Raw genomic sequence first — 249,932 nt, 5'->3', positions numbered from 1 at the left:
TGCATCACACTGACCCCATCCTTTCATGTCCTGCTGTGCATCACACTGACTCCATCCTTTCAGGTTCAACAGACAATCATTCTTTCAGGTCATTGGAACACCACGCTGCTGTGTTATTTCTGATCTGCTTTAGCACTGAGCTGTTTTCCATTCATGTCCTCGTCAACCCCCTCCTGCTTAGCTATGCATGCGTGGGATACTGCCTTGTTACCCTATGTGCTAATTTTGCTTGGCCCACTACCAAGCTCCCTGCACATTCTGCTTTACCTGGTGGTACATCAGTATTGCGTATTCCTTGCTGAGATTCCTCTCTGCTCTGTCCACATCCTGCAATTGGTTCACCCGACACCATCCACTTGTGCATCATGGTGCCATGTTCCTTCCAGGCCTGCTTAAATATCTTGCTGCATTCATCATTTCAGGCCTGCCTGAGCATCATCTGTCATCATTGTGCCAGATCTGCTTAACACCACGTTGCAGTGTTTCTATCATGTCTGTCCTCTTCAACTCCATGCTGTCATCACTCTTTCAGGTCCCCTTGACACCCAAAATTATTTTTAAATTGTGTATTTAAAACCTTCCTGTTTTTCCAGGTTGCCAGTGCTTTCCTTAACCACATGCTGTCTAGAATGAGTAAAACCGCCATATCCTTTTAGGTTCAGATCCTTTATGTTCCCCTGGTATTCAAAGCTGAGGAGTATCCATAGCAACCTAGTGACACCTTGTCCAGGTATTTTTCAATAACGTCTGGCACCTGGAGATGAAAGCAGCACTGGGACTTAAATGCCCCTCTCATCCCATTTTTATATCTGCCAACAGGTTAGAACCATAGAATATTACAGTACAGGAAACAGGCCATTTGGCTCTTCTCATCTGTGCTGAACTATTTTTCTGCCTAGTCCTACTGACCTGCACTCGTTCTGTTACCCTCCAGATGCCTCTCATCCACGTAACAGTCCAAATTTTTATTAAATGTCTAAATTGAGCCCACATTCACCACTTCAGCTAGAAGCTCGTTCCATACTCTCTGTGTGAGGATGTTACCCCTCATGTTCTCCCTAAACTTTTCCCCTTTCACCCTAAACCCATGTTCTCTGGTTTGTATCTCACTGACCCTCAGTGGAAAAAGCCCACCTACATTTACTCTGTCTATCTCCCTCATAATTTTAAATACCTCTATCAAATCTCCCCTCATTCTTCTATGCTCCAGGGAATAAAGTCCTAACCTGTTTAAACTTTCCCTGCAACTCTGTTCCTCAAGTCCCAGCAACCTCCCAGCAAATCTTTCCTGTACTCTTGCAATCTTATTTATATCCTTCCTCTAATTAGGTGGACAAAACTGCATACAATATTCCAAATTTGGCCTCACCAATGTCTTATACAACTGGGTAGCATGGTTAAAGCAATGCCGTTTCAGTGCTAGCAATTGGAACCGGGGTTTGAATCCTCGCTGTTTGTAAGGAGTATATACATTCTGTGTGCGTTTTCCTGGGGAGCTCTGATTTCCTCCCACAATTTGAAATGTACTGGGCAATTGTAGGTCAATTGGGCAGTATGGACTCACGGGCACAAAAGGCCTGTTACCATGCTGTATGTCTAAATTTAAATTTAAAATTTACCATAAAATCCTAACACCAATACTCAGTACTTTGATTTACAGTCAACATGCTAAAAACGCTCTTTATGACCCTATCTACCTGTGTACTTTTGGGGAATTATGTATCTATATTCCCAAATCCCTCTGTTCTATTACACTCCTCAATGCCCTATTATTTACTGTGTATGTCCTACCTTGGTTTTTCCTTCCAAAATGTAACACCTCACACTTGTCTGCATTAAAATTCATCTGCTAATTTGCAGCCCATTTTTCCAGCTGGTCCAGATAACGCTTCAAGCTTTGAGAGCCTTCCTCATTGCCACCAATGCCTCCAATTTTTGTGTCATCTGCAAACTTGTTGATCCAATTGACCACATTATCATCCAGATCATTGATGTAGATGACAAACAGCAATGGTCCCAGCACAGACCCCTGAGACTCACCAAGAGTTACAAACCTCCAGTCAGAGAGGCCTCCATTACTACTCTCTGGCTTAGCCCAAAAAGCCAATGTCAAATCCACTTGAGGTCTCACCACGAATATCAAGTGACTTGAACCTTCCTGACTAACCTTCCTAAGTGAGATCTTGTCAAAGGCCTTACTAATGCTCATGCAGACAACATCCATATTCTTTCCTTCAACTTTCTTGATAGCATTCTTGAAAAACTCTATATAAGATTTGTTAACCCTACCATACACAAACCCATGATGACGATTCCTAATCAGTCCCTGACTATCCAAATACTTGTATATCTGATTTCTTAGAATATCATACAAAAACTTACCTTCTACTGATGTCTTGCTGGACTACTTTGAGATTTCAGATTTATTGTCAGAGTACATACATGACATCCCATACAACCCTGAGATTCCTTTTTCCTGCGTGCGTGGAAGAATTACCACTAGTTGGTAGTGCAAAAAATAAACTGTACACAGCATAAAACATGTAAACAAATAAAAGAACTGTAAATGTAAACAAACTGAATGTGCAATACAGAGAGAACAAAAAAATGCACTGGTAAGAATCCTTAAATAAGTCCCTGATTGAGTTTGTTGTTGAGGAGTCTGATGGTGGAGGGGGTAACAGCTATTCCTCAACCTGGTGGTCTGAGTCTTGTGGCACTTATATCTCTTTCCTGATGGCACCAGTGAGAACAGAGCATGTCCTAGGTGGTGTGGGCTTTGATGATTGCTGTTGATCTCCGATGGCAGCATTCCCATTTTTGCTGCCTTTAAAGGAAAATGGGACAATGTGAGCAATCCTTTATCTCCTTACTTAAGGACATTTAAACATTTCTGTCATGGCCCTGCAACTTCTGCAGGAGCCTCCCTCAAGATCCGAGAGAATACCTTGGCAGGACTTGGGGATTTATCCACCTTTACTTGCTTCAAGACAGCAAGTACCTCCTCCTCTTTAATCAGAATAGTTTTCATGGCCTCTGTTTGTTTTCCTTGAAAATCAAGGTTCCCTCTGCCTGATAAGTTTACCTTTAATCCTGACAGGAAAATACAAACATTGTACTCTCAAAATTTCACCTTTGAAGGTCTTCCATTTCCCTCACACATCCTTGCCTAAAAACTACTTCTCCAATTCCTCACATTCAAGATACTTTCACATTACTCAAAATTGGACTTTCTCAAATTTAGAGACTCAACCCAAGGACCAGACCTATCTCTATCCATTATTAACATGAAACTAATGGCAGTATGATCACTGGACCCAATATGTTCCTCTACACATATTTCTCTCACCTGTCCTGTATCGTTCCCTAATGCAGGTGCTCATCCCTCTATCTGTAATTTTTTTTTAAAACCTCCAAAAACTAAACATTTTTATCATGGATGTTATGTACTCACTGAACATGACCTGATGCGACCCACACTCAACTAGCACTTGAAAATCCCATGACAGTCTGCGTCATTAATTAGGGGAATACGATGGAATGCTTACTTTATAAGTGCCACCAGCACCTCCGATTTTCCATATAAAAATGCTCAATTCACCATAAACGGCGGGCGTCACCGATGTCAGACCCTCCTGCTGCTCACGGACTTTGAAGACTGTGAAAATGTCGAAAAGAGCTGTAGTGTCCCCTAAAGGTAACAGTGAGAAGCTTTTACTGCTTTAATATTTGAAGTTTGAAGTTTTACTGTAAGTTTTACTTAAAAGCTTACTTTGAGCAAGTTATGTTTGAAGTTTTAATGTTTGTTTTACTTAAAAATAAAAGGTATGCTAGTTATTTTATGGTCTTTCTTTATCTCACCCCCGCTCCCAAACATCCAATGCCACCATAACCCCCTTCTATGGCCATCACAACCCCCGCCATCCAGTGCCATCGCAACCCACCCCATGTCCAGTGCCATTGCAACCCCACCACCCCCCCATCCAGCACCATGTGTCTTTGTTTTACACAAATCTGTACTGCCACCATTTTAATTCCATAATCTACACTGGTCCCAAGGATTTCCGATAAAAGAATAGCACCTGTAGTAGATCCAGTATTGCACTCTCTCCAGTTGGTGCCTCTATATATTGATTTAGAAAACTTTCCTGAACGCATTTGACAAACTCCAAGCCATCCAGGCCTTTTACAGTTTGGGAATCCCAGTCAATATGTGGAAAGTTAAAATCCCCTACTATCACAACGTTATGTTTCCTGTAACTGCTATCTCTACAGATATGCTCCTCTAATTCTCGTTGACTATTGGGTGGTCTAATTATACAACCCCATGAGTGTGGTCATACCTTTCCCATTCCTCCATTCCATCCATATAGCCTCAGTAGATGAGTCCTCTAGTCTGTCTTCCTGAGGACAACTGTGATATTTTCCTTGATGAGCAATGTCACTCCTCCCCCTTTCATCTCCCGCAACTTGCCCCCCCCCCCTTCCTTTTTATCCCCTGTTCCATCAGAAGCCCAGAACATTGAGCTGCCAGTCCTGCCCCTCCTGGAACCAAGTTTCACAATTAGCCACAGTCATAATTCCACATGCCAAACCACGGTCTAAGCTCGTCTCCCTTTCCTACGATACTCCTTGCATTGAAATGATGCACCTGAAAACGTTTCTACCACGTTCCACCCATTGATTTCTAATGGTACATGCAATTTTAACATTATCTTTTCCCTCCTCCACACCCCAATCTGCTCTGGCACTCTGGTTCCTATCCTCTGAAAATCTAATTTAAATCCACCAGAATAACACTAACAAACCTTCTTGAAAGGATATTAGACCTGTCAGAATGGGTCCCACTCTCCCTGGAAGAGAGCCCAATGATCCAGAAACTTGAAGCCCTCCCTCCTGCTCTATATCTTTAGCCATGTGTAAAGCTGCATTATTCTATTTCTAGCTCGTGGCATGGGTAGCAATCCTGAGCCCTGGAGGCCCCATCCTTCAATTTTGCGCCTAACTTCCTGAACTCTCTTTGCAGGACCTCATCACCCTTTCTATTCCCTACATTGACAACCATATATGGCTGCTCACCCTCCCTCCTGAGAATGCTGTTAACTTGATCTGAGATATCTCGGAACCTGGCACCAGGGAGGAAACATACCATCCAGATATCTTGATTCCTTCCTTAGAACCTCTTAACAGAGGAATCACCTATCGCTACAGCTCGCATCTTCTCCTCCCTTCCCTTCTGAGCCACCAGACCAGTCTCTGTGTCAGACACCTCATTGCCATTGGCTTGTCCCAGGTAGGTTCACCACACACCTCAACAGTATACATAACAGTATACATGTTTTTGAGGGGATTGGCCGCAGGAGCACCCTGCACTGCCTGCCTGTTCCATTTTCCTTTCCTGACTGTCACCTCACTACCTTCCTCCTGCCTCTTAGGTGTGATTGCATCCCTCAAACTCCTGTCTATCATCCCTGCAGCCTCCCGAATGATCTAGTGTTCATCGAACTCCAGCTCCAATTCTCTAACATGCTTTGTAACGAGCTGCAGTTGGTTTCACTTCTCACTGGTCGACATTCACCACTCCTACACTGGTCCATTCATGCACTGGCCGCTCTGCTTAAGATTCCCTCCTTTTTATTTGATGCTCTACCACAGACTCCAACCAATCTTACCAAAATTCTCGCCCCGCTTCTATTTAAACTCACCTGAAGCAAAGCAGAGCTCCCAACACCTTGTGGTCACCGAGATTCTCGCTCCGCTTCTATTTTGAACCCATCTGAAACTCACTTGGTTGTGCCTGTTTGCAGTTCTAGTGCTCTGCCTCACCCCTCACCTGGGAGGTGGTTGGGCCTGCAGTAAAAGTATATCTGTCTTTTCTTTCCATTGGAATTGGCAGTTCATTAGATATGTTAAACCAACTAATCTCAATGTGGGAACTAAGACCACCCCCCCCCCCCCACCCATCCTGGGGATAGCAGTACCTTTAAGTAAAAGTTTCCTTTTCACCTCATGCGACATAAATATTTGTTATGTTTGTTATATAGTACCGAAGAAACCAAAACTTGATGGTTTCACAGGAAAGGGGGCCCTTAAACTTTGAGCAGTCTTTGCAGGTGGAGGACACAGCCGAGAAAAGGTCGAGAATGAATGTGTTAGACAAATTAATCAGTCTTTATTTTTTAAATTTAGACATACAGCACAATAACAGGCCATTTCGGGCCTTGAGTCTGTGCTGTAAAATTTACATCCCATTAACCTACACCCCAGTACGATTTTAAATAGTGGGATGAAACCAGAGCGCCCAGAGAAAACCCATGCAGACACGGGGAGAATGTACAAACTCCTTACAGATAGTATGGGATTCAAACCTTGGTCTGGTCCTGATCGCCGGCGCTGTAATGGCATTGAGCTAACCACTACGCCAACCATCTTTTAACAATAGATTAGAATCCCAAAGATTTTTTTTTACAAAGTTCAAGCAAACACAGACAATGTTTTACATGTTTACAGATAATATAGTAGCATGCTGCCATAATACAGTTTTTTTTTGTAATTGGAACAACTCCTTTTATTATAAGCTCCTCATTGCCATGTTCTCTTGGATACTATGTGAAAGGGATTGACAATGGGGAAATCACATGACAGAAAAATATTATCCCACTGGTCTTTTGCCCAAGGCTTACCTCTTCCTGAGAAAATCTTCAGTACCTACTCCTGGACCTTTGAGTGTGCTGGTCTGTAATATAATACATTTCTGGTTATCCGAAAAGCTTGGGCGTTTTTCAGGTAACTGGATTTTTTTGGATACCGTATAATGGCTTTGAGCAGCCCAGTAGCATCAGCAGAATTACTTGTATCAGCGTTTAAACAACAACAAGAAACAACAGAAGGCTTTTCAAGCATTAAATAATGTTTAATTTTTACCTAAAACAATACATGAGAGCGCTGTTAGATTCAAAATGGTGCTAACAGCATGTCTGAGCCCCACATGAGCACTTTGGGTGAAAATTATTTTCAACTTGTGACATCATGTCGCCGCTGATTAAAAAGTTTGGATAATTGAACTTTTCGGTTAACTGAATTTTGGATAACCGGAAATATACTGTACTCTTTTTGTGGATATTTCCTTCTGATGGGAGACCAACAGGTTAAGATGGGCTCCTCCAGTAAAAATTTCAGTCCCAGGGAAAATGCCCTTTTGAGTACACTAATTTTTAATGATTGAACATGATCCAGCACAGAGAGCAACACATCTCTCTACATACCTTTTTCAGAAAGGGGCAAGGAATGGATGATGGCCTCATCCTTACCATGAGGAACTTCCCCTTGTCTATCACCCCACCAGCCTCTGCATCTAACATTACCCTCTGCAATTTCCACTGCTTACAACGTGATCCCACCACTAGAAATGTCTTCTGATCTCCTACCCTCTCTGCTTTCTGTGGGGGCTATTCCCTCTGGGACTTCCTCATCTACATACCTTCCCACCAATCACCTCCTTGATACTTATCCCTGTGACAGCAAGGAGTCTTGCATTTGAGTTCACACTCCTCCCTCACCATCATTCGAAGCCCCATCAGTCCTTCCAAGTAAAGCAACTCTTCACTTGTGAATCTACAGGGGTCATCTACTGACTCCAGAGCTCCCATGGTAGCCTCCTCTGCATCGGAGTGACTGGACGCAGACTGGGAGATTTTTTTTTTGTTAAGCATCTTTGCTCGCTCCACTGCAATAGTTGGGACCTCCCATGGCCAACCATTTGAATTCCACACTCCACTCCCATGCCAACATATCTATCATGCACTGCCAAACTGAGGCAATGGGCAAAATAGAGGAACAATACCCGATATTCCATCATGGCATTCTCCATGCAGACGGCATGAAAATCGACTTCTCTATTTTCTGTTAAGCCGCTTTCTCAAGTCTCTCTCTTTCCCTATTCCTCTAGCTCTCCACCCTCTTCCCTTCCCTCTCCATTCAGAGAGCTACCCCTCCCCATCACCTCACCTTTTGTATCTTCTACCCTCCCTATATCCACCTATAACCTTTTCCCTGTTAGCTTATGCTCCTCTCCCAGCCCCTTTCTCCCTCCTTTCCTCTCCCACCACCACCACCATCTTTTTATTCAATGCCTACCTTATGTTTGCTCATGATGAAGGGCACAGGCCCAAAATGTTGGTTACACTTTACTTCCTAATGATGCTGTACAAACTGCGTTTCTCCAGCAGTTTTTGGGTATTGCAGTACAATCAGTACAATGCTTACCAGGGTCTGAGAAAGTTGGAGGGAGCATGCATGGAGAGTCTTTCTCAATAGCCTGGTGTCAGATGGATAGTTCACAAAATTGAATGTTTTGTCAAAACTATCTACTTCACAAATGAGTTCACACTTTCCTCTCCATTTAGAAATCGAAGTGGATTCTAGACTGACTAAACTTTTAATTTATTTCCAGGAATTAATTCCCATAGAAAATATCCTAGAAACATTTGAATGTCGCAGACATTACTGTTTGCAAAGAACAATATCAATTTTTAATCTCTGACCATTCAGGCTATATCCTCCTGAACATTATGTACGAAGGAGATTTTGTAGGTGTGGCATTTCAGTTCTTCTGAGTGCAGGGATAGTAGGAGTTGAAGTAAGAAAGGGCCACCCTATTCATGGAACAAAAGGGATTCAGCAGCAAGGCGCAGGTAAGGGCAGGTTTAGGATATCATACTTTCTTTGTCCCTCTCGTCATAAAGAGTGGGAACGGGAGCCAAGGGAGGGGAACGCTCCTCTTGCAGAATGTGGATCGGCAAAGAAGCCAGATGTATCCCTGATGACTTCATTTGCGAGAAGTGCATCCAGCTGCAGCTCTTGATAAGTTGTTAAAGAAATGGAGATGGATTTGGATGAACTCCAGATCATTCGGGAGGCAGAGGGGATGATAGACAGGAACATTATCATTGCTTCCTAAGCAAGAAGAAGGTAGATGACTGACAGTCAGGAAAGGGAAAGGGAACAGGCAGGTAGTGCAGGGCACTCCTGTGGCCATTCCCCTCAATGACAAGTACAGGTTGTACCTCTCTTATCTGGTGCTCTGTGGTCTGGCAACTCCCATGGACTGGCATGTTTGAATCTGCTGTCATTTGTACAAACTCCTTATAGTGTCTATAATAAGAATGTTTGAACTATGAAGCTGTCAAAAAACCCCAAATTTCAAACCCCGGCCTCGATCGCTGATGTTGTAAAGGCGTTGTGCTAACCGCTACGCTAACTGTGCCACCCCACCGTACTATTACCTCTTTTAATCTTTGTTCTACCTTTGATATGTTTACATAGGGGTTTCTCTTAGGGGTCAATTTCTGTTTTCTGGCATTTTCTGTGGTCTGGCATATTGTTGGTTTGGTGGGGGGAATCTACCAGGGACCAGTCATGGTGATCAGACCTCTGGCATGGAGTCTAGACATGTGGTCAAGAAGGGAAGGGAGGTGAAGAGGTGAAATGTGTTAGGGGATTCCATAGGTAGGAGGACAGATAAGAGGTTCTGTGGAAGAGATCGAGTATCCCAGATGGTATGTTGCCTTCCTCATGCCAAGGTCTGAGATATTTCAGATTGATTTCATGGCATCGACAGGGGGGAGGATGAGCAGTCAGATGTCATGGTCTATATAGGGACTAATGACATGGGTAGGAAGGGTGAGGAGGTCCTGTAAGGAAAGTTCAGGAAGTTAGGCACTAGGTTGAAGGACACGACCAGGGTTGTGATCTCAGGATTGCTACCCGTGCCACATGCTAGTGAGGTTAGAAACAGGAGGGTAATGCAGCTTAACACATGATTAAAGATATGGTGCAGGAGGGAGTGTTTCAGGAAGTGGGACCCAGAGTGGCAGAGCAGATAGAGAAGTGAAGGAGGGAAAAGATGATGTGAAAATTGTATGCAAATTGTAAGAAGTTAATGGGTTATACGTGGTGGATATGTTCTCAGGCATATCTATTTCGATGCAAGTAGTATTGTAGGAAAGGCAGACGAGCTTAGAACATGGATTGGCACATGGAATTATGACATATTGGCTACTTATGTCACTTGGCTGCAGGAGGGGCAGGGCTGCCAGCTCAATGTTCTGGGCTTCCATTGCTTTAGATGCAATAGAATGGGGGGGGGGGTGGGGAATGAAAGGGGGAGGAGTGCCCTTACTCAGGAGGGAAAATATCACAGCTTTACTTAGACAGGAAAGAACAGAGGTTATTTTGGAGAAGTATGACCACACTTATCGGTTGTATTATAGACCACCCAATAGTCAAAGAGAATTGGGTTTAATTTTCCACATATTGACTGGGACTCCCACACTGCAAAAGGCTGGATGGCTTGGAGGTTGCCAAATATGTACAGGAAAGTTTTCTAAATCAATATACTAAGGTACCAACTAGAGAGAGAGTGCAATACTGGATCTCCTATTAGGGAATAGGACAGGACAGGTGACATAAGTATGTGTAGGGGGACATTTTGGGTCCAGTAGTCATAATGCCATTAGTTCCAAGTTAATTATGGAGAAGGTCAGTCTAGTTCTCGGGTTAAGATTCTAAATTGGAGAAAGGCCAATTTTGAGAAACTGAGAAAAGATCTAGAATGCGTAGATTGGGATGTTGTTTTTGGGCAAGGATGTACAAAGAAAGTGGAGGAACTTCAAAGGTGAAATTATGAGAGTAGAATTTGTATGTTCCTGTCAGAATTAAAGGCAAGATTAGTAGGTATTGGGAATCTTGGGTATCAGGGGATATTGGAGATCTGATTCAGAAGAAGAGAGTGATGTATAACAGGTATGGGAAACATGGACCTAATGAGGTACTTGAGGAGTATTAAAAAAATGCAAGAAAACCTCAAGAAAGAAATCAGGAAGGCTAAAAGAAGACACAAAGTTGCTTTGGCAGACAAGTTGCAGGAAAATCCTAAGGGTTTTGACAGCTACATTAAGTGCAAAAGGATAGTAAGGGACAAAATTATATGGAGCCAAAAGAGATGGGGGAGATCATAAACTTTTGTTTATCGGTTTTCACTCAGGAAACAGACACGGAGTCATGGGAAGCAAGGGAAACAAGCAGTGAGGTCATGGAACCTATACAGATTAAAGAGGAGGAGGTGCTTGCAGTCTCAAAGCTAATAAGGGTGGATAAATCCCCAGGGTTTGACAAGATATTCCCTTGGATCTTGAGGGAGGCTTGTGTAGAAAATGCAGCGGCTCTGGCAGAAATATTTAAAATGTCCTTAGCCACGTGGTGCGGTGCCAGAGGTTTGAATAGTAGCTCACATTGTTCCGTTGTTTATAAAGAAGCACAAAGACAGTTTCTTCCCCGCTGCCATGAGATTCTTGAATAATCAATGATCCAAAGACACTGCCTTACTTTTTGTGCATTATTGTTTTTTCATAATGTTGTAAAATGGTTATAATAAGAATGTTTGAACTACGACGCTGCCAAAAAACACCAAATTTCATGACTTGTTCATAACAATAAATTCTGATTCTGATTCTGAAAAGTAACCCTGGAAATTAGAGGATGGTGTTCCTGGCATCAGTGGTAGGTAAAATAGGTAAAAAGAGATTGGATTGACAATTATTTGGATAGCCAGGGACTGATCAGGGATTGTCAACATGGCTTTGTGCATTGTAGGTTGTGTTTAACCAAACTTATAGAGTTTTTCGAGGAGGTTATCAGGAAAGTTGATGATGAAAAGAGTGTGGATGTTGTCTACATGGACTTTTCTTTGACAAGGTCCCACATGGGAGTTAGTTAGGAAGGTTCAGATGCTAGGTATTCATGTGAATTAGTAAACTATATTCAATAATGGCTGAACTCAAGAGCCTGAGTGTAGTGGTGGATGATTGCTTTTCAGACTGGAAGCCTGTGACTAGTGGTGTGCCTCAGGGATCAGCGGTGGAGCCTTTGTAGTTTGTCATCTATATCAATGATATGGATGATAATGTGGTCAATTGGATCAGCAAGTTTGCAGATGACACTAAGAATGGAAGTGTTGTGGACAGCGAAGCAGATATTCAAAGTTTGCAGAGGGATCTGGCCCAGTTGTTAAAATGGGCTGAAAAATTGGCAGATGGAATTTAATGCAGACAAATGTGAGGTGTTGCATTTTGGAAGGACAAAGCAAGAAAGGACAGAAATGGTGAATGAGAGGGCACTGAGGAATGAAGTAGAACAGAGGAATCTTGGAATATAGATACATAATTCCCTGAAAGTGGGATCACAGGTGGATAGGGTTATAAAGAGAGCTTTTGGCACATTGGCCTTCATAAATTAAAGTATAGGAGTTAGGATGTTATGTTAAAGTTGTATGTTATTAATGAGGCCAAATTTGGAGTATTGTGTACAGTTTTGGTCACCGAACTACAGGAAAGATATCAATAAGATAGAAAGAGTGCAGAGAAGATTTACTGGGATGTTGCCTAGACTTCAGGAACTGAGTTACAGTGAAAGGTTAAACAGGTTAGGACTTTATTCCCTAGAATGTAGAAGAATAAGGGGAGATTTAGAACCACAGGACACTGCAGCACAGAGAAACAAGCCATTTGGCCCCTCTAGTCTGTGCTGACCATCATTCTGCTAGTCCCACTGACCTGCTCCCATTCCATAACCCTCCAGACATCTCTCATCCATGTATCTATCCTATTTATTCTTAAAACACAAGATCGAGCCCGCTTTCACCTGATCAGATGGCAGCTCATTCCACACTCCCACCACACTCTCAGTGAAGAATTTCTCCTAATGTTCCCCTTTACCTTTTCCCTTTCAGCTTAAAACTATGACCTCCTGTATTTATCTTCCCCAATCTAAGTGGAAAAAGCCTACTCGCATCCACTCTGTCGGGTTTATTTTTGGAGCCTTTTTTAACAGCGGGACAACATGAGCTATTCTCCAATCCTCTGGCACCTCACCCGTGGCTAAGGGTATTTTGAATATATCTGCTAGGGCCCCTGCAATTGTACACTAGTCTCCCTCAAGGTCTGAAGGGCTATCACATTAATATTATTTATTCATCCTAACTGGAACATGCAAACTCTGCACTCTCAAGATTTTGCCTTCAAAGGCAATCCACTTATTTAACACACCCTTTCCAGAAAACAACATATCCCAATCCACTCTTCCTAGATTTTGTCTCATTTCCATAAAAATTGCCCTCCCATTAGAACATGAGGACCAGATATCCTTTTCCATAATTAACTTGAAACTAATGACATTATGGTTACTCGACCCAAAATGCTCACCCATGCATACATCTGTCACCTGACCTGTCTTGTTGCCAATAGGAGATTAAGTACTGCATCCTCTCTCATTGGTACCTCTATATATTGATTTAGAAAACTTTCCTGAGCACATTTGACAAACTCCAAGGCATCCAGCCCTTTTACAGAATGGGAGTTCCAGTCAATATTTGGGAAGATAAAATGTCCTACTTACAAAATGTTCTGCTTCTTACATCAGTCTGCTATCTCTCTATAGATTTGCTCCTCCAATTCTCTAATACAAATCTACCAGTGTGGTCACACCTTTCTGTTCCTCAACTCCACCCATATGGCCTCTGTAGACAAATCCTCCTTGCTGTCCTGAAAAATGAGGGGAGATTTTATAGAGGTATTTAAAGTTATGAGGGGCATAAATAGAGTAAATGCTTTTTCCACTAAGGGTAGGTGAGATACAAACCAGAGGACTCAGTTTAAGAGTGAAAAGGGGAACGTGAAGGGGAACTTCACACTGAGAGTGGTTGGAGTGTGGAACAAGCTTCCAGCTGAGATAGTGAATGCTGATTTAATTTTAACATTTAAGAAGAATTTGGACAGGTATATGGATGGAAGAGGTATGGACGGCTATGGACTGGGTGCAGGTCAGTGAGACTACGTAAAAAAAAATGGTTCGGCACAGACTAGATGGACTGAAGGGGCCTGTTTCTGAGCTGTAATGTTCTGTGGTTGTATCGTTCTAAATGAATTAATTAATGTATGCCTCTCTAAATGATAAGTCCCATTCCTCAAAGATTTTGAAACAATTTCCCAACTTCAATTGCCAGCTTCAGTAATCTGTAGTTAATTTTTCCTTTCCTCCTGTTTGAAACAACGTTACTACATCAGTAATGCATGAACCCCAGAAATTTTTTTAAATTGATTCCCCTGAAGTCAACTACTGCGTCCACTTCCAATGGAGGATGATTTGAGCAAGTTGCTTATGTAAATTAGCCCCTGAATGCTGTCCAAAGACCTACCACAAACCAGCTACAAAATTTACAGCCCTTTCCTGATGCTGGCAGACATTGCCGAGAGCACACCTTCACCGAATTAATCTGTTTTTTGTTAGTTTCTTCTAGTTTAATATTAGACAGAGGTGCAGCAAAGAAGAGGTATAAGGACTGCCTAAAGAAATCTCTTGGTGCCTGCCACATTGACCACCGCCAGGGCGGTGATATCGCCTCCAACCGTGCATCTTGCCGCCTCACAGATCGGCGTGCAGCAACCTCCTTTGAAGAAGATCGCAGAGCCCACCTCACTGACAAAAGACAAAGGAGGAAAAACCCAACACCCAACCCCAACCAACCAATTTTCCCTTGCAACCGCTGCAACCGTGTCTGTCTGTCCCGCATCGGACTTGTCAGCCACAAACGAGCCTGCAGCTGACGTGGACATTACCCTTCCATAAATCTTCGTCCGCGAAGCCAAGGCAAAGAGAGAATATTACTACAGCCCACAGCAATAACATGCATTTTCTTAGCCTTACGTTCCTTCTCATTCTGCTGCTATCTCCTGTTGCCTGGTAATGTCACACCTCAATTTATTTTATATGCCTCAGAAATGTGGATGGCACTACAAGGTCACAATTCTTGTTCATTGCTAATCACTCCACGTATTACTTGAATTTGTAAAGCACCTTTCACAGCTGTCTCTGTGCAAGTGCTTGACAGCCAACAAAGTAATTTCAAATCAAGTCACCTTTATTTATCGTTCATACCACTCCCGCACGGTAAAGACGAGATAGCCTTTCTCCAGAACCACAGAGCAGATTTACATAAATATAAGTTAGAATGGAAGTTAAACACATTGAAAAATTGAGATGTATACAGTAAAATCAGGGCACACTATCCACAAATGTTATGGAATTCAGGATCCTGATGGCTTGGGAGAAAAAAAAACAGTTGCCCAATCTGGACAGAACAACCTCCTGCCAGAGGGCCGAAAGGGGGCATGATTACGTGAGGGATGTGTGGAGTCCTTCACAATGTTTATTGCCTTTCACCTGCATTGAGTGCTGTAGACGTCATTCATGGGAGGAAGAGACCCCCCCAATGATATTTTCCGCTGACTTCATTCTCCTCAGCAGGGTCTTGTGGTCTGAGGTGGTGCAGCTTCCAAACCAGGTGGTGGTGCAGTTGCACAGGATGCTCCTGCATCACAAGAAGTGTGCAGCCATTCCTCAATTTACAAAAAAAAAGACACATTCCTGGAAAACATATTGTGTAACTTGAAAAGGCAGGGTGAACTGTATTATGAATCTTTCAGAAAACATTTTTCTATGTATGGAGAGTATCATGGCATCTGTCATAGTGAAAAAATAGATTCCTAAATCAAAGACAGGAACCAAAAACTGATGCAAATGGTGCAACAGAAAAAAAATGTAAATAAAGCATTGCTAAACTAAAGAATTCCTGTTGATATGACTGTAATGCAGGAAATTCAACAACTTTTTTTTACCTGCAGCAACCTCTCACAAGCCACAATGTAATCATGGCCCGATAATATTTGAGTGAAACAAGAAAATCTGCAGATGCTGGGGTCGTGCATAATGCCCAGAAGTGCTGGAGTATTCATAGAAAGTAAAAGGGAACCGGTGTTTAGGGTCTGAATTCTTTGTCAAATATTTTTTTAAAATCAAATTAGTGCCTATGGCATTTTATACGTATCCAAGAAGTCAAGTCATTCCCCAGAAGGGGAACGGTCTGCAGGACACCACAGAGGGACTGGTCATTGTCAGAGTGGACTGAGTCAGAGAAGTAAGACCTTGGCTCAGCAGATTTTGGCGAGAACAGGTAAAAGGCGAGGGACAGTAGAAGTTGAAATAGGAAAGGGACACACTATTCAAGGAACAAAAAGGATTCAGCAGGTAAGCACAGGTAAGGGCAAGTTTTAGATATATATTTTGTTACTCTGGTCATAAACAGTGGAATGGCAACCAAGGCAGGGGAATGCTCCTCTTTCGGAGTGTGGGTCATCAGGGATGCCAGCAGTATCCCTGACAACTTCAATTGGGAGAAGTGGATCCAACTCCAGCTCCTGACAAGCCGAGTTAATGAATTGGAGCTGGAGTTGGATGAACTCCAGATCATTCAGGAGTTAGAGGGGGTGAAAGACAGGAGTTACAGGGACACTATTACACCTAGGAGGCAGGCGGAGGGTAGATGGGTGACAGTCAGAAGAGGGAAAGGGTACAGGCAAGCAGTGCAGGGCTCCCCTGTGGCCATTTCCCCTCAATAAAATGTATACCATTTTGAATACTGTAGGGCGGGGCAACCTACCAGGCACAGCGATCAGGCCTCTGGCCTGGAGTCTGGTCCTATGGCTAAGAAGAGAAGGGATGAGAAGAGGTGAGCTGTAGTGATATTTAGGGGGGCAGATGAAAGATTCTGTGGAAGAGATTGAGTATCCTGGTTGGTATGCTACCTTTCTGGTGCCAGGGTCCAAGATATCTCAGATCAAGCCATTCTCAGGAGCGAGGGAGGGGAACCAGATGTCTTGGTCCATATAGAATCCAATGATGTGGGTGGGAGAGGTGAAGAGGTCCTGCAAGGAGAGTTCAGTTGGGCACTAGGTTGAAGGACAGCACCTCTATGGTTGTGGTCTCAGGATTTCTACCCATGTCACATGCTAGTGAGGTTAGAAATAGGAGGATAATGCAGCTTAACATGTAGTTAAAGACATGGAGCAGGAGGGAGGGCTTCAGGTTTCTGGATCATTGAGCTCTCTTCCAGGGAAGGTGGGATCTATTCTGATGGGACAGTTTGTACCCGAACTGGAGGAGGACTAATATCTTAATGGGAAGATTTGCTTGTACTGGTGGGTTTAAGCTAGATTTTCAGGAAGAAGAGAACCAGAGTGGCAGAGCAGATGGAGGAGAGAAGGAGGGAAAAGATGATATGAAAATTGCTTGCACCGTTAGAAGTCAACAGGTTGTATGTGGCGTAAATTTTCTAAAGTGCATCCATTTCAATGAAAGGAGTGTTGTAGGAAAGGCAGACAAGCTTAGAGTGTGGATTGGCACATGGAATTATGACATTTTGACCATTAGGGAAACCTGGTTGCAGGAGGGGCAGGGCTGGCAGCTCAATTTTCCCAGTTTCAATTTCTTTAGGCGCAAGAGAACGGGGTGTGGGTGGGGGTGAATGAAAGAGGGAGGAGGTAGTCAAATGTGTTCAGGAAAGTTTTCTAAATCAATACATAGAGGTAACAACTAGACAGAGTGCAATACTGGATCTCCTTTAGGGAATGAGACAGGGCAAGTGACAGAAGAATGTGTGGGGACACATTTGGGTCCAGTGATCATAATGCCATTAATTTCAAGTTAATTATGGAGAAGGATCAGTCTAGATCTTGGGTTGAGATTCTAAATTGGAGAAAGGCCAATTTTGAGGAACTGAGAAAGGATCTAGAATGCTTAGATTGTGATAAGTAGTTTTTGGGCAAAGATGTGCAAGGGAAGTGAAGGACTTTCAAAGGTGAAATCATGAAAGTAGAGTTTGTATGTTCCTGTCAAGATTAAAAGCAAGGTTAGCAGGCATCAGGAACCTTGGTTTTTGAGGGATGTTGGGGATCTCGTTCAGAAGATGAGAGAGGTGGATAGCAGGTATGGGCATCATGGAGCAACATGGAGTTGTATGAAAAATGCAAAAAAACCTCAAGAAAAAAATCAGCAATGCCAAAAAAAAGACATGAGGTTGCTTTAGAAGATAATGCTAAGGAAAATCCTACGGGTTTCTACAGGTATATTAAGAACAAAAGGATAGTAAGGGACAAAAATTGGTCCCCTTGAAAATCAGAGTGGTTGGCTTTGCATGGAGCCAAAAGAGATGGGAAGATCTTAAATGGTTTTCTTTCATCAATATTCATTCAGGAAACAGAACTAGAAACTGATTAGGGATAGTGAACATGGCTCTGTGCATAGTAGGTCATGTTTATCCAAACTTCAGAGTGTTTTGAGGAGGTTACCAGGAAATTTGACAAAGGAAAGGCTGTCTACATGGACTTTAGTAAGGCATTTGACAAGGTCCCACATGGGAGGTTAGTCAGGAAGGTTCAGACGCTAGATATTCATAGTGAAGTAGTGAACTGGATTCAGCAATGGCTGGATGGGATGTGCCAGGGAGTAGTGGTGTGTGATTACTTCTTAGACTGGAGACCTGTGACTAGTGGTGTGCCTCAGAGATCAGAGCTGGGACCATTGTTGTTTGTCATCTATATCAATGATCTGGATGGTAATGTGGTAAATTGGATCAGCAGGTTTGCAGCTGACTCTAAGTTTGGAGGTGTTGTGGACAGCGAAGGTTTTCAAAGTTTGCAGAGCTGAAAAAATGGGCTGAAAAATTAGATGAATTTAATGTGAACAAGTGTGAGGTGTTACACCCAAGAAAGGATATGAATGGTAGGGCACTGAGGAGTGATGTAGAACAGAGGGACCTGAGAATACAGATACATAATTCCCTGAAAGTGGTATCACAGGTGGATAGGGTTGTAAAGAGAGCTTTTGACATATTGGCTTTCATAAATCAAAGAAATGAGTACAGGTGTTGGGATGTTATGGTAAAATTGTATAAGACATTGGTGAGGCCAAATTTGGAAAATAGTCTGCAATTTTGATCACCTAACCACAGGAAAGATATCAATAAGATAGAAAGTGTGCAAAGATGGTTTATTAGGATCTTGTCTGGACTTCAGGAACTGAGTTACAGGGAAAGGTTAAACAGGTTTGGACTTTATTTCCTGTAGTGTAGAAGAATGAGGGGAGATTTGATAGAGGCATTTAAAATTACAAGGTATATAGACAGAGTAAATATAGATAGGCTTTTTTTCCACTGATCCTGTGAGATACAAGCCAGAGGACATGGGTTAAGGGTGAAAAGGGAAAAGTTTAGGGGAAACATGAGGGGGATCTTCTTCCGACAGAGAGTGGTGGGAGTGTGGAATGAGCTGCCAGCTGAGGAGGTGAATGTGGGTTTAATTTGAACATTTAAGAAGAATTTGTACATGGATGGGAGAGGTATGGAGGGCTATGGACTGGGTGCAGGTCAGTGGGACCAGGCAAAATTCTATGCTGTAGTTTTCTATGGTTCTATGGCTTTGGCCAAGAACTGGAAAGAACTTCATTCTTTTGGCTTGCCCGAATGCTTTGCCCTTTGAATAAAATATTTCCCTTTGCTTGAAACTTTCTCTTAGTTTACTCAACAGAATTGCTAACTGGTTGACCTAACCCTAATCCTAACCCAACCTGAACTGGAACCCCGCACCCAAGCATACCCCTTAAAACCTCACAATAGATCCTGACCTGAATAGGCAGAGAGGAAAACTCACTCCAGGACCATACGAAAGAGCATAATAAGTACCAAAGGAGGAGAAGGAACAAGGCATCGATCCCACCAGGAGCTAGAAATGGACCCAATGTAATGAAATGAAAGCATGGCCAACCACAAGTGGTAGTTTATAGTGTCACAGAACCTCCGAAAGTGGAGACCAGTGAACACAAGAGGGATTATTATTCTGCTGCCTGCATATTGTCAACCTAACCTTAACCACCAACACCCTATTTTAAAAAAATAAATTTAGACATACAGCATGGTAACAGGCCCATGAACTCATGCTGCTCAAATATTCCAATTAACCTACAACTTTTGTATGTTTTGAAGAATGGGAGGAAACCAGAGCACCCAGAGGAAATCCACGTAGACACAGGGAGAACATACAAACTCCTTATAGACATCATTAGATTTGAACCCAAGTCACTGATACACTAAAAGCATTGGCCTAACTATTACACTAACTGGGCCTCCCAAAGGTTGATATACAGGTAGTCTCCGACTTACAACCGTAAAGGGGACCCTGAAGGATTGGTTGTAACTCAGGTTTGGTTGTAAGTTGGGGAACGGGGACCTCGGGCTGCCGGCAGGGAATGGGGACCTTGGGCTGCTGACAGGGAGTAGGGAATGGAAACCTCAGGCTGCCATGGGGAATGGGACCTCAGGCTGCTGTGGGGAATGGGGAGCGGGGACTTGGGGCCGCCGCTAGGTGCTGGGACCACTGTATACTGAACTTTTAAGACAAAATATGAACTTGTACAGAAGTTTTAATAAAGATTCGTTTTAATTTAGTTGCATGTGCAGGTGCACATAACTCACATAGGTCAAAAGTCGAGGACTACCTGGATCAGCTTTCAAGATGTTAATGTCCTGAGAGCTACTGGGGGGAAGAGATTGTAAAATAAATGGCAGATTTTATTCCTTCAGCAGTATTTCCACATTGTTTGGGACAATGACTTGTAATTCATTGGATTATCATTTGTCTGAAATAAATGGAATTCAATTGTTAGCAGGCTGACATATTCTAGATCTATGCCCTTGGATACCGTAGTTGTCAATATTCTGGCTATTTTCAACCCTTTGACACTTACAAGCATGTAAATCATTTGGATGTCCTAAAGTTACATTCATCATACTACTGACACCTTTCATGAAATAACACCAGTCTTGGTTGTTGCTCTGTTAGGTACATTGCTTGTTTCAAATTATAAAATGGTTTGGTCTGAATTTATTCTAATAGACAGGCTGTTCATCTTCTGTACTGAAGTGGCTATGTCCTTGGTTAATAAAAACAAGACTTAATCAAGAGTTTGAGCATCAAACCATGTTTGTATCTTTTCTTCAAGCCCAGTCAACCTTTTCCCTAGATTTCTGCAATTCATGGTTTAAAATTTTGTTTCTCATTGATACCTTGAATCTAGTTAAATCCTTGGATTTGTTTTCGCCTACAACCAGCAAGATGTCATTTACTTTCGGCCACAAGAGAGCAGCATCGAGTGACTCTAAACAACAAAAGTGAAAGGAAACATTTATTGGACAGAGATCTAAAATGGCTTGCAATCTATTGAACAATCACTTCCATTTACATTATATATTATTGCCCTTTCCCAATCTTCAGCTTGATTTTTAATTTCCTTTTCTTCAAAACCAAAATTTGTCTTTATGTATTAATATCTCTTATCACTTTACCATTGATGAGGATCTTCTTACTATAGCCCCTATTTTAATGCAAGATTTGTTGTTACTCATTTGGGTGTGGCGAGAACCCATATATTTGGAACATTTGTTTGGGCTTGAAATTTGTGGACTGAAATACCTTCTAAACAAAATAGGCCAGCTACTTGAGCGGCCTTGGGCTCGTGGGCTGAAAGGGAGTGTGCTGTGCTGATTGTCTAAAATTTAAATTATACTTGAAAAGGAGAACGACAAAGAGCAAGAGCAGTGGGGTGGAACACATTAGGCAGCTTCTTCAAAGAGCTGGCACAGGCTCAATGAAATGAATGGTGCTCTCTGTCCTGTATGATCTCATGATGAAATGCCAATAAGCAGATAAGCTACACCATTAAGCCTGGTTGCTCTTGGCCATCTGTGTGTTAGCCAGGATATTTGCTCTTCTTTGAATTACTGGTTTGTGACACTTAATATGCATCCAAGGGGGCAAGTTATTCCGCGCACCCAGGCTTTTGAGCCTTTTGTATCTCTGGACAGAGTTAATTCAGAATGTTTGACTCCTGTTGGATCATTTCGTACAAAAGCAGCAAATGTATGCACTATAAATTTTACTCATTTTTAACTTGCCAGTGTAACTAGGGTCTCCCATCACAATCTCCTTATGTCCTCAGTCAAACTCTACCTTTTGTTCAGCTGTTTCGGTCTCTTCCTTTCCTTGATATGATATGAAATGGTTGGAGTCTGTTCATTCAGGCAGCTCCCTGCAATCCAATGAAGAAGCAAGGCAACTTACATATCTGTATTATAACAGACAAGAATAAGCAAGTTTTTTTTTAAATTTTTTATTTTTCACACCATAAATCACATTAGCCATGGTATACACTTTTTCTTTTTCACACATATACAGTGACTTTTTCTCCCCCCCCCTCCCTCCTCCCAAGCCACCCCCCCCTCTCATCCATTTTAGGTATACAATCTAGGTTGCATTAAACCAGTCAGACAATGTTGTCATTCAACAAAAATACACCAGAAATTCTACTGAGTCCATTCTTTTCTTTTCTTCTCCTTCCATCAACTTAGGTAATGTTTGTTCCCGGTAGGTTTTCGCTATTGTATTTAATGTAAGGCTCCCATACTTGTTCGAATATTTCAATATTATTTCTTAAACTATATGTTATTTTTTCTAATGGAATACATTTATTCATTTCTATATACCATTGTTGTATTTTCAAATTATCTTCCAATTTCCAGGTTGACACAATACATTTTTTTGCTGACGTGATGGGTTCCATGGTTGGGGACACATGACTATTGTTGCACTTTGAGCTGTTCAACACCTTCTCTTTGTAGATTCTGTTGAGGATTATCCATAGTCTTCAAAGGAGTTTGAAACCAGGTACACTTACTATGGATTTTCCTTGCAATGAATGAATTCCACACATTATTCCATTTGGATAGGTGGTTTGGGCCCATGATCTGGATCCCAGAATGACATTCATGGTTTTAGTCACCCTTGTGTTGGCTTTGTGAATGGGGAAATTATGTTTCTCATTACTTTTTCCCTTTAATGCAGGATGCTGACACCACAGAGAACTAATTAAAAACCTCATGGGGCATCCCTGTGTCTGTCGGTTCACTGACAACACTTTCCTGTGAATAATAACAAGACTCCCATTATGGAAAACAAAGATGTTACTATGTTTTAATCTTTAACGGTAACAATGGCCAATGCTTGTGGATTCCAAATGTAAATCCAATGCTATTTCTGCCACTCTGGCTGAGATCAGCAAACACAAGGCCATTTTATAAATCAAAAAATCTGAACTTAATGGTGGAGATTCTCCTCCCTCACATCAGAAAACTTACCTTCATAAATGGTCCGTGAGTGGCTGAAAGACGACGACACCAATCCCTCTCCAAGGTATTGCTAGAGGTGGACCTGTGCGCTCCACCTCACTGCATAAAGGTACATCCGCTGCAAGCAGCTGACTAGGGGTGGGCTGATGATGTCACGATGACCCATCTCACTCCTCTCTCTCCTACTCATTCACCCCTCTCCCTCTATGACTCTCCTCCCCCCTCAGGGCATGGGCGGCCAACAGGGGCCGTCAGGCCAGAAGGCGGCCAAGTCGGAGGAGCTGTCAGGAGGCTGCCGGGGAGGGCTGTGACAGCCCTGCCGACCACACAGCAATGGCCGACTTCCCTACCCATAATCCCCCACACAGCTGGAACCGTTCTAGGAAATGCAGAGCGGTTCCAGCTATGTGGAGAATTGGGGTAAGGAAGACAACCATTGTTCTGCCGTGCATTTATGATGGGCAGTGCCACAGCAACAGTTGCCATGTCTACAGCGGCTCCAGATGACACACGGAGGTGCCACTCTGCAAGAAAGCCCTAAACGGCTGCTTCATAAACAGATACGTTTAAAATTTTTATCCATGTTTGAAGCCGTCCTTGAAGTGCAGGCCTGGCATAAAAACACCCACAGTTAAGGCCAGCTCAAGGCTGGAATTTTCTTTATCATTTTGATCAAAAGACACGATTGCCTATTGTATTATATGGAATTCTGACTATATCCTGCTGATGTTGATTTCATTATAGCAAGCTAGATACATGCAGTGTCCTTTGACATAGTCAAGTCATTTTCCTTCAGAAAAAATTATTTTATGAAAAAAACAAACAAACTTTCTATTGTAGCAAGGTGCTACTGCAGAGTGAGAGAAGAAAGGCCCACACACACAAGTGTGTGAAGTCAAGACTGATTTATTGATCTCCCCAGCCCTGCTTTTATAGATCCAGCTTCCCTCCACTGATTTTCCCATCGCTGAGGGTGGATGCAGGTCTCTGGGGAGCTTTGATTGGCTGTAGTTCCCAACATGTAGGCCCCTGGACAGTGAAGGCCATTAATGTGTGAAGGCTTTCCTCGCTCACTGCATTAGTCCACTATTTTTTAGTGTCGCTTGCTTGCCAGGTAGCTGGCCTCTACACGAGCCCCACCCCCCAGAACCGGTGATGCAGATGCTGATGTCTTCGGTCGTGGTCCACCTTTGCTTGGGCAGCCTGCCCCTGTGACGTGGTGGTTATGTGTTGGCCAGTTGGTTTGCATCCAGGTGTGCTGGTTTGAGGCAGTCAACAGTGAATGTCTCTTCCTTCCCGCCTATGTCCAGCACACATGTTGACCCATTGTGCCTGATCACCTTGTACGGTCCTTCATATGGTCTTTGTAACGGTGTTGGGTGTGCTCCCCTGCGGAAAAAGCCGTACTTGCAGGTCCTCAAATCCTTGGGGATGAAAGTTTTTGTTTGTCCATGCTGTGGGGGTGGCACTGGGGCCAGGGTACTCGGTCTTTCCCTAAACTTCTCCAAGGTTGCTGTGGCTGGTTTGTCTGGGTCTTTGAGCACTAATTCCCCAGCAATGAACAAAAATGCACCATACCCTAGCTCCACTGCTGAGGTGTTTAGGTCTTCTTTGGAGGTTGTATGGATCCCCAGCAGGACCCATGGAAGCTCAGACTTGTTGGGTTCCTTGAGCCGAGCCATCAGTGCCATTTTTAGGTGTCTGTGGAACCGCTCCACCAGGCCGTTTGCCTGGTGGTGGTATGTTACAGTATGGTGGAGCTGTGTCCCCAGTAGGTTTGCCAGCGCTGTCCACTGGGTTGAGGTGAACTGTGAGCCTCTGTCCGAAGTCATGAGTTCTGGGACTCTGAACCTTGCCACTCAAGTGTTTAATCAGGGCTCTGGCACAGGCCTCTGTCATTGACTCTGTCAGTGGGACTGCTTCCGGCCATCTTGTGAGGCAATCGACCATTATCAGTAGGTATCATGCCCCCCTGGTCACTGACAGTGGTCACGCAATGTCTATGTGTATGTGGCTAAACCTTCTTCATGCCAGCTCGAACTACTGTGGTGGGGGGTTGCCCTGTTGTGCTGTTGGACTTCTGATGTCTGGCAGGGTCTGCAGGTTCTGGTTCACTGGCTGATCTGCTTCCGGATGGAGGCTGTGCCACATGAACCTGTTGGCTACCATGCAAGCGGTTGTCCTGATGGCTGGGTGAGCCAAGTTGTGTTCAGAATCAAAGACGTCTCCTCAAGGCCGCAGGTAATATGGGGGAGGGTGGCTGGTGGATTCATTGCAGACGAGCAGTGTGTTACCTGGACCTACCGGGATGTCTTCTAGATGGAGTCCCAACACCGCAATCCTGAATGCTGATATCTTTGGGTCTCCCTGCTGTGTTTCTGCCAGGGCCGTATAATCTATCCCTGGGACAGGATCTGTATGCTTTGCACTGTTGGCCATGATAAAGCATTGGCCACCACGTTCGTTTTCCTGTCTATATGCTCGATGTCGGTGGTGAATTCTGATGCGTGTTTCAACTTGTATTCATATGTGTGAGTTCTTAAGACAACACATGGATGAAGGAAAAGGTTCTTTACTTTAAAGTTGATATGAACAGCACCATGAGGCAGGCCATGAGGCTGCAAGTCTCCATTACAGATCCAGCATACTGTGTGTCTCCTGCTCTGTGTCAACCCCTGGTGGCAGCCAAGTATAATCAAACAGTAAGGTATTGCTAGTTGCCTTGCAACCATGATCATTACAACACCTATGACAGGAGCCTCTGCTGCCGAGTCGACCACGGGTCCGACACTTTATTAAATACAAAACTCAATGGTTTAGGATTGGTAAAGACTTTGAACTGTATTCCTTCAAGAAAGTAGTGAAAGTGTCGGACCACGAGTTACAAATCCAAGAGCTCTTGGTAAAAGGCACTGTATTTCAGCTCAGGTGGATGAAGGTTCCTGATGAAGAAAGCCAAAGGTCACCATTGTCCCTTGATCAATTGCTCTAGCACTCCTCCAACCACCATGCTAGTTGAGTCCACTGTGAAGGCTGACGGAACATCTGTCATGGGGTGAACCAGCAATGTGGCATTGGCCTGTACCTTCTTCACCTTCTGAAGGCCACCGATGATTCCTTGTCCCAGATGATTTCGTTCTTCTTCCCTGCCATTAATGTCAACAGGGGTGCATGATGCGGGCCGCTGGTGGTATGGAACGGTAGTGGAAGTTGATCATTCTGGCGAATTGTTGTAGGCCTTTCACCGTGTGAGGTTTGATGAAGTGCCTGACAGCTTCTACCTTCTCAGGCCGCAGTGTTGCTCCATGCCTGTTAATCCTGTGGCTCAGGAAGTCGATGGTTTCAAGCCCAAACTGGCATTTGGCCAGATTGATTGTTAGGCCAAAGTCACTCAGGGGGGTGCATAACTGTCGCAGATGGGGACCTTGTGGTTGCGGCTGGCAACTAGGATGTTGTTCAGGTAGATAATTTGAACTTGAGATCCCATTGCACTGCATCTATCAGCCTCTGGAACATCTGGGCTGCATTTTTGAGTCCAAAAGGCATCCTCAGGAACTTGAACAGGCCAAACGGGGTGATGAGGGATGTTGTCTGGTTGGACCGGGATCTGGTGTTGGCCCCGGACGAGGTCGCTTTGGAGAATATAAGAGCCCCCTGTGATTTGCTGTGACATCCTGTATGTGCGGAACGGGATATCTGTCTGATGTGGTGGCCTCGTTCAGGTGACAGTAGTCTCTGCATGGCCTCCACCCTCCAACCCAAGGGCTGTCGGAGCATCACACAATCCCCATCTACTCCTTCTTTTTGAACTCTTCCTTCGTGAGGTTGTTTTTCTGGAGGGAGGCGGCGTGTCCTGGTGTGAATCGAAGGCCCCTCTGCGAGAATGCGGTGCCTTACCTGTGCTTGGGCTTGGCTCAGTTGAGGTGAACTATGCCACCAGTGTGGAGGGAAATTCTGCTAAGATATGGATGAACTCATTGCCTGAGAGGGTGATTGAGTCAAGGTGGGGGGTTGGTAGCTTGGCCTCGCCCAGGGAAAAGGTTTGGAATGTCTTGGCTTGTACCAACCATCACCCTTTCAGGTCTACCAGTAGGCAGTGCGCCCAGAGAAAGTCTGCGCCCAGGAGAGGATGTGCCACCGCCGCCAGCGTGAAGGTCGATGTGAAGTGGCTGTCACTGAAACGGAGCAGGACGGTGCTGCTGTTTACTGCCCTCAGGGCCAGGTCCGGTTTCCCGTTCTAGGTGTCATACACTAACCTCCGCACCAGGAAATGCCGACCTGAGAGTATGTCCCAGACGTATAAGAGACTATCTCGCTGGCTAGCTGTCATGGCCATCAGTGATGGCTGGCAATGGTGTTTCCCTAAAATGCGCACGGTGAGGGGGGGGAATCGGCAGGCCTCTGTACCTCATCACTGCTGGTGGAAATAGTATTGTGCCTCAGGAGAGACAACTTGCCTTTTCAGCATCGGATCCAGCCTTGTTGGTCTCCGCGTATGGGGCCTAGCAACTTGCTCTACCAATGTGCCATTGACCCACTTTTCTCTCCAGAGCATGTCCACCAGGGCTGCGAATTTTCGAGGGGGTCGCTGAAGACCTCATTGGCCAGCAGCAGTCCGATGTCCTCAGGCAGTTGCTCCAGAAAAATCTGCTCAAAGAATAGGTAAGGCGTGTGCCCCTTGGCCAAAGCCAGCATATCACTCATGAGGACAGATGGGGCCCTGTCCCCCAGACCATCCATGTGCAGCAACGGGCAGCGTGCATGCGCCTTGAGAGCCCAAAAGAGTGGGTTAATAGCTCTTTTAGGGCCTCATATTTGCCCTGTTCTGGACGCTGCTGAAGGAAATCAACAACCCTTGCTGCAGTGTCCAGGGCTAGCAAGCTCACCACGTAGTAGTACTTTGTGGGATCAGTGGAGATCTGCTGCAGTTGAAATTAAGATTTTGCCTGTTTGAACCACACCAGTGGCTGCGATGTCCAAAAAGTTGGCAGCTTTAGCAAAATTATGTGGAGCGTAGATGGGTCAGTCATCTTCGGGTCCAAATTCCGTTTGGACACCAATGCAGCGAGGTGCTACTGCAGAGCGAGAGAAGAACGACACCCACACAAGTGTAAGTGAAGTCAAGACAAGACTGATTTATTGATCTCCCCAGCCCTGCTTTTATAGACCCAGCTTCCTGCCACTGGTATTCCCGCCACTGCGCGTGGATGTGACATCACTGGCAAGCTGGCTTTGGATTGGCTGTGGTTCCTGCTGTGCAGGCTCCTGGCCAGTGAAAGCCTTTAGTGTACGCAGGCTTTCCGCGCTCACCGTGTCAGTCCACCAATTTTAAGTGCCTGTTCGCTTGCCAGGTAGCGAACTGCTACATTATGTAGAGAATCATAAACACTGGCCAGGATTTATGGTCTATGGTGTGTAAGAGACATGATTTGTCACTATTTTATCACTATCTTTTTTAAAACATTTATCTATCCACCCACCTACCTACCTATCTATCATTTTATTTGATTATTTGTTTATTTATTTGTTTTTATTTTATTATTTTCTATTAGCAAAGTGCTTGAAAAGCTGACACTATGTAAGCATATTTACTTTGGCTTGGCTTCGCGGACGAAGATTTATGGAGGGGGTAAAAAGTCCACGTCAGCTGCAGGCTCGTTTGTGGCTGACCAGTCCGATGTGGGACAGGCAGACACGATTGCAGCGGTTGCAAGGGAAAATTGGTTGGTTGGGGTTGGGTGTTGGGTTTTTCCTCCTTTGCCTTTTGTCAGTGAGGTGGGCTCTGCGGTCTTCTTCAAAGGAGGCTGCTGCCCGCCAAACTGTGAGGCGCCAAGATGCACGGTTTGAGGCGTTATCAGCCCACTGGCGGTGGTCAATGTGGCAGGCACCAAGAGATTTCTTTAGGCAGTCCTTGTACCTTTTCTTTGGTGCACCTCTGTCACGGTGGCCAGTGGAGAGCTCGCCATATAATACGATCTTGGGAAGGCGATGGTCCTCCATTCTGGAGACGTGACCCATCCAGCGCAGCTGGATCTTCAGCAGCGTGGACTCGATGCTGTCGACCTCTGCCATCTCGAGTACCTCGACGTTAGGGGTGTGAGCGCTCCAATGGATGTTGAGGATGGAGCGGAGACAACGCTGGTGGAAGCGTTCTAGGAGCCGTAGGTGGTGCCGGTAGAGGACCCATGATTCGGAGCCGAACAGGAGTGTGGGTATGACAACGGCTCTGTATACGCTTATCTTTGTGAGGTTTTTCAGTTGGTTGTTTTTCCAGACTCTTTTGTGTAGTCTTCCAAAGGCGCTATTTGCCTTGGCGAGTCTGTTGTCTATCTCATTGTCGATCCTTGCATCTGATGAAATGGTGCAGCCGAGATAGGTAAACTGGTTGACCGTTTTGAGTTTTGTGTGCCCGATGGAGATGTGGGGGGGCTGGTAGTCATGGTGGGGAGCTGGCTGATGGAGGACCTCAGTTTTCTTCAGGCTGACTTCCAGGCCAAACATTTTGGCAGTTTCCGCAAAGCAGGACGTCAAGCGCTGAAGAGCTGGCTCTGAATGGGCAACTAAAGCGGCATCATCTGCAAAGAGTAGTTCACGGACAAGTTTCTCTTGTGTCTTGGTGTGAGCTTGCAGGCGCCTCAGATTGAAGAGACTGCCATCCGTGCGGTACCGGATGTAAACAGCGTCTTCATTGTTGGGGTCTTTCATGGCTTGGTTCAGCATCATGCTGAAGAAGATTGAAAAGAGGGTTGGTGCGAGAACACAGCCTTGCTTCACGCCATTGTTAATGGAGAAGGGTTCAGAGAGCTCATCGCTGTATCTGACCCGACCTTGTTGGTTTTCGTGCAGTTGGATAATCATGTTGAGGAACTTTGGGGGACATCCGATGCGCTCTAGTATTTGCCAAAGCCCTTTCCTGCTCACGGTGTCGAAGGCTTTGGTGAGGTCAACAAAGGTGATGTAGAGTCCTTTGTTTTGTTCTCTGCACTTTTCTTGGAGCTGTCTGAGGGCAAAGACCATGTCAGTGGTTCCTCTGTTTGCGCGAAAGCCGCACTGTGATTCTGGGAGAATATTCTCGGCGACACTAGGTATTATTCTAATTATTCTAATGCTGAAAGAAACACAGCAGGACAAACCTATGATTTGGTTTCTCAAGGGAGAAAAAAATAATAACCAATAGAGGGCCCTCTAGCACCATAAACTTGCAATTATTTAATTTTTAAATTAAAAAAAATTTAGCCATACAGCACGATAATAGGCCATTTCAGCCCACGAGCCCCTGCTGCACAATTTACATCCAATTAACTTACACCCCCGGTACATTTTGAACAGAGGGAGGGAACCAGAGCCCCCCCCTGGGGGAAACCCACGTAGAAACAGGGAGAACAAATAAATTCCTTACAGACAACGTGGGATTTGAACCCTGGTCCCGATCACTGGCGCTGTAAAGGTGTTGCGCTAACTGCTACTCCGTGATCTCTTCTGTTTTCTTAGAGGACAGAGTAGATTGGACAAGATAATCAAATGTTTGGCCGAAATGGCCGATTATTTATTATTGGCAGACATGTTTCACGAGAGAATCTTGGATGCATTCCATAAAAAAAGCACGGCACCAAAGTTCATGCAGCCACAGTGACTAACAACAACCTCACACTCAATGTCACCAAAACCAAGGAGCTGATTGTTGATTTCAGGAAGGGAGAGCCAGAGGTGTATGATCCAGTGATCATTGCTGGGATCAGAGGTTGAGAGAGTGAGCAAATAGAAAGTTCTTGGGAGTCACTATCTTTGAGGATCTTTGCTGGAGCCAACACATTGACGCCATTTTGAAGAAAGCACATCAGCACCTTGTGGTGAATGTCTGCCGAGCTGCCAGTCTCCCCTCTGGCGAGTCTTGCTGTACTAACATTGGCTGTGCATTATCTCTACTGTTAAGGACACTCCCCTTGGGTATAACTGTATATGCACCTATTGTCTTTCATTATTTGTACCATGAGTTTCTGCGAATAAAACTCATGATTATTGTTTGACCGCATCGTCTTTGACTACTTCATCAACTGGCACTTCATACCTCTACTTCCACAGGGGTTTGAGGAAGTTTGGTATGACATTTGGAAACCTTGGCAAATTTCTACAGATGTATGGTGGAAAGTGTGCCGACCGGCTGCATCACAATCTGGTATGAGGACACCAATACCTCTTTGTGCAAAGCCTTGCAAAAGATCATGGATATAGCCCAGGACAACACAGGCAATACCCTGCCCACCATCGGGAATATCTACAGGCAATACTGCCATCAGAAATCAACAACAATCATCAAGGATCCACACCATCCAGGACACGCTCTGTTCTCGCTGCTACCATCAAGAAAGATGTATGCACCACCAGGTTCAGGAACAGTTGCTACTCCTCTACCATCAGGCTCCTCAACAACAAACTCAACCAGGGACTCATTGAAGGAGTTTGTTTTTTTTCCACTCTGTATTGCACGGTCAGTTTGTTTACATTTCTTTACTTGTTTAGATGTTTTTGTCGTGCACAGTTTTTTTTTTGCACTACCAGTAAGTGGTAATTCAGCCTCACCTGCAGGAAAAAAGAATCCCAGGGTTGTATGTGATATCATAAATAAATCTGACAATAAATCTGAAATCTGATATGGTTGACCACCAAGCAAATTATTCAGTTCAGGGACAACTGGGAATAGGGAACAAATATTGCCTTTTACAGTGAAGTCCACGAATCAAGAAAAAAAATCTAAGTGTGTTCTCCTCAGGTGATGGATAAGAAAGGCTGCAATATGATTGTGGAAGCAAAGATGAACATTATAGTGCGATCAATGACCACTTGCAGACACGAAAGAAGTAGTCAAAGGCTTTATTAATCAAGAAACCCAGACATGCCTCTACATGCTGCTGGCTCACGTCCAAGGCAGGTATGAGGGAGGAGATTAGGGCTCTCGGCCTTTATTAGGGGATCTTATGGGGAGGGGCTATAGGAATAGAAGATGGGCCAACCAAGTGAGGACATGCCCGCAGTACCATGTTCCACCACAAACATGTGAAGAGATCAACTGTCAGTCAAAGAAATAGCACTTTGTCTTGTTCCTAAATTTACATTGTAGTTGCATGTCAAAAAGACCCACACCAGCCATTTTGCACATAGATTGATGGCATAAAGGCTGCTTGGCAATTATCCTACTTCTTGTTTAATCTGTTAATGCAGAGCTTCTGAAAGTATATGTGCATGTCATGTCCATCAGATACTGTTCAATGTCCTATCTGATGGTCAAGATAAGAGAACATAGCATGGAATGAATTATTTTTTGTTAGGACGCCATCCCACTTCAAGGTAAAAATACAACCAACAGGGATAATGTTCTAAGTGTGCTTTAGAAAATAGGAAGATGACCAAAAGATGAAATCTGAAGCATTGTCAAAATCGCTGAAATCGTGCTCACATTTTTTATTACAATGGTCTTAATTTAATCAAAGGAAATTACAACAAAGCAAATTTGAAAGTCACCCCAAGTGGGGAAAAGGGGTGACTGGTCCCCACATCCCTACAGTGTTTGCTGCCTTATGAAAACTTCATTGATATTGACAGAATCTCCAGTCCACATGGGCATGAAAACAGATTCTGTCAAATTTGTTATTTCCAAAAGAAGTTGACCAAAGTACAATTACTTTGGAGGATAAATATATATTTTAATGGAGAGGGGGGGGGGGGGGTCAATAACTTTGTGCCACTGTGACTTGATGTCACACAGGTTTTGATTTGTCAAAAATCACTGATTTGTAGCTGGAATTATATTAATTTTGGGTATTAACGTTTTTAGTCGAAGGCTTGCCCATAGCTATCCTTTGTAAGGAGTTTAAGGAGATTCACTATGTCACAAAGACTTTCAGAAACGTCAACAGGTGTACTCTGGAGAGCATTCTGGCTGGTTGCATCCCTGCCTGGTATGGAGGTGCCAACTCTCAGGACAAGAATAAACTCCAGAGCGTTGTTAATTTGGCCTGCGACATCACGGGCACCAGACTTCACTCCATTGAGAACATCTACAAGAGGTGGTGTCTTAAGAAAGCAGCCTCTAACTTCAAGGACCCCCACAACCCACTCTTCACTCTGCTACCATGGGGCGGTGGGGGGGAGGCACAGGAGCCTGCAGTCAACCACAAGGTACAAGGTCAGCTTTTCCCCCTCTTCCTTCGGATTCCTGAATGAACAACGCCCTGTAGATTCTAACTTACTCGATGCTGGAGAAGCTCAGCAGGTCAAACAGTGTACATAACCAACCTTTCGGGCTTGAGCCCTTCATCAAAGTATGATAAAATTTTGTGCTTTTAATACAACTAGCGAGTCTGCAGAATGTTGTGTTTTATTACACTGCCTTTGTCTTTTGCTTGCACAATTTTTAATTATTTGGTGAGGTGGTTTACATCAATGTTCGCACTGTGATGTTGCCACAAAACAACGAAGTTCTGGACCTGTTCACGCCAATAAATTCGGATTCAGATTCAGCATTGCTGATGTGGAAGTCGGGGGCGGGGGCTCATGGTGAAAAATCCACTTTTCCTCTCCTGAACCCGCCTGCAGGAAAGGAAAGTTCATTTTCTTCCACTGCATTCGCAGACGGATGTTTGCTTCGAGACATTCCATCACCAACACTGATCCAGGCAGAGGCGCGCCCCATATGCAAATCGAATTTCTTTTCACCCTTCAGCCAATTACATGGGAGGGATGAAGACGCGACCAATGAAAGTTGCGCCAGATGTTTCAAACCACGCCCGGGGATTGGTATTCCGCCTCTGTGACGTCATGCCGGCGAGACCAGGCGTATATAAATGCCGGAGGGATTCCCCGGCCACGTGTCTAGCCGGATCGTACAGGGTATCTTGGTGCTGTGTCAGAGAGACAGTTCAGGGATGAGTTCGGAAGCGCAGAAAGCTTCGGATGGAGGCTGTTTGCGGTCTAAAACTACGCGGGAGAAGCCGGATTTGTGTCGAATGGTCACGGCCCCAAAAACCGGCAAATGTTATTGCCGAGGGAGGCTGCTGGGCAAGGTACCGAGTAATAAATAGCGCTTGAAGGAAGCACTGGGGTACTCTTTCTTCTAATTGCCCAATCCAGCTCGGGGGTTGAAATGTTAAAAGGTTCCATTCAGGCAGGTCTTGTCTGAGCCGTGGGTGAAATGGGGACTGCTGAGAAAAGGTTGAGGGTTTGTTTAACCTGGTAAAGAATTAATGATACCATTTGTAAGGGAAATTAGGGCTAATTAAATTCAAGGGAACGGCTCAAGGCTCTGTAACTTTATCTTTGCGACATAAAGTTCGACACTGTTCAACCTGCTGAGTGTCTCCAATATTTTTTTAAAGTCGATGTTGCATTTTGTTAGTGTGGACACTTGCATCGTGCGATTGAATGGGTTATTCCTAACTTGTTAACTCGAGTCAGGCTATTGTGTAATTGCCGACGGTATTGCACGGACCTCATTAATGATGTGGCTGCATATGGAATTTGTGTAACCGGCATTTGATGAGTTAATACTTAATTCGTCCGGCCCCCGTTTCAATTGCCATCTTGGAGCGTGTCCTTGTCCATCGTGGATAAGCGAGGGGTAGTTGAGAGGGGAGAGGGCGAGGTGGACCAGGAACACTCTCTCCCACGAGAGGTTCTCTCACGTTGGGGACGAATGAAGACGTTTGGAAAGCTGTGGCAGGGCGACCTGCTCAATCTCGCCGTTGAAGGAAGGGGGGGGGGGGGTCCTCTCTGACCGGATAAATGCCGCTGGCTGATTTCACTGGGTGAGTGACCTTGGCGGAGACTTGGCTTTGGCTCCAAGAATCTTTTTCAGAATGTGGGCCATCCACATATCGGGCGCATTTTTGCTTTCGATGGGCAAGAAAGAGGGGCTGGCAGCAGCAAAGCGGCGCTGCCACGTGTGCCGAATCTGAACCCTGCCGGTGGCGGGGGAATGGAAGCCTCCAGCGTTGCAAAGGGCATCGAATCGCTTCAACACGCGCCCAGTCGAGTGGGGCTGACTTCAAACACTCCTTCATTTAACGAACGCCTTGTATTCAAGAGCCTATCCTTTATAACTGATTTCTAAAACTCCCTTTGAGCGGTTGCACATCTGGACGTTTCTGCCTTTTGAATGTCGGTGTTGCTTCAAGAACGCCTACTTGTCTTGGACACGAGAGTGTTTCTAATTTGAAATGCGGGGACAGAGTATCAAATTTGATCGCGACCTTGCGTTGCATTAAATGGAAATTGCTATATTAAGCATGTCTCAAAATATCTGGACGTTTATTTCCGAGGCGACCTGCCTGAACGCGGTCGCCGGGCCCGGAACAAATCAAAGCACTGAATGCAGCTCAAGGTCCGGGGAGAAGCGGAGAGCCGGTATTTCGAGTGGGACCTTCTCTCAGCGGATTGGACTTTACACTGGGCAGATTAGCGGTTTTGCGTTTGATTAGCATTTTAAATTGGATCTATTTCCCCGACATACTGGATGGCATCGTTGGCTCGATCCGTGTAGGTCCCCCTTTCCACGTGTGACAGGTGAACAGAGTGGATGCCACCCGACGAGACGGGGATCACCCTATGGCCAACCATTCCAATTCTGCGCTCCACTCCCGTGTCTGACCATGGCCTCGTGGTCTATCACTCCAAGACCACCACTAGTAAATTGGAGAAACGACCCTTGATTTGTCACCTGGGTACTCTCCAACCGGATGGCATGAACTCTGACTTCTCAGGTTTCATGCAACCGACTCTGTTCTCCTTCCCCTTTATCATCTTTCCTCTCTCCACCCCTTCCCTCTCTATTCACAGAGCTATCCCGCTTTGCTTGTGTGCCCGCCCTTTATCCACCTGTAACTTCCCTCCTGCTTTTGGGACTGTGCGCCTGCCCCTCGCCCCCTATCATTTTGTACAGCCACCTCCTTACATTTTTCCATACCTTGAAGGGCTCGAGCCTGAAACGTGGGTTATCTTTGCTCTCCAGTATTGGAGAACAAGTGGACAACATTATTCAATTTCATACAATGTTATTCTACTGCACTTCTATTAGACCATTTAGTTAAGCAGAGAGAAAAAGCAAATTAAAAACTGAAAATTTTAAAATACTCAGGTTTGACTGTATTTATGAGAAGGGTGTCAATATTTCAGCTTCCACCATAGTCTCTACAGACCCTGTGTTTTACTGCTTGTACTGAAGGAAGGTGCAGCAAGTGCAAGCAGATAGCGACCAAATAAAATGGCTTTAATGGAGCACTTGGTCTCTGCTTTGAGTGCTATTAAATACCTAGGGGTTGTTGTTGAACCTGCTTGACTCAAAAGTTTAATTTTATTTCTGGCACCTGGTGCTTCCACAGAGCTCCATATTTTCTTGCTAAAACAAATTTTTTTTTAAATTTCCACCAGGCAGTTTTCTTGCCCCTTTGAAGCATATGAATGATTCCTGTATCATGTTCTATAAACTAGCTTTTCAATATTACTCTTTCAGAATCTAAAGCAAACAATGTCTTTTTAAAGCATTGTTCCTTTCTCTTGAAAACATTTTTTAAACTCAAATAAAACAAAATGCTGACATGCTCAGCTTGTTAGGGTAGAAAATCCCATTTTCTAATTGGGTTAACATTTCAGGTTAAAAACTATTCATTAGGTCTTTAACCTGAAATATTGCAGTCAAACCTGAGTATTTTAAAATTTTCAGTTTTTAATTTGCTTTTTCTCTCTGCTTAACTAAATGGTCTCATAGAAGTGCAGTAGAATAACATTGTATGAAATTGAATAGATGTTGTCCACTTGAGACCAATTTAAAGTGCAATTATAATGGCAGTTCAATATCTGCAAATCTTTTTTGACCTATTTTGAGGTGGAGAACGTGTAGAAAAAGCAGTTCTGAATGCTGATATTTTGTATTGTTTTCTTTAGGGTGGGTTTGCAAGATGCTATGAAATGACTGACCTATCCAGTAACAAAATATATGCAGTTAAAGTTATTCCACATTCCAGAGTATCAAAGCCTCACCAAAAAGACAAGGTAAGAACTACATTTAGTCATCACTTGATTATTAATCCTGTTCCATTTTAATGCAATCTGCTATTCTGATATTTAAAAAAAATTTTTAAATGGCTATAGAAATTCTGGTCAATGAGGATTCCTGGCAGGACAGGCAATAATTGCTCGACAATACCAAGATGGTCATCTTGTTGGGCTAACCATTTGTCACACCATTGCATGCATTTCCAGCCATCTGTTTCTTGAAGTTTTAATTCTCAAACTACCTTATTAGTAATGTCAGTATCTGATTTGTGGATTGTGAGGAAGTGTTGGGGAGGGTGGTACAAATATATAAATCTAAATTTGTATATGGACATCTGGCTTTGCCTTGGTTTATTGGTGCCTTTATATTGCAGATTGAAAAGGAAATTGAACTCCACAAATCCCTGGCAAATAAATATATAGTGAAATTCTACCATAGTTTTGAAGATGATGAAAATATTTATATCTTTCTAGAACACTGTAGTCGTAAGGTGAGTGGAATTTTAAGTCTAATGTTAAATCAAAGCTGGCAAATGGTTGTTAACAGTATTGAACTTGGGAGAGTGTAACCTGAACTTAATTGCCTGAATCACTTGTTTGAACCCCAACCTAATGTTATAAATCTTGTTAGTTTGAAAATATGAAGTTCCTGTAACTTAACAATTATCGCTTAACCTGAATTTCTTTTCAGTCATTAGCGCACATATTGAAGGCAAGAGAAACTTTAACTGAGCCAGAAGTCCGGTATTACCTCAGACAGATTATATTGGGCCTCAGGTACCTTCATGTTCGGGATATTCTCCATAGAGACCTCAAGCTAGGTTTGTATAATCATTGTCACTTCAATGTTTGGTGACTTAAATGAACTTGTGTAATTAATAGTAGCCTTCATCATCAATCATACTATTGAGTATTGAAGTTGGGATGTTATGGTGAAGTTGTACAAGACATTGGTGAGGTCAAATTTGGTCACACAACTATAGGAAAGATTGAGAGTGCAGAGAAGATTTACTAGGATGTTGCCCAGATTTCAAGAAATGAGCTACAGGGAAAAGTTAAACAGGTTAGAGCTTTATTCTCTACAGCATAGAAGGAGGGGAGATTTAATGGAGGTATTTAAAAATTGAGGGGTATAGACAGTAAATGCAGGTAGGCTTTTTCCTCTGAGGGTAAGTGAGATATAAACCAGAGGACATGAATCAAAGGTGAAAGGGGAAAACTTTAGGGGAACTTCATACAGTAGTGGGAGAGTGGAATGAGCAACAGCCTGAAGTGGTGAATGTGGGCTCAATTTGAACACTTGGGAATTTGGATAGGTGCATGGATGGAGGGGTTTGTAGGTCAGTGGGACTATGCAGAAAAGTAGTTTGGTGCAAGACTTTTTTTTTTAAAAAAAAAAAGGCTGAAGTGCCTGTTTCCGTGCTGGAAACTGTGATCTTATGATGCAAGTTCTTGGGTCTGCTGTTGCCTGGTTTGATCTTGTGCCAGATTTTTAAAAATTGCACTGTCTTGCCAATGTTCTTCTCAAACCAATAAATCTGATTTCAGTGAGTCCTAGGAGTGTTCATTTGTGTACATTGGAGAAAGGGCATGATTAGTACTTCATTTCTCCCTTTGCATCCTGTCTAAGTGCAGTGGCTTATATCTGACTAATGGTCATCTGGGTGATGTGAAGCAATTGGTGTGACTAAATCTATATGGAATTGATTCTACTCTGAATCATTAGGGAGGAGTGTTGAAAGTCTCTAGAAGACAGGGGGTTGACTTCAATCTTGCTCAAGTTAGAGTAAAGAACTGTACAGAACAAGTCCTTTATCCCCCAATTTTGTGCTGAGCCATATAAACCTACTCTATGATCAATCTAACCCTTCCTTCCCTCAGTGTTCATAAACTATTTTTCTTGCATCCATGTGCCTAAGACTTTTAAATGTCCCTATTGTATCAGGCTTTCTCTATCCCTGTCCATGCATTCCAGGTATGCACCACTCTATTTTAAAAAAAAAACCACTACCTCTGACATCTCCCCCAAACTTTCCTCCACTCACCTTAAACAAAAGTCCTCTGGAAGTGACCATGGGAGGGGGAAAATGATGGCTGTCTACTCTATTTATGCCTCTTGTAATCTATTACGTTGTCTCTCAGCTCTGCTCCAAAAACAAAAGGCTGAGTTTATTTAACCTTTCCTTGAGACATGTTCTCTAATTCATGCCACATCCTAGTAAATCTCAGCAACCTTTTGAAAGCTTCCTTCTGATCGTGACCAAAACTGGGCATAATACTTTAAGTGTGGACTAACCAGAGTATTTGTTGCAATATTTTGCAGCTCTTGAATGCAATCCCTTGACTAATGAAGGCTAGTGCTTTGTGTTTTCTTAACTATCCTATCAACTTGTGATCTGTTCTTCCACACAGCTATGAATTCTGCCAATAACCTTGTACTTCATAATCTACCAAAGTGCATCACTTTACACTCTTGGATTGAACTGGATTTGCCACTTCTCAGTCCAGATGCATCCTGCCTTTGTCCTGCTATGGACTGCAACTACCTTCCCATGGTATTCACATCTCCCACCTTCATGTCATCTGAACATGACCACCCCTCCATTCATCTAAGTTGATGTAACTTGTGGCTGTCATGGTCTAAATTAAAGGGCAAGTTAAAAATGCTAGCTCTATTGGCTGAAATATTTTCTCTGGCTAGGGCTGACATTGCTTCTACTGATTGAAGTGGCTGAGCCTAATGTAGGAATTTCAGATTATGCTTGGGTAGTTGGTATATTCAAGAGGTGCTACACTTGTAGCCAATGAAGGGACTTGGTTCTTGATGTCCTTATGAATACTCTGAGCAGTCATGGGCCAGAGATTCCTACTCTGTAAATCTTAAGAGATGATGGAGGCCAGAAATTGAAAATGTCTTCGTTGATAGGTTGGAATAATGTCAAGTCCAAGATGAGACTAGAGGCTTGCAAAAGTCGAATTCTGCTGTAAGGGCAATGGGACCTCCTCACATTAATTTCAGATTATTTGAACCATTAATCTGCAAGGGTGCAGAGTTGGGAAGTGGGAGTAGTCTGAATAGTTTTATAAACTCAATTATTTATATCAACAGCATTATTCTCAAATGGACGCCCTTGTGTTTTGTGCAAAGATCTTGTGATTTGTTTTCAAGGGAAGTGTACAACATTTTTGAAATGAAACCTTGGGGCTAATGATGGCAATATTTGTTCTTCATAGGTAATTTCTTTGTTAATGACAATATGGAAGTGAAAGTTGGTGACTTTGGCCTGGCAACTAAGCTGCTGCCTGTTGATGAAAGGAAGAGGTGTGTACTTTACTTTGTGTGCATGTTGTGAGCTTGAGATGATGGGAAGCACCAGAACAAAGCAAACTAAAGAATGCTTGCATTTCTGTGGTATATTTCACAATTGGTCTCAACAACTATTGGTTTATCTTTTTTGAATAGTTTTGTGTAAGGAATTGATTTGAATCTGTTATTGATTCTTGTAAAGATTTTGGGTGGGTAAAGGGAAACCAGCAGGGTTAGAAAATTATTTTCCCCAATGCAAAGGTTGCATTGAATTCTATAGTATATAGAACATTACAGCACAGTATAGGCTCTTGATGTTGTGGCAAGCTTCCATATCCATCCTATAATGTGACCAGAAGTGAACACCATACTCTTAAGTGTGGTCTCACCAAATATTTGTAGAGTTGCGATATGACCTTTTGACTCCTGAACTCAATCCCCTGACTAATGAAACCCAGCATTGCATAGACCATAACTCTCCTATCAACCTGTGTGGGAACCTTGAGAGATGTATGGATTTGATCCCCAAGGTTCCTCTGTTCTTCCACACTCTTCAGAATCCTGCCATTAACCCTGTACTTAGCCTTTGGGTTTGACCTTCCAAAATGCCTCATTTAACACTTTTCCATTGAATAGAGCATTGATTGTAAATTGGCCATTTTCACATCTTGAATTAGAGTTTTCTTTTTGGCACTTGAGACATCTGACTTTTTAAATTAATAGTTACTACTTTGATTGTATTGGAAGGCCCTGCTGCTAATTTTAACCCTTTTTTTAAAAATTGTTTTAGGACAATATGTGGTACTCCAAACTACTTGGCACCAGAGGTACTGAACAAGCAAGGTCATGGTCCTGAGGCTGACATCTGGTCCTTGGGCTGTGTAATGTAAGTTCTCATGCAGACATCAAACTCACTGATGGGGGAAAAAAATAACAAACCTCTGCAAAGCTGCCTGTTCTTAAAAGATTTTGCAGAATTGGCAGGTTTATTTGCATCAACACTCAAACCACCACTTCCTTTTCATTAGTTGTTGTTGCTTGTGAAGTTCAATTAAAATCCTTGCTGGCTGGTTACAAATATACCTGACTGAAGTCGTGCTATCTGAATTTGGATAAAGATTGTTGTAGTTTGTACAATGGGTTCTATTTAAGGAACTCTTGTTTTATCCTTTGCCAGTTCCTTCCCAAAGGGAAATAAGTTTGAAAACCAGCCAAATCTGTTCATGCTTTAGATCCACTGTATACCTCGGAAGCCTGAAAGTTGAACACTGTTCTATTCTCCTCATCTTCACCTCTTCAGGATCAGTGTATAAGGAAATCCTTTGATCTGAATGACATTTCAGTCATAAAGCTAAGAATTATTCATTTGAAAGAACAACCTTTGGGGTTGTTCATGCAATGATACAACCTGATACAGCTTTTCTATAAAAGATTTCATTTTGATCAGCTTTAAGCTATCCTTCATATAAACCAGAAATAGGAGCTGCTGTAGCACAGCAGCTGTAAAATTCAAATATTCTCTTCACAATGCTGAATGGATTGCAGTTTGGTTTTGTTTAAATTATAAGCATGTGATTCTTTCTGAATATTTTTATTTTCAATATTAAACTTTTTCTCACACAAACAACAAACATAAACAAAACAGTCCCTCTCTCCATCCTTCCATACATAAAGATTTTGCAGAGTAGTTAGAGAAACTTTTTGTGTATATATAATTACTTTTGTACCTTGTTCTTTTATTACTGTAGCTGGCTCCTATGTAGTCCAGGTATGGCTGCCAGACCTTTACAAAAGTGGCAATATTGTAACTTTTTTCCCCATATGTAGCTGTTCATTTCTGCAATCTATTGTGCTATGAGTAGAGGGGAGTTGGACTTTCAAGTGATCGAAATATATATTTCTTTTTGCTACAGCTGATGTGCTAATTTTTTAAAATGAGATTTGGTCAATTTGTCGCTTATTTCCACGAAATTACCTAATAGATATAGGTCTGGTTTGCCTGTTATCCTGAAGCATGTGATTTTTTTGATACTTTGTATTCACATTATTCATAAATCCTGTAATTCATAAATGTTGATTTTGAAGTATGATGCTTTAATTTCTTGAACTTGAACAAAGCCACTTGTGTAACAAAATGTACTGCACTGCATGAAAGGGCACAAGTGTTGAAATGTTTTGTAGTTCAAGGAGATTACCAAGGATTTATGTCTTTGTCTTTAGGTACACAATGTTATTTGGCCGGCCACCATTTGAGACATCTGACCTCAAAGACACTTACAGATGTATTCGAGCAGCTGAGTATACTATGCCCTTGTCCTTCTCAGTTGCTGCAAAGGATCTTATCGGTAGCATCCTGAAGAAGCATCCAGAACAACGACCTACGTTGGATGCAATTTTGAATCATGACTTTTTTGCAAAGGTAAGAACACTTCAAAAATAACACATGCTTTGGGCTGGAAGTGAAAGGTTTGAATGATCGTGTCTGTCTTGATGTTCACAGTATAAATAGTTCAAATATTAAATTCTAAACCTTGTGCAATCCTTTTGAAAAGAGTCAACAGAATATTTTGAATAACCTTTAATGGTAGGTAGCTAGGCAGTAGCCAACCCATGGCCTTGGTTATCTAATGAAGGAGAAGCACCAGTGGAGTTGTCCCACAAGTCATGCAAATGCTTTTGAAAGAGGAAGAAAATTAGAGTGCAGCTGATGTTTGATTTTTAATTTTAAAATACTGATGAAAATGTCCATTCATTTGTCATTCATATTTTGGTCAAAAAGGAAATGAGTATAGATGTTTTAAATTTTCAGACCAGCAGTGATAGTTTTATTTTGACAGTAATGTGTTTGTTTGAGTGACGAATGTCTATAATTTATTTCTGTTCAGGGTTTTACACCTCATGTGCTTCACCCAAGCTGTTGCACCACAGTACCTGAGCTAAGTGGCCCTGCACCTGCAAAAAACCTCTTCCAAAAGTTTACAGAGGCCATCTTCAGGAAAAAGAAAGTAATGGGTTAGTGTTGCATCTTAACTTCTCATGTTGAAGTAAAATTCGAACAGATGTCTGAAAGTTTGATTTCAGTCTTTTGACTTTGAAGCTTTCATATTTTGAAAAACAAAGGTATTCATTTGATCCTGCTTTTTGTTTGCATGAAAACCATTTGATCACAATAATCCCCTTCATCTTTTTGGGTCAAGAGGCTCTTTCTCTCTAAAATGCCAGAGCTAGTCTTCATATCTGGGGCTGAGATGAGGTGATCTGTATGTAGAGGAGTTCCTACTTCAGAGGACTATAGATGCTCAACTTGATGGATTTGAAGATGAGATAAATAAAAGTTTGAATATCAAGGGAATTGGGAAATTGATCTCAAAAGCTTTGCCATCAGGAATCTGATTTATTGTCATGAACACGCTGTGAAATTTATTGTTTTGCAGCAGTAGTATGGAACAGAACAAAGTGCAAATTTCTAAAAATAACAGTTCTGTAAACAAGATTTAAAATAACTAATGCAAAAAGGTGAAGTGTCCATAGGCTCACTGTCCATTTAAAAAATAACCATATAACCACTTACAGCACAGAACAGGCCAGTTCGGCCCTACTAGTCCATGCCGTAGCAAATCCCCACCCTCCTAGTCCCACTGACCAGCACCTGGTCCATACCCCTCTAGTCCCCTCCTATCCATGTAACGATCCATGTAACATCCCCACCACCCTCTGTGTAAAGAAATTTCCCCTCATGTTCCCCTTATAATTTTCCCCCTTCAATCTTAAACCATGTCCTCTAGTTTGAATCTCCCCCTTTCTTAATTGAAAAAGCCTATCCACATTTACTCTGTCTGTCCCTTTTAAAATCTTAAACACCTCTATCAAGTCCCCTCTCAATCTTCTACGCTCCAGAGAAAAAAGCCCCAGTCTGCACAACCTTTCCCTGTAACTCAGACCCTGAAATCCTGTCAACATTTTCGTGAATCTTCTCTGCACTCTCTATTTTGTTTATATCTTTCCTATAATTTGGTGACCAAAACTGTACACAGTACTCCAAATTTGGCCTCAGTACTGGTGGCAGTGCAAAGAGGCCATAGTTTGGGTGGTGAGGGTCCTTGATATTAGCTGCTTTTTATGTTTTTTAAGGCACCACCTCTTAGATGTCATTAATGGAGTGAAGACAAATGCCCATTATAGAGTTGGACAAGTTTGCAACCCTCTACCCTGTTCCTGTACACTGGCACCTCCATACAATATGCACAGTCTGTTAGGTAGAAATAAATAGTTTTTAAATCTTCAGTTATCTTTGGCACAAATTTAAATGGTATTCCCAGTTCTGGAAGTATAATTCCAAAAAAGCAGTCACTGGTAAGGTTGCAAACTGATGTTCAGTATAGCTGAGTCTTAAACATCTATCAATACCTCTCCAACATAGGCATGACCAAAACATACGAGTTAGAGAAGCCACTCTCACAAATGGGTAAAATAGTCTTTACTCTGTAAAGTTTGATTATAAACAGGTGCATGTTTATTGGGAATAATTTGATTCTTGTAAAGATTCAATTTGTATCCAGAGAAGCTACCAAATTGGGAAGGCAAAGACAACATTGGAGGAGTAGATTTCTTAGGATCTGAAATACCTGTATATGCTAAAAGATTATCTGCATATAAAGAGATTTGTGTATTTCATCTCTATTAATTTCCTGAATGTCACTGGAATTCTTGAATGGTATTGCTAGGGGATCTGACATGAAATTAAATAAAGGGCTAAGAGGACAACCATGTCTAGCTCCTCAAAATAACCTAAAAAGTGAAGATTTTTGATTATTTGTAATTACAGCAGCTGCTGGATCTTGATAAATTAATCCACAGGATAAAACCAGAGCTGAAATGAAATCTTCAGTTATTTCCATTCCACATTGTCTGCATCTAATAACCCTACACATTCTGGAGTTTTAAGCGACGGGGAATAAATTCTGTTCATTAATCTATGGATATTCGAGTGAACATCCTGTTTGGGAATAACTTTTACAAGTTTTTCACTGATGCATTTAAATAAATGTGACCTTCATCCTTGGCCACTAAGATCCCTTATCAGATGTGATGTGTTGCTTATAAATTTGTGCACCAGCAAGTTTTTTCATCGAGAAAATCTAAAAATAACTGGACCTCTTCCTCCCAAAAGCGAAGTAGAAATCTTTGAGGTAAATCATCTTGTGACTGATCTCTTTCAGTCTCAATTTTTAATTGGCTGCTATAGCATATCTTTCCATTTGTTTATTTCTTTATTACAGGTACTAAAGCAATCTGTATGGAGAAAGATGAGATCTCTAAACTTGCTGCAGATCTTGTGAAGACTTCTATCCATAGACAAACAAGCTATAAGACTGAAAATGCAACTCAGGTAGCCATGATGATGCAATTGGGAATTATTTCTTTCTAGTCTTGCAAAAAAAATTTTCTCCCTTTCTATCTTGTCACAGATGCTTGTTTGCTTTGCCTACCCACTTTCTGCAAGTTACTTGTTTCTATTTGAAAGGTAATTGACCTGAAACATCAACTTTTTCTCCACAGATGCTGCCTGATTTTCTATTGTCACTAATTCAGATTTTTTGTGCCCTGAATAAATGTCACAGCCCTAAAGGGATGGAAATTGTCTAATTTGCTCTCCTCCCTCAAGCAGATTTATCAGTCTGTGCGATTTGTCATCGTTTGCTTGGGCTACTTCAGCCAGTCTCCATAATTTATAATGACTGCTAAACAAAATTGATTGCAACTAAGTTGCTTCCCTCTTCCTCAATTTAGAGGTGTCTTTTGCTTCAATGCTGCTCAGGTGTCGATTTCCCCTACTGCTGATTCTTTGTGTGGCAGCAAAAAATGGGGATCTTAAAAACCATAGAACATGAACAGAAAACAGGCCCTTTGGCCCTTCTAGTCATTCAACACTCCCACAACTCTGTAGTTCACCCTAAGTTTTCACCCATAATTATCTGACTTGTATCTCGCCTACCCTCAATAGAAAATGCCTTTACTCTATTTGTACCTCTCAATTTTTTTCAACCTCTCAAACCTCCCCTCATCTATGCAACCATGAATAAAGTCCTAACCTGTTTATCCTTTCCCTGTAACTTAGTTCCTGAAGTCTGGGCAACATCCTAGTAAATCTTCTCTGCACTCTTTCAATCTTATTGATTAGATTTCCTGCAGTTAGCTGACCAAAACTGTACACAATGCTCCAAATTTGGCCTCCACAATGTCTTGTACAACTTCACCATAACATTCCAACTCCTATACTCAATACTTTGATTTATGAAGGCCAAAAGCTCTCTTTATTATAGCATCTACCTATGCCACTTTCAGGGAATTGTATCTATTCCCAGATCCCTCTGTTCTCCCATACTCCTCAATGCTCACTTTCTCATGGCTCAGCAAATGGCAGATGCTGCTACCAGTGTTCATTTGTCAGAAGGTTACCAAACATTTTCATTCAAAATCCCGAAACAAATGAACAAGAACGCGCATTTAGCATCTTTTCCATCTTCAAATTGAAAGTGGTGTAAGGTTGCTGCAATTAAAGTGGACCTCAAGTACCCACACCATTACAAGTATTGAAGTGTTACAAAGACCGAAGATCAAAGTGGGCTTCTGTAAAGGTGATGCTGTGAATATTTCTAATCTTTCTAATTGTTTTGTTGAAGTCGGAATGGGTTGTGAAAAATTTGACTTCCTGCAATTTGAAGGAAACCTTGGTTCAAACTGCCTGTCTTCCTGTTTGTGCACTTGACCTATTTTAAATTTGCTCATCACCGCATTGCAAACAATTTCTGCTTTGAGGAACTGTTTAATCAGTCAAGGAAAACTAGATTTTGGGAGAATTTCTGTGCCTGTTGGTTTTCAGACTTGCATTCTGTCCAACTGGCACCTAAGCACAGGAATTGAGCGGCATGACCCAAGAGCTCATTTTTTTTATAATGCTTTTCCTTTTGTACACTAATTTTTGACCATCTGTTCCTTTTAGTCGACACTTCCTTCTGGCCAAATAGAAAACTCTTTACCCAAGGAAAAGATGGAGATGAAATCAAAAGTATCTGTCAACAAGTCACATAAAGAATCTGCTGCCAATTGTGAATGTGAGTTGCATAATTAAGTATCATGAAAAATAGTGTGGTTGGGTCAAATAACTGCTATATTAGAAGTGGAAGTAGGTGCAGTCCATTTCAGCTGTTTGCCTTCTGCATGACTCAAAGATCATGGATAATCTTTTTCTTGTACTAACACATTCCTTGATGCCCTTAACTTCCAAACTTCATTCTCCTTTGAGTTACTCCAGCTTTCTGGGATCAGGGTAACTTTTGACTTGGTCTTTAATACCTGATGCTTTTGGTGACTATAACCCCTTACTTTTAGATTCCTTGGTTTGGAAGCATCATCCCTTGTATTAACAATGTCAAGCCCCATGTTTTAATGTGATACCCTTTCTCATATCAGCCTTAATATGTTCAATGGAGCAATTTCTACATCCCTGCCCACTTGTTCTTCATTGAACAAAAAAGATCTAAATTCTTGTGGACCTTTGTGTTCCTACCATGTATATCCTTTATTGGGTAGAGGCCAGACCAGAATCATGGACATTTAATTAATCTTGAACGAAGGTTCTTGATGCATTTTTAGTTAACTTTCATCTTAAGATTGAAATCTTGTAAATGTAACAAGTTTGTGGATGTAGCGATTGAGGAAGGAGAGATGGTGATGAAAAGTACAAAATGCTTGCATGGGCTATCTGAAATGCCAGCACATCTAAGGAGGGAATTTGGTACTAGTCCAATGTCAGGCCTTGCAAATGTCGTTGCAGACTTGAATTCAGCATACCAAGTCTTGTGGTCTGGTAGCTTTGCTCCACCTAAAGTTAACAAATATCAGGCTTGACTCTCAGTATGGAAAAAAGTGTACACTGGTACTATTTGTCAATCCTTGGATTTTCAGTTTCCCATGAGTTCACAAATGTGCTGTAATCATCCTTGAAAGTACACTGCTGTTTCTCAGTTAATTGGAACTAGATTTGATTGTACTAAAATTGCTTGAAATAGCCTCATCTTGTGACTCACTCTGTCCACAAACAATTTTTCTCAAGTTGTTGTTGCCAATATTTGCCCTTGGTGTTTTTTTTTAAAAAAAGCTTGCCTTTGAATCTCAATCAGTATCTGCTTTTTTTCACCTTTTTTAAACATCCCCAAGAATTTCATCATTTTACCATCCACAGTTGGACCTTTGGCTGCCACCTCCCTAATGATCCCCTCAACTGCTCCCTCTCCATGTCGTGTCATTCAATTACACTTAAAGGAACCTGATACTTGCAAAAATAGTAAAAATTATTCATTTAGAAACAGGGGTGGGCAAACTTTTAAAAAATGACATTCCACTTTAAGTATTCCCTATGCCATAAGTACTCTGTAATTTAAAAAGGATTGCTTAAGTTGGTATGTGAGTGGGAAGGTTGAGAACCACTGGTCTGGACCCAATTGTTAAGGAAATATTTTTTTTGAGGAAAAATTGCCATTGGCCCATTTTCTTTGGAGCTATGAAAAGGAGCACATAAACAGGTCAGTTAAGTGGTTTTCAAAGCCTTTTCCACTCACATACCACCTTAAGCAATCCCTTACTAGTCAGAGCATAGGGAGTAGTTGAGGTGGAATGTGTGCTTTATAAAGAGGTTGCCTGCCCCTGACCTAGAATGTAAAGTTGTCAGATTGTTGCCAAATGTGCTGTGATATCAGCATTGATGTGATTTGTTTACAGCTGCTGAAGAGGGGCCCATGGCTCAGCAAATGGCAGATGCTGCTACCAGTGTTCTCAAAAGTTGTCTTTCGGCTATGCCTTCAGGTAGGTTTCTTTATTTGGATTTTGATAAAATGAAGGTGTGCTCGAATTCCAAATTATTCTTGAACTGCGTGAATTTACTTTGCTCGTTTTGTAGAAAAACCAAAACCAATGCTTATGAAGAATTGTATTGTGTGCAATCCTGGAAACTCTCATGACAGGAAGTAAGGGTTTGGAATGGGTAAAGGAGATGTGCAGTGCAATTTTTCTGAGATGGTTGGATCAGGCTGCCGGTGGTTGTTTTAATTTAATTGTCAATGCCACATTGTGCATTGAAGGGCCTGTACTGGTTCAAATGCTGGAGAACTGGTTTGATCTTATTCCTTCAATATTTTTTGGTTTTATCAAATGTTCCATATGTACATAACAATAAAATAAAGTATTAACAAATCTCATAAGCAATACAAATAGTTCTAAAACCTCTTACATTAAAGATGAAAAGAAAAATACTAATAATATCTAATTCAATCCCCTCACTTCAGAGGCTATTGACTAACAGTCCACTACTAATTATAAAAAGTAGACATCGAGTTCAAAAACTAGTTAATCTTACAAATTTTGAAACTAATAAAGGGAAGAAATAAAGATTCATTTAAGTAGTGGAACATCCAATTTTTTTTTCCCCAAAGTCAGACGTGCCACCACATCAGACAACCATTGAGTGGGAGGGACATAATCTTTCCATCTCATTAATATGGCCATTCTAGCATTAAAGGGAGGTGAGGACAACTACATGGGATTGTGAAGCATTCAGAATTGAACAACATGGCCCATTTATTCCAAAGAGCAATAAAAGGATTTGGAGTCAAACTAATAAGAACTAAAGATGAGGTACGAAATACACCTTCCCAAAAATTGGAAAGAGGAGGAGATAACCAGAACATGTGATACAGTGTACCTTCAGTTATATATTTAGAAGGGAGATTAGAATGGAATTTAACTAATTGGTCTTTGGAATAGTGGGCCTGGTGTACTACCTTAAATTGTATTAGTGTCTAGCACAGAGGATGAATGCACTGGTTTCAGAATGGAATTCCATGTAACTTCAGAAAATGGCTGTTGAAAATCTTGTTCCCATAGTTTTTTTAAATTCTGTCCAGGGAACTATCCCTAGAATTTAAAAGTAATTCATAATTAGGTTGAAGATTATAAATCACCCCTTTCATGTTGGGTTCTAAGTCTCTGAAGAGCTTCAAAATGAAATAATTTAAAAAGCCTCTAACTTGTAAATAGCAAAAAAAAATTTCTATGTACTTTAAATTTGATGGATAATTGTTAAAAAGACCACAAGATTTTGGTCAGTAAAAATATCTTTAACATTGGATACCCAAATGTAACCAATGATGGCCATCTTGAATTGAAGGTTTTTAAAAAGGAATTTCTTAATTACTTTTTTGGCATCCAAATTAATTGATAACTAACTGATAGACGTGCACTTGATTTTTACATTTGAGAAATGCAGCTAGTTCAAATATTTGACTGATAAAGATTGGAAGCTGATTTATCAATCTTTTCTAAAGTAAAAGTTTGATAATTCTCCTCATACCTTGAGGAACGAACATTATTTCAGGATATTTTGCCCTGAGACTAGTCTCTAACATTTGATTCATATAATTTAGATTTGTTTGTTATCATCTGTACTGAGTTGAAGGGAAAAACTTAGTTTTGTGGTCTAGTGGCCTGATGCCCTCGAGATGAGGGTACAAAAATGGAAGTAATCTAAATCAATCTGGGTGTTTCCCTGTTTGAGGCTGTATCAGTCTTGTTGATGCACCCAAGCCCCCATGTGTTCATGGCAAGTGCTGCCAGTAAGTTGAAGCTGAAAATATCATGAAGGTAAAGCCTTTGTTGCATCTGAAGTGATGAGTAAATAGTTTTGCTTTTTTTTAAACAGCCAGAAAAAACCCTATCGGACAAGGCCTTCATAGGTCTAAACCTTTTTTGTGGGTTACCAAATGGGTTGACTATTCCAACAAATATGGCTTTGGCTATCAGTTGTCCAATCGCAGCATTGGTGTCCTGTTCAACGATGGAACCCATATGAGCCTCTCTACTGACAGAAGGTTAGTCTTCATTTTAAAAGTGAGAATCTTCAAAATAGAATATTAAAAACTAGGTTCATTCTGCCTGAGTTTTATACTGCCTTTGAATAACTACACTGATTCTCCAACTTGTTTCCAACCTGTTTTCTCTTGCATGCCTTCAACTTATTTCCTCTGCCACCCTCCTAAAGTAAGGGTAGTGTACCATTCCCAGTCTAATGAAGTACAGTAAAACTCAATCTGGTATTGTTTACTCTCAAATCCTGATGGTCCAACATCGGTTTATTGTTTAGTCTTGTGTGAGCTGTAGATCAAAATGAACTCTACATCCAGCATCGGGATCTGGTTTGTGGCTGGATCCAAAGTTGATGTCTGGAATACCAGGTGTCACTTATGCAGCCAGGTTTGTGGCTGGAGTACAAGTAGAATTCCAGTGAATTAAAGAGAATAGAAAATGTACTCTGCGACATGCTGAAGTGACAAATGTTTGTGTTAACAGGAATCATTCAGTAGTTTGGGATAATGGGGCCAACACAGCAATGTTTGATGGATACTAGATTCAGTTTAGGTGTCTTTATGCCCTGGTTTCTTTCCATATCTCTTTAGGGAGAACTTAGGTTAGGATCAGAGGTTCTAACTTACCACAGAGGAGATAAAAGATGCCAATTTTGAACTTTTAACATGTACTTTTGCTCTTGTTCCATATAAATAATGGCATGGTAGGCATTGCTAATGGTATGAGAATCCCACAGAACTCCCAATTGATGCCTTGTTGAAGGGCTCAAATCCAAAATGTTGGTTATGTATCTATCTTCTACATAAACTACATTGTTTGACATGCTGAATTTCTCCAGCTTTATTTTTGGTTAAATAATGGCATGTTCACCAGACTGAATTTCAATTCTTTCCACAGGAATGTATATTATTACCTCAATAACAACCAACACTTTTCCTTCTCTGCATCTGCAATCCCAGAGCAGCTGATCAAACAGATGACAATTGTTGGGTATTTTGCCAACTACATGGAGGAAAACCTAATGGATGTAAGTGACTTGTTCACATGCAGGCTTTCAGAATTGGTACTACTGTCTGAGTGAATTTAAATTTTTGGTCCATGCACACAAGTATTTAATATATCTGGCATTAAGGCACTTGTTTGTCACTGAACTTGTGTAGCTTTTGGATTAACAATATACTTGAAACAAATAACTTGATTAGAATTTTGAAAAATCTGTCTTTTCAGGGAGGTGACTTGCCAAGGACATTTCTTGAAAATTGTCAAGATCCAACTTTGTTCCTGTTGCAGTGGGTTAAAACTGATCATTCGTTATTGATGCTGTTCAACAATGGCACTTTGCAGGTAAATCTGCTCCACATTTAAATGTAGTTAATCCAGTTTATTTTTTTTTGCACAATGCCATTATTTTTCTTGACTTCTGGTCCTGCACATGGTTCTACTCTAGCATTTTCATACTAGTGGTAGACCATTTAGTGGGCAAGAAGACTTGTTGGGCTCTTTCAGTTCTGGTTGCTATAAATGTCTTTTGTAATTCATAACTAAAATTCTTCTGGCATTAGAAGCTCAAGCAAATCAGATTTGTGCTGAATTCCTACAAACACAAGGTCATCAGATAACTAAATCTTGCACAAAAACATGAGAATCTTGTGTTATGTTTGCAATCACTCGTGATTTTAAAGGTACTAAACCTCCTTTCCTTTCTCAGGTTAACTTTTATCAGGATCACACAAAACTCATTCTGTGCAAAGCTGATTATTCTTACTTGCTTACGTACATCAACAAGGAACGTGTTGCCTGCACATACAAACTGAGCACCATAATGGAACTGGGCTGTTCACAAGACCTTCACCATCGTCTTGCATACACTTTGAAAATGCTGCAGCAACAAAAGACTGCTCAAATGTGAAATGAAACCTTCAGGAGAGGGCTGTATACAGTATTTTGAAGCTTCTATGGAGTTTTATTTAAACCAGGTGCAAAGTACTGAGCTATTTGAGCATCAGTATCAAACTGGCCAGTGTCTGGCTAAAATTGCTGCTGTTTTGGGTGGTTGGGAAAATTGGGGATAGAACCTAAAATTTAGCTCTTGGTAGTTTTTTTTTAAAAAAAATAGCATATTCAAAATGGACGTGAAAGCAAATGAGTTATCAAATGTGTTTGTTGCTCCACTCCTTTAGTTTTTTGAAGGTTTTGGGGGAATAAAATAGTTGATAGCAATGAGGATGACTTGTTACTATCTTTAGTTTGAACATTTGAAGATGTTAGTTCTAATAACTAAAGGTACAGTAGAGACCAATTTGACATGTCATAAAACAGACATCTAGAATTCTGGGGGTGGGCTCAGGAGACTACACTTGCTGAAAGTGAAGCAAAACAATCTGCTGGGGGATTTAAGTGGGAGAAAATTAGTCAATTTGTTGGGCCAAAACCTTTAAGAATTGGGGCTGAGGAGTGAGATTTTTGGGCTATGAACTCGGCTAAGATTTTTAGCATTTGAGTTGGTTGAGTGAATCTACATGTTCAAATTGTTACTACATCCTCTTGAGAATGACTGATTGTCCAATGTGATGTGTCTGGTCTTGCCAAATTGGCTTGAAGTCTGAAAGTCTTTGTGAACTGATACAAGACTTTTCTCAGTGGTAGGTAAGTGATTAACAAACTTTTAAGTTTGCATATCTCCAAACAAGAACCTGGGCAAATTCACTGATATTTCATTTTGGCTTGCTCCAAATTAAGTCTGACTTGTCACAATTGCAGTTATCTATATTTGTGGTGATCAGAGGTGGGATATTTTCCACTGTTCACTATTGATTGGGGGAGGGAGAACTTCCAACCATGATCCTTGCCTTTTCATGGAAGCATTTGGGGAACAAGCCAAAGGTTCGGTTAGAGAGAAAAAATTTATTCGCTTGATAATTAAGTGAGGACAGCCTTGGTTCAGAATTTGTGCTAATCACAATCTACAAGTTTATTTGCGGACTATTTAGTTGCCCTGAATACTTGTGCAACGTTTAGTACTGGACTTTAATTCTCTTGGCCTAACTTTTGAGGATTGGCAACAGATGTTTGGGAGAAATAAAACTGCATTCTAATGTGCTGTTTTGATCTACAGAATGATTTTGCTCTTCCAAAATGGAATGGCAAACTTTCTCTAAATTGGCATACGGTCAGGTCTGAAACTTGAGTATCAAAGAAAACTATTTATTTTGTATTGAATTGTTTTGGGTAGGGAAATGTTGATGAGAAAATGAAGACAATTTCACAACTGAAGTTGGTCCAAAATTGGGATTCCTATTTATCTGCACCTTGGGTGTGATGGCTCAAGATTCTTTAGTATTTAATAAATTTGGGTTTTATTTATGTTCATGCAAGTTTTCAGTGAGCCTAATTTATTTTTGTATTTATTATTTATTTCATTGCAATTTTTAAGCTTAACAAAATGCAAATGAAATTCTGTGAAAGGGACTGTACATTTTTAAAAATCAAAATAAAGCTTCATTTAAATCACAAGCATCTTCAGATTCCAATTTATTGTCAGAGAACATACAACCCTGAGATTCCCTTTCCTGCAGGAGAGGCAGAATTGCCACCTTTTGGAACTGCAAAAAAAACTGACTAAATGTACACATGTAAACAAAGAAATGTAAAGAAGCTGTGCAATAGAGAAAAAAAAATGAATGAAAAATTTGAGTCCTTGTATGAGTCCCTGATTGAATTTGTTGGAGGCTGATGGTGGAGGGATAGCAGTGGTTCCTGAACAAGTCTTTGGGCACTGACACCTCATTCCTGATGATAGCAATCAGAAATGTAGCATTTCACCTGTGATGTCCACTACCTTTGACAGGACTTTTCACTCCCCATAAACAAATCATGGTGCATCTGGTTAGTGCACTTTCCACCACACACATGTAGACATTTCCCAAGGTTTCAAAATGTCATGCCAGGCCTTCACAAACAGTAGAGGTGCTGTTGTGCTTCCTTCATGTCATTTATGTATTGGGTCCAGGAAAGATCCTCTAAGATGGTGACTCCCAAGAACTTAGCTCACCCTCTCCACCTCTGGTTTCCCCAATCTGCTTGATATTGGGTGAGGAGATGTGAGGGCAGTGCTTGAAGGTGGATTTTTATAATAAATTGCATAGCGGTAAAATGAGCAAGACTTTTTGTTCTGATACATTCTCCAGCCGTGACATCCTGCGCTGGGGGGGGGGGGGGCACAGTGGGGAGGGGAGGCTGTCAGGTGCTCACCCCCTAGAATTGAACCTGAATCACTGGAGTGATGAGACAGCAATTTTGAGCTGTGCCACTTTGCTGCTCATTCAATTTGGCATGGATATTATGTTCCAACTCTGTAATATTATCAGAAATCTTGTTTAATGATTATTTGGAAAGCAATTTTTCATAATACCCTTGGTCATTATGGTAATGCATATTTAAGTTACTTTTAGGCACCTGACACTTTAGTTTCTCATTCAGGATTTACTATATTTAAAAATGTATCCACACTCGTAGTTTGATCTGACTAATAACTTGTATGCTTTGTTAAATGCCCTAATTACACAGGAGAACATTATTTGTATATGAAAAGCTGTTCTTCATGTCATTTTGTAGTGTAAGTGAGCCATGTTGAGTTGTCCCTCATTCAGACTTTCAGACTGTTATGAATCTTGTAGTGCCTCACTCATAAACACATCAAATGCAGAGAGTGAATACCAAATTTTTAAAAAAAACTTCAATCTTGCACTGAATACAATGTAGACAACACAAATGATGGGAGGGTGGGGGAAAGGATGCTCCTATTTTGTGCTAATGTATCATCAGTTTGGGCACTGCTGACTTGGGGGGGAAAAAAGTCTCGTGAATTTTATTGTAAGCATCTGGTGATGAGATCCGTTCAGAAATGTGTAATTTGTGCATGAATGCAATCTAGAAAGTTGCCAACCACTTATTGAAATTTTGATAGAGGCCCAATATATATTTTTGCTTCCACAGAAGTTACCCAAGCTGCTGAGTTCAGTATTATACTTTTGCTTGCATTCTTATCATTTTTGCCTTCCATTGCTATAATTTTTAATTACAATGTTCCTCTATCACTTGTTAATTTTAAGATGTCCTTCAGTGTGCATTCTGCCAATTTGGCAAGATCCCATAAAGTGAAAGAGTAGGCAAGAATAAAATTGCCTCACCTGTTCCTGTTTTCCTGTCATAATTTTTTTTTGCTTTCTGGCCAATTAGTGAAGATGTTACTGGGCTTGCTAGTTATCTAACACCCAACCAGAAAGTGGGGCTAATCCGTTGAAGATCAATTGACTTGTCGGTCAATTCTTGCAATTTTGGCATGTGCTCATGGAGGCTGGGAATTTGATATTCCAACCTCTAACCAGATCTTTCTAAACAGATGGTTTTAGCCTTGTAAGCTAAAATGGTACATTTCATTTACCAACAAAAGATGACTGAGAAAGTGAGGTCATCATTCTACAATCTTTGTTTCAAAATTCAGCTGAATTCAGAAATGTACAATAATCTAAACACAAAGAAATCTTTAATAAAACAGCAGTAAAACATGGCACTTGTAGGTATTGTTGTACACCAGAGTCATGCTATCCCTTCATTAATAAAGTTTCACTGACGTACTGGAAGTTTATACAAGTAAAATGTAGGTATAGTTGAGAATGTCCAAAGTAGAACATCTGTCTTCAAGGCTACTTATTTGATTGGACTGCATGAAGTTGCACTCAAGTCAGATACTGTTCTTGTAAATTCTCTTTAGCACGTTTGTTTTGAGCTTAAAAAAATATTGGTGACAACAGTCTACTGATTCTTATCAATCAAGTCCTATTTCTTGCCATCTTCATTCAGGAAACCTTACCAGCTTTTGGCATTGTGCCAAATTGAATATTACTTTTTAAAGCAAACATCCATGTATCAGTGTGGCCCATTTTCTTCACTGGAAGTCATCTTTAAACCTTTCATGACTGATGTAACTTTTAAAGAATGGTATAGATTAGGCATTAAATGTTTTAGATTTATTTGTTAAGGGGAGTCTTGCTTTTTGAACAACTTTTAAGTTAAATATAGATTACTAAATACTTAATCTACATACATACATTTCCTAAAGGGGCTGATATGAATGCAATTGTAATTTTGAATTTACATTTTTATAACTGTTCAATATCTAACATTGATCTTGGGAATAAGAGAGGCTCCCTCAGATAAAATTAAAGCCTGGGAACAGGACCTACAGCTTTTAATTTCTGAAGTAACAAGCAATGTAATTTTCAAATTGGTAATACCTCATTATGTGCTCGCCACTTCCTACTACAAATTAAAGTAGTCCATAGAGCTCACATGACCAAAGTCAAAATATCTCATTTTTATGCAGATTTATCTTTGTTGTATAAATGCAACAATGGAGAAGCTTCATTATTCATGTTTTGGACATCTCAGAATCTAGAGAAATGCTGGAATGAGGTATTTCAAACTTTCTAAACTTTTTAACATTTTTTAAAACCTGGTATTGTTGGAATGAATGGCATCTGATTTGCATGTATTGATTTTATTTCTTGTGTGGCCAGTGTTGCTCAGATGGAGGAACATTGCTCCACATCCTCTTGATCAATGACTGTCGTCATGTTTAAATTTAGAGAAGAATAAAATTTTCAAACACTGGGGACACTTCTAGAATTACTTTCATAATCTGTTTTGATATGAAGGTAGAAGTGTTGACTAATGTAAATTTTTTTACTCTAAGAATTGTCTTTTTTTGCCAAACAGGGTTTTTGGCGGTGGGTTTGGATCTTTTTTATAACAAAATATTAATACAATGGTAATTTGTTTGAGAATGTGGGGTACCTTGAATGAAATGAGGTGATTTACGTGTAATATGTTTTTGATTTTAACATGTATCCTTGTATTCTGTATTTTCAAAGTGGAATTTTGATGTTAATAAAAATATTGAAAAAGAAATCAGTGACTTTGGGACCCGGAGAGAAAAATAGAGGGATAGCTTTTATTCCTCAAGTTTATCCTGACATTAAAAGGGATGGTGAGTGATCTCTGATCAAAGCCTTAATGTCTTTAAAAACAAAACAAAATTGTCACTGTACCAGATTTAAAGTTTAGTGAAGAGTTTCAAATTTAATCTACTCTGAAGTGTTTTTCCACTTCACCTCTGATAGCCCAGCACTTTTTTTAAATATTCCTTAGCACTAGACTTCAAACTACCAGAAATAGTTTTTTGTCAATATCCCTATTACTTCCTCTTAAACATTCAGAAGCTTAAATAAAATCTCCCACAACTTTAAATTCAAGCAACGACAAACTAGTTGTGTTCTTTGCTCTTAATTTCACTCAGCTTTGTTTCTTCTTTGGCTTGGCTTCGCGGACGAAGATTTATGGAGGGGGTAAAAAGTCCACGTCAGCTGCAGGCTCGTTTGTGGCTGACCAGTCCGATGCGGGACAGGCAGACACGATTGCAGCGGTTGCAAGGGAAAATTGGTTGGTTGGGGTTGGGTGTTGGGTTTTTCCTCCTTTGCCTTTTGTCAGTGAGGTGGGCTCTGCGGTCTTCTTCAAAGGAGGCTGCTGCCCGCCAAACTGTGAGGCGCCAAGATGCACGGTTTGAGGCGTTATCAGCCCACTGGCGGTGGTCAATGTGGCAGGCACCAAGAGATTTCTTTAGGCAGTCCTTGTACCTTTTCTTTGGTGCACCTCTGTCACGGTGGCCAGTGGAGAGCTCGCCATATAATACGATCTTGGGAAGGCGATGGTCCTCCATTCTGGAGACGTGACCCATCCAGCGCAGCTGAATCTTCAGCAGCGTGGACTCGATGCTGTCGACCTCTGCCATCTCGAGTACCTCGACGTTAGGGGTGTGAGCGCTCCAATGGATGTTGAGGATGGAGCGGAGACAACGCTGGTGGAAGCGTTCTAGGAGCCGTAGGTGGTGCCGGTAGAGGACCCATGATTCGGAGCCGAACAGGAGTGTGGGTATGACAACGGCTCTGTATACGCTTATCTTTGTGAGGTTTTTCAGTTGGTTGTTTTTCCAGACTCTTGTGTAGTCTTCCAAAGGCGCTATTTGCCTTGGCGAGTCTGTTGTCTATCTCATTGTCGATCCTTGCATCTGATGAAATGGTGCAGCCGAGATAGGTAAACTGGTTGACCGTTTTGAGTTTTGTGTGCCCGATGGAGATGTGGGGGGGCTGGTAGTCATGGTGGGGAGCTGGCTGATGGAGGACCTCAGTTTTCTTCAGGCTGACTTCCAGGCCAAACATTTTGGCAGTTTCCGCAAAGCAGGACGTCAAGCGCTGAAGAGCTGGCTCTGAATGGGCAACTAAAGCGGCATCATCTGCAAAGAGTAGTTCACGGACAAGTTTCTCTTGTGTCTTGGTGTGAGCTTGCAGGCGCCTCAGATTGAAGAGACTGCCATCCGTGCGGTACCGGATGTAAACAGCGTCTTCATTGTTGGGGTCTTTCATGGCTTGGTTCAGCATCATGCTGAAGAAGATTGAAAAGAGGGTTGGTGCGAGAACACAGCCTTGCTTCACGCCATTGTTAATGGAGAAGGGTTCAGAGAGCCCTTTGTTTAACATTCTGATAAACCTACATGTATATTTAGCTGGGTCTTTATGGACTAAATACTTGCAGTAATATTCCCTTCAGGAATTTTGCTTATTGACAAAGATTGAAATGCAGCTGCACAAGTAAAGCACCTGTGATCTAACAGTACATGGTGAAACTCTGAACAAAATGACATTTTTGGAGCAGCTTGCAATACAAGCAGCTTGTGTTGGAGAAGAGTATAACAGGACTGGAAAATTGTTTCCATTATTTCAAACTTGATAGATGTCAAGGAATAATCCATTGCAGGAAATTAGAAAATGGAGAAAGTTACATGGAACAGTACAGGCCCCTCATCGCTCGATGTGGCGAGCCATATATTCCATTTTTAAAAAAAGTACTAATCCCGCTCTACCCTGTAACTCTATTTTTCTTCCATTTCTGCATCTCCTAAATGCACCTAATATTTTAGCCTCCAACACCATCCTTAGCAAGGAATTCCAGGCACCCACAACTCAATTTTTTTTAACCCCATACTCAGCCTTCTGGTTTGTCCTTTCAAAATGCATCACCTCACATTTTAAATCCATATGCCATTTTTTCAACCAAATCTGCATCCTGTCCATATTCTTTTATAAGCTATGACAACCTTCAGCTCCATCCACAACTGCAAACTTACTGACTTATCCTTCTGCCTCTTAATCCAGGTCATTTACAAAAATCACAAAGAGCAATGGTCCCAGAACAGATCCTTGCAGAACTCCACTTGTCACTGACCTCCAGACACAATATTTTCCTTCTACTGCTAGTCTCTGCTTTCTACAGGTAGAACAATTATTTTATCCACGCAAAGGTTCCATGGATCCTGTGCCTCATGACTTTCTGAACAAGTCTCTCATGGGGACCTTGTCATAGCCATACAGACTACATCTATAGCCCTGCCCTCTTCAATTTCTTTGTTACCTCTTTAAAAAAAAACTCAATTAGGCTCGTGAGGGTTGACCTTCAATTCACAAAGCTATACTGACTATCCTCGAGTAGACTTCTTCAAGTGCTCAAAGATCCTATAGTTAAAGAATCCTCACCAGTAATTTGCACACCACAGATGCAAGACTCATCAATCTATAATTCCCAGGATTCTCCCTATTACTTTTTAAGCAATGGGACTACATTTGCAATTTTCCAATTCTCCAGCACCTCCCCTGTGGGGTAAGAGGCCATTGGCCCAGCTATCTCTTCCTTCACTTCCCACAGCAACCATGGGTATATCACATCCGGCCCTGGGGGCTTATCAATCTTAATCCTTTTAAGAAGATCCAACATTTCCTCTTCCTTAATCTCAACAATATCTAGGACATAAGCCTGTTCTATTGTTTCCCTGATCAAGGCCTTTTCTCTTGTGAATACTGAAGCAAAGTATTAATTTAAAACCTTCCCAACCTCTGCCACCTCCAGGCACGTTGGCTCCTTTAGTTCCCCACCTTTGTTCTCGTCATCCTTCTGTTCTTCACATAATCCTACATGCCAAGGCCTTCTCATGGTACCTTTGAGCTCTCCTAAGTCCTTTCTGAAGATCCTTCCTGGCTACCATATACTTCTCATGAGCCCTTCCTGCTTCCTGTATCTAATATCCTTCTTCGTCTTCACTAGTTGCCTCACCTGTTTTGTCAACCATGCTTCCCTTTTCAAACCATCTTTTCCCTGTCCCAGTAACTTCTTCCACGTTAATCCTGTACTTTCACCTTTGAACATCTGTTTCCAATTTGCTCTTGCTAGTTCCCGCCTCATCCCATTAGTAAATAGCCCTTCCCCAATTAAATACTTTCCAATTTTGTCTGCTTTTATCCTTAAACATAGCTATGCTAAAACTCAAGGAGTTGTGGTCATTCTCACCAAAATGCTTCCCCATAGAGAGGTCCACCACTTGACCAGGTTCATTATCCAGAATTGGATCCAATATGGACTCTTCTCTCTTCAGCTGGTCCACATACTGTCAGGAATCCTTCTTCAACACAGCTGATTAATTCAATCCCATCTATCTTTCTTGCAGTTGGGAAGTGCCAGTAAATATTAGGGAAGTTGAGAACACTCATAATTACCACCCTGCATTTCCTGCACCATTCCAAAATCTGCTTGCTTGTCTGATCCTTGGTGTCCCAGGCCTCCTACTAAAGTGATTTCTCCCTTCCTATTTCTGACTTCCATCTATCTGAGTAGACTCCCTCAGCAGCATCCTCCCTTTCTATAACCATGATAATTACTGGTCATGGATATGTGGGGTGCTAATCCCCCACCCCACCATCATTCTCATACCTTCCATCCTATTCCTTTTAAAACACTAAAACCCTGATACCAACATCAGTCAATTCTTCCTTTCCTTCAGCCAAGCCTCTGTAATTGCCACATCGTAGTTCCATGTATATAGAACATGAAAGCACAGAAACAGCCCCCTTTGGGCCTTCTAGTCTGTGCCAAACCATTTTTTTTGTCTAGTTCCACTGACTTGTACCCATTCCATAGCCCTCCATACCTCTCTCCCATTCATGTACCTGTCCAAACTTTTCTTAAATGTTAAAATTGAGGACACATTCACCACCTCAGCTGGCAGTTCATTCCACACCCACCACTCTCTGTGAGAAGTTCCCCTCATGTTCCCCCTAAACGTTTCCTCTTTTACTCTTAACCCATGTCCTTTGGTTTGTATCTCACCTACCCTCAGTGGAAAAAGCCTATCTACATTTATTCTGTCTATCCCCTCATAACTTTAAATACCTCTATCAAATCTCCCCTCATTTTTCTAAGCTCCAGGGAATAAAGTCCTAACTTGTTTAACCCTTCCTTGTAACTCAGTTCCTAAAGCCTGGGAAACATCCTAGTAAATCTCTGCACTATCTTATTGATATGTTTCCTGCACACAATACTCCTAATTTGGCCTCACCAATGTCTTCTACGTCATTATTATAACATCCCAACTCCTATACTCCATACTTTGATTTATGAAGACCTATATGCCAAAAGTTCTCTTTAAAAACCCTTCCCAACTGTAATTCCACTTTCAGTGAATTATGTATCTGTATTCCCAGATCCCACTGTTCTACCGGACTCCTCATTGTCCTCCCATTTACCACATATGTCCTTTCTTGGTTTGTCCTTCCAAAATCCAATATCTCAAACTTGTCTGCATTAAATGCCATCTGCCATTTTTCATCCCATTTTTCGAGTTGGTCCAGATTCCTCTGTAAGCTTTGAAAACCTTCTTCACTGACCACAACACCTCCAATATTAGTGTAAACTGGAAACTTGCTGATGCAATTTACCACATTGTCATCCAAATCATTGATATAGATGACAAACAATAATGGTCCCAGCATTGATCTTGGAGGTACACCACTAGTCACAGGCCTCCAATTTGAGAAGCATTCAGCTTCCACAACACTCTGGGCTTTTCCATCAGCCATTGTCAAATCCTGTTCACTACTTCACCAAGAATACCTAACATCAGAACCTTCCTGACTAACCTCCCATGTTGGACCTTGTCAAAGGATTACTAAAGTCCATGTGGATAATATCCACAGCCTTTCCTTTGTCATCTTTCTTATAAGATTGGTTAAACACAACCTACCATGCACAATGCCATGTTGACTATCCTTAATCAGTCCATAGCTATCAAAATAATTATATATTTGATCTTTCAGAACATCTTTCCAATAATTTACCTGTTACTGATGTCAGGCTCACCCGCTTATAATTTCCAGGGTTATCTTCGGAGCCTTTTGTAAACAACGGAACAACGTGAGCTACCCACCAATCCTCTGGCACCGCACCCATGGCTAAGGACATATTAAATATTTCTGCCAGAGCTACTGCATTTTCTACACTAGCCTCCCTCAAGGTCCAAGGAAATATCTTGTCAGGCCCTGGGGATTTATCTACCCTTATTTGCTTTAAGACAGTAAGCACCTCCTCCTCTTTAATCTGTATAGATTCCATGACATCACTGCTCATTTTCCTTACTTCCCACAATTCTGTGCACTTTTCCTGAGTGCATGCTGATGAAAATAAAACATTTTAAGATCTCCACCAGCTCTTTTGGCTCCATACAAACCCAACCAGACTGATCTTCAAGGAGACCAATTTTCCTTTTGCTCTTAATATACCTGTAGAAACACTTAGGATTTTTCTTCCAAAGCAATCTTTTGTCTTCTCTTAGCCTTGCTAATTTCTTTCTTGAGGTTTTTCTTGCATTTTATATACTCCTCAAGTACTTCACTTGCTCCACGTTGTCTATAACTGCTATATGCCTCTCTTTTCTTCTGAACCAGATGTGATATCCCTCAAAAACTAAGGTTCCCTATGCCTGCTAACTTTGTCTTTACTCCTGATAGGAACATTCAAACTCTGTACTCCCAAAATTAAACTTCTGAAGGTCCACCACTGAAAACAAATGATCTCAATCGAAGCAATCTAGATCCTTTCTCATTTCCTCAAAAATTGGCCTTTTATCAATTTAGAATCTCAACCCAAGGCCCAGGCATATCCTTCTCCATAATTAACTTGAAACTAATGGCATTATGATCATTTGTCCCAAAATGTTCCCCTACACATACTTATGTCACCGATGCTGTCTCATTCCCTAAAAAAAAATCCAGTATTGCACTCTCTCTAGTTGTTATCTCTATATATTGATTTAGAAAACTTTCCTGAACTCATTTGCAAACTTTAAGCCATCCAGCCCTTTTACAATATGGGAGTCCCAGTCACTATCTCCTGCTATCATAACCTTTGGTTCCTGCAGTTGTCTGCCATCTCTAGATTTGCTCCTCCAATTCTCATTGATTTCTGGGCAGTCTATAATACAACCCTATGAGTGTGGTCATACCTTTCCTGTTCCTCAGCTCCACCCATATAGCCAGAGTAGACAAACCTTCTGGTCTGTCCTGCCTGAGCACAGCTGTGATATTTTCCCTGACTGCCAATGCCACTCCTCCTCCTTTCATCCCCCCCCCCACCCCCATTCTATCACATCTAAAGCAACGGAAGCTCGGAATGTTGAGCTACCAGTCCTGCCCCTCCTGCAGTCAAGTTTCACTAATGGCCACAATGTCATTTATGTTTCGTCCCCTGCATGTCCTTCCTCACATTCTCAGAACATATTCTGGTTCCAATCCCTCTCCCCCTCCCCACCCCCCCCCCCAACAAGGTAGTTTAAGCCTTCCCCAACTGCTCTAGCAAACGTGCCTGCCAGGATATTGGTCCAGTTCCAGGTCAGGTGCAGCCTATCATTTTTGTACGTCATCCCTTCCCTAGAAGTGATCCACAAATAATCCACAAATCTGAACCCATGACACCTGCTCCAACTCTTCAGCCATGCATTCATATGCCACAACCTCTGATTTCTTCCCTCTCTGGAGCAGGGCACAGACAGCAATCCCAAGATTACAACCCTTGAGATCTTGCTTCTTAACTTCTTTTCTAACTCGCTATATTCTTTCTTCATGGCCTCATTACTACATCTATCTATGTCATTGGTCTCCACATGGACAACAACATCTGGCTGCTTCCCCTTCCCCTCCAGAATGCAGTGAACTTGATCAGAGACATACATACAGACAAACAGCATGGTAACAGGCCATTTCAGCCCATGAGTCCATGCCGCTCAATTTACACCCAATTAACCTTCAACCCATGGTAAGTTTTGAATGGTGAGAAGAAACTGGAGCCCCTGGAGAAAACCCATCAGACACGGGGAGAATGTACAAACTCCTTACAGATAGCATGGGATTTGAACCCCGATCCCGATTGCTGTAAAAGCATTTTGCTAACCTCTATGCTAACTGTGCCTCCCTAGATGTCCCTGACCCTGGCACCTGGGAGGCAACATACCATCCGGGAGCCTCAATCTCATTCACAGAACCTCCTATCTGTTTGCCTAACCAACAAGTCCCCAGTCACTATAGCTCTCCTCTTTTCCCCCTTCCCTTTTCAGCCAAGGGGCCAGCTCTGTGCCAGAAATGTGACCAATACAACTTGTCCCTGATTAATTGTCCCCCTAACAGTATCCAAAAGAGTATACTTATTGTTGGGGGGAATGGACATAGGTGCTCTGCACTGTCTGCCTATTTGCCTTCCTTCTCCCAGCTACCTGCCTCCTGACTTTTGGGGGTGATTATCTCCCTGAAGCTCCTGTCTCTCTCTGCCTCCTGAATGATCTGGTGTTCATCCAGCTCTGGCTCCAAAACTTGGTCTTTCAGGAGCTGCAGCTGGATGTACCTCTTTCAGGTATAGTCATCAGGGACAATTGTGCTATCCCAGAATTCCTACATGCTACCTTTGAAGCATTCCACTGCCTTAGCTGCTGTCTCCATTAACAATTCCTTGTTTAAATACAAAGGTCTTACCTACCCCTACCTTACTAGAAACAAGCTCATCCTTTATCTCTGCTTATCAAAGCCGTGTGAGCCAAAGCCTCAAAGTCCCACTCCTACCCTGAGCCCCTTACACACTGACCAATCTGCTTGAGCTTCCTCCCTATTGTTTGTTATTGTTCCTTATCTGTAATACTCATTGTTCATTTAAACCCTTAAATTGCCCTTTGCTCAATTTTTAAATACACTCATTAAAGCTGATTCCCGACACAACAAGTCTCCTGAGTCCCTTGCTCTTCCTCTTCCAGTGATGGCCCCGAAATTACAATGGGCCGAGACCTTGGGCCAGTGTCTACTTTTCAGAGATTGATTATTGTATCTTGGTTATAAATGTCAAAGATTACTTGTTGTCTCCTTTGAATTCATTTGCATAAGAACACAAGACTTAGGAGCAGAAATAGATGATTCAGCCCATGGAGTCTCCCCCGTCATTCAACCGTGAGCTGAACCCCACAGCCTTACCTTCTCCCCATAACCTTTGATGCCCTAATACACCCAATGACCTGGCCTCAAAAACTCCCTGTAGCAATAAATTCCACAGATTTAGCACCTTCTTGCTGAAGAAATTGCTATGCATTTGTTCTCAGTGGACGCTCTTTAATCCTCAATTTGTTATGACCAACTTCAACTGCATTCATTTTAAATGAGAATATGCAAATTAACTTGTTGAATTGTGCACAAATACATATTCACTCAGTTAGTCATCCCTCTTGACAAATATGCATTATTTTCTATCCAACGCAACATTTGGCATTTTTATTCAGTGTTTTCTTATTACACTGGACAATGAAGATTTTGCTTCCTGAACACTCTTTTTAGACATACAGCACAGTAATAGGCTCTTTTGCCCACAAGCCCATGCCGCCTAATTATATCCAATTGACCTACAACTCCCGGTACGTTTAAAATAGTGGGAGGAAACCAGAGCCCCTGGGAAAATCCACACGGTCATGGGGAGAACATATCAACTCCTTTCAGTCAGTGCAGGATTTGAACCACAGTCCCAATTGCTGGAGCTGTAACAGCGCTGTACTAACCACGTATTCAATGGATTTTGGGCTACTGATCACAAAAATCACCTTAAAATTTTCCTATCGTACCTTTTTTTATAGATACAGCCTAGTTTTGTGATTTTTCTATCATATTTTCAACAATGCTTCAATCATACGAATCCATGAAATGCAACATGTCATTGAAAATTCATTTTCTGTATTTGCACTTGGGCTTCTCCGCAGCTGATCTTGGAGCAGTCAGTGTTGAACCTAGTGAAAGGTTTCACTAGGACATTGCAACCATGGTAAAGCAGTATCAGGGCAAATAGAATTCATCAATATAGTCTTACTATTATTGGACACCGACACGAGAGGCATCAGATGCTGAGTACAAGTGAAAATCAGCAGGAAAACATTTTTAGGTCAGTTGAACTAACACAGTGTGTCAGCATCATTATGCAATTAAAATGCTAAATTCAATAAAAGTTAATTTAATGTTTCTCCAACTTCCTTTGCGCTACAGCAAATCTGAAATTATCTTTGTGTTCAGCTTGAAGTTGTCTTATCATCCTCCATTTTTTTTCAGGAAGTAAATATTTTGAAAAAAAAAATTGTCCAGTGTTGTCATTCTTGGAGGTCAATCAAAATATGTAGCATAATTTTTCGTTTAAATTTTCCACATTTTCTTCCTCAAGGCAAGTGTGAGTCATGGGTGAATTCTAATCATGTCTAATATATCGATCGTAAGCCCTAGTTATGCTTCCTGCATAATGAATCAACTGTCATAAGCCAATATTATAGTTCATCTATTGAAATAATTGCAATATATTACATTAAAAATTAAATATAGTCTGATTTTCAGCTTTGAATTTCATGTGGGGCTTGAGTCAGCTATGTAAATCACCAGCTAAATAACTTTTGAACACAATGGTAGGCTCAGCAAAGTTGGCTATTCAAAATATAACCCATAAACAGTTGCCACAGCAAAAAGTGAAGAGTTTTTGTAAGTGGCTGTGGCATAATTGTCAGTTGATGTATCCCATAGACAACGGCTGACAATTTGCATTCCCTGATCATTGAGTTGGCCCAAAACTACATTGCATACCAGCTTGTATCTAGGAGTATTGATATCCTTCACCTTCGACCTGATGTGATCTGTCAAACTCTCTACTAATTGTGTAGATGTTACAGGATTGTATTTGTGGTCAGCTAGGTAGCTTGGAAGAGTGGCCTCCAAGACCTTTTTGACCTTGTTGGCATCAAACTTGCAACCTTCATCTGGCTGAGCTTTGTAAGTGTTTTCACACCTTACTTCTTTGATAGGTTGGTACAGAGGCAATCCAGAGAAACTGATCTGACCAGAGGTCATCCAGCTCATGGAATGCCTTCTGCCCATCATCACAGAAACTTTGCGGGAAAATGGCACATTCATGTGGTTTATCATGGAACTCTTTCGTGATAGGGCAAGTGGCTTTCCATCCATGTTCTTCAAATACTGATGATGCTTACTTTCGTGAATATCCATCGACTGGGAATTTCTGCGGTTGGAAATGGAGCTCGCATGAGGGTGCTGTCCCAAACCATCTCCAGTCAGAGCTTGACTGAGTTGAGCTAAGGTCTCTTGGGATAAAGTCATCTGGCTGGTTGCCATGGTGAACTGTATATTGTTCTGTTGAAAAGATTAAAAACATAAATCACTTATTTATTTAAATGGGTTTAGGCATGTTCTACTTACTATGCAAGTTGATTACTTTTTAATATGCAAAGATAAGCGTATACAGAGCCGTTGTCATACCCACACTCCTGTTCGGCTCCGAATCATGGGTCCTCTACCGGCATCACCTACGGCTCCTAGAACGCTTCCACCAGCGTTGTCTCCGCTCCATCCTCAACATCCATTGGAGCGCTTTCATCCCTAACATCGAAGTACTCGAGATGGCAGAGGTCGACAGCATCGAGTCCACGCTGCTGAAGATCCAGCTGCGCTGGATGGGTCACGTCTTCAGAATGGAGGACCATCGCCTTCCCAAGATCGTGTTATATGGCGAGCTCTCCACTGGCCACCGTGACAGAGGTGCACCAAAGAAAAGGTACAAGGACTGCCTAAAGAAATCTCTTGGTGCCTGCCACATTGACCACCGCCAGTGGGCTGATATCGCCTCAAACCGTGCATCTTGGCGCCTCACAGTTTGGCGGGCAGCAACCTCCTTTGAAGAAGACCGCAGAGCCCACCTCACTGACAAAAGGCAAAGGAGGAAAAAACCCAACACCCAACCCCAACCAACCAATTTTCCCCTGCAGCCGCTGCAACCGTGTCTGCCTGTCCCGCATCGGACTTGTCAGCCATAAACGAGCCTGCAGCTGACGTGGACTTTTTACCCCCTCCATAAATCTTCGTCCGCGAAGCCAAGCCAAAGAAAAGAAAGAATATGCATCACTGATACAATTTGGAATTTTAACATTTAAACTTTTAGTGTCATTTGGGAGTGGTCATTCGGATATCAACATAGTTTGACAGGATTCCATATCTTTGGTGACTAAAAGATTTTAGGCATATGTTGCTTCATTGATTATTATATTGTTTCGGGCATAACAAAAAAGTATGATTGGTCAATAATCCATGCATCACCCTTGGATTTGGAAAGCAGAATGCAAGGTTGATCATCTGAAATATTTTGCCAACAAATTGTGTGTAAAAAAATAATTGTGAAGATTTCTTCTTGCGATTTCCAGTTATCTTTGGCAAAAATCAAATCTTGTATCCTTTATTTGAAAGGAATGTACTTGTAAATCTCTGCCAGCTGCATTCTTGAGTCATCCATGAATTTGTGTAATGGTGGTGCAGAGTAAATCACTCTCTGATTGTCATTTGTTTCCCAACTTCATTCTTCTCTTCCTTGTGGTGCACTGGGTGAGTTCAGGTCTGAGCTGAAAGCCGCATACTTACATTTTTCTTCTTAATTGCTTCACAATTTTAAGCATTGGCTCTAACTTTCAATAGATTCACCTGTTTAGAAGTCAGAATACATGAAGCTTCTTCTCCTTTCACTTCAAGGACATCAAAGCAGCAATGTGAAACATCCAGGTATCTAGTGGTGATGAATTTTCAAGTGGAGATCAATCATTCAAATGCATTGCCTGCTGTGGTATGTAAACTAGACAGGCGACAGATTGGATGAGCTAATTTGATTCAGACCATATAATGACATTCTGTGCTCCCGATCTGGGTTAGAAGAATTGTGGGTGATGAAAGTTCAATTGCAGGAAAAGGGATGTATAGTTGGTGGAGAGGCAGTTAATCAGTCAGGGTTCTTGTTTCTGACAATTGTCATGCAACAAGCTATCAAGATACAGAACAAAGAGCAAGGACAGGATTGAGTTTAGGACCATGATTGTCATAAGACAAAAAGTTAAACTTGCTACTTGGGTACCGAAGGAGAAATAGCAGCGAGGACAAGGCACATATTCTTTAGATTGAGTCATTGCACATTCATAATTTGGAGAGATGCATACATCTTAAATTCAATGGGAATAGTTAAAGGGCTAGGTGAATTATATATGGGTCGTTCGTAAGTCTTAGTGATAATTGGAAACTTCCAGCTTGCTATTTTTTACATTTGACATAAAACCAAATACTTTGCAGCCTCAGAATTTGCTCTCCGTTTGTGAACTACTGACATGTTGAACCTGAGTCGATAAGTACCCTCACTCCTCAATCTTTAACATCTTTAAACCTATTTGCTACTCACAGAAATTTTAAGTTTGTATATAGCCAAATTCTGAAGCTCTTTATCTTCCAGAGATGATCACAGACAATATTTACTAGCTTTACAAACTTGGATCACAGACCACAACACTAATTACAGCTGTAAAATTCTAACTTTTAATTCCCATTTATTTTTTTAATTGTTCAATAACTGATTTACATTGCAAGTTCCTGTACTAATTGCCCTGACATATGCATTTCAGTATTGAGGGAAATACAGTCTGTAGGTTTACATTTTGTCAGAAGTGGGAACTTCCAGGATTTTTTGGCATAAAAGTGTGTGTGTGTGTGTGTGATTGTAATAGGGATGAAGTTCAAGACTACTCTCTCCCTATCTAATGTAATCAGTTGATCGCTCTCTTCAAGTTGGCACAGGGATAGGCAGATGGGATTCTATCGCTGATAGTTAATATGTGAATGGCCAGGAAAAAGCTATTTGTTATTGCAGAGAGAGATTGCAAGGTATGCTGGAGACAATTTAGTTATCCATTGCTTCTGAAGACCACCAGTTTTCGTGATGTTGATTGAAGAATGAGTTTTGGCAAGCCCCTTAATTTCCTGTTCTTTGTCAAAACAACACCATGGAATCATTTATAACCATATAACCATATAACCGTTTACAGCACGGAAACAGTAAACATTCAAGTGGGTACTTTGTGTGCACTTAATATTATCATTGTGGTCAACCATTTGAGGGACAAACAGCTTGATTTTCATTTCCAAGATCAAGCTGTTTCCATTAGAGCAGCAGGCCTGCAACATCAGCTTTAACTTCAATGGGCAACCTTTTACTTGGTTTGCTTCTTCAATGATGTATAACTAATTTCCAAACCAGAAGTAAAATCAGAGAAAAATGTCACAGAATGTTGCATTGCAAACATTTTCAATAACTTTTCATTCTGTTCTCAGTAAATAGAATGAACACTATAGCAAAGACAGGATTACAATCAAAATTATCCCAAAACTTTTTCAAACCTCATATTTGAACAAGATAAAGTTTCCCTTCACTGCAAAAAACATGAATGAACTCTGTATCCTTGGTCAGCATTGAATTCTGGTGTCCCAGGATATTGATCTGCATTCAGCAAAGTTCAGAACTGGATGGTCTTGAGATTATTCATTCCCTCTGCACCTTCCATACCAGGTTAAATTAATAATCATTTCCAAGGCTATCAAAATACTGTAGTTCTTAGAGGAAGTTGACATGTTTGAATTGGTAAAGAAAATAGCAATGTTTCAATTTGTCTATAGATTCAGCAATATAGTACACTAAACAGAACTGAAATGAAGATACAGTGACAACATTGCTCCTGCCCTGGCCTACTATTACAATTTGGTTGAGTCCACCTTCAAATTTATGATTGACCTTCTGTTGATCTCATTGCAAATCCTGACTCTAGAGATCTGGAATGTTGTGAAATTATATGGGGTGACATGGTTTGTACAACGCTGTTACAGCGTCAGGGACAGGAGTTCGAATCTGGCCCTCTCTCGGTAAGGAGTTTGTACGTTTCTCCCCTGTCTGCATGGATTCCTCCAGATGCTCCAGTTTCCTCCCACTGTTCAAAAACATACCGGGAGTGTAGGTCATTTGGATGTAATTGGGTGTCATGGGCTCGTGGCCGAAAGGGCCTATCACCGTGCTGTATATTTAATTTTTTTTAATTTTTAAACATTAAAAAAAGTGGGTCATATGAAGAATAAAATGATCTTGGCTGATAGTCCAAACATGCATCTTATACTCTTCATGAATTACTTCTTCCTAAGGAGGAATGCATGACACTGCCCTGAGATACAGAAATCCAACCAGTTTCACTCCCAGTATTTTCCTCACAGCACAACATATATTTTCTCTTCATTTATCAATATAACTTTCGAAAGTCATAATTGAGTTTATTTCTACCATCCTTACAACCACCTGATTCCAGAACCAACGACTCACTATGCCAAGAAAATGTTTCTGTTCAAATGCCCCTGTTTACCAACCCATCTACCACTGGAAGCGGTTTCTATTCTATCTATTCTATCAAAGTCCTTCATAATTTGGAACATATTTTTTTTTAAAATCACTTCTTAGCTTCCTCTGTTCCAAAGAAAACAGTTTCATCTTTTCCATATAACTAGTCCATCATCCCCACCATTATATTGGTAAATAGCTTCTGCACCCTCAAGGCCTGATAGCCTTCCTAAATTGTGCTATACAGAATGGAACAAAGCCAATGAATTGGAAAAAGTTTGCATAATTTTCTTACTTTTGTAATTTAATCCTTTATTTATAAAGCAATAGACCTAATACCCATTTTGGTAATCACTCCTTGCTTTGCTACCTTGAAATATTTGCATATAAATGCTTGCCAGTATCTTTGTTGCTGCAATTGCTTTAAAGTAGCACTTTTGGTATGAGTGAGATCCAGATACCTGATGTAGGATCATGGATAAAAGAGGAGGGATAGATGTGAAAGTGCAGCCTTGCCTGGCTAAGTGAAATGTCAGGGATGTTAGCCTCAAAAGATAAGCTCTGATTGGAAGCCATGAGCAGGTGAAGAGAAAGAAGGGAGAGTGGTTATTTAGAGAGTCAGTGGAGCTGCACTTCATTGCACACTCACCTCAGAATTCAGCTGTCCCAAGGTTTAATCACAACATTGACTGAAACCTTTCATTTCTGTCCTCATTGCAAAATGTGCAAACATGACAGCAAATTTGGACACAAGATGATGCTCAAAAAATATACTTTTACTGAAGGAATGACAGTGGGACATGAATTTTGTCTTCTTTAAGAATTGTCATGCATTACATGGCATGCAGTATAGCCGAATGCCTGATAATAAAAGAAATCATTATTTTTCCCCTCTGCTGAGGCATTAACTATGTGCTCAAGTGCCAAACAGAAATCTAAATCTTGGTATTTTATTCCTCCCACAACATAGATTTACTTCTTTTCCAGTTTACGGACCTGATCTAAGCTGGTGTCATTAAAATACAAGTGTAAAATCTGTAGCAAAATATCCATTCTCATCCCATTCACTAGCAGGTCAACTCAGGTTTTGAAACTGCCACTTGCTGAATTATGAAGAGTAATGCAGATCATTGTGTACCTCCTTATTACATTAGAAGCTCAATATGCAGTAATAGTCATAGCCAAGAGTGAATATCTACAGAACATCTGAGTATGTCATTGTTTTATGGCAGTTTTTATGACAAAACTAAACGCTAAAACTCCATTACAATAATCCCACCAAAGTACTCCATCTTTCTTCATTCCCCTCCACCCCACCCCAAATAATACCTTTTTAACAAATGTTTGAGCTCAGATGCCCATCACTTCATCCTTCCTTCACCAGGAGTAGCTGGTAATAAATGATATCCAACAGAACAATATCCAGGTTGGTATAAGCACTAAAATTATTTTGAAAAACAAAATGACCAACAAAAAGAATCTTACCCCACGGAGAAAATTTAAGCAACAGATCTCGAGTAATTTGCTGCAATCCAAGTTAAAACACAATTAAGTTTCCTTTAAAACTGTTGTCACTGATATGACCAAACTGGAGGCAGTGCAGGCGTCTAAGTTTTACACTTCCATGGGGATGTTATCAGGACTCCTAAAGCCTCCCGGGTTGACTGAAAAGTGTAAACAAAAACCTTAATCATTCTCCAAGTGCCTTCACCACCTGATAAACGATTGACCATTGATGCAAGGCTTATTGCACTACTACATCACATGAAGACAAACAGTCATGAATTATTGGTGGTGTACATGTCTGGGCAACTCGCCATCTGCACGGGTCTCCAAGGTGACACCTTCAACTCCATGGCAATACTCCTGAACAATATTTACTTCTGTCAAAGTCTGAGTCCGATTGAATATAAATTTCATGTCAATGTGTCTGACATGTTTGACTTCTTGTGCCTTCCAAACTACCATCTGTTAGTCCTTGGCAGTTTTAGGGAGGTCTGAAATCATTCAGCTAAGGGATATATTGTGTTCCCACAAGTATTTGCTCAGGTATTTTCAGTCACACTACTGGCAAATTCTGCAGCATTGCCTGATATCATCACTTCAACTGTATCACCTCCCATTCAAGAGAACTTTTTCCAGGTCATCATTAATAATACCACTTTAAAAGCTTTGAGAAATTTAAAATGTAATTTATTTTGCCACTGCCTTATGGGTTCACTCAGATCCAGAACATTCCTCCAATAACTGTAAATATATAAACAGTACAAGCTAAGTGACCATTTTCCTGATTACAAGGTGTTGGCAGGGTATCAACTTATAACAGCACCTTGTCTTTACATGCTAGAACTCCTGCTTAATTATTAGTCCAACTATCTTTTTTAGCCATATGCTATTATGTACTCCCTCTCCACGGGAAACTAACCAGCCATGCTAATTACATGCAAGTCATTAATATACAGTAGATAATAAACAAAGATTCAAGATTTAATTGATTATTATAATAATAAAACTGTGCCATATTACATGAAATTTCTTTTTGCCTGATGCAAGGTAGGCAGATTCGTCTCCTGCAGGAATTGCCTAAGCATCTCTTTCAGTCAGACATACAGTCAGACTTACAGTCCGAGAGAGAAAAGCAAAATAGTGTCCCCCCTAGTGTCCGTAGATTCACCTCCAGCTCTTCCGCAGACCCCGCACCCATACAGAGTCTGGTCCAAACCATTGGTGACCTGAGGTCCAGATCAGAATCTCCGACATGGTCAGGAACCCTTCAGTGCCCTCGGCACCTCCTTGCATCCTGGTTCTGATACCTGGCACCCCTTCAGCCAATTCGAGCTAGTCTCCAGCAGTCTGCAGCCTGGCGCAAGTCTCCCGACAGCAGTCTGCAGCAGCCTACAGCTTCCACGGGTTCCTCACTGAGTCACCAGTAGCTCGCCACTGGTTCCTCAGTCACAGAGTCCCCTCACTGGTCCATCGCCTTGGTCACTACCTCGCAGGTCATTTCCTCCGCTTCTCCTTCTCAGATAGGGGGTGATCTTCCTGTCCTATAGTGTCCTGATTCAGTCCCCCGCTTCCCTGGAGTCTGCAGCCCCTCATGGCTGCTGCCAGTCATAGACGCTGCTATCTTGGGATCAGACCCGCGGTCGCAGGATTTCAAATAAAACCATAATTGGCTCCCTCAACGGGCTGTTCAAAGACCATGCTGAGCCGATGGCATTTGACTTGGCGGCTAGACCCCGTGGGAGTGCTGCATTTCTGCTCCCTATTGGAGCACACCGGCGCTGGTGCTACAACATTGCCACCACGTTCTCTTGACTTCCAGACTATCAGGGAACAAAGGGCGGCCCGGTTAGTGTAGCGGTTAGTGCAACGCCTTTACAGTGCCAGCCATCGGGACTGGACCTGGGTTTGAATCCTGCACTGCCTCTAAGGAACTTGCAAGTTCTCTCCATGTCTGCGTGGGTTTTCCCTGGGGGTTCCGGTTTCCTCCCACCCTTAAAAATGTATTGGGGGTGTACGTTAATGGGGTGTAAATTGGGCGGCAGAGACTTGTAGGACCGAATTGGCCTGTTACAGTGCTGTGTGTCTAAAAAAACTGATCCTTGTGCCGCATTACTAGTACAGGCCTCCAATCTGAATAATAATAATGCCACACTCTGACTCCCACTATCAAGCTAATTCTGTATCCAATTGGTTAGATCATCCTGGATCCCATGAAATCTGACTTTGGGTCCATAACCTCCAGGACGATATCAAACCTTGATTATATGACTATTGTTGTTTTGTCATTTAATGTGATCTTGCACCCATAAAACATTTTTCATTTTGTTTGTTCCTCCCTTGAGTCCGTCCCCTGCATCTTAAGACTTGCCTCATCTTCAGTTCTCCCAAAAAGTTATCCACAGAAGATACCTGACTAACTGAACCTTTGCTGAATGTTATGTTTTATTTCAGATTTATAGCATGCACATTATCCTGGTTTCATAGGAGTGTTTATATCTCAGAAATTGATCATTGGTGTTGGCCTTGGTTGACTGGAATCATCCAACAATTACGGGCATCCGGGAGTCCAGATACAGCTGAGTGTAGTTCCTTGAAAAATTGTCCTGCATTTGTACCATAGCATTTCGATGAAGAGAGATACTAATTTGGGTCGAATATTTTAATTACACGATTCACTGTGGCACTAGATATTAAGTGTTTGTTAGCAGGCATCTGAAGCATAGTTAATTTTAATGGACCTCGGTGGGTGACACAATTTCCAGTTGATTGCATACATTTATCATTAGTCAGAAAATTATAATTTAGCAAAGATCTTTAAATCCATTTCTCCCCTCATCAGGAACAATTTCCCTGATATTACACAGTCATCAAAAGAAAATTGATAATGTAAGTTGAAGATCTAATTTACTTAGATAATCACTGCTAAATTACAATATTTGCTGTGTTAACTCATGCCAATCCCACTGAGAACATATAGATGGAGATTAAACTCCATGCTATTTAAAAGACAAGATTTTTGAGAATTCATTGAGCGACAAATTAAAATGTACTTTGAAATAAATACGGAATCAGTGAAAGATAAGTTTATACTATGGGATGCAATGAAAGCGTTCATCAGAGGGCAGATAATAAGTTATGTAACTAAGATGAAGAAGGACTACAACCGGGAAATAGAACAGTTGAAAAGGGAAATAGCAAGTACAGAAAAAGAATTAGCAATAAAGGAAGATACAACAAAAAGAAGAGAATTGGCGGACAAAAAAAATAAAATATGAAACACTACAAACATACAAGGTGGAGAAGAACATAATGAAGACAAATCAGAAGTATTATGAGCTAGGAGAAAAAATGCACAAAATACTAGGTTGGCAGCTCAAGACAGAACAAACTAAAAGAACGGTATAGGCATCAAGGAAAAAGGACTAACAAATGACATATAACCCAACGGAGATCAACAAAAACTTCAGGGAATTCTACGAGCAACTATATTGAACTGAGAACAAAGGGAAAGAAGACAAAATAGATGAATTTCTAGCTAAAATTGCAAGCAGAGGAGCAAAATAAATTAATAAAACCATTTGAAATAGAGGAAATACAAGATATATTAAAAAAACTACCAAACAATAAAATGCCGGGAGAGGATGGACTCCCAATAGAATTCTATAAAACATTTAAAGACTTATTAATTTCTCCTCTCCTGGAAGTAATGAACCAGATTGAAGAAACACAAAACATGCCAGATTCATGCAAAACAGCAATAATTACAGTAATACTAAAGCAAGGGAAAGATCCACTCGCACCAGCGTCATATAGACCAATATCTCTACTTAACACAGATTATAAGATAATAGCTAAACTATTAGCAAACAGATTGGCCGACTGTGTACCAAAAATAGTAAAACTAGATCAAACGGGATTTATTAAGAAAAGACAAACAACGGACAATATCTGTAAGTTCATTAACTTAATCCATGCAGTACAAGGAAACAAGACGCCAACAGTGGCGGTTGCTTTAGACACAGAGAAAGTCTTTGACAGAGGAGAATGGAATTATTTATTCAAAGTACGACAGAGGTTCAACCAACCAGAGAAATATATTAATTGGATTAAAGCATTATATAAGGGACCATTGGCGAAGGTGACAGTAAATAGATATATATCAAACCAATTTAAATTAAGCAGATCAACTAGGCAGGGATGTCCACTATCTCCTTCACTGTTTGCGTTAGCTATAGAACCACTGGCAGAACTGATAAGAACAGAAAATAAAATAAGAGGGATAAAAATAAAAGAGAAGGAATATAAAATCAGTCTATTTGCAAATGATGTCATAGTATACTTAACAGAACCAGAAATATCAATAAAAGAATTACATAAGAAATTGAAGGAATATGGAGAAGTATCAGGGTACAAGATCAATGCAAATAAAAGTGAAGTAATGCCAATGAATAATGTGGATTACACAAAGTTTAAGAAAGAATCACCATTTAGATGGCAATCACAAGCATTTCGATACCTAGGTATACAACTAGATAATAATCTAGGCCATCTATACAAACTAAATTATCAGCCATTAATGAAGAAATTATAAGATGACTTAGAGCATTGGAAAGACTTACCACTAACACTGATAGGAAGGGTAAGCTGTATTAAAATGAATATCTTCCCAAGGATACAATACCCATTTTCAGTCATTACCAATTCACCTAACAGAGAGAAATTCTTCAAGGAGCTAAAGAAAATAATAAGGAAATTCTTATGGAAAGGAGGGAAACCGAGGATAGCGCTAGATAAATTAACAGAATGGTACAAACAAGGGGGCTTACAGCTACCAAACTTTAAGAATTATTATAGAGCAGCACAATTAAGATACCTATCAGATTTTTATCAAACAAGGGAAAAACCAGATTGGACCAGATTAGAACTAGATAAAATAGGGGAGAAGGTACCTGAACATATACTATATAAGTGGGATGAAAAGCTGGTGCAACATAGGAATTCACCAGTACTCCACCATCTGCTCAACATTTGGAAGAAGATTCACATAGAAAGGAATAAAACAAATTACCAACTACCAAAATTAATATTGATGCAAAATGAACTAATCCCTTTCACAATAGATAACCTTTCCTTTAAAGAATGGGAGAGAAAAGGAATCAAAAGAATAAAAAATTTTTTTTTGGGAAATAAATTATTATCTTTTGAACAAATGAAGGACAAATATGGTATAACTCACAGTACAATGTTTGCATACCACTAACTGAAAACCTACTTGAAGGACAAATTGGGAAGCAATCTGAGGTTACCAGAAGGAAGAAATTTTGAATATGTGATTACAGACACAATGATAATTAAAAGATTTATAACAAACATGTACATCAAACTGCAAGAAAAGGACAATGAGTACACAAGCTGTAAACCTAAACAAAAATGGGAACAAGATCTAAACATAAAGATAAAGAATGAAACATGGGAAAGGCTATGCTCCGGAACTATGAGAAATACAATAAACACGAGGTTACGCATGATACAATATAATTGGTTACATAGGCTATACATCACACCCCAAAAGTTAAATAAATGGGACCCAACAGTATCAGACAGATGTTTTTGCTGTAAGAAGGAAACAGGAACAACAGTACATGCAATTTGGGCATGTGAGAAAGTGGAAAAATTTTGGGAAGATCTAAACCAGGTATTAAATAAAATCACAAAAAGCAACAAACCAAAAAATCCAGAGATCTTTCTTCTAAGTGATATAAGAAGTAAAGAACTTGGACTCGATTTGGATGGAGCACAAAAAAGATTTATTATGATCGCCTTAGCTGTAGCAAAAAAATGTGTTATGTCAACCTGGAAATTAGAAGATAGCCTGAGAATCCAGGAATGGTACATAGAAATGAATAAATGCATTCCATTGGAAAAAATAACATATAATTTAAGAAATAACATCACGGTATTCGAACAAATTTGGGAACCGTACATGGAACACAATAGAGAAGTCCTACCGCGGACCTCCACCGGCTAAAATGACAGAAGGAGAAGAAGACGAAATGAACTGACTCAGTATGTAAAAGGAGAAGACACAAATTTCTTGTTTATTTTCATTGTGTGATGACATTGTTTAATGGGTTTAATGTATCATATATGTTGAACGTTGAGTGGGTGGGGAGGGAAGAAAATCACAGTCAATATTCAAGAGGGAAATGTTTATGTGTATCTTGGTCAATATGGTTCATAGTGTGAAAAATAAAAAATAAAAAAAAACATGGAAGCTCGAGGACAGATCCTCGGAGACGTCAACACCCAGGAATGGAAGTTCGTGACTCTCCACTACTGAGCCCTCGATGAGGACTGTGTCATGATCCCCCGACTTCCTCCTGAAGTCCACAATCATTTACTGACATCGAATGCAAGGCTGCCGCCATTACACCATTCGACGAACTGATCGATCTCCCTCCGGCACACTCCCTCGTGGCCGTTTGTGATTCTGCCGACAACCGCGGTGGCCTCGGCAAACTGGTCAAAGCATCCGTCCCACGCAGCGACGTCTTTCCAAGTGAATTAATTCCGTCTTTCCACTGTCGGTCTATCTCCCCCCCCCCCCCACCCCACCCCAATAAGACTTGGCCACGAAGGGAGAACCCATCCATGCAGTCCCTGAATATTGCACGTTGTAAGTAACCTGTCAGTGGTCTTCCTAAAAGTGTCGTCGAAGGAAGGTCGCCTTCTTTAGTCAGAAATAATAAGCATTTATACAGGGGAAGGGGTTAAGCATCTCCTCCAGAGACTTGGGTGCACGGTGGAGCAGCATTCTCCCACTGCTCCAATTTCAAATGCAAATTCTGCACGTAATAGGAAAGTTTGAGCTGTGGTAAAAGTTGGCTCTCTTTAGTTTCCTCCCAACTTTTTTCTGCCTCACCTCCGTTTTCCCGCCCCCGGCGACATGTCGGGCCCGCCGCAGCCCGCTTGCCTGTGGGGAAACCTCACCTCTTTCGCTGCCGACATGAGGAAAATGATCAACGAGCGCGAGTTCAGGTGAGAGCCAGCGCGCGGCGGGGGCCGGGGGGGGGGGGGGGGCAGGAAAGCTCGGGGACTGGAGGAGGCCGCGCGCTGACTGCTCTTCCCGCCCTCCCTCGCCTGCAAAGGGCCGCGGGGATTCCTGCGCTGCTGCCGCAATGAAATGGGCGACGGTGTTAATGCAAGGAACGAGCAATTCGACGTTTGGAACAATCAAGGGGCAGCGAAGTGCAGCAAAGGAGATGCAGGGAGAGGCCACTTCCTTCCCCTGGAGTTCGTTCAAGGCGCCATGTGTGGCCCGGGGCCTTTCCCAGCAGCTCGCCTCACGCCACCGGGCTTCCTTGCAAATGCATGCACGCACACGATGAGGCCCAGAACTACAGACTAGCAACAAAAAAAAAACATGAAAGGAGAATCGCTTAAATGAGGTAAGAAGCCTGCCCACTCGCACTTGAGCCGCACCTCAATGACGTCAAAGACCTTGATTTTTGCAGCCTTGGGGCTGCATTCATGAAGTTCTGCTTTTTACACCCCCCCCCCCCTCTCAGATGATCCTTAACCATGGTGAAGTACTTTTCAACTATCAGTCTGAGGGATCAATAGGCTTTAATATACAGAAGAACCTTGCTGGCCCAGATCCAGGAAAGGGGGGGTGGGTTGGGATGGTCTTCATGCAGGGAAAAGGGAATGTATTATGGCCCGTGAGCCCATGCCGCCCCAATTGCGATAACTCTGGTACCTTTCGAGCATCCCGGAGGACACTCGCGCAAACCCGGGAGAGCGTGCAAACTTCTTGCAGACGGCGCTGGATTCGAACCCGGTCACCGGCGCCGCGACAGTGTTGCCCTGTCCACTCTGCTCACCGTGCCGCCCCGTTCGCGGTGGTGCCTGGCAGGGTGGGCCAGAGGACCTTAGGGCTGGATTATGACGGCAGAATATTTACTGTGAGGGAGAAAAGAGTCGAGCGCTTGTTTTTTGTGTCTGATGTCAAACACATGGACGATCCACGACATAACACCTGAAAGAACAGGCATGGTCTGTAGAGTCATGCAGCCTCGAAATAGGATCATCAGCCTCCTATATCCTTGCCGGCCATCAACTCCCTCTCTCATGCCATATCCCAGAACTCAGCCCATAGCCTTTTGCTCATTGCAAGCCCTCATGTAGATAATTAAATGTCATGCACTTGCTCTACCATCCCCAATGCATTGCAGGTTTCATCCACCCTCAGGGCAATTTTTTTTTGCTAAGTCGGTTGTGCCCTTTAGCAAATGTCTATGCCTTTTTCTGTAGACACCTCTGCTAAAGGGAATATTTACTTATTATCTAACCTAAACATATACATCATAATTTTGTTTCCTAAATAAGCCTCAACCACAAAGCTTCTCCATTTAAAAGAAAATAAATGTTCCTCTGCACTCCCTTTTTCTCTATACTTCTTCTGTTTCTGGTATTCATTTTGTACGATTTGTCCTTACTAGTTTCGTGAAAATGCATCACTTTATATTTTTCAGGATTTCATTCCATCTTTCCATTTTGCCAATTGAGTAACCAAGGACAATCCTCCTATCAACAAGACCACCAATCTGCATATGATTGTGGCCTCACTAATCATTTTTCATATCTCATGAATGTTAATGCAAATATGTAGTGATCCATGTGGTATGTCACTGGTCACAGGCTTTCAATCACAAAATAACTTTCAACCATTGCATGAAGTCAATTTCAGATCCAATCTGCCAAGTTACCTCTTCAAGTGCAAATTAACGTTGTTCTCAATATTTTTCAATAGCTTCCCCAGCATTGGCAGAACCCTAGCCTATAAATTACCTCTGGTTTACGTCTGCTGACCAATTTGAACAAATGCACTGCATTTGTTGTTCTCTGGTATCTGCCAACTCATCTCTGGCTGGAGAAGATTTGAACATTCATGTCAGGGTTCCAGCCATCTCTTTCCTCTTACCGCCATCTGGGATTCACCTTATCAGGCTATGGGTACATAGCCAACTTTAAGCCTGTCAAGAGATCAAATACCTCCTTATTTTTGCTGATAATTTTCTCCAGAATTCCATCTTCCTCCTCTGTGAATTCTTCATTATTCCACTTCTATGTTGACTACAGATGAAAAGTATCTATTTAAACCTCACCCACATCTTTCAGGTCGAGACACTGATTGATACTTTGGTCCATAATAGTCCCCATCCTTTCCCTGATTCTTTTGCTCTTAATTAAATGCTTTGGACTGTGTTTAACATAAGGCATGGTAGCATCTCCAAGGGTGCAATGTTCGCCCACTGAAATATCAGCCAGAGATGTTATTGAAGTACCCTGGTATAATGCTGCTGCCATCATGAAAGAGGTATATGTGCCACAAGTCTCGTACCACCAGATTCAGAAACAGGTGCTACCCCTCCACCATCAGACTCCTCGACAACAAACTCAATCAGGGACTCATTTAAGGACTTCATTGATTTTTAAAAAAAATTCTCTTTGTATTGCACAGTCAGTTTGTTTACATTTATTATCTGTTTATAGTTCTTTATTTGTTTACATGTATATGCTATGTACAGTTTCTTTTTGCACTACCAATAAGTGGTAATTCTGCCTCGCCCACAGAAAAAGAATCTCAGGGTTGTATGTAATGTTATGTAGATACCCTGACAATAAGTCTGAAATCTAATTAGGAATGCTTTTCACCATTGCAAAATATTCTGCCAATTATATAATTGCATAATTTGCTGATTAGTGACTTCAGTTTTGTTTTAAAACTACCAAAGGAAGTTCTAATGGCATATTTGAACAAAATATGTTCCTGGCCCAACAATTTATACGTTCCAGTGCTCTTAATATAGCTGTTAAGTCTCTATTGCTGATAGAAAATGGTGCCACACTGAAAAATTAATGACCAACACAGAATTTTCAGATATTAACAAGATTATTTGGAAGTAAAGCACAATGAATATTATAATACTGTATGCTGCAGGAGAGTGACAATTTATGGATTTACATTATATATAATGGGAAACATGTGACGGCTTGTTGTTGTTCCAGAAATCTCTCCTGACCGGAGAGATTGATGTCATGTTTGTGGGACCCTACCCATGGAAGAATTTGTATTTATAAGGCACCTTTTGAAGCCACAGACTGAAAGAACTGTAGTACCAGTCCTTTGTAAGGAGAAGCAGTCATTACTTGTAACTAAGCTGCTGTATTTTTTCTGTGACAAATCCACAGAGCGGAGATTGACAACTCGCTGCAGGGTGCGATGGAAGTGTTAACACTGCGTATTTCTCACACAACTAGGGAATGTGAACTATAATGTAACCTCATAGATCTTGCAGTTTTATTTCTAAGCTTTCCTGTTTAAATATTATAATTGAATCATCTGGCTAGAAGGGAGAAATTCACTGAAAAATTATATGCTGCTCTTTCCAGGCTTATTATTTGTTTTAGTGTATTACAGTCTAAAAATAGTCCAGAAGTAAATAGCATTGGAATATTTGGCAAGCATTAAACAAGAAGGGAAATTAAATTTCCACCGGGTACATTTGTGAAATAGTTTCCAATCAAAAGGACTTTTATGTTCTGTCAATGAACCATGGGTATATTTTATAAAAAGAGCTGGATTAATCTGTGGTTATGACGAAGATGAAGGATGGAGAGGGTGTTATGATCAGATACTTTGAATGTGCTGGCAGTCGTCTGGGATAACCATCTGTGCAAATTTAGCAAGTCAGGATTGAATAATATGGCACCCTTGACTTTCAAGTCAATTGCCTGCTGTGTTAGAGGGGATTTGCTTTCATCACCTGTGATTATTATCTGACAACATTAAATTGAATAAATGATTGAGTGTCCTTCACAGTTAAAACAGCACATTTCTGTCAGAAGGGAAAATTTCTGGATAAAGGTTACTCATTTGGGAGGAATCAAGAAAATCTGCCGATGCTGGTGCCTTGTGCAGTATAGAAAAGTGCTGGAGAAATGCAGACCATGCAGGCATCTGTAGGAAATAAAAGGTTGACATTTTGGACGAGCCCTTCTTCAGCAGTGAGATATTCTGCTTCTAATGGCTCCCGGTTGTCAACTGCATATTATTTCTCATTACATTTCCAGTGATGTTGCCAATCAATCAATGTGATGAAGTCATCATCAACTTCTATTTCAGGAAGTTCTGGGCACGCTTTCCAGTCAGGAGAAAAAAAATGATATGATGGACATGGGTCGGCCTGAGGGGAATTGCAAGAATAGAGTGGAGTCCAATTGGTGAGGGGACATGTGACGAAAGTTTGAAAACTAGGAAAAGAGGCAAGTTACAGGAAGGTGCAGATCATTTAACATAACATAACATAACATAACAATTACAGCACGGAAACAGGCCATTAGGCCCTTCTAGTCCGCACCGAACCAAACACCCCTTTCTAGTCCCACCTCCCTGCACAATGCCCATAACCCTCCATCTTCTTCTCATCCATAGACCTGTCCAACCTTTTCTTAAATAATACAATTGAACCGCCGCCACTATTTCTCCCGGAAGCTCATTCCACACGGCTACCACTCTCTGAGTAAAGAAGTTCCCCCTCATGTTACCTCTAAACCTCTGCCCCTTAATTCTTAACTCATGTCCTCTTGTTTTAATCTTTCCTCCTCTTAACGGAAATAGTCCATCCACATCCACTCTGTCTATCCCTTTCATAATCTTAAATACTTCTATCAAATCCCCTCTCAACCTTCTACGCTCCAAAGAATAAAGACCTAATCTGTCCAATCTCTCCCTATACTCTAGATGCTTAAACCCAGGTAACATTCTGGTAAACCTTCTCTGCACTCTCTCCACTCTGTTTATATCCTTCGTATAATTAGGTGACCAGAACTGCACACAGAACTCCAAATTAGGCCGCACCAACGTCTTATACAATCTCAACATCACCTCCCAACTCCTATATTCCATGCAATGATTGATAAAGGCCAGCATACTAAAAGCCTTCTTCACCACCCTATTCACGTGAGTTTCTACCTTCAGGGAACGATGTACCGTTACTCCTAAATCTTTCTGCTCTTCTGTATTCCTCAATGCTCTCCCATTTACCACGTATGTCCTATTTTGATTCTTCTTACCAAAATGAAGCACCTCACACTTATCAGCATTAAATTCCATCTGCCATTTTTCAGCCCACTTTTCTAAGCAGCCCAAATCCCTCTGCAATCCTTGAAAACCTTCTTCTTTATCCACTATTCCACCTATCTTAGTATCGTCTGCATATTTACTAATCCAATTCACCACCCCATCATCTAGATCATTAATGTATATAACGAACAACAATGGGCCCAAGACAGATCCTTGAGGCACACCACTGGTCACCGGCCTCCAACCTGACAGACAATTATCCACTACCACTCTCTGGCCTCTCCCTTTCAGCCAATGTTCAATCCATTTGACTATCTCAAAATTGATACCTAAAGACTGCACCTTCCTAACTAACCTTTCATGTGGTACCTTATCGAAGGCCTTACTGAAGTCCATATAGACAACATCCACTGCGCTACCCTCATCCACATTCCTAGTCACCTCTTCAAAAAATTCAATCAGATTGGTCAAACATGACCTTCCTCCCACAAATCCATGTTGAGTGCTCCTGATCAGACCCTGTCTATCCAGATGTTTATAAGTACTATCTCTAAGAATTTTCTCCATTAATTTACCTACCACAGACGTCAAACTTACAGGCCAATAGTTGCCAGGCTTCCTCCTTGAACCCTTTTTAAATAAGGGAACCACATGCGCAATGCGCCAATCCTCCGGCACTATCCCCATTTGGGAAGCAGAACTGTTGCAGTTGTATTAGTGGATGTTTTTTAAGACTGCACCATCCAAAATTGCTTCAGAATTCTATTAGCTTCCCGACTTCACATCTCAATTTACAATAACCACATTTACTCCTGTCCTCATCATGCGTAAGGTCCCTTGCAACATTTATACTCTTCATTCCTAATCGAATGGCAGCTGATTTGTTGTTGGGAGCGTCATCTGTCTGGTATAAATTTAATTTTCCTTTGAATGACCTCCATTTGATATGATCAAACTTGCAAATTTTTAGAGGAATCTTCCCAAGTTGAAATCACAATACTGTGGCTTATGTTGAAAGGTTGTGTGGACAAGATTCAACACATTTTGATCTTTCTGTACTTGATTATGGTGCCATGTAGTATGACATAAATGATTCAAAATGTGACCCCACCCCCCACCCAGCTCATATTTTGAGTGAGTGATTTTATTTGGTTCAGTATTACCCCTTAATTTATTTTTATGCAATACGTTCCTGAAGCAGCTGTGAATCTTGAAAGCTGTGAATATAATTTATTCCCCACCTTAAATGAAATGCCTGCAGTGGTTCAAGAACATGGCTCATTGCCATTAGGCATGGGTAATAAAAGCTTCTACCAATAATGCCCAGATCCCGAAACAAGAATAAAAATAAAGTTGTGGGATTCACTGACAACAACAATAAGTTTAAGTGAAAAGTAAAAACATTATGCTGTAGAAACTTAGCAGGTCAAACAGCATACTTTATATAGCAAAGGTAAAGATACATGACCAAAGTTTCGGACTTGAGATATGAGCAAAATGTAGGCAGGTGCCTGAATAAAATGGTGGGGGAAGGGGCAGGGGCAAGCCCACAGGCAGGAGGTAACAGGTAGATAGGGGAGGGAGGGCACAGGAGAAAATAGGAGGAGGGGCTATAGAATGGAGAGGGAAGGCAGTGGAGAGCTGGAGGAAAGGAGTCAGAGGGATAGGGAGGAGAGGGAGAACAGGGAGTGGTCAACCAGAAACCAATGTTAATGCCATCTGGTTGAAGATGCATTAGGTGTTACTCCTCCAGTCTACGCGTGGCCTTGGTTTGGCAGTGCATGAAGCCATGGACAGACATGTTGGCGCAGGATTGGGGTGCAGAGTTAAACTGGTTGGCCACCCCAAGACCCCCTGCCATTGACGTGGACAGAGCAGAGGTTCTCAGCGAAGCGATCTCCCAGTCTGGGTCCAGACTTTTCAATTATAGAGAAGGCTGCAACGGGAGCATGGAATGCAGTCATTGGCTCCCGCAGATTTACAAGTAAAGTGTTGCTTCACTTAGAAGGACTGTTTGCAGCCCCAAATGGTGGTGAAGGAGGAGGTTCAGGTGCATGTCATAGGGGAAGGTACCGATGGGGCTATTAGTGGGAAGAGATGAGTAGACAAGGGAGTCATGGAGGGAACGTTCCCCATGGAAAGCGGAGAGAGGAAGATGTATATGGTGGTGGGATCTTGTAGATGATGGAAATTACAGGGAATAATATGTTGGATGCAGAGTCTGATGGGATGGTTGGTCAGGACAAGGGGATTCCTTTTGTATCTAGGGGCAGAGGGGGCCAGGGCAGATGTGCAGGAAATAGAAGAGTTGATGGTAGTAGAAAGGAAGACATGTCTTTTTTGAAGAAGAATGATCTGGAATGGAAGAGCTCAACTTTGGATCAGATGTAACAGAAATGAAAGAATTGAGAGAATTCCTTACAGGGGACTGGATGAGGAGAATTGTCATCAAAATTATTGTGGGAGGTGGTATATTTGTAGAAAATATCTAGAAAGTTTGTCTCCCAAGATGGAAACAGAGAGATCAAGAAAGAGGGGAGGGTTGCCAGAGATAAACCAAATGAATTTGAGGTTGGGGTGAAAGTCTGCAAAGTGAATAAAGTTGAGAAGCTCATCATGGGTGCATGAGTGGAGGAAGAGTTGAGGAGCCTTGCTTGTGTAGGCTTGCAGCATGGATTGCTCCATGAAGCCAACAGTGGTTAGATATCCCAAGGTACCTTGCAACAACAGCATTGACAGCAAATGACCCTGCTCAGAAAAAAAAGTGGCATGAGCAGAGGTAACCAATAGCTGGTTGAAGATTTATATTTGCCGTTTGCAGCAATGTTTCAAAAGAAAATGTTTTTTTTTAGTTCATTCTCCATCGTTAAGATTCCTGCCAATTAGCAGGGCAGTAGAATGTATGGAAATATTGTTGGCGCCTGGGATGCAATTGTGAAATGGGAAGTTTGAGCACTGAGGTTGGGAGCTTCATGGGATTAGCTGTCCAGGAAAAAGGGAGATTGGCAGCATAAAATGCTCGACCTTTAAAGACATATTTTTGGGACCATCGCCCAGAATGATGCTAAGATTAACTTTTTAACTTGGTGTCTTGCAATTAGAGGGAGAAACAATTTGCTCCCGATATTTACTTAGCAACCTCTGCTGTTAGTACTTGCAACTATGTGCATGCGGTTTGGATTGGGTTTGCTTGTAATACCTCCCACATTCATTGTGTGGGTGGACTCAAGTATGAAGAATGAATTCCTCAACAACACATGCTCACTGATAACTGCAGAGCGAACAGCCAACCTAACGGGGAGGGTTCATGAGAAAGAAATTGTTGTTATTCCCACACAGTAATCTTATTCCTTGTTGCATGTAAAAAGCATAGTTATTCTCTGCTAAATTTCTTCCATAAAGTATAGCACCACAAAGTACATTGATGTAGTATGAACCAGAGAGTGACAATTGTGGTGTTATATTTTAATAGGAGGAATTTTATATTCTTCAGTATTCATTATTTTGTCCTTTTAATATCTGAGGTATTTACATTGTGGGAATTCTGGCCTCCAAAATTTAATTGTTGCATTATTAGCATCCATGCTTTCCTCTACTCACACTCTGGTACTGGACCTCTTTCTCTAAACCTCTTCATTTTTATTTTTTCCTCTAGGATGTTCCTCGCCCTAATTTTTCTTGTTTGACTTGCTGCCAAACTCTCTTCCTGAACAATGCTGAATTGTTTTGGTTCAGGAGGATGCTACCAGAAATGAACGTAACATCAGAATAGGAGCAGGAGCAGGCCATTTGGCCCATTGAGCCTGCTCTGCCATTTTATTAATCATGGCTGCTCTGATAATAGGCTCATCTCCAGCTACCTGCCTTTTCCCAACTCCCTTAATTCCCCTACTATGCAAACATCTATCCAATCTTGTCTTAACCATGTTTACCGAGGTAGCCTCCACTGCTTCCATGGGCAGAGAATTCCGTAGACTCACAACAAATTCCATGTAATATTGCACTGTTTTTGTTACATGACAATGAATTGAATCTTGAATCTTGAAAAAGCAGTTCCTCCTCGTCTCCGTCCTAAATCTGCTACCGTGAATCTTGAGCCTATAGCCCTAGTTCTCATCTCATCTACCAGTGGAAAAAAAGGTACCTATCTCTATCTTATCTATTCCTTTTATAATTTTAAGTCTCTATAAGGTCTCCTCTCATTCTTTTAAATCCCAGCAAGTACAGCCCTAGGCAATTCAATCTCTCCTCATAGGCTAACCCCCTCATCTCTGGAATCAATCTAGTGAACCTTCCCTGCACTGCCTCCAAGGCCATTATATCTTTCCTCAAGAAAGGAGACCAGAACTGCACCCAGTACCTTGTACAGTTGCAGCATAACCTCCCTGCTCCTAAACTCAATCCCTTATCAATGAAGGCCAAAATTCCATTTGCCTTCCTGATAGCCTGCTGCACCCGCAAACCAACATTTTGCGATCCATGTACAAGCACTCCCAAGTCCTTCCACACGGCAGCATTCTGCATTTGCTTGCCATTTAAGTATTCATCTGATCTTCCAATTTTCCTTTCAAAGTGAATAACCTCACATTTAACAACATTGTTGCAAGCCCAGATCCTTGCCCACTCACTTAACCCATCTATATCTCCCTGCAGACTCATCGTATCCTCTGCACAATTTGCTTTTCCACTCAATTTAGTGTCATCAGAAAACTTAGATACATTACACACAGTTCCCTTTTCTAGATCATTAATGCATATTGTGAACAGTTCCGGGCTCAGTACCGGGCTGTTAGAGGAAGTTGTAGAGATGGATACAAGTTAGATGTTTAAAATATATTTGGACAGGTGTATGGATAGGAAAGGATTAGAGAAGTATGGCCAAGAGTTAGCAAATGGAAGAAGCTCAAACAGGCAACTTGGGCAACGTAGTCTTGACAAGATGGCCTTACAGCGGCAACTCTTTGCATGAAGCTCTGATGCGACTTGTCAAATATTCTCATTCAGAACTACTAGAACTCAAGCACAAACCCGGAAACATAAAATCAAACTCACCCGATAATATGGATGTCCTAAGATCGCTGGCAGACCTCAGAATCAGTAGAATCGGCAATCTCCGTGGGGCCGCGGGACCTTTACAGGAGCCTAAAGACGAGCACTCAACGGCACAAGGACACCTTCTTTCCCACTGCCATCAGATTCCTGAATAATCAAGGAATCAAAGACACTGCCTTATTCTTTTTGTGCACTATTATTTTTAATTTTTTTATTTATAGTAATGTTGTTAGATGTTGACACTAGGATGCTGCAGTAAAACACTGAATTTTGTGACTTGTTCATGCCAATAAATTCTGATTCTGATAGACAAGTTGGGCCAAAGAGCCTACTTATATACTGTACAGCTCCATTACTCACTTTGCTGTGTTGAAGATGTTTTGTAACTATAAGTTGTTTTTCGTGTCATTATGAGTGTGTGTGCTGTGGCTAATTTGTGTTTTTTTTTCTGTTTTGTTTCAACCAGTGATGTACAGTTCATTGTTGGAAAGGAGAGGAAAGTGGTTCATGCTCATCGCTGCATCTTAGCGTATCGCTGTGAGGCATTTAGCACCATGTTCGCCCAGCAACCTCTGTCATGTGATGCAAAAGAAGTTGACATTCCATTTGTTCTTTCAGATGTGCAGCCAGATGTTTTCCTGGCTGTGATTGAGTTTCTCTACACAAATTGTGTGATGCTGAGTAACAAAATGGTAAGTACTGACTTTCTGGGCTTAATAGGTGTATGAATGAAGTGTGGAGCTATTATCAGTAAAAAACACATAGAAATGTTGGAGGATCTCAGCTGTTCTTGCAGCGTCCATAGGAGGTAAAGATACAGTATATTACCAATGTTTCAGGCCTGAGGCCTTCTTCAAGGTATAAGCAAAAAAAACCAGAACAGCATCTGAATAAAGACTAAGGAATGGCAGGAGTCTAGAACAACAGTCGAAAGGTGTTTATTGGATATGATAAGAGGAAAGAATTGATTTTGGCTGGGTGTGAGGAAATAGAGGGAAAAGGAGAGAGAGAAAACTGAGGGGAAGGGGGTGGAGTTTAACGGAAACCGGAGAAGTCGATGTTAATTCCATCAGTACTTTTGCCTTCTTTAAATAGGGCTTATAGACTGTAAGGTAACAAGGTCAGCTGATGCTGCTCACTGAATTTGGATTTTCGAAGGGAGGCATTTAGATGGGTGCAAAGAGCTATAGTCTGGGTTGGGGAAGAAGAGCTTTGGAAGGAACTTCTTATGTTTCATTTCTGGGCCTGGGGAAACTTTCTTCCTTCTGGCCTTGGCAAATGTCAAAAAAACATTTTGGGCTCCTTTTTTTGTGCTTTTATTAAAATGGGTCCACGCACAGGTTGAGTCTGATCTAATCTGTTTAATCCTGAACTGGCATTTGGGTTGCTATATCCTGATTTCCAAAGCAGAAGTTCATTTCAGGGAGCAATTTTTTATTGGCCAGGAATGTTGGTGGGGCTTGAACAAGTTTGGATTTGAGGATACTTGTGTCAAGGACAGTCATACTGAGGAGATACTGAATGTTCTCCTTGCAGCCTCTCTGCTTTTAAAACACTCTCCAGTTCTTGTCTCTCAGTGAGATGGTCTTTTTAAAAAAAATGTAATTGTTTGCATCGTTACAGGAAAAAAATGAATAAAAAATTAATCAAATTTCCAAAGCCAATGATACAAAAAAGCCCTTTTATATATTTTCTCCTCATCCCCCCCCCCCCCACCCAAAAGTAAGAAAAGAAACATAGAAACATAGAAGATAGGAGCAGGAGTAGGTCATTCGACCCTTCGAGCCTGCTCTGCCATTCAACGAGATCATGGGTGATCTTAAAGTTCAGTGCCCCGTCCCCGCCTTCTCTCCGTAACCTTTAATACCCTTATACTGAAGAAATATATCTAATTCCCTCTTAAACATATTTAATGAACCTGCCTCTACTGCCCTCTGTGGCCATTAATTCCACAGATTCACCACCCTCTGGGTATAGAAATTCCTCCTCATCTTGGTCCTAAATGGTTTGCCTATTATCCTCAAACCATGGCCCCGGGTTCTGGATTTTCCCGTCATTGGAAACATCCCATCTGCATCCATTCTGTCTAGTCCTGCCAGAATTTTATATGTCTCCATGAGATCCCCTCTCAATCTTCTAAACTCCAGGGAGTACAATCCCACCATTTAATATACAATAATATTAGCATAGACAATCATTAATTGTTAGTAAAATTACTAATTAAGAGAAGTAGATAAGATAGAAGAGGTGGACAGAAAATTATCCATAAAATCCATATAAGGTTTCCAAATACTATAGACATTTTGAACTCGATTTGGAATGAACTGCTTTTATTATTAGGGCAAATTATGAAGGTAAAGATACCAAAGGATCCAAGATTATTTTTACTTGGAGATATTTATAAAAAGGATATAAAATTGAAATTGGACAAATACCAAGAAAAAAATTTAAGTATTGCAACTGCAAATGCAAAGAAATGTACAGCGATTATCATGGAAAGACGATAGAGAAGTGGTTATTAAGTCGATGGCATAATGAGATGCAAAATTGCCTGCCTTTAGAAAAATTACGTATAGTTTAAGGAATCGAGCTGAAAGTTTTTAAAGTGAGATGGTCTTGATTCTGTGTGCAATCTCTTATTTATTAACCACTGCCCATCTGTTTCTTTATATCACGGGAGTTGCCCTAAGTTGGAGTTTGCCCTATGAAAACTCAAAATGACACTGAACATTCAGAGTCACTGAAAAGCCCAGTGGAAGATAGCTCCACCTTGTCGGGCACCTTCTGATCTACCAGTGACAGAATGTATTCCACTTGGGACATATCAGACATCTCTAAAGTGGGATGGAGTAACTTGCGCTCAAGTCTGAACAACTGCCTTAGGAGTAGAAGTATTGACCCCAGTGTCAGGCAGTTGTCAATATGTTATAACTTTAGCAATCTAAAATTGGTCCATAGACTATTTGGACTGTGAACCTATCAAAAGCATCAGCTGAGATGCTTTGTTTTTTTGGCAATTCTTTAAAAACCAATGAATAGTTTTATCCCTAAAGTAATATATTTTCAGTTAACTTGCAGTCGATTCATATTTTCAAAATGGTTGTGCATGCTTGATTTTTCTCGCCAGGAACATCCAACCACTTTAGAACACTTTTTTAAAAATTATTCCTGATTCCAAACCAACAATTAATTTTAAAGTTCTTTAGTTCTACACACGCTAGGATCAGCATTCATGAATTGAAACATCTTCGCTGATTGAAGTGAACACAATTCAACACAATTTGAATTGTTGCTACTAGTTGCTCCACTACTTAGACTTAGAGTTGACCAAAATATTATTCCTTGCCAGAGATTTCTTAGTTATATTGGAGATGATGATGTCTGCTCACATACAGGAACCATGTTGACAAATTTGCATCTCTTTATGTACAAGAATATTGCAGTGGGAACAAGCACTGTTATTTTAGCTGAGGAGCCTGATTGCCAGACCTAAACAGTTGCTTCATGGACACCCAGCACATCTTGTTCCCTTGATTACATTTTTTACCATGATTAAAATTTAGTTTAATAACATTTTCCCCCTCTCAATGAGTCACATTGGTATGTGGTTTCATTCACTCGAGCCTTGCTTGAGGCCTTTGTGAATTTAGATATTGACTGAAATTCTCTATGTTCAGGACCATAGCATTGAAGCCCAAAATAATTCTTGACCAATATTCATACTTTTAAACTGAGGGGTAAGTGGTTAAGAGATAGAAAATCAGAGTAGCATGTTATTTCTATTCTTTGATTGAGTGTCTTTTAGAAGTGTCTGTTCAACCAAATGCTCTCTGTACCAAGTGAGTTACTCGGGGGAGCTAGAGGTAAATGTTTTTATAATTATCTTTTGAAATCTTAGTTAATATACCAGAAAGAAAAAAGCATTATTTTTCAAAATACAAATCACGATCCAAAGTGGAATTTAATACATGTAGTCAACACAAGTGAAAGTTGAAGACATATAGGATTAAAGCAGTGAGCTGCCTTGGGATAATTAATTGCTTCAAAATAGTTGATCAAATTTGCTATAGGTCTTTGAAATAGAGGGATATTTAATTGGCTAATGAAAAAACAGAAAATAATGAGCTGGACATCCCTAGTGCTTTACAACTCATGAAGTGCTTTTGACCAGTAGTCACTTTTGAAATGCAGCAGACTTTTAGAAAAGTCAATGTGATAACAACTTAATGATCTGCTGTTCCATGATATTGATTGAGGGAGATATCATAGTTATTCAGCAAGGAAACAGGCCCTTTGAGCAAACCTTCATGCTGACCAAACTCACTATCTAAGCTAATCCCATTTACCTGCATTTCCCCATATACCTCTAAACCATTCCTATCCATGAACTTACTCAAATGTTGTTTAAACATTCTAGTACTCTTCTCTACCACCTCCTATACAATTCGTTCTCCAGATCCACCACCCTCTGAGTGAAAAAGTTGCCACACAGATCCCAATGAAATCTTTCTCCTTTCACCTTAAATCCACAGCCCCTCATTTAAGACTACCCTACCATGGAAATAGGATTGTGACCATTTGCCCCACATGATTTTATATACAAGGTTTCGGAGACTGAGTTAAGCATATAACCATATAACAGTTTACAGTGCGGAAACAGGCCATATCGGCCCTTCAAGTCCACACCGGTTCACTTGAACAACTCCACTAGTTCCCCCCCTCCCACTCTCTGCCCATAACCCTCCAACCCCCTCATATCCATGTACACATCCAACCTTCTCTTAAATGACAGAAATGACCCTGCCGCAACTAACTCCTCTGAAAGATCATTCCTTTCTGCCACCACTCTCTGAGTGAGGAAGCATCCTCTAACATTTCTCCTAAAGTTTTTCCCCCTTACCCTTAACTTATTCTATGGGAAGTCTGGATAGGCTGGAGTTTGTTTTTGTCCTGGAGCAGTTTCCATGTAACTCAAATTCTCCAGTCCCTGAAACATCCTGTGAGCCTTTCCTGCACCCTTTCCTGCTTAATCTTTGGGCAACCAGAACTGCAGACAATGGTCCAAATGCTGTCTTAACAACATCTTGTGGAGATGTATCATGATGCCTCAACTCCTGTACTTAAAGCCCTGACTGATGAAGGGAAGTATGCCGAATGCCTTATTTTCTACCCTGCCACTTTCATGAGAATCTGTACTTGTATTCTGAGGTCTCTCTGTTCTGCATCACTTTCCAAGGCCATGCCATGTATTGTGTACATCCTTCCCTAGTCTAACTACCAAAATGCAACACATTACTTGTCTGAATTAAATTCCATCTGCCATTGTTTTCCCCATTTTCTCAGTTAATCTATGTTCTGTTGTAACATTCAGTAACTGTTGCCTATGTCTACTTTACCTCCAATTTAGTGTCATCCATAAATTTATAAACCATCCAACTACCATATATATTCATGTAAAAGTCTAATTTTATCAATCACTTTTTAATGTTAAATTTATGGAATAGACTATTACATGGATACTACTTTTGAAGGGCTGAAATTCACACTAGAATCCAAAATATATCAGTATCAGGAGTCTCTGAATGAATAAAAAAAACAATCAATTAAAATAATAATACAGAGTCTACGCATCAAATACACGTCCTATCACGGGGAAGATGAGGACTGCGGTAAGTACCTGCGTCGTCAGAGGTGTCGGGACTTCCATTCGGTGAGCGGCCTGGACCCAGGAGAGAGTCCTTTTTCGAGGCTTTGGGAGCTCAAATGCACACAGGGCTGGAGCAAATGTGAAAGATGAGGGTCGACTTTTACACAAGATATATGGAAAATTCCAGATAATTTGGCCAAAAATAGGAGTCGACTTTTACATGAGATTGACTTTTACTTGAGAATATGAGGTATACTCTCATTCATATTTTCAAGATAGATGATGAACATTAGTGACCTCTGTGATACAGGCCTTCTATCTGGAAAAAGTTGGACTCAATGGATAACTTGCCTGCTTGCCTTAAAGTAAATGGACCTTAGTTTAACATCTTATCCGAAAGATGGCAATAGCCTCTTGGTGCTACGGTGGGTATCGACATAATGTTGGGAGTGCCAGGGAGCCAGATTAACCCTTCCAGCCAGAGTTGCACAGCTGTACATAGTACGAATACTTTAAAATTTCTTCCCATGTTTTGATTCTTTTGCCCCTCCTCCTCAGGTTCCATCGCAGCCCAGTGCAAGAAACAGCTTCTCAGCAGAATGGTCCAGAAGGCAATTACCAAGCAATACTTGAATGGGATGATGTTTTGATTTTAGGAAAGTTTATATATTTCAGTTTCAGCTTTCGCAATAAAATGAGAAAAATAATTTAATAGACTAGAAACTATTCTGAAAATGCTAGTTGCTTCATATCACTTTGGATACATTCAGGACTAAAGAATGGAAATGATGTGTATCAATTTGTTTTATTTTATCCTTTTCATTTTGTTTAAATTGATCAGGCCTTGGATGTATTGACATCAGCAGTGGAGTATGGGCTGGATGATCTCCAGAAGGTAAGATTTCTGATAAGTAAAGCCCAGATAATGTAGCCTAGTGCAGTAGATAGATAAGTAGACATCGGATGTTCAGATTGTATCTCAACAGAATTCATTGGGATGGGCAGTGATTCACCAATTTTTGCACAATGCCACTTTCAAATTACAAAATACTATGTACATTATGAAATTTGAACACGAGATAGGCTCGAGGAAGAAAAAGTGCTATCTGGTTATTTTGCAACCCTGTGGATATATGTAAGTTTCAGCATTTGTTTTGTTGCATGTATTTTGGGTGTTCTCATTTTCAATGCAAATTTTCCTCAATAAATACCTCCACATAAATGAAAACGAATATTTGATTACATGCATTTTCTCAGTGAATTAAAGACTGAGGTAGCGCATCACAAATTTAATTTGAATGAAATGTTAGGACTATAAAATTTATTATAAAATAAATATTTTCTGCAGAATGTGCAGCTATTAGTTATTTATCAGCCATAGTTTGTTTTGATAATTGATCGCTATTCCTCCTGCAATATTTCAATGGGCTGAAGGGACCCTTTATATTGGCTTCACTTTTAATCAAATGTTTTAGCTGGAATGGAGATTATAAGGAACTTTAAGAGGCTATTAAAATTATGCAGCAATTTAAAATATTAATAATGAAGATCGTGCTCTGATCATTGATCTCCCATGTTAACTCTGTTTTGCTCTACAAAGATGTATGTTCAATCTTCAAATTTACTAGCACACCTTTAAGTATGCACATCTAATATTGGAAAGAAGAAGGTAAAAGAACTTCCACAAAATGTTTTAGCAATGAATTTAGGAAGTAGCACCAATGCAATTGTTGATGTAGCAGAGAAAGAGTTGGGGGGGGGGTGTGGGGGGGGGGAAAATGCCAGAGTACGTTTAGAACAAGGACTGTTCCAAATGGCCAACAAAAAAGTGGGTTTAGCTGGGAGTCATGCGAGTCACCGTGGTCACATCTTTGATTTGTCGAAGATGAGAAAAATTGTTGAGGTTAAGAATGAGTTCTGTCACAAGAGGGTGGGGATGGCGAAAGAATCTTGGATGAAGGCTGTGGACAGGCAGATATAGAGAGAGCAATATGCCGACCTGAATGTCGGTAAATAAAAGTGAATGAGATGTTTGTTGCTGTTCAGTGAAGATCCCCTCATTAAAATGCATTCCTTGCTGCAGTTAGAGTTCCAGTCTTGGATCATGGTCATGAACCTTTATGCAGATTGGAGATTGAGATATTGCAATGGTCACCGTGTACTGTCCATAGTTGAATACTGTAATTAACTTACATTTTCTATTCTAGTACACAACATTCTCTTGGCAGGAAGCACCAAGTCGAGTAACCATTTGTCATCATGTCAATTGCAAATTTCCCATGTGGTAGAATACCATTAAATATACCATTTTTAAGATACTTGATATCAATGGAGAGGATTCCACTTTCTCAACTTGACAGCTTGCTGTACTAGTTAGTGCCTGATGGCAGTTGATGCTTTTAATCCTTTGAGGGTCTGGTGAGCCATCTGCATCTGAGCCAAGTAAAAAGCCAATAAAAGGTTTTCAGCTGATGGAAGCCACTTGTCTGGTAAAATGCAATTCTTTTATCTATCCTGCCACTTGTCTGGTAAAAGAATTGGTGTGATAGATTGCTAGCCCTTATGACCACTTGTATTTCTGCCAGCCTGACCTTGCATAAAGAAGTCTGAGCTGCTAACAATGGCTGGTGTCTCTTTCTTCCGATATTGAGATTTAAACAGTATAGTAATATTATAGTATCATTTAGATCAGAGGTGTTAAACTCCAATTCACAGAGGGCCAAAATTAAAAACTTGGACTAAGTCGTGGGCCAAACTAAATATTTATTGAAAATTTTCAACATCTGCATGTTTTCTCTTCTTTCAACATGTGTAATGTTAAACTTTTTCTTATTAAAATAAATGTTTAATAATAGTTTTGGTTAAACTCTTTCCAGAAGAAGCATTAACAAATGAGAAATAAAATATTCAATAAGCCTTTAAGCTCCTTTTAAATGTATTTTTTTTCACAAGCCAACAAGTCAAAAAAATAACAACTTGCTTCAATTAAAATCCAATCTTTCAACGATGAACAGTCCAAAGTGAAACAAAGAAAATATGAATCCAAGCTTAGCTTGCTACACTGTGATTTACTCTGATGCACCTGGGTCTAAACCAGATACTTGACATCTTTTCTTAGATGCAAGTTCATCAAACTCTGGGGTCAGAGTTTCCCTCCCACCTGTCTTGAAAGGTCCTGTTCTCTGTCTTTCGTTTGGCCATTTTTCGTAAGGGGTTTATTACATGTGAGTTGGGCGACAGGTCGCAGATGCCAATGAAAGTAAAGAGAGGAGGTGGGGGTGATTAGCGGGCTGACGGGCCGGTGCCAACGCATTTGCAAAGCATTCTGGGATTTGTAGTATTAGCTGTGCATCTGCTATACTGGCGCGGCGGCCAGCGGGCCAGCTCTAATACATATTTGATATGATCTTGCGGGCCAAATATAATTATATCACGGGCCAAATTTGGCCCGCGGGCCTGAGTTTGACATGTGTGGACTAGAGTAATAGTATCATATGGAGTTGGCTATCAGTTTAGTAAACAATAGGCTTCAGCTTTGTGCAAAGTCCTGTTTAAGTCTTACATAGAATGTAGAACATTACAGTGCAGAACAGGCCCTTCGGCCCACAATGTTGTGCCAACCATTAGAAACCTACTCAACAAACTAAACCTTCCCTACCTTACATTCATGTGCCTGTTTTTCAGATCTCCCTATTGTACCAGCGCCCATCACCACCCCTGGCACTGAATTCCAAGTGCCCCAACTTACCCCTGACATCTGCCCTACACTTTTCTTTCCTTACCTCGAACAAATATTCTCTGGTGTTTGGTACGCTCGCTGCAGGAAAAAGATGTTTACTGTCCACTCTGTCTATAGGCCCTTTCAGGTGGACCCTCTGTCTTGAAGGTGGCGGCAGGAGCAGATCTTAACTTGAGGACTCACCTTTCAGGTGGCAGCCCTAAAAGGTTACTTGCAGCGTTGCCTGGTCCACCAGAAAGGGCCTATTCATATCCAGAGGCACCTTGGAGCGCCTCCGGATCTGATGAGGAGGGGGCGACTGGTGCCGCAGCACCACCCATATAGTAATGGCCGTCTTCCCTACCCATAATCCCCCAAGCAAGTGGAACTGCTCTGTGTTTCCCTCAACAGTTCCAGCTGTGAGTGGGTTTATGGGTAGGGAAGACAGCCATTGTTATGCAACAACCTATGCAGAAAGTGGCCCTGATGCAGGAGCGGCCAGCCGCGCTGTGACAGCCTGCACCCGCCGCCCTCCCAGTGTCCCCCATTGGCTGCCCCTGCCCCACCGGCTGCTCCTGCCCTGACGGCCACCCCTGCCCCGACATCCCCTGCCGGCCTCCCCTCCCCAGTGGGACGGGGGCTGAAAGGCTACGGGGTGGGGGCTGGGGCTGTCAGGCAGGGGGGAAGGGATCTGTCAGGCAGCAGGGAGTCAAGTTGCTGGCTGATGTAGTATTCAGCCCGCCCCCAGGCAGCCGCTGTAAGCGGCTGCACATTCATGTGCACTGGCGGAGCGCAGCGCCTCGGAGGCGCTTCTGCTGCATCCAGGTGATTATGTATTTAGCTGCAGTGGGGAGGGGGGAGATTATGCGGCTTTACACTGGGGTGTTCAGGGCCTATATACCTCTCATAATCCTGTAGACCTCTAAGTCACCTCTCATTCTTCAAGAAGAGCCCTAGCCCTGTTAACCTTGCCTCATAAGATACGTTCTCCAATCCAGGCATTATCCTTGTAAATCTCCTCTGCACCCTCTCATTGCTTCCACATTCTTCCTGTAATGATTGTAAAATTGACTTTCGGGCTGGCTTAGCAAAAGATAATAGATCAATTGTTCTCACAGCCGAACCATCCCTCTCTTTATCAAAGACCTCTGTAACCGAACCTGTATTAGTTCTTATTCTCTGATGATCTGACACAAGAAATTTTTATTAAACTCCTCCCTTGGTTCGAGGCTTTATATGTGCCCTGTGAACATGCACACAAACGCCAGTTAGAAACTAGCCTCAGAATTGCATCTCGTGTTAGCATCTGCATTTTAAATTGGCATCTGGATGTTAGTATTGAGGATATTTTGTGTCAGGACATCCCTGCAAATATGCAGAGTTGTAAAATGTAGAGCTTAGGTGCCAACATGACTTGTAATGTAGCTGCTAACAGGTTCTGCAGCCATGAAATGTCTCCACTTTTAAACGACTCGACTTTAAACGGAGTTGACTAGTTTTCCACTCATGAAATTGGGGCTTCTGCTGAAATGGTGTCCCAGTGATCGGTGCCTTTGGTGCTGGCTACAAACTGCAACACATTAGTGAGCAGGCAGCTCATAGTTACAGTGCAGTCTGGATTTAAAGCAATGGGCATGGATTAATCTTCCATCATACACTGTGATCTTCTTAGTAACTTATAGGATTTTTTTCAATTTGTTTTATGTGCATTCATAAAAATGTCTTGGGAAGTACATGATTAATTTCTGCTGTAAAGTGTTTATTAATAATATTGATCTTTGCCGTGATTTGATGCTTCATATGTGCATCCTGCAGGCCAGGACCTGCTTCTGGAAGCAATTTCAGCTGTTCACAAGACTAGTGCTAAAAATTAAAGGGTTAGATTCTGTGCAGGTAAAAATGAAAAGGTGAATCTGACCAAGGCCAATCTGAACCAGACCAGATCTGACCTAACATGTCAGACTTTTGCCTCAAAGTGCAAGAAAAGGCTGGTTACACTGCCTTATCTGTGGCTAATGATAGAACAGTAGGACCTGGAGAAAATCATCCTGACACAGATAACATCTGAGTCAGGTCGGACTTTGCATCTTGTTCTCTCAGAAGTTATGTCCAACCTGACCTGAAACCGTCAGGCTCAGTTTGGGAAATTAGCATTGCTTCTCGGATGTTGTTTACATAGATCCTTCATTTGCAAAATACAGTGTTACCTCTTAGAAGGTCAGGGTGAAAGACGCTCTGTATGATCTTACTGTTCACAAGCCATTTGGGGATTGTTTAATGCTGCTAACACCATGATTTCAGCTTTCTACTGGAGCTCTATTGAGAGCATCCTGGCTGGCTGGATCACTGTGTGGTACGATTGTTGCAGAGAATTGGATAGGAGGCCAATCCACAGGACCATAAGAGTGGCAGAGAGGATTACCGGGGTCTCCCTTTCCCCATTGAAGTGATCTACCGGGATTGTTGGCTGAAGATGATGTGAAAAATCATTGAAGACCCCTACCACTCTGCCTGCAGCATCTCTCAGCTATTCCCATTGGGAAAGAAATACTGGAGTATCAGAGCCAACACTATGAGGCTGAGGAGCAGCTTCTTCCCACAGGTGGTGAGACTGCTAAACAACTAAAGGAACTGCTCACACTAACCATCTGAGACTCTCATCTTTTCTAGACAATACTTATTTACTTACTTTTATGTATATTTATCTTGCATAGGTATTGTTTGTCTGTATGTGTGTCATGTCTGGTTGGGTGCCTGCACGTTTTGCACTGAAGACTGGAGAACACTGTTTCATCAGGTTGTACTTGTGCAATCAGATGACAATAAACTTGACTTGAATTTAAGAAGCAATGGTATAATGAGGGTTGTTGAGATTTCAGTGTTTATGAGTTGCTGGAGCATTAAGAAGTGTGAGAAAAATGGCAATATTTGTATTTGATGGAGATTCTTTCCTTATCTCAGTTCTTTAACCATATAACCATATAACCGTTTACAGCACGGAAACAGGCCAATCAGCCCTTCAAGTCCGTTCCGGTTCACTTGAACAACTCCACTAGCTCCTCCGCAAACTCCTGAAGAAGTAGAGGCTTTCTTCATGATGCCATTGGTGTGTTGGTTCCAGGAAAGATCTTCCAAGATAGTGACTCCCAAAAACCTACATTTTGAAGATGTTCAAGTCACAATTCTTTAAAGGAATTGAAAAGTTGAGAACTAATGAAAGAGTACCAGCCACCAGCCATCCAGCCACTACCCCGTTCAATAGCACAAGAAAATAGGAGCAGGAGTAGGTCAGTTGGAGTTATATGTCTCTTTATCATTTCCAAGAGTAGAATCAGGCGTGATGTCTGTCCATAGCTTCTGCACTGTCAGGTTGAGGCCACTCTTAAATTGGAGGAGCAACACCTCATATTCTGTTTCACCAGCCTCCAACCAGATGGAATGAATATTGACTCCTCCAATTTCTGTTAACCCCCACCCCTGGCCCTCGCTTTCTCCATCCGTCTGACTCCTTCCAGCTCGACAGCCCCTTCTCTGTCTTCTCCTATCAGAGAACTTTCTTTCTCAGACCTCCATCTGCCACCACCTCTGGTCCTTTCTCACGAGCTAAACTATGCTCCTCCACCCCCCCACCCCCGTGCCACCTTCTTATGTCTGCCTAATTTTTAGCACACCTGAAGAAGGGCTTAGGCCCGAAACGTCAACTGCCTTTTGCTTTTCATGGATTCTGGTGAAATTCTCCAGCACTTTTGTGTACGGTGGTGAATATTCAAGGTTGTATTTAGTGCAAGAGAAAAAAGATGATGTTGCAGTAGTGAGGTCCTGGAGTGGTTTCTGGTTTGGGTTGGGATAGTACAGACCAGTTCAAGAGCCTGAATACTATTGGATTAAAAAATCTGTTCTTGAAACTGGAGGTGCTAGACTTCAGGCTTCTGCATCCACTGGCTGAAGGTACAGAAGAAAAGAGATTGTGACCAGGGCCATGGAGGTACTAAAACCATGTTGGCTGCGCCATGAGCCAAGGCCTCACTTGGATGTTTTCAGTGGACCGAAGGTCTGTACTCATGATAGACTTGGCTTGGTTTGCCACTTTCTCTCGCCTTCTGCATTCCTGGGTTTCCAGGAATGGGTTTCCAAACCAAGCTATGAGGAGTGATGCTCTGATTGTAGTCAAAACACAGAGATGCCAGACACACTCAGCTGGTCTCGCAGCATTCACAGGAGGTAAAGATATATTACCAATGTTTTGGGCCTGAGCCCTTCCTCAAGGTATAAGCAAAAAAAAAAGTCAGGCATCTGTGTTAAAGGCTGGGGGAATAAAAGGAAAGAATGGGAGAGGGAGGAGTACAGTCCAACAGGCAAAAGGTGCTAGTTGGATATGGTAAGATGACATGAGAGAGAAAAGGTGAGAATTGACTTTGGATCTGAGAAAGGAGACATGGGGAAAGAAGAGAAACAGAGGTAGAGGAAAGGAGACATGGGGAAAGAGAGAAACAGAGTTAGAGGAAAGAAGACATGGGGAAAGATGGGGTGGGGGAGTTCTAATGGAAACTGGAGAGGTCGTTAATGCCATCCAACCAGATGGCATTAACATTGACTTTTCTGGTTCCTTTAGAACACCACTCCCATTCTCTGCGCCTTCTCCCCCTGCCCTTTAACTCCGATGCCTGTGGTTTTTTTTTTGCTTTTACCGAATCATTGGTAATACTGTATATCTTTACCTACTATAGATGCTGTGAGACCAGCTGAGTTCCTCCAGCATCCTTGTTTTGAAACCAAGCTGTGATGCAACTAGTCAGGAAAACTTCTTGCAGTACAGCCCTGGAGGTTTGATAGAGTATTTGATGACATGCCAAATGTCCTCAGATTTAGAAAGTAGAGGCACTGGTGTACCCACTTCTTGGTTGCCTCAATCTGCTGGTTCCAGGCGAGGTCTGAATGTGGTGGTTCTAGGACCTGAAGGTACTAACTCTCTTCACTGCCATCCCATCAGCGAAGACAGCAAAGTCCACAATAGGCAACTTGTTTGTTTTGGAATCAAAAATGACAGTGTTTAAATTTGAAGTTGGCACCAAATTAATTGGGAGGGGTAGGGATAAGATTAGTTAACAGTACAGTAAAGCAGATATAGGGCAGCACACACAAGAATATGGTAGTAGATTTTAGGAATAGGAAATGGGAGGTCACTTAGTATTGAGATTATTATTGGAAGATGCCAGCCCAGATGTGCTGTGTGAACAAAGGAAACTTAGCTCACATACATCAAGCCCTAGAATTTGCACCGCAGAACAACAAAAGAAAAGAAAGCAAATCAAGCACTAGGTAAGAATTTGCTGCAGGTATGAATTGAAAAGGAGCTTTGGTTATGCATTTGTAATCTGGCTTACAGTTCTGGTGCTATATTGTATATAAAAAAGAATAAAGAAACTATGAATAGAGTGCAGAGAAGGACGACAAGAAATGCAGAGTGTAGGAGAAGGTGAAATTGGTCTTTTTTTCTTGAGAAAATACTGAGGTGTGCTCTAATAGAGATCTTTTAGATGATAAAGGGTTTTGACGGAGTGGGTATAATGTTTTCAGGGATGGGGAAGGGCATAACCAGAAATCATCAATATACACCAGTCACTGAGATATCCAGTGAGAGATTCAGAAGGAATGCCCTTCACTAAAGATTGGCAGTAATGTTGTGGAATGATTGATGCAGATAGTAGTGTTGCATTTAGGGTTGGTTGGAAAAGCAAATGAAGGAGAAGGGAATAGAGTCTTGTGTGGATAGATTTAGGCTAAGAGGTGAGTGGAGGCTCGTGGAGCATGGAGTGGTTGGGCTGAATGCCCTGTTTCTCTGTTGTAGATGCAATGGAACCCTTTGTATTGGCAGATAAATAAATAAATAGAAAAATATATTGAATGGATTTTCTGCTTCCTTCTTGCCTTCTGTGATTTGTACTGTGGAAAGAAAGAGTTCAGGTTAATGTTTAAAAATAACATGAAAATCAGAGAGTAATATTTGTCAGAGATTTGCTGGCAGCACGATTGGCGTAGCAGTTAGCACAATACCTTTACAGAGCCAGTGATCAAGACCAGACCTGGGTTTGAATCCCGCCTTCTCTGTAAGGAGTTTGTACGTTCTTCCCGTGTCTGCATGGGTTTTCTCCGGGAGCTCCAGTTTCCTCCCACCTTTCAAAAACCTACCAGGGTTTAGGTGAATGGGATGTAGATTGGGCGGAACAGACTTGTCGGGCCGATTGGCTTGTTAAGGTTATGTTTAAAAATAATTAAACATGAGAACAAATTTGATCTCTTTTTAGTAAACTAACTTGGTTGTGACCTGAAGCAGCCTTTGATTGGAGTTCTCATTCTTTTGGGGAATATAAGGCTGCTTTTTGTTTCAGTGCACAACCTTCTTGGGTCTGTTCCTAACTGGGAATAAAAGATTGACATTTGCTGCATTATAAACGATACTATTGCCACAGAAGAAGCAAAGCATGATCCAAATCCCAGTTTTTGTTCTTGTGAAAAACTGCAGACATGTAAACAATTCGCATTGGAGACAAGGAAAGGCCACACAGTGTGGAATGTGCCTGATGTGATCATAGATATACTTTGCATGCATGTTGCCTTTAAATGTTTTCATGTTACTGAGGAAGCAGTAATTTATTCATTTACCTCTATTACCCAATCTTATAGATTGCCAAGAGAGAAATGGATAATTGTCAAAAGATAAACGTGCACATTTTGACAGCAAGTACAAACAATCCAGCACGCAGGAAATTAGGCAGGGTTAAATTAACCCGATGATGCCTTGAGGCAGTGTTATCTAATTGTTTTCGTGGGAAGCATTCATTTATATGGAGTGAATGAAGCGATCATTCATTTAGCAATTGGTAACAGCTGTGGTTCTATGGACAATTCACCATATCACACATTTACTGATGTGACTAAGATCAAAGCAAGGAGTCAAAAGGTTAAACTTTCATCTTTCCGGAATGGCTATGTGTGTGTGTGCTTTCACTTCATGGATCTGCTTCCAATTTCCCCTTTTGAACCTTGTAACTCTCATGCTTTTTGAAAAGTTAGGGCGAATTGTATAATTGAACACCATTACTGATGTTCCTCATAGATATTCACGGGAGAGAGAAAAAAAACTTGCTCTGACATAGTGTCCTTCCTATTCAAGGAATCCCAGGCCAAGAGTAGGCAACTATAGCATAGTCTCAGCGATAGCATTAGGATATTTGACTGCATAGCCTGTCTCTGGTGTTATTGGCTGAGGAATAAATGTTGGACTGATTATTAAGAGAACTACAATGGGTGCAGTTGATGACTCACTTGAATGTCTACTTGACCAAAATGCTGAGTCTCAATGCCCAAATGTCTATATTGTACTGAACTGCAGGAATGGGACTTGAGTACAAAGAAAAAAAAACAGTGCTGGAGAAATTCAGCAGGTCAAACAGTGTACTTTATGTAGCAAAACTAAAGATATATAATCAATGTTTCGGGCTTGAGCCCTTCATCAAGGTATGAGCAAAATGTAGGCAGTCACCCAAACAAAACAGTAGGGGTGGGGGGGAGGGATAAGGGGAAGAGCACAGCCCCATAGGCATGAAGTAATAGATGGATAAGGGAGGGAGGGCATGCCAGCGGACAGGGGGATAGTTCTGTGAATGGAGAGGGAAGGGGTGGAGCACTGGAAGAAAGAAGGCAGAGGCTGGAAGAAAGAAGGCAGAGGGATAGGGAAGAGGAGGAGAACAGGGAGTAAGCTAGCAGAATCTGGAGTAGCCGATGTTAATGCCTTCCAGATGGAGAGCGCCCAGATGGAATATTAGGTGTTGCACCTCCAATTCACGGGTGGTGTGGTTTGACATTACCATGGACAGACATGTCAGTGCAGGAATGGATGCAGAATTGAAAGCGTTAGCCGCTGGGAGATCCCTTTCATCGATGCGGACAGAGCGAAGGTGCTCAGTGAGGTGATCTAATCTGTGCCCATCTCCTCCAGTTTTATGGATACAAAAGTGTTCTGACATAATGGCATCACTGATGCAGTTGATCAAAGTTACCACGAGGCAGATAGATCCAACGTTCAGGTCACATGCTGACATCTAACATTCCTCAGGTGGAAGGTTACCTTTGCTTTCTTTTTATTTTACATCTTTTCACTTTTCAGAATTCTACTTTCTCCCTCTTGCTGTTAAACTTTTACTGTGATAAAAAGTTTCTTCCTTGTTTTGCAGTTGTTTTCATGCACATTTTTAACTTTAAATTTTATTTTTGTTTCAGCTTTTTGCTCTTTTTTTGTGTTGCTCTTTCACACAGTTTAGTTCCTCTCTGATGTAACCTGATTAGTCGGGTGGGTGGGGTGGAGGGGGGGGGGAAGAATCCTTGAAATTTTTTTTACACGTAGTGCCTTTACTGCCCGTCTGGTTCATGTGTTCTGAATTGGTTGAGGATCATAGTTGAGTGATTAAACTGCTTGCCATAACGAGGCTGTAATTAGTGATTTTATTTACTGGGAGAAATTATAAATAGATTTCTTTTTCTTGTTCTTTTTGCATTTTTGTCAGTGATAATAAGTGCTGCTAAAATATGAAGAATTAATCAGTGGTACTTGAAATTGTTGAGTGCTTAATTACATGTATTTTAAGTAATATGCTTAATTATTAGTAAAGCTTGTACCTACATACGTCAAAGCCTGTACCAAATGCTATACAAGAATGAGTGTTTTCAGTGAAATAAAAAAAAAATCAATGACGCATTGAATCTGGCAGCAGCACAAATAACTCAGGAGTTGAGGAATAGTGGAAGACTTTCAAAGAGATTTTTCACTGTGCTCAACCAAAATATATTCCAGTTAAAAGGAAAGATGGCGAGATGGGAAGAGCCAGCCTTCGAAATAATAATAGGAACTAAATAAAGGGATTAAACCAATAGCTCATGAGTACAAAGTTGCCAAGAGTCGTGGGAAACTGGAAGTTCGTGGGTTTAAAAAAAAAGTTTTCTCCAAGAACTACGAAACAAGCAATAAAGAAAGGGAAGATAGATTATGAAAGTAAACCAGTGCAAAATATAAAACAGAACAGATGGTAGAACTTTTATAATTATGTAAAGCAGAAAAGGGTGGCTCCCTTGGAAGATAAATAAAATGGAAATTAATATTGAATAATGTGGAATTGGCTGAGGCTTTGAATGGTGGAGGACACGTCAAAGAGCGATGTACAACCTAAAGAGGAAGTGGAAACGACAGATAATCTCCTGATGAAATGCATCACAGAATGCTTAAAAAATGGTTGAAGTTACAGTAGAGGCATTTGTGATAATTTATCAAAACTCTCTAGTCAGATCCCGGCAGATTGGAAGACAGCAAATGTTATGCCATGTTTTAAAAAAAATATGTAGGTGTGTAACGCGATCGATTGCACCCAGAGTTAAGTGAGGAGTATAAACACACTTTTAATAGCTTACAATCAATGGGCAGTAGGCACAATAGTCCTCAGGTGAATCTGAGGTAAGGCGGGAAAACCAGGGTTTATATTGGGGTAGGTGTGAGGGTGAAGCCAAGGGGGCAGCCAGCCATCTGGACAATACATAGACAGTAAATTTCAGTTCACTGCATTCACCCCTTCCTTGAGAATTGAGCCTGTGGGTGAAAAACAGAGACCATTAATTCAAAAAACTAATAGATTACAAATATTTACAAGTCTGCCCGGGGGTCTGATAATTCTGGTCGAACACTGCAGTACTGGGGGACTTTGGGCTTCCTGAACTTTCTGGACCCTCTGTGGTACAGGGTCAGTAGGTCACGAGGGCTCCAGCTCTGGTTGTGGAGTGGATTGGACCACTTCCCGAGCAGTGTCCATCAGATCCTCAGTTCTGGCAGGAGCCAGGTCTCTAATTGAGACGGGGTCCTCTCTGCTGTCAAGGTATGCCATGTAGGCATACATTGGGTTGGCGTACAGCAGGCACACCCTCTCAATTAGGGGATCTGTCTTGCTCCTTCTCACATGCTTTCTCAGCAGGACTGGCCCTGGTGCCAGTAGCCAAGCTGGGAGAGTAGTCCTAGATGTGGATTTCCTCTGGAATGTAAACATAAGCTCGTGAGGAGTTGTGCTGGTCGCTGTGCAGAGGAGCGACCTTATGGAGTGGAGTGCCGTGGGTAGGATATCTTGCCAGCGTGAGTCTGGAAGGCCTTTGGACCAGAAAGCCAATTTTATGGCCTTCCATACAGTTGCGTTCTCTTTTTCAACTTTTCCGTTCCCCTGGGCATTGTAGCCTTAGTTGTCCTGCTTGAGGGAATGCCTCTTACGAGCAGGTACTGGCGTAGATCTTTGTTCATAAATGATGAACCCCGGTCATTATGGATGTAGCTGGGATGCGCGAACAGGGTGAAAATAGAGTTCAAGGCCCTAATGACTGTGGTGGTGGTCTTATCTGGGTAGAGAATGGTGAATGGAAAACATGAATACTCGTCAATAAAATTTCATTTGGTGGAAGGGAGGGGACTCTTGAAATCGACACTGAGCCGTTCAAAGGGGCGGGATGCCTTTATTAGGTGCGCTTTGTCGGGGCGGTAGAAGTGCGGCTTGCACTCTGCACAGACCTGGTCATTCCTCTAATGTCCTCGATGGAGTAGCTTGCATGTCTTTTCTCCTTTTTGCATTATTAAACATAAATGCCACCAATCACTGGTTGGTGAACAGTGTAAATTTTCTGCCGGCCAAATAATGCCTCCAGTGCCTGATGGCCTCTACAATGGCTTGACCCTCTTTCTCCACAGATGGGTTCCGAAGCTTGTGGCTTTGTAGGGTGCAGGAGAAAATGACAACCGGCCTACTTCCCTGGTTAAGGGTAGTGGCCAGAGCTATGTCAGAGGCATCGCTTTCCACCTGGAAGGGTGCGTTCTCGTGCACCGCATGCATGGTGGCCTTTGTGATGTAGCTCTGAACATAGTTGAAAGCCACCTGGGCTTTGGCCAACAATGGGAAAGAGGTGGATTTTAAGAGGGGGTGGACCTTATCTGTGTAGTGAGGGATCCACAGGGTGTAGTAGGGGAAACAGCCCAGGCACCTCCTTAACATCTTCATGGTCTTCGGGATCGGGAGGTCTAACAGGGGATGCATTCAATCAGGATCAGGGCCAATGACGCCATTCTCCACCACATAGCCCAGAATCACCAGACGTATTGTCTGGAACACGCATTTACTGGAGTTTAAGGTGAGGTTCAGGGCTTTGGCTATGTGGAAAAACCTTTGGATGGTGTCATGGTCTTCCAGAAAGTGTCCACAAATGGTGACTTTTTCGAGATAAGGGAAAGTGGCCCTCAACTCGAACTCATCGACCATTTTGTCTGTCTGTCTCTGGAAGACCTAGACCCCATTAGTGATGCCAAAAAGGACCCTCCGAAACTGATAGAGCTGTCCATCTGCTTCAAATGCTGTGTAGGGGCGGTCCTCAGAATGGATCGGTAACTGATGGGATGCAGCCTTCATGTTGATGGTTGAATAAACCCAGTACTGCATAATTTTGTTTACCATGTCCGAAATTCGAAAGAGGGGGTAAATGTGAAATCATCCACTTTAGAATAAAATTAGATGCAAGTTCAGATTATCATTTAAATGATGAAAGATTGCCGCAAACTCTTGTGCAGAGAGAATTAGGAGTGCTTGTGCATGAATTGCAAAGGAGCTCCCAACAAACTATCAAGAAGGCAAATGGAATACTGGCCCATTTTGCTAGGGAGGGATTGAATTTAAAAGCAGGGAGTTTCTGCTGTAACTCTACAGGAAATTGGTGAGGCTGCATCTGGAGTACTGCTTACAGTCATCTTCATACTGAGAAAAGCTGTACTGACTTTGTAAGCAGTGCAGAGGCAATTTCCCCAGGTTGATTCCAGAGATAAGGTGGTTAAGGTATGGGGAGTGATTGTGTCGGCTGCAATTGTACTCTGTAGAATTCAAAAAAAGATGAGAGGGGATCTCACAGAAAAGTATAAAATTATGTAAGTGATATATAAGATAGAGGCAGGAAATTTGTTTCTTCTGGTAGGTGAGACTAGAAAAAGGGAACATAGCTTTAAGATTCAGGGGAGTAAATTTAGAATGAAAATAAGGAACTGCTTTTCCCATATGCTTAAAAGAGAGTTAGTTTGACTTTTGCATTGTAGGGGATTAAGGGAAATGGGGAAAGGCAGGTAGGTGGAGTTGGGTCGAACAGCCAGATCAGCCGTGATCTTATTGAACGACAGAGCAGGCTTAACAGGCTGGATGACCTACTCCTGCTCCTAGTTCTGATGTTCTTGTGTAAGAACTTCAGTGATTCAGTGACTTTAGAGATCACTAGAGGTCATTTTTAAAAATAAAATCTTTGCCAAAGTATATATGCCATTTCGAGTTAGAAAGGCAGGAAAACATCAAGTAAAGCAATAGAGGGAATTGCTCACCACTACTTAATTGATTCAGTGGGAATTTGCATTGTGATTTTAATGGTTGATAATTACTGCAATTTGAAATTTTAAGCAGCTATTCAAGTGGCAGTTTTATTAAATCTTTGCTGAGGGTTCCAGTCAGAAAAGCAAGGGTGAATCTGTTATCTGTGCTGACCAAAACAGTACAAATGATGAATTGTTGACACTGGTGTATCATAATTTTATTTTAAGTTGTTTTCCCTCTACTTTCAAATTTCAACCGCAGTCCAAATTCTCGGTAATTCACACTCCCCAGCAATTTAGGTCCCGCCCCTAACCGATGACGCATTACGCACTCACAGGAGTAAGAGTAAGGCCACCCCCCCCACCGACTGTCAGTCACTCGCCCACCCACTTGCTCCCTCCTTCCCTCCCCCCAAGCTGTCCATCGGTCAGTCAGTCGGTTGGTCGGTTGCCCGCCCACTCACCCACGCTTCGGCACATCGCGACGGCGGCACAATGCGGGATGAAAGCAGTTCCAGCTGCATGAGGGATTATGATTAACAAGGGTGGCCATTCATCCTGCATTGTGCTGCCGTCGCTGTTGTCAGGAGGTACGAATCTTTTAATTTAAATTTTAATCGCCTATGTGACGCAGCACGCAAGTGCTGACGTCTCGAGCTTCCCCTGCTTGGCTATTTGCCTTTTCACTTTGCAGGGAAAGAGTTATCTGGGAAAATTACCTAGGTCCGCAGTCTTACCTCTTCCTGAGCTGACCTTTTCACACCACAAGTTCACGGGAGGATTCCCAGGAAAATTTCATTTTACACTGCAGTGTGAAGAGGCCAGAGAAGATACAGATGAGCTTGATGAACTGATTGATCTCTTGCTGAAAAATCTATTCTGTGATTAATTGGTGGACATCTTGAGCTTAAAGCCCATGAAGGTTTGAATTTCTCATGTTCTCAAATTTGAAGAATTCCCCAAAACATAAATGAAATTGTCACATATCATTTGTTTTTAAACATGAAGAACAGTTCTGTTTGCAGTTGAACCCTTTAACTTCTTTATTGAAATTAGATCCTCAAATGGGGGTTTGTATCCACTCTCTTGTGGTAATAGAGAATCTAGTGAAGTTATTAAATGTGTACAATTTCATTTGAAAGCATGTTAGCCTATGTGTGGCATTTTGGATGATCAGCATGAGTTCAGTTGACATTGTTTCCTTGTTATTTTCATTTCAATGTTTTCTTTATTTTATGAAGATCAAGAATATTTCTATATTGAGATGCAACTTTTTTTTTGCACCCAGTTCAGACATAGGATAGAACTTTGTTAGGTTTTCCTCCATTGATTTTTCATCTTAAACTTGAGCTAGTTCGAGTGTTAGCATTTCAGTTTTCATACATCCCATAATAATTATTATTGCAACATGACAAAAGCAGAGTACTGTTATCTATAAATAATTTGAAAATTCTTGCAGTATTATTAATTTTTATTTTTCAGATAGAAGTGTAGTTGAAAGTTGAATATAATTTGAATAAATACCTGTTATCCGGAATTCAAGCAACTGGCTGCCTCAAGCAACTGGCACAAAAAAAATTGCAGAAAATAAATAGGCCAAAATACAATAGTTTAAAGGTGGTTAGTTTGCCACTTGTGCAACATGCAATCTCAAGCGAATGGACAGTTCACTTATCCAGCATCTACCAATCCACATAGGTGCTGAATATCAAGGGTTTTACTGTATCTTCGAACAAAGAACAATTTGAATGGTCAAGCAATATCATGCAAATCTCCAGTTAGCTATTCAGGAGTAGAAATGTGTGTTTTTGATTGTGTGGGGGATGAAGAAAAGACTGAGAAGCTGTTTCCAATGTAAATTGCTTCCGTGTTCAGGTGTGCCCATTCAGGACATGCAAAAGAAATGGAAAACGGTGGAAGGAATGTTCCTTTTTTTTCTGTGAATTTGAAAAAAAATGAGTTGACAGCCAAATTATAAAATAATTTGCTGATGAATTTCCAAAGGAAGCTGCCCAATTTGCCAGGGAAGAACTAAACCTAAATCTCTGATCTGAAAGGATGGCACTTGCACTCCTCCAAAACTCTCCGCTGTCTCCTTTAGAGATGCATTGAGTGGATTACTGAGTACAACAGTAATTTAAGTCCTGTGTAATTGAATGGATGTAACTTCAAAAAATGCTGGGCATTTCCTTTCGGATGGTCAACATTGTTTAGCTCACCACAACTTTTAGAGTGCAGACTTGTTACTGATCCTATTTTGGTTGGATCTGAAACCATTTCTTAGATGCAAAAGGCATCTTAAATATTCTTTGCATTACAATTTTATATTTACTCTTCCATAAAATCTTTTGGTGACTTTTCTCTTTCTGCCTCTACATACCCATATGTTTTGTTCTCTATTGTCACTCCCAACATTGATTAGAAATTGGAATATAAATTAGAGAAACTGGATTAGAGAAGTGGGTGCTTCAGTACTTTGATCACTCCTAGTTTTTTAACTCTATGATTGGGTGTGGTATTTCAGAGACATTTTCTATTTGTGTTTTTTTTAAAATTCTGTAATGCTTAAGTGAGCCAAGTTTCGGTGATACTGGCAGTACGATAATTTTTGCATTGCTTATCTGTCGTAATCTTTCTCTTTTATAAATAAGGGATGGGATACTGAGAATTAATGTATTCAGGAATCAAGCTTATGTTTGTGCAGAATTGTTCAGTGTTTTCCCTCCCTGTGTCTTTATCTCTCTGCTTATTCTTCATTTGTGAGCCAGGGAACAAATGATTAAAACCCAGATTCCATCTTTTCAATTTTCTTTGGCTTGGCTTCGCGGACGAAGATTTATGGAGGGGGTAAAAAGTCCACGTCAGCTGCAGGCTCGTTTGTGGCTGACAGGTCCGATGCGGGACAGGCAGACACGATTGCAGCGGTTGCAGGGGAAAATTGGTTGGTTGGGGTTGGGTGTTGGGTTTTTCCTCCTTTGCCTTTTGTCAGTGAGGTGGGCTCTGCGGTCTTCTTCAAAGGAGGTTGCTGCCCGCCAAACTGTGAGGCGCCAAGATGCACGGTTTGAGGCGTTATCAGCCCACTGGCGGTGGTCAATGTGGCAGGCACCAAGAGATTTCTTTAGGCAGTCCTTGTACCTTTTCTTTGGTGCACCTCTGTCACGGTGGCCAGTGGAGAGCTCGCCATATAACACGATCTTGGGAAGGCGATGGTCCTCCATTCTGGAGACGTGACCCATCCAGCGCAGCTGGATCTTCAGCAGCGTGGACAGCATCTTTTCAATTAATCTTTAGATAAAAGGCCACATTATGACATTGAATTTTTGGAAAGTTGAAGAGGTTAGTGACATCAGTGCAACGCAAAAAATTGACGTAAAATTTTCCCGCACCTCAACCTCCCTGCCCCACTCCCCATCCCCACCCACCCACCCGACCTCCTCCACTGGGGAGGTTGAGATGCAGGGATAGGAGAGAGGTTGAGGTATGGGGAGGGGGAGGTTGAGGTAAGAGAGAGGACAGGGAATGGGGGAACATTGAGGTGGGGAGAGGTCAGGATTGGAGGGAGGTCGAGGTGGGGGGTGGTGGATGGCAGTTGAAGTGGAGGGCAATTCAGGGGTGGTCAATTTGGAGAGCAATGCAGGGGCGATTGAGGCGGAGGGCATTGCGGGTGGTCGACGTGGAAGGCAATGCAGGTCGTTCGAGGTGGAGGGCAAGACAGGGGCGGTCAATTTGGAGAGCAAAGCAGGGGAGGTCGAAGCAGAAGATAATGCAGGGCGGACAAGTCAAGAGGGCAAAGTAGTGGTAGTCGAGGCAGAAGGCAATGCGGGGCAGTTGAGGCGGAGGGCAGTGCAGGGGCGACAGGCGGAGGACAATGAAGGGGCCGTCGAGGCGGAGGGCAATGGTCGAGAGGGAAGACAATGCAGGGGCATTCTATTTTCCTTGACTCAGTCTTTCACATCTCTTACGAAGTCTTTTCATGGATTAACAGGCAGTCCAAGTGCTGAACTGATGTTTTCATAGTTTGTAGTATTGCTATTGATAATTATTCTTCCTGCAATGCATAGCACATTTTGGATAATTTGGTTGATTTAGCAGTGGTGAAACAAATTGTATAAAATAATTAAACCTCTTTTGATCTGGGATTACCAAGCAGACTTCTGGTGTAAAATCTGTGAGTTCCATTGCTTCAGACAATGATGACATCTTCTATTTTCAGGTGTACACTATTATCATATTTGGAAGTGTTATCAATGTCGATTAGTCTGATGAATTACGTCCATATTAGTAAGAGCAGTAGAATAAAAGCCGACAATAAGTCTCTGATCAGGTCTATGGTGGTGTCTCACTGCAAGGTCAATGATGTTAAATGAAGGTGCAGTTCTCAACGAGCCTGCCTGCCAGCCAGCTGTAACGTTTGATGAGGTGCGCCATGCTGTGATCTTCAACAATCCCTCAGCAGTTTCAAAATGTTTCGAGCTTCCTTCTGTCTGAGCTGTGACCTTCAATATGTCACTGCCTTCAGGAATTTTCACCAATTTCATTGCATCTGTAAACATATAGGCTCTCATAACAGCTGGAGTACCCAGTAACTCTGCCCTTGAAAGTTACTGTACGTTCAAACTGAGACCATAGGCTCATGCTTGTTCACTTTATCGCAAGAGAAAAGTAAAATGGTCCTTTTGCTTTAAAAAACCTTTTTTTTTGTTCTGCTTTCCCCACACATCATACACAATAAAACAATGTTAAAAGGAAAGCAGAGCCTTAATTAAAAAAAAATAGACATACAGCATGGTAATGCTGCCTAATTGCATCCAATTGACTTACAACCTCTGGTACATTTTTGAATGGTGGGAGGCAACTGGAGCACCCAGAGGAAGCCCATGCAGAAATCAGGAGAACACTGCCTTACAGTCAGCGCTGGATTCGAATCCCAGTCGCTAGTACTGTAACAGCATTGCACTAACCGCTATGCTAATTATGGTATCCTATAAATTTTGGAGGGTGCACCCAAATTTGAACCTGCGACCTCATGATCTGCAGTGTTACCGGCCCAGAAGAGCCTAAAACCCAGCAGCAATAGAAATTCACCAAGACAAATGGTTACTTTAACAAAAATAACTTTTAGTTATCTTTAAACATGTAAACCGGATCAAATTTTAATTTATTACTATTAACTTAACCCCCTTCTATTTCAAAGCGCACATATATGTAATGTGTGTGTAAGTTCAGAAAAGTTCTTTGATTCACAGTCCAATCTTATTTCTCACTCCAAGTTCACCAGTATCAGGTAATTCTTATACTGTGCACAGAAGTTAACATTTATGAATCTTCACCAGGCTTTGTTGCTTGAAAGGTAAATGGTTACCACTCAGGAAGGTTCTTGTCGGTTTTCAGAGAGAGACTGGTTGCTTGTTGAACACAAACTGATTCCTTCCAATCAGATACTTCAGTGTCTCGCCGAAGAAACTTGCCCCATTAGGATTTTCCAGATGATAACCTCTTTATTTCAGGTCACTATAGAGTTCCTTTTTGTTCCCCTTATTTCAAGTGAAACATAATACAGCCAGCCCTCTCCTCTTGTATGGACCACAAGGCCTTTGACCAGGCTGAACTAAGAACTCACAACCCGTCTTCCAAATGGGGTTTTTCCACAAGCTTGCCAGCTTGTCATGTTCTAGTCCCAGCTGCTGAAACTGTAGAACTGTGGAACTTAATTCTCTCTCCCTCTCTCACTCTCTTTCAGAGAAAACCACATGACCTTAGAACAGCAAACTGCATTCAGACAGACTGCGGCTCTTGACCTAATCTTCTGAGTCCTTTCATCTGTTGCTTTTCAAAACAATAATCCATTACTCCGCAGCATGTCCAATTAACACCTACTTGTGAAGTCTCCCTTGGCATTCTTCAAAGTTTTTGCAAAGGCACTCAGAGCCTCGACTGTTTGGCTTGACCAGAGCTATGGCATTTTAAATGAGATCTATGTTGTAAAGTGTTTGTTTGTGACCTACAATTAAAAAAAACCTCACAATTTATCTCCTTTAAAACCTATCTATATACAATATAAAATATAACATAATCCGTCACAGCAGTCAAATGCTCTACTATTGATCGATACCCCCATTGGAACATGTATGGCTCATCTACTAATTAAAAGGTCCCATATATTGCCTTGAATTAGTTGGGTGAAATAACGCGATTCTGAGGGAATACTCAGAAGTTTATTATCTATGCAGTTGAAAGTTGGAGGAACAGAGAGATCTTAGAATTCAGTTCCATAAATCCCTTAAAGTTGCCATACTAGTTGATAGGGTGGTTAAAAAGGTGTATGGTGTATTGAATTGGAGAGCTGCGAGGTAATGTTGAAACTTTATAAAATTCTGGTTAGATCACACTTGTTTATTGTGTTCAATTAATCAAAAACTCTTGTAAATTTCTATTGTTGAATGGTGGAGATCAATTCTGACTGGTTGTATCACTGTCTGGTATGGACGTGCCAATGTACAGAACTGAAAAAACTGCAGAGAATTGTGAACTCTGCCAGTGCTATCATGGACATTCATCTTCACCCCATTAAGGACATCTACAAGAAGTGGTGTCTCAAGAAAGCAGACTCTGTCATCAAGGATCCTCACCACCCAGGTCATGCCCTCTTTTCTCTGCTGTCATCAGGAAGGAGGTACAGGAGCCTGAAGACAAGCATGCAACAGTACAGAACAGTACCACAGGAAGGATGTAGATCCTTTAGAGAGGGCATGGAGGAGATTTGTCAGGACATTGCCTGGATTGGAAAATGTGTCCTATGAGGCAAGGTTGACAGAGCTAGGGCTTTTCATTTTAGAGTGACAAAGAATGAGAGGTGACTTAATAACCATATAACCATATAACCACTTACAGCACAGAACAGGCCAGTTCGGCCCTACTAGTCCATGCCGTAACAAATCCCCACCCTCCTAGTCCCACTGACCAGCACCCGGTCCATACCCCTCCAGTCCTCTCCTCTCCATGTAATGATCCAGTCTATCCTTAAATGTAACCAATGATCCCGCCTCAACCACGTCTGCCGGAAGCTCATTCCACATCCCCACCACCCTTTGTGTAAAGAAATTTCCCCTCATGTTCCCCTTATAATTTTCCCCCTTCAATCTTATGCCCTCTAGTTTGAATCTCCCCCATTCTTAATTGAAAAAGCCTATCCACATTTACTCTGTCTGTCCCTTTTAAAATCTTAAACACCTCTATCAAGTCCCCCCTCAATCTTCTACGCTCCAGAGAAAAAAGCCCTAGTCTTCACAACCTTTCCCTGTAACTCAAACCTTGAAATCCTGTCAACATTCTCATGAACCTTCTCTGCGCTCTCTCTATTTTGTTTATATTTTTCCTATAATTTGGTGACCAAAACTGTACACAGTACTCCAAATTTGGCCTCACCAATGCCTTGTACAATTTCATCATAACCTCCCTACTCTTGAATTCAATACTCCGATTTATGAAGGCCAACATTCCAAATGCCTTCTTCACCACACCATCTACCTGAGTATCAGCCTTGAGGGTACTATTTACCACAACTCCTAAATCCCTTTGTTGCTCTGCACATCTCAATAGCCTACCATTTAATGCATATGACCTATTTAGATTTGTCTTTCCAAAATGTAACACCTCACACTTATCTGTATTAAATTCCATCAGCCATTTCTCAGCCCACACCTCCAGCCTTCCTAAATCACCTTTTAATCTACGGTAATCTTCCTCACTGTCCACAACACCACCAATCTTTGTATCATCCGCAAACTTGCTAATCCAATTCTCCACCCCTATTTCCAGATCGTTAGTATAAAAGTCTCCAAAAATTAAGTGAGGCATAGAGATGGTGGACAGCCAGCACCTTATTTTCCTGAGCAGCAATAACAAATACCAGAGGACATCTGATAAAGGTGAGTGGAGGAAAGTTTTGGGGAGAGTGATGGGTGACTGGAATGCATTGCCAAGGGTGGTGGTGGAGGCGGTTACAACAGCAACATTCAAAAGACTCTTAGATAGACAGATGGATTTAAAGAAAATAGGATATCGGTGTGAGGTAGGGGAAAAAATTAGATTTTGGAGCAGAGCACAACATTGTGGGCGAAAGGGTCTGTGCTGTAATGTTCTATATACTTTGAAAACAAAATGACTAGAGTCATCAGATTTGGAAAGGGAGAAATGTGAATGGGGAACACTTATAATTGAATTTTCAGTTCATTATGTCAACAAAATCTAATCATCTGAATTTAAATCCCTCAGAGATATGTATCACTCCCAATGGCTTCAGGCCCTATTTCTGAATCCCATGTTTCCAATGGTTACTGTATCGAAATCATTATTGGAATTCAAATTTACTTTTCCATTGCATAATTGCAATCAAAGGGTTTTAATGCTGAAACAATCCCAGTGAATTGTTGGCATCCATTTAGGTTGTGAAAGCCTGAATACATTTCACAATTTCCATGGAATATCTGTTTTCAAAACTTAAATCAATTCCTTGGGTAAAATTTTATTTACAAATTGTGATGTATGTGAATAGTTTTACCAGAAGATTACAATAATTTTCTGCTACTATATCTGGCTTGGCAGTTGTAATTATTTAAAAGCAATGAAAATAAAGGTTACAGGGTCTCCTTCTCACTGATAATCAACACAAGTGTACCTGAAGGATGGAGGACCTCAGTTTTCTTCAGGCTGACTTCCAGGCCAAACATTTTGGCAGTTTCCGCAAAGCAGGACGTCAAGCGCTGAAGAGCTGGCTCTGAATGGGCAACTAAAGCGGCATCATCTGCAAAGAGTAGTTCACGGACAAGTTTCTCTGGTGTGAGCTTGCAGGCGCCTCAGATTGAAGAGACTGCCATCCGTGCGGTACCGGATGTAATCAGCGTCTTCATTGTTGGGGTCTTTCATGGCTTGGTTCAGCATCATGCTGAAGAAGATTGAAAAGAGGGTTGGTGCGAGAACACAGCCTTGCTTCACGCCATTGTTAATTGAGAAGGGTTCAGAGAGCTCATTGCTGTATCTGACCCGACCTTGTTGGTTTTCGTGCAGTTGGATAATCATGTTGAGGAACTTTGGGGGACATCCGATGCGCTCTAGTATTTGCCAAAGCCCTTTCCTGCTCACGGTGTCGAAGGCTTTGGAGAGGTCAACAAAGGTGATGTAGAGTCCTTTGTTTTGTTCTCTGCACTTTTCTTGGAGCTGTCTGAGGGCAAAGACCATGTCAGTGGTTCCTCTGTTTGCGCGAAAGCCGCACTGTGATTCTGGGAGAATATTCTCGGCGACACTAGGTATTATTCTCCCCACCATGACTACCAGCCCCCCCACATCTCCATCGGGCACACAAAACTCAAAACGGTCAACCAGTTTACCTATCTCGGCTGCACCATTTCATCAGATGCAAGGATCGACAATGAGATAGACAACAGACTCGCCAAGGCAAATAGCGCCTTTGGAAGACTACACAAAAGAGTCTGGAAAAACAACCAACTGAAAAACCTCACAAAGATAAGCGTATACAGAGCCGTTGTCATACCCACACTCCTGTTCGGCTCCGAATCATGGGTCCTCTACCGGCACCACCTACGGCTCCTAGAACGCTTCCACCAGCGTTGTCTCTGCTCCATCCTCAACATCCATTGGAGCGCTTACACCCCTAACGTCGAAGTACTCGAGATGGCAGAGGTCGACAGCATCGAGTCCACGCTGCTGAAGATCCAGCTGCGCTGGATGGGTCACGTCTCCAGAATGGAGGACCATCGCCTTCCCAAGATCGTGTTATATGGCGAGCTCTCCACTGGCCACCGTGACAGAGGTGCACCAAAGAAAAGGTACAAGGACTGCCTAAAGAAATCTCTTGGTGCCTGCCACATTGACCACCGCCAGTGGGCTGATAACGCCTCAAACCGTGCATCTTGGCGCCTCACAGTTTGGCGGGCAGCAACCTCCTTTGAAGAAGACCGCAGAGCCCACCTCACTGACAAAAGGCAAAGGAGGAAAAACCCAACACCCAACCCCAACCAACCAATTTTCCCCTGCAACCGCTGCAATCGTGTCTGCCTGTCCCGCATCGGACCTGTCAGCCACAAACGAGCCTGCAGCTGACGTGGACTTTTTACCCCCTCCATAAATCTTCGTCCGCGAAGCCAAGCCAAAGAAAGAAGACCTGAAGGATATGCGTTTAGCACACTGGTCTGCTCTCTCACACCCATGAATGTGTGGCCAGGCACAATTCAAATGGCATCTGCAAATATGCCGATGACACCACAGTTATCGGCAGAATCACAGACGGCAATGAGGAAGCGAACAGAAAGGAGATAGATCAGCTCATTGAGGGAGGTGACAACAACAACCTTGCACTCAGCATTAGCAAAATTAAGGAACTGATTGTGGACTTCAGGAAGGGGAAACCAGGAGAACACAAACCAGTCCTCATTGAGGAGTTAGCAGTGAAGAGGGTAAAAAAAAAAAACCTTTAACTTGCTGGGTGTCAACATCTCTGAAGACCTATTCTGGGGCCTTCATGTGGATGAAAAAGGCACACCAGCTGCTATGTTTTGTTAGGAGTTTGAGGAGATTTGTTATTCATCAAAGACTCTTGCAAATTTCTACTGTTGTATTTTGGAAAGCATTCTGACTGGTTGCATCGCTGTACGCTACGGAGGTGCCAATGCTCAGGATTGAAAAAGCTACAGAGAGCTGTGAACTCTGCCAGTACCATCATGACATTTGTCTTCACTCCATGAAGATAGTGTCTCAAGAAGGCAGACTCTCTAATCAAGGACCCTCACCACACAGGTCATGCCCTCTTCTCTCTGCCGCCATAAGGAAGGAGATACAGGAGCCTGAAGACGAGCACGCAACAGTACAAACACAGGTTCTTCCCCTCTGCTATCAGATTTATGAATGGGCAACGAGCCACAGACACCACCTCATTTTTTTTTCTCTTCTTTTCCACGAAGTTATTTAAAAAAAAAAATAGTATATTTACGGGAATGTAATTTATAGTAATTTTGGTACAATCGTGTTACTGCAAAACAACAAATTTTGTGGCACTTGCTCATGACAATCAACCTGATTCTGATGAATTGTTGCATTTAGGACTGCCTTCTGCATGAAGAGGGGTTTTAGCCAACCTATGGATTTATTGATCTTCAGCGATGTTGATGAAATGTGAAACTGTTTTTTGTGCCATGTAAGAATATTGTTAGTCACATTTGTTTTCGCTTTGCTTGCTGATGTGGCAGAAATCAGTGAAAGGCCTTCAAGAAGAACAACTCACAGTTTGAAAGCAACAAAATATCTTGCTTTATTTTTACTCATCCTATCAAATAACAATTTCACATTAGTAATTGAAATGAAGTCTGTCATATGGAAATTATCAGTTTGTTAGTCACATTGCAAAATAAATAGATAATTTTACATGAATATGCTGTGGAGTTTTAAAATGTGTTAAGTCTTGATGCACAAATATTTTCATTTTTTGCTTTGAACTTTACACCTTCCATATGAATACTATGTGGCATCTGGTCTGATTGGCTTTTTTTAAATAAAAGCTGTTGGTCTATTTTGAGAATTGCAGGACGTTTTCCTTAAGAACAAATTAGAAGATTCATGAAAAAAAACCAGCAAGATGTGCTTCAATTTCAGATGTTAAATGTTGCACATCGTGCTGCTTTTTGTATTTCGCAAAAAAAAGAGTCGTGTTGATGTAGCTGTTCCAGTTAAACCAAGTAATTTACTGAGTTATGCTCAATTGGGAAAAGTTTTGCCGATTTCCACACATTGAAATCCACCAGAGCCTGATGTCTGATCATAGGACTAGATATGAGAGGACGAGCCATGGAAATGGTTCTATTGGAATATTTTCCCATCAAGAGCATTCAGGGGAGAAAAAAGAGTTGTCAAATAAGGAAGAAAAAGCCAATCTTATTGAGATTGATTGAGCTGGAAAACATTCTAAAATTTTTTTAAATAGTACCCGAGATGTGTCTACCACAACTCTTTCCACTTTCTGTATAACTTCCACATATATGCCACTTTTATATAAATTTTGACAAATAAAGAAATAGCAAAGATGATATTGTAGAATAATGGATTATAGCCACTACTATAACTGGATAAGCAGCAAAGCTAATTATCACATGCCTCAGATCTCCCCTGAGTAATGTTATCTTTTCTATAAATGATTTGTTGTAGTTATAGGAACAATATATGAGGAAGAGCTATGAATATATTTATATATGGATAAATGTATTTGTATATATGCATAATAAATGTATGTACATGCAAGATTAATTTAGCAGATTAATTAAGAAAATAATGCAGCACACCTTAAAATGTTTAAATCCATTAAAAAAATCTTAGCAATTTTTAAACATCGAATTATGATGGAAAAGAGTAATAATAGCTATTGTTTTTGTAGGTCGGAAATACCAATTTTGGAAAATAGAGCACCAGCCTAATTTTGGGAGAGAAAGTGGCTTTTTTCTGTTTCTGAACAAATTTTTATGGAATTTATGTAGCTCTTTGTAGAAGTTATGTATGGAGAATGGGGTATCTCCTTTGGAAATTCACCCCTTTTTTTCCTTCATTTTATGTTGTAATGTAAATGATAGAAATGCCTCCCTTCAATAATCAAATCTTTTCCACGTTGAACTATTTTTTGAGGTGGCAGGACACGTGTAAAAGCTTTGACTTGGAGATCCTCCCAAAACATAAAAGGTTGCCTAATTAGATCGGGTGATCAGCATTTCATTTGTGTCTTTTTTATTACTTTAATATAAATTATTTTTTAATGAACAGGACTAATTTAAATTTATGCATTAATGTTCATGACAGAGTTGTATAGGATTTTATTGGCTTGGTTTAGTACCTTAACCAGACTCTAAAGTTGTATGTAGAGTTAAGAACTTCTGACTTATAAGGGGAATAAGTTGAGATTTCCTGCCATGATTGAACTATATATCACATGTTTCGACCTGTAAGCTATGGTTCTGAGCTTTTGGATTTTATTTCCATCCTATGTAAGAAAATACTTGTTTTTTTCCCTCCATTGTTCATGACATGTCTTTTATTCAACTAATGAATAACTTTTTTGTATCATCATCGGACCATTTTCCACTGGGAAACTTTTCTTCATATTATTTGTAATTGTTGAGTTCTGGTTGAGTCTGGTGCATATAACCTAAAAGCAGAATGTGAGCAGCATATTAGCAGGAGAGAACACTGAGAAGGGAGGGGGAATACGTTTCAGAGAAAAATATTTTTAACTGCAGTACTATGTATGGGATGACTAGCTGGATTGCTCACAATATGACCTCATACGCGCAACAGGATACCAGAAATTGACAGCTGGACTATTATTGAGAGATCGCAAATATTTATGTGAGGTTGAAGATTAGTTTTCTCGGTGTGTGTATATATAAAAAAACTGACCTTAATTAATATAAGCACAAACTCTGTAATCAGGAGTACAAATTGAATCTTGGAAGAAGGACGTTGAATGAATAATTGAACTTAATTGCATTACACAGAGAAATGTGAATATAAGGAATTCAGTGTTCAGGTACAACTGGAATTCAATAGACTTTTAAAGGGTAGAAAAGAGGTATGAATATGGAGTGGCACAATTATCGTAATGGTTAGTGATACACAATTCTAGCACCAGTGACCCGGGTTGGAATCTGCTGCTGTTTGTAAGGAGTTTGTACATTCTCCCCACATCCCCGTGGGTTCTATCCGGGTGCTCCAGTTTCCTCCCATGTTCCAAAGACACACAGGAAATAGCAGGTTAATTGGTTACGTGGGTCTGAGGGCTCGTGGGCCAGAAGGATCTATTATTATGTTATATCTCTAATTTTAAAAATGTGCTTTAAAAATCTGAGAATGTGAACACTTTTTTTCCTCGTCCTATCAGTTCTTCTGTTCTTTTTACTTAATTCCTCTTGTTACCTACTCAGACAGCAGAAATAGAAATTAGCCAAGACGGTGTTATGTTTAAAATATTTTAATTTATTAATCACCAATGTGTGTGTGTGTGTGTGTGTGTGTGTGTGTAAGTAAAATATCCCAAACCATTCCAGTTCAGGCCCAATTCTGGAACGTCAGTTCAAAGTCCAGTCTCAGAAATCCAATGCTGACATGAAGACTTGACTGGTTGGGCTCATTTCAAGGGGTCATGAGTCAGCCTCTAGGGACAAGGTCCACAGACTGTCAGTGTGGTGTTCAGAAAACAATCTGATATTGAATTCTTCAAAGGCAAAAGAGCTTGTAATGAATTTTATGAGGAACTGTATGGCCCCAGCTCCATTATATATTAGTGGCGACTGTGTAGAAAGGGTTACGACTTTCAAATTTCTGGGAATGTATTTGGCTGAGGTACTTTCTTGGACTATTAATACCACCACTATAGTTAAGAAGGCATAGCAAAGTCTCCATTTCCTGAGAATCCTTAGGAAAATTCATCTACAGGAGAAGTTATTGATGTCCTTCTATCACTGCTCTATTGAAAGCGTGCTGACTTATTGCATTCCCATGTGCTTTGCCAGCTGTACAGCAGCAGATAAGAGGGATCTTCAGAGGGTTATCAATACGGCTCAGAAGATCATGGGGTTTTCCTTGTCCCCTTTGGAGGATTTATTTCAATCTCGCTGTATTGGGAAGACAGCTAATATTCTTAAGGATTCTACTCACCCAGGCTATCATCTGTTTGACTTATTGCCCTCGGGTAGACGATTTAGATCCATTAAATCACGGACAAACAGACTCAAGAACAGTTTCTATCCCAGAACTATCAGAGAATTAAACTCTGCCAATTAGTGTATTTGTAATTTGTATTGTTTTAATGTTGCTTTTTTCTTCTTCTTGTTTTTATTGTTTTTAATGTTTTTATATGCTCTTGTATGTTGTACTGCGGTTATACTTTTTAATTTTGTTGCGTTTTCTAACACATCGGGAATAACGTACTTACTTATTAAAATTGATGCAGAGAAGTGTTTATGAATGAGGTGGGAGAGACTATTGTAAACTTATGAAATCCTTGTTGAGTTGCTTCCTGAGAAATGTCCTTTCAGGTGAGTGGTAGTCAAAACTCCCCTTTTCCTTTTCTAGTGGAAACGAAGCAAGTTCCTTTTGTGGGTTAGACCAAAGTGACCTTCACAATGGTCATGATTCAAATGCAGTATTTCTTCTGCTCCCTGAACACAAATATGTGTCAGTTCAAGTGACCTTTTCTTTCAGCCATGGTGGGGTTCAATAATTCTCTTCAGAAATGACTTTTCCATTGCCACGATGAGATTCAACTTTTAAAGTGACCTTTCCTTTGGACACAAGAGGCCACTTCAGCACAGTATATCTCAAAGAGCTGTTGCTCCTGTGCTACTTTCTTAAAATGGCCCCTGATCAAACAGTGAACTGTTTCTATGATATGTTGGGCACATGGTCTCTGGACCTGTGTTCCAGGGCTTTCCTCTCTCTTCAGAAGTAGCGAGTTTGAGTACACGCTGCTCCCAGCCTGTCAGCCTACAGTCAGTCTCCAAAGCTTGCAGCTTGATTTATTCTTTTAAAGTGACAGTCCTACTTAAATGAAAATGAACTGGGAGGGAGCATGTAATATTCTACATTAATAAGTAACATAGTTTTGAAGTCTCAAGGCTTTCTCAAACTATCTTCTTCCACTCCACTTTGTGTACACTATTAAAGAAACTCTGAATGAGGCAAAATTACCTAACTTTCCTCCATGCTATAAGGTAGAGAGATAAAATAAATTTTCTCTGCTTGGTACCATAACTACCCAATGAATCAGCTAAACAACGATTCTATATATAGTTACAAGACATCATTTACTCCTAATTGGTTATAATTAATTGTATTTGGATAAAAATGAGAACAATCCAGTACTTATAGATGAAAATAAATGGTGAACAATGACAACTGAATCTAAATGTAACGATAACTTTGATGTACAATCTTGATTCTGGGAATGGGATTGAAGGAATAGCCCAAAATAAACCCAAACAATGTTGCCACATTGTTTTCAAATTAAAACTCTTCTCTCGCCATGATGCATGCCCTTAGGATCTTCTTTTTTTTCTCCTCAACACTGATTACACTGGATAATGACAATTTAGCTTCCTGAACACTTTTGGATGTATTTAATGGATGCTGGGCTGCTGATTTAGAAACCTTAAAAATTTCCGATTATGTACTGTTTTTGAAATGTAACTTATTTTAAGATTTACTGTCATATTTTAAGTCTACTGTTATATTGCCCACAAAGCAAGCTGTTTTAGACCCTCCAAGCATGCCTGGTCATGCACTCAGGACAGGTGCTATGCAAATGTTGTCCTAGGCCTGTGCATGCTTAGTCGGAATAGATGCAGACAGGCTATAAAAGCAGCTCACATATACAGATGCTGTGTATTACAATGATTATAGATTGAGCGCAGGTTGATGAATATGTTCTTCAGGCAATAGCACAGTGAGTGTACTTGACAATAACATTTATTGACTTCAGGAAGATTCATTACAGCAGAAATGCCTTGTCTATGTCACAGCTGCTGTGACACGTTCTGTAACATTTGTGGTGAGTATGCGCTTAATGCTAAATTCAATAAAAGTTAATTTAATGTTCATCCAACTTCATATGTGATGCAGGAAATCTGAAATTATCTTTGTGTTCAGTTTGAAGTTGTATATCATATTCCTCAATTTTTTTTTCAGAAGGCAAATCTTTTGGGGGAAAAAAACTGTTGTCCAGCGTTACCTGCACAATTTTCTCCTCTTGAACCATTAGTAAAAGGTTATTTGTTCCTTTGTATAATTCATTCATTATTTCAACATTTACCATAGCGGTTAGTGCAATGCTATTACAGCCCCAGAAACCCAGATTTGAATCTGGCTCTATCTGTAGGGAGTTTATACATTCTCCCTGCATCTGTGTGAGTTTCCTCTAGATGCTCTGTTTTCCTCCCACCCTTCAACATGTAGGCTGGAAGGTTAATTGGGGTATTTGTGTGGATTATGTGAAAAGATAGGGATTATTTACAGCTACTGCTAAATAGTGGAGCTGTGGAAATTGATACTCTGGAAGCCAAAATTGAGCATTGGGTAAGGAAGTGGATTTCGCAAGAAATCTCAGAAGAGAGTAGTTAAGCATAGATTTGAATCAACAATCCCAGTTAGATTTAATTGTGACATCAACTTAAACTGTCTCTGTTCATATGCCAAGAATCCCACTTGAGTAAGATGCTTAGGACCATATCTCAAAATGAATCAATGACTTCAGGGTATTGCTGTTTCATTGTTAAGATTTAATATTTAATTTAAAATGCTGCAGAGTTTATTTTTCTTAGTTTGCACTGTATTCCAAGAATATAACCTTGGCATGGGAAATAGCAATTTCCTGCAACTCATTGGCATATGTGATGGATTAACATTATACAAAGTAGAAATTAGCATTTTCAAGGCTGCCACATGGATGTGCAATTTAAGACGTTGTTGTTTGCTTTGAAGGGTGTGTGCATTTTAAGTGCGCGATGATGAGTTGCAGTGTAATGTCTGTATTTCTTTTCATGAAGTCTTCTGTTGACATATCCAGGAGCACCAGATGCAGTAGATGAACCCTGTGCAGATTTACAAGTGAAATGTTGTTTCACTTGGAGGAACTGTTTGGGAGATGGCTTTGTTGAGCACCTTGGCTCTGTCCGCCAGAATAGCATGGATCTCCCAGTGGCCACTCATTTCAATTCCCCATCGCATTCACTAGCTGACACATCTCTCCATGCACTGCCAGACTGAGACCATCCATAAATTGGATGAACCACACCTTATCTTCCAACTGGGTACCCTCCAACCAGATAAGATTAATATCGACTTCTCTGATTATCCCTTCTTTCTCCATCATCTTTCCTTATCTCTGTCTCTCATTCCATCTCCTTTCTCACAAGCATTATTAATTCTTACCTCATCTCCTATCCTATCCAATTAACACCTTTTGTTGGACTGGATCCCTCCCCCAGTTAGCATTGTCTGAATCTGAGACTTTTTGATATTTCTTGCTTCTGGCTTATTCCTTGAAGAAGGGCCTCAGCCTGAAACATTGGCAATATATCTTTGTCTCCTATGGACGCTGAAAAGACCAGCTCAGTTCCGCCAGCATTACAGTGTGTTTTTAACTACAATCACAGCATCGACCACCGGCTTTCGTGCTTCACTTCTACCTGACCTTGCCTTTTGTACGTCCTCAGTCTCTGCTCGTGGAAGCCTCTAAATCCCCAATCCTACACTGAGCCACTTACACACTGGCTGCATTGCTTGAGTTTCCCTTATTTTTATAAGCTGCAGGCACCATCTGTAGCCCAGACTTCAACAAACTGCCACTCTGCTTACCATTTGAACACTCCTGACACAAAGCCTAACTCTCAACGCCTAAAGTTTAAGGAAGATGCACATTTTCAGTTGAAAATTTTGCTGTTGCTTTCATCAAGAATTAAAGACATTGAGAGGCTATATTTCCTGTTTTAGTCTTGCCACCATCTTTAAGATCATACTTAAATCCTTTTTGACCAATTTTTGATAATGTTATACTTTGTGCTGCCTTGAATTTTCTAATCATCAAATACTTTATATAGAGTTTATTTCATGTGATCACAGTGTGTTTTCTCATTCTATACCATTCCACTGTTTAACGTGCATCTAAACCATACTCAACTTGCCTTGATGTAAACCTTATCCACTTTGTGCATTTGTTCTTTAAAGTAGCACATAGATAAAGGATCTTTAGCTGATGAAGATAAACGTATGTGTTCAAAGTCTGGTTTATCTGTATTGCACATACTGAAGGCAAGTTGTTTGCAAATGAATTTGCTTTTCCTCTTTTAAAACAAGCTACATTCAGAAGAAAGATAATAACTCTGATCATAAAATTAACTTCATCAGAATTTCATGAACAGTAAATGTGGTTGTGGCATCTTAAATGTTGAGATCCTGTCAGTCTGTTGCAACCCAGCACCCAATCTTAAAATCAAAAAATCATAACCCTTGATCTTGAGGCCTGTACATCCATAAATTGCCTGTGGTTTGTTTTGCTCAAATGACTGATTTTAACTGATCACTCATCGCATTTTCACTCTATTCATTAGTGCAAAAATGATCAGATGTTTTCATTTAGTTGTATTTTGCTTGTCTCTTCCTTCTTTGGCTTGGCTTCGCGGACGAAGATTTATGGAGGGGGTAAATGTCCACGTCAGCTGCAGGCTCGTTTGTGGCTGACAAGTCCGATGCGGGACTGGCAGACACGGTTGCAGGGGAAAATTGGTGGGTTGGGGTTGGGTGTTGGGTTTTTCCTCCTTTGCCTTTTGTCAGTGAGGTGGGCTCTGCGGTCTTCTTCAAAGGAGGTTGCTGCCCGCCGAACTGTGAGGCGCCAAGGTGCACGGTTTGAGGCGATATCAGCCCACTGGCGGTGGTCAACGTGGCAGGCACCAAGAGATATCTTTAGGCAGTCCTTGTACCTCTTCTTTGGTGTACCTCTGTCACGGTGGCCAGTGGAGAGCTCGCCATATAACACGATCTTGGGAAGGCGATGGTCCTCCATTCTGGAGACGTGACCCACCCAGCACAGCTGGATCTTCAGCAGCGTGGACTCGATGCTGTCGACCTCTGCCATCTCGAGTACTTCGACGTTAGGGATGAAGGCGCTCCAATGAATGTTGAGGATGGAGCGGAGACAACGCTGGTGGCCAAATAGTCATTTCCATCTTTGTGAGAAGAATGAAAAGAGTAATGCAAAGTACTGCAGAACCAGAGACAACAGATGTTAATAGGAGAGAGAAGACAGGGAAATTGACAATGTCCTTGCTCCCAAAAAGTAACACAGTCTGTCATTGAGACAGGTTTTGCTAAGGTTGTAGTCGATGGATCATAAACTGCACCATGTTGCAGATGTTACCAACTCCTAGAATGTGCCAGATTCATAAGTCTTTGTTATCACATGCACCTTGACAGCAACTGGTCATGTCAGCCTCTGAAATAGTGATAGTTGCTGCAAGCTGGCACCTTTCAGAGGCGGGATCCTCATTAAAGTTTGGATGTCTGACACCGGCGTGAAATGTTGTCCCTGAACAGATTCCACAAGTACGACTTTCTGTTAAAAATCCTCCTCCCCATCTTAAGCTGCTTGTTCGTTGCTTGCATTCAACTCGTTATTCCAGTCAAACTGTTTTTCAGGAACATGTTAGGCAATTTGCATGAGCCCACCTGTAACCCTACATCATTGAGCAATAATTTTCAGACTGCATTACAAGATTGCATTCATACTCAAATCACACCCAGTCTAGCATGTTCCTTTCCACTACCAGGCTTGTCATCTGTGACTACCTTTTAAATTCCTTGACTTGAATAGAGGGGGTTCAATAACCTTTACAAAACCCATATTAATTCCAATTGAGTACAAACATTACCATTGGACCCAATGAAAGCTTTCCTCCCACTAACCTCTCCCTACTGGCGATGCTCTTCATGTTTTAAGATGACAATATTTTACCTATTTGTAATGCATGTGTAGTTAGTCCGTGAACTACTCTTTGCAGACGATGCCACTTTAGTTGCCCATTCAGAGCCAGCTCTTCAGCGCTTGACGTCCTGCTTTGCGGAAACTGCCAAAATGTTTGGCCTGGAAGTCAGCCTGAAGAAAACTGAGGTCCTCCATCAGCCAGCTCCCCACCATGACTACCAGCACCCCCACATCTCCATCGGGCACACAAAACTCAAAACGGTCAACCAGTTTACCTATCTCGGCTGCACCATTTCATCAGATGCAAGGATCGACAATGAGATAGACAACAGACTCGCCAAGGCAAATAGCGCCTTTGGAAGACTACACAAAAGAGTCTGGAAAAACAACCAACTGAAAAACCTCACAAAGATAAGCGTATACAGAGCCGTTGTCATACCCACACTCCTGTTCGGCTCCGAATCATGGGTCCTCTACCGGCACCACCTACGGCTCCTAGAACGCTTCCACCAGCGTTGTCTCCGCTCCATCCTCAACATCCATTGGAGCGCTTACATCCCTAACGTCGAAGTACTCGAGATGGCAGAGGTCGACAGCATCGAGTCCACGCTGCTGAAGATCCAGCTGCGCTGGATGGGTCACGTCTCCAGAATGGAGGACCATCGCCTTCCCGAGATCGTGTTATATGGCGAGCTCTCCACTGGCCACCGTGACAGAGGTGCACCAAAGAAGAGGTACAAGGACTGCCTAAAGAAATCTCTTGGTGCCTGCCATATTGACCACCGCTAGTGGGCTGATAACGCCTCAAACCGTGCATCTTGGCGCCTCACAGTTTGGCGGGCAGCAACCTCCTTTGAAGAAGACCGCAGAGCCCACCTCACTGACAAAAGGCAAAGGAGGAAAAACCCAACACCCAACCCCAACCAACCAATTTTCCCCTGCAACCGCTGCAATCGTGTCTGCCTGTCCCGCATCGGACTTGTCAGCCACAAACGAGCCTGCAGCTGACGTGGACTTTTTACCCCCTCCATAAATCTTCGTCCGCGAAGCCAAGCCAAAGAAGAATGCATGTATTTTATTGTACAGTAAAATGTTTATTTAAGGTACTTGTTTATTTAAGTTTGGAAAATTCATTTGAAAGATGCAGGTATAAAATGAGATCTGATGCAATATTCTCCTGCCCTTTTAACTTTAGAAAGCTTCTGTGAACTTTTGGCTAAATAAAAAATTAAAATCTGGGACATATTATCAATCATCTGTAAACATTAGCGAACTAAATCTTGAAGCCAGGAGGAACTAAAAACTTGAATTTAAAAGTTATTTTAAATCTCTCAGCTCCGGTATTTTGGATAAAAAAGGCCAAATATGTAATAATGTTGCATTCTTTCATCTCTTCCTTCATAGCAATGTATTTACATTGTTTGTATGGGGTTTCTATTATTTTTCTTTTTAGAATATTTGAAAATCATTTATTAATAAATAATTAAAACAACTCTCCAAATCTCTGGTAAGACCACACAGAATATTGTGTTCAGTTCTGGTCACTTTATTACAGGAAGGATGTGGAAGTGATGGAGAGGGTGCAGAGGACATTTACCAGGATGTTGCTTGGATTGGAAAACAAGTCATATGAGTCAAGGTTATTAGATTTGGGTCTTTCCTTTTCGGAGCATAGAAGGATGAGAGGAGACAGGGTGGACAGTCAGCACCTATTTCCCAGGGTAGGAATAGCAAACATCAAAGGACATATGTACAAAGTGAAGGGAGGGAAGTTTAGGGGAGACATCAGGGGTAAGTTTTTTTTTTACGCAGAGTTGTGGATGGTGGTGGAGGCTGAAACATTAGGGGCATTTAAGAGCCTCTTAGACAGGCACATGGATGAATGAAAAATAGAGGCTTATGGAGTAGGGTGGGTTTAGTACTTTTTTAAGGTTTATGTGGGTTGGTTTTTTTTCCAGACTCTTTTGTGTAGTCTTCCAAAGGTGCTATTTGCCTTGGCGAGTCTGTTGTTTATCTCGTTGTCGATCCTTGCATCCGATGAAATGGTGCAGCCGAGATAGGTAAACTGGTTGATCGTTTTGAGTGTTTTATGGCGAGCTCTCCACTGGCCACCGTGACAGAGGTGCACCAAAGAAGAGGTACAAGGACTGCCTAAAGAATTCTCTTGGTGCCTGCCACATTGACCACCGCCAGTGGGCTGAACTCGCCTCAAACCGTGCATCTTGGCGCCTCACAGTTTGGCGGGCAGCAACCTCCTTTGAAGAAGACCGCAGAGCCCACCTCACTGACAAAAGGCAAAGGAGGAAAAACCCAACACCCAACCCCAACCAACCAATTTTCCCTTGCAACCGCTGCAACCGTGCCTGCCTGTCCCGCATCGGACTTGTCAGCCACAAATGAGCCTGCAGCTGACGTGGACATACCCCTCCATAAATCTTCGTCCGCGAAGCCAAGCCAAAGAAGAAAAATGTGGGTTGGCACATCATTGAGGGCTGAAGGGCCTGTACTGTGCTGTAGTGTTCTATATTCTATGTTATTCTTGTGGGAAAGACACCAAATTTTATAGTGATGAGGCTTGCTTCACTTATTGAAGCACCTGCATCATTTATGACTGTCTTCCTTGCATTAAACTATTACGCTGGTGAAATTTTGTTTTGGATATTCAATTTTTAAAAAATTTAGACATGCAGCATGGTAACATGCCCTTCCATCCTCCGAGCCTGCGTCAGCCAAATACCTCAATTAACCAACAACTCCCATGTGTTTTTGAAAGGTGGGAGGAAAGCAGAGCACCCGGAGGAAACACACGCAGACTCAGGAAGAACGTACAAATTCCTTACAGACAGCACTGGATTCGAACCCGGTTCATTGGCGCTGTAATAGCGTGGCACTAACCATGCTGCCCCGTTGTCATTGGATGCCACTCAATCCTGAAATTGTGCCACCCCCTTGTCCTGCATTTGCTAACAGGAGTCTGTTTGGCTCTTTTCAAGCCTGTTGCCCATTCAACACCTCAAGGGACACACTCTCCCCATTTCTTCCAACCCCCCCCCTGCATGAGCCCTCGATGGGGATTGGGGGACAACAGACTCGGTGGAAATAACCTTAAATTTTTTTATATATTGTTGGTGACATTTCCGCTGCAGCTTTGAGTTCATGAAATTTTTCCTGTAGATTTTGCAGGCCAGTTTATTTTTGGCCAAAAAATATGCCGTGCCAAGCTGTGTTCTCCATGTTTAGCTGTGGTTATATTGTTGCTTTCTAAATTGCCAGTGGAATTTGATGAGTTTTTGTGCTTCTGTGACAGCAGCTCTGAGTCGTTAGCACATGAACACACACATTGGCCCACCATTACCATCAGAATCTATTTATATAATTCCATTTACCAATACTTTGTCCACAGCCTTGGAAATGTTAGTGCACTATATGGTTTCAGATTGGACAGCAATAGGATGGGCGGCATAAGAACAGGTAATACTGGAAGCACTGAGAAGGACAGGCAGCATCTGCAGAAGAGAAACCAAGTTAATGCTTTGACAGAACTAGAAAAAAAGAGATTAAAAAATAACTAGTTTTAAATTGCAGAAAAGCTGGCAGGAGGGATGGTTAGGACATGGGGAACATGGCAAGGGGCCATGGCAGAGGTTGCCAGGGGGAATTTGTCACCTAGTCAAATAGGTTTATGGGGATACTTTGAAGATGATCAAACTTCTTTGTTTCATTATATGTTGCTAATAGCAGGGCTGCAGATGTGTCCATCAGGTCAGGCTATGGTAAAGGAGAAAAACTGAGTTTCTTTTGCAGATGGATGACTTACAGCAGAAATGGCCGGTTCTGATACAGGTGGAGTAAGCCAACTTACCTGGAGTTGGAGAATTTGATATTGAGCCCAGAAAGCTGTAATTTGCTGAGACAGATGTGTAATTTTTCATCTGGCACGTCAGGACTTGTTGCAAGAGGTCACAGACAGATCAGATTGGGAACGAGAGGATTGGTGGGTCACAGTTTAGAGCAGAATAGTTTGACACAGACACAAATGAATGACATGGCAATTTCATTTGATGATCCCTAATGAAATATATTTACCAGATATATTTTCGTTATTTAAGTATTCTCTAGTTGACAACTGATTAAATGTCAAGTTGAAAAAAATGTTGAATGAAATAGAATACTAAAATATTTATCAATGCTTAAAGCCCTTCAGCTCATCATGTCTATGACTAGACATCTATACTAATCTCATTTACCAGCACTTGTTCTGTACCCTTCCCTGCCCTGGTGATTCAGATGTTCAAAAATACTTCTTAAATGTTGTGAGAGTTTCTGCTGTCACCACTCACTCAGGCAGTGCATTCCAGAATTCACCCGCTCTCTGTATTTGTAATATAATAATGTAATTTAATATAACATCCTTCTCATAATCGGTACAAAGTTGTCCACATGTTATAATTGTGTTGACTACCAGAGCAAAATTAAATGTAAAATATCAAAGACTGATACAGGAGTGCAGCACAAAATAAAATGGAGTTTTGATTGGACTGGAAAGTCATAGTCTTAGAGAGATACAGCATGCAAACAGGCCCTTCGGCTCAACTCATCAATGTCATCCAAAGTGCTCGCTCCATTTGCCTGCATTTGGCCCACAACCCGCTAAACCTTTTTTATCCACGTCCCCGTTCAAATGTCTTTGAAACAATGTAATTGTACCTACCACTTTCCACGGCAGCGCATTCCATATACTCACTACCCTCGCGGTGGAAAAACCTACCCCTCTAGTCCCCTTTAAATCTTTTCATCTCTCACCTTTACATTTTACATTTAAATTTAACAATGTTACATGGTAGTAGCCGATTCTGGCCATTGAAATCCGTGCCACTCAATTATAACCAGTCCCTGTATAATTTTGGAGGGTGAGGAAACAGGAGCACTGGGAGAAAACCCAAGCAGACACGTGGAGAACTCCTTCTAGGCAGTGCCAACTTTGAACCTGGGCCACTGGTGCCATAATAGTGACGTGCTAAACTCCATGCTCACTCTGCTGTCCATAAATTTTAGACTCCCCTACAAAATGAAAAAAAAAACTGTGCTCACCCTCCTTATCTATGCCCCTATGGCTTTTGAACCTCCATAAGGTTATGATCAGTCTCCTTTGCTCCAAGGGAAAAAGTCCCAGCCTATTCTGTCTCAAACTAACCAATCCAAGCATCATCTTTGCATTACTGTACCCACTCCAACTTAATCACATCACTCCTATAGTAGGGCAACCTGAACTGTACCCAATGTTCCAGGTGTAGTCTCCCCACTGTCTGTAGAGCTGTAACAAGACTGTCCAACTCTTATACTTGGTGTCTCATCCAATAAAAGCCAGTGAGCCTTTTTCATCACACTGTCTAATTGTGTCATCTCTTTCAGTGAACAATGTATTTGTACCCATAGATTTCTCTGTTTTATATCATTCCCAAGGACACCGAATATGTCTGGTCCTGATTTAACTTCCCCAAATATATTATTTCAAATTTGAGTTAAATTACACTTGCTATTCCTTTGCCCACTTCCCCCAATTGACATAGATCCTGTGTAATCCTGAGACAATCTTTTTCGTTATCATCAACCAAACCACCAGTTTGTCATCCACAAACTTACTAATAACGCCACCTCCATTCTTATCCAAATTGTTAACAAACAGCTGTCCACTATCACCCCATTTCACCAAGCCACTTTTGAACCCCTGGCTAGTTCATCTTGGATCCCATGTAATGTAACCTCGCAGACCAGCCTACCATGCAGGACATGGTCATGACTGAAGGCTCTGTCGGCCCGGTCATGGGTGAAGGCCATCCCGTTAAGGTCTTTAGCCCTGCCTTCAACAATCTCCTAGTGATGCACATGATTGTTTTGAATTGGCACACCGCGGAGTCTTCATATAATTGGGCTTGCTCAGAAAATTCCTTCTGCAGCTTATCTTTATCCTTTCTCCCTCCTGCTGAATTTTTTCTATTCTTAAGTTACTTAGTTTTACATAATTGCATGTTTTGTCTCCCTAACAGTGGGTTTGTTTTTCAGCTGTGCGTGGATTATATTAGCAACACGCTTACAGTAGAATCTGCCTGTGAAGCCTTGCAGGTAAGTCCTAAGGAGTTTTACCTTTCTGCTTTTCTTAAAAATTGATATCTATTTTCTTTGGTTGCCAGGGATGGAAATTCAGTGAGGCTATTCCTAGAAGCCACTGTAGCTGCCTATCCCTTCCATGATCCTCTTGAATTAGTGTTTTAGTGATTGAATTTCTTGCTTTTTTTTATATTGTTTGTGACATTTCCACTCCAGGTTTTGAAGAATTTTGTTGCATTGTCCTATGATCAATCTGAAAACTTCCTCTCAATTTCAGGAATCTCTATATTTGAGATTGATTAATTTTCGAATGGCATTGTTCCAACTTGTAATACCAGAACAGAAATCAGAACTTCACAATTACCATCTAGTTTCCCGACTAAGACTGCCTGCCAGTTTTTCTTGAATAGTAAGAACAGACTTACCATTCACATAGCAGGCTGAGCATTTGAATCGGTGGCAAAAGCTTAACCATATTGTGCACGTGAAATGTTGAATTTTATTTTTGGGCATGCCTGTCAAGAGTAGGAAAGTTTTTTTTTGTGTGGGGGTGGGGGGGGGGTGCGCATGCCAGAGTGTGACTAGGCTCATGGTTGTGACTGGACAATGTTCCATCATCCTTATCACAATAATAAATCCTTGGCGTCAAACAGGAAGTTCCATCCTCCTGTCCTCAACTGGGAGTCAAAGTTGTCCTTACTGATGGAACCATAGAACATTACAGCACAGAAAACAGGCCCTTTGGCCCTCTGTGCCAAACTATTATTCAGCCTAGTTCCACTGACCTGTACACGGTCCACAGCCCTTCATAGCTCTGCCATCCATGTACCCTATCCAAATTCTCTTGACTATTAAAATTGAGCCCCGCATTCATCACCTCAGCTGGCAGCTTGTTCCACGCTCCCACCACTCTCTGTGTGAAGAAGTTCCGCCCCCCCTTCCATGATCCCCCTGAACTTCACTCTGTTCACCCTTGAAGTGAGTCCTCTGGTTTGTATCTTGCCTAACCTCAGTGGAAAAAAATGCCTAGTTGCATTTACCCTTCATAATTTTGTAAACCTCTACAAATCTCCCCACATTCTTCTGCGCTCCAGGGAATAAAGTCCTAACCTTTTTAATCTTTCCCTGTAACTCGGTTCCTGAAGACCCAGCAACATCCCAGTAAATCTTCTCTGCACTCTTTCAATCTTTTTGATATCTTTCCTGCAGTTAGGTGACCAAAACTGTACACAATTCTCCAAATTTGATCTTTTGGAAAATATCTTTTTATACCTCATTGATTTTAATTTTTTCATTCTGTTCCCAGTTATACTTTTTATGCATCACTTTACTTTAAAACAGTTTTCTCAAATTGGGGGGTGGGGGGGGGGGTAGACGGGGGATAATACCTGGTTGTAGATTTGACAAAGAAGTCCAGCAAAAAAAAGTTACAGGTGATATAAATTGTGATGAATTGGTTTTTTTTGGCAAAGTACGAGTGCGACTGATACCTAGCGATGCTAACCATGCTGCCCCTGCGCTAACCATGCCGCCCCTACAATTCCTGCTTCCTCTCTGTAGATGCTGCCTGATTTGCTGAGGATTTCCATCATTCTCTGTTATATTTGTGGTAATTTTGGCTTCATAACAAGCATTAAAAAAAACAAAGCTGTTGCACTTGTTTTGTGTTCCATGGTGAAAAACTGCCAGATAGTGCAGCTATTGTAAGGGCCCAAGACAGTCAGCTACCCATAGGACACAAAGCCCTATTTAAATATACCATACCTAAATTAGGGCCTCTTTATTTAGGGGTGAATGCTTGCAGGCCTAAAAGGTCACATCCTTAATTCATCAAGTCACTGATGAATAAAATGTGGCTGTCACCTCACTCTGTATTTCTGTCTGCTCTTGATAACCTTTAACCTCCTTGCTTATCAAGAGTCTTATCTACTTGTGCCTTCAAAACATCCAATGCTTCCACTGCCTTCCAGGAAGAGAGTTCCAAAGACTCTTTCATAATGTATCTTACAATGGTTTGATTGATCCAGACAATAAGTTGTTAATGAATTTTTCTGACCCACCAGCTCATGATTCCCATGAGGAATCCTGGTAAAAAATACAGAAGGCTGAGTTAAAGATAGCAATGTAAGTAGCAAGAGTTCTGAGATGAACAATTGCTGCCTTGACAGCTGTGGAGTGCTTATTTAGTACAGCTCTATGCTAATGCCAACATTCCTTTGAATTTGTGACATGTTTCAGAACTTTGCCATCCAATGGGATAATAACGTGGCAGAAGATGAAAAGGTTAAAGTGCCGGCGGATGTGGAGAGGAGCATGGTACAGTGGTGTAACAAGTCTATGCATCTGCATTTGTAATGTATGCAGCAAAACAGATAATTTCAGGACATGCTGGTGGAGATACTGCAGTTACGTTTCATCCCAAATAACCTACTTAAAGGAGATGTAACCTACTTCAAGTAGCTGTAAACTATGAAATTAATTAATAAGAGAATCACATTTAGGCATGATGGAATACAGAGAAGGTTGTGAATCACAAGAGACGAGATGGCAATAGTCCTCTATTAATGTGCACATGTTCACTAACAGGCAGTGCATAGCCTCTGTGAATTGCCATTGATAAAGTCCTCTCTCTCTCCCTTGCCTAAGTTCCTAGACCCACACTGCAGCATATCTACACGGGATACCCATTTGAATTAAAATGTGGTGCCAATCACTGAATGTGGACTGTGGCTGTAATTTAAGTCAATGCCTTTAGCCGTGCAGTACTACTCAGTTTGTCTCATTTTCAGGTGCTGATGGAAGATTCTGTTGGAATAAAAAAGGAGACAGGAATTAATGTATGTTTTAGGGGAAAGAGCAGTGCCATAGAGCCTGCGCAGGTGAAAGGGAGTGAGTAACAGGAACAGATGGTTGGCTTCTGAGGGCACCATTGATTTTGCAGACAGCATGTTTAATCAGGTGACAAAGGAAAGATAATTTAAAATCTTGTAATATCTATCCAGAAGCAATGACAGACATAGTTCATCTACTGCCTGCTCTTCCCATGCCCACAGTTTAAAGTTCATATTTGAAATTGTTCTTATTGAGGAATTGAGTAAGAATTCCACAGTTTTGGCACCACAGTTATAGAAAGAAAGAGAGTGAAATACACAAAAGTGCTGGAGAAACTCAGCAGGTCACACAATATCTAGGGAAAGTAAAGGGTAACTAACGTTTCGGACGTGAGCGCTTCATCAAGGTATGAGCAAGAAGCAGGCAGGTACCGGAAGAAAAATCTGGAGGGAGGGAGAGATGAGAGGAAGGCGGAAGGGGTAGTTGAAAGAGCAGAGGCGAACAGGTGAGAGGTCAGAGGTGGATACAACTGGGAAAGTTGAGGAGAAAAAATGCTGAGAAGTGAAAGGGGAAGAGGGAAACTATGATCTTGTACCTGTGCTACCTATATCCTCCCCCTCCACTCAGTCTCCCTAACCACCACCCCCCCACATCCCGAACAGCCTGTCCCCTGCTAATACCTTAACAAAGGGCTCAAGCCCAAAATGCCAGCCATCCTTCTCTTTCCACAGATGCTGCGCTACTACCACTCCTCCCCTCGAGCCTTTCTAGCACACCTGTGCACTGCACTTGCTCCAGCGAATCACATCGTACCATTGTTGCCACCCCCATGAAAAATTACTCAGTTGTAGTAGGTATCTAACTAGGCTTGCTCCAGTGACTGCAGACTTTCTTGTTTAACTTGACTGCTACTCTGCCTTTCTATAGAATGGCACTCTGTTGGATCTCTGTTGTAAATGGGTACATGATACAGGAAAGAGGTATAGGTGCCACAAAACTCACACCACCAGTTCAGGAATAGCTGCTACCCCTCCACCATCAGACTCCTCAACAACAAACTCAATCAGGGACTCATTTAAGGACTTGTAACATATGCGCTACATGAGTGTGGAGAAGAACAACACGCCCACCAAAGCCTTGGAAAACTAGACTGATTTATTGCTCTGGCTTTCACGTGTATATGGCCCCTGGCGCTGATGTCAGGGCTCCACATCATCGGAGTGCTGGCCTCGGGTAGGCTGCCGTTCCCGCCAGAGTTTCCTATCTTTCTGCCGCGTGGAGGTCACCTGGGACGTCACCCCAGGTCTGTGCTGTTGCTGCGTTCGTCGGCCATTTTGTGGGATGGTCTGAGTCTCCATGCACAGCCCACTATAGACTCTTACTTTTGCACTTCATTGGTTTTCTTTTCGTTCTCTGTATTGCACAGTCTGTTTCTATGTTTGTTTACATTTTTTGTTTGCTTACATGTTTTACCCTATGTACAGTTTATTTTTGCACTACCAATTAGTCGTATTTCTGCCGCGCCCTCAGGAGAAAGATTCTCAAGGTTGTATGCAATGTCATGTATGCACTTCGATAATAAATCTGAAATCTGAAATATAATACACAAAGTAAAACAGAAATAGTGATATGTCACCAGAAGTAGGTGTTTTGAATGGGGCAACGTGGCAAATTCAAACAATAAAGTCAGTCTTTGTTTCACCCTCGTACTGTGTGGACACCTCATTGTTCAGTAGCACTGCTAAAGCATTCTCCACAAGAGCATGTCTTGGGTGATGTGGATATTTGATGATTGCTGCTGCTTTCCGACAGCAGCATTCCGTATAGATTTTCTCAGGGGCGGGGAGAATTTTGCCTGTGATGTACTGGGCTTTGTCCACAACCCTTTGCAGGGCTTTTTGCTTAGAGGTATTGGTGCCCTGATACCAGGATGTGATGCCATCGGTCAGCACACTCTCCACGACATATCTATAGAAGTCTGCCAAGATTTCTGATGTCATACTGAGCCATCGCAAACTCCCGAGGAAGTAGAGGGACTGTCGTGCTTTCTTCATGATGACATTAGTGTGCTGGGTCCATTGCTAATTAGCCAGTTACGAACAAATTAAGTTTTAGTGCACAAGAACACATTCATGCATGTTTTATTAATTTGAATATCAGACTTTCTTATAAAAAATGACTACTTCCCTTTGTATAATTGGAAAATGAATCTGAATTTTAATGAAACTTTCACTAATTTAAGATTGAAATTCACATTTTGATTAAAAATTCCTTTTGTCTGAAACCTGTTTCCAGCAATAATAACCAAAGCATTTACTAAATTACCCAATAAAAAAAAATCAGTGAAACTCAAAAGTCTGCAGATGCTGTTATTGTAGTAAATATAAAAATGCTGGAGGACCATCTACAAAGAGACAACACTATCTGAGGCATTCAGTGGCCCAAATCCAACCCCAACCTTCAGCCCCCAAATAACCCAACCTGAGTCCCCCAACTAAGCCTAATTTTGACACCCAAACCCTACCATGACACCCACCCCACCCCACCCAACACGTAACCCTAATACCCCCACATAACCCATCCTAACCCCAACCCCCCCAACTATCCCTAACCCCAACCACCCAACTAACCAAAGTCCGAACTCCTCAACTAACCCCCCCACCTCACCTCAAACCCCTATCCCAAAACCAACCCCAACCTCAACCTACCCCTAACCCAAAAACTAACCGAAATCTGAACTGCATCTGTCAGAGGTAAATGTTTTGGGCCCAAGCCCTTCAAAGTATATGAAAATATAAACAAAGATCAGGTAGTTTTAAAGCGAAAATAATTCAAAAATTATTTAGCCTATTTTATGTGGAAATGTGAACTAGAGAAGAAACAGCACTGTCTTCAAAGTGTGCACTGCTTTTACAGGTGAATTAATACATTACATCAGGAATGGGAACTCTGGCCTAATTGCAATGGCAGCTGTTGATGAAACACGAAAGAAATGGCTGAAAGAAATTGTGTCAGTGACAGATTGTCTCATTAACATAAATCCACAAACATTTGGTGTAATAGTGTCATCTCAGTTGTCTGTATTCATGCACATCCTTCATGGTGTTAAGGTTCATTACTTCTCTCCCTCCTTTTGCTGACAGTATTTGCTGCTTAAAACAGTGATAACGAAAGAAAACAGAAAAAAGAAGAATCAATAGTTAATTTTATCTTGTTATTGTTTATGTAAAGGAGTTAAAATAAGGTATATCTAACTCCAGCCACAAAGAGTAGATGGAAAATAAATGCGGTAAGAGTGGGTTGTTTATGCAAAAGTTATTTTTATGATCGGAGAATCTTGTATTGAGATGAGGTCAATTTGATTACAGAAACAAATAAGAAAATTGACAAACCTATTCGGAAAGTCATATCATATATTACGTGAGGCTAAATTTCTGACTCATTGTGGTGGAACCACTGTTAATAGTGTATGTACCTGTGGCTCCACCCTCTTGATTCCTCTAATAAACACAGCAATGCCATAACCCCCCTCCCCCGAACAAGCTTGGTTCTTGGGTCAGCAACATGAGACTGGCCTTCTGTTTATGGGAATAAAAGCCCATCAGTCAGGTAACTTCTAGTGTTTGCACCCTGATCTGTGGATCTCACAATGCTAGCATGGCCACAGATATTGCTATTGCCAGTGCTTCAATCGTATAATCGTATACATTTATTAGGTTCATGGTTGATGCTTGAACCATGCATCTCCCTATTGCCCAAAAATCAGCCTTGAATAATTCAGGGCTTCAGGCTCTTCAGCTGTTGCAAGTAATCACAACCCTCTGACATGTCATCTCATCCTCATCTCAGGTGGATGGCCCTTATTTTGAAATTGTTTTGGGAAATGAAGGCTATTGCAGGGAAAAAAAAGAATAAAAGGAGTTCCATGGCACCAGGTGGTATGGTTGGTGCAGTGATTAGTGCAACACCTTTACGGCGCCAGTGTGACGGGCCCAGAGGACCTCAAAACCCAGCAGCAATAGAAATTCACCAAGACATAGGGTTACTTAAACAAAATTTGCTTTTAATTTTCTGTAAACATAAAAACAGGATCAAACTTTAACTTATTACTATTAACCTAACTTAACCCCATTCTAATTCTAAGTGCACGTGTATGTAATATGTGTGTAAGTTCAGAAAAGTTGTTTGGTTCACAGTCCAACCTCACTTCTTAATCCTCCAAGTTGACCGGTATCAGGCAATTCTTAGACTGTGCACAGGATTTAACATTTATGAATCTTCACCAGGCTTTGGTGCTTGAAAGGTAAATGGTTACCATTCAGGAAGGTTCTTGTTGGTTTTCAGAGAGAGATTTGTTGCTTGTTGGACACACACAAACGGATTCCTTCCAATCAGCCACTTCAGTGTCTTGCAGAAGAAACTTGCCCCACCAGGGTTTTCCAGATGATAACCTCTTTCAAGTCATCACAGAGTTCCTTTTCTGTTTCCCTTATCTCAGGCAAAACATTATAAAGCCAGCCGTCTCCTCTTATATGGACCACAAGGGCTTTGACCAGGCTGAACTCAGAACTCAAACCCCATCTTCAAAATGGGGTTTCAAACAAGCTGCCAGCTTGCCATACTGCAGAAACTATCTCTCTCTCTCTTAGAGAAAGCCTTTTTGGTCTGCTCTCTCTCTGCTTGCAAAACCACATGAGCTTCTTAGAACAGCAAACTGCATTCAGACAGTCTGCGGAACCAGACCCAATCTTCTGAGTCCATTCATCTGTTGCTTTCCAAAACAATAATCTATTACTCCACAGTATGTCCAATTAACAACTACTTGTGAAGTTCTTCGGCAAAGCAGTTTCCATTGTCTTTACAAAGGACTGCTTGGCTTGAGCAGAGCTCTGGCATTTTAAATGAGATCTGACTTGCGAAGTGTTTGTATTTGTTTGTGACCTACACTTTAAAAAAGACCCACAATTTATCTCCTTTAAAACTTCTATATACAATATAAAATATAACATAATCGAATCCCGCACTGTCTATAAGGAGTTTGCACGTTCTCCCTGTGTCTGCATGGGTTTTCTTTGGGGGCTTCAGTTTCCTCCCACCATTCAAAACATACTGGGGGTATAAGTTAATGGGGTGTGAAATGGGTGGCATGTATTTGCCTGTTACCGTGCTGTTTGCCTAAATTTAATTTAAAAAAAAATTATGGCAGGCTTTTGTGCTGCAATCTCTGAGGAGACTCAAGTTAACGCATTTCAAGTTCAAAGTAAAGTGTGTTCCCATCAAGTTACAGCTCACATTTCTAGATCGTAAACATCTTTCTGCTACTTTAATTAACTTTGGAAATGATTGCTAAATCCCACTGTCCAAATTTATTTGAGAAGTTAAAGGTTACTGTCATTGAGAGATACAGAATTATTGCTTGAAAACCAAAAGCACTTGTATCTAACATTAGTAGTAGGGAAACTATTGGAGAGGATATTTAGGGGTAATATTTCCACATATTTGGAAAAGCATGGTCAAAGTACCATCAGTCAGCATGGCTTTGTGCAAGGCAGGTCATGTCTTACAATTTGATTTAGATTTTTGAGGAGGTGACAAAGGTAGGGAGTGAATGCTATATGCATTCACTTTAGAAAGGCATTTGACAAGATGATAGGTTAATGGGATTCACAGTGAATTGATCATTTGGATTCTGAATTGGCTGGCACATGGAAGACAATGGGCAGTGGTGGGAGGGTGTTATTCTGGGTGACTATCTGTGACCAGTAGCGTACAAAGTATATAAGTGGGTTAGTAAGTTTGCAGATAATATATAAAGAAGAAAAGTTTGTGTGCAGAGGCAATCAACAAATACAATAGAATATAGATCAATTACAATTGGGGCAGAGAAATGGCAGATGGAACTTAATCTGGACAAGAGTGAAGTCATGCATGTTGGGAGAATAAATGCAAGGAGAACATCTACAGTTAATGGCAGTACTCTAAAAAACATTGATGTGCAGAGGAGTAGGGGGGTAAAGGCCCATAACTCCTTGAAAGTGACCACAAAAGTTGATGGGGTGATAAGGAAAGCTTATGGTATTGAGTATAAAAATAAAAAAGTTATGTTTCAGCAAGATAAAACAGAAGAGATTTGCTAGGATGTTGCCTGCATTGGGGCGAGGCTGATTTCTCTGGAGCTTGGTAGGCTGCGGGGAGATCCGAAGAAGTTTACAAAATTACAAGAGACGTCGAGAGGGTAGACAGAATCTTTCTCCAGTATAAAAATATCACATACTAGAAGATGTGCATTTAAAGTGAGGGGGAGGGGGGGGGGTGGTACAGAAGCTCAGAGGAGTTAAACAAGAAATTCTGCAGATGTTGGAATCTAGTGCAATACACAAATGTTAGCGTCCAAAGGAAATAAATGGCAGTCAACATTTTGGGCCTGAGCCCTTTGTCGGGAATATGAAAAAAACAGGTAGATTGAATAAAAAGTTGGGGGGGGTTGGGTGGAGAGAAAGGACAAAGAGCACAGGCTATCAAGTAAGATATCATAGGTGGATACAGGAGGTAGGGTCAAAGAAAAATAAGATGAAAAGTGATGGGGAGAGAGAACAGAGGGCTAAGAAAGGTAGGAAGTGTGAGAAACAGAAGTACCTTCACAGAATTTGCTCGAGACAAAAATTGAGAACAAAGAACATTTATTATACAACAATGCAAAGTTGGGTGCTTCCCCTTACCCTGGAAATACACACATTCACTGGGGCTCACCCAACTTTTATACAGTTTATTTCAGTATAGAAGTACCCTCCCCCTTACATTCTTCTGCCTCCTGGATGAATTTGGCATTAGGCAATCCTGTCTGCTTACGTGCTGTTTCTGTGAACTTGGAGGACCAGGGGGTATCCTGTCGGTGTCCCATCATGTCATTGTCCTTATTCACACCTTCCTGACTCTCAGGGCTTACTAACTTCTTATATGCAGAACTTGCTAATTCTGTCTAAAAGGCTAGAAGACCCTTATCTTATTCAGACTAACTCTACTTCCTACATTCTAATATCTATCCTTGTCCTATTCATACTGGCTTTATTCATTACACATATATCCATACTAGTTTCCTCATCTTTCATATTTTCATATTAGTTTTACTCATCTCTCACAGAAGGAAAGAAACAGAGGGCTAGGGAAAGGGAGAGACCTTGGGAGTAGACTAATGGAAATTTAAGAGGCTTCTATTTAGACACATGAATATGCAGGGAAGAGAGGGATATGGATCATCTGCAAGAACAGAGTCTTAGTTTAATTCAGGTACCATGTTCCGTCCAGACAGGTGGGCCAAAGCCTATTCCAGTGCTAAGCTGTTCTGTTTTAACATAGATTATTGTAATGCAGTCATTTATCAAAAGCAGCCATTGCAGATATTGGATAATGGTGAAATGAATAAAGAAGACGGCAGGGAAATGCAATTAGAACAGCTCGAGTTGAGTTGAGTTTTGCAAGTTGAAAGGGTGGTTAAGGCAGATGGTGTTTTTCCTTTCATTAGTCAGGGGATTAAGTTCAAGAGCTGCAAGGTATTGTTTCAGCTCTATTAAACTCTGATTAGACCCAAGGACTCAGCTCAAAGTTTATGGGCTTCCTTCCCTGTGAAGCAGTCAAGTTTTCTTTTCTCTCTGACCGACTCACTACATTAAAAAAAATGTTGTGTGAAGTGACAAGAAAATGAGGCTTTTACTTAAATGTGCTGTGGCCTCCAGTAGGGAGGGGCATGGGGTCCCTGATGAGAATGGCCGCTTCAGAAAGGGTGCAATGGAGATTAACCAGGATGCTGTCTGGATTATAGAACACACCTTATAAGGAAAGGTTGAGAGAGAGAGTGCCACAGAGGATGAGAGGTGACTTAGTATGTTTATGAGCTTATGAAAGCCATAGATAGGGTGGGCGGTCAACATCTTTTCCCCAGGGTGGCAAAGGCCAATGTCAGAGCACATCCATTTAAGGTGAATGGAGGAAAGAGTGGGGGGGGGGGGGGTTAGGTTTTTTTAATGCAGAGAATGTTATGTACCTGGAATGCACCTGCGAGGAGTTGATGCTGATACTATGGGGACATTTAAAAATATCTTAGATGGACACACACATTTAAGAAAAATAGGGGGTTATTGGCTGTGGGGAGGGAAGAGTTAGATTGATCGTGGAGTAGGTTTATATGGATGTGCACAACATCATGGGCTGAAGAACCAGTCTGTACTGTTTTATGTTCTAGTTAAGGTATTATTACTGGCACCAGAATGGAATTTCAATTACTTATCTAAACATTGGAGTTCATGTCACAATTAACCAGCTGCTGCATTCTCTGTGTCTGACACCAGACTCCTGGAATAGGTTTGCTCTGTGACAGCCACAGGACAAAAGAATCACTTCAACAACGTCCTCAAAACCTCCTTGGAAATTCTTTAATATCCTCACCGAGTCATAGTGATGCCTTGACCATGACAGCCTGAAATGCACCAGGTGTTTAAATTAATACAAATTAAATTAAATTTAGATATATTTACAGCATGATAACAGGCCCTTTTGGCCCACAAACACATGCCTCCCGATTACACCCAATTGACCTACAACTGCCGTTGCGTTTTGAAGGGTGGGAGGAAACCAGAACACCTGGAGAAAACCCATGCAGACATGAGGAGAATGTACAAACTCCTTACAGTCAGCACAGGATTCAAACCCCAATCCTGATCACTGGAACTATAAGAACGTGGCGCTAACCTCTATGCGCTCTCTGTGCTAACTGTGCTGCTCTCTGCGCTAACTGCCGCACACAGGCTAACCGAGCTGCTCCTATGTGTGCAGGCATCGTACACCTTGAATCTGTGCAATGGGATCATACTGAGTTAATGTGCTAACAATGAAAGGAGTACAGAACTTCCAAATCAACCTCCCTACCTTCCAGTCAAACATCATCTGCTACAGCTGTGCTGGATTCTAATTCTTGCATAGGATCTGGGTGAAAGAAGGACTACCTAATAAGGCGGTTGGCATAGCGATTAGTACAATGCCAGCGATCAGGACCGGACTGGGGTTTGAATCCCATGCTGTATGTAGGAACTTGTACATTCTCCCCATAGCTGTGTGGGTTTTCCCCAAGGCCTCCGGTTTCCTCCCACCTTTTGAATCGTACCAGGGGTGTAGGTTAACGGGTGTAAATTGGGTGGCACGGACTCGTGGGCCGAAATGGCCTGCTACTGCTTTATGTCTAAATTTATAATTAAAAAAAAATTAAGTGCACTCTAATATCTATAAATAACTTGCCTCGTAACATGCTGATGCTATTTGTTTACTTTGCTTGCTTTCATGGAAGATTTTTGCAGTTTCTTTTTATTTCAAATATTTATCCCTCATAAAATATATTTGGCTATGTGTTCAAGTTGTGTGCTAAGTACAGCAATATCCGATCTTCAATCAGGGCTAATAATGATAACCATTCAGAGCACTCATTGCAGGTTTTAGTTATTGATTTTATTTGGTATAGATTCCCACATCTGCAGATTTCTATTTTTACAATAATCAAGGATTGTTTACAACAGTTGGAATCTGGAGAAAATAACGTCAATCTGCTGGAAGCACTCAGTAGTCGAGCAGCATTAGTGGGTGAAAAAGTATGGCCTCTAACCACCTAACCTCCTTCCCACTTCCCCTTCCCCAACAGCCCTTTTCCCCATCCCCTTTCCATTCCCCCTTCCTCCTTCTTCTCCTTCCCCTTTCGCAATTCTCCCTCCTCTCCCCCCTCCCTCTCCCCCCTCTTCCCCTCCCCGCCCCCCCTCTCTCCACCTCTCCCTCCTCTCCCCCTTCCCTCCCCTTTCCCCTCTCCATCCTTCTCCCTCCCTCCCTCCCTCTCCCCCCTCACCATCTTTTCCCCCTCTCCACCTCTCTTCCTCTTTCCTTCTGCCCTCCCCCTCTCCTCGCCCTCTTGGTAGACTGGCTATCTCTCATCTCCACCATTTTTTTTGAAGCTTTTTGAAGAAAGAGTTGACATCCTCTCCTACAGATGCCCTTTCACCCTCTGAGTTCCTCCAGCAGATTTTTTTTTGTTTCTTTATTATGACACATTTGACATTTTTATTAAGAAAAGGGAAAGAATTTTGCAATTATATGTCGTGGTGCGATTTTTTTCTTGCCATCCTCCTCTGCTGGTTGTACATGACTTGAAAGCAGTGGAACAACAGATTTTGTAATTATGTAATTACAAGATGGTTTTATTTCTTTGTATGCTTTTCTCACATTAGTGGCGAGCAGAATATGTCTATTCATGTATGTTAAGGGTAGGAATGCTATTATTTTGATTCATTCTTGAATTAAAATTTGTTTTTTGGAGGTGGGGAAAACCAATCTAAGAAAATTTCTTAGTTGTTGGCACTTTTATTCATTTTCCCTTTCTCTTCTGCAATTTAGATGTTCTCATTATAAGGATGAACAGATAGGCTGTGGTTTTTGTGGTAATCAGGTTCTCTCCACCTTGCTTTCGTCACAGGATGCCATTTCAGTTTTCTTCTTCATTTAGCATCCTACGAATGAGTCACAATCAACAAATGCAAAAACAAATTGTCAACAGGTAAATTTATGCTATTGGTATAGTTACAATTGGCCAATTATCAATTTATTCAAAGACCCGCTTTAGAAAATACAGAACCACATGCGGGTGAAGCACTAAAGTCAAATTTCACTCTTGTCAAATATGTAGATAACTCCAGTTCAATTCCAGAGGCAAAATTGTTAGCCATTTTGAACCACAGACATCAAACACTACAGCACAGAAACAGGTCCTTTGGTCCTGCTAGTCTGTACCGAACTATTGTTCTACCTATTTCAGGCATGCAGTTTTCATGTTTGCATTGAGAGTCATGAACAAAATTATGGTGTTCTCAGTTAGGTATGAAAAATGAATTAATGCTTCTGAAACTTGCATTAAAAATTATCTGTCAATGGATCACTCGTTTGGAGATGGATTGTCCTTGACATCTGAGAGTCTGAACATTCTATTGAAACTGATACAATATAAGAAAAGACACGTGGATCATTGATTCAAAGGGATTAATCTTTGTAAATATCTTCTTCCAATGGCAATGAGCTCTGCAAGTGGGATGTCAGATGTCATTGCATTGAATGGATTTAATCTGTTCAGGATGTTCACGTGATCATATCCAGAGAAATTATTACAATAGTTTTGATGCCATTGTTCAAGAGGGATATCTTACATTCGAGAAGGTTGGAGAGAGATGATAGAAGAGAGAAAAGAAAAGATGCACTTGACCTGAATGGCCCTCATTAGAAGATGATTTGCACATAGGAAGAAGGATTTCTTAATGTAACTACACTTGGCCTTGTGAGACCCTATCTGAAATTTTGTTTATGTTTTTGGACTTTTTTTTTTTAAATTTTTTTATTTTTCACACCATAAATCACATTAGCCATGATATACACTATTTCTTTTGGACTTTTGGACTTCTTATTTGAGGAAAGATGTACATGACTATCTCAGGTCATACAAGAGAAAGACCAAGGGACAATGTCAATATCTGTGAATATGCACCTACTAGGAATGCACTGAAGGAATGCCACAAAGGTTTCCCAGAATGATTCCTGGGAAGGCAGGATGGCCATTGGAGGAGGCGATAGGTTGATTAGGCCTATATTCACTGGAGGGAAAATGGAATCTCATAGATGTCGATAAAAGCGCCTTGCTGCTTTGTAAAATAAAATGAAGAGGGTTGTAAATATTCAGAGGGTGAGGGTGTGTTTCCAGGCAAACCAGTAAATTTTCATCAGCCTGGAGTTCCCCCAGATCAGGTGATGTGCATGAATAATGGTTGAGGAAAGGAAATCTGGTTAAGTGATGGGTTTACATAACGATGTAATTTGCAGATGAATAGTGTGTAGCTTAATGGTGATGGGGTAATGCTTGTCAAATGGGAGAAGACCGATTTTTAAAATAAATGGTCGTCAGATTGTGGCGGGGTATAGAAACCACTGTAATTCTATGTTTGGGGAGCTCCAAGACCCCCCAGTAGGGGTGATGGACCTCCTGCCAAGCTTGTGTGTAATAAAGGAGGACCGGGAAACGTAAGTATCTGAGTCCTCCATTCCTTGCGTTTGCTGAAGAATAGAGGACCACCCTGGACCTGGACGAACGGGGTTGGAAAATGACCATCTGCAAACCAAGAGCAGAAATTTCTTCGTCCAGATGTGGAAAACCTCTGGAATTCTCTACCATAGAAGGCAGTGAAGGTCGTCATTAAATATATTCATGTAGATACTAAAGGGTTAATGTGATAAAAGCAGGAGCATGATCATGTTGAATGGTGGAGCAAGATCTCCAAGATCCACCTGCTCTTTTTCTCTGCTGTGCCATGAATCCCTTTTATGTCAATTTCAGAGAGCTGATATAGCCTTGGTTAAATATTTTATCTGAAACCTGACCCATTAGGCACTGAAGCACTGTTTTAGTGCTGTAGTGAAATGCAAGCCTAGAACATGTCTTCATATCTCTGGAGTGGGTCTTGAATCCACAACTTTTTTGACTTGGAAGTGAAAATTGTTAACAAATACACCAATGTTACAAAAAAATGAAGTGTTTCACAAAAGCATATGATCTAGTTTCTAACTGGCTTCTTGCCTTATTCTCTACTTCACTGAACTAAGTAGCTTTTAAAAAAAAATGTTGCAGATAACTTCAATCTATTTAAAAATATATTCAGTCATACCAAAAGGAAATGCTAATATTCCCTATGAGAATGTACTGAGTTTTTTGTGGAATCTCAACATGAGGAACTGGTGGACATGAAGAGGGATAAGTTCAAACAGCCTCTGCTCTCCTTTTAGGTGCAATCATAGCTGACATCTTTAGACGAAACACAACTAAAACTTGTGCCAACCACCGAGATCATTCCATTACGGCTTGTAAACTTGGAAAAAAAATACTGCCTAGAGATGAACTCATTCTCCTCTGCACCCACAGCATCACCCCTCCCCCCACCCACCAAGACGCAAACCACAAAAATAATGCATTTTTAAAAAATACCACTGGAGAGTAGGTATTGCCTAAATAACTTGAGGAGGCCACTTGCAAAGCCCCGTGTGATGCATCTGTCTGCCCACATCCCTATTATTCTGGGATGTTGCAAACACCTCATTGTTTCTTCTGACTTGGTTAATCAAACAGCAAATGTCTTGCACAGTATTACTTTCCACTTTCCTGCACTATTTCAGTGGAACAGCATTAAAAAGGTTGGAAGATTTCTCCGCAACGTGAAATTCTGCCTAACCTGACAGAAGTGAGTGAGAACAGTTAAAAGCGCCTCTTGAAACAATAATCACAAAAACCTGTGAGGGAACTGGCTGTATGTAAATATGAAGGGCGCAAATGTTCAGTATATTGGGTTTGAATGACGGGGAGTGGAGTATTACAAAGGCCTTATGAAGAAGACTTAAAAACTAGAATGAATTCAACATTTAAAACAATTCAGTCACATTATCATTGGACAATAATTTTTTTCAAAACTTTTGCTTTTTGAAATAAAATTGGGGATTATGATAGATAACTTCAAGCTGAACACAAAGATATAGATTTGTAGCTCTCGTGTGGAGAAGAATGTCACGCACATCAAAGCCATGGAAATGAAATTGGTTTATTGCTCTGGGGGTTGTGCTTATGTGGCCAGGGCTCCGTGTCATTGGTGCCCAGGCCGGCGTTCCTGCCAGAGCTGCCCATCTTCCCGCTGCGTGGGAGGTCACCTGGGACGATGGCCAGTGTCACCCCCAGGTCTGTGTAGCCGCCACGTTTGTTGGCCATTTTGTAAGGCGGTCTGTGTCACGACCCCAACCCCAGAACCGGCGATCGGGCCGTTGTCCATAGCGTTAGGTGGCCTGCCCCTGCGTGGCAGGGAGGAGTGGAGACCGGCTCATTACCTTCCAGATATGCCGGTTTTAGACAATCGACGGTAAAATTCTCCTCCATACCTCTGATGTCGATGACGAAGGTGGAGCTATTGTCCCTGATGACTGTGTAGGGCCCCTTGTAGGGTCATTGTAGGGGCGGCCGGTGTGCGCCCCTTCGCACAAACACGTACTGACAAGTTTTTAAGTCCCTGGGGATATAATGTTTGGGATAGCCGCGTGGTGGGGATTTTTGCGGGACCATGGACCCCAGTTTCTGCTCCAAGTTCTTGAGGGTGGCTATGAGATCTTCCAGGCGTTAATCAGGGGCCAGGAACTCCTTGGGAATGATTAAGCGCGCACTGTAGATAATTTCTGCTGTCAAGGCATTGAAGTCCTCCAGCATGGTAAAAATCCCCAACATTATCCAAGGCAGTTTATGGTTGGGACCCTTGACCTGGGCTGCCTTGAGGTGCCTGTGGAAGTACTCCACCAATTCATTGGGGTGATACGTCATGATGTGGTGGAGCTGTTTACCCAGGAAGCTGGCCAGTGCTAATTGGAACCTTCCTGGTCCGAGGTTAGGTGCTCTTGGGTCCCCAAATGTGGACACCCATGGGTTAATAAGTGCCCTGGTACAAGTTTAAGTGGTGGTTTCGGCCAGCGGGACCTGTACCATGCTGGTTCAAAAGTCTGTGTGGGCGCTCTCATGTGAACCTGCACTTGGAGCACTGACAGTTTGTGCAGGTTTTGGCCCATGGGTTGACCTGCTTACGGAGGCTGTGCCAGACAAACCTGCTATCCACCATTTTGAAAGTGGTTTGGATTGTGGGATGTGCCAGATTGTGGATGGTGTTGAAAACCTGGCGCCTCCCTGTAGTCGGAACGATGGGACGGGAGCTTCCGGTAGAGAGGTTGCACAGGAGTGTCAGGTTACCTGGGCCGCGAGGGACGTCTTCTACCCTGAGGCTGGAGATGGCTGTGGATGTACATGTGGATCTCAGGGTCCTGCTGCTGCACTTTGGTGAGGGCCACGTCGTCGACCCCCGGGACAGGGTGTGTACCGATTTGATCATGAGGTGTGACAGAGCATCAGTTACCACATTGCTTTCCCTGCAATGCACTGTGTGTCATGGTAAATTCAGACAAGTAATATAAGTGTCTCTGTTGTCGGGCCAACCACGGGTCTGATAATTTATGGAAGGCAAAGGTCAGTGGCTTGTGATCAGTGAAGACTTTGAATTGCTGACCTTCCAAAGAGTAACAGAAATGTTTTACCACCAGATACAGTGCCAATAGCTCTTGGTCAAAAGCGCTGTATTTGAGCTCTGGGGAGGGGACGGAAGCGCCTGCTGAAGAAGGCCAAAGGGTGCCACTGGCCTTCAATGAGCTGTTCCAGCACACCCCCTACTGCTGTGCTGGAGGCATCGACTGTCAGGGAAGTAGATGCCTCCGGTCTGCTGTGGACCAGGAGGGTGGCGCTACCCAGCGCATCTTTGACCTTCTGGAATGCCCTGGAAGACTCATTATCCAAAGTAATCAGCGGGACGCATGATGCGTGCTGCTGCCGGTATGAACCTATGGTAAAAGTTTATTATACCGGTGAATTCCTGTAGCCCTTTTGCAGAGCATGGTTTGGCAAAGTGCCAGACCACCTTCTCGGGGAGGGGTGTAGTCCTGTGTCTGTTTATCCTGTGCCCCAGGAAGTCAATAGTGTCGAGGCTGAATTGGCATTTCACAGGGTTAATCGTCAGCCCAAACTCATTCAACTGGGTGCACAGTTGACTCAGGTGGGTGGTGTGGTCTTTGTGGCAGCAGCTAGCGATGAAGATATCGGCCAAAGAGTTGAACGTAAGTGGGAGGTCCAGACCCACTGCCTCCATCAGCCGCTGTAAAGTTTGTGCCGCGTTCTTTAGATCGAAGGGCATGCTGAGAAACTCAAATAAGCAAAAGGGGGTTATAAGTTGGTCTTTGAGATGTCCAAAGGGTGAACTGGGATTGGTGGTACCCTGGTTGAAGTCCACCTTAGAGAACACTCATGCCCAAAGCAGGTTGGTGGCAAAGTCTTGGATGTAGGGCACGGGATATCTGTTGAGTGTGGTGGCCTCATTGAGGCGGCAGTAGGTGGTAGGCAGTAGATGGTCTCCAAACCCATGCTGATTTTGGCACCATTTGGAGGGGGGGGGTGGGGCAAGGGACTGTCAGAGCGCCGCACAATCCCCAACTCCTCCATTTTCTTAAACTCCTCCTTTATTAGGGTGAGCTTTTCGGGAGGGAGAAGATCCATGTAAAGTGGCTGTTACTGAACCGAAGGGGGATGGTTCGAGTATCAAAAGTTGGAATGGAGGAGATGTTGGCTGCCCTCAGTGCTGGGCCTTGCTGACCATTGCGGGTGTCGAGACCTGCAGAGGGCACGACACTTATCTCAGCACTGGTGTCGACCAAGAAATGTCTGACTGGAGACCCAGATGTAGAGGAGGCTATAATGTGGGCCAACCACCGCAGCCATCAAAGTTGCTTGGCCAGGGCATTTCCTGGAAACCCACAAGGTAGGCGGCATCGACAGACCCCAACACCCCATCGCTGATGATAGTAGCAGAGCTGTCCTGGAGTATTAATTTGCCTCTCTGCTTGTCTTGGTCTTGCAGGTGGCTGTTTATGGGGCTTGCTGATGTGCTCTACAATGGCACTGGTATTCTTCTTCGCTCTCTAGAGCATGTCTACCTAGGCCACAACCCTCTGAGGGTCATGAAGTCCTCATTTGTAAGCAAGAGCCATGTACCCTCAGGCAGCTGCATCAGAAGGATCTGCTCAAAGACCAGGCAAGATTTGTGACCCTCGGTTAAAAGAAGCATCTCGCTTATTAGACCAGACGGGGCACTGTCCCCCAATCCGTCCATTTGCGGCATGCTCATGCTGGGAGAGCCCTAAAGTGCAGATTAACACCGGAGGGTGCCATAGGAAATCTACAACCCTTGCCGCTGAGTCCTGATTGAGGGCGTTCACAATGAGTGTCATGAGGGTGTCGTCAGTGGTGATGCATTGAAGCTGGAAATGAGCCTTGGTACGCTTGAACCACTCGTATGGCTGCCACACCCAGAACGTTGGGAGCCTGAGAGAGACCACATGGATGGTCGCTGGCTCTGCTTGATCCATCATCTTCAGGTCCAACTGCCGGTTGTTAGTGTCACCAATGTAGCATTCGCGCTATGCGAGCATGGAGAAGAACAACATGCAGACCAGAGCCTTAGAAACAAGACTGTTTTATTGTTTTGGCTGTCACGCTTATTCGGGGCCCAGGCACTGATGTCAGGGCCCCGCATCATCTGAGTGCCAGCCTGGGATTGGCCAGTGTTCCCTCCAGAGCTCCCCATCTTCCCGCCGTGCAGGGGGTCACCTGGGATGACAGCTAGTGTCACCACCCCCGCAGGTCCGTTTGGTCGCCTCATTTGTTGGCCATTTTGTGGGCCAGTCCACGTCTCATTAAATTAACTTTTATTGAATTTAGCATGTTTAATCACATCGTGATGCTGACACATCATGTTTGTTCAACTGACCTAAAAATGTTTTGCCGTAGATTTTCGTTTGTAGTCAGCATCTGATGCCTCTCGTGTCAGAGTCCAACATAGTTGGCCAGCATTGATAAATTCCAGTTGCCCTGATACCACTTTTCCATGGTCTCAATGCTCTGGTAAAACCTTTCACCATGTTCATCACTGACTGCACCAGGATCAGCAGGGAAGACGTCCAAGTGCAAGGGCAGAAAATGTATTTTCAATGAAATGTTGTACTTCATGCTTGAAGCATGTTAAAAATATGACAGGAAATCACAAAAATAGGTTATATCCAGAGAATGGTATGTGATAGGAAAGTTTATGGAGATTTTTATGATCAGCACCCCTAAATCCATAAAATACATGGAAAAGTGTTCTGGAAGCAAAATCTTTGTTATCAGTGCTTTTTTACCACTTGCCCCTTCAAATGATTCTTCATTGTTATCTTGTGCAAAAGAAAACTGGAAAATGCTAATAGGCTATTGGATGCATGCTGAAAATATTACAATAAAAATCAACTTGACATCACTGGTTTGGAACATGCTGACAGTTGATAGATATTCCGGAGTGTCCGCGTGGCTTTGTATGAAGGAGATAATGTCTTGCAGGTTTGATTGAGTTTTTGGAGCAGGTGGTAAAGTTGATTGATGAGGCGAGAACAATGGAAGTAAGTGGACTACATCGGCTTTCGTAAAACTTGACAAATTCTCTTGTGGTAGTATTCAAAATTGGCTTGGCCATAGAAGACAGAAGGTAGAGGTGGAAGGATGGTAGTTTGACTGCAGTTCTGTGACCAGAGATGTTCTGCAGGGACAGTTCTGGACCTCTGTAATTTGTGATTTCCATATATTATTTTGATGAACATATAGGTGAGTCAATCAATAAATTTGCGGACAACATAAAAATTGGCAGAGTTGAGGATTGTGAGGAAGGTTGACAAATGATTCAGGACTGTTTAGACCATTTGGAAATGTGGGTAGAGAAATGTCAGACAAAGTTTAATCTGGACAAGTGTGAGGTACTGAACTGAGAGAGAAAAGTATACACTAAATGGAGGACCCTTAGGGGCATTGATATACAGAAGGATTTTGGGGTGCAACTTCATAGCATCCTGAAAGTGGCAAGACATGTAGATAGGGTGATGAAGGAGATAATATGGCATACTTGCCTTCATCAGCTAGGCCGTTGAGTATAAATGTCTGGATGTGGTGTTGGAGCTGTGTAAAGCATTGGTTTGGCCATATTTGTGCAGTTCTAGTTAACATATTACAAGATGAATGTTTACATTTTGAAAAGGGTGCAGAAGAGGTTCTTTCCCTTGGTGGAAATGTGAAATATTAGATGGCATAGATTTAAGGAGGGAGGAGGATGCTCATTTTTTTTAACACAGACTGTGGAAGGTGCCTGGAATGCATTGCCAGAAGACACATGAACAGGCAGGGAATAGTAGGATAGGAGCAGGTGCAGACAGGTGGAATTAGTTAGGTTTGCGTCATGATTGCACAGATAGGGTCAGGCAAAAGGCCTGTTCCTGTGCTGTACTGCTTGATGTTCTCGATATTGAAAGCATTTTTTTCTAAGTAAACTATCCAATGTGCCCAGAATTTCATCTTCTGTTATCAACGTTCTGTAATTTAACACCTTAATATCTATAACTTGTCATATAACACGATCTTGGGAAGGCGATGGTCCTCCATTCTGGAGACGTGACCCACCCAGCGCAGCTGGATCTTCAGCAGCGTGAACTCGATGCTGTCGACCTCTGCCATCTCGAGTACTTCGACGTTAGGGATGAAAGCGCTCCAATGGATGTTGAGGATGGAGCGGAGACAACGCTGGTGGAAGCGTTCTAGGAGCCTAAAGAAATCTCTTGGTGCCTGCCACATTGACCACCGCCAGTGGGCTGATATCGCCTCAAACCGTGCATCTTGGCGCCTCACAGTTTGGCGGGCAGCAACCTCCTTTGAAGAAGACCGCAGAGCCCACCTCACTGACAAAAGGCAAAGGAGGAAAAACCTAACACCCAACCCCAACCCACCAATTTTCCCCTGCAGCCGCTGCAACCGTGTCTGCCTGTCCCGCATCGGACTTGTCAGCCACAAACGAGCCTGCAGCTGACGTGGACTTTTACCCCCTCCATAAATCTTCGCCCGCGAAGCCAAGCCAAAGAGATCTATAACTTGAATAAGAATTTCAATAATTTAGACGTTGAGGGGGCAGTGGGTATATGAAACAGGCTGGGTGCAACTTGCAATGCTTAAAAGACATTTGGATGGCAATATGGATAGGAATGATTTAGAAGGATATGTGGAAATGGGATTAGTGTAGATAGACACCTTTGTTGGCATTGCAAATTGGGTTGAAGGGCTTGTTTCCATGCTATGAATTTTGGGTAGCAGAACATTGGGTAGTACCTGCACTTTCTCTGTTGGTTATTTATTTTAAGTGTCTCATAGTTTGCATAATCACCAATGCCTTTCCTGAAGAGGTTTCTGATCAAGGAAAAGGAGGCATTAAATTGAAGAATATTTAAAGGTGAAGATGGAGTGGAGCCGGGGAATAAGGGAGGAGATGGAACCAGAGAAGTGGATGTTGATGCCATCCGGTTGGAGAGTGTCCAGACGGTTTTTGTTTTGTGGGTGCCTGGAATGCATTGTCCAGGTGCAGGTGTTGATCCTCCAATTTACGGGCGGCTTCAGTCTGGCAGTGCATGAGGATGGGGCATGGAAATGAAATGGTTGGCTACTGGGCAATCCCTGCCAATGCTGCCGAAGATGCTCAACAATATGATCTACCAGTTTGTGTCCAGTCTCTCAGATGCAGAGAAGGCCACAATGGGAGCACCAGGTGTAGTAGATGACCCTTACAGATTCACAAGTGAAATGTTGCTTTATGTGGTATGACTGTTTGGGGGCCGAATGGTGGTGAGAGAGGAGGTATGGGCACAAGTGTCATGATATTGGGAGATGTGCTGGTCCAAGGGCCAAAGGGTATTCAAAGATAAAATTAGAATCTTGAGTCCTGGTGTGCCACAGTCAGTGTCAAGTGGAAATTGAGTGTTAGGGTTTTGTTGTCAATATGAAAAATAATGTAAAGGCAAGTGATTATGGTGAAAGATAGAAGGATTCGTGACTGTTTGTAGGTGGGAAGAAAGCTGAGCTCAGCGTAGATCAACAAGCCAAGTTTCCACAATCTGTAGGTGTAGGTAAGTTTGAGGTGGCAGTTAGGAGGAAGATAATGTTGAACTTGAAGACGCATAAATGTTGGTAGAAGTTGAGGAGGATGGTTTCACTTTGCTGACTAAAGTGGAGGAAAGTTTGGCTCATTCAATTCCTCTGATAGATGGATGGATGGATGGATAAGACATAGGGATGGAATTAGGCTATTTGGCCTATTGAGTCTACCTTGCCATTCATTCATAGTTGATTTACTGTCCTTTTCAACCCCACTCTTCAACCTCCTTTCCATAACCTTTGATTCTTTCCTGACTTTCTTTTGCTTTCCTTTCTTCTGTTGTTGCTGGGCAATGCTCATGGTAACTCCTGGTTTGCATTATGACAGACAAAAGATGAAGCATATCATGCATATTACATTTTTATGTGTTATTAGGTGACAATAAAAGGAACCTTTAACCTTGGAATTTTGAACCTGTCTTATGAAGCAAGGTTAGCAGAGCTAGGTCTTTTTTCTTTGGAGCAAAGAATATGAGAGGTGACTTGATGGACGTCTACAGGATTATGAGTGGCATAGATAAGGTGGACAGCCAGCTCCTTTTTCCAAGAGTGGGAATAGCAGACACCAGAGGACACCTGGACAAAGTGAAGGGAGGAAAGTTTAGGGGAGACTTCAGTGTTGTTTTTTTACAGAGAGTGTGGGTGCCTGGAATGCATTTCCAGGAGTGGTGGTGGAGGCTGGAACAGATTCTCATGCACGTGGATAAAAGAAAAATGGAGGGTTGTGAGATAGGGAGGGTTTAGTTTCTTTTTGGGAGGTATACAGTATATATGTTGGCACAACATCGTGGGCTGAAGGGCCTCTACTGCTGTATGTTCTATGTTCTAAGAACATATTTACCTCTACTTTAAATATCCCCATTGACTTGGTCTCCACAGCCGCCCACAGCAATGAATTCCATAAATTCATCACCCTCTGTGTAAAGAAATTCTTCATCATCTCTGTTCTAAAGGGGCATTTTTGTATTCTGAGGCTATCTCTGGTTCCAGACTGCTCATATAAAAACCCTTTCACTCTGAGGATCATGCTCATAACCCTCCTCCGTACCCTCTCCAATGCCAACACATCCTTCCTTACTGTAGCTATGGAACCCAAAACTGCTCGCAGTATTCCAAGTGTGGTCTGACCAACACCTTATAAGGCCTCAACATGACATCCCCGCAGTTACATTCTTTCCCTCTTGAAATGATTGATACCATTCTGTTTGCATTTCTTATCACTGAATCTACATTGCAAATTGACCTTTGAGGGAGTTTTTCATGAGGACTCCTAAATCCCCCCGCCTCTCTGATTTCTGAACTGGTTGCCTGTTTAGAAAATAGACTATGCCTTTATTCCTTTCACCAAAGTGCATGATCATACACTTCTCTACACTGTATCGCATCTGCCAATTCCGTGCCAAATATCCTAACCTGCCTTAAGTCCTTCTATAGACTTGTTGCTTCCTCAACACTTCCCGCCCCTCCTCCAATCTTTGTTTCATCCACAGACTTGGCCACCAAGCCATCAAATTCATCATCTGCATCATAGACACGTACTGTGAAAAGAAGCTGGAACACCACATTGGTCACCAGCAGCCAACCAGAGAAGGGCCTTTTTACCCCACTCTACGCCTCCTCGCAGTCAGCCAATCTTCTCTTTTCTGCAATACCGTGGGCTCTTATCTTGCTCAGTAGGCTCATGCATGGCATATTGTCAAAGGCATTTTGAAAATCCAGATAAACCACATTCACTTACTCTCTGTTATCTGTCCTTCCTGTCATATCCTCAAAGAATTCCAACGGGTTTGTGAGGCAAGATTTTCCCCTGCAGAAACCATAATGGCTTTGACCTATTTTACTGTGTGCCTGTACACCAAGTACACTGAAACTGCATCCTTAATAATAGATTCTTACATCTTACCAACCACCAAAGTCAAGCTAACTGGCTGATAATTTACAGTCTTTTGCCTCTCTCCTTTCTGAAAGAGGGGAGTAACCTTTGCAATTTTCCAATCTTCTGGAACCGTTGCAGAACCTAGCAATTTCTGAAAGATCACTACCAATATCTCCTGAATTTCTTCAGCTACCTCTTTCAAAACCCTGGGGTATAGTTCATCAGGTCCAGGTGATTCATCCACCTTCAAATCTTTCAACGTTCCCAGCACCTCTCCTTGGTAATACAAACTATACACACTTCTGCCCCTTGACTCTTGAACTTCTGGCACACTGCTGGTATCTTCTACAGTGACAGACACAAAATACTTACTAAGTTTGGCTATGATTTCTTAGTCCCCTATTACTATTTCTGCCCCTTGACTCTTGAACTTCTGGCACACTGCTGGTATCTTCCACAGTGACAGACACAAAATACTTACTAAGTTTGGCTGTGATTTCTTAGTCCCCTATTACTATCTCCCCAGTGTCCACTGTCCACCCTCACCTCTCTTTTGCTTGTTTTGCACTTTTAGAAACTTTTCACATCCTCTTTTATGCCTCTCTCCTTTCTGAAAGAGGGGAGTAACCTTTGCAATTTTCCTAGCTTACTTTCATATTTCATCTTTTTCTCTGCCTATTGCTTATCTAGTTGCCTTCTGTTGGCTTTTAAAAGCCTCCCAATCCTTTTGACTCCCAGTAACTTTTTGCCATATTGGCCATCCTGCTTTTATGCTGCCTTCTCTTGTCAGCCACGGTTGCCTCATTTTCTCTGTAGAACACATTTACATCCTTGGGATGAATTTGTCCTGCGCCTTCTGGATTAATCTCGGAAATTCCAGCCACTGCATCTAGTGTCCGCTTCTATCAACTTTGGCCAGCTCCTCCCTCATACCTCTGTAGTCCCCATTGTTCCAGTGCTACACTGACTCTTCCAATTTTGGTTTCTCCCTATCAATCTGCAGGATGAATTCTTTTATATTATGATCACTGCCACCTCTGGGCTCCTGTTATCTTCAGCTTTCTTATCAGCTCTGGTTTATTACACAATACCCAATCCGGAATTGCCATTTCCCTAGTGGCTCAACCTCAAGCTGTTCTAAAAAGCCATCCTGAAGGCATTTTATAGATTTCTATTTGGGATCAAACCAGAGGCAGATTACCCATGAGGCTGAGTAGGCCAAAGCCTAGGGGCCCGGAAGATAAGGGGGCCCATCTGTGATTTGATTGATCACCCAAGAAGCCATTGAAGTGCTGACATCCGCGCTGAGGGCATGACGTACAGCCAATGAAAGTAGACATTGTGGGGGGGGGGGGGGGGGCGGCGAACAGAGATCGTTAGCAACTGTTGCCTTGAGAATAAACGCCATAGTCGCGCTAGCCACAAAGACTACTACCCATCAATAGCTCAGACCTGGAGCAAGGTGAGTACAACTTGCCATCGGCTCTGTTCATTTGGTGTGCAAGTGTGGTAGTAGATCAAGGAGAGGGTTTGGAGTTGAGCGTTGGGAGCTTTGGTGTTGGCCGAGAGGAGGGTTTTGAGTCAGCGTTGGAATCTCCAGTATGCGCCTGTAGGCCGACTGCCGAGCGGAGGGTTTGGCCTTCAGAGTCTGGTGTCGGGAGCTCTAGCGTGTGTTTGCAGGATAGGCCAAGGGGAGGGTTCGGAGTTGGCGTCAGGAGCTTGGGTGTGTGTGCAGTAGTTGGCCATGGGGAGGGTTCAGAGATGGTGTTGGGAGCTTAGGTGTGTTCTAGTAGGCCGACTTCCTGCTTCTCTCCCAGCTCTCACAGTTTCTCCTGGCCTCTGCTCGGCGCCAAGAGTGACTTTTTCACTGAAGGTAAGAGAGGGCGCTTGTAGAGTGCATTGAAAGAATCAAAGGCTTGTTGATCCAAACCAAGGCTTTTATTAACTAGAAGACTGGAGCGTATCACATGTAGTCAACCAGTCCAGAATGATCTGATCTGGCTAGGAACAACCCTTTAAGTAGCCAGTAGGTGTGGCTACACTCTCAGCCAATCACAATAATCCTACACTACATTCTATTCATATACACATTGGTGATAGAATCTGTACTATCACAGCGCTCGCAGGGACAATGACCTTTAACTTTGGCCACTCTGCTCGGGCCCAGGGTACACCTCTCGCTGTTTTCATTCAGCAATTGCTGGCTTTTGAAGTAAGCAGAGGGTTTTTTTTAATTGAAACGATTCGTATTTTTTAAGGTGTAAATTATTTTCCAATATCTCAATATATCCAACGCAATGTTGGATATGACTATTTTAGGCTTCTACAGCGGCGAGGACAGGTAGGGAAGGCGAAGTAGATGCCGTGGCAGCGGCGAGAGATGGTTGCGGGGTGAACGGTTGAAGTAAGTTTTAATGGGCGGATGCAATTTCAATGCTTGCCATAGGTGTTATTTTCCCTAGATATGCCACTGCTGGGAGGGGAGGGGGTGCCTTATTAAAGCTCAGTTTAGGACCTGGGTGCTAGCTAATCTGCCACTGGATCAAACACTGACCTGGTTTTCCCAATCAACCTGCATATTGATTCAAATCGCCCATGACTATTGTAACATTGTCCTTTTGCAAGCCTTTTCTATCTCCCACTGTAATTTGCGACTATTCGGAGGCCTGGATGCAACTCCCATCAAGGACTTTTTACCCTCACAGTTTCTGGGGGCCATGGTTATAATAACGGTTAGCACAATTCTGTTTCAGCCCCAGTGATTAGATTTCAGATTTATGGTCAGAGTACATACATGACATCACATACAACCCTTTTCTTGCGGGTATGGCAGAATTATCACTAATTGGTAGTGAAAAAAAATAAGATTAAGACTGGGGTTCGAATCCCACGCAGTCTGTAAGGAGTTGGTATGTTTTCCCCATGTCTGCGTGGGTTTTCCCCGGGGATTTCGGTTCCTTCCCACCATTCAAAATGTACCGGTGATTGTAGGTCAATTTGGTGTTATTGGACGGAACGGGCTTGTGGGCTAAAAGGGATTATTATTGTGCTGTATGTATAAATTCAAATTAAATTAATTAAATTAATAATTAATTCAACCCACCGGGATTCTATATCTTCTCTTTCCAAAGATTTGATTCCATTTTTTGCAGAACCACCTCTCCCCCCAACCTTTCTTCCGGACTTATTGATACATTGTGTATAATTGGACATTTAGTTCCCAGCTGTGATCTTCTTTCAGCCACAACTCAATGATGCCCATAACATCAATCCTGCTAATTTCCAGCTGGGCTAAAGATGATCAACCTTATTTCTTACACTTTAAATACAAGACCTTCAGTGCTGTATTCACCACCCTTTTCAATTTTGTTTCCAAAGTACCACAAGTAAAATCCTTAATATTACGATTGCAATTTTCCCCCCTTGACTGCCTGTCCTTCCTCACAATCTCACTACATGGTATATCTACTTGTTTATCTTCTGCCCTATTCACTGCCCTCTCATTCTGGTTCCCATCCATCTGACAAACTCATTTAAATGCACCCCAACAGCTCCAGCAAACCTGTCTGCCAAGTAATGGTCCCCCTCCAGTTCAGGTGCAACCAGTCCTTTTTGTGCAGGAGATCCCAATGATCCATGAATCTGAACTCCTGCCTTGTGCACCAACTTTTCAGCCATGCATTTATCTGCCACATCTTCCTATTCCTGCCCTCAATGGCGCGTAGCACGGGCAGCAATCCTGAGATTACCACCTTTGAGATGTTGTTTTTTCACTTTCTTCCTAACTCTCTATATTTCCTCTTCAGGACTTTTCCTATCTATAGCCCCTTTCACACTTGCGTCACACTAATTCGGTCATTCAGTGATCTGGGATAGGAATGGGGTTTGGCTTTTCAGACTTGACCACTCCTAACTGGGACACTGAACGCTTTCACATTTGCAAGGAGCCATCCACGGAGTTAGGACTGTTCTACCTTCTACTGGTGACGTCATGTCACATTGAGTGATGGTGGACCTGCCCTAAATCCTGATCAATGTATTATGATCTTATATTTGAACAAAATTAATCATGCCTAATTATAACACAGTTAAGCTTTATGTGCAGCACAGAACACAGTCTGACCCCTTCAGCCTCTGTTGTTGTACCAACTGATATAAACCTTTATAAGGGACCGTGGGAAATTGCTCGCAATAAATTTCAATAGCGGACAATTTTTAAACAGGGTGGGAAAGTTTGTAGCACTATCGCGAACAATTTATACAGCGTGAGAAAGTTGGTAGCACTATTGTTTATAATTTATAAATACTGTGGGAAAAATCAGTGGCGGACTTGGCTTCCCAGATTCCTATACGGCAAAGAAGGGGCTGTATGTATGGTGACATGCATGGAGCATTCATGGAGGGGTTTCTCTGCAGCACAACATTCTGGGAAGTCAGGTCCACCATTGCTTTTTTCCACAGTCCTTAAAAATTGTGCGCTATAGCGCCACCAATTTTCCCACACTGTTTAAAATGTCCGCTATTTCTATTTATTGCTGTTTATTTTTTTCTCTCTCTCTTACTCGACTTACCTTGGCAAAGTTTATATCTTCATTTTAATCTTTTCTTCCTTTACGTTCCTGCACTCATGCAAAAAAACTTGGGTCATTTCAATCCCACAATGCAATTACCTGTTTCACTTGCCTGATGCAACACTGGCGACTGCAGACACCGGGGATTGTACTAGGGGTTGAGGCCGTGAATCCCCGGCATGAGATGACTTCATCTGACGTCAGCGTAGAGCTAATTTTGCTTTCACACTAGACACTTTAAATGCCAATTGGCGGTTAATTCCTGGGATTACTTGCAAGTATGAAAGGGGCTTATGTCATTGGTACCCTCGTGGAACATGACATCCTCCTGCTTCAGAATGCTGTGGCCTTAATCAGAGATGTCCCTGACCCTAGCATCTGGGAAGCAACACACCATCCGGGAGCCTCGAACCAGTCCACAGAATCTCTTATCTGTTCCCCTCACTTTCAAATCCCCTCTCACTATTAGCTCCCCCCTTCCCTTTTGAGCTAAAGAGCCAGACACTGTGCCAGAGACCTGACCACTATGGCTTATTCCTGATAGAGCGTTCCCACCCCCACCCCCAACAGTATCCAAAAGATTATATTTTTATAGCACACAGGGGCACTCTGTACTGACTGTCTATTTCTCTTCCCTCTCTTTACAGTCACGAGGTTACCTGCCTCTTGCCTCTTGGGTGTGACTGACTACCTATAACTCCTCTCTGTCACCCCCTCTGCCTTCCGAATGATCTGGCATTCTTCCAGCTCCAGGCCCAGTTCCCTAAAATGGTCTCCAAGGAGCTGCAACTGGATGCACTTTTCCAGTGAAGTCATGAGGAACACTTGTGCTGTCCCAGATTTCCTACATCCTGCAATTGGAGTATAGCAAGCTGCTCTCTCCACTACAACTCTTGGTTATTACTAAAAGATCTTTGCTCACCTTACTTGTAGCAAGACCTCAGCCTCTGCTCTCTGAAGCTTCTTGAGCCAAAGCCTCAACTCACTACTCTAACTCAGGCCTACTCACACAATTGATGCCCAGGGCCGGATTAAGCTAGTACGGGGCCTGTAGCATTTGATATAAAGGGCCCCTAAATTAAAAAAATTCCACACAAATATTGAAAAGCATAAACCCCGAGCCGGGTGCCGACTCGCGACTGTGTGACGAGGAGGAAATGTAATGGCGGCACCTGCTGAGAGAGTTTTTGATGCTGACCCTCCATGTCCTCCATTTTGGTAAGCTTGAAATGACCAGCCTATAGTGTCACCCCCACCCCACTGACCCAGTGTGGTAGCTACGTGGTGGCGACTACAAGCCTTGTACTTAAGGCTCCAGCCTCTGCCTTAATCGGCGACCAGCTCGGCACCTTTACAGCAGAAGAAGGGCACCTTCTCGTAGTCTGCCCACCAGAGCTCCTGATGCCCTACAGCGGACTTTTGCATTGGTACTTATGACGCCTCACTTGTCCACCCACCGGAGCTCTTGATGCCACAAACAGCGAACCATCAATCTGGCTGCCCGCCCACTGGAGCTCCCAACCGGACAAAATATTCCCTAGGACACTCAGGGAGGCTAGTGGACATTAACAGAGATATTTAGGATGTCACTGGCCACGGGGGTGGTGCCAAAGGATTGGAGGGTGGCGCATGTGGTTCCTCTGTTTAAGAAAGGGTCCAAATGCAAACTTGGGAATTATAGGCCTGTAAGTCTGACGTCTGTGGTGGGCAAGTTGATGGAAAGTGTTCTGAGGGATGCTATTTACAAATTTTTGGAAGTACAGGGATTGATAGGGAGTAATCAGCATGGTTTTGTCAGGGGTAGATTATGCTTGACAAACCTGATTGAGTTCTTCGAGGGGGTTACAAAAAAGGTTGATGAAGGGAAAGCTGTGGATGTTGTCTATTTGGACTTTAGTAAAGCTTTTGACAAAGTTCCCCACAGGAGGTTAGGAAAAAAGGTGGAGGCATTAGGTATAAATAAAGAGGTAATGAAATGGATTCAGCAGTGGTTGGATGGGAGGTGTCAGAGAGTAGTGGTAGAAAATTGTTTGTCCAATTGGAGGCCGGTGACTAGTGGAGTTCCTCAGGGTTCGGTCCTGTGTCCACTATTATTTGTTATATATATTAAAACGATCTGGATGTAGGGGTGGAGAATTGGATAAGCAAGTTTGCGGATGACACAAAGATTGGTGGTGTTGTGGACAGAGAGGTAGATTACCATAGATTAAAAGGTGATTTAGGAAGGCTGGAGGTGTGGGCTGAGAAATGGCTGATGGAATTTAATACAGATAAATGTGAGGTGCTACATTTTGGAAAGGCAAATTTAAATAGGTCATATACATTGAATGGTAGACAATTGAGGAGTGCAGAGCAACAAAGGGATTTAGGAGTTATGGTAAATAGTACCCTCAAGGCTGATACTCAGGTAGATGTGGTGAAGAAGGCATTTGGAATGTTGGCCTTCATAAATCGGAGTATTGAATTCAAGAGTAGGGAGGTTATGATGAAATTGTACAAGGCATTGGTGAGGCCAGATTTGGAGTACTGTGTACAGTTTTGGTCACCAAATTATAGGAAAGATATAAACAAAATAGAGAGAGTGCAGAGAAGGTTCACGAGAATGTTGACAGGATTTCAGGGTCTGAGTTACAGGGAAAGGTTGTGCAGACTGGGGCTTTTTTCTCTGGAGCGTAGAAGATTGAGAGGGGACTTGATAGAGGTGTTTAAGATTTTAAAAGGGACAGACAGAGTAAATGTGGATAGGCTTTTTCAATTAAGAAAGGGGGAGATTCAAACTAGAGGACATGGTTTAAGATTGAAGGGGGAAAATTATAAGGGGAACATGAGCGGAAATTTCTTTATGTGGAATGAGCTTCCAGCAGACATGGTCGAGGCGGGATCATTGGTTCCATTTAAGGAAAGACTGGATCGTTACATGGATAGGAAGGGACTAGAGGCTTATGGACCGGGTGCTGGTCAGTGGGACTAGGAGGGTGGGGATTTGCTACGGCATGGACTAGTAGGGCCAAACTGGCCTGTCCTGTGCTGTAAGTGGTTATATAGTTATATGGTTATATGGTTTTGACACTAGATTTTGGAGTACAACTTTTTGAATCAGATGAATTGTCCTAAATAGGAGTAGTTTGGCAATGAGAATATTTTTGGCAAATGATGTTGGAAAGAAAAAAAAGAGTAATGTAACATAACCATACTGACGTGCTAATAGAATGAGGTAACTCTATCCAGACATTGCACTTGTGGGAATTGGAACAAGGAAGTCAAAGAAAGAGACTGTAAAACTCTCATGTGATTGCTAAAGAAGCAGTAGCAGAAGCTAAAACTATGAAAGAAATGTTATTGTAGGATTTGATATTCTATTTTCTGGCTCTCCATTGAAAATTCTATATAAAAAGACAAATTGTAAAAACCATACATAGTTCATAGAAATTTGCCTCACAGTTCTTGCTGCTGTTTTGCACCTTCCTGGTGCCTTATTAAGTGGAAGATTTGCTGATCCTGGAGCAGACATTAGGCCCTTCCAAACTGCTTTGTAAAATGGGGTTAACTGAGTAATTTGCCCGGTTAGCGCCCTATTTACACAGCAGTTAGAAAGGGTCTAACCCGGTCAACTCCGTCTGAATCAAAATGGGTCTCTGACCTACCTCAGAGGTAGTCAAAGAACCCAGTTAAACTTTCCTAGGTCGCGTCGACAGGTGGTCTGAAAACGAAAATGGCCGACCCACTTATTACGATGATGTCAGCGCTTGTGGACGTGCGTCACCAGGCAGCCAGCATCCGAACATCCGGCAGTATTTCTGGTGAGAATGTGACATATCTTGGCGTTAGTGGCGATTTAATGGGTAGATCCCCTGCAATTTATAAGGTGCTTCAGCACCTTTGCCCCAGTAATTGCACCTGGGTCCCAGGAGGGTTATCCAGGTACTGCAGTTTAAAAGAGGCTATTGAGAGGCTGGAGTGGGACTCAATGGGTAAGGCTGTATCTCTGATGAAGCAACAGATTGATGCCTGACCTGCTGAGTCATTCCACCTTCAGCGTTGGCTTCATTAAGTGAATTGTGTCAGGCGATTATTGGCCGTCCTACCACAAAATATTGGTGGAATGTTATGAGTCCACAACAATATGACAACCCAATTCTGAACTGATGGCAAATAGTCTTTTAAAAATAAGTTTTACTTAAAAGGAGAACATTCATTTTGAAAATCTCAGGATTTTTATCGGGAATATACCGACTTTATTTGTATATGCAAAATATTTGAGCAATGAAAGTATTGAGAAAGATTGCAGACACTTTTCCAGTGGAAAGTAGGTGTCAGTGCTGTTAATCGCTTGTGATCTTGGGCATTCTAGTCTGCACAAGAAGAGTAAGGTTCTCCAAAGTTGGGTGGTTGACTAGAAACCGCTTGGTGGACTTGGTGGCCTTGTCCAAGATTGAGATGATTGAAAAAATAATTATTCTTAAAACCATAGGTTTGCATAATAATTTCAAGAATTTATCTTTAGCTTTGGTTGTTCTTTGATGTATTTGGTTCAATTTTAATTTAAATTTTTTAAAAATTAAAATCTTTAAATTTAGACATACAGCTCAGTAACAGGCCATTTTGGCCCACGAGTCTGTGCTGCCCAATTTCCACTCAATTTCCACACACACCCGGTATGTTTTGAAGGGTGGGAGGAAGCCGGAGCCCCCCCAGGAAAAATTCATGCGGACATGGGGAGAACGTACAAACTTCTTACAGGATTTGAACCCTGGTCCCGATTGCTGGCGCTGTAAAGGCATTGCTCTAACTGCTATACCAACCGTGCTGCCCAAACTCAAACAGTCTAGTCCTTTATGGATTTTAATAAATATTAATCTATTTATTGAAAATTACATTTGAATAATGATATGGTGACATATTTATGATCATGGAATTATCATTGATGACTGATGATGGCAGCTTTTCACTTAATGAACAAAACCAATACACATCTTAAATGAAATTCCTTATGTCAGAATGCAAGAGCATAATCTTCATCTACCTTTGCTATCTCTGGACGTTGTTTATGCACTACCCCTTAACCAGCAGAAGTAACATTCTTGAATATTTGTTTATGTTCTGAGTTGATCCACGAAAACCACATGAACGTGGCAACTGATTCTTTTTTTTTAAATATAAAGTATTTAATTATCAAACATTATCAGTGATTCTTAAGGTTAAATTGGAACCTTGCCCTTTAATTGTTCTTTTTGGATCATTTCAAGATGATTATGTTTTTATTGACCTCAACATTGAGAGCCAGATGTGCAATTTTGATTAAATGTAAAGATAACACTCCACCTACACTTGCTCAATGGATAAATATACTATGTCTTGTTTAAATTTAGAAAAAAAAAATTTGATAAGCCACTAAAGATTCAAATAATAATTTCTTAAAGACATGGAGCCCTTTTATGGACCATTAACATAATCTAATGCTTTAGGCTTTGAAGCTGATCTGTCTATTTCCAAGTGGTCGGCACTTGATACCCACATGTTAGTTTTCTTCCAACCTTGTATAGTGGTAGAGGTTTTGAATTAACGGGGGTGTTTTCTTTTTCTTGTAATTTGTATTTCAATTTATAATTGTATAATTATTGCAAACTTCAGTAAAAATATCTGTACACGCATGGGTCCAAATCCATTTATGAATTCGCTGATGGCACCACTGCTGTTGGATGAATTACAGAAAATTATCTATCAGAATACAGGATGGAGATTGAGAATATAGTTGGGTGGTGCCAGAACAATAACCTTGCCCTCAGCATCATCAAGAGCAAAGAGGTTATTGTGGATTTTTGGAAAGGGATGTCAAGGGACCACATACCTGTCTGCGTTGATGGGACTGAGATGGAAAGGGTTAGTACCTTCAACAGCATTTCAGAGAACTTGTCATGGAGCCATAGAGGTGATTGTGAAGAAGGCACCCCAATACATCGACTTTCTTTTTTCCTCAGAATTCTGTAGAGAATTGGCATGTGATTGAATACTCTGTCAAACTTCTATAGGTGCACTGTGTAAAGTACACTAACTGGTTGCATTATGACCTGGCTTAGTAATGTGTTCTCTGGGAATGCAGAAGCCTACAGTAGGTAGCAAACATAGCCAAGTCTGAAGACCAGTACTTTAGGTTCAAGAACAGTTTTTATTTCTATGAGTAGACTGCTTGCAAAACAAATGCTATACCTACATCTTGGTACATGGCAATCAACTGGAACATGAAAAGTTCAAAAGTGTAAATCCTGAAGTTGCTGTCTCTGGTGCCCTTGTCCATCAGAGGTTTGTACGTTGCCAGTCCTCATCAATGAACTTGATATAGAAATCAATTTTTATAGAGTAGTCATTCATCAGAAAATCTATAAACATTAGGGCTGGTGTGTTCAGGAGCAGGTAAGATCAGAATTATTTTTTCTGCTTCTCAAAATTAAAAGTCACAGTTTGTTGTCTCAGTCCTTTAGAGTTTAATTAATTGGAAATTATTTTTCTAAATTTCTTTTTGAGTTTATCTCTATCTTTGTTTTAATTTCCCAAGTTTTAAAATTAATTTTGTTTTATATGAAGCAATGCCACCTCAAGGAAACAAATTCCATGTGTTTACTTGCCCTCCATCTCCTCAAAGACTTCAGATTCCCCAAACCGGACTGCCTTGTCTTCATGATGGATTTGCAATCCCTTTATACTTGTATCCCCCACACTCAAGGTTTCAAAGCACTTTGCTTCTTCCTGGACCAAAGACCTAACCAGTCACCCTCTACCAGCACCTCCTCTGCCTGGCAGAACTTGTCCTCACTCTAAATAACTTCTCCTTTAACTCTTCACTTTCTCCAAATCAAATGAAAAACTATGCATGAGTCCCTGTTACACCAGCCTATTTGAGGGCTTCAGAAGCCTCCACAGGCAAGACCCTTCATCATCTCTTTCTCCGATATATCAATGACTACATAGGGGCTACCTCATGCACCTGCAACTTCATCCACTTCACGTCCAATTTCCACCCCGATCTCAAACTCACCTGGTCCATCTCTGATAGCTCTCTCCCTTTCCTGGATCTCTTGTCTTCATCTCAGGAGACAAACGTTCCACTGACTTATACTTCAAACCCTCCAAGAACCTGGACTGCACTTCCTCTCACCCTGTCCCCTGCAAGGATTCACTTTCTCCATCTCTGCTGTATCTGTTCCTAAGATGAGATCTTCCAGTCCAGATCTTCCAAAATGTTTGCCTTCTTCCACAAACGTGGCTCCCCCGCAACCACTATCAACTCAGCCCTCAACTGCATCTTTTCCATTTCCTGCTCATCTCCCCTGGCTCCCCCACTCCCAGGTGCAACAAGCATAGAATTCCCCTGGTCCTCACCTACCATCCCACCAGCCTCCACATCCAACACATCATCTGCTAGAATTTACGACACTTACTACAGGATCCCACCACCAGACACATTTTTACCTCTTCTCCTCTCCTGACCTTCCGCAGGAACTGCTCCCAGACCACCTGCAATTTGGAGGAACAAAGCCTTATTTTCTGTCTGGGCATTCCACAGCCTGATGACATGAACATTGTCATGTATGCTTTCTACTAAACCTGCTCCCTTCCTGTCTTTCCAGTTCTCCCTCCCTTCCCCCTCACCTACCCAGCCATCCCTCCTCCCCTCATTGCTGTTGTCCCCCCACCTGTCATCTCTTGCCTTTGCCACCACCCCCCCCCCTCCTCCCCAACTCTTTTGTTTTGATGTCTGCCAGTATTTTCTCATACCTTGCTGAAGGGCTCAAGCCCGAAATGTCAGCTCTGTTTTTTTACCTTTGCTACATAAAGGACACTGTTTGACATGCTGAGTTTCTCCAGATTTTTGTGTTTTTACTTCAACCATGGTGTATACAGATATTTGTGATTTACCACAAGATGCAACAATGTTTCTGTTGTGGCGGCCCGCCACCACAGCGAGTAAACCGGTGCTCCGGGCAGCAAGCTCAATGTAAAGCCAGCAGACCGCGCAGCGGCACTGGCCCCAGTAAGCGAACCGGCGGACGAACAGCTAAACCAGCCTAAAGGGCCAGCGACCCTAAAATGATGCTGGCCCCGCTGTACAGCCAACAGACTGTACAGTGGGGAAGAAGGTATTGTCAAACAAGGTTGTACACGTGCGCAGGAAAATCTGCCTTTGTCATGCAGAATGTGGTCAGTAATTGGGGCAAACGGCAGGAACTTGAATGATATAAAAGTTGGACTTGAGCCCTAATGAACCTGACAACACTTGTGAGTCTCATTCTGTGTAGTGCGTGGCTACACTGTAATTTATTTTTGTTGTTCAACAGGTTGTGGTTGTAGGTGAAGGTTTCAAAGACAGTTGTCTCAAAATCTCATCTTGGTGGTTTCCAGGCACTACAAAATGCCTCATGAACACAGTGGCGTAATGGAATATATATTTATTTGGGGGATAATTGGTAAAATTAGAGCAGGTTACATACATACACACATTTTAAAACAGATCTTATTTGAAATACTGAAGAATTCATATTCAATGGACTTTACAGAAACTATGGAGAATGCTATGCATATTTCACAAGTAGGTGCTAATTGAAATGATGTCATAAAATGAATAGACCAATGTTTTGGACTGGAGACACTCTGACTGTTTGCAAGTATCTTTAGTGCTCACAGAAAGGCCATTCCTGGATTTTGTTTACCTAAAGGCAACAGCTTGACCAAGAAGGATAACTCCTATGGTTTGCTGAAGAAATTGGGTTTTTTTGTAAGTGAGAGAGTCACATGGGCTTTCTCGCAGTCTCAGTTGGAGAGAGAGAGAGAGAGTGAAGCAAGCTCTCTCAGCTAGTGTGTGACACTGAGAGCAGCTGAACAGTGCAAGCCAGGAAGCTTGTTGGAACTGAAGAAAAACTCCAGAGCGGCGGATGGCTGGAAGTGCTATCTGTCTGGTGTTTTTCTTGGAATAAGAGGAACAGAAAGGAACTCTGTGTCGCCTGAAAGAAAGAGGTTATCATCTGGAGAACCCTGATGGGGCAAGTTTCATCAGCAAGACATTAAGGTGACTAATGGTGGTACCTCAGTTGTGGAAATCCTGGAACAAGAAATCTCTCTCTGCAAACCCTATGAGAACCTTCCTGAGAAGTAAACATTCACCTTACAAGCACCAAAGCCTAGTGAACTTTATACATTTTAAATTCTGTGCACAGTGTAAGAATTGCCTGCAACCAGTGAAGAATGAGAAGTGAGAATGAACTGTGAACCAAAGAACTTCTCTTAAATTTACACACACATTACATACACGCCCACTTAGAATTAGAAGGGGGTTAATTTGGGTTAGTTTAGTTAATAGAGATGAGTTAAAGTTTGATTCTGTTTTCATGCTTAAAGATAATTAAAAACAACTTTTGTTTAAGTAATCATTTATTGTGGTGAATATCTATTGCTGCTGGGTTTTGGGGTCCTCTGGGCTCGTAACAGTGGGGATTTAATGACCAGGCACTGGAGCCTCCTTCATCTTTGTGCTTTGTTCAGCATCTGATTGTTACATGTTTCAGTTGCTGTCCACATGAGACAGAGTTCAAAGCAGTCAGATGGGTTCTATGGGCAGAGAATGGGTTCTATGGACAGAGAATGGGTTCTATGGGCAGAGAAATGGTGTACATTACACAGTAATTTCAAAATGATATAAGATATTGATGTACTGTCATTACATCTTTTCTTGTTATGGTCTGGCTGAATCTGCAACTCCTTGAGTACTTGATCATAAAGTCATAGAGTTGTACAGCATAGTTACAGACAATTTGGCCCTCTCCATTTATGCCTTCTGGCAACAGATTGAATCTAAGTTGCTTCCAGTGAATTGAATTTTTCCCACTAGAAATCCATTTACTTTTGTACACTTGACTCTCAGAAAAAGAATGCAATATTTCTGGTGAACATGAGGCATGGGGGGGGTACAGTGTCTACTAGCAAATGAGGGTATACAGCAGGAAAGCGGAGATAATGTGCAAGTTCTGTCACTATCTTATTGAATGGTGGAGCAAATCTGAGGAGCACTACTCTCATCTGATTTTCTAAGTAACATAATTTATTATGTGTCATGAATATTTCACCATACTTAGAAATCTGGTCATTATGGTTGTGGTGGAGTTGGTTGCAGTGCACCATACTCCTCTCTCCTCTTTCTGATTTCCATCATAACAAAGTGTTACCAAATGGACAGAGGAAATGATTCAAGACGATTCTGAACCCGTTTTATTACAAGTGTAATATCCCTTCTGGCTTGTGGAAACTCCTATCCCATGACAGTTGATAATGAAAGAGAGTTCAGGGTGGTGTAGAGAATCTTGTGTCCAAATGTTGAGACCATGTAGTCAATGTAAATCAATGGTTTTCAAACTGCCCCCCCCCCCCACTAAACTCACATTCCACCTTAAGTAATCTCTATGGCATAAGCGCTCTGTGATTAGTAAGGGATTGCTTAAGGTGGTTTGTGAATGGAAAGGGAAGGTTTGAAAACCACTGTTTTAATTGTAGCTAATTGACTTGTAATGTACATGGTTTCATAACTCCAAAGGAAATGGGCCAATGGCAATTTTTCTCAAACATAATATTTCAGTAACAATTGGGTTTAGAGCAGTGAATATCAACCTTCCCTTCCCACTCTCGTAGCACCTTAATCCCTTACTGATTACAGAGCACTTATGGCATAGGGTTTGCTTAAAGTGGAATGTGAGTTTAGGGGGGCACTGATGTAAATAATGGAAGGACCACACCACCTTCCAAACAGCCCACCTGCTTGCCCTGACAACCACCTCCTGCACCATCTGGGACTGAGTCCATGGAACTCACTTGTACCTCATTAGCTACTTCAGAACTCTCAGAGATGGAGTGAAAACAAGTCATAAAAAATGTAGATCAAAATGATGGAACTTTGAAAGTGGAGAGCAAATTACAACCAGAATGTGTGAGTAAATAATCGGGCAAACTAGGATGTGCACAGTATGAAGTTTCTGCTTTTATCAAACTATTATAAAATGCAAATCAATACTTCAGGTTTCAGATTTATTGTCATCACATGCAATCCTGAAATTCTTTTTTCCTGTGGGTGAGAAAGAATGACCACTTATTGGTAGTGAAAAGAAGCACTGTACTCAGCTTATACAAAGTCTTGTGGCACCTACACCTCTTTCCTGATGGCAGCAGTGAGAACAGAATGTGTGCTGGGTTGAGTAGTTCCTTGATGATTGCTTCTGCTTTCACACACACACACACACACACACACACACACACATTGTAAACGAAGGGTTGCGAGTTTGTTCCTCGCTGGGGCCTCATTTCTGTGAGGGGTGCTGGACAAAGAGGTGACTCTGTCTTCGTTATGGTAGACGAAGTTAAAGAGTTTCATGTAGACTATATGTAATATTACTTTTACTTCTGACTGCTTGAATAATAAGATATGTTTACCTGTGTACTCCACTTATCTTTGTTTTAACATTGCCAAATATTTTGAGTCGAAACATTTTAGGATATGAAGATACGGATTCCAAGATACGGATTCCATTATAGGAATAAAGTGTAGAGTGATTGCACCCTACGCTTTTCTATTTGTATTTTGCAATGAATCCTGTAATGTAATTTCAATTTTATTCCAGTTTTAGTTATCTCTCAACCTACTCTTGAACTATCTGCATTCTCTCCATGGCTTCTGAGTCGTAGAGAGAGAAGGCACTTCAACCCACCTGGTTTGTGTAGAGGATCAACTCCCCAGCATTAATCCTACTTTTTAAAATTCTTTCCACATTATCTTCAATTCCCCTCAGATTGAACCACTCAGCGACCAAAAGGCCAATGAACCTGCCAGCCCACCCACCCTCCTGTGGAACAAAACTGGAGCAATTGGAGGAAATCTCTGCGGTCACAGGGATAATGTGCAAACTGGACACAGTAAGCACCACAGACCTGGACTGAGTCGGGTTCTCTGGTGCAGTGAGACAGGGTCTTTTTTAATTGTGCTATTCTGCTGCCCAATATATAGAAAAACCGTTTGGTAGAATTGCTGTCATACGAATTTGACCACAATGACTCTCTGGATTACTAACCTTTCAATAAAATGATTAGGAAGCATTTGCACATTTTTTTAGCCAGCCTGACATTGGCGTTAGAAGACCAATTGCATCCATTACCTGGATTAGACATTTTGGCCTTTTATGTTTTCATATAAAGGGCATTAAGGCTATTTGAGGCTCTTGCAACAGCCTGCACCAGCATCAGTTGCAATCATCAAATCCAGAATTTGACCTTGCGTGCATCATGTCAGGTGAAGTTTTTACAGTGGATTCTTGACCCCATATGCAACAGAAATATGCTGAACTTTCAGTCAGACTGCTGCCTGTCCAAATTTCTGATCCATACTTTATCCTACAAATTGTAGTCCTGTTAATGCTTCTGACAATCAGAACTTCACCATGCCAGTCCAATGTCAACCTGTTCTGACCTCACAGGAAAGGAAATTGAACAATGGATGTAATTGGGACGGCAGCAATAAAATAAGAGTGGGTGAACATCACTGATTCAATTCAATTTGCTCCAATTGCATTCCAAAATGAAAGTGCAGTTCCAGTTCCATCAGGAAGATATATTTTACTTTGGGCAGAGTTTAAGTCTCTCTTCTTAACTCAAATTCATTTATATGACTTTAACAATTACATTTTCATTTATTTCACAATACTATACACTCTAACTGTTGCAATTTCAGGGGAGGTTTTAAGTGGTTTTAATCTAATAAAATTATTAAAGAAGAATATTAATTATCATTCCCTCCATGAGCTTGATTTGTGCCTCTGATCTTGGTTTTTTCCCCCCTGCTTGTGCCAGTTCTTTTCACTTTTTCATGACTCAATTCATGTGGTGTCCCTCTACTTACTACATCTGCAAATATTCTTAATTCAGAGTAAGGTGATAATGATTTTTATTGTCATATATATTGTACAATGAACGCATGCACTAAAATTCTTACTTGCTGCAGCCGAACAGGTACTTGTAAAGAAATACTATATTAGCAAACAAATCAATTTAAATTAAGAGAGGCAATAAATACACAAGATTGATATAAATATTCACAGTAATTCTTGTACAAAAAAACATGACTTGCATTAGTGCAAACATTCCTTTTGTGTTGTCAGAGCTGTCTATGATTATTGTATCAAGGGAAGGTTCAAGAGTCCGATAGCAGTTGGTTTTCAGGCCGCAGATAGCAGTGAAAAATGGTTGTGACCAGGGTGGTGCAGGTCCTTTATGATGTTGGCTGCCTTCTTGAGGCAGCACCTCATGTGGATGTCTGGAATTGATGGGAAGTCAGAGCCTGTGATGGACCTGGCTACCTTCTACAGCCTTCTGCATTCCTGGGCAGTTGAATTCCCAAATTAGGCTATGATGCAACCAGCCAGTTTACTTTCCACAGTGCATCTGTAGAAGTTTGATGGAATATCAGATGGTATGCCAAGTGTCCTCAGACTCCTTATGAAGCAGAGATGTTGGTGTGCCTTTTTCATTCTTGTACTGGTTCTAGGAAAAGCCTTCTGAGATATGGACCCTCAGGAACTTGAAGGTTCTGAACCTCTCCACCTCCTTCCCATAAGTGCGTAGTCCATTGGCCTCTCCTTCCCAAAATCAACAATTAGCTCCTTGGTTTTGGTGATATTAAACTCTCTATCATACCCAGCAACTGAAGGGCCCACACAGGCTGCAGGCGGTCAGCAACTTGCAGTCAAGGAACTCATGGAACTTGGATATGTGAAGATGCTGAGGCCATGAAGGGCTCACGAAGATTTCCTGATCATGTCAGAACTTTGGATCTGGAGCTTGGGTTCCCAATGGATCAAACAGGTCTCTCTATGGTTGCAGATGCTGCAGAAGCACTGGAGCGAACTCTCTCTTGGTACTCTTTTTATCTTACATTTAAGAGATGCCAGGCAACACTAATGGCAGCACTTTGTCTCCCTTATGGCAGGCAGAAAGAAATTTTGTGTGATATTACTTTTCTTTATTATTACATGACAATAAAGGAACCTTGAATGGAGTCCTGAATATTAAGAAAAAGGCTATGAGTTGTGATCTGTTTGTCTTTATTTTATATTATTTTGTGGTATTTTACATTGTGCAGATTTAATTTAAACATTAGATGCAAGCTCAAGACAAATGGCAGAAAAATAATCCTTGGAAAAATCTCCAAACACTCGATAAGTGGCATGCCCATCTGAATTCATGCATGCAGAAAGTTCACCTACATGGGTTCTGAGATTGCCTGAAGCCTCTTCAGGTGTACACCAGTGAAATGTTCCATCACTGAGTGAAAAGAGGAGAAATCAGGGCAAAAAAATGAGAAGAAGCATGAGTACCATGTTACATTTAATGAGTATGAAATCGCCATTGTAAATTCATCCCAGACCTGCAGCCAAGTAGCTCGGGCTGAGGTGTATTTTATGGCTGTTGGGCTGCTGATCGCGAAATCACCTTAAAATATTCATGTCACGTTCTTTGGCTTGGCTTCGTGGACGAAGATTTATGGAGGGGTATGTCCACGTCTGCTGCAGGCTCGTTGGTGACTGACAAGTCCGATGCGGGACAGGCAGGCATGGTTGCAGCGGTTGCAAGGGAAAATTGGTTGGTTGGGGTTGGGTGTTGGGTTTTTCCTCCTTTGTCTTTTGTCAGTGAGGTGGACTCTGCGGTCTTCTTCAAAGGAGGTTGCTGCCCGCCGAACTGTGAGGCGCCAAGATGCACGGTTGCAGGCGATATCAGCCTACTGGCGGTGTCAATGTGCCAGGCACCAAGAGATTTCTTTAAGCAGTCCTTGTACCTCTTCTTTGGTGCACCTCTTTGGTGTCATGTACCGTTTTAGATATAACCTATTTTGTGATATTTTTCTCATATTTTAAATCTACTAGTATATTGCCCACAAAGCAGCTGTTTTGGTCAGTTCAAGCATGCCTGGGTATGCACTCAGTACAGGTTCCATACAAATGTTGTCTTAGGCCTGGCATGCTTAGTTAGGATAGATGCCGACAAGCTATAAAAGCAGCTCACATGTACTGATGCTGTGCATTACATTGATCTAGATTGAAATGCATGTTGATGCACATAATTTTCAGGCAAAGCACAGTGAAAGTACTGAACAATAGCATTTATTGTACTGAAAGATTCAGTACAGTAGAAATGTCTCGTCAATGTCAACAGCGGCAATACATTCTATTACATTTGTGGCGAGTATATGCTTAATGCTAAATTCAATAAAATTTAATGTTTCTCCAACTTTCTATGTGATTCAGCAGATCTGAAATTAACTTTGTGTCTGTCATAATTCCCAATGTTTTTTCAGGAAGCAAACATTTTGAAAAAATTGTTGCCCAGTTTTATAAAAGTTTACGCTTCACAGTGTAGGTCTGTCAGATCCTTGCATGGTTATTACCAAGTTCTAAGTACTTGAGAAAGTCACTGACCTATTCAACAACATAGCAACTAAAGTAGAAAAATGTGATAGGAGGATTTACTGAGCTGTTTTGTGAGCACTGATCATTTGTCCCACCTTTCCTACAGTCCATAATATAAATAATGAGAGGGTAAAGAGGAAACAGCATGTTTATAACATTGGGTACTCAGTAAAATGGGCCTGCATCCAATCAACATGTCTTGAATACATTTTGTTTTTTCAATAATGCATCTAAAAGGTGGCTACGGTATGGTTTTATGCATTCCTACTCTGAACGCATTCACAGCACCAGCAATCAGGACCAGACCAGGGTTTGAATCCCGCACTGTCTGTAAGGAGTTTGTACATTCTCTGAGGGCTCTGTTTTCCTCCCACCATTCAAAACCTTCTGGGTTTGTAGGTTAATGGAGTGTAAATTGGACGACAATGACTTGTGGGCCAAAATGGCCTGTTACTGTGCTCTTTGTCTAAATTTAAAACAAAAATTTTACTCGCTGCCTCATCTGTTTCGTCAACCATGGTTCCCTTTTCCTACCATCTTTACCCAGTTCCAGTGGGATAAACCTATCCTGAGCCCAGCACAAATGGTCCCTAAACCTCTTCCACATTAGTTCTGTGATTTCAACCTTGAACATCTGTTTCCAATTTACACTCGCTAGTTCCTGCCTTATCCTATCATAATTAGCTCTTCCCCAGTTAAACACTTTCCCATTTTGTCTGATTTTATCCTTATCTATAGCCATGCTAAAGCTCAGGGAGTTGTGGTCACTCTCCCCCACTGAGAGGTCTGCCACCTGATCAGGTTCATTACCCAGAATTAGATCATGTATGGTCTCTCTTCTCATCGGCTGGTCCACATACTGTGTCAGGAATCCTTCTTGAGCAAACCTGAGAAATTCAGCTCATCCATACCTCTTTCAGGAAGTTGAAGTCTCCCATAACAGCAACCATGGATTTCCTGCACCATTCCAAAATCTGCCTGCTTATCTGCTCCTCCATATTCTGTGGGATATTGGGGGGCCGAGAGACCACCTAGTACAGAGATTGCGCCATTCCTATTTCTTATTTCCACCCACACTGTCTAAGTAGACACTTCCTCAGCAGCGACCTTCATTTCTATAGGCGTGATACTATCCCTGACCAATAATGCTACTGCACCCCCCCCCCCCCCCCCCCACCTCCTTACCTCCCATCCTATTCCTTTTAAAACATCTAAACCATGGTACCTGCATCAGCCAGTCCTGCCCTTGCTCCAGCCAAATGTCTGTAATGGTCACCACATGGTAATTCCACATACTGATCCATGGTCTAAGTTCATCCCTTTTATCCCTAATACTCCCACCGTTGAAATAAAGATATTTCAAACCTTTGAACTGACTACATTTATATTTTGTCACCTGCCTGTCCTTTCTCACATACTCAGAACATAAGGCATCATGCTTATGACCTTCTGCCCTAATCTATAAACTCACATTCTGGTTCCTTCCCCCCTTGCCAAACTAGTTTAAACCTGCCCAAGAGTTCTAGCAAACCTGCCCGCCAGGATATTGGTCCCTTTCCGGTCCAGGTGCAACCCATCTTTTTTGTACAGGTCAGACCTTCCCCAGAAGAGATCCCAAATGATCCACAAATCTGAACCCCTGTACTAACTCTTCAGCCACGTATTCATCTGCCACAACTTCCTATTCCTACCCTCTTTGGTGCATAGCACAGGCAGCAATCCTGAGATTATTGCCTTTGAAGTCCTGCTTTTCAACTTCCTTCCTACGTGGACCACGACATCTGGCTGCTCTTTCTCCCGCACCAGAATGCTGTGAACTTGATCAGAGACGTCCCTGACCTGGCACCTGGGAGGCAACATATCATGTGGGAGCCTCGATTTCATTCACAGAACCTCCTAACTAACCAACAAGTCTCCAATCATTATAGATTTCCTCTTCTTCCCCCTTCCTTTCTGAGCCGAGGGGCCAGCCTCTGTGTCAGAGATGGGACCACACTTGGTAAATTGTCCTCCCCTACAATATCCAAAACAATGTCAGAATTTCCTCTCTAAATCTTCTACCAGTTACTTTAAATCCATACCTGTTAGCTTTTGACTGCTGAGAGAAACATGCCTTTCCCATTTGCTCTAAACTAGTCCTTTCATAACTTTATTCACGTGGCTTAAGTCTCATAAATTCTTTTGATTTAAAGACAGCAACCTCAATCTATCTTTGTAGCTAAAATTTTCCATCTTGGGAATGTGCTCGTAAATATCTTCTGTGGCCTTTCCAATGCAATCACATCTTTCTTGTAATGTGATCGGAGCTGTATGCAGCACTCAGGTATTAAGCCTGGGTAAAGAGGCTGTATCATCAAGGTTCTGTTTGATAGTATGGGTGCGTAGCTGTCAGTGACATCTTGAGTATCTCTTCATTTTCTCAGGGGAAAGCACTGATAATGAAATTGCATTAAGAGTAAAAGTATATTCTGAGGCTTTGACCTCTTTCGCTATATATTGCTGCAATAGTAATGAGCTCCACAAATAGAAATACCAATGATGGATTCCCCCTCTAAGAATAGATTAGCAAAGTCAAATTTCAGTTACCTCTTGGTAATAAGGTCTCATGGTAATTTAAGTGTCCTCTGAGCTATTAATGCACAGGAAGTGCATGACCATTTCTAATGGAAGCCTCGCTGTTCATTGGAGATGGAAGCAAAGGGTTGGGGTTAGTTTATAAAAGCTCAAATATCTTGCCGTTTACCTCCTGCATTAGTAGAAAGTTGCACTTTTCCCTCCCCATGAGCACTGCAACCCCTTTCAAACCTGCAAGCGATCCCAGGAATTAACTGCAATCAGCCTTTAAAATGCCTAGTGTAAAAGCAATATCAGCTCAACGCCTGCGTCAGTTGACTTCATCTCATACCGGGGGATTGACAGCCTCGACCCCTAGTACAATCCCCGGTGTCTGCAGAAATGGATAATTGCATTGTGGGATTGAAATGACCCAAGTTTTTGCGTGAGTGTAGGAAGAAAAGATTAAAATGAAGGTATAAACTTTGCCATGGGAAAGTCGCAATGGGGGAGAGAGAGAGGAAATAAATAGCAATAAACAGCAATAAATAGCAATAGCAGACAGTTTTTAAACAGTGTGGGGAAAAAGCAATGGCGGCCCTGACTTCCCAGAATGCCATGGGGCAGAGAACTCCCTCTATGAATGCTCCATGCATGTAGCTGGGCTTACAGCCCTTTCTCTGCCCCATGGCATTCTGGGTGAGCAGGCCGACCATAGCTTTCTCCCATGGTATTTATAAATTGTACGCAATAGTGCTACAAACTTTCCCGTGCTATATAAATTGAGCGCTATAATGCTGCCAACTTTCCCACCCTGTTTAAAAATTGTTCGTTATTGCTATTTATTGCTAACACTTTCCCATTGTCCCTTATAAAGGTTTTTATAGGTCGGTACAACAACAACAGGGGCTGAAGGGCATAAAGCTAAATTTTGTTATAATTATGCATGATTAATTTTGTTCAAATATAAGATCATAATACATTGATCAGGATTTAGGTCCACCATCACTCTGCGTCATAATGTCACCGGTAGAAGGTAGAACAATTCTAATCCCAGAGATGGCTCCTTTCAAGTATGAAAGCTTTCAGTGTCCCAATTAGGAGTGGTCACATGAAAAGCCAAACCCCTATTCCTATTCCAGGACACTGAACGGCCAATTTAGTGGGATGCAAGTGTGAAAAGGGCTTGTGAAAGACCGGCCGGCCATAGAGCTATTTCCAAGCCATCAATACTTTATTTTACGAAGGTACAGACAAATGTTTTAACAGCTGTATTTTGTAATTTGTGATCTTTATCTATTCTGTATTAGCAAGGGCCAGAATTACAAAGAGTCTGTCTGTCTTAGCCACATTATTCTGTACTGTTTCTTCATTTTAAACAAAGGAATTTTATTTTAGACAACAAAGAAAGTAAAATGAAATTTACAAGAGTCTCCATATATAAGCATTTAAACAATTTTAACAAAATGATTATATTACACAAGTGTTCATCTGTTTTGAAAAGTGAAGTACTTTCTCATTGTGTTTCTGGATAGGTATTGCCTTGTTTTAAAATTCTTATCTTTATTTTCAAATTCCTGCATCGCCTCACCCAGGTCCCTCAGAGAACCCATGGATGCTGTATGACCTGCTGAGTTTCTCCAGGACTTTTAGTCTATTGCAGCTTCATGGCCAACATGGTGTTCAGGTGTAGTTTTAATTCCAGGAACTTGTGCAATTGAAAAAGGGCCCTGCAGTGTTAGTTTTTGAGCCTGGGGGAGGTACTGTGGTTGAGGGTTGACCACCACATCACATCCCTTCCTCCACCCTGGCTCTATTTGAATGCATAAATAAATACCAGAAAAATTGCAGCAGATACTTTAGGCTATTCTTTAGGCAACAGTCATGTTGCCAGATTCTTTAAGATCAGATCAGATCCTAATTATTGTCATGTAATAAAACAGCAATGTAATATTACATGAAATTGCCTTTAGTCTGCAAAAGAGAGTCCCTCAGCATTACTGAATGTCTGTGGTGTCATCTCCAGCCCTCCCACAACCTCTTCACCTGCACAAAACTCCAGTAGAGTTGAAACCCAAGTCCAAATCCAAATCTCCGATATGATGGGGAAGCGTTTTAGTGCCCAGTGCCCTTCAAAAGCCCTTCTCAACCTCACCATCCTCTTGAATCCTGGTTCTGATACCTGGTTCTCATCATCTCATGAGCCAGACTCTCGCAGTGAGTCTAGCAGGAGTGAGTCCTTTGAACTCAGGTCGGCATCAGCCTGCTGCCTATATCACCCACAACAGCTCACCGCCTGTCTGCGCCCATCAGCTGCAGAGCCCTTCACTGGTCCACCACTGTGGTCACCATACTTTGGGTCGTCTCCTCTGCTTCTCCTCCTCAACAAAGGTATTCTTGGTGTTACTGGTACCCTGCACCAGTCCACTGCTTCCCTAGATGCCATCATCAAATATCTGTATTCTAATGTGGGTAGTGTGTGTGATTTATCTGACTCCGCTCCTTGCTGTGGCTCCACCCACTTGACCTTGTATAAAGGAAGACTTCAATGCTGTTACTCCTCCCCCAGAACATGGGTCACAGCATGGGATACACTTCAAGTTTATTATAAATAAAAGCCTATCGTTCTGTAGCTAATCTTTCGAGTTCTTGATAGCGCATCAATATGTGTAGCCTGGGGAAAGGCACTGAATTATTTCCGTCTGATTATTTGGCCTAAACATGCTCTAAATGAATAGCCACAACATGCTTGGGAGCATTGATCTAACCCTCCCTCATCGGTACCTAAAATCCATTTGGTCTCCACTGCAATTGTTGATAATTTTTCTTTCTTTCTTGCCTCATTCCACCAATTTATTCAGCTTTCTTAACTTTGGTGTTATACCGCACATGCCCGGCAACTCCAAAGTTCATGTCAGTTTTATGCAATCTTAATGGGTGAAACCAAGGTTTCACTGCCATTATTGACAAAAAATAATTCAGGTCGCCCATACATTTTACAGAGGTGTTTGAACTGTGCACATGGTGTGAATAAGTGATTGTGCAATTAGGAACAGATTCCATTGTGTAAATGAACAGCGTATCTCAACAACAAAAACCTGTAAGGTATTCATCATTTATTATTCTGTATTTCCACAGGCAGCGGTGACATACAGACAAACTGACATGAAAGATAAATGTTTGGCTTTCATCCAAAGTCACACTAAAGTAGGTATTGAAAAAGGTCAACTTACACATGAGGTGATTGCCTTCTCTTTTAGATGAATTTGTTTATTTACTTGCCTGACAAAAGGAATCAATTCAGAGCCAGCTTAGGCCACATGAAGCACAAATTCATTCATTGCATTCACCAACCAAACTTAAGAAATAGAAGTATCAGTTTGAAATAGCTCTGCTGTTGATTGCTACATGTTGCCATAGCAACTATTATTTTATTAACAAGATATTTTAATCTTCTTTTATTGGGTTATTTATAACTGGAAATTATGGAGTTTATTTTCTACTTTTCCAAAATGAGTGCAGAGTACAATTTGGTATTATAATGTTGATATACTTGAGCTATATTTAGTCTTGTTTCCAATTTTTAAAGCTGTTTATTCTTTTGGAAGACAGAAGTTTCAGTAAATTGGACATTTATTTCCGTCTGATTATTTGGCCTAAACATGCTCTAAATGAATAGCCACAACATGCTTGGGAGCATTGATCTAACCCTCCCTCATCGGTACCTAAAATCCATTTGGTCTCCACTGCAATTGTTGATAATTTTTCTTTCTTTCTTGCCTCACTTCCACCAATTTATTCAGCTTTCTTAATGTGTGCAGCTGCGCAATTTCCCCTCCTTCCAATCCCCTACCCCTGGGGATTCCATAACCACCACAGTTTCCAGAATTTGGAATATTGCTACTATCTTCCAATCTTTAAAAGTATCAGCTCCAGAATTCCCCTCTCAAATTCCTTGGAATCCAACTGCCTATTGATTCGCCCACAGTGAGGCACAGTTTTATGTGAATGATGTTTTGACACCATCAGATAATTGTTATAATGCAGCAACTTATTTTGATGAGTATGTCTTCCACAGTTTTCTTTTTTTAAATTTAATCCTTTAGCACGGTAACAGGCCCTTTCAGCCCATGCTGCCCAATTAACCAACAACCCACGGTACGTTTCAATTGGTGGGAGGAAACCAGAGTCCCTGGGAAAAACTTATGCAGACACGGGGAGAACATACAAATTACTTACAGACAGCGCAGGATTCGAACCCCGGTCCTGATCGCTGGCACGGTAACAGCATTGCGCTAACAGCTACGCTAGCCACGCCATCCTTCTACTAGCTTTTCAGTTTTGACTGAAATCTCTGTTTCATGCTGATCTCCCCTGATCCGCCCGGAAATGATAATGGCTGCAAAATTTATCTTCATTGATTCCACTCCTTTATTGCTGGCTGTGATGGCAAACAATTCTTTTGAGAGAATTTCTCCAGAAGGCAGTAGAATTTTTTAAACGGAGTTTGGTCTCCGTTGATCTCAACTTGGCTGACGGGGATGTCATTTTATCTTGACTGCAGGACACTCTATCAAGTTGAACAGGGGACAAAAACAGCCCAGATAGTTGACCATTGAATATTATAGCTCAGTACTGACCCTTTGGCCCACAATGTTGTGCCTACCAAAAAAAAAATCCAAAACCCTCCGTACCTTGTAACACTCTATTTTTCTTACATCCATGAACCTGCCAAAGAGTCTTTTAAATGCCCCTATTGTTCCAACCTCCACCACCACCCCGGTTATACATTTCAGGCACCCACAACTCTGTGTAAAATAAATCCTGAATGTCTCCCCTAAACTTTCCTTCCTTCACTTTGTATAGATGTCCTCTGGTATTCGCAACTCCTGCCATGGGAAAAATGTACTGACTATCCAGCTTATCTATGCCTCTAATAACCTTGTAGGCCTCTATTAAATTATCCCTCAACCTTCTTCGCTTCAAAGAGAAAAGCCCTAGCTCTGCTAACCTTGCCTCATTAGACATACGTATTTTCCAAACCAGGGAGCATCCTAGTAAATTTGCTCTGCACCCTCTCCATAGCTTCCACATTTTTCCTGCAATGAGGTGACCAGAACAGAACACAATATTCCCAGCATGGTTTCACAAGAGTGTTGTATAGCTGCAGCATTGCCTCACGGCTCCTGAACTCAATCTCCCAATTAATGAAGCACAGGCCTTCTTAACTGACCTATTAAGATTGAGTTAACTTCAATTTTTTAAATTTCCCTTTGTGACAAAGATTCAGGAGGATAAGGAACACCATCCTGCTAACTCCCACCATCCCCCCATCTGCCCCCCCCCCCCCATTTCCTCTACCCCAACTTAATCCAACCACATGTACCACTTAATGCCAGTGATGATTTATTTTGTTCTTGAAGGGACAGCATTTTTCTGCCAAATTCAGTCAGGAAAGAATGAGGCCGAGGGGGAGCCAAATATCCTAGTCTGCATGTTGCTGAGGGCCAGATTCCACTCTCCCAATTTATGCAAGTACTTAAAATTGGCTTTAAAATGTCAGCAAGATGCTTTCCAGTGCATCGCTGTGAGCTGTATCCACGTGCGCACTCCAGCAAGGTCAACTGGATGCAAAACCTTAGTAGATTTTCTGCTGTGACTAAAATAAGACTAAAATGAACTCCCAGCTTTTGCTTGAAAAGTGTTTACCCACCTGTGAAAATTTCAAAATTTTTTTCAGTTTACAAATTGCTCCCTGTATTGATCTTTTTATTTCATATAATCCAAATCACAGTGAATTTCACCTTTGCTTGACATATATATTAAAAAAATTTAGACATACAGTACGGTAACAGACCCTTTCGGCCCTCGAGCCCACGCAGCCCAATTACACCCAATTGACCAGTACATTTTGAAGGGTGGGAGGAAACCGGAGCACCTGGAGGAAGCCGACGCAGACATGAGGAGAATGTACAAATTCCTTACAGATAGTACCGATTCGAACCCTGGTCCAAATCAATGGCACTCTAACAGCGTTGCACTAACCGTTATGCTAACTGCACTGCCCATTTTGTTCTATGTGGAATTGACAGCAGAGGAAAACAACTGGTCCATAAAAGTCTGTACCACACCACTTTGGTTGTTGCATCGTGATTGGATATTCCATGTTTCACCCCCCCCCCCCCCAACTTCTCCCATTCCACTTAAATAGAAGCAAATTATGCTGAATGCCTATTTAAGTATGAAGCACTGACAGTATTTTTACATCGACACTTGTTTGAGCAAAGTCAGTGGGCACTAGCTGATACAGAATTATATAAACATATAAGTTCTGCTGCCTCGATAAGGGATATGGTTCTCTAGAAAGAAACCAATCTGAATATAACAGTTCGAAAAGACAATGAGAATGTCAGCGATGTCTAGCTTTAAGCAAATTGTGATCCAGAAAATGGAAAAAGAAAGCAAGTTATCCTGTTAAACTTTATTTCGTTCTGCAAATTTGAACGAGTGGATGTGACTAATTGCTTCCTCTTGCCAGCTTACTACACTAAGAATAACTCATTCAGACCTTTGTCCCATGACAGCAAGAAGTAAAATGAGTGTTTAACAGAGGGGGAGATGAATGGGATGAGGTAGCACTTCCTAAGTGAAATCATTGCCACAGATTTCGGTGTGCCACAGAAGGATTTTAGAAATAGTAGAAATTTCTGACTGTCATTTCCTTGGGTTAGCAGTCACTTCCTTTAATAAAGTTGACCAACAAGCTTTTGACTTGAGCAAAAGTTTTAAAAAAATTGATTGTGCTGCACTGGTTTTGGATGGACTCATGTCCAAGATGGTCATGCAGTCATGCTCATCCAAGAAGCCTTTTGGGCTTAACATTGTGCAATAAACCTGCAGACTCCAAGTTATAGTTTGGAAATGTGCAGGATGTTCATTGTAATATTCAAATAGGGATTAAATGCTAGTTTTTGAACTATTTTGTGAAATTCTTACTTTAAGCATATCATAAACCAGAACGCTGTATGCCAGTTGCTACGAGAACCCTATGATTGAATTCCCTCTCTCATTATTTCCCTACACCAGTCTAATTCTGCACTCCCAGTATCCAATTCAATATGTGACATATGTTCCAAGCATTTTACCACAGTGAACCTCTTGCTGTACAGTTACGGAAGATCATGAATTGCATTGATGCTGGCTGATTTTTAACCAGAGGAAAACTGACTTCAGTCCTGCTTTCATTCCAATGAGCTAGCAACACAATTTTCTTTGACACTAACCAATGAATGTCCTGGCTTAGTGGTTAGCTGTCTAAATTTCATTACAAGGCAAAACTGTGCAAGTTTTGGTTTTTCTTAAATAATTGAATTTTAAATTTAGAGGTACAACACGGTAACAGGGCCTTCCTGTCCACAAGCCCATGCTGCCCAATTACACCCAATTAAACTATGACCCTGGTGCATTTTGAAGGGTGGGAGGAAACTAGAGATCCCAAAGGAAATCCATGCAGACACAGTGAGAACATACAAACTCTTTTCAGACAGCGCTGGATTTGAACCCGATCGCTGGCACTGCAACGGCACTGGGCTAACCGCTACGTTATATGGCCTCAGTTCTGAAAACCAACAAAATAGAACCATGGTCCTATTTCATTATTCTTAGCTGCAGTATTCAGGCAGCCTGGCCTGCTTTAAACACTCTTTTTTTAAAGTAAATCCTTTGTCAAAGTTGGGGGTGTCAAACTGTTGATTTAATTAAGAAGAGTGAAGCATACTGCAGAAGTCGCACGTCTGGCCTCAGTTGCAGTATTACCTCAGTTGAAGTATTACCCAGCTGGTGAAGTGGTGGAATAATTTATGTAATTGGTTGGATTGTTCACAATCTGTTTTGAAACATTTGATTTAGCTGTTTGTAATATTTATCTCGATCACAAAATGGAGCTGAAAAAGACACTTTCTTATGTCATCCTAAAAGGCTGTGAGGCAGTCGTGAAATACTTGGCAGTTGCAGTGCCATCAATGAATATGATTTGGATGGCATCCTTACCAAAGAAGCAAAAATGTTTAGAATTATTGGCGTAAATATGTTTAATTTTTTTTGTGTACATACGGCACAGTAACAGGCCCTCTTGGCCCACAATTCCATGTAGCCCAATTGCACCCAATTGACCTGCAACCCCAGTACGTTTTGGAGGGTGGGAGGAAATTAGAGCACCCGGAGGAATCTCACGCAGACACAGTGAGATCATACAAACTCCTTACAGACAGCGCCTGTCTCTGTGTTGCGCTAACTGCTACTGTAACAGTGTGGATCGACTTCTTTCTTTCTCAAAATATCTATTAGATGATTGAGCTTTGATTTTATGTTTATGCTTATTTATTTATCGCATTATAGCTGGTATTATGAGAAGGGTTCTTCTACATGCCTTAGATTAGCTTTGGACATTAGTGATTTAAATTTAAATTTAGACATAGAGCACTGAAACAGGCCATTTTGGCCCATGAGTTCATGCCGCCCAATTTACACCCAATTAACCTACAGTCCCCAGTATGTTTTGAACGTTGGGAAGAAACCAGAGCCCCTGGGGAAAACCTATGCAAACATGGGGAGATCGTACCAACGTACCAACTCCTAACATTCAACGTGGGATTTGAAACCCGGTCACGATCACTAGCACTGTAAAGGCGCTGCGTTAACCACTACACCAACCATGCTACCTCAGTAAAGAAGAAATAAAGATTTATAAATGCAAGTTTGAAATTAGAACATAGAACAGTGCAGCACAGGGCCAGGGCCTTTAGTACATGTGTCTCTGATTTATGTCCAAATCAAACTAAAACCTCTTCTGTTTGCACGATACATATCTCTCCATTCCCTTTATATTCATGTGTCCATCTAGAACCCTTTTAAATACTACTATTGTATCAGTTTCCACCACTACATCTGGCAGCCTGTTCTAGACATATCTCCCTTAAATTGCCATCTGCCCCCCCCACTGGCCCACTCACCCCACCTTATCCTAACAGCATGTCCTCTGGAATGAAAAGCTTTTACTCTGGGGAAAAGATTCTGAAAGTCTATCCTGTCAACACCTCTCATAACAGGGGTTCCAACTCTGAAAAACCTCTTTAGAACGTGGTAGTTGGGGTCCAAGATTTCAGACCGCGTTACAGGCCGAGTCGCGGAACAGATTCATGCATGTTATGATTCAGGAAGCAGGAAAACAGAATACTGTGACTGAATCCCTACAATAAGACCTTTAAACTCCTCATATTAACATAGACATCTTGTAAATGAGTTGTAAGAGTCCATTTTTGACTGGTAGCCTGGCCTCCTAAAATCAATGTTTGGGGTCCACAGACACCCACGCTATAAGCGATTCCACAAACTAACAAATCGCATTCTAATGAGGTTTCATTGTATTTGAAGAGCACCCTAGCCAAATAACAGCCTTTCTCTACCCTCGGCCTTCTGTGGGCCAACTAATTCTAAATCTCGTCTTAACAATTCACCATTGAGGCCATGCATCTGTACCTTATGGATCTGCTAACCATGATGGTCTTACTAAAATCCAAGTAGACAACATCCACTGCCCACCCCTCATCAACCTCCTTGTTAAGACATGACCTGCCCTTCACAAAGCTATATTGACCATCCCTAGTCTGATCATGACTTTCCAAGTGTGCATAAATCTGACCAGCAAGTAGTAGAAGACACAGTAAATCTGAGGCTTGGGAGCAGGAAGATAAAAACAACGAACGAAATGGGCAAGATTATTATTGATGGAGTTGAATAAAGGGAAATTAGAGAATATCTCTGGAGAGGCTTAAAAGGATAGCAACCATTCATGAGTTAAGAGTAAACCTAAAGTTGAAATACCTTTTTTGTAGTCTCTTAAGGAGAACTTGTATGTCTGTGGCAAAAAAAAGAGCACAACCCTAACAATTCTGTGTTGAAAACCTTTTGCTTATTCAGTCCTGAATATTCATACAAAATTACTTAAACAGCTGGTGTGCTCAAATGTATAATTTTCTTTGTACTTACACAGTCATTCGATCTGTCTGCAGAGTATTGTGAAGACCCAAGGGTTCCATGAACTTTCTGACCCTGCCTTGCTCGTTATTCTGCAAAGTGACTTGCTCACCATCGATGAGCCTGATTTAATTAACTTTGTCAGAGAATGGGCTCATGTTAACTCTGTAAGTATGTTCATATCAATTTTGATTTAGATCCTTTGATGAACTCTCTTAATTGTATCTAATAGAAAACTGATCTTTCCCGGTATTGCTCATGTAAAATGACATTGGAGTACAAATCTTTGAAGAGTTTCTTCATATTTAATTCCATATATTTCTTTCAGCCCTGTAACCCACTCTACTCACAATCCAATCAATCCCCATCCACAACTAAGGTTCTACTCTTCACACAAGAGGAAATTTTTACCATTGCCAATCAACCTGCCAACTACCAAATGTAAAACTTCATGCAGACAGCACTAGTGGTTGGGATCACACCCGGGTTGTTGGAGCAGTGAGGTATTATTGCTACTTATTGAGCCATTGTGCCAAAAGAAATAAGTGAACCTTACACTCAAATGGAGTTAAAATCACTGGGATCAGATTATGATGAAGTGAGATAGATTTTCAATAATCCAGAGATGTACAATATATGTTTCATTCATCAGGCCATTACATTTAGAGCAGGGATTTTAACCATAAGGTCCAAGTTGTGCTGGGCTGTCATCAGAAGTGGGATGTGAATCCCTTTGGCATCCATTAGGTGTTCCAGTAGTAAATTCTGTGCAGCAGGTTTGTTCTCATCCAGTTTACCTGCTCTGCAGTTCATCCATTCAACATCAGGATGAATCAGGAGGGTAGGCTTGAGGAAGCGAGAGGGAGAGTTAGGGTAAGATGAACTTGATGTCAGGGAGTGACCTTGACAGGGGATGTGGAGGGAGAGAGGTTGGCATTTGAGAGTTGGTGTCAGGCAGTTAAAGAGAGGGAAAGTGATAATCAGGGGTTTGAGATGTGAGGGAGGGGAGTAGAATGGTGAATTATGACCAGAAGCAACATTGTGAATGGGAGTTTAAGATTCCATTTATCTATCACAAAATATCTAGTAGTGTGATGAGGATTCTTTGGGAAACAGACCAACAAGTTATCTCCAGCACTACATACAACCTTGATGTTGCCCGTTTTAATTGATTGTGGTCTGTTGGACAGGAAGTCAAGAATCTATTAGCAGAGGAAGGTGCTGAGACTCAGATCATGAGGCTTGGGAAATGAGTTTGCTGGCGACCATGGGAGAGATGTCGTATATGAGCAGTAGTCTAACGTAGGCATCCTTGGTGTTCTAGGGCCAAGTGGAGAGCTAAGGAGGTGGCAACTGCTATAGATGTTTGGATGGTAGTGGGTCAATGCTGGCTGGAAGGCTAGAGTTGACGTGAGCCGTGAACAGCCTCTCAGAGCACTTCATGATGTTGTCTCATTTAGGCTTGTTATTATGCTTTTCTTGAGTACTCGTATGATGGCGGTCTTCTTAAAGCAAATGAGGAATTTTGCGTGCTGTAGGGAGAGATTAAAGATGTCTGCAAATACTTCTGCCAGTTCATTTACGCAGGTTCTCATGACATGTTCTGGGACCCTCTCTTTCTGGGCCAGTTGCTTTCTGTGGATTCACTAGCTGGAAGGCTGCCCGGACATCAGACACAGTGACAATGGGTGCGACATTGCTTGGAGTCTTTGATGAGGATGATGGCTCCCTGTTTATAGTGAGCATAGAACGGTGTTGAGCTCACCAGGTGGTGTTTCGTTGTTGCATTCTGTGCTGCAGGGCTTTGTCTTCTGTTTTTTTTCAATTGAACAGATAGTGAGGATTCTTGCCGTCCGCTGAGAATTCTTCAACTCAGAAGCACTAATACACCAAACAGTGAAATGCAAGGTGAATGTGGGCAACCAGGAGCCTACAAAAGTTCTTTGCTACTACTACACTTCTCTCTATAGAAGAAGTTGCAATATAAGCTTTCCCTAGTACTTCTTGAGTCTTCCATAGTCTCATAGTCTTCCCTTCAGAAACTGTTTCTTGGCCAGCTGTTGGATTGGAAAAAAACCCCAGCTGTTTTGTGGTGCATGCACTTACTTTTTTATGTGTTTTGAAGCAAGCCTTAGATTGAATTTTCATTTTAATCTAATTTGAATAAGGACCAAAATAATGGCAGCAGTAGCATGTGAGGTGGTGCACTTCTCAGACCTTGCACTCAGATATATTTCTCCTGTAAACAAAGAACATCCTTGACATTCACTACCACATTGTATCTAACAATTTGTGTTGAATGTCACTAATGCCGTTTGGTCAAATATTAAGTCAGGCCCCCTTTACAAGTTGAAATTTCAAGCATTAGAAATAGGATAAGAGTCTTGGCTGTTTATCCTAAATATAATAATGAACATGGATTATATGAGGCGCCTGCAAGCTCACACCAAGACACAAGAGAAACTTGTCCGTGAACTACTCTTTGCAGATGATGCCGCTTTAGTTGCCCATTCAGAGCCAGCTCTTCAGCGCTTGACGTCCTGCTTTGCGGAAACTGCCAAAATGTTTGGCCTGGAAGTCAGCCTAAAGAAAACTGAGGTCCTCCATCAGCCAGCTCCCCACCATGACTACCAGCCCCCCCACATCTCCATCGGGCACACAAAACTCAAAACGGTCAACCAGTTTACCTATCTCGGCTGCACCATTTCATCAGATGCAAGGATCGACAATGAGATAGACAACAGACTCGCCAAGGCAAATAGCGCCTTTGGAAGACTACACAAAAGAGTCTGGAAAAACAACCAACTGAAAAACCTCACAAAGATAAGCGTATACAGAGCCGTTGTCATACCCACACTCCTGTTCGGCTCCGAATCATGGGTCCTCTACCGGCACCACCTACGGCTCCTAGAACGCTTCCACCAGCGTTGTCTCCGCTCCATCCTCAACATCCATTGGAGCGCTTACACCCCTAACATCGAAGTACTCGAGATGGCAGAGGTCGACAGCATCGAGTCCACGCTGCTGAAGATCCAGCTGCGCTGGATGGGTCACGTCTCCAGAATGGAGGACCATCGCCTTCCCAAGATCGTGTTATATGGTGAGCTCTCCACTGGCCACCGTGACAGAGGTGCACCAAAGAAAAGGTACAAGGACTGCCTAAAGAAATCTCTTGGTGCCTGCCACATTGACCACCGCCAGTGGGCTGATAACGCCTCAAACCGTGCATCTTGGCGCCTCACAGTTTGGCGGGCAGCAACCTCCTTTGAAGAAGACCGCAGAGCCCACCTCACTGACAAAAGGCAAAGGAGGAAAAACCCAACACCCAACCCCAACCAACCAATTTTCCCTTGCAACCGCTGCAATCGTGTCTGCCTGTCCCGCATCGGACTTGTCAGCCACAAACGAGCCTGCAGCTGACGTGGACTTTTTACCCCCTCCATAAATCTTCGTCCGCGAAGCCAAGACAAAGAAATGAAAAAAAAAATAATGAACATGGATTATACGTAATAGCATTGGTTGATGACGTAAACTGTAAACACAAGGCACTGCTGCACCATCAATTTAGAAAGATGCTGAAACCAATAATAAAATACTGTAATTTTTAAAATCCAATACAGGTAGTTCTTGACAAGACAGTACCAGAAATAGCAAAAGAAGTTGTTCATGAATTGCGCCTTTTCCTGTTGACCCCTGATGAACTGACGATCTTGGAAGCAGAAAACAAGAAAGATAACTTAATTCCCGTAAGTATTGACCTACATACATTGAAGGAATGCCTCATGACATAAAAGCAGTCAAACTCTCTTTGTTTACCATAACAGACAAACATCATGAATCATTTGAAATAAATTACTGTGTTCCTGACAGATCACAGTAAAAGTGACACAAACTCTTCTTAAACAATATTTCAGAGCAAAAATGAAAATAAAACTATTTTATATTGTTTATAGATACATAAAATAGCTTATTGAATATATTCACAAAGACAGTAATAATTCATGAATTTTAGATGTAGAATCATCCTTAAGTACAAATAGGGATGATTTTTAAAAAATATTACCATTTATAGAATTGTTCCAGAGTCTATGTAGGTTCTTTTTTAACCTCTAAAGAATGGCTGATGTGTTTACATGGCTCATACTTAGCTGAGATTGAAAACAGAAGCAAGTCTGATCAAATTGAGACCATTGTAAAGACACAGTCAAACTTCATGAGGCATCTCATGGTCTGCATCACCTCTCTGTATATCTTTCAATGGCTTACACCACAGAGCTGAATATTTAATATGGGGCCAAAGTGAATCTTGTAAGAGAAATTAGTTTGTAATACAGTAATCCAAATTGTTTTAAAAAAAAATTAGAATCATAAAAATTTGGTTAGCTTAGCATTTAGCACACCGCTGTCACAGCGCTCGTGACTGGGACCGGGGTTCAAATCCCATGCAGTCTGTAATGATTTTATACATTCTTTCAATGTCTGCATGGGTTTTCATCAGGGCTGCGGTTTCCTCCCACCCTTCAAAAAAATATACTGGGGGTTGTAAGTCAATTGGGTATAACTGGGCAGCACAGGCTCATGGGCCATGAGGGCCTGTTACCATGCAGTATGTCTAAATTTAAAAAAAATTAAAATAAAAAATGAAGGAACTGCTTCCTTCCTTTTTCAATTTGTGTAGAATTCCAGCAGCGCCCTGTCTGGAAATGAGAATCGTAAGACGGAGCAGGAAAGATGTTTCCTCCTGTCTTTAGGAACCAGTTACTCAAGGGCAATGACTCATTTGGAGCTTGGATGCTTTAAGGCAGAGAATCTTGCCTCTAACAATTTATTTCACTTTCCATATTGAACCAGGACTGAGGAAATTTATTTTTGAAATTGCGCTGTTTACTTCATTAAAACGTACATTTCCATATATAATTCTGCCATTGAAATACAGATCTGTTTCAACATTTTTCCATTGATCCGCTGGGAGTTTTAACTCAAGTTGATCTTGTTCTTCATAGACCATTTCACCTGCAAGACAATTTTTTTCATTGAAATTCTATATTCCTTAACATTTCCTTTCTCAGCCTTTTGATTAGTTTCCTCAAAAATTTTGATTTGCATTCTAAATCCCTTTGGCTATTCCAATAGATTATTTTATCATTCTGCCTCGAGGACTTTTGTCACTCTTAAGGTCAACTCACTGACTTTCTGTGTCATCTCCAATACTGAGCACAATTAAGATGCTTGTATTCTTAACCAACCTCAACCCACATGTTCCAACCAAATGGAGCCCCCGGGAAACATCTGCGTTGACACGGGGAGAATGCACAAACTCCTTACAGACAGAGCGGGATTTGAACCCCGGTTCCAATCGTTGTGCTGTAATCCCGTTGAGCTAGCCGTAACACCAACTGTAACACCCTTGATGATGCTTAATTCCATTTTGCTTCATTTTCTTCGGCGCCCTTTAAAAAATCAATAAAGTACTACAATTTCATTTAACGTGGCCATCATTTGTCTGTAAGTTATACATCAATCCGAATCAGTGATACTAGAGCTGAGAAGCAGATAATAGGAGAGAAAGTGAGCCAAAATAGGAATAGATATATAAAAGCCAATCTTGACAACTCAGAAGAATATTATGGATACAGGATTGCTGCACTGGCTGTCTGTTATCCTAAAGGATGACAGCCTGGGATCTTCAGGGGTTTGTGGTATGCAACAATAGTACTCTCTGATGTTCCCCAGATCTTAAACGTGATTTGTTCAACCTTTACAAACGCCAACTCAAGGTGAAGTACTATTTGAATTGATTTATATACTGCATTTAAATAAATTAGACCCTCTCATACTCACAGAATTTGGTTTATTTATTGCTGTAGATCAGACAAGCATCCATCAATTTTAACAACAGCAAAATTGCCCTGATGACATTGAAATATATAACTGAGTCAAGTTTTATTTCTGATATTAGGCACAGAACACAATAAGAATTAATCTGTTTTCCTTCAAATAATGCTATAAGATTTACTATGTTTAGCCAAGAGGGCAGATAGTGCTGTGATTTAATTATTCCCACAGCTCTTGATCCTTCCTGCAGGTAGTACAGATGTTTAACCTTTTAATTGTTCACTCATCTCCTTATATTTCTGACAGCATTAGAGATTTAATCAGTTAACCATTCCCATAACGTCCTATCTGGCTGACAATGCAGAGTTTTAACTATTTAATCACTCAGACGTCACACTCTCCTGCTGTCATTAGAGAGGATGTTACTTGCTTCTGTGTATGCATTCTGATTCCTGGATTGCTTCCTAGATACTCCTTCAAGAGCAGAATAGAACTCAAAATATTTGTTAATTTAAAGGTATGGGAACACCTGAACAGCTGGGCCTTGCTAGTGAATGAGTTACTATTTTCTTACTTCATATTTGCATGATCCCTTGTCTCCTTCACTTTAGACTTGTGTCATTAAGTGAATTTTTGAGATTTTAAATTTTGCAGAACAGTAACAGGCCCTTCCGCCCCACGAGCCGTGCCGCCCAAATACACCAATTAAGCTACAAGCTGGAGCATGGGAAGAATGTACAAACTCCTAGAGACAGCACTGGATTCGATTCCGTGTCATTGACAGTTGTAATAACATCGTGCTAACTGCTATGCTAATTGGGCCACTCAATGATCAATTGGCCTGTTTTGAGGAAACCTTCTGCATCATGCACTAAGACAGCTTTCCAAATCCTGGAAAAAAACAGGCACACATTTCAGACCATGACAAAGCTCAGAACCCAAAATGAATGATGGAGGTGGAATAATAGAGGGAGCAATTTAAAAAAAACATGCAGGGAAAGATAATGAAGATAGGATGCAAAAATTGATTCAGTTTGAACATTTTGTTTATCTGACATGTTTATTAAGAGAGTTACAGAATCATTCCAATTTTCCCACTGCAATAATGGCAAAATTTCATACCTAGAAATTTTTAGGTTTGCTAAATGTGTGTTGAGTCCATTGCTAGCATCACAAAAAAATGTGAAATTTACCAGAAAAGTGTTTAAAATAATGGTGAGGTGGTGGTGCACATGCAACTGATATGCTACAATAAAATTCCCATTATTGGAGGCAGCCTCAAGCAACCAGCAAAAAAAAATATGTAAAAAATACAAAAGTGTAGCTAGCTGCTACAAGCCATGGCTCTGCGGAGCCTATAGCACAGGAGAGGTTATATCTGTATGTAGGTTCGCTCAGAAAGAACACGCTGTTCCCAGAAAGAACGACAAGAGCCCCAGTTGAGTGTCGTTAACACTGAGCTTTATTGGGCTCTCAGCCCTGCTTTTATTCTCAAGCTGAGGGGCATGGTCAAAGCACCCTCAGCGCTGATTGGTGCATTTGCGATCCGCTTTCCTTAATAGGCCAGTTAGGCTCCTTTAGTTGTGGCCAATTGGAGGGCAGCGCTGCGGTCCTCGTGCAGCCTGCTGGATTGTCGCGTTCACCTTTCAAGGGGGCTGCAAGGGGCCACCACAAAAGTTTAAAATTGGCACCCCTAGCATTTTGTTTGCCAATCACGCAACATGCAATCTCAAGCAACTGGCAAATGCACTTAACTGGCATCTACTCCACATAGTTTCTAGATTACGGGGGTTTTACTGTATATACCCAGAAAGACCCTCTGATCAGACTGTATCCAACCTATTGTATCTTCGGACAATTTTCAGCATTGTATCCTGGGAAAGGCAGCATCCCTTCAAGATATACTCCCTGTGGCTGCCAGTAAGCAGGAACAGACACTAAGGCTATGCTGGAGGAGTGAAAAGCTGAATAGGAAGGTTGGGGTAGGTGTACAAATCATGAATTTTTTTAACATAGAACTTGTAATTTTTTTTCCATTCTGAAGTGTCTCCCTACCTTCTAGGAGTGGCCGTTCACATAGGAATGACCAAAACTCCAAATATCTCATCACACCGCGAGTTTAGACAGAATACCTGAAGTGCGGTATTTAATGAGGCTATTCATAACCCGTTGTTCATGGATTGCCTGCAGTTCAGTTTAGATTGCAGGCGATCTGTGAAAATATCTAGGAGTCGAGGAGGTAAAATGTCGGAATGGGAATGAGTCGTTATTCCCGTTCCGATCTTCTTACACAGTCTGTGTTCCGGGAAATTGGGAATAATTTGCTGGAACGCAGCGTCTGTGTAAAAAAACTATAGTAGACACACATTACGAGAAAGAGTGTTGTGTTTGGGGAAATTGTGATCAGGTGGAATCACCATATGAGGGGGGCAGGTTTGACTTCTACGTGTGAGAATCACCACTTATTTGAGCAATGCAGAAGTTACTCTCATGTTCTCTGGTGGATATTGTCAGGGTGGGGTGTGCACCACTGAACCAGTTATAGCAAGTAAAGTCAGGACTATCTTGATGAAGGGCTCAGGCCCAAACTACATGTCTCTTTGTTTCCTGTGGACGCTGTGAGACCTGTTGAGTTTCTCCAGCACTTTTGTGTGTGGCATCAGGTATTAGAACAGGTTTCAATTGATGTGTTACAATTAATGCAGGTAGACCTGCAGAAGGATGTGTGAGGGTACTCTCAGCTGAATGATGTTAGCATTGAAGATAATAGTGTGAGGAAGTAATTACGACTGCATTGTGAGCAGATTTTATTCATCAGAAGTTTCCAGGTAGGATGTGATGTGTCCTCTCACTCCTGCTGCTTTTCAGCCTGCAGCTAATGACTCACTGCTTCAAATCTGCATTTTCTGGAGAGCCCAATTTGATTTCATAATGGGAATGATTGTTTTCCACTCCAGGGGGAAAAAAATATGATTTTCCAATGCAATAACACTGAGGAAATAAAAAGTGAGCTATGGGGTCAAATTTCAAGGCAATGGATTTTATTATTCAGGAAAACATGCATTCATTGGATCTGTCCTTTGTGTCCTTTCACTTATAAACATTGCTCGGAATATATAAATATATAATTAGGACCATGTCAACGTTGAATAGAAAAGCTATAGAGGGAGAGTTTGTTCCTGACTTGAAAGTCAACAGCATAATTTTTCCAGTGTCAATAAACATAATGGACATATTTAAAGGCAGTGAATGTCCTCCACATACACATACGCATGCACACGCACACAAACAGTGGGTGTAATTATTCTGCTGTTGGTAACTTATAATTTTGGAGACCTTAATTGCCATTAAAATGATATCACACTAATTATAGATTCAACATCAGAATATCAGTTTAACCTAACTTACTTGATCATTATGGTGTCTGGATAAAATGTTACAGCTGTGTTTGGTTCCTTTATACTTATACCACAATTATACTCAGTCCACATCCACAAAACTAAATGATTCTAAATGATACAATGTCGGTAGTCTTTTACAGTCAAGGGCTTTGATCTTTGGAACAATGAAGGACGAGAGATGACTTAGCAGAGGTATGTAAGATTATGATGAGGATAGATAGGGAGGACAGTTAACACTGTTCTCCTGGGACGACATTAGCAAATACCATCTGTTTGAGGCGAGTGGAGGAAAGTTCTTTGAAATGTCAGAAGTAATTTTTCTACACGGAGTGGTGGGCGACTGGAATGCATTACTGGGGGTGGTGGTGGAGGCCGATACAATAGGCCCTTACATAGGCCCATGAGGTATGGAAAAATTACAACAGCATGGGCTGAAGGGAGGTTCTGTGCTGTAATATTCCATGTTCTAATATCTAATCCTGCTACATTAAGACCTATCATTAGTGGTGTAACCCATATTGTGAACTGGGTATCATAAATCTAGAACCTGCTGAGAGCTAGAACACAGGCATTTAAGTCCAAATATACAGAACTTAACACAAGGAGCAGGAATGGCTTACAAAAAACAATCTCCCAGCCGAAGTGGATGATCTAGATGAGAAAGGAAACAGCTGTGGCAGGGTCGAAATGACATAACCTGTGACAAGTGTACAGCAGATGCCACTGGCTCTAACCAAGTCCTGAACAAGTGGACAGCAAAGAAGCATGCATCAGATATTGTGTAGTGACTACAGTTGGGCATTCAACACCATCGTCCCCTCAAAACTGATGGGCAAACTCCAAGATCCTGGATCTCCTTACCTCCAGGCCATAATCAGAGAGGTCTGGTAATAACATCTCCTCTACAGTACCAGAGCACCACACGGCTGCGTTCTTAGCCCCCTGCTCCACTTGTTTTACACCTATGACTGTGTGGCTCAGTACGGAAAAAACACCATCTACTATAGGGGCGATGTCTCGGCATACAGGAGAGAGGTTAAAAATTTGGCTGAATGGTGTACTAACAACAACCTCTCACTCAATGTCACCAAAATCAAAGAGCTGATTGTGGATTTTAGGAGGGGAAAACCAGAGGATTTCATTGGGCGGAGAGGGTGAGCATATTTAAATTCCTGGGAGTCACTATCTGCTTTCCTGGACCCAACGTACTAATGTCATCGTAAAGAAAGCACGTCAATGCCTCTATTTTCTCAGGAGTTTATGGTGGTTTGGTGTGACATCAAAAACCGTGGAAAACTTTTATAGATATGTCGTGGAAAATCTGCTGACCAGGTGCATCACAGCCTGGTATGGGCACCAATACTTCTGAGTGAAAGGCCCTCCAAAAAGCCCAATAGATCACAAGCAAAACTCCACCATCCACCAAGAAAATCTGAATGGAACACTACAGTTGGAGAGCAGCAGCAATCATCAAGGATCCGCACCCTGGACATGCTCTATTCTCGCTGTGGCCATCGGGAAAGAGATATGGGTGCCCCAAGACTCATACCACAATGCTCAAGAAATGTTGTAACCCCTCCACCATCAAAATCCGAACAACAAACTCATTGAGGGTTCTAACTTTGAACATTATTTATTATTGAATATTTATTTTCTGTTTTGCACAGTCAGTTTGTTTGCACTTTTTCATTTCTTGGATTCGTATCTTTTCTTGACTACTGTTTTTTTATCTCTATGATAAATAGATATTCTGTCTGGCCCGCTGTGATGCGCTATCGAGCAGAAAAGCAAACACAAAACATAAAGATTGTTCAACAGGCTTTATTCCACACAAATTTCCACAGAGCTGGCTGTGAGAGTAGCTGTGCTGGCTCTGAGACTGACTTTGAGGGGCCGGATGTTGCTTAATTCCCGGAGGGTGATTGGCAGCCGACTGGGTGGGGCTTGGTCCATTCAGGTCGGCTGATTGACAGCCGGCCAGGTGTTGCCTTGTCCTCCAGTGCTCTTCCTGCAGGTACATAGGTTGCCCCCTGAAGTAGGCTAGTGGTGTATCACCACATTCACCCCCTTCTTTAAAATTGTCCCGGGGAGATTACATTCCATGTTCTTTGAAGCCCCAAACATATGTACATTATTTACAAGTTTAGACGGTCCGGTGGCTGTCGGAGACTCTGCGACCGTTGCAGGGTTGGCTCCTGGTCAAAGGTTGGTGAGGGTAAGTGGGGGCTAGTCGGGGGGACGGGAGCGGGGGCCGGAGCGGCTGGCGTGGTGCAACATGGTGGGGTGGCCGGGGCGGCCGAAGTTGAAGTGTGTGTGAGGCATTGGATGGGTGGGGAGGGGGCAGGTTCATCCCCCACAGTCAAAGTGAGTCCAGGGTGCCTGGGGTGGGGAAGGTGCGGCAGGCCGGTGTGGTCTTGGGTGTCCTGCAGCTGTCCGGAGTCAGGAGAATGTGTCAGGTTGGTGTGGTCCTGGGATGAAGGATGCTGTTGTACTGTGGTTGATGTTCCCGCTGGTGCCAGGTCCCTGGTTGAGATGGTGTCTTCCCTGCCACTGCTGAACCTAATGTGGGCGTAGTTATGGTTTGCGTGTTGGAGGAACACCTGCTCGACCAGGGAGTCGGCCTTGTGGGCCCACACGTGTCTATGCAGGAGCACAGGTCCCGGGGACGTGAGCCATGCTGGATGTGATGCTCCAGTCGCCAATTTCCTGGGGAATGCAAACAGGCATTCGTGAGGGGTCTCATTTGTAGCCGTGCACAGGAGTGACCTGATGGAGGGCCTCGGGGAGGGCGTCCTGTTAGTTCTCTATGGTCCAACCCTTAGAATTAAGGGCCAGGAGAACTGCCTTCCATATCACCCCGTTTTTGCACTCCACCTGTCCATTACCTCTCGGGTTGTAACTAGTCTTTTTATTAAAACTTTATTTAATATTTTCAAAAGAAAAAGTTTTACAAAATCCATAATATAAAAATGAAGGTTACAACTAACCCATCCCGCTCCACCCACCCTCAGTAAACTCCACAAGGGAAGTATTAAGAAAATAAAAGAAACACATACAACAATTTAAGATATTACTAAACTCATATATTTCAAATAAGGCACCCACATCTTAACAAAAAAGTTGTAATTATCATGTAAGTTATTTGTTATTTTCTCCATGTAAATACAGGACCTCAACTCATTATGCCAACGAGTTACATTTACTTCAACCTCGTCTTTCCATGAAATCGCAACACATTTACGTGCTACAGCCAATGCTAAATGAAGAAATGCTGTCTGAAACTTATCTCACCCCAAATCAATAAATGGGGCAGTACAACCCAACAAAAAAAAAATTTGGGTCTAACAAAAATTGGATCGTAAACAATTTTTGAAGAAATTCCCTAATTTTATGCAAAAATGATTGAACCTTATCACACAACCAAACTGAATGTAAAAATGTTCCTACATAAAATTCACTTCTAAAACACAACTCTGAATTACTAAATCTATATTTTTTCAATTTCTCAGGGATTAGATACAACTGGTGCAAAAAATTATAATTAACCATACTATATCTTTTACATTAAGCAATTTAGTCACACCATCAAAACCCATCATCTCCCAATCGGCCTGATTAATATCACAAATTAAATTGTTTTCCCATTTAATCCTAGATTTATATAAATTTATTTTATCCATAGTGTCTTGCAACAATGCATACATCTCAGAAATAAAACCCTTATTTAATGAATGAGAAATCATAAACTCAAATTTCATTAACTTAGGAATTTTCATTTCCTTTCCAAAATTATCTTTCACTAATGTTCTAATTTGATAATACACAAATAAAGAATTCACTGGAATTCCAAATTTCTCTCTAAACTGATTAAACAATAAAAATTTACCCTCTTCAAAACAATCCTGCAACAACTTTATTCCTTTAATCTGCCATTTCCTTAAAATTCTATTATTCTACGAAAAAGGAATCAATTTATTTTGATATATTGGAGCTTGAACCGATATTTTACCTTTCGTACCTATCAATAAATTCCTTTTAATCCAAATCACTAACAAATGTTTTAAAATTGGTACATTATATCTCTGTAATAAAACGGAATTCCACTTAAATATGAATTGATGTGAATAAGGTTCAGAAATACCAGCCAAATCTACCCAAGCTCAGCTAGGGGGGTACAAAACATCCAGCATACAGTTAATAAATCTTAATTGAGCTGCTTTATAATAATTTTGAAAATGATGTAATTATAAACCTCCCAGAGTGTATTTCCAAGTCAATTTAAGTATCGCTACTCTTGCTAATTTTCCCTTCCATAAAAATTCTCGTACTACTTATTTAAATCCTGAAAAAAAGATTTTGGAAGTAAGCAAGGAATCAACTGAAAAAGATGCTGAGTTCGCGGAAAAAATATTCATCTTAATACAATTTATTCGACCTATTAATGACAAAGGTAGATCCTTCCACTTAATCAAATCAGCTTTGATCTTTCTCATTAACGGTACATAATTTAAATTATACAATGATTGAACATTTACATTAATCATTATACCTAAATAATTAATTTTATCAGTCCAACAAAATTTAGTAATTTGTCTACACTGATCGTAATTTGCCTCAGAAATTGGTAATATTTCACTTTTATCCCAATTCACTTTATATCCTGACAATTTACCATATTTTTCTAAACATTCTTGTAAATAAATTAAAGAATGTTCCAGATTAGTTAAATATATCAAAACATCATCAGCAAATAGATTAATCTTATATTCATCATCTGCTACCCTTATACCTCTAATATTCTCATTCTGCCTAATAGCTTGAGCTAACGGTTTGATGACAAACGCAAATAGAGTTGGCGACAAAGGACAACCTTGACAAGTTGAACGCGATAATTTAAAAAACGAAGAGGTTTGACCATTTGTTGCCACCCTAGCAACTGGATTATTATATAGTGCCTTAACCCAACTAATAAAAAAGGGTCCAAGGTTATATTTCTCCAAAACTTTAAATAAAAAATTCCATTCGACCTGATCGAAAGTTTTTTCAGCATTTAGAGTAACTACCATTGGTAGGTTGGGTTGCTGACGTGATGCATTGATCAATGAAATTACTCGAAGAATATTATCAGAGGCTTACCTATTTTTAATAAAACCGGCCTGATCTACATGTACCAACTGAGGTAAATCTTAACATTTCTATTTGCCAATAATTTCGCTATTATTTTATAATCTACATTTAATAAAGAAATTGGCCTACATTCAAAGGATCTCTATCTTTTTTTGGTATAACCGTTATTATTGCACTCAAACACGAATCTGGTAAGGCCTGTTCTTGCGTTACCTGTTGAAGAACATCCATAAATAGAGGGGACAAATCATCATAAAAACCTTTATAAAATTCAACAATAAACCCATCATCTCCTGGAGACTTCCCATTAGGCATTTGTTGAATAACATCCTTTATTTCTAAATCTGTAAAAAGAGACTCCAGTTTCCTCACATCATCTTCTCCTAATATTGGCAAGTTTAAATCTGACAAAAAAAAGATTCAATGGAACTATCATCTCGAACTCCCTCAGAAGTATATAATTTCTGATAAAATGATAAAAATTGGTCGTTAATTTCCTGAGGTTTAAAAGTAACTGAATTATCTTTCCTCACAGCATTAATAGTTCTCGATGCTTGTTCTGTTTTAATTTGCCACACTGGAACTTTATGAGCTCTAACCCCTAACTCATAATAACGTTGCTTAGATCTTTGAATCAAATGTTCATATTGATATGTTTGTAATGTATTATATCATAGCTTCAATTTAGTTAAAACTGCCTTATTATCCTCTGTACAATTCCTCTGAAATTCTTTTTCCAAATCAGCTATCTGTTTTTCCAATAACTGACTCTCTGCCAAAAATTTCTTCTTTTCTTTTAATGCATAGCTAATAATTTGACCCCGTAAAAACTCCTTCAATGCATCCCTTAAAGTAAAATTACTCTGAACTGTATTCCTATTCAAATCCAGAAAAGAAGCAATTTGATCCTTAATAAATTTTACAAATTCCGGTTTTCTCAATAGCATTGCATTAAACCTCCACCGAAAAGTTGATTGAGTAACTTCCAGCCCAACACAAGAAATAAATAACAATGAATGGTCAGAAATTGTTCTACTCTTTATATTCAGCTTGAATAAAATGAGATTGCAAATGTGCTGATGCCAAAAATAAATCAATCCTTGAAAATGAATCGAGACATGAAGAATAAAATGAAAAATCTTTCTCAGTAGGATTTAACCTCTCCAAACCTCTATCAAATTTAAATCTTTCATCAAAGAAACTAATTGGACAGCTGCTTTTGATTTTTCAAAGTTTTCGGAGATTTATCCAATAATGGATCTAATACACAATTAAAATCTCCTTCAATCAAAATATTTTCTTTTGTTTGAGTCAGTTAAAAAAGCTTCAGACATAAATTGTTCATCGTCAATATTAGGCGCATGCACATTCAACAAGGACCATGACTCGGCAAACAATTTACAATTTATCATTAAAATTCAACCAGCTGTTTCCACCAAAGATTCGAGTTCAAATGGTAATTTCTTGTGAATCAAAATCGCCACTCCTCGTGCTTTCAAATTAAAAGAAGATGAAATTACGTGACCGACCACCCAGTCTCTCTTCAATTTTAAATGTTCTTTTTCAGTTAAGTGAGTTTCCTGCAAAAAAGCAATATCCACTTTCATCTTTTTTATATAGGCTAAAACATGTTTATGCTTAATTGGGTTGTTTAAGCCCCGAACATTAAATGTTTCAAAATTCAAACTAGACATTGTTTTAACAATAAACCCTCCCCCATTCCTTCAGTCCACATAAAAAACCTTCTACTCAATAATATAAAATGAAGCTTCCCTTGCCAAATAGCCCTTAAATTAATCAACCATTTAATTAACTCTCCCCAAACAAAAAAAATTACTCAAAAAAAGTAAGAAAAAAGTTTTTTTTAGAAATAAGTAGAAAGTATGAAAGTAATAACTCCCCACTTAACTGGGTGTGGAAAGAAATAAAACCCCCCCCACAGGTGGCGGATGACTCCCAAAAGCTTCAGCGACATCAATCCCCCCCAACCGGATTTACAAAATTATAAGTCTAAATCAGTTCACAGCCCCAATGAATTCAATCCCAAACCTTGTTCTGGATCATCAATATCAATCAAGCTCTTTGACATATTTGTCTTCCTGTTCCCATTTCCATTCTTCTTATCAGAAGTCTACCTCTTAGGTGAAGAATGCCTTTCAGTAGCCCTGTCTGGCAAAGAATTAGCAAAAATTAAAGCGTCGTGATCATTCTTAAAAAACTGTGATTGGAATTACCATTAAAAAATCTTCAAAACTTCAGGATATCTAAAAGAAAATTGTACCCTTCCTCCAAAACACCTCTTTAGCAGAATTAAATTCTTTACGTCTTTTAATAATTTCTTGACTTAAATCCGAATAAAAGAAAACCTTGTTTCCCTGTCCCATCAATGGAGACTAATATAACCATATAACCATTTACGGAGCAGAAACAGCCCATGTTGGCCTTTCGAGTCCGCACTGGTTCACTGATTTTGTGCGCCCTCTTCAGGCATTGGTCCCGGTAGATCTTCATTCAATAACGATGGGCGAATTCAATGCAGGTGGAATCAAATAATAGCAAAACTATGAGCAAACAGATTGGCTGTAAAGACAGAATAGTTTGCGTAATCCTACGTGCATTTTGGACCGCAACTCGCAAAATGGTTTCCCTGTCTTGATACCATAAAGAACGAATCAAAACAGTTCGTAGAGGTTGGCCCAGGTATGGTTTTCTTCTCAAAGCTCTATGTGCCCTATCTAGTTCCAAACCTTCAGGAAAAAAAATTGCAATTCCAATGCTTCAAGGGATCCACTTTTTGAAAAAATTTATTGGATCCGAACCCTCAATTCCCTCTGGAGTTCCCATTATTTTGACATTATTCTGGAAACTTTGGTTTTCCAAGGAGTCTATCTTCTTCAATAAGTCCTTCTTCTGAATTTCCCATCCAACAAAAGAATCTTCCACTTTTTCTATTTTTTCTTTATTACGTTCCACTTGTTCTCTACAGACTTAAAAGGCACATTCCATTTTCTTAAAATTGTCTTGAACTGTATCCACCATATTCAAATATCTATTGACATCAGCTTTAACAAACAAAATATCTTTCTTAACAAAAGAGAGTTCCTCACAAATATTATTCATTTTTTCAGTCATGTTCATAAATCCATAATCAATCTGAGTGGACATTTATGTTGACATATTACCCATTTGATGTGCTATAGATTCCAAAATTGTAAAAACAGCATCAAAAGTAGTTTCACTAGTCTCTCCTTGAGGCCTACCTTCTCTCACTTCAGTAGTAATCAGTGATTCTTCTTCCATAGCTTCAGTTTGCAGAGAAGCTTTCCCTTGCTGTCCTTTTAATTCCAGCAATGATTTAGTCACTTTACTTCTGGTCTGCATGCCTACAGACCCGGTCCCGACGTGATCAGCCCATTGCTGACCAACTTCCCTGACAGCCCAGACCCCGTCAAGAAGATCATGGACCCGGGACGCACCGCGCATGCGAGCGTGTGCGCTGATCAAGATAAGAAGAGAAAATTGGAAGCCCGGCGCCATCTTGCGAAGGCACCGGGGTAATACCAAAGCGAGCTGGAGTACGTTGCTGCTTGGGTAACTGTCCAATCGATTCCATGGATTCTACTTGGTAAGTAGGCCTCAATTCTTTTGTACTCTTAAAAGGAAGTTTTTTTCTGAATCTAGCAGCCATTGTAATCTTTTAACATTCAGACAAATTCAGAACAAATTTTCAAGACTTTTAAAAATTCTTATTTGTTAGTCCAATTGGGGGAAGATGGAATTACACTTCTTCCTTTGCTATCAGGCCACGCCCCCAGGTTGTAACTAGTCTTGTGACTAATTGTGATGCCCTTTGCTGTCAGGTACTGGCGCAGTTCCTCACTCATGAAGCTAGACCCCCAGTCACTGTGGATGAAAATGGGTAGCTGAACATGGTGAAGATCTGCATCAGTGGACTGATGACGGTGGCCACGGGCGTGGGATAGTGAAAGGAAAGCGGAAGTATTTGTCTATGACTCCAAAGAAATAGACATTCCAATTTGTGGAAGGCAGGGGACCCTTGAAATCTGTGCTGAGGCACTCGAAGGGCCGAGTGGCCTTTACGACGTGGGCCTGGGGCAGGCGGAAGAAGCAGGGCTTGCATTCTTCGCAGGCCTGGCACGCCTCAGTCATGGTCCTGACATCTCTGACAGTGTACGGGAGATTTTTGGACTTGATAAAGTGGTATAAGTGGGTGATGCCCAGGTGGGAGAGGGCTCATGCAGAGCCTGCAGCTGGTCATTGTGGAGTGACACGCAGGTCCGGGAGAGGTAGCTGTACATTGCCAGCTCGACTCTCCAGTGCAAGATCTTATCGTTCTTGATCTTGCCTTTGTGGGTGGTGCTAAACATGAACGCCACTGCACACTGGTCAGTGAGGAGGGTGAATCTCCTGCCAACCAGGTAGTGGTGCCAGTGGCAGACCACTTCCACGATCGCCTGGGGCTCCTTTTCAATGGCGGAGTGCCCCAGCTTAGAACCATGGAGGGTTCTGGAGAAGAAGGCGACAGGGCGCCCCTTCTGGTTCAGGGTAGCGGCTAGGGCCACATCGGAGGCATCGCTCTCCACCTGGGAGGGAGAGTCCTCATCCATGGCATGCATTGTGGCATCTGCAATATCCTGCCTGATGTGCATGAAGGCTGCCTGCACCTCAGGTGGGAGAGGAAAAGTTGTGGTCTGGGCCAGTTGTGGTCCGAGAAGTGAGAAACCCACTGTGAGTAATAGGAGAAAAGGCCAAGGCACCTGCAGAGGGCCTTGAGCATGGGCACATCCATTCTGGATCCGAGCCGATGACACCATGTGCCACAATGTACCCCAGGATGGCAAGGCAGGTGGTGCTGAACACTCACTTCTCTTTATTGTGTGAGGTTTAGCACCTCGGCCGTCCAGAGAAATCTCTCCAGGTTGGCATCGTGGTCCAGATGGTGACATTATCCAGGTAAGGGAAAGTCGCCCTTAACTTGTGTCAGTCTACCATGCAATCCATCTCCCGCTGGAAGATGGAGACAATGTTTGTGACCCCAAATGGAACTCAGCTGGTAGAGACGTCCGTCCACCTCGAAGGCGGTATAAGGCCTGCAGGTGGATGGGGAGTTGGTGATAGACCGACTTCAGGTCAATCATGGAGAAGACCCCGTAGCGAGCTATCTCGTTGACCATGTCGGCTATCCTTGGTAAGGGGTAGGCGTCCAGCTGGGTGTACCGGTTGATGGTCTGGCTGTAATCCTTGACCATCCTTGGCTTGATGCCCCCCTTGACCACCAAGACTTGGGCTCTCCAAGGGCTGTTGCTAGGCTCTATGACACCCTCCGCCAGAAGCCGCTGCACCCCTGCATTGATTAAGTCTCTGTTGACTGCACAATAGCGCCTACTTCTGGCAGTTATCGGCTTGCTGTCAGGCATGAGGAGGGAGGGCGATGCGCGGCGTAGAGAGGCCGCAGGTTGGACGGTGCACTCTGGAGAATGAGTGGGGGTAAGGCCCCCCGAAGGCGAGAGTGACGCTCTGCAGGTGACATTGGAAGTCTAAGCCCAGGAAGACTGGGGCGCAGAGTTTGGGCATGACAGGAGCTTGAACCTGGTGTATGTCTCTCCCCCCCCCATCCCACAGTCAGATCGGCAGAGCAGCGCCCGAGGGTATTAATAGTTCGGTTCTGGGTGGCGAAGCCGATAGAGAAGGTGGTGGGGTGGATTTTGAGTTTTAGGGAGTGGGCCACCCTCGGGTGAATAAAGCTCTTGGTGCTGCCACTGTTGCTTAGGCACTTCGTTACCTGCCCGTTGATTTTGACATCCATCATGGAGCACCCGAGGCCATGAGGGTTGTCTCTGGTCTGTGTGGTGGTCGCTAGGACCATTTCGGGGTCCAAGTCGTCCTTCCCTGAGGGCGGAGGCGAGTTGCAGCCGATGGCATCCTCTGCAGGTGTGGGGTGCATCGCGAGAGGTGAATGTTAACCAGTGGGGCTCTGCATAGGCATGGGGTGCGGTGGGTGGTGATCGGTGGTGACCGGAGGCATGGGTTCATCGGTAGTGATCAGTGGCGTCTGGAGGCGTGGGGTGCATCAGTAGGGCGGCCTGGTCAACGCCCATGTTGACCACATCGTCATCGTCGTCAGTGCTGTGCTCGTAGGCCTGGGAGGGCCCGGATGGCTGTGGCGCCTGTGCCTGCCCTGCACAAGATGGCGGTGTCGTGTGGGGGTGTGTGGCCTTCCTCCATGGCTGTGCTGATTGCGCTGGGGGAAATGACGACATGCCATCAGTGCCGGTGACGTCATAGTGGCCGGCAGAAGTGACATCACTCCGTGGACCGGAAGCGACATCATTGTAGTCTGTGGATGTGGCATCTTAGCAGGGTGGCGCTGGCGTGGTCCAGGTGGAGCATGTGGCGATCATGGCTGGCGAGGCCAAAAGTAGTGCTGCCAAGGTTGGGGAGGCCAGAAGTTGCTGCATGGGCAATGGCATCACTCGGCAATTGGACGTGGCCAGGACCGGGTGGGAGGGGGGCTGGTCAGAGAGGGTCGCAGAGCTGCCAGCAGGCTTTGAAAAGCGAAGTGGCCTTTTTTGCCACATCTTGAACAGTACTGATTTCTAGCCAGGCAGTTTTGGTACAATCGTTGATCTGACCCACACCAGGACCCACAATACTTACATGGGCGCTGAGCGCCCACAGCAGCGATGTTCTCGTCCACCATCTAGTTTTGGGCCATAGCTATGGTCTGTGCTGACCACGTGGAGACCTGGGGAAGCCTGAAGTCGAAGGCTTCGGTGTGCAGGACTGCTGCATCCAGGGCTCAGACTACCTCCACTGTTTTGGCCAGGGAATAAATATTGTCCTCCAGCAGCTTCTGCCTGATGGCTCTCGACCGTAGACCCCGGACGCAGGCATCCCTGATCAACCTTTCGACCTCCCTTTCGGTCTTCCTGGGTTCTGCCAGACACAGTCAGGCTAACCCACATAGAGCTTCCAGGAAGGACTCGGCTGTCTCTCCAGGCTGCTGGGTACGAATATGCAGAAGATACCTTGCCAAGTCTATGTTTGTGGGAGGTTTGTAAATGGTTTCTAGGATGTTCATTGCTTCAGAGTACTCGGTGCAGTCTTTAAGGGCCTGGAAGGTTCAGAGACCCAGCTTCGAGCGGAGTAAGATGAGCCTTTTCCTATCGGAGTCAAGGATGTTGTTGGCATGTGCCTCGATCACTTCTCCCGTGTGCTTTCAGATTTCGAAGCGTGCCTGTGCTTCCAGATGACGTGGGTCGACTTCGAGTCTCCCGGTGCTCAGGAGCTTCTCCATTACAGCTTCAAATTTTGTGTGGAATAAATTATGATGCGCTATTGAAAAGCAGACACAAAACATAAAGACTGTTCAACAGGCTTTATTCCACACAAACTTCCACAGAGTTTTTGAATAGCTGTGAGAATAGCTGTGCTGGCTCTGAGATTGTCCTCAAGGGGCCGGATGTAACTTATAACCTGGAGGGTGATTGGCAACCGACTGCGTGGACCTTGGTCCATTCAGGTTGGCTGATTGACAGCTGGCTAGGTGTTGCCTTGTCCTCCAGTGCTCTTCCTGCAGGTACACAGGTTGCCTCTTGCAGTAGGCTAGTGGTGTATCACCACACCTTCAGGAAAAAGAATCTCAGGGTTGTATGCGATGTCTTGAATGTCCTCTGACAATAAATTTGAATTTTGACAATGGTGTATTTCTCCTGTCTTCTAGAGAGAGAGGAAACTACAGTAATTATAAATGATTGATATGATCCTAATTAACTAAATTTAATACTTTTTATTAATTATCCACATTAACAGGCTTAATGGGTTAAAATACAGGCAGCTCCTGGGTTAAAAACGTTTGATTTACAAACAACCCATAGTTACAAACCGACAAGAAGTAGAATGGCGTCAACTTCCAGTTCAAGCGTGGTTGAGTCATAATTCTCATAGTAATGACCAAAAAATGTTAAATTTTATAAATATTGTGATACCAACAGTCCCCACACTGATCCCTCTGCCCCGCACCCTCCCGACAGCCTGCCACCAGCCCCCACACCAATCTCAGGGAGGGAGTGGGGGGAGAAGAAGAAGCAGCAGTGTGCGCCATCGCAACACCACTGTCAGACTGTGTCACACATGGCCTGAGCGAAGCAGCGGGCGGGCAAGGTGCCACCGAGGAGGGAGGGTAGGGGAGGAGGAGTGAGTGAAGGATCCAGGTGTGGATCAGAAGGAGCAAAGATGCGGGAGGGCCTTGCGGTACCTGTACTGTTGCCATTTCTCCATCATCTTGTTGACTTTTATGGAGTTACTTTTATTATTCGATGCAGTCCTGTATTTATTACCTGTATTATTATTATGTACTGCATTGTTATGTACTGTATTATAATGTTTAAGATGTTTTAGTGTATTAACGTTAAATACCTGTATCGACTTGCATACAAATTCGAATTAAAGACAGATCTAGGTAATGGAACTCGTCTTTAACCCGGGGACTGCCTATATGTATCAAGTTAAGCAGGAAGTTACTTTCTCTTATTGGCTTCTTTTTCCCCTTAATTTGACAGGAAATAAATGTCTTTGTCTCTCAGTTCTCTCTTGTTCACAGTTTAGGCACTTGACTACACTTGTAGATAATAGTACTTGATCGCCAATATGTTCAGATGAAAACATTTATGTCTAGTTCAGATAGAATGTCATGCTCAGTAATGCTTGCTCCATTTCTTCTTACATTGACACTACTGAGCAATTTCAATACATTTTGTTCTAATTCCACATGTTCAGTATCTGCAGCATGTTGCTTTTATATGCTTTCAATAAATCAAGTGTGAACGGTTCAAATTTCTTTGAAAAAAATCTTTGTCTTAATTAAACCTTCATCTTATTTCTGGGCATCAGTTTCATGTGAATTTAAGTTTGTGTTCTCAAGCGTTGCGTGTTATAGATTAAAACAAACTGAATGAATTATAAAACTGAAGAGAATATATTTATCCTTGCATGAAAGGGAAATAGCAGAAAAAATCTGGCTTGGAGATTTTTTTTGTTCAGATTTTCTTTTTCACTAGTTCCATTTATTTTCTGGTGTGATATTGCATTTGCATTAATTTGATCTCACTTAATTTGACATCTTTGCATCTTATTTTGAAATCCACAAACCAAACTTCCAATTGTTCCCTTTGATAGTAGTCGGGTTTATGTATATATTCCTCTTAAATTATGTTTTATCTCAAAGTTTACAATCCCCAGTTTATCAGTAAATATTTCCCACCCATGTACTTGTGAGTTTAAGTACCTCAAACATGAAGGAAAAAGGGGCGAGGCAGACCGATGAAAAATATTCCTCAAATCCTGCAGCCTACCAAGTGGAGAATGAGCCACTCGCATCAGACTTTGCTCGTCATCATTTGCCTATCAACTACGTAGCTCTATCAAACGGAGTTTGTCCTTAATTTTTATAGGATTCTCTTCAACTTGCACAAAGTGGTAGCCATTCAAACGGAAGAGAAATGACTACATGTTAATAGCCCATACGGTTGAATGGTGGGAGATTAAGAGGGTGTCTGCATTAGAGCAAGAGTCTCCCAAATAGCAGTGCTATTCCCACAGGGATTAATATAATGATTTGTTTGCACTTTGTGGTGCAAATATGTTAACCCTTTTACCGATGTGATATTCAGAATCATAAATTTATATAGCACAAAAACAGACCCTTTGCCAACCAAAGTGCCTGAATATTCACCGTTTCCAGTTTAGTGATGTAATTTTGATAGCATATTAATTTTTATAACAAGAATCCAGTCATTCTAATGTGGCCTTACCAACATCTTGTACAGCTGTAACATCATGACCAACTCTTGTACTCAGTGCCTTGACTGATTAAAGCAAGTGTGCCATACACCTTCACCACTCTGTCTACTTGTGTCGTAACTTTCAGGGTAGCTAAGGACTTGTATTCCTGGGGCACTTTGTTCTACATTATTTTCCAGGGACTCCATTGTTTACTGCGTAAATTTTGCCCTGATTTATCTTTCCAAATGTGACCATTCTTATTTGTCTGAGTTAAATTCCATTTGCCATTTCTTCGATTATTTTCTGGTTTGACTGAGATCCTGTTCTATTCTTAGCCACTGTCAATGTCCTCTACTAAGGGCGTAATGAATTATTGATCTGACAAAGGAATGTAATTGAAGTGATTTCCTAACCTTTTCTTTTTACAGATGCTGACTAACAGTTTTTTTTTGTTTCTGTTTGGAGTTCTCCACAAGTCCAGTAACATTTCTAAAAAGAAAGAGGACTAAATGCAAACTGCAAATATCCCGCCGAGGATTTTTTAGGAAGCAACTTCAGACATAGTGGAGCCATTGGATGAAGGTTACCAGCGGAGTGGGAAACTACAAATGTGACAGCCTTGAGCAAGGAGAGTGGGAGGATAAAAGTGGGAAACTATAGGCAAGTTTAATAACTTGTTACAGGGTGACTGAGAGATGCGGCACAGATAAAGGTCCTTCAGTTCTCAAGTGTTCACACCTACCATTGGAATACATGCTTAACATGCATTACCCATGCCCAAAAATCTCTGGGTCTTTTTGAAGGCAGTGCATTGAATCTATTCTGCGTTTATTTTGATTTTGTAGATGGACCGGATTGCCGAAGTGTGGAAATTTCATGCATTGAGAAAACCAAGTGGGATCGCAGTCCATCTGCTTCGGAGACGGAAGGGAACTCGCCCTCGAGACCATCACAAATACTTATCACAAATAAGTATCAAAGCCACAAAATAGCACGGTTACATGCCGCTCTTTTTCTGAACTACACCATCTGTTTTGGATTACTTTTGCATTTCTCTGTTTTACATCAGGTCAGGATAATAGTCTGAAACAAAGGTTAGCTGAACTCATATATGTTACAGAGTGGATCTTAGGATTGGAATCTCACCTATTCATCTCTTAATGCCATTCATTTGTCTTAGGGTTCCAAATAAATGTCAGTTTGAACTGGTTCACAAAAACCGTGGTCTAGAAGTACAAGAGCAGCAGTATAGACATGCTGCAGAGTCATTGACTAAAATGCTTCCGAGTTTCTTTTTCTTATGTGCTTCCTGTTGATATGAAAATTACCCTTTTACTGAGAGGATCACACATTTAAGGCAAATGAAAATATATATTTTTGTATCACCTTTTAAATTCTGATGACATTCTGAAGAATTTCATAGGCAATTAATTATCTTTTAAAGGCATTATTCTCATTGTGCTGGCAAAGCCAAATAAAGAAGGCAGGAGCCCATTTTTTTGGGAGGAAGAAATTTCAGGACACAAGAACAGTCAAGTCTTTGGTCACTTGATTGTCATGGCTTATAACATCATAATTAGGTGGCATTTCCTAAACTCGTAATGCATGTTAAACATTGTTGTGATGTAAGCAGCTGGACTCACAACATGGTTAACATATTCAACATTAAAGTAGGTTAAAAATAATCCAATGAGAGTTGCACCTTTCATGAGATTTAAGGGAAATTTGCCATAAATCTGCTGAGCAGGTGGCATCCTGTCTGGAAGAAGCAGCACCAGGCATTGCCAATTTTAATGACTAGGCCTTGCTTATGTGTCCCTGGCCAGCTGCCCATTTCCTGAAGTAAAAATAACATGAGTGTATCTTGCATTGGGGGAGAAAGGGGGTTGTTTGTTAGCAAGGTCTGATTTAGGGCAACAGAGGTCCTGACAGAAGAAATTTCCTGTATTTTCATCTCTACACAAGGGGTTTTGAGGCTTAATTTCATTCAGGACCCATATTCCTGAAAAGCATGGTCTGCCTAAATGTGTGCAACCAGAATGTTCAACCTTCTGTTCATCTCTGTTCTCACAAAGAATATCCTCCAATTTTTTTTGCATGTCAATTTTATGCTCTCAATTCTTTTCCGGTTAATATTGGTTTTGGTTGTTTTAGAAACTCTTCAGTATGATTTATACTGTCTGGGTCACTTGAACTCTTGAAAAATATTTAAGCATTTTAGAATAATACAGGAAGAAGTGTCACTGTGCATTTTATTTTATAATATATATTATGTATAAGCACTGTAAATATTGTATTCAGGTTATTATGTAAAGTATATATTTATCTCAGTCTGGCATGCTTTCTTTTGCGATACAGAATGGTGGTCTCTCATTTTTAGCGTTTCGGCTTCCAACTTTTTGTTGCACGTGTGCAATTAATTTATCATTAGCTGTCCCAGAATAGCATGTGCAGATATGCAGAGTAAATTTCACTAAGATAAGAGACTGTGAGAAAGAAAATTTTGTATTCATGCAAAACCTTCAACAATTTCAGTGTTTCAAAGAGCTTAACAGCCTGGGAAGTACTTTTAAATTGATGTAACTGTTGCAATGTACAAAAAGTACCAACCAAGTTCCAAAGCAGAAATGTGATAATTACTAGATATTCTATTTTGTGTGTGTGTGTGTGTGTGTGTGTGTGTGTGTGTGTGTGTGTGTGTGTGTGTGTGTGTGTGTGTGTGTGTGTGTGATTTTAACTGGGAGATAAATGTTGGGTAGAACTCCTGCTTTGAATCGCATGATGGTACCTTTTATATTAGCGTCCTTACTGTTGCACTTGACTAGCAGACAAAGTTTTGCTTACTGGTAATTCTCTGAGGGAAAATCAATGAAGAAGATGACATAAGGTTAGAATTCAATTAGTATAATAAAAATTCAAGAGTCTGGTGTTAACATGGGTCTTTTGATGTGATGGCTGGTTTATGCTCCAGGTAATTATTGTCAGTATTATTGTTGTTGCATTTGAATTATTGAGAGTGAATTCGTAATGGAACAACCACTTCCAACAGTTTTCTAGTTGAATCGGTAACCATGACTAGCAACAATCTTAGTTGCGTGTTCTTTTTCAGAGACATACACCCAAGCAGAAACCCCGTTATCCTACCATTGACTATTCTTCTAATTATAAATAGTCAGTTATGATGCTTTATAAGAATGTGGATTTGCTTTTATTCAAAATTGTAAAAAAAAAATGTTTCTGTTGATCTAAGATATTAGCTATATTTTTCTTTCCAGAGAAGCTGGCTGAATGGTTGAGTCTTTCCAATCTTTTCTTATTTTTAGAAATGCTTTTCTGTTGTTAGTCTGGAACAGGGGTGGTTCTTTGACATGTAACGTGCGGCTCACGGCAATACCTTACACGCGGGGAGGGTAGCTGTCAGCAGTGGGGAGGGTAGCTGTCTGCAGTGGGGAGGGTAGCTGTCTGCAGTGGGGAGGGTAGGTGTCTGCAGTGGGGACGGTAGGTGTCGGCAGTAAAGAGAGTAGGTGTCGGCAGAGGGGAGGGTAACTGTCACCAGCGAGGAGGGTGGCTGTCAGCAGGTTGCCAGCTGACTGTCAACAGCCTGCCCACTGCTAGGCACCTGAAAGCTGATAGCCGCTTTGCCTAATAGTGCCCCCTCTCACCCCAAGTCACCATTAGGGGCAGCTTACAGAGGCCAGTCAACCCATTGGGACATGAGAGGAAACCAGAGCACCTGAGAGAACAGCACTTCTGCAGGTAGAACATCCAAATTGCACACATACCGCACCAGGCACCACTCGAGGTTCGTCGGGGATAAACATAAAAATATAGAAAGGAACAGGCTCTTCAACCCATGGACCGCACTGACTCTGATGCCAGACTAAACTGCCCCAACATCCCGCGCCAGCCGCCCCTGCCCCAATGTACCACGCCAGCTGCCCCAGCCCCAGAAGTCGGCGTTTGCTCTGCAGCACCTCTCCCCGCTGTGGACCTTTCAGGTGGCAGAACAGCACCTTCAATGCTGCCACCTGAAAGGTCCACACCCACAAGGCTCCAGAGCTGCATTTCTCAGGCAAAACCACCTGAAAGGGGCTCTACAGGCGCATTGTCTCCGTCCGAGCTCCTGAAAACGGCTAAAGGGGCAATAGAGAATAACTTAATATTTGGTGTGTAGACTTGATTAGAAAAAAATCTTTTGCAAAATTGCTTCCTTTTAAACACTGCTTCTTCACTATCTGCAGTGTATTAGCATTTTGCAAATAGATGATTTCCAAGACAAGGATTGGAAAATACTTTCCCCAACAAAACTGTACCTCCCGTGCCGGCTGCCCCAGCCCCCTAGTCCTGCGCCAGCCGCACTTGCTCTGATGGCCTGCAATGGGAGGCCGTCAGGCATCGGGGAGTTGGGTCGCCGGGCAGCGGAGAGGGGGGCTGTCAGGTGCGGGGAGTTGGGTCGCCGGTTGAATGTCATCAGCCCGCCCCCTGCTAGGCACCTGAAAGCTAGTTGGTTGAGTACAACTTAGGGACGCTTTCAGGTGGCCTCCTGACAGCCGCATTTGGGTATTTTAGACAGCTTTACATTCTGGTATTATGGCCACCTGAAAGGGGCTAACGATATGTTAGTGGATGTGGCATATGATCGCATTATTGCTACGGCTCTCAAACATCTGAAGTTTATGGTATACGGCTTTTATGTTAATCAAGTTTGGCCACCCCTGGTCTGGAAGAAAGACAGAGCAGCTAATATGAAGTGACATGAGTAGTTAAGAAAAATCAACTCTTTGCTAGTTGATCCTCTTTTGATGAGAGAGGCTCTGAAAGTTCAGGAAGAACATGGATGGGAAGCAAAAGTTGCTGAGAAAACATTGATCTTAATAACAGATCTTAGAACAAGATTTTGATAAAAATAAGATCCTGATATTTATGTGGTAACTGTTTAATTTGTTAAAATTAAAACTCAGCAAGAATTAAATGATGGGTGCTTTTATAAATTATTTTCTTTGGCTTGGCTTCGCGGACGAAGATTTATAGAGGGGGTAAATGTCCACGTCAGCTGCAGGCTCGTTTGTGGCTGACAAGTCCGATGCGGGACAGGCAGACACGGTTGCAGCGGTTGCAGGGGAAAATTGGTTGGTTGGGGTTGGGTGTTGGGTTTTTCCTCCTTTGCCTTTTGTCAGTGAGGTGGGCTCTGCGGTCTTCTTCAAAGGAGGTTGCTGCCCGCCGAACTGTGAGGCGCCAAGATGCACGGTTTGAGGCGATATCAGCCCACAGGCGGTGGTCAATGTGGCAGGCACCAAGAAATTTCTTTAGGCAGTCCTTGTACCTCTTCTTTGGTGCACCTCTGTCACGGTGGCCAGTGGAGAGCTCGCCATATAACATGATCTTGGGAAGGCGATGGTCCTCCATTCTGGAGACGTGACCCACCCAACGCAGCTGGATCTTCAGCAGCGTGGACTCGATGCTGTCGGCCTCTGCCATCTCGAGTACTTCGATGTTAGGGATGAAGGCGCTCCAATGAATGTTGAGGATGGAGCGGAGACAACGCTGGTGGAAGCGTTCTAGGAGCCGTAGGTGATGCCGGTAGAGGACCCATGATTCGGAGCCGAACAGGAGTGTGGGTATGACAACGTCTCTGTATACGCTTATCTTTGTGAGGATTTTCAGTTGGTTGTTTTTCCAGACCCTTTTGTGTAGTCTTCCAAAAGCACTATTTGCCTTGGCGAGTCTGTTGTCTATCTCGTTGTCGATCCTTGCATCTGATGAAATGGTGCAGCCGAGATAGGTAAACTGGTTGACCGTTTTGAGTTTTGTGTGCCCGATGGAGATGTGGGGGGGCTGGTAGTCATGGTGGAGAACTGGTTGATGGAGGACCTCCGTTTCCTTCAGGCTGACCTCCAGGCCAAACATTTTGGCAGTTTCCACAAAACAGGACGTCAAGCGCTGAAGAGCTGGCTCTGAATGGGCAACTAAAGCAGCATCGTCTGCAAAGAGTAGTTCACGGACAAGTTTCTCTTGTGTCTTGGTGTGAGCTTGCAGGCACCTCAGATTGAAGAGACTGCCATCCGTGCGGTACCGGATGTAAACAGCGTCTTCATTGTTGAGATCTTTCATGGCTTGGTTCAGCATCATGCTGAAGAAGATTGAAAAGAGGGTTGGTGCGAGAACACAGCCTTGCTTCACGCCATTATTAATGGAGAAGGGTTCAGAGAGCTCATTGCTGTATCTGACCCGACCTTGTTCGTTTTCGTGCAGTTGGATAACCATGTTGAGGAACTTTGGGGGCATCCGATGCGCTTTAGTATTTGCCAATCCCCTTTCCTGCTCACGGTGTCGAAGGCTTTGGTGAGGTCAACAAAGGTGATGTAGAGTCCTTTGTTTTGTTCTCTGCACTTTTCTTGGAGCTGTCTGAGGGCAAAGACCATGTCAGTAGTTCCTCTGTTTGCGCGAAAGCCGCACTGTGATTCTGGGAGAATATTCTCGGCGACACTAGGTATTATTCTATTTAGGAGAATCCTAGCGAAGATTTTGCCTGCAGTGGAGAGCAGCGTGATTCCCCTGTAGTTTGAGCAGTCTGATTTCTCATCTTTGTTTTTGTACAGGGTGATGATGATGGCATCACGAAGGTCCTGAGGCAGTTTTACTTGGTCCCAACAAAGCTTGAAAAACTCATGCAGTTTGACATGCAGAGTTTTGCCACCAGCCTTCCAGACCTCTGGGGGGGGATTCCATCCATACCTGTTGCTTTGCCACTTTTCAGTTGTTAAATTGCCTTATATGTCTCATCCTGGGTGAGGACCTCATCCAGCTCTAGCCTTAGGGGCTGTTGAGGGAGCTGGAGCAGGGCGGAATCTTGGACTGAGCGGTTGGCACTGAAAAGAGATTGGAAGTGTTCTGACCATCGGTTGAGGATGGAGATCTTGTCGCTGAGGAGGACTTTGCCGTCTGAGCTGCGCAGCGGGCTTTGGACTTGGGGTGAGGGGCCGTACACAGCCTTTAGAGCCTCGTAGAAACCCCTGAAGTCGCCAATGTCCGCGCTGAGCTGGGTTCGCTTGGCGAGGCTAGTCCACCACTCATTTTTTAAATTTAATTTATTTATAGACCTAATAAAAGACTCAGAGGAAAACCTGGATTTAAAAGGCATAAAATCATGCATATAAATTTTTAAATTTTGACATAAAGAAATGTATGCCTAAAATTTTGAAAATGAAAAAAAATAATACAGCATAGTAACAGACCCTATCATCCCAAGAGCTTATGCCACCCAATTAAACTCAAATGATCTACAACCCCCATGCATTTTGAATGGCGGGATGAAACCAAAGCACCCAGAGGAAACCCATGCAGACATAGTGAGAATGTATTGTTATGGGTTATATTATATATTATATATAAATATATTTTTAAAAGAAATAGATGGGGATTTAGTGTAGGTCACTTCACAAACATATACTCACACATCACATCTCATTTAAAATACAAGAACTTTGCTGAAGCCAGACATTCAGGCACCAGTGCTTTGCAAAGACAATGGAACTGGTTTGGAAGGAACTTCAAAAGCAGGTGCAAATGTAGAAGTCCAGGCTCAAATGCTGATAAAGATCTTTCAAGGATTGGATTTGGAGCCTTGGGAGGGGTTCTGGTGTTTACAAGCAGAGAGAGAGGAAATAAGGAAAAGGATTCTAAGAGAGAGAAGGAGAAGTCAGTTTTACAGTGGCTTTTAAGGCTGCAACATGGCAAGCTGGCAGGCTTGTTGAAAACCTCATTTTGAAGACAGGTTGTGAGTTCTTAGTTCAGCCTGTTGAAAACCCTTGTAGTCCTTACAAGAGGAAATGGCTGGCTAGAGTGTTTCTCCTGAAATAAGGGAAACAAGAGGAACTCTGTGGTAACCTGGAAAAAGAGGTTATCATTCGGAAAACCCTTGATGGGGCAAGTTTCTTTGGCAAGAAACTGAAGTGGCTGATCGGAGGAAATCAGTTTGTGTGTGTCCAACGAGCAAGAAATTTCTTGCTGAAACCTTCAAGAATCTTCCTGAGTGGTAACCATTCACTTTTAAGCACCAGAGCCGGGTGAAAATTCTTGAATGTTAAATTCTGTGCCCAGTATAGGAATTGCCTGATGCCGGTGAACTTGGGAGAAGTGAGAAGTGAATGACTGGACTATTAAAGCAAAGAACTTTCCTGAACATATACACATTACATACATGCACTTAGAATTAGAAGGGGGTTAAGTTAGGTTAAGTTAATAGCAATAAGTTAAAGTTTGATCCTGCTTTAATGTTTAAATAAAATTAAAAACAACTTTTGTTTAAGTAACCATTTGTCTTGGTGAATTTCTACTGCTGCTGGGTTTTGGGGTCTTCTGGGCTCATTACAAAATAAACTTTGATGACTAGCCACTGGCCCTGTAACAGCATTGCACTACTGTGCTGCCCTATTGTTATTTTTTTAATTTTTTAAATTTTTCACTGAACCATACTGACCAAAATACATTTTGACATTTTTCTCTTGAATATATACAGTGTCTTTTTCTTCCCTCCCTCCCTCACCCCCCCCCCCCCATTTATTCAAAGTTCAATCTATATGATACATTAAACCCGTTAAACAATGTCGTCACTTAAAAAAAATAAACAAGAAATTTGTGTCTTTTACTTTTACATACTGGGTCAGTTCATTTCGTTGTCTTCTTCTGTCATTTTAGGTGGTGGAGGTCCGTGGTAGGATTTCTCTATTGTGTTTCATGTATGGTTCCCATATTTGTTCGAATATTGTGATGTTATTTCTTAAGTTATATGTTATATTTGTTATGATAGCCCTAGCTGTAGCAAAAAAATGTATTATGTCAACCTGGAAATTAGAAGACAACTTGAGAATACAACAATGGTACATAGAAATAAATAAATGTATTCCAGTGGAAAAAATAACAAATTTGGAGATATTACATCCAATCCCCTCATCCAGATCATTAATGTAAATTGTGAACAGCTGGGGTCCCTATGGCACCCCACTGGTCACCGCCTGCCACTCAGAAAACGAGCCATTTATCCCAACTCTCTGTCTTCTACCTGCCAGCCAGTTCTCAATCCACATCAATACTTTGCCCCCAATCCCATCAGCCTTGATTTTAGAAGCCAGTCGTTTATGCGGGACCTTATCGAAGGCCTTTTGGAAGTCCAGGTACACCACATCCACTGGCTCTCCCCCATCTATTTTACCTGTCACCATCTCAAAGAATTCCAATAGATTTGTCAAGCATGATTTACCTTTTGTAAATCCATGTTGACTCCGTCCGATCCATTCTCTGCTAGTCATATGCTCCGCTATTACATCCTTAATAATGGATTTCCATCATTTTGCCCACTACTGATGTAAGGCTCACCTGCCTATAATTCCCCGCTTTTTCTCTACCCCCCCCCCCTTTTTAAATAGTGGGGTAACATTAGCTACCCTCCAATCCATGGGTACTGATCCTGAGTCTATCGAGTTCTGGAAAATAATTCTTAAAGCATTTGCTATCTGAATGTCCACTTCCTTAAGTACCCTAGGATGTAGATTATCAGACTCTTGGGATTTATCTGCCTTCAATCTCATCAATTTCCCCAAGACCATGTCCTTAGAGATACTGATTTCTTTCAGTTCCTCCCTTGCATTAGTCTCTATGTTTCCCAACAACCTTGGGAGGTTATTTGTATCCTCTCTTGTAAAAACAGAACTAAAGTAAGAATTTAATTGGTCTGCCATTTCCTTATTCCAAAATGTTTGGCCTGGAAGTCAGCCTGAAGAAAATTGAGGTCCTCCATCAGCCAGCTCCCCACCATGACTACCAGCCCCCCAACATCTCCATCGGGCACACAAAACTCAAAACGGTCAACCAGTTTACCTATCTCGGCTGCACCATTTCATCAGATGCAAGGATCGACAATGAGATAGACAACAGACTCGCCAAGGCAAATAGCGCCTTTGGAAGACTACACAAAAGAGTCTGGAAAAACAACCAACTGAAAAACCTCACAAAGATAAGCGTATACAGAGCCGTTGTCATACCCACACTCCTGTTCGGCTCCGAATCATGGGTCCTCTACCGGCATCACCTACGGCTCCTAGAACGCTTCCACCAGCGTTGTCTCCGCTCCATCCTCAACATTCATTGGAGTGCTTTCATCCCTAACGTCGAAGTACTCGAGATGGCAGAGGTCGACAGCATCGAGTCCACGCTGCTGAAGATCCAGCTGCGCTGGGTGGGTCACGTCTCCAGAATGGAGGACCATCGTCTTCTCAAGATCGTGTTATATGGCAAGCTCTCCACTGGCCACCGTGACAGAGGTGCACCAAAGAAAAGGTACAAGGACTGCCTAAAGAAATCTCTTGGTGCCTGCCACATTGACCACCGCCAGTGGGCTGATATCGCCTCAAACCGTGCATCTTGGCGCCTCACAGTTTGGCGGGCAGCAACCTCCTTTGAAGAAGACCGCAGAGCCCACCTCACTGACAAAAGGCAAAGGAGGAAAAACCCAACACCCAACCCCAACCAACCAATTTTTCCCTGCACCCGCTGCAACCGTGTCTGCCTGTCCCGCATCGGACTTGTCAGCCACAAACGAGCCTGCAGCTGACGTGGACATTTACCCCCTCCATAAATCTTCGTCCGCGAAGCCAAGCCAAAGATTATATATTCCCCTGATTCCGACTGCAAAGGTCCTACTCTGGATTTCACCAATCTTTTCCTCTTGACATATTTATAAAAGCTTTTGCAGTCGGTTTTTATATTTGCCGCAAGCTTACTTTCGTAATTTATTTTTGCTCTCTTGATTAATCCCTTTGTCCTCCTTTGCTGCATTTTGAACAGCTCCCAGTCTTCGGTTGTGGTACTTTATTTGGCCAATTGATATGTTCTCTCTTTGGACCTAATGCTCTCTCTAATTTCCCTTGTTATCCACGGTTCAGTCACCTTTTTTGGTTTATTTTTATGCCAAACCGGTATAAACGATTTTTGCAATTTCTCCATTAGATCTGTGAATGCTTTCCATTTCTATCCACAGTCAACTCCCCCATAAACACCACCCAATCAATCTTACTCAACTCCCGTCTCATACCATCATAATTCCCTTTATTTAAATTCAGGACCTTAGTCTCGGTTTTAATTTCATCACTCTGCATGTCGAGTGAGAATTCGATCATATTGTGATCGCTCCTACCCAAAGGGCCTCGTACAACAAGATTGTTGATTAGCCCCTTATCATTGCATAATACCCAATCTAAAATGGCCACCTGCTACCGAGTTGGTTCCTTGACATATTGGTCTAGATAACAGTCCTGTAAACATTCAAGGAATTCCTCCTCCTCAGTATTTTTACTAATTTAGCTAGTCCAATCTATATGCAAATTAAAGTCTCCCATGATGACAGCTGTTCCCTTATTGCACGCTTTTCTAATTTTTCTTTTAATGCCTTCCCTCACCTCTACACTACTATTTGGAGGCCTATATACCACCCCCACTAACGTTTTCCGCCCCTTGCTATTCTTCAGTTCTACCCATATAGATTCCGCATCTTCTGAGTTAATATCCTTCCTGTCAATCGTGTCGGTCCTTTCTCTCACCATCAATACTACCCCGCCCCCTTTTCCTTCTTGCCGATCCCTCCTAAATATCGTATACCCTGGGATGTTAAGTTCCCAGGTTTGCCCACCCTGCAGGCATGTTTCTGTAATCCCAATCAAATCATATTTGTTTATCTCAATTTCCACAGCTAATTCATCTACCTTGTTCCGAATGCTTCTTGCATTAAGATATAAAGCCTTCTGATTTGCTTTTTTCACCCTCCTTGCTCTTTCTGATTTTTTACTTTTGCTGCCTAACCTAACTTTTCCTGTTTTATCTTTTCTGTCCTTTGCCCTATCATACAGGTTCCCACCCCCCTGCCAAATTAGTTTAAACCGCACCCGACAGCTGTACCAAACCTAGCTGCCAATATATTGACCCCTTTTGGGTTTAGGTGTAACCCATCCTTCTTGTAGAGGTCATGCCTTCCCCAAAAGAGATCCAAATGATCCAAGAAGCCAAAACCCTGTTCTTTTCACCAGCCCCTCAGCCACACATTCATTTTTCTTAACCTTCCATTTTTGTCCTCAGTTGCACTTGGCACAGGTAGCAAACCAGAGATCACCACCCTGGCTGTCCTATTTCTTAGTTTCTGTCCTAGCTCTCTGTAATCCTTTTTCAGTACTTCCTCCTTTTTATCTATGTCATTGGTACCCACATGTACCAAGACATCAGGCTGTTCGCCTTCCCCTTTTAGAATACCCTGGACCCGATTTGAGATATCCCGCACCCTTGCACCAGGGAGGTAGCACACCATGCGGGCATACCTATCTGGCTCACAGAATCTCCTGTCTGTATTCCTGACAATGGAGTCCCCATTGACCACTGCATTCCTCTTTACCTTTTGGTCCACCATGCCAGGCTCAGTGCCAGCGACCTGGTCACTGCTGCCAGCTTCTGTCAGGTCACCTCCCTCAACAGCATCCAACAAAATATACCTGTTACTGAGAGGGATATTCACAGGTGTGCTCTCCATTTTCCTGGTATTTTTCTTCCCTCCCCTGACAGTTACCCACTTACCTGAAACATCTGGTCTTGGGGTAACTATGTCCCTGAAAGTTGAATCTATCAACTCCTCACTCTCCCTTACCAGCCGTAGGTCCTCAAGTTGCAGCTCCAGTTCCCCAACTCGGTCCTTATGGAACTGCATCTCGGTGCACCTGACGCAGATGTGGCAATTTGGGAGGGTGGGACTCACCCATGGTTCCCACATCTGACATCCAGTACAAAGCACTAACCCCATAGGCATGACTGAGCTAAAATAATGCCACTTACCCTTCTCCTCACCTGCTTTTGCCTAAGCCTGTTGAGCCAAAGGCTGGAAGTCCCACTCCTTCAGTGCCGCACTCACTCAGTGCGCCGCTCCTCGCTGGCCACTCCCTCCCCTTTTACTCCTTTTACTGGCCCCTTGACCAATTAACCCAGTCACTCTCTCCAAGCTCCTACTCCTCTGACTCACAGCTCAAACTCCAGCTGCTACCTCCTCAGACTCCCAGCCCGATTTGAGTAGGCCCAAGCCCCAGTAAGCCCTTGTATTTAACTGCTTACCTTCACGTCACTCTCTCCGAGGTTTTCCTCCTTCGACTCCCAGCTCGAATTTACATATAGATTGGACTAGCCAAATTAGTAAGTCCAGCTATTTATTCTACTCACCCTCTGATGTTGTCTCTTGGCTCCTCCTCCTCTCACCCGACACCAGGCACTGACTCACTCTCCTCCGACCCCGAGTCTGACCTTTATGTTTGTAGTGTTTCATATTTTATTTTTTTGTCTCTCAATTCTCTTCTTTTAGTTGTATCTTCCTTTATTGCTAATTCTTTTTCTGTATTTATTTCCCTTTCCAACTGTTCTATTTTCCGATTGTAGTCCTTCTTCATCTTAGTTACATAACTTATTATCTGCCCTCTGATGAACGCTTTCATTGCGTCCCATAGTATAAACTTATCTTTCACTGATTCCGTATTTATTTCAAAGTACATTTTAATTTGTCGCTCAATGAATTCTCTAAAATCCTGTCTTTTAAGTAGCATGGAGTTTAATCACCATCTTTACATTCTCAGTGGGATGTCCTCCAGCTCTATTGCCAATAACAGGGGTGAGTGATCCGATAACAATCTAGCTTTATATTCCGTTTTCTTAACTCTTCCTTGAATGTGGGCTGATAACACGAATAGTTCTATCCTTGAGTATGTTTTATGTCTACCCGAATAATATGAATGTTCCTTTTCCTTTGGATGTTGTTTCCTCCATATATCCAAAAGTTGCATTTCCTGCATCGATTTAATTATAAATTTGGTTACTTTGTCCTTTCTGTTAGTATTTTTTCCAGTTTTATCCATTTTTGAGTTCAAATTAAGGTTAAAATCCCCTCCTATTAGTATATTCCCCTGCGTATCTGCGATCTTCAAAAAGATATCTTGCATAATTTTTGGATCTTCTTCATTAGGTGCGTATATATTGAGTAAATTCCAAAATTCTGAATATTTCTGACATTTTATCATTACCTACCTCCCTGCTGGATTTATTATTTCCTCTTCTATTTTGATTGGTACATTTTTATTGATTAATATAGCTACTCATCTGGCTTTTGAATTATATGATGCTGCTATTACGGGCCCTACCCATTCTCTCTTTAATTTCTTGTGTTCCACTTCAGTTAGATGTGTTTCTTGCACGAATGCTATATCAATTTTTTCTTTCTTCTGTAAATTTAACAGCTTCTTCCTTTTGATTTGGTTATGTATTCCATTAATATTTAAAGTCATATAGTTCAACATAGCCATTTCATACTTTGTTTATCTTTCCTTTCTGTTTCCTCATCACCACCTTTCCTTCTTATCCATTTCTGTTTTCTTTTTTGAACACATTGTAAGACAACATTTCTAAAACATAAAATATTTCCACTATTCCCATATCTAAAATTCCTTTAACCCCAATAGTCGCTCCCCTCTCTGAGTTGCCCTTTGTCCCTTGTCGGGCAACCACATCTCCCCATTTCATTTGGATTTGTGAACCTGCTCGCAAGCGTCAACTGATTTTGCAGTGACTGTTATTCTTCCCTACGCAGCCCCCCAGAAAAGATTTTAATCTTCATATATAACAAAGCTCACTCTCTTAATTCCCTCCTTACTTCCTTTCTTCCCTTTCTTTCTCTTAGTTCTTACTTATGCTTTATTCTTCTTCTTTATATATAGTTTGTTGTCATTTTGTTCTTGTTATATCTCTTCATCTCTCTCTGTTTTGTAGGTGTTCTGCAAATTTTCGTGCTTTTTCCGGATCTGAGAACAGTTTGCGTTGCTGCCCCGGGTAACTATTTTAAGCACCGCTGGATATTTTAACATAAATTTATAACCTTTTTTCCATAGGGTCGATTTTGCTGCGATCAGCTCTTCTTCAGGAGTTCAAAACTTGTGTCTGGGTAGAAAAAATTTTTTTGACCTTTGTATTCCAGTGGTTTTTTTTGTCTTCTCTTATTTTTTTCATTGCCTTCTCCAATATATTTTCTCTTGTCGTATATCTTAGGAATTTTACTAGAATGGATCTTGGTTTTTGTTGTGGCTGTGGTTTGGGGGCTAATGTTCTGTGTGCCATTTCTATTTCCATTCCTTCCTGTAATTCTGGCCTTCCTAGGACCCTGGGGATCCATTCTTTTATAAATTCTTTCATATCTTTGCCTTCTTCATCTTCCTTAAGGCCCACTATCTTTATATTGTTTCTCCTATTATAGTTTTCCATTATATCTATCTTCTGAGCTAACAGCTCCTGTGTTTCTTTAACTTTTTTTTATCAGATTCTTCTAATTTCTTTTTAAGTCATCGACCTCCATTTCTATGGCTGTTTCTCGTTCTTCCACCTTGTCTACTCTTTTTCCTATTTCTGTCATGACCATCTCTAATCTATTCACTTTTTCTTCTGTACCTTTTATTTTTCTTTTTATTTCACTGAATTCTTGTGTCAGCCATTCTTTTAATGTTTCCATATATTCTTTAATTTTTTTTTATCCATGTATTGTCCCTTCCCTTCATCTTCCATTTCTCTGTGTAGAGTTTGATGTTCTCCCTCCTCTTCTTCTGAGTCCACTCCAGGATCTCTGTCCTTTACCTCTGTCTTCTCTGATCTTCTTGTTGGGTTGTTTATTTTATTTTGTTGGGTATTTTTGTTTTTATTATTTTTATTAAAGGTGTCTTGGTGTTGGTCTTCTTCCTCTGGGTTGGTTATCTGTGGCTTCTCTGATTTCCTTTTTTTATTCTCTTCCTTCTTGTTCTCGTTATTTTCCATGTTTTCCTGTTGAGAGTCTTGCTGTCGTGTTATTCTTGTCTGTTTCAGCTGTGGAGATTTACTCCTCAGCTGGTCCCCCCTCCCGTCGGTGTTGTTTTTGTCTTGTGCGTCGCGCATGCGTGAGGATTCGTGCATGCGTGGTTGTGCACTTTTGTTTGGCTCCGTGAGCCATCTTTGTAGTCCTGAGTTCGGTGTTTCCACTCTCTCAACGGCGGGCCTCCTCATATAGGTAAGGCCTTCACCTTTCTCTTCCGACGTCTTTCCTTCTTCTTTTCTTCCTGTTGTTTTTGGTTTTTCTTTCTTTGCTGCCATTTTCTCCACACTTTTATTTTTAATTTGTTATGGTTTCTGTGTTTGTGGCTTTGCTTTTTCTTTACTTTTTTTAACTTTTCTGGAGAGGGCTGGTATTTTCTTACCGGTCACTACTCCATCACATGACATCCCTCTATTGTTCCATGTTAGTTTTAATTAAAGTCATCCTGCTGCAATATTTTTATGTGCATGAGACACAGTAACATCATTATCGTCAGAATTGTGAATCCCTGACTCTGGAGCAAGTGGTATGACTGCTGTATAACAATGAGAAGCAATCATTTGCTTCTGCCACCTTCCACAGTGATCAACAATGGGGAGAAGGTGTGATAAGTTAATAGGACAGAGTTATGTCAGGGGTGGTCAACTAAGACGAGGATTGTGTGGGCAGGGGCTTCACCAGAGAAAGAGAACGTACCTTGATGCGGAATGATTTCCGGACCATCCTTGAGGAATGAAGTCATGCCATCACTATTCCTATCTTCAGCTGTGGTCTTGGTAGAAATGGTCCTTTTAACCAAAACAGGATTATCCCCTCTCTCTCCAGTTATGCAGTTCAAGCCCAACCCATTCACAGTCAGTAGAACTAGAAAGCTGAATGAATGACAGTGTGGTCCACCAAATATGCCCAGTTATCTCCTTGTTGAAGTGCATAGTTACATGGAGGAGCGCCATAGGGATGTACAGAATACTAGAAATGCATTTGCAATAATTTTTCTCCATGTAATGCATAAAATCAATGCACTGTGCAATTGAAATTCCTGGCTAGAAAATGCAGCAATTTTCAGTTGAAGGTAATATAAAGGTCTTGGACTGTGCATACTGCTATTTGCACAGGTTAATGTTCTGCAGAAAATAATCAGTAATTGAAGGATGAGTTCCCTCTCTTGCTCTTACAAATCACAGTTAAAAGGATATGATCTACCCAAACTTACAAGGTCAAGGCAAAAATATGTCATGAATTCAACATTTTAAAGCAAGAGTTAATGCGAACCTATGACAGATGTTTCCACTATGATTGTCGTGCCCTTTACTACGCTTCTTTCTTGTATTCAATTGTCTTTGGCTTCCACAGCAGAGAAGATACACAATGACTCAGAATTAAATAAGTGAACCTCTACAGTTTCCTGATTATGATCACAGAAGAGAACCTGGATGAATGGATCCACAATTATACTTTTCACCGGATGAAGAGAGGGTGTCAGTGGTGACAGTGCTCTTATCGACAGATATCAAGCACCAACTAACAAAACCAGTTCATTTAATCTGTTGTTTTCATTTGGCTCTGGCTGGCAACTTCTTGATCTATATAACCATCCACACTTTAATTCGGAGCCCCCCAGTTGTGAAATCTGGTAGAACAAGATCACTGCTAATCCATTACTGCAATGGATGATTCAAGGTTATGGTCAATGAGCTTTGATTCCTTTGCTGGTTCCTCATTTATATTTCGGAAATACAATTGTTACCAGAAAAAATCGTGAGCTCCCAAAATTTTTCTTTTATGTCGGAAGGAGATATTGTGTTGTTTGTGACTACGCCATTTGAAACCGACTCTGAACTTATCATTTCGTGATCCAATGCATGTATTAGAGGACCAAGCACAAGACAGATCTGCAACTGTGCCATCTTGAGAGTTACTTTGGACTTCTCATCCCTGTGGACTCTCTCACACTGTTGAAAAAGACAGTGAACTGCTATCCTTCATAGATGAGAAAATACTGTTTGGAGATATCTATCTCTTGTTGCATTTTCTCCTAACCAGTCAATTGTTTAAACAACCTCATTAAATTTCATCATAATCTCAGTGTTCTTCTGACTTGGAAGACAATGGATAGTCAGTTGGTTTTAGAGCAGTGTCTGGAATGGCTCATAAGGCCCACTCTGGTGTGACAGTCTCTGCCACTCTTGCTGCAGACGTCTGTGTCCTCCAGCCGGCATGTCCACTTTTCCTCACCGCTCTTCATGCGCTTTCTGGCTGCGCTTCTCCAGTGGCCGCGGTCATCAGCAAGGGGCTCCCAGTTGAGCACATCAATATGAGTGAGTTTCAACATAACCATGGCCATTTCCATAAGTCTCTGCATATTCCTTGCTTGCACTGACATATCTCTTTGAATGTGCTACACCCTCTTCAGCATTAAATCTCCATGTGTATTCCTAAGGTTTATTGTAGATTCTTCTTAACTCCTATATTCTGTAGAACCCTGTACACAATTAGTTTTGTACTGCTCTCTTCATTTGAGTAGCTAGGTTCAAGGTATTTGCACCTGGGTTCAAGGTATTGTGCCACTGGTTTGTTAATTATTTCATTTTCTTTAGAGAAGGTGCTTAGACCTCAGCCAACGATTCCCCACAGCTACGTGCATGACACTTTCCATTTAAATGTGTCCCTATCTCTGAGGTGCCTATTGCACAAAGAACATATTGACGATTGAGCAGCAGATGTCAGGAGCTCCATGGAGTGGAGAATCAATCTTGCCTTCCTCCACTTTTATGTATCGCTGGCTGCATTGCACATGTCAATTTTCTGTTTTCTCCACAATGTGCAACACAAGATATTTTCCTTAAATTATTGGATGCATTCAATGAATGATTCATTGAGTGGGCAGAAATTTCCATTACATTTTAATGAATTATTTACTTCAAAAAACAAACCCAGCATCCTGCAACAAGTAAATTCCATTGCATTCTGGGTCCTTTGCTTCATTCTGGTTTATCCTTTGTCCATCAGGTTTAAAAATATTACCAAGTGAAATTTTCATGGGGGATTTAAATAGCTAGCAATCCTGTCTGGTTGATTCCCAGCACATTGAGTGAGACTGTGATAGGATAGTGCTGGTTTGTGGCCTTTTGAAAAGAAAAGGTGCCAAAAAAAATTATGATACTAGAAAGCTTACAGTGTCTGTAGCTGTAAAGAGCAACTTTATTTGAACATGTTTAGAGATTTGGCCAAGCATTGTTGATGGAGATACAATGAGTAAATTTTGCACTCTGATTGGGTGAAGTTTACTGTATGATGATAGATGACAATGGTTACATTTTTTGGCAATTTTTGAGATAAAAATGAACAAATTTGTGCTCAAACCAGGCCATTTTGGCATCAAGCAAATTGCAAAAGCATTGTACTCCCTTCTTTCTTTTTCAATCTTTTTATTGGTTTTGAGAAAATAATGATACTGTGACAGAATATGTTGTATTTTATATTGTATATAGATATGATTTTGGGAGATAAATTGAGGTAGGTTTTTTTTTTAGTGCCGGTCACATACAGACACTTCAAAACAGATCTCATTTAAAATACTGGAGCTCTGCTCAAGCCAGACAAACCAACTCTGAATACCTTTGCAAAAGCTTGTGGGAGTGCTCAAAGGACTTCACTAATGGATTATTGTTTTGAAAAGCAACAGATGAAAGAACTCGGAGGATTAGGTTCGGAGATACAGTCTGTCTGAGTGGAGGTTGCTGTTCTAAGAAGGTCATGTGGTTTTGCAAGCAGAGAGAGTAAAACAGGCTTTTCTCTGAGCGGGAGAGAGAATTCAGTTCAGCAGCAGCAACTGGGACTGGAACAGGACAAGCTGTCAAGCTTGTGGAAAAAAAAAACATTTTGAAGACAGGTTATGAGTGCTTAGTTCAGCCTGGCCAAAGCCCTTGTGGTCCATACAAGAGGAGAGGACTGGCTGCCTAATGTTTCAGTTGAAATAAGAAAAACTAAAAGGAACTCTGTGGTGACCTGAAAGAAAGAGGTTATCATTTGGAAAACCCTGATAGGGCAAGTTTCTTCAGCAAGACACTGATGTGGCTGATTAAAAGGGATCAGTTTGTGTCCAGGAACAACAAATCTCTCTTTGATAACTGAAAAGAACCTTCCTGAGTGGTAACCATTTACCTTTCAAATACCAAAGCTTGGTCAAATTCATAAATGTTAAATTCTGTGCACAGTTTAAGAATTGCCTGCAACCAGTGAACTTGGAGGAATGAGAAGTGAGATTGGACTGCAAATTAAAAACTTTTCTAAACTTACACACACTACATGCACATGTGCTTAAAATTAGAAAGGAGTTAAGTTAGTTAATAGTGATAAGCTAAAATTTAATCCTGTTTTCATGTTTAAAGATAATTAAAAGCAACTTTTGTTAAAGTAACTATTTGTCTTTGTGAATATCTATTGCTGCTGGGTTTTGGGGTCCTCTGGACTCATAACAATGCGATATCTTAGATACCTATGATATAAAGTTCAGGTAAAAGTGCATTAACATTATAGATAATGAACAATGATAAACAGGTTACATATGTTCCATGTTGTCAATAAAAAAGGATAAGAAATAAAAAACCTATAACTAATGTAATTTCTAACCCCAACCTATTATCTGAATGATTACAATCAAAGCCAACCGTCAACTAGTAATTTCATTACTAACAGTTCAAAAAATGAAGAAAAAAAGATTTTCAATGAAGGGCAAAAATAATTGATCTATACATTTTGAAAATAATTGAGAAAAGAACCCCAAAGAGATTTTTTTAAATTCATTTTAGTAGTTGAGCACCTAATTTTCTCTAGAGAGAGGGACGTCATCAAATCCAATAACCACTGGATTAATGTGTGGGAGGAACAAGATCTTTCCACCATAGCAAAATAAGCCTCCTAGCAACCCGGGAAGCAAAAGTGACCACATGGGAATGAGATGGAGACACTATTAAGTCCATTGGTCCACTCATTCCAAAAATAGCAAAATCCTCTAAATGTGTTAAGTGTATAACTCAGGAATGTCTGGCTATATCCCTCCCTTGGTAAATACTGGAAAGAGGTATTTATTACACTATTTTTTATTCTTGATATAAATCTATCTCTGAGCCCTTTTATTGTACTTGCGTCTAAATCCCTTAGATGGATGCTTAAAATGTTAGCTTTGTAACCCAGAAGCTCAGTGCCTGCTGAAGGATTCTTGTAAATTTTTCACAGTCCATTGAGACAGATGATGATCTGCCCTCACAGAGCTCTAAACAGAGTGAAACATTTAAACAATTATTTTAGTTTTAAGCATCAAAACAGCTTAGAAGACATTACCAGCTTCGTTTGTACCCTTCTGATCATCTCACCAATTTTCTCAAACCATTTCCCTCACCATTTCTCATTGGCTCTTGCCAAGACTACTGGCCGGTATTACAATCCAATTCACAACGGGCACCTGCAATTCACTTTCTCAAAAGAGGCCCAGTTTTAATCAAGATTGAGCCCACATATGTTCAGATCAAGAATTCATTCTTTGCCTCAAGTTTTCATAACAGAAGCTTTACTTTTCAGCATATTTTTCCTTCCAGAACCAGACATCATTAGTGACTGTTTCCAATCTTCTGCCGGTGCAGTATTGCTGTGAATTTGCATAAATGAAGTTGTCTATTCAATGCTCCATTTGCACCATCCATATTTCCCAGGAAAATACCTTGTTTCACTCCAAAAATTAAATTGGTTTATACTGCTGGAGTTTACATTTACGTGATTGGCAAATAGAAGAAATGAATCACACCATATGTTCATTGGGTGAGTTCTGTAATATAAAAGCTTTAAATCTGCATAAAAAGTTATGAATTCAGAAGATTTTTTGCCTGAAGTCATTCATCATTAATTTCTGAGAATCATCTTTGGACTTCAGTGAACTGTGATTTCGGAGCAAACCACAATGGGCAACTGCTATTTACCAGCCAAAATGAGAAAATATCAAAAAATGCCTAGAAGATTTTTATTCAAATATTTCGCTGTATTGATAATACTTAAATTACATTATTGGATTAATGAAATGCACTTTGAATGATGAACCTAGAACATTCTATTAATTCTTCTCAATATGACTGCAACTTATGTAATTGAAAACAGAAAAAAATGGTACGCAACAAATTGTTAACACAAATAATCCACATCTGAGAGTCCCTCCAGAAGTGAGAGTATCCAGTTATTACTAAGGGTCCCTGAGGTCTCTCCCTCTTCCACATCCTTCCGTTATTATATACCCAATAAGGATACTTCATTATAACCAAGCATTTTTTTTAAATTAAATTTTTTATTTTTCACACCATAAACCACATTAACCATGATACATACTTTTTCCTTTTCAAATATATACAGTGCCATTTTCTCCCCCCACCTCCTCCCATCCCACCCTCCCTACCTCCCCCCCCCCGACCATTTAAAGTACAAAATCTAGGATACATTAAACCAGTCAAACAATGTTGTCATTCAATAAAAATAAACAAGAAATTCCACTGAGTCAATTCTTTTCATTTCCTTCTCCTTTCGTTAATTTAGGTAGTGAGAGTCCCCGGTAGGTTTTCGCTATTGTGTTTCATGTAAGGCTCCCATATTTGTTCAAATATTTCAATATTATTTCTTAAACTATATGTTATTTTTTCTAATGGAATACATTTATTCATTTCTATATACCATTGTTGTATTTTCAAATAATCTTCCGATTTCCAGGTTGACATAATACATTTTTTTGCTACGGCTAGAGCTATCTTAACAAATCTTTTTTGTGCATCATCCAAATCAATTCCAAGTTCTTTGTTTTTTATGTTACTTAGGAGGAAGATCTCTGGATTCTTTGGTTTATTGTGTTCTGTAATTTTATTTAATATTTGGTTTAGATCTTCCAAAAATTTTTCTACTTTCTCACATGTCCAGATTGCATGAATTGTTGTTCCCATTTCTTTTTTACATCGAAAACATCTATCAGATACTGTTGGGTCCCATTTATTTAACTTTTGAGGTGTAATGCCTGTGCATCCAGTTATATTGTATCATACGTAACCTCGTATTTATTGTATTTCTCATCGTTCCAGAACATAACTTCTCCCATGTTTCCTTTTTTATCTTTATATTTAAATCTTGTTCCCATTTTTGTTCAGTTTTACGATTTGTTTCCTCATTCTCCTTTTCTTGCAGTTTAATATACATATTTGTTATAAATCTTTTGATTATCATTGTATCTGTAATCACATATTCAAAGTTACTTCCCTCTGGTAACCTCAGACTGCTTCCTAATTTGTCCTTCAAGTAGGATCTCAATTGGTAATATGCCAGCACTGTTCTTTGGCTTGGCTTCGCGGACGAAGATTTATGGAGGGGGTAAAAGTCCACGTCAGCTGCATGCTCGTTTGTGGCTGACACGTCCGATGCGGGACAGGCAGACACGGTTGCAGCGGCTGCAGGGGAAAATTGGTTGATTGTGGTTGGGTGTTGGGTTTTTCCTCCTTTGCCTTTTGTCAGTGAGGTGGGCTCTGCGGTCTTCTTCAAAGGAGGTTGCTGCCCGCCAAACTGTGAGGCGCCAAGATGCACGGTTTGAGGCGATATCAGCCCACTGGCGGTGGTCAATGTGGCAGGCACCAAGAGATTTCTTTAGGCAGTCCTTGTACCTTTTCTTCGGTGCACCTCTGTCACGGTGGCCAGTGGAGAGCTCGCCATATAACACGATCTTGGGAAGGTGATGGTCCTCCATTCTGGAGACGTGACCCACCCAGCGCAGCTGGATCTTCAGTAGCGTGGACTCGATGCTGTCGGCCTCTGCCATCTCGAGTACTTCGACGTTAGGGATGAAAGCGCTCCAATGGATGTTGAGGATGGAGCGGAGACAACGCTGGTGGAAGCGTTCTAGGAGCCGTAGGTGATGCCGGTAGAGGACCCATGATTCGGAGCCGAACAGGAGTGTAGGTGTGACAACGGCTCTGTAAACGCTTATCTTTGTGAGGTTTTTCAGTTGGTTGTTTTTCCAGACTCTTTTGTGTAGTCTTCCAAAGGCGCTATTTGCCTTGGCGAGTTTGTTGTCTATCTCATTGTCGATCCTTGCATCTGATGAAATGGTGGAGCCGAGATAGGTAAACTGGTTGACCGTTTTGAGTTTTGTGTGCCCGATGGAGATGTGGGGGGGCTGGTAGTCATGGTGGGGAGCTGGCTGATGGAGGACCTCAGTTTTCTTCAGGCTGACTTCCAGGCCAAACACTTTGGCAGTTTCCGCAAAGCAGGACGTCAAGCGCTGAAGAGCTGGCTCTGAATGGGCAACTAAAGCGGCATCGTCTGCAAAGAGTAGTTCACGGACAAGTTTCTCTTGTGTCTTGGTGTGAGCTTGCAGGCGCCTCAGATTGAAGAGACTGCCATCCGTGCGGTACCGGATGTAAACAGCGTCTTCATTGTTGGGGTCTTTCATGGCTTGGTTCAGCATCATGCTGAAGAAGATTGTATCTTGAGTTATATTGTATTTATCTTTCAACAAATAAAAGGATAATAATCTATTTCCTGAAAAACAGTTTTCTGTTCTTTTGATCTCTTTTTTCTCCCATTTTCTAAAGGAAAGGTTATCTATTGTAAAAGGGAGTAACTTATTTTGCGTCAATATTAGTTTTTGTAATTGATAATTTGTTTTATTTCTTTCTACATGAACCTTCTTCCAAATATTGAGTAGATGATGTAATACTGGAGAACTTCTATGTTGTACCAATTTTTCATCCCATTTATATAATATGTGTTCAGGTATCTTTTCCCCTATTTTATCTAATTCTAATCTAGTCCAATCTGGCTTTTCCCTTGTTTGATAAAAATCTGATAGGTATCTTAATTGTGCGGCTCTATAATAATTTTTTAAGTTTGGCAGTTGTAAGCCTCCTTGTTTATACCATTCTGTTAATTTATCTAGTGCTATCCTCGGTTTCCCCCCTTTCCATAAAAATTTCCTTATTATTTTCTTTAAGTCCTTGAAGAATTTCTCTGTCAAGTGTATTGGCAATGCCTGAAATAGGTATAATATCCTTGGAAAAATGTTCATTTTAATACAGTTTATCCTTCCTATTAGTGTTAGTGGTAAATCTTTCCAATGCTCTAAATCGTCCTGTAATTTTTTCATTAGTGGATAATAATTGAGTTTATATAGTTGGCCGAGATTTTTATTTATTTGTATACCTAGGTATCTTATTGCTTGTATTTGCCATCTGAATGGAGATTCCTTCTTAAATTTTGAGAAATCCGCATTATTCATAGGCATTGCTTCACTTTTATTTACGATAATCTTGTAACCAGACACTTCTCCATATTCCTTCAATTTCTTTATTGATAGTTCTCGTTCTGTTAAGTATACTATAACATCATCCGCAAATAAACTGATTTTATATTCCTTGTCTTTTATTTTTATCCCTTTTATATTATTTTCTGTTCTTATCAATTCTGCTAGTGGTTCTATAGCTAACGCGAACAATAAAGGTGATAGTGGGCATCCCTGCCGTGTTGACCTGCTTAAGTTAAATTGCTTTGATATATATCCATTTATTGTCACTTTCGCCAATGGTCCCTTATATAATGCTTTAATCCAATTAATATACTTCTCTGGTAAACTGAATTTTTGCAATACTTTGAATAAATAATTCCATTCTACTCTGTCAAAGGCCTTCTCTGCGTCTAAAGCAACTGCTACTGTTGGCGCTTTACTCCCTTCTACTGCATGAATTAAGTTAATAAATTTACAAATATTGTCTGTTGTGTGTCTTCTTTTAATAAATCCAGTTTGGTCTAGATTTACCATTTTCGGTACATACTCTGCTAATCTGCTTGCTAATAGTTTAGCTATTATCTTATAATCTGTGTTAAGTAAAGATATTGGTCTATATGACGCTGGTGCGAGTGGATCTTTCCCTTGCTTTAGTATTACTGTAATTATTGCTGTTTTACATGAATCTGGTAAGCTTTGTGTTTTATCAATCTGGTTGATTACTTCCAGGAGGGGAGGAATTAATAAATCTTTAAATGTTTTATAGAATTCTATTGGGAATTCATCCTCTCCTGGTGTTTTATTATTTGGTAATTTTTTTATTATCTCTTGTATTTCTACTATTCCAAATGGTTCTGTTAATTTATTTTGTTCCTCTATTTGTAGTTTTGGTAGTTCAATTTTAGTTAGAAATTCATCTATTTTCCCTTCTTTCCCTTCGTTTTCAGTTTGGAATAATTGTTCATAGAATTCTCTAAAGTTTTCCTTGATCTCCTTTGGATTATATGTGATTTGTTTGTCTTTTTTCCTTGATGCCAATACCATTTTCTTAGCTTGTTCTGTCTTAAGCTGCCATGCTAGAATTTTGTGCATTTTTTCCCCTAGTTCATAATATTTCTGTTTTGTCTTCATTATATTCTTCTCCACTTTATATGTTTGTAGTGTTTCATATTTTATTTTTTTTATCTGCCAATTCTCTTCTTTTAGTTGTATCTTCCTTCATTGCTAATTCTTTTTCTATATTTACTATTTCCCTTTCCAACTGCTCTGTTTCCTGATTATAGTCCTTCTTCATCTTGGTTGCATAACTTATTATTTTCCCTCTAATGAACGCTTTCATTGCATCCCATAGCATAAACTTATCTTTCAGTGATTCCGTGTTTATTTCAAAATACATTTTAATTTGTCTTTCAATGAATTCTCTAAAATCCTGCCTTTTGAGTAACATGGAGTTTAATCTCCATCTATACATTCTTGGAGGGATGTCCTCTAACTTTATTGTCAATATTAAGGGTGAATGGTCCGATAATATTCTAGCTTTATATTTTGTTTTTCTTACTCTATCTTGCATACGAGCTGATAACAAAAATAGGTCTATTCTTGAGTATGTTTTATGTCTAGCCGAGTAATATGAATATTCCTTTTCCTTTGGGTGTTGTTTCCTCCATATATCCAAAAGTTGCATTTCTTGCATCGATTTAATTATAAATTTGGTTACTTTGTTCTTTCTGTTAATTTTTTTCCCAGTTTTGTCCATATTTGAATCCAAATTCAGGTTGAAATCCCCTCCTATTAATATGTTCCCTTGTGTATCTGCTATCTTCAAAAAAATATCTTGCATAAACTTTTGATCTTCTTCGTTAGGTGAATATACATTGAGTAGATTCCAAAACTCTGAATATATCTGACATTTTATCATTACGTATCTCCCTGCTGGATCTATTATTTCCTCTTCTATTTTAATTGGCACATTTTTACTAATTAATATAGCTACTCCTCTTGCTTTTGAATTATACGACGCTGCTGTTACGTGTCCTACCCAATCTCTCTTTAAATTCTTGTGCTCCAATTCAGTTAAATGTGTTTCTTGCACAAATGCTATATCAATTTTTTATTTTTTCAGTAAATTTAGCAGTTTCTTCCTTTTAATTTGGTTATGTATTCCGTTAATATTTAAAGTCATATAGTTCAGCGTAGCCATTTTATACTTTGTTTATCTTCCCTTTCCGTTTCTCCATCATTACCTTTCCTTCTTATCCATTTCTGCTT

The 249,932-nt window shown here is 41.6% G+C and overlaps 3 protein-coding genes across 11 annotated transcripts; 2 read left to right on the top strand and 1 right to left on the bottom strand.

Moving 5' to 3' along the window:
• Positions 1 to 33,954: 33,954 nt before the first annotated feature.
• plk3 (polo-like kinase 3 (Drosophila)) lies at positions 33,955 to 54,914 on the top strand. The gene is made up of 15 exons (XM_069938888.1): positions 33,955 to 34,188; positions 37,064 to 37,171; positions 37,549 to 37,665; positions 37,866 to 37,995; positions 40,409 to 40,496; positions 41,272 to 41,367; positions 42,702 to 42,900; positions 43,367 to 43,493; positions 45,761 to 45,870; positions 47,485 to 47,596; positions 49,263 to 49,346; positions 51,238 to 51,406; positions 52,299 to 52,428; positions 52,629 to 52,745; positions 53,110 to 54,914. Exons 1-15 carry the CDS (start codon positions 33,970 to 33,972, stop codon positions 53,308 to 53,310), a joined length of 2,007 nt encoding a protein of 668 aa, XP_069794989.1. The 5' UTR covers positions 33,955 to 33,969; the 3' UTR covers positions 53,311 to 54,914.
• Positions 54,915 to 65,183: 10,269 nt separating this feature from the next.
• On the bottom strand, positions 65,184 to 74,714 carry LOC138762786 (dynein light chain Tctex-type 5). The gene is made up of 2 exons (XM_069936346.1): positions 74,589 to 74,714; positions 65,184 to 69,049 (listed from the first exon to the last, which is right to left on the bottom strand). Exon 2 carries the CDS (start codon positions 69,029 to 69,031, stop codon positions 68,330 to 68,332), a length of 702 nt encoding a protein of 233 aa, XP_069792447.1. The 5' UTR covers positions 69,032 to 69,049; positions 74,589 to 74,714; the 3' UTR covers positions 65,184 to 68,329.
• Positions 74,715 to 81,439: 6,725 nt separating this feature from the next.
• LOC138763907 (BTB/POZ domain-containing protein 19-like) lies at positions 81,440 to 225,386 on the top strand. Of its 9 annotated transcripts, none has more exons than XR_011357886.1 (10): positions 81,446 to 81,647; positions 92,276 to 92,501; positions 98,298 to 98,351; positions 140,189 to 140,248; positions 142,472 to 142,549; positions 191,390 to 191,458; positions 198,322 to 198,453; positions 201,907 to 202,032; positions 216,039 to 216,274; positions 223,299 to 223,382. XR_011357886.1 is itself a non-coding variant. In XM_069938873.1 (10 exons), the coding sequence occupies exons 1-10, from the start codon at positions 81,556 to 81,558 to the stop codon at positions 223,443 to 223,445; spliced, it is 1,101 nt and encodes a 366-aa protein (XP_069794974.1). In that variant the 5' UTR covers positions 81,450 to 81,555; the 3' UTR covers positions 223,446 to 225,386. The 9 variants fall into 9 exon arrangements, 7 of the variants coding, with proteins under 7 accessions (XP_069794974.1, XP_069794980.1, XP_069794978.1 ...); XM_069938873.1 differs by lacking the exon at positions 216,039 to 216,274 and adding an exon at positions 205,987 to 206,103 and having other exon boundaries at positions 81,450 to 81,647; positions 223,299 to 225,386; XM_069938875.1 differs by lacking the exons at positions 81,446 to 81,647; positions 216,039 to 216,274 and adding exons at positions 81,696 to 82,057; positions 205,987 to 206,103 and having other exon boundaries at positions 223,299 to 225,386.
• The last annotated feature ends 24,546 nt before the right edge of the window (positions 225,387 to 249,932 follow it).

This window comes from Narcine bancroftii, chromosome 5 (genome assembly GCF_036971445.1).
Source record: "Narcine bancroftii isolate sNarBan1 chromosome 5, sNarBan1.hap1, whole genome shotgun sequence".
NCBI classification, from domain to species: Eukaryota; Metazoa; Chordata; class Chondrichthyes; order Torpediniformes; family Narcinidae; genus Narcine; species Narcine bancroftii.
This window is presented reverse-complemented; position numbering and strand designations above follow the sequence as displayed.

Coding starts and splice junctions, on each gene's coding strand:
- LOC138762786 (XM_069936346.1), bottom strand. CDS start 69,031: ATGGCAACCAGCCAGATGACTTTATCCCAAGAGACCTTAGCTCAACTC.
- LOC138763907 (XM_069938873.1), top strand. CDS start 81,556: ATGTCGGGCCCGCCGCAGCCCGCTTGCCTGTGGGGAAACCTCACCTCT. Junction 98,352..140,188: donor GGCTGGATGATCTCCAGAAG/GTAAGATTTCTG, acceptor TTTGTTTTTCAG/CTGTGCGTGGATTATATTAG. Junction 191,459..198,321: donor TCATCCAAAGTCACACTAAA/GTAGGTATTGAA, acceptor ATCTGTCTGCAG/AGTATTGTGAAGACCCAAGG.
- plk3 (XM_069938888.1), top strand. CDS start 33,970: ATGCCGGAGGGATTCCCCGGCCACGTGTCTAGCCGGATCGTACAGGGT. Junction 37,172..37,548: donor AGCCTCACCAAAAAGACAAG/GTAAGAACTACA, acceptor TTTATATTGCAG/ATTGAAAAGGAAATTGAACT. Junction 51,407..52,298: donor AGCCTCTCTACTGACAGAAG/GTTAGTCTTCAT, acceptor TTCTTTCCACAG/GAATGTATATTATTACCTCA.